Raw genomic sequence first — 267,595 nt, forward strand, 5'->3', positions numbered from 1 at the left:
TGAAAAATGCCATGTCTAGGCTGAATGCAACACATTTACTCCAAATTTCCTACTTCAGTCAGGAGAGATTTGTCCCCATGTGACATGTTTTACATTTCTTTATAACACATCAAGAGTATCTGAAAGATGTATTACTTCAATTAGGTGTGTCAAACCATCTGCCACAGAGAATTCAAAATGTCCTCTCTGCCACCTGATGGAACATAGTTAATTTATTCAGGAGGTGGCTGGAAAGTTGGCAAAGGCTCAGTGCTTCATGGAGGGAAGCTTTGCTGTTATGAAACTCAGAAACAAAAGCCTCACTCATAATAAAAGAGGCATGCCTGCTGAAGGCAACATGAAAGGGATCACAACAGATGTCCTTATTAAACTAGTTTACTTTACAATAGGTGGCAGATCCCAGGTGGGCTTCATGTGAACGAATCTTGGCATAATCTGTGGACCTTGGAAACATGATCAGTTATTCTGCAGCTGCCTGGCCTAACCACTTTCATATTTTGCCTGCTGATGACATGCAGCTTCTAAAAACCTCCTCATGAAAGGTTGACATGCAAATTGCCACATATGAACAATCTACAATCCCTCATCTATTTGGGTGGAGGTGATTAGAAATAGGATGGGAGTAGGGCAGGTCATAAATTTACTCTGGATTTCTTTCCTCCCTGAAGGCTTACCAGGAAGTAGGGGAGTAAACACTGAATGCTTTATCATCGGCAGAGAGGTGTGAGCATTATTAATGAAGTTCCTAAAGGATAATGGGGGCCTTATGTCTTTCTCATAACAGGAATGTTCTGAATTAGATTTTATCACTACCAAATTGACTCTTTTCATAGCCAATGTGGAGTGGATCTGACCCAGGCTTATGGTTCATTTTCCCAGTCCCCCACCAGCTGTCTCTGAGACCTATTACCTTAAAAACAGGGTTTCTCAATCTCCATTATTGACATCTTATATCTGATAATTCCTAGTTGTGGAGGGTTGTCCAGTGCATTGTAGGATGTTTAGCAGCATCCCTAGAGCCTACCGGGCTTCCCTGGTGTCTCAGATGGCCTGCAATGCGGGAAACTTGGCTTCGATCCCTGGGCTGGAAAGATCCCCTGGAGAAGGGAACAGCTACCCACTCCAATATTCTGGCATAGAGAATTCCATGTACTGTATAGTCCATGGCATCACAAAAAGTTGGACACAACTGAGCGACTTTCACTCACTCACTGAAGTCTACCGGGTTTCCCTGGTGGCTCAGATAGTAAAGAATCTGCCTGCAATGCAGGAGACACAGGTTTGATCCCTGGATCAGTAAGATCCCCTGGAGAAAGGAATGGCTACCCACTCCAGTATTGTTGCCTGGAGAATTCCTTGGACAGAGAAGTCTACCTACTGCTGCTACTGCTAAGTTGCTTCAGTCATGTCCAACTCTGTGCGACCCCATAGATGGCAGCCCACCAGGCTCCGCCATCCCTGGGAGTCTCCAGGCAAGAATACTGGAGTGGGTTGCCATTTCCTTCTCCAGTGCATGAAAGGGAAAAGTGAAAATGAAGTTGCTCAGTTGTGTCCAACTCTTAGTGACCCCATGGACTGTAGCCTACCAGGCTCCTCCATCCATGGGATTTTCCAGGCAAGAGTACTGGAGTGGGGTGCCATTGCCTTCTCTGGTCTACCTGCTAGATGCCTGCAATTTCTCCCCAGTCACAACAATAAAAAATGTCTCCAGACTTTTCTAAGTGTCCCCTGAAGTGGAAGGGGTAAATTGTTCCCAGATAAGAACCACACCATTAATGGGCTTTTGCGGGTTGGGGGTGGTGAGAGATGCCCGCGTTAACTATGGCAAGTCACATGACAATTTTCAACCAACTGCAGCCTGTTGGCACGTCAAGGTGGTAGCTGTCTCCATTACTAAGGAGTACCCATTGTTTCTTCATGCTGGTAATGGAACTAGAATGAGACCAAATTCTTAGACTTCAGTGATTTGTGGCTACAGGATTATTACAAGCCTATTCCCTTTTATGAGCTGGATTAAACTGTTCAAAGTCATAAGGTGTCTAGTGTTCTTCCCAGTGAAACCAAGGCAGGGCAGATCAAGAACTCATAACCTTCATTTCTCATGTTGTTAGTCAACCACAACAAAAGCAAAGCACTATTCAGTTGAATGACAAGTGACAACACATCAGACTTCAGCTCCATCTCCTCTATGAGTGTGTCAGAAAACAGTGATTTGGGCTTCCCTCCAGCCCATGAATGATGAGGGCGGTGAGCACTATGACACTCAGGAGAGTACAACGATCACACACCCAAACGATACTATAAACTGACACATTTTGGAAAAATGCTTTATGCTTTAAATCAAAAAATAAATGTTAGTTAAAGCAATTGGCATTTATCTTTGACAGTCTCTCTCTCTCTCCCTCTCTCTCTCTCTCACCTACCCATACACAAACAGAATTCCTCATGGCATATTTTAACCTAGGATTTGGAGTGTACTCTACTCAATAAAGAATCTGGCCTTGGGTCCTAAATCACTGGTATTCATGATCTAGAAGTTATCCTTTTATCATTACTCATAAAACTGATTAAAACCACTTTAATGACTAAAAAAAAAAAAAAAACCCTTTTCTAAAATTCTACTTCACTAGTTATGAAATGCAAAACATATTTTTTCAATGGAGAGAGGTCCCCTTCTTATGCATCTATTGGATGCTTCTTAGATCTTAATTCTTCTAGAACCAGAGTATAATATTCCTGGCTAATAACAGCAAGATCTTACATTCTCATAATGCTGCTCCCTATAGCACTTAGCACTTTCCCACATATTATCTCAATTAATTTTTACAAATACAATCATCTTCATTTGACAACTGAGAAAACTGAAACTTAAGGTTTTTTTCAAGATCATCTTGGGAGGGAAGGAATGGAGAAGATTAAACACTGCTCCTCTGATTTACAACAAACAAACAAATAAGACAGCTTTAACCTTTGCATTTTTGCATTTGTCGGAACATAAAAGAAACAAACTGGTTGCTGAAACTGTTCAGTGATGTAAGTTTAGATGTTTGCATCTGAATGGTGGAAGATGAAATGTTTAAAAAAGAAATGGTAAACTGTACTGTGACATGTTAGACTGGTTCTTCAAGAAGGAAATAATGCTAGGTGGATTATATTCTTTGAATAGTGCAGTACCGGGCATCAATTATAATTGCAAGGCAATTGCAGTCTCTGGACATATCACACATGTGTTCCTCTTACTCCTTCCTTCACAAATGTACTCAGGTTAAATCAGAGAAAGATGAACACCAAGCGTTGCTCTGCAATTAAATGAAAATCATAAAAAGACAAGAGAAGACATTATATGAAGACATTTATATGGCTAGGGGAGGAACCTATTTTCATTATTGTATTTTGGTGATGATAGGAGGGCTTGTGGGAAATTTATACCATGTCATCTTTAGGTACTTTTTTTTGGTTTCTAAGCACCAGAGCCTTTTCCCTCTCAAGCCAACTGCCTTTTCAAGCCATTGCCTTCTTAGCAGCAAGCCCAGGTCAGTCCCCCACTTACCAACCCAGCTCCCCACCCCCAGCTGCCTGATCTATGGCCAGTGTTCTTATTTTAGGGTGGTATTGACAGTGGGAGTAAAACATGAAAAATTGCTTCCTAGTTCAGCATATAGGGAAGAATGAGCCACCAACGTGTCATGGTCTCACACTCCTCCTAGGAACTAATTTACCCTGAAATATGTTTTCATGTTCAGTGGCTTATGGGAAAATTGAGGATCCTAATATAAGCCGGCCTCCCTAAGGTGATGTGAATAACTCATAACAAAACAATTTTGACTCAGTCAGTGTTCAGCAGATAGTTATAAAAACTAAGGCCCAGGTGATGGGCACTGTATAAACCTGAAGCCGAATAGATTAAGGAATTAAAGACTTCAGAGCTTATCAGCTGCTCCCCCTGTAACAACGTGTGGTCCTGCCAAACAGTGCTGTCCACGCTTGTCATCCTTTTGCAGTCACTGTGCACCAATTATCTCCACACATTTATCCTCATTATCTCTGATTATAATGATGAGGATCTACATTTTTGTGGAGCCTTAGGTTACTTCCTGATACCGAGAGGACAAACATTAACTCTTTCAAGTATTTAGGGTGTCATTAAGGATACAGAATGCTAAATGACACCTACTTGGAAAAAATAATCTACTTCTTTTAGTGCTTGGCACAAAATCATGAGTTCCGTTCAGATGACGACATGATAACCATGTCACATAAAATAGTGATATGAATAGTAATCCTAATCTGTGTGTTAAGTTGCAGTGAAAAACTAGTCCTGATATTTATGGACCTCTCTTGGGTGCAGCTAAGATTTTAATTTCTCCTGAAGAGTTTTTGCAGCACAGTCAGAGCCAAGATAAAACTTTGATTTTTTTTTGTACTTAGTTCCATGGCTCTTACTAAACAGTAAGGTCTTGGGCCTCATAAGTCTGAGTCTCTGGAATCTGCTAGCACCAGCAAACACATTTTGAAGAACTCCAAGACTTTCATGAAGCCTGCCAAGAGAGGTAAAGTCTCTAGAATTTACAGGCTATTTGGAGACCATAGGAAGATGTCATATTACTGATCTAGTAACCAGCTACTCCTCAGTGAAAATTATAAACAAAGAGTTGAAACAACAGACCTGTCCTTCCAGCAGCATCACTTGCCTTTCCTAAACAGTCCAGCTTCTTTCTCAGTATTCACGGGAGTTCCAACATCTACAGAAACCCAGCTTACATCATGGAACATTCATGTTCAAAATGTTTTTCATCATGCCCAATCCTGTAAACATAGCAGATGTCATTCCAATTTGTCTAGGAAACTCCTTGAGAGACTGTGTTTTTGCTCATTATAATGATTTTATTTTAGACGCTGACATTTTGGCATATACACCATCACTATAGTGTTTGACTATCATTGAACCAGTACCACTCTTGTCCTGAAAGGGGACATGTGTTTGTTTGCTCTCAGATTTGATGTTTGTATACCAATTGATAAAATATAAATAACAGGATGAGAATTTTTAGCTTTTCAATTCAGTTTCTGGCCATGATGTTAATATAAAGGCTTATATTCCCATTGTATAAATAAAAAGAAAGAAGGAAGTTTCTTCAAAACAATGTTCTTCTCATAGGTTAGTAGGTTTTTTTACATTATTATTGCAGTGTAAACTTTACATTATTATTGCAGGTTATTTCTTCTGAGACCATCTCACACTTTGAATTGAGACACTTACCTATCTTATGTACAGTAATAATGTCCAAAGCAACCCTCCTTCTCTTTAATTTTTTAATAGTGTCATTTTTAAATGTAAATTATCTGGTTGTGTAGTTGCATCAATCACAGGTCCAAGAAAATGGAATTCATTAAAAATGTGCATAACATTGTGGTCTAACGTCTTTAGAAATGAAAGAATTTTCAATAAAAGCCCAGTTTTTCATTATCATGTAGCTTTGAGCTATTCTTTCTCACAGTTTTAACCTCTGTACCCTTGCCAAAAAGGAAAAAAAAAAAGGAGCCAGAAGAAACAAATACTTTAAAAGTTGAGCCTATCATTGAAGTATGGGCGTCCGTGGTGACTCAGATGGTAAAGAATCTGCATGCCAACATAGGAGACCAGGGTTCGATCCCTGGGTCAGGAAGATCCCCTGGAAAGGGGAATGCAACCCACTCCAGTATTCTTGCCTGGAGAATTCCATGGACAGATGAGACTGGCAGGCTACAGTCCGTGGGGTCGCAAAGAGTCCGAAACAACTGAGTGACTATCACTTTAACTTTCTCTATCATCAAAGTTGTGTCTAATTTTTTTTTTTATCTTACCTTATAGTAACAACTGAAATGGGACTCCAGAGAGCTTTACATTCCTGAAACAGCTTCTTAATAGATTTTAAGAGAGACACCAGATAATCTGAAAAATTCTTGACAAACACTGCTAAAGGAAAAACATTCCACGAAATATATCATACACCGAATCTAGAGACATCCATGTGAACAATTACGGTTCTATTTCGAAGTTTGTTCAGGTAGAAACCTTCTCACAGAGAGCTGCACCTCCAAAAATATCTCTTTTCCCCCACTCCCACTTCTACCCCTGTTACATCCATCAAAGCCTCAGTGAACAAGCTCCCTTGAAACTTTCTTCCCAGGTATCCTGGTGTTACCCTTGTACCTGTCTTCACAGGTCATCTGCGGAAGCTCTTTTTGCAACATGGTTGAGTTTCCCAAGTGAACGCGAAAGTTGCTCAGTCGTGTCCAACTAATTGTGACCCCATGAACTGTAGTCCATGGAATTCTCCAGGCTAGAATACTGGAGTGGGTAGACTTTCCCTTCTCCAGTGGATCTTCCCTACCCAGGAATCGAACCATAATCTCCTGCATTGTAGGCAGATTCTTTACCAACTGAGCTATCAGGGAAGCCTGGGTTACCCAGGGTTTCTAAAAAATAGGGTCAATGACTCAGGAATTCATAAACCTCTTGTGTCTATATCTCTGCAAGATTTCCTGCCCAGAGCGCCATGCTTTAGAGAGCCCCACAGATCACATAAATCAAAGTTTTTAAAAACGCAAGGTGCCTCTGTCATTTAGAATTTAGTGCTCAATTATGGTAACATTCAAATTATAACCTGAAACAGTCATGCTTATAACCAATACCATTCAAGTCCTAGGAAAACTCTTCTGCTCATCTCTGTATCCTAGAAATAGTAAGGTACCATAACGAAACCCCACAAAGGTTTTGGACTATATACCTAATGACACTGAAGATGGGCACAGCTATGAAGGTCAGAGGAAGATTTAGGCAAAAAAAAAAAAATTAAGACAATTAATTTGTTAAATTCTTCCTCTCAGCATGGATGCAATGATTCCTACAAATTAAATCATTGTTTCCTAGTGATGAACATTTTTTTCCTTGATCTTCTTTGTGTTCCAGTACATTGGATATACTCATGGATTGCAACAATATTCAAAACAATTGGACTGGGATGAGGAATATTTTGCAATATTAAAAAAATTCATTTTCCCCTTGAATGTGTACTTCCATGTGTAATATCAAGAAATATGATAGCATTTCTTTTTGTTGGCAATTACTTGGATGATGAATGACTTAATTGCCAATACTTATATAGAAGTATTTATTGAGACTGAACAACATATTAAAATATATTTAAATTTCAGTGTCATCTAAATTATACATACTTAAAATGTGATATTTACTAATAATTTTATAGTTTCACTTTTAAATTAAATTGAAAATTGTGAATATTGTTTTATAAAGCTACATAAAAACAATAACCTAATCCAAAACTCTCACTTTGTCATTTATGAAGGTGAAATCTCAAGGTTCAGTTCAGTTCAGTCACTCAGTCGTGTATGACTCTTTGCGACCCCATGGACTGCAGCACGCCAGGCTTCCTTGTCTATCTCCAACTTCCAGAGTGGGCTCAAATTTATGTCCATCAAGTCGGTGGTGACATCCGACCATCTCATCCTTGATTGTCCCTTTCTCCTCCTGCCTTCAATCTTTCCCAGCTTTAGAGTCTTTTCTAATGAGTCAGTTCTTCACATCAGGTGGCCAAAATATTGGAGTTTCAGCTTCAGCATCAGTCCTTTCAATGAATATTCAGGATTGATTTCCTTTTGGACTGACTGGTTTGATCTCCTTGCTGTCCTAGGGACACTCAGAAGTCTTCTTCAACACCACAGTTCAAAAGCACTCATTCTTCAGTGCTCAGCTTTCTTTATGGTCCAATTCTCACAGCCATACATGACTACTAGAAAAACCATAGTTTTGACTAGAAGGACCTTTGTTGGCAAAGTAATGTCTCTGCTTTTTAATATGCTGTCTAGGTTGGTCATAGCTTTTCTTCCAAGGAGCAAGAGTCTGAATTTCATGGCTGCAGTCATCATCTGCAGTGATTTTGGAGCCCAAGAAAATAAAGTCTCTCACTGTTTCCATTCTTTCCCCAGCTGTTTGCCATGAAGTGGTTGGACTAGATGCCATGATCTTTGTTTTTTGAATGTTGAGTTTTAAGCCAGCTTTTTCACTCTCCTCTTTCATTTTTATCAAGAGGTTCTTCAGTTCCTCTTCACTTTCTGCCATAAGGGTGGTGTAATCTGAATATCTGAGGTTATTGATCTTTCTCCTGGCAATCTTGATTCCAGCTTGTGCTTCATCCAGCCTGGCATTTTGCATGATGTACTCTGCCTATAAGTTAAATAAGCAGGCTGACAATATACAGCCTTGACATACTCCTTTCCCAATTTGGAACCAGTCCATTGGACTATGTCCGTTCTAACTGTTGCTTCTTGGTCTGCAAATAGATTTCTCAGGAGGCAGGTAAGGTGGTCTTGTATTTCCATCTCTTTAAGAATTTTCCACAGTTTGTTGTGATCCACACAGTCAGAGGCTTTAGCATAGTCAATGAAGCAGAAGTAGATGTTCTTTTGGAAATCTCTTGCTTTTTCTATGATCCAACAGATGTTGACAATTTGATCTCTGGTTCCTCTGCCTTTTGTAAATCCAGCTTGAACATTTGGAAGTTCTCAGTGCATGTACTATTGAAGCCTAGCTTGGAGAATTTTGAGCATTACTTTGCTAGCATGTGAGATGAGTACAGTTGTGCAGTAGTTTGAATATTCTTTGGCATTGCCTTTCTTTGGGACTGGAATGAAAACTGACCTTTTCCAGTCCTGTTGCCACTGCTGAGTTTTCCAAATTTGCTGGCATATTGAGTGCAGCACTTTCATAGCATCATCTTTTAGGATTTGAAATAGCTGTTGGAATTTCATCACCTCCATTAGCTTTGTCATAGCAATGCTTTCTAAGGTCCACTTGACTTCCCACTCCAGGATATCTGGCTCTAGGTGAGTGATCACACCATCAGGTTTATCTTGGTAATTAAGATCTTTTTTGTATAGTTGTTCTGTGTATTCTTGCCACCTCTTCTTAATATCTTCTGTTTCTGTTAGGTCCATACTATTTCTGTCCTTTATTGTGCCCATCTTTGCATGAAATGTTCCCTTGGTATCTCTAATTTTCTTGGTAGGAAGATAGAAACATGAAAGTGTTAGTCACTCAGTCATGTCCAACTCTTTGCGACCTCATGGACTATAGCTCGCAAGGCTCCTCTGCCCATGGGATTCTCCAGGTTAGAATACTGGAGTGGTCAGCCATTCCCTTCTCCCACGGATCCTCCTGACCCAGGGATCAAACCTGTGTCTCCTGCATTGCGGGTGGATTCTTTACTGTCTGAGCCACCCAGGTAAATGGGAAGATAGAACACATTTTATTTATCAATTTGTCAATTTACTTATGATGCCCAGGCCACAAAAATGTTAGAGGTAAGCCTGTTCTTTGCCTTTAATCAAGAATTCCCAATTTTGTGTTCAGCTCTATGTTACCCAGATGACTTCTCACCAGACTTTTCTCTCTTCACCGCTATTCTGGAGTTTTCTTCAGAATTCTTGGAAGGGCATAAAGATGGACCATAGCAATAACGCTTCTCCAGCCTTCACCCAGGACTTTATCTTCCATGTCCTTCTCTTTCTTCTAGCATTCATAGATTCACAAGACATGAGCTCAATGCTTAGGGAAATGAAAGCTATGAAATTCTCACCAGAATTCTGGGGAACCTACTCCCAAATTTATCCTACGATATGTGTCCAAATGAAAAGTTTCCTTCTCGCCCTTCATGTTTGACTTTATGACCGTTCTAAAGCTATGAACGGTTTCTTATCAGGTACATAATACATATTCTGTGAACAAAGCAAATGTTTTCTGAGTCATCCTCTCAAAAAAAGGAAAAAAGATAAAAATTATTCATGTGGGCTAAAATTATTTGGTGGAAGTTTCTGGAACATTACTTTTTAACACTCCTCCTTTTTAGATCTTTACTTTAAGGTCTAAATTTAAGTTAAACAGCCCTTTGAACTTTATTTAGAATAAACTACTCTTCTATCACTATTTTAAGAATGCCAGGATCTAGCTTGGGGAGGAGGCTATTTCACCAGTCCATGCTCTCAAGTCTGTAGGGATCTGTCTCTCAAGATGCGTCATACACATGTGAGTTGCTATTAATAATAATTTGTCACGATTAGGAAAAAAAATTAGGTAGTCCTTTGACTGTCAGGTTATTATCCTAATGAAAAGCTGTCAAGATAATTTTGTTTTACTCCGAAATGTCTCCATCAATTAACTTCAGCTGATTGCCAGAACATTAACCTTGGTTTGCCTTTCAGATCTGCTGTCCCCAGAATGTGTAAATAAAGATAAGGTATCAAATATCTCACTGTTTGAAGTTGATTTGTTGGACTTTTTCCAAGCTATGTAAATAAAAATCTATTGTCCTAATCATTTAAGTATTTTTCCTGGGATTAAGAACATATACCTGAAAGTACCAAATGAACTCTAAATCTTATAGCAGGTGCAGGTCTTATTCAGGTTTTTTTAATGTCCATAGAACTACTACTCTAATATCATATGAAGTTGTAAGATAATTGACCAACAAGTGACATCCATTGTTATGATCGGTACTGGAAGTGACACATACGGGATATCCTTGACAATACTGGTAATTGCAGTCTCCCCAGGAAGGTCATACTGGTGGTTCACATAAGTGAGGCAGGTTCAGACAACAGGAGATAGCAGACTATGGCAACTTTTTAACAGACCCAAGAGAACCAAGTTTACAAAGATAAAGAGAGCAAACCAGAGGTTACCATTGATGGAGGGCAAATATCTCATGGAGTGGGGGAGACTTGGGAGGTACAAACCATTGGGAGTAAGACAGGCTTAAAGATATATTATACAACACAGGGTATATAGCCTATATTTTGTAATAACTGAAAATAGAAAGTAACATTTTAAAATTGCATAAAAAATTTTAAATTGTATTTTTAAAAGAGAACAGAATTTAAGCTCTTGGTAATACCCTTGGAACACCCATCCCTACCCTAGTTTTGTTCCTAAGTCCCTTTCTCGTAAATCTTTGTTCCCTCATAGGAGCCAGAAAATATTGAGGGTGTTAATACAGAGAATAATGATTCATAGATTTCTTCCCACAAATCTAAATTCTCAGTACTTGAATTGCATTTGGGAAAAAGACAGACATTGCATTGTAATTAAAGTTAAACTTCTTTACTTCTGTTCAGAAAACTTATTCATTGATTAGTCTTCATGTCCTTCCTCCTGAACTTAATTGTAAGCTCTTCATGACATGAATAATACCCAATATATAATTGCACCCCCAAAATATCCAGCTCAGTAGCAGATGTCCAATAATTGTTTGTTGATTGAGAGAATAAATGAATTGACTTCTGTTTATGAAGGGACTCCCCAGTGGCTCAGCTGTAAAGAATTTGCTTGCAATGCAGGAGCTGCCAGGAGAACCCAGGTTTGATCCCCGGGTTGGGAAGGTCCCCTGGAGGAGGGAGGGCATGTCAACTCACTCCAGTATCTTCCTGAAGAATCTCATGGCCAGAGAAGCCTAGTGCAGTACAGTTCACAGGGTTGTAAAGAGCTGGACATGACCAAAACTTAGCACTCACTGTTTATGATAAAATATTTGGCCAAGTATCCAACTGAAACCAACTAAAAAAGACAGGAAAGTAATTTTTAAGCCTTCTTAGTTGCATTGAAGACCTTAGAAGATTATAGGAATTTTTCATGCCTAATTCTTCCTGCAGGAGTAAAACATAGAAGTTTCTTCTTATAGGAGAAAGCTACTTTCTCATGAGAGCATTTGCTAACCTGGCAAACTTAAACTTCAGGTTTCATGGCCTCATTGGTTCAAGAACAGAAAAACATGCTAAGAACTGACAAGTGGGTAGTTGAACAGGAGACCTTCTTCTCATAAAGCTGGATCTCAGTTTAAATCTGAACCAGATATAAACCATCTTTTCTTCCAATATGAGGACACTACAAAGAAATTTACTTTGGTGCTGAACAAAAAATAGAGAATTGTCCTGAGAAGTTATATATATGTATATAAGTTGGTTATTATGCAGCTTTGTAAACTATATTTAAAGTCACCAGGGAACTATAACAAATGTACCCTATTAGTATGAGATGTCAAGGGTGGGGAAGGCTATGTGTAGGGAAAGATTGGAATATGGGGAACTCTATTTCATGCTCAGTTTTGCTGTAAACCTAAGAATTCTCTAAAAAATAGAGCCTGCTATTTTTTAAAAACTAACTAAGATGATTCCTCAAAAACCTGAAACTGATGTTTTATTTTAAAAGGGTTCTAGAATGGGACTTCCTTGGAGGTCCAGTGGTTAAGACTCTGTGCTTCCATTGTAAGGAGCACAAGTTCAATCCCTGGTCAGGGAACTAAGATCTCACATGGTGCAGCCAATGGTGGGGATGAGGGGAGGGGGCGGGGAGAAAAGGGTTCCAGACTGCTGATGCTCCATGATTTACAAGCAAATGAAAGTCTTCAGTGAAAAAATGCACCTTCATTTTACAGTTCAAAAGTTCCCAAAACACTTTTGTGAGGATTATACACAGAGTCAAAAATCAAAAATACTCAAGGAAATAAAACTTCATGAGTAAAATCCAGCAGGAATGATGCCTTTAAAATGTCAAATATTAAAATAATATTGCTCACAATTTAAAATAAGTCAAATACATGCTTAAAAATTGTTTCAAGGAATATGAAATTATGGTGTAAGAGATTTGAATGGCAATGAAATATTACTTTTAGAAATGATAAATATAATAATTGCAGTAGAAAACCCTCTCTATGGATTTATCAGCAGATTAGATGCATCTGAACAAAGATATCGTAGACTGAAAAGCAGACCAAAGGAAATGCTTCAAAATTCAGCCCAGGAAAAAAGAATGAGAGAGAGACAGAGATGAAAAGCAGCAAAGAGACAGAGAAGATGGAGTAAGAAAGTGTAACATAAGTTTAACTAAATTTCCAGAAAGAGGAAGAAGGAAGAAACTGAGGCAAGAGCGAAGAGGAAATCTTCCACAACTGATAGAAGACATTGATTTATAGATTTAGGAACTTTAAAAATTCCCAAACAGGAAAGATATTAAAAAAAAAACAAAAACTCATATCCAGTAATATCATAGAGAAATTGCCAAACAAAGGCTACTGGGTGATTTAAGGCAATCAGGGAGAAAAAGATGATTACCGTTAAAGGAACATTTAGACTGATAGCCACAATGGTAGTCGTAGGAAGCCCACAGGATTCGAGCCCACATGACCGAGCCTGCCATTTTGTCTTTAGCCTTATTTCAGAATATTTTCCTATTGTCTTTATTCCAGTCAATCTGGGTTCCCACTGTCCTTGAATGCACCAGAGTTGCTGCTGCCTCAGAACATACTTCCCTGGTGACTCAAATGGTAAAGAATCTGCCTGCAATGCAGGAAACCCAGGTTTGATCTGGAGGTAGGGAAGATCTGGAGTAGGAAATGGCAACCCACTCCAGTATCCTTGTCTGGAGAATTCCATGGACAGAGGAGCCTGGCGGGCTATAATCCAGGGGTTGCAAAGAGTCTGACAGGACTGAGTGACTAACACTTCCACTTTCAGAGCGTTTAAAAGTTATGCCCACTCTACTTAGAATTCTATTTCTTCAGAAATACTCATGACTCTCTCCCTCATCTCCTTCAAGTCATTACTCAAAAGGTTTTCAATGAGACCTGATTGAGAAAAGGTACTCAGGAGGACAACTTCTAATCAACAAGTAATGTTATATTCTTCTTATTACTTAGGTGTTTGATTTATAATCATTCTTTAAAACTATTACATATAGTTTGTATACCTCTTGGTGTATTTCAACACTTCTAAAATTTGAAAAAACTAAATAAATGAACGAACTAACAAAAAAATGAACAATGACTGTTGACTGGAAATCATCTTTTCCAGACATCTCTTACCTTGGGATTCATATGACATTGCTGCTCACTTTTGGGGAAAGTTACTTGAGCCAGATGCCATCCCTATTGAAATTGCTAGCAGTCCTATGTTGCTTAAAAGAATATGAAATTTTTCTTTTAAAAAATAACAACAGCCATTCTTAGAATCTCATTCAATAACATTTTTAAACAATTATTTTTTTCCTTTTTAAAAGCTTTTTATCTTCAAAGTTCCTGCTAAAGCTTTGGATTTTGTTTGCTTTTTTGTTCCTAAGCCAGCCAATCTGCATAAAACTGTATTTCATTTGAAAATTCCACACTGTTGTCAGAAGCTAACTGGCTGCCTACTGTTTGTAGCATGATATTGGTATAGCTGAGGATTAGCCAACTAAATTAATAGTTATAATTATTTATGTTGTATTTAATTCCTGCTCCTTTCCCAAGCTTGTGGACAAGCTTTAGACTTCTCTTATGTCCCCTGCATTGGCAGGAGGGTTCTTTACCTCTAGTGCCACTTGGGAAGCCAGAACTAAACCTGCCTATGGTTAAATCCTACCTTTGTCATTTACTAACTCTATAGCCTGGAGGAATTCTATTAATATCTCTGAACCTCTGTTCCTTTAACTTTGTAAGGCAGATATAAAGATTTGAAATAAGATAAGGTAAGATACCTCTCACCCGTATCTGATGCACATTAGACATTCACTAAATGGAAACAGTAACTATATCAGAATTGAACTGAACTAAACAGAACACACTGATTTGGCTGACTCAGAGCCAAAGAATACGAGAATGGGAGTAAAAGAGTCTAGGAAAAAGACTAGAATCCATCTCTTTCTACAAATGCTTTCTTCAAAATCTAAGTAGGATTTAGGTCATTAGCCACCTTTTGTAGATGGTAAGTGATGCCTGCCATCACAGGCATACAGGAGCTAAGATAGGAATGCAGAGTTCTCAAGAGACCATCAAGCAAACAGCCTTTCAAATAAGGCTCAATGCCTCTAGGGACGTCTAGCTTTATTTAGCGCCCTTCTGAAATGCTTTATGTGTTATCTTGGTTCCAACTTGCACCTGTATCTGGCCCCTGGGGTCTTAAAAATATCCTACATCCCCCACGAAGGCTTCATTAGCTCTTTTAGTCTAATTCTCTTTCTGACTCCAACAGCACCTCATGATTACTGTACAGTTTCCTAGGGACCCCCAAAGTCCCCTCAAATGAGGTTCCTGAGGCCATAGTTCTCTCAGTCACTAGAAGTTCCTCATCTTTTGGTCCTATATTAGTCCTTTACTCCCTCACATATGTGTGAAGTTACACACTGATGCTGGCCTCTCTTCTCTTCCATCAACTTAACCTCAGAGCAAATCTAGTCTTGGAATGAACAAGATGGAATATAAACATTCATGGCAATAGTAGGTCTCTCTACAAATTGTGCTCATTTTTCCTTGTCTTAGTTTTTGCCTGAATTTTTGAAAAAAAAATCTAATTTTTACATTTTCCTAAGAGAAACTGGACTATGAATTATGCTTCACAGTTTGCAGAGTTAATTATATATCCTATCATTTCATGTGTTCTTGCAACAGCCTCCTTCCAACAGTTCCCTTCCTCTCTCCCCATGCTCCATTGTGTGCATTCATCATGTAATGCTTACTTTGCATTATTATGAAGGACTTGTCATATTTTAATATGAATAGGTCTCTCTCTTACCATATTTTGCTTATCTAGAGTAGGACCCAATACAAACTTACTTCTCTTCGTGTAGAATCTAGTAGATTTTCACATGAGAAAGAAAAAGGCAGTGATTTAAAAGCTCTGAGAAGTAAAAGAATGTTTCCTCTGCAACAAAGAGATGACTTCTTTTTTAAAATATCTTTTCTTTTTTTAAAAAAAATTTATTTACTTATTTTTGACTGCACTGGATCTTCGCTGCTTTCTGCATGGACTTTAGTTGCGGTGAGCAGGGGCTACTCTTCATTGCAGTTTGTGGCTTCTCATTTCAGTGACGTCTCTTGTTCTGCAGCACAGGCCCTAAGCTCATGGGCTTCAGTAGTTATGGCACACAGGCTCAGTAGTTGCAGCTCATGGGCACTAGAGCTTGGGCTCAGTAGTTGTGGCACACAGGCTTAGTTGCTCCTTGGCATGTGGCATCTTCCTGGACAAAGGATCAAACCCATGTCCCCTGCATTGGCAGGTGAATTCTTATCCACTGTGCTACTGGGGAAATCTGTAACTTATTTCTGAAATTGCCAAAATTGAAGCAACTGATATCCAATTAGTATTTTTTTCTCTTCACTCTACCACATACAAAAATTTTTTTCCATATGGATTTGAGAGAGTGATTTTCTCTCCTGGCCCTTTCCATTCCCCTACCTCCAAACAGATTTTTATTCTTTTTACCCTAATGAGAGGGGGCACTATGTATGGCCCTCATACTGCTACAGAGGACTTATCTTAATTTTGTGTTGTCTTTATGTCATTTCCATAGTAGAACTCCAGTAAAACAGATTTCTAAATGAACACACAGTTTAAGATTATACTATTACTCTGAACAACAGTCGAGTGTACTCCATAATTTAAAGGAGAAAATATCACCTATTCATTTATCTATGCCCTTAGGAAATATACCACCTGCTACTGGAATAAGAAGTAAATACAAATAGGGATTCATTAGAGAAAGAGACAGCATCCAACTTCACTGAAAAGACACCACTGAGCTGAACCTTGAAGGGTGGGCAGGATTTAAATGTGTAGAAAAACATTCCAGGGAGAGAGAATAGAGTGAGCAAAGGCTGTTAAGTGGGAAGGGGTCAAGACCACATAAGTACCAGCAAGGTGTTTGTTGTCTTGCTATGTCAATAATTACTCACCAAGCAGTAACACAATATTTGTTTCCAAAAGAATTTTTATCTCCCACAGATTTATGTAGAACACTGAAATAATGTCACATTAGAAAATTACCATCTTAGTTAAAATTACAAATGCTGTTTCTGTTGTCAAGTGGTAAAGGAAAGGCTTTCCCATCATTTCCACATATTTTCTCTACTACTCTTTACCCATATCGTTCTTGATAAAGTAGTGAAGAAAGAGGATGAAATATGGCCTAATTGTCTTTGCAGAATGTTTCTGATTAGCTGAACATTCCAGAGACTGAAGGTGCTTGATCAACCTATTGCAACATCAGAGTCACTGCACTGTGGGTGGTGTGATTGCATTCAGAAGGAATAGAAATTGGTTGTTGAGGATGTCAACTAGCTGTGATGCAGTTTCCCTGGCCCAACTGGACCCTGCCACTATATTATTGTGTCTGTCCTATTAACTAAATATATTTTTCAGTTTCCACCATAATGGCTAGTATATTTGTTGAATCCATAAAATGTTTACCAGCCAGGTGGTCTCTTGTGGTTTCAATCTCTGTACTTATACTATAAGGATCTCATGACAGAATCAGTAATGATCATCTCTTAACATTCTTCTGATGGTACATGCTAAGGTAGAGTTTGCATGATGACCCATAGATGCATTTTGTCTGGTCTGCACAGTGGCCTAAAATTTTTAAATTAAATGCCCAAATCCTGGAGATTCACATATGAATTATACTTGAAAAAATCAAGACATAACAACATTGTGCCAAGCAATTTACTTGCCTGATGTGAGTCAGTTGGTTTAAGTGAGATCTGATCACTCCAGTGGGCTTCATTACACATCATTCCCTATTACTTACCACAACTCATTTCATCTGTTTCCTTTAACTCTCTGGTTCCTGTAGACATTTGACTTTGTGATCTCCTAAGTCTTACCTAAAACACAATACCCTTCCCATTTAAGATATGGGGCTCTAAACACCAAAAAATCGTATGTGTTCAATTTCCCATTAAGTATCAAAACCTGAAAATAGAACTCAAATCCACTCAAATTCAAACTATCCAAGCCAGTATACATTTCTCCTAGCTCTGAATTTTTTTCACTGCCAAGACTTAAGCTCTTTCCTTCTCAAGACTCATTTGGAACAGAAAAATGTAAAACTCTATACAATTGTATAAAGTAGGTTTTGTAGAAACTGTGTGTGTTTAGTCACTCAGTTGTGTTTGACTCTTTGCGACCCCATGGATTGTAGCCCATCAGGCCCCTTGGTCCATGGGAATTCTTCAGGCTAGAATACTGGAGTGAGTTACCATGCCCTCCTCCAGGGGATCTTCCCAACCCAGGGATCGAACCCAGGTCCCCCACATTGGAAGTGGATTCTTTACTATCTGAGCCACGAGGGAAGCCCATAGAAACTGTAGTAGCATCTATATTTTACAGTTATGAATCCATGATTTTGAAAAGATTATTTTTTCCATGAAGCATTAAGCTGTATTTACTTTATTTATTACTAAGCTGTATTTCTGCCATTAAAGTAGACAATTTCCCTCTTCCTTGACCCTATAGAACATTATTTCTTGCATTGTTTGGAATGACAGTATTAAGGATCCAAGAGACTTTCTAGTACATTGTCAAATCATTTTCTACTGTCTATAGAAAGTCTGCTTTTGGACAATGGTGGCTGCCCATGTTTTCACTCTCAGAAGGAGAAAACAGGCTCCCAAGGTTTGAGCGCTTGCACAGAGCAAATAAGTGGCAGAAATAGAAAAATAACCTGTGTCCCTTAACCTCTATTTGAACTCTTTTTCCATTATACCATGCTGACCATGCTGCTCCCAACTCCACTCTTTCCTTTTCCAAGCTGCAGGGAGAACTGTTACTTTGCATAACAATGGTGGTAATACTTTTAATTAGGGCCCTATTTACCAAGCATAGAGATGTAAACAAAACTGAAATTTCACAGGTTGCATGGCTTTTTCCTTATCTCTCTGAAATCCTTCCTGTCTAAAAATTGAACCGTCACTCCTGGAAAAAACATTGGTTAAAAATGGAATTTCACTGGAAAATTCCCCTGCTTTAATGTTCAGTTCAGTTCAGTTCAGTCGCTCAGTCGTGTCTGACTCTTTGCGGCCCTATGAATTGCAGCACGCCAGGCTTCCCTGTCCATCACCAGCTCCCGGAGTTTACCCAAACCCATGTCCATTGAGTTGGTGATGCCATCCAACCATTTCATCCTCTGTTGTCCCCTTCTCCTCCTGCCCCCAATCCTTCCCAGCATTAGGGTCTTTTCCAATGAGTCAACTCTTTGCATGAGGTGGCCAAAGTATTGGAGTTTCAGCTTCAACATCAGTCCTTCCAATGCTGTAAAGAGCAATATTGCATAGGAACCTGGAATGTTAGGTCCATGAATCAAGGCAAATTGGAAGTGGTCAAACAGGAGATGGCAAGAGTGAACATCGACATTCTAGGAATCAGCGAATTAAGATGGACTGGAATGGGTGAATTTAACTCAGATGACCATTATATCTACTACTGTGGGCAGGAATCCCTTAGAATAAGTGGAGTAGCCATTATGGTCAACAAAAGAGTCCAAAATGCAGTACTTGGATGCAATCTCAAAAACGACAGAATGATCTCTGTTCATTTCCAAGGCAAGCCATTCAATATCACAGAAATCCAAGTCTATGCCCCGACCAGTAATGCTGAAGAAGCTGAACTTGAACGGTTCTATGAAGACCTACAAGACCTTTTAGAACTAACACCCCAAAAAGATGTCCTTTTCATTATAGGGGACTGGAATGCAAAAGTAGGAAGTCAGGAAACACCTGGCGTAACAGGCAAATTTGGCCTTGGAGTACAGAATGAAGCAGGGCAAAGGCTAATAGAGTTTTGCCAAGAGAATGCACTGGTCATAGCAAACACCCTCTTCCAACAACACAAGAGAAGACTCTACACGTGGACATCACCAGATGGTCAACACCGAAATCAGATTGATTATATTCTTTGCAGCCAAAGATGGAGAAGCTCTATACAATCAGCAAAAACAAGACCGGGAGCTGACTGTGGCTCAGATCATGAACTGCTTATTGCTAAGTTCAGACTTAAGTTGAAGAAAGTAGGGAAAACCACTAGACCATTCAGGTATGACTTAAAACAAATCCCTTATGATTATACAGTGGAAGTGAGAAATAGATTTAAGGGACTAGATCTGATAGACAGAGGGCCTGATGAACTATGGACAGAGGTTCGTGACATCGTACAGGAGACAGATATCAAGACCATCCCCATGGGAAAGAAATGCAAAAAAGCAAAATGGCTGTCTGAGGAGGCCTTACAAATAACTGGGAAAAGAAGAGAAGAAAAAAGCAAAGGAGAAAAGGAAAGATATTCCCATCTGAATGCAGAGTTCCAAAGAATAGCAAGGAGAGATAAGAAAGCCTTCCTCAGTGATCAGTGCCAAGAAGTAGAGGAAAACAACAGAATGGGAAAGACTAGAGATCTCTTCAAGAAAATTAGAGATACCAAGGGAATATTTCATGCAAAGATGGGCTCGATAAAGGACAGAAATGGTATGGACCTAACAGAAGCAGAAGATATTAAGAAGAGGTGGCAAGAATACACAGAAGAATTGTACCAAAAAGATCTTTATGATCCAGATAATCACGATGGTGTGATCACTCACCTAGAGCCAGACATCCTGGAATGTGAAGTCAAGAGGGCCTTAGAAAGCATCACTATGAACAAAGCTAGTGGAGGTGATGGAATTCCAGTTGAGCTATTTCAAATCCTGAAAGATGATGCTGTGAAAGTGCTGCACTCAATATGCCAGCAAATCTGGAAAACCCAGCAGTGGCCACAGGACTGGAAAAGGTCAGTTTTCATTCCAATCCCAAAGAAAGGCAATGCCAAAGAATGCTTTAATGTTGGCCATGACTAAATATTGTTCCATATTTGGAGCATTCTCAAATCACTCAATCTAAGAAACTAATAAATCTATTAACCAATTAATTAAGATTAATTACCCAGTAATGGACCATTCATTGTGTATGCTGGCAGGGAGGGCAATATAGGGTCTCTAAAACAAAGAGAAGTCCTAGGAAACAATTTAGATCAGTTGAAACAATTTAGATCAGTAGGAATTCAGTGAAGAAACTGATAGAGCAATCTGGGTTAAATTGAACAGGCTGCTTGGAGGAGATGGGACTCCATCTGGCTCCTAAGATAGAAATAAATTACAGGTAAATGAAAAGAAAAAAAGTAGCTAAAATACATGAGAATAGGAGCAAGTATAGCATCTATATAAATTGCAAACAAGTGTCTCCTAAATTACCATGGAAGGAATATGTGGGGAGTAGTGGAGAAAAATATAGTAGGTACAGCAGGACTGAATGACTTTCAAGAAAATGACTCAGTATCTAAATCTAAAAATAACCAAATGGAAACAAAATTAAAATGATTAATTAATTTCAAAATTAACATATAAATTAAAATATTAAATAAAAAAAAACAAGTAGCTAAAATCTAAAATAACTATTATTTGCCCATCTTGTTTATGATGGCTTTCCCTAATAACTTTGCTTGATTTCCTTAATTTCTCCAATAGCAATTTTTGTGTGAAGAGATTTAGCCTAAGTTCAGAATGCCAGAGGGGAGGTACTTAGCAACGTTGGATGGCCGTCTGGCCGGTCTTGCCCTGGGAATATCTTGGTACTTGGTACTGCTTGGGAGGTGCTTCCCGCTGTTAGGATGGTCGGCTCCTTCTCTTCGGTACCCACGTCCTCCCATTGCGCTCTGTCTTCAAATTTCTCTTCATTTTGCATTTGTAGAATGATTTATTTCCATCTTATTTGTCTCCTTCCACATCATGATCTTGGGGTCTCGTGTTTTATTCGCAAACTGGTTGGTCAAGGTATTTGACCAAGCCCCAAACCATCTTCTCCCCTAGGGGTAAATGAAGCCAGTGCAATCAGTTATGGTTTAAATAGCCAATATAAGGGAGCATGTAGATAGATACAGATCGATAACAGATAGATGATAGATAAAAAGAAGAAAGAGAAGAATGAAGGAAGGAGGAAAGAAGGAATGGGAGGGAGGGAGGGAGGAAGGAAAAAGTTTTCTTGCCACTCATTTCTCTCATCATTATCTTTCTGCTTAAATATAGAATTTGATTTTTCTCCCTTTCAGAAAATGTTAGTACTGACATACTAAACATAAATCATAAGCCTTTAAAAACAAACCAAATAAATCTTCCCTGGAAACAGGTCAGTGAATTTGCAGCTGATTTACTTGAAATGGGGCAAAGGTCCATTTCACCATTCCCGAGCACAAGATGGCATGACGGAATTTAAGTGTGAAAAGCCTCTCTGGGTAAATCCCTGGGTCTTGGGATCCAAAGCCTGGAAAGTAAACAGAACTTCAACAGAGACATAGGTTCTTTTAGGCAGACATTGCTGAGGTCTTAATGGCAAGTATAACAAGGGAGTAGGTGGGTACTGAAGAGAAGGAGCACACATCTCTACACACAAAAATTGCTATTGGGGAGATTAAGAAGAGCAAGCTGAGTCTCATGAATAGACCACTGGAGTGAAGAGAAGAGCAAGTGGCTATGAGGCATGAGTGAGTGCAAGAGTTCAGAAGGAACAGGAAACAGGAGCAAGGGCCTACCAAGAGAAGGCAAACTCCCTGGAATTTGAAGAAATCTTGGCGAGTACTTCAGAATTTCCATTGGATGGGAACAGGAGTTTAAAGTAAATCCAGTGTAACATTCGGAGAAGGAAATGGCATCCCACTCCAGTATTCTTGCCTGGTGAATCCCATGGACAGAGGAACCTGGTGGCTACAGTCCATGGGGTCACAAAGAGTCAGACACGACTGAGCAGCTAAGCATAACACAATGTAATAGTTAGGGTTAAACAATCTCATTGGCCATACTCTGAATATCTACACACTTATCTTTGTCTACATTTATATCCTTATCCAAAGATAGACAGACAGTCTTTGTGTGTACGTTCCCTGCTCTGAGGATTGAGATCATAGTTTTAAGAACTTGTCAAGAAATTTAAATTATTATGCTAATAATCTCAGATCCATTTACCTTGCAACTTTATTTAGTTCTATGGTTCTAAAGGCCTATAGGTCACCTCTACCTCAGCAAATACACTTTCCCATAATTCTCCCCTCTTCTCCCATCCTCCTTTTTCCTTCCATTTTTCTGTCTCTTGTCCTATCTTTCTTCCAGTTTCCTAATTAATAGACTGATGCCTATCTTTACTTTTTCTTTCCTTTTCCTTTACATTCCTCAAGCAAACCTTTGGGTGTTTCATTTATAATATATTCTGTGTGTGTCCTTGCTTTCAACTATTCTGATCACTAACAATTACAGGTTCTCATAACTTATATTCTCAATTATTAAAATATCTTAACTAGTCTTACCATCTTGAGTCTCCCTTCTTCAACAACTGTCTTTGCTTCCAAACTGTCTGCATTGAGTTTGCACTTAGCTAAACTGGAAGCATATTTTCTTAATTGTTTTCTTTGCCTGGTCCTCATAGCTCAGTTGGTAAAGAATCCGCCTAAGATGCAGGAGACCCCGGTTCAATTCCTGGGTCAAGCAGATCCGCTGGAGAAGGGATATGCTTGGGCTTCCCTTGTGGCTCAGCTGGTAAAGAATCCGCCTGCAAAGAGGGAGACCTGGGTTCCATCCTGGGTTGGGAAGATCCCCTGGAGAAGGGAAAGGCTACCCACTCTGGTATTCTGGCCTGGAGAATTCCATGGACTAAGTCCATGGGGTTGCAAAGAGTTGGACATGACTGAGAGACTTTCACTTTCACTTTCACCTTGCTTGGTTCTGGGCTGGCAACAGAAGAATTTCTGTAAGATTGGGAAGTGAAAGTGAAGCCACTCACATGACTTCCTAAAGGTTATTGTATGATATGAGGTACTTTATAGTTCATGTATGTTGTCACTGATCTGTTGGCTCACCTTTTGTTATAGGGAAGTATCCAGACCTCTAGCTGCTGCTAATTTCTTCCCCGGTTTCAGAGTCCTGACCCACGTGCATGTGAGGTTCCATGATGACATGTGTATGCGTCTTCCACATCAGTTATTGGGTTGGCCAGAAATTTTGTTCGGGTTTTCATACGATGTTACAGAAAAACCCAAACCAATGTTTTGGCTCACCCAATATGTTATCAGACTGGAGATGAGACGGGTGCAGATTCTAGTTTGTCTCATGGGTTCCAGTGTGTATTTTCTCTCCCCTCTTTCATGTCCAGCTGGTGTACTGACCTATAGTGGTGTTACACTCATTTCCAGAAGCAGAGGTTATCCATGGGTTTTTCACCAGCTCCCACACTGTGTCAGTTCTAATTCCTGTAATAAATCCCTTCTTTCTTATCTCTCAACATGGCCCTTCTTTCCTAGGTGATACAGCAGTTGGTAACAGAAGTAGTTCTAGGAAAACAGAACTTTATGGGTAGGTTCTCTAACTTTGTTCTGGCTTATCTGGAATTGTTCTCTGATTTAATTAAGTTTAAAGACATTGACTAGTGGTGAAGAGGACACCATTGGTACATGGCATGCAATAGCAAATAACCATTCAAATGATCACTTATGGATACCTATAATTAAGTGCTAATAGAGAGTAAGGCTTTGAGACACCACATAGTTGCTTTCATAAAATATCTTAGTGAAAATAAGTATAATGGGATTATTTGTTGCTTTATATATGGTGGAGAACTTGAGGGAAAAATTGATGAGTTCAAAGCTTTAAATTTCCAGAATAAAGATCAAGTAAATGACCAGCAAGCATTTATGACTCCCCTGAAAGAAATCCTTATCTCCTATAGCTACAGGACAATGATTTCTGAAAAATAAACCCAGACTCTACTCCTGTGGATGGCTGTATTACTGCACATGTTGAATTCAAATCTCACAGGGTCTCATGTTAAAATTAGAACATGGATTGGTAAGGAGTAAACCTAAAAAATTTGGGTTGGGACATATAAGCGGGTTCTATTGAAATAGAAAAGTTCTAAGTTTTGGTGAATAGAAGTCTAATTTGAATTACCACAATAGAGAGTTCCATTCTAGCAACCAATTCCCAGACCCTAGGCAGTTCACAAAACCAGTGTCCCTTGAGACAAGGGGAAGGTGGGCCTCCTTGAGAAAGGACCTTACAACACAGCCTAAATTTTATACTATAAATCTTCCTCTAGCCTTCCTCAAAGGGACAAGCAGTTGTTTAGCAGACTGACAATATTTGGGAGATTGCTGACCACTTTCTGTGAAATGACCATAATTCTCATAGACCCCAGTTCCCTTGTGGTCCCCTAGTTACAGTAGAAGCTTATGATGGATAGACAATTAAGGGACTTTGGCTTGAATACATCCCACCATTATTCCAGGGGATCACCAAATTCACTCTATGATTATTTTTCCAATTCTAGAAAGCACAGTTGGAACAGACATACTCAGCAGCCATCGAAATCCCTACAAGGGTTCTTTGGCTCATGGGATGAGGGCTATTATGACAGTAGATGGTAAGTAGATAGATAAATTGAAAGATAGATGATAGATTATAATAGACAGACAGACAGATGACTTCCCAGGTGGCTCAATGGTAAAGAATCTGCCTGCTGATGCAAGAAGATGTAGGAGACACAAGAGATCCCTGGGCCAGAAAGATCCCCTGGAGGAGGAAATGGCATCCCACTCCAATATTCCGACTGGGAGAATCCCATGCACAGAGGAACTTGTCAGACTATAGTTCATGGGGTCACAAAAGAGTAGGACATAACTGAGCTACTGAGCATGCATACACGCACAGATAGATGGACAATATAATAGTAATAAAGTGGAAGCGCTAGTACTGCCTCTACCTACCAGAACTGTATACTCAAAGCAGTACTGCATTGCAGGAGGGATTTGAGAGATTCATGCTACTATCAAAACTTTGAATGGTACACTGATAGTGATTTGTACCACATTCCCATTCAACTTATCTGTTTGGCCCGACAGATTTATTTGGCCGGCAGATAACAGACAGATCTTAAAGAAAGACAGTGGATTATCTTAAACTTAGGTATCCACTTCAATTACAGCTGTTTTTCCAGATGTGTATTTTTTTGCTGGAGTAAATCAATACAAGTGTTAGCACCTGGTGTACAGTTATTGATCTGGTTAATACTTTATATCTCTATATCTTTTGGTCAAGACCAACAGAAGCAGTTTCCTTTCAGTTCACAGAGCTCATAATAGACCTTCACTTTCTTATCTTACGAAGTATTTCAGTTCTCCCACCCTGCATCATAATACTGTCTGCAGGGACCTCCATTAAACAGGACATCACATTGGCTGTGATGTGTCATCATTATATCAATGATAATGTGCTGATAAGATCTGGTGAGCAGGAAGTAGCAATTACTAATGCACCTTAAGGCATGTGTGTACCAGCGGGTAGGTAATAAATTCCTCAAACATTCAGGGTCCTGCCACCTTGATGAAATTTATAAAGGCTTGGTAATCTGGGGTATGTCAAGACATTCCTTCCAAGATGATAGACAAGCTGTGGCCTCTGGAATAGCCTAACTAGGAAAGGAGGGTACAACACACAGTGAGTCTCTTTGGATTTTTGAGGGAACATATACCCAGTTTGGGTATATTCCACCAACATGTCTACCGAGTAACCTAAAATCTTGCCAGCTTTGATTGGAGCCCTAAATAACAAAGCTCTGTAGTTTGCCCAGGATGCTGTATAAGCAGTTTTGTCACTTGAGTACCACGACAAAGATTCAATGGTGCTTGATGTGCGGGTGGCATATAGGAATGCCATGTGGAATTTTTGCCGGCCCCTTCTCTGTAAGCTGGTCACAGTATCAACCCTTAGGATTTTGTAGCAAGCTATCCCAACCTCTGTAGGAAACTCTTCTATTGAGAAACATCTTCTGGCTTGCTACAAACTTGACAATTGCTTTCTTTTAGCACTTAAAAATGTCAGTCCACTCTCCCTTTTTTTTTTCTTTTTCCCAAGAAGTCACTCTCCAGCTTATTCTTTCTCCAACAAAAGTAATGTATCATTTGTTCTTTTGGCTGCTTTTAAGATTTCTTTTGGTCTTTGATTTTTAGCTACTGGCTGCTGGTATGCCTAGGTTTTTGTCTTTGTTTTGTTTTTGTCTTTGTTTTGTTTTCATTCTGCTAAGGTTTGGTGGAGCTTCTTTAAATCTGTAACTTAAGTTCTTTTGGCAATCTTTAAAAATGTTGGTCAATATTTTGCCCATTGAATCTCCAGCCTCATTTTCTATCTCCTCTTCTTCTCTAACATTTTACACAGATATTAGATCTTTTTTCGCTATGTACTATGTGTCTCTTACCCACTTCTCAGTATTTTTTATTCCTTTATTCTTTCTGTGCTTCAGTTTGGATATTGTATATTATTCTATCTTCCAGTTCACTAATCCTCTCTTTCACCATCTCATCTACTCTCATATTCATCTATTGAGTTCTTAATTTCACTTTATCATATGTTAGAATTTCTCTGGTTAAATTGTCTATCTCATCATCTATTTTCTTGAATGTATTCACCTTTTCTAAAGTCTGTGTCTGGTGACTCCAACATCTGGATCATCTATCTGTCAAATATTATGGCAATAATTTGAGGCTTTTTCTGAGGTCCTCTTGAGGGGGGGGTTCTTTTTTTTGCGGGGTAGAGTCAGATTATAAACAGATCACCTTATTCCACTCATAGAATGAGATGTTTCCGAGATGAGTTTTCATCTTTACAAAGGCTTGCCAACAGATACATGTATCTGTATAACTGAATCACTTTGCTGTACACATGAAACTAACCCAGCATTATTAATCAACTTTATCCATTGCAAAGCAAGAAACTTCTTTTTAAAAGACTTACCTATTTCTGGGTCCACCCTTACTTCTGAGGTAGCCCTTCTGGGAAACTAACTGGAATACTAATTTGTTAGCTAGGAGCTTTTCTTTCCTGCTGCCTTAATTTCTAACTTTTGTTTTCCCAACTTCATAAGGCAGTTTAAGCTCTTCCAATCTTTTCAGACTCTTCGCTGTCACTTTATATTTACTTTCTCAGTGTTTTGGCTACACAAATCTTATAAATTAGCAAGTACCTCAAGGAGAAGAATACCATGGAATGTCAAGTTTAAGAATATAAAGCTAACCTCATTGTGCTTCTTTTTTTTGATGAAAGTTTCAGCTGCCTTGTGTGCTCTTTGATACCCTCAAACCTTTTTTGTGTGGTGAAAGTGGATGTGGGGGGTCATGTGAAAATAGGTGTGTTTATCCATTTCTCCTGGTTGGTTGCTTTCTGTGACCAGTTTTACCTGCAGCAGTCTGCAGCACCATTACTGAAGCAGAAAATTCCCTCCTTGCTTTTTAAAAGAGTAATTTTTCTCATTCTACCATTAAAAATGCTTACTGTCTGCTTCATAGAAGTAGACGGACCTGGAAACACACATAATTACTGGTGGTGCAATGCTGGTTTTTTCATAACTTCTCATACGAAGGGCAGAACAAGCACTCACTGAGTATTTTTACATCAAGTGTCCTGGGCGATAAATGAACATTGCTGAGAGACCACCATGAGAATTTACATTTGTCTTTAACAACCTAATCTTTAAGCATTTTAAATCATCATTAATTTTAATGCTCGTAATTCTTGATTTTATATGCTACACTTGGTTTGGAAGAGGATAGATAATTGAAACCCACAGATAATCCAGTATCTCTTTTTGACTATTAGTTTTCAGCTTTTGTCTCTATAATGAAAAGTTTTACTATACATATTTTTCATGTTCCAGGGGATACACACATATAAGAAAATTAAACTCATAAGAAAATTTCTGAAGACAAAAGGAAAAGCAAAATTGGAAGAGCAGGGGTCCTAAAAAAATCTACAAATGAAAAAATTATCTCCAATGTGATGGGGGATTTTTTTAAAATGGCTTCTAAGTATCAGGCACTTAAGATATATTTTTTTAATACTAATAACATCACTGTCAAGAAAATACTATATCCATTTACACCTTAGAAAACCAACATATTTAACTAGTGGATGATATTCTTAGATAACAAACAACTATTTCCAATTATTAACAGGAAGATTTCAACTTTTCTTAATTCCAAGTGAAAAAAAAAGTCAGAAAGAACATCTGCCAAAGTTTTGAGTAGACAGTCGTTTAACTTTCAGTTATTTTTGCACTTATTTTTTCACTGAAACTTGAACGAACTGAGATAATTTTACATTCTCATTCAGCTGGAAGAAATAACACTGAGATGTCTAATTCCCTTTACCTGTTTTCCTTCAATAGTATCATCTTGCAAAGCTATATTACAATATCAGAAGCAGGTTAAAAGCATTGATACAAGCCATCAATTTTATTGCATTTCTCATTTATGTATGTGCTTAGTTTCTCAGCCGTGTCTGACTCTTTGCAACCCCATGGACTGTATATAAACTTAGTTCTATGCAATTTTATCACATGTGTAGGTTCATACATCCACCACCACAGTTAAGATACAGAAAAGGTGAGGATCCCTCCTGCAATTCTGTGATAACCACACCCATCTCCCTTCCACTCTCCTCAGATCCCTAATCCCTGGCAACCACTAATCTGTTCTTCATTCCTAAACTTTTGTCATTTCAAAAATGTTACATAAATGAAATTATATAGGATATAAACTTTTGGTACTGGCTTTTTTTTCACTCAGCATAATTTTCTGTAGATTCATCCTAGGTGTTACGTGTCTCAATACCATTGGTTTATTACTTTTTTTTTTTTTGATGTGGACCATTTTTTAAGCTTTTTTTTTTTTAAATAAATTTATTTATTTTAGTTGGGGGCTAATTACTTTACAATATTGTAGTAGTTTTTGCCATACATTGACATGAATCAGCCATGGGTTTACATGTGTTCCCCTTCCTGGACCCCTCTCCCACCTCCCTCCCCACCCCATCCCTCTGGGTCATCCCATTGCCCCAGCCCTGAGCATTTGTCTCATGCATCGAACTTGGAATGGTGTTCTGTTTCACATATGATAATATACATGTTTCAATGCTATTCTCCCAGAACGTCCCACCCTCACCTTCTCCCTCAGAGTCCATAAGACTGTTCTATGCATCTGTGTCTCTTATTCTGTCTTGCATATAGGGTTATCGTTACCATCTTTCAAATTCCATATATATGCATTAGTATACTGCATTGATGTTTTTCTTTCTGGCTTACTTCACTCTGTATAAGTGTGAAGGGCTCCAGTTTCATCCATCTCAATAGAACCGATTCAAATGTATTTTTTTTAATGGCTGAGTAATATTCCATTGTGTATATATACCACAGCTTCCTTATCCATTAAGCCTTTTAAAATTTGTTACAATATTGCTTCTGTCTTATGTTTTGGTTTTTCGGCCATGAGGCATGTGAGATCTCAGCTCCTCAACCAGGGATTGAACCCACATCCCCTGCATTGTAAGACAAAGTCTTAACCACTGGACCACCAGGGAAGTCCCATTCATTGCTTTTTAATGCTGAGTGGTATTCCATGGATTGGATTTACCATAGTGGTTTACCATTCACCCACTGAAGGACATCTGGGCAGCTTCTAGTTTTTGGCTTTTATGAATAAAACTACTATTGACATTCACTTACAGGTTTTTGTATGGCCATAAGTATTAATTTGGGTGATAAAGGCCTGATAGTGAATTTGCTAGGCCATTGCTTGGATGTGTGCTCAGTCATGTCTGACTCTTTGCAACCCCATGGACCGTCACCGTGAGGCTCCTCTGTCCATGGAATTTTCCAGGCAAGAATACTGGAGTGGATTGCCATTTCCTCCTCAAGGATCTTCCCAACCCAGGGATCAATCTGCATCTCCTGCATTGGCAGGTAGCTTCTTTACCACTGAGTTACCTGGGAAGCCCTTGGTAGGCCATATGGTGATGCATATTTAGTCTTTAAAGAAACTTCTAAACTGTTTTCCACAGTGGTTGTGCCATTTTACATCCCCAACAACAGCTATGTAGGACTTATTTAGTGTCTTCACATCCTCATCAACATTTGGCATTTTCGCTTTTTTATGGTAGTTATTCTGGTATGTTGCTATCTCATCAAGGTTTTAATTTAAGCATTTCCCCAAGGACTAATAATGTTGATTGTCCTTTCATGCTTCTTGCACTTGTTTTAATTCTCCTATTTAGCATGAAGACTTGCATTACTAGTGACTAGAAGAATAAACAAAAAGCTTAATTTTTAAAAATCCATCCTCACATCCTCTCTTCCAGAGACTACAGTTCCTCTTGACTAAATTTCTTATCCAAAATCAAGTAGACCATCACTAAGTATCCTTATTCAGAACTGTAGTTATTATAATGATACTGAAATGGATATTTATTTATACACTTCCTTTGGAAATCCTTTTAATATGAAAAAATTTCAAACACACAGGAAGTGAATAATAACAATTATTCCATTGTAATGATTCTCATTGCCCTCAGCTTCATTAATTACCACAATTTTGCCAATACTATTTCACCTACTTTTGCAATTTTTATTACTTTTCAGAGCATTTTAAAGCAAATGCCTATGTCATATAACTTCATCCATGAATTAAATACCTTTCCTGATAAGGTGGACATAAGATTGTCTAAGCTGGAGGACATAACTTGATTGCGGAGCAAGGGTTCAAAATGCTCTTTTTCATATTATTGAAAAAAAAACCAGGGCAGAACATAATCTATGAAGCAGGTGTACTTCTTAGAATGTTTTATTGCATTACTTTTTTAACACAATTACCCTTTTTCTGGACTGGACACCACTGTTTTATACATAAAAGTAGATGGTTCATTTTGTGCTATAGTCAATAAAATAAAATAGACCTTATTAAATGGAAGGCCATATGAGATAAATAGAAGTGCTACTTCCATGTATAGGAAAGTTGTTTCTCTGGCTTTAAGCCTTCATTTTTTTCCTTGCTGCCATAAGAAATGACTTTCAAGTTTGTGCCTCAGTTAACTTTTGCAAACATGTTCTGCTGTCCTTGGAATATTTCTGCTTCTCCATGATACTGTAGATGACAATGAGGTCATTTCACAATTGCTTCTTTTCTGAAAAACACAGCTGGCTCAGTTTGGTCAGCAATGTTCTCATTGCTGCATTTCCCAAGCAACACAGCACTTCAATTGACCTCTTCAGAACAGATTGTATCTATGGCATATCCTTCCACAATAAAACCTCCATAATCAAATGACTACAATAGCCACTGAGTGGTATGTACCTTACTCTGAACCAGAATTGTTCTATCCCATATCCTTTCAATAACTCTAGCTCACTGAAACTTTCAAGTTCAGATTATCTCAAACCAAACATAACTGATGGTTGATATTCGTCTTCTAACCACTCCTTGCCAAAAGTATCACATTGTTTGGGACAGAATTCCTTTTGATTTTGTATAGATCATAATATTCATAAATTACTTGATTTCCCTATTGTTTGTTTTTGTCTCATTTTTATTTTTGATTGTTAAGAATCACTTTGGCTCCTTTTTTCTAAACATGGTTACACATTTTATTGAGCAACTTGTGGTATATTTAAGGATGTGCTAAACAAAAGCAAGTATGTTCAAGATCCTTCTAATAATCTCTCATGGTACACATATTTTTCCTTTATAGGAAAATAATTTTTATGTTTACTCTTAATTGTGATTATTTGATTAAGCTATATCTCTCCCCTCTTACTTACTGCTGTATCCTTGGAACCTAGCATACTTCTGGCTTATAGTTGGTGCTATGTCAGCTATCAACTTATCACCTTTCATCTCCAGCCCTACCCTTCACTGTCTGCTCCACAATAATGGAGATGGACCCTGCAAATAGTACATCTTAGCCAACTGGCACAGTGTTTTGCCAATAGAAGGTGCTGGAAGGACACTTGGAAGAAGAAGAGGTTTCTCCCTCTGCTATGGTGTGCTTCCCTTGTCAGGCCATGGTTTTTCCACTGTCCAGTCCCTGCAGCACACACAGCTTTCCTACACCCAGAAACCATAGCACAACTGACTTCAACTCCTGGCTCCCATGGTGTGATGGCCAAGGGGACCCCATGCCAGGAGCTTCCCCCAACACTTCCTCAGAGTGCTTTTCAGTGGAGTGAGATATCTTCCTGTGAACACTTTCCTTGGCATCTCTTTAGGTAGGTTTCTGGCAATGTCTGAAGTGTGGCACTCGCCCATAACAGCTTCCTTGGGCACTTCAGAGGCCGATTTCCAACAAGTTCTGCTGTTGTGGCACCATACTGACTTCTCTGACATCCAGCAAGCCACCACTGCACATTTCCCAACAAGGTCTGATCTCAGTGCTGGAGGCCTCTCCTTGGATGCTCTATCTCAACCCTAGGGGTCATGGCTGGTCCTTATATACACTATTCCTATGTTGTGTGGGTCTTTTGGTGAATATTTAGGGCATCTTTTCTGTTATGACATTTTTGAACTTTAATCTTTTTCCACACTTCAACTGTTACCTTTGGGTATATTAAGCTATTGGTCCTTGCTATAAATGTTTAAAAATTCAAGTTCTGGAGTCAGGTGGTCTGGACTTATGTCCTAGCTAAACTGTTAATACTTACTAGCTGTGTGATACTGGAAAAGTCACCTAACCTCTCCGTGCTTCAGTTCCACTATTCCTATTTTGAGATGTTTTGAGTTCTCTTACCTTCTTACTAGACAATTTCTTATCACTTCAATCCCTGTTACAGCTAATAGTTTTTTATATTGAATTTTCCCTGTTCAACTTACCATGTAGTATCTGTCTCCTGATTAGACCATGAATGACTAAGTGCTCAATAAATATCTATTGAAAGAAAATAAGGAACAAAAGAAAAAAGAAGGAGGGAGGTAAAAGAAAAGAGAGATCTAAATTATTACTGTCATATCGCCAAATCAGCTATGTGGTTATTTGCTGTTACTATTTGAAATTAGAAATTTAAAAAGATCAAGTGAATTTTGTATGAATATAATCCTGTGCCATTAATCACTTGTAATTACTTTATCCACTTTTTATTTACTCCTTCACTAAAACTTTATTAAGAAATTAGTTTTTCCAGCATGTAATAGATTTCTTAGGATAATGAGAGGGTTGTTGTACTGGCAAAGAGAATACAAACCATAAAGTCAGTAGAAATTTCCTTGAATATCAGATTTCAGGAACACTAGATTTCAAAACTGCCTTTTAATCAAGTACATATTACTTTTCCTGTCCCTCTTCTACTCTCAACTCCTACCAATAAAGGAATAAATGAATGAGTAAATAAATGAATAGGTAGATAATTTAACTTCTGTTCTTTAAATTTTTACTGTCAGGAAATGAGGCTAAATGTCTAAATTAAATTCCTCACCCACCTTGTGTTCTTCTTTCCTTCAGACCAAGGACATTCTTCATTAGTTATACATAGCAGCTCTTTAAATTCTTACTAAATCACTCCTTTCACTTCCCTTCTGCAAGTTAAATATTCCCATTTTATTCTCTCACCATAGTTTCATTCTTTTCTTAAACTTTTTATATTGGTGTATAGTTGATTTGGGGCTTCCCTTGTGGCTCAGGTGGTAAAGAATCCACGTGCAATGCAGGAGAGCTGCATTCAATCCCTGGGTGGGGAAGATCCCTTGGAGTAGGGGATGGCTACCCACTCCAGTATTCTTGCCTGGAAAATTCCATGGACAGAGGAGACTGTTGGGCTACAGTCCATGGGGGTCTGTCCATGGGGTCACAGAGTCGGACACGACTGAGCAACTAACACTTTCACTTTTCATAGTTGATAAACAATGTCGTGTTATGTGGTGACCTAGAAGGGTGGGGTGGTGAGGGATTGGAGGGTCAAAAGGGAGGGGATATATGTATACATATAGCTGATTCACTTTGTTGTACAGCAGAAACTAGCACAACATTGTAAAGCAATTATACTCCAATAATAAAGAACAAAACAATGTGTTAATTTCAGTTGTATAATGAAGTGATTCAGTTATACATATACATGTATCTATTCTTTTTCAAATTCTTTTCCCAGTTAGGTTGTAACATATTGAGCAGAATTCCCTGTGCTATATAGTAGGTCCTTGGTTATTTGTCTTCCTGAAGTTTCTCCAAGTTTTTCACACTTTTCTTAGTTCAGGCCACAAATGTTATAGACTGGGTAGTTTAAACACTAAATATTACTTCTCACGGTTCTGGAGGCTGAGAAACCCCAAATCAAGGTGCTGGCAAATTCAGCGTCTGATGAGAGTCCTCCCCCAGGAAGGCTGCAGATGGCTGCCTTCCTGCTGTATCCTCAGGTGGCAGAGAGTGTGGGGGACTCTGGTCTCTTCCCCTTCATATAAGGGCACTATCCCCACCATTGAAGCTCCACTTCATGGTCTTACCTAAACCTAATCTAGACCTCCTGAAGAGCCTACCTGCAAATACTGTCACAATGAAGATTAGGGTTTTCAACATGTGAATCTGGGTAGAGGGGCAGAAACATTTATTCCACAGCAACATTCATCTTAAATGGCAGTATACTTTCTTCAGCAATCTCTCGTCGAGTTTGATACTCTTGGCTTAATGAAAGTGCCTCCTCAAATGCTTTGGCCTTCCATGTTTATGTATTTGGCTATCAGTGATATGTTAAACACTTTTACTTATAATATTAAAAACTTTTCATAGGTAGAGTAAACTTGTGTATATCTAAGATAGAAACTGTGTACATGGAAAAGATGGGAGTTAATGAAGGAGGAAATAGAGACATACCTGGAAGGCAAACTGTAATAGGAACATTACATAATAAGCACTTGGCCTACTTGGAAGAACTGTTTTAAAGACTATTTACACACACACACTAATAAAATTATTGACTCCTTTCTATCCATAAAACAACTCCCTAAGAGTCTTTTTCTATGCAATCAGCTCTTTGTGTACTTGAGTTATAAAATAGGTTTCTTTAAAATATTCTTAAATCATAAACTATAATAATTCAGAAAAGCTCAGAGGACCCTTTCAATTTATTGATCCCAATATGAATGATTTCCCACATGATTTGGAACTGGAATACATTTCACAACTTATGGTATTGTCCAATTCCTTGACCCCTTCAGCTTCCGGCAGCCCTACTGCTCCAGGAGAAGATGAGACAGGCACCTCAGCTCCCTCTCACCCTTATCATGACTGATCTCCAGCCCAACCTGTTCCTTGGACAACTTGAACTCTCTCGTCAATGAGAAGCCCCTGATAGTAAATGCACAAACTTTGGGAGGGTGGATTTCCTTGGGCTATTAACTGCTTATGATGTCTATCAACTGAATAAAGCATCCATAAATGACCCTTCTTTATTTTTGTTTTATCTTTTTATTTTACTGAATAGAGTTGATTTACAATGTTGCTAGTTTCTGCTGTACAACAAAGTGATTCGGTTATAGATACATTAAATCATACACTATTAAATAAAAGAATATATACATATATATTCTTTTTCATATATAATTCCCTGGGCTATCCAGTAGGACCATGTTGTTTATCTATTCTATGTACATAATAATTCGCATCTCCCAATCCAAAAAAGGAATACCAGGCAAGCTCTCCTGAGACTGAGGGAAAGTCTAAAAAATATCTTAATATGCATACAATAAAATATGTAAGTGATAAAAAGCAAATAAAATCGTAATGAATTTTTAAATTGATGGTGTTTTCACACATATAGACCAATGGAAAAGAACACAGAGGCCAGAAATAAACCCTTGTATATATGGTCAACTGATCTCCAACAAGGGTGCCAAGAACACAAAGGAGGGATAGGAGAGTCTCTTCAATGAATGGTGCTGGGAAAATGGGACATCCACATGCAAAAGAGTGGAATTAGGCCTTTATCTTACACCAGACAGAAAACTCAACTAAAAACAGATTAAGGATTTAAACATAAGACCTAAATGTATAAAACCTCCTAGAAGAAAACATAGTACAAAATCTTCTGGACATGGGTCTGGGCAATGAGTTTTTAAATATGACACCAAGAGCACAGGCAACAAAAGCCAAAACAGATGAGTGGGGCTTCATATACATAAACGCCAGCAACGCGGCAGCAAACAGTTCAGTCAGTTCAGTTCAGTTCAGTCACTCAGTCGTGTCCGACTCTTTGCGACTCCATGAACGGCAGCACGTCAGGCCTCCCTGTCCATCACCAACTCCCGGAGTTTACCCAAGCTCACATCCATTGAGTCGGTGATGCCATCCAACCATCTCATCCTCTGTCGTCCCCTTCTCCTCCCGCCTTCAATTTTTCCCAGCAACAGGGTCTTTTCCAATGAGTCAGCTCTTTGCATGAGGTGGCCAAAGTATTGGAGTTTCAGCTTCAACATCAGTCCTTCCAATGAACACCCAGGATTGATCTCCTTTAGGATGGACTGGTTGGATCTCCTCACAGTCCAAGAGTCTCTCAAGAGTCTTCTCCAACACTATAGATCAAAAGCACCAATTCTTTGGCGCTCAGCTTTCTTCACAGTCCAACTCTCACATCCATACATGACTACTGGAAAAACCATAGCCTTGACTAGACGGACCTTTGTTGACAAAGTAATGTCTCTGCTTTTTAATATGCTGTCTAGGTTGGTCATAACTTTCTTTCCAAGGAGTAAGCGTCTTTTAATTTCATGGCTGCAATCACCATCTGCAGTGATTTTGGAGCCCCAAAATATAAAGTCTGCCACTGTTCCACTGTTTCCCCATCTATTTGCCATGAAGTGATGGGACCGGAAGCAAACATTTAAATAACCTAATTTAAAAATGGGCAAAGGTACATTGTTGGTGAGAATGTGACTCGAGAGATCTGCCTGCTTCATTGCACCTGTACTTGACAATACTGTATTTAAGAAGGTAGGTCTCATGCCAAATATTCTTACTATTATAAAAAAAAAGATGGTGTCATATTCAAATAAATACAATAGTAACAATTGGATGTTCTCATATGAAGGCCCTAATGTCTTCCCACACTTATACTCACGTTCAGTAACAACATGGGCTTCAGTGCTGTGACTAGTTTTCTTCTTTCCAGGACCTGGTTACTGGAATGGCACTAGATCTCGCTGGGCAATGCTCTTGCTGTGTCACCATTTTCAGACTCCTTCCCTGGTAGCTCAGCTGGTAAAGAATCCACCTGCAATGCAGGAGTCCCTGGTTCAATTCCTGGGTCAGGAAGATCTCCTGGAGAAGGATTAGGGTACTTACTCCAGTATTCTTGGGCTTCCCTGCTGGCTCAGATGGTAAAGAATCTGCCCGCAATGCAGGAGACCTGGGTTCGATCCCTGGGTTGGGAAGACCCCTGGAGAAGTGAATGGCTACCCACTCCAATATTCTTGCCTGGGGAATCCCCACAGACAGAGGAGCCTGGCAGGCTACAGCCCATGGTGTTGCAAAGAGTCAGACATGACTGAGTGACTAAGCACAGCACAGCATATCAACCTTATCTTTGGGGTTCAGCTGAATGAGTCTGAACCACAACTCTGACTTTGAATGTGGGTTAAGATTAATTTGATTTTCAGAAGGTGTTCAGCTACAAAGATAAAGCAGTGTTCATCAGCCCCTCCTGCTGGTATCAGATGAGCATCCTCACCTGCAAGCCTAAATAGGGCCTTTTACAGGAGCAAACCCAGTCATTATAAACCTTCCACAGGCACAATTTCCCTGGTGTTGCCATTAGCCTTTTTTAACAACTACTGATTTCTTTGTAAGTTGGGTGGACAATAGCTGTGTGGACAAGAACGAAACCTGAAGACATACACCATTAGGTTGAAAGGTTTTGAACTCTCTGCTTTGTAACTTACCAGAGAATAACAAATCTAGTTCTATTCAGGGGATTTAATTCACATTAAGTACCTGGGAAAAATCCAACATTAGCCCTGAAAAGCTAATCTGATTAAAAAGTTGATGAACATTACTTCTCTCAGACTAATAAAGTTAATTTTAATGGAGTAATGTCTCCCTGGCAGATTACTGAGAATGAAATAACTAGCTAGGTGTTTTATACATTACAAAATGCTAAACAAATACAGGTCATTATCCAGGTCTCTATTCTTTTGTTAGCCTCCAGATTCTGCCTCTTATTTCCTTCCTTTCCTTTTCCTACATCTTCTTTAGAGGCCTTAACCTAATTATTTAGCTGATGGAAACCCTCAGGCCTGGCTTACTATCACCTCATGTTTTCAACTAGTAAATTGATTCAATAAACACACTTGGAAAGCTACCATGGGCAAGTTATGGAGTTGTTATACTAATATACAAGATATTAAAACAGCACACAGACATTGTATGCTACATTCCAAAGTAAGACAATTACGCACATATTTTGGAATATTTGGCTAAGAAAGAGACAACTCTGTAAACCCTTGCTTACACTGGACACATGAAAGAGTTGAGAGAGATTAAAGTCACATCTGAGATTTGCAGACTGGGCACTCTAGCCCAAGAATGCAAAGTAGATGTTACCTCCTATCACCAAATCAAGAGAGAGGGGCCTCAAATGCAATACCATGATTTCTATATGAGCTTCTGGCCTGGCCTCTGATATCCTCTTGAAAAAGTTATAGGTAACAGATAGAATGTCTAAAAATGAGACAACAAAATAAAATGACTACATGAGGGACCTGGGCTCTCATGGTTTGTCAGTGGAAAACAGGAGTGCTTTGTATAGCTCCTATGTAATTCATGCTACAGAGAAGCCAGAATAGTGGCCTGACATCATTTCCAAGTGGAAACCCAGTGTGGCACGCCATTAAAGGCAACAATGACCATGATAATCAAGCATGCTTAACCTTCACAAGCAAGTATCATTTGTGTGGTTTTTTTTTTTTTTTTTAATATTTACTTACTTATTTGGCTGTGTTGGGTCTTAGTTGCGGCGCACAGGCTATCTATTTGTGGTGTGTGAGCTCCAAAGCTGCGGGCTCAGGAGTTGTTGCATAAGGGCTTAGTTACCTGGGATCTTAGACCCCTGCTCAGGGATCAAACCCACATCCCTTACACTGAAAGCATGGGATCTTAACCACTGGACCACCAGGGAAGTCATTCATTTGCATTTGATTGCAGCTTTAAGAGAAGGCATTGTCTTAAGCAATTACTTACCTGGGTTGGTATTGGCATCACACTCACCAGACTTGCTGTGTGGTCCATGAAGAGTGCCTTTGGATGACTTCACATAGACATACTGAATACTATGGAAGCAGGAAACTTCAAGTATATGTCACATAACCATGTGCTCAGACCACATGACTTTTATCGACACATATTTAAATTGATATTCAGTATGGCAGTGGAAGCAGATAGTGTAGATGTTGCAAAATAAAAAGGACAGCATAACTCATGATTCTGGTAATATTATGACACACATTTTTAAAAGGACTGTCAGTGTTTTTGCAATCATTTGTATTAATTATACTGTATTGAATCTATGGTGGAAGATACTAGATTCTCTCCTTTTCAAAAACAAAGAATCTGAAAATAGGCTAAAGAAACCCAAGATCCTATGTTTTGAGAAAAGGGAAAAGGTTAGTGCAAAGAAACTCATCCATTAAATAAATCTCTGCTTATACTTCCATTGGAATAATTTTCAAAGTTGTGCTGACTACACTGAAACTGTAGAATGAAAGCTTCCACCCACAACCTTCCTGCCCACTGGGTAACACCTATAAATGCTCTTACACATGTTCTATGGGCCCAGGGAGAGGCAAATTTGCTCATATTCTGCATACCTTCTGTAGGGGACCAGATTCCTCCTAGGACTTAAGAATTACCGAAGTTGCTTGAGTTCACACTCTGGCTGCAGGTGACAAAGGATCAAACAAAAAGGGAGACTTGTGGGCTCATGTCCAAGCACGGCTGCAGAGAAGATGGCCCTAGACGGTGCAGAACCAGAAACTCAAATACCACTCGGATGCCTCCTCCCTACAGCTCAATGTTTGTGTTTCCATTTCTTTCTCTCTAACTGAAGCTCAGTGTGTGGGGGGAGGGGGAAAGGGGTGTTGGTGCCAGACTCACATTCTTCTTATGGCTCAGTGAGCAGAGACGGATAAGAAAATTGGCTTCTCTCTCATCTTCAGCTTTCAACATAGGATAAATAACCTGAATCGTACCTTTTGGTCCATACAGCCACCCCTTATAAAATCACTCTGGACAAAGGAGAGTTACCAAAAGAGGCATATCCTTGGCCCAGCTCCTTGGACAGGGGGTGAGTCTGTTATGAGAGGGGCAACATAGATGCTGGTTAGACACCTGGGTAGGGCCACTTAGCAGGGCCACTTCAAAATGCAAGCAAAATCTACATATCACTGGAAAATTACTCATTACTAAAGCAATGTTGGGCTTCCCTGGTGGTTCAGCAGTTAAGAATCTGCCTGCAATGCAAGAGATGTGGGTTCGATCCCTTGGTCTGGAAGATCTCCTGGAGAAGGGAACTGGCAACCCACCCAGGATTCTTGCCTGGGAAATTCCATGAACAGAGAAGCCTGGTGGGATACAGTCCATGGGGTTTCAAAAGAGTTAGACACAACTCAGCAACTAAACAGCAACAACAAAGGAATGTTAGATACATGCAAATAAATAATAACACATGGAAATCTGGGATAATCAATTTTTATAGACAAATAAATGATTGACTCTGACAAGGAGCAAAGTCAGAATTCATGTAGGTAAACATTTCACTTGTTCTTTCATGAAGGATAACATCTTTTCTTTGACAAGAGCAAAAGAAAAAACAGTCAGTTGATTAGAAGTGGTAAAATGTGCTAATTTTATTATTGGCTATCGCACCAATCTCTGTTGTATCATTCCCACATTTAAACCATTCCCAAATGAGAAAAAGGACAATCACAATGATCGATCTCCATTTAGAATATTTATTGTAGTTCTTAATGCATTTCCTAACACTTATGGTACTCTTTAATGAAGAATATAAAGTCATCTATGGCCACTCAACATGAGGAGCTTTCTTAGAATCACAGAAGAAATAACTTTACAAATACAGCAACCATCAATATCATACAGTTTCCAAACCGTAACTCTAACATGGATGTAAATTATTCTCCAGACCATGAAAATTCTCTAGAAAGTCCATTTTACCAGTAATGGGAGAGGACGCTTTCAAACACGCAGCCAGCCAGAAAGACCATTTTATATATGGAGTGTGCTTCTCCTCTCCTTCCTCTAAAATGACAGAACTGTAGCTGTATCTGAAGAGAAAGTGAATTTAATGACAGCCATTAGCTAAAAACTTGCAGAAATGCCTATATCTGGTATGAGAAGAATGATATATTGCACTGTAACATGCCTACCTCTGTCCAGAGGACAGCAATCTGGCCTGTCTTCAGGGTGCCTGGACTTTTCTCCAATTTGATACCCAGGATGCTTGGTAGACCCCCTGGGGAACTGTTTGATAACTGAGGATACCTCAGAGGAGAAGGTCCTTACAAAATCTAATCTACCATGTTTATTTTCTAAGGATGAAGTTCACTGCATTTCAAATCCTGGATTTGCTCATCGTTATTTTCCCTAGTTTGATAAAGCTGAATAAAAAGTGTTTTGTTCAAGGAAGAAGCCAGGGCAGAAGAAAGAACACTGTTCTGTAGAAAAAGACATTCAATATTTAGAAACTTTCCTGAGAAGAAAAAAGAGACCCTGAAAAGAAAGAATTCTTAAAAAAAAACACACAGAAAACTAAACCTCTCTTGTCCTTGTTACTGCAAGTTCATGATAAATTACCCCACAGCTCCTCTTAGCTTAAGGAGGTATTATACAAGAAGACCACAATACCATACAGAAAGACTTCTAAGGATCCTTCTGGGTACACAGGAATATCGCACTGTTTGAAAATGAGAAAACTGACTAATCAGTAAGGTTTATAGCCGTCTTCCTAAAAAAAAAAACACAAAAACTGTCATCTTTGGCAAAGCACAGGTAGTTATTTGGTTTGTTTATAAAGGCAACTTCTTGGTTGGATGTCAGCACCAGCAGACTCTATACCCTTCGGTCTCTCCCACAAACCAGGTTACTTCTCTCACACAGAGACGTTCCTGTTTGCCTTCTTGGGCATTTATTTTAGTTACCAAAAGTAGGGAGGGAGAAGGGATGCACTAAGATGTAATCACAAAGTCAGAGGCTCCAAAAGAAAAGACAGAGAAGGCTGAAGGAAAACCTACTCTTTAAGACAATATTTCTCCTAATTCAATCCACACAAATATTATCTTTTAGAACTAGAACAATGTTGCCCTGGGTATACTCTGAGTGGAGTTCTTCTCCTCCCTCTTTCTTTTTTTCTACATGTCATGATTTAGTTAGGAGGGAAAGTATACCGATGAAACTCTCCCTAAGGGCCCATCTTGGTACAAATTGTGCACAATTTAATGTATCTACCGCAGAAGATGAAGATAAATCCAATGTGAGCACCAACTGTAAATATGACCTTCTCAGCACTTATAAAACAAATAAGCTAAGCATATATATTTTTCCTTTTGGTTATTCATTAAAATGCTATAGCACACTGGAAAGAACAAAATCTATATGGCTATAAAAGCAGTAAGATGCTAGAAGAAAACTAGACAAAAACTGTTTGTAAGATATACAATTATGATTACTGATGTCCTTCTAATAAACTCCTATGTGGTTAAAATGAAGAGCACACAGCCTAGAACAACTGTTTACTACACATTTCAAGTTGAGATCTGCCGCATTGGTATGAGTTTTGGTGAAACCTGGTAAAAGAAAGAGAAAAAAAAAATTATGGACTTATTAAAAAACCTCATGGTATAAAACATCTCTGCTTTGAATTTCCAAAACTGAATGATGTAGGCAACAAGTAGTCTTGCCACAGACCTCACCTGGAGTTTCCTCATTATTTTCCCTTCTGAGCCACTGAGAAAAAGAACACTTTCATCCATTTACATTTTGTGTATCTGGCAGTTCTCAACCTTCTTAAATTACAGCTCTTAAAGATATTTAAGACTTGCAACCAGGAGGAGGTGGAGGAGGAGCAGCAGGAGATGAACGAGGGTCCAGATAACCAAACTCTCCTGAACGGCCCCCTGAGCTCTGAGACTGATGAAACTTCACTCAGAACACAGCCATGGGGCAAACCACAAGTTTAAAATCCTTAAAACAGGTCCAGTCAATTCACAATTTTGTTAAGAGATAATATAGTCTTTGGATAACATACTTTTATCAGAAATTTCATAATCAGAGTGGAAATGATAAAAAGGCAGTAAAAAGATACCAGGTTATTATAAAAAGGAAGTAACAGCATTAAAAATATTAAATATTAACTATGATTATGTTCAACGTACCAAATAGCAAATGAATTCCAAGGAGTCTTGAAGTAGAGAAATATGAGGGCAGATCTATATTTAATACTAAAGCTGGTGGAAGAGGAAATCTAAATGTAAGTGTGTGTGTGTTAGTTGCTCAGTCATGTCCAACTCTGCGACCTCACTGACTATAGCCCACCAGGCTCCTCTGTCCGTGGAATTCTCCAGGCAAGAAAACCGGAGTGGGCTGCCATGCATTTCTCCAGGGATCTTCCCAACCCAGGGATCAAACTTGGGTCTCCTGCATTGTAGGCAGGTTCTTTACCATCTGAGCTACCAGGGAAACCCTGGTGGTAAGTAGTCTGGCTTAATTTTGATGGATCTTTCAAGGTGTAATAGCAGGTAAATTTAATCTGGCAAATATCCATTAAGTCTTAGTTAACAGGCTCCATGGAAAGCACAGTAAGGAATACTAAAATTTAGGTGATTTTTGAGCCCTTCAAGGATGTGACAATTGAAGGGGATCTAATTTGTCTTCCAGAATAAACACTTAAAATTTTGTTAAATGAATGAATGAATGAGTGGATTAGATAAGCCTCAAAGAACTAGAAGAAAGGTCTCCTAATAGAGGTTAAGTCAGTAATAAAAACAGAAGACAATTATTTGGCTATGATGAGGTTAAACATTGCTATTCATTTGTAAATTGTTTTCTTATTAAGTCTTCACAATGTCAAAAGTTAATGTCCTCTCTTCCATTTTTCTACCTAAAAGTGCCATGACCAGAATAAAAAAGATCAGGATGGCTTGGTACATATCTTAGGATAAATGAGAGCTCACTCAGACTTGCCAGCTCCAAGAACAGATGTATAATAATAGACAAAACAAAAGATGTTAACGTACAAAAGTCACAGATCTTCAATTCTACCGAAAAGAATAAAGATATATGGGCTCTGAGTATTTAGAGAGTGTGTCTCATAAACAATCGATTTTCTTTTTTTAAACAACAGAGCATCTGTGGAAATAATTTAATGAAATAAAACTCTTCTTTGGAAACAGGTCATTTTCTAATAGGTGCTTTATAGCATTGCCTTTAAAGGGAGACTGGACACCTTGAGTTTTCAAACTAAACATCTGATCCTTCTCCTTGTCATGCTGGCCCTATTTTGAGCTCTTAGTAACCTTTATAGCCTCAGCGTGGAACTTGACTTTTAACAGAGAAGATGAACCTTTAGGTACACTGACTTGGCCTGTCTATTTTTGTAAAGAAAAACAGCTACTAACCCACCATTTTTCATTTGTTCTCTCACAGTCTTATCAACAAGGTGAACCCATGTTAAGCTGAAGCAGATTATCCTGACAAAGTGATCTACAGGCTAAGCATAGGACTGTATGATTTATGAGCAGAGGATAAGCTAACAAGTTGTCTTCCCAGTCCACTGAAATCCAAAGAATACATTGTTTAATTCTGGTATAATACCAGTTGATAATAGACATTGAGAATACAAATTTATTCAACTTGGCAAAGAATGCCTGCAGCTGGCTTCTTTCAGATTCCCCTGCAAACATATCAATAGGCAGGATTCTTATTTGATTTGTTGCCACTGGTGGTTTAGGTGTATTCTTACCTACAGAAAAGACAAAGGCCCTTGGGAGTAGGAACTACACTAATTTGTCCTGTTTTATTTATATTTCATAGCTTAATATGGGAGATACACTGGGTGTTTAATAAATAACCACGGACAACTAATAACCTCTGGAAGTTTATTCTACTACATGATGTTCAACTACAGATTCAATTTATTTTTAAGTTAAAAAAACAGAAAACTTCAAAAATAAAACAGAAATATTCTAGTTCAAAAAGGCCCACAGATACATGTGGTAAAGAAAAACCTATTTTATGTAACTCAAGCATGAATCAGAAAAGAAAGAAATGAATATCCAATTGAACCAACTACTTATTTAAAAAGATACTTTGGAATATAATGGAATTCAAGTGGTAGGATGCCACCTTCCTTTATTTTTTTTGGCTGCACCACACAGCTCACATGATCTCAGTTCCCTCGACCAGGGATTGAATTTGGGCTGTGGCAGAATCCTAACCACTAGACCACCAGGGAACTTATCTCCTTTTTCTTTCTATTTGGCCCATGAAGTAGCTGGCAGTAACACACTGAGTGATGTAAGTATAGCCAGAAATAAAGAAATTTAACGTTTTTGTTAGCTTGTCACAGCTTTAATACGAGAACTGTGCAATATCACTTTGGCTCTTTGAAAATGAATTATTACTGAATATTTATTTGAGAAATTTTTTTCAAAATGTGAGTGCCCTAGGGAAAAAATTAACCAGAGAACTCCTTAGTCATAAAAATCTTTGGAGCTAAAATTATTTAAAAAAAAAAATAGAAAAGCATTTCTTGCACAGCATCACAGTCAAGCATTTGTAGGGGGTGAACATGTATGTATGGCTTTACCAACCAACAATGCTGGTGTGAAGCATTTATTCCCCACTGCTCATGGGGAAGGACACTTATCAGTGTAATACTCTGGCCTCAAGTGTGTCCCCTAAGAATGATTTGGGCAGAGGAACTAGGGGTATGTGGAACTCAGTCTGACCCTTCTTCCTCAGCCTTCTGTAGGGAGCACGTGCTGTTTTGCTCTCAGCCACATGGAAAGAAGTTCAGTAGAAAAGACTCTCCCCTGCGTGGAAGGCCTGATTTTTCAAAGCTGCCTATATCTGGGAGTGGAGGTCCCTCTCACTTCAGGGGTTTATAATTGGGAAAGCTTATGTGACTGTACATCTAAGCCACATTCTTCATCCTAGGCTTTATAAGATGATGTTGTAACTTCTGCTTGCCCAGCTCATTTATCTCTCTCGATAGATTTGGAACTCAATCTCCAAGAAATACGGAGGAAAGTCCCTTTCTTTATAACAATTGCATTTTGAAGGAGAGCGATCATACGTAACAAGACCTCTGTCCATTATGGGTTGGCTTCTTTTGCTGTCAACTACTCCTGACCAGAATCTTATTTTAGAAGTGTGAGGAAATTTCCTGAAATATAGTTAATATTTACATTTCTTTTACAAAACATCTACAGCTTTCTCTGGAGTTTCAGACATAACATGACAAAGACTTTCCTACTAATTGAAAAGAAAATTCCTTTCTACTCACATTATGGTTACTATGAATTTTTTAAGAAGCTATTTCAAGTGATACCTAAAGGACACATTTTCCCTTCACATTTTTTGTTCTTGCTAATTGCACTGTGACATACAGGAAGGTCTTAGTCATTCTTTGTTTTTTTTTTAATGTTCAAATATTTCATTACCATTATTTTTAATACCCTGAAACCTCAATTTTGTCATATCCTGTTATTTGATGTTGTCGTATTTGTCTTTTTCTTTGAAATTCTCAGGATTTTCTCCATCAGCTCACATCCACATTCTATATCCTTTGCCCAGTCCCTTGCCCATATTCTTAAGTATATGAGATTTTTACCAACACATTTTCATAGTTACTTTGATTGAGGTCTTTACCTTTCTTTGTTATGCAAAAACCTGGCTAACTATTCCTTTCTAAAATGTTCACTTCTCAGTATACAGTGAAGGTTGAGTGGCCTTTTGTCAAACAGAGATCTTGAGTGAGTTGTATGCAGTCACATAGAGTAAAATGCTATCTATGCAGTAGTAATCATGAGACATCTTTTGAATTATCCAAGAAAGAGATGTTATCCCAATGTACTTTATTATTAAATGTAGCTTGTTAATAACCCAGCTATTAAACAGAACTTCTTATGAATAAGAATACTTCAGTCTCTAGTCTTATAGAGAATTTGATACATGTGGCTTCATCTGTCAGGGTCTAAAGAGATGCCATTGATCATTAGATCCTCAAAATCCAGTTCTTCTGTTGAGATGGTTTAGCTGATATTACTAGACCTTTGCATATTCAGAGCAATGCTGACATAAAAATTAACATTTCATTTCAACAGCCTCATTTGGAGAAAACAAAATTATACGTCAATGCCAAAAGAGGAGGAGGGTTGCTACTGTGATAAGGGAGGAGCCACAGAGATATTTTTCAATGTATCAAGACATGGAAACTAGCACTTAAAAAACAAAGCAAAAATAGTAAATATCCATCTTTTTCATTCTTGATTTACCTATATGACTTAAAAAAAAAACAACTAATAACAACGAGGATCTTCTTTTACAATTCCCTTCTGTAGCAGAGACTTGAACATTGTATAGAACATCTCAAAAATGTCATCTGCTGAAGAAGAGGTTAACTTATCCACAGAGGGAAAAAATATAAAGAAAAGCTAATTAAGGAAGAAGAACTGTTTGCTTTCATCACTGGAGTAAGGAATTCTAAATAGTTAAACTATAAACAAATCCCATTTGTTACCCACTGAGGTCACTGAAAAGTTAATTAAAGATGCGCTTTTCGTGTAGGGAATTGTTGGAAGACTTCTTTTTTCTGAAAGGAAATTCAAAGAAGGTTAATAGACAAAGACCTTCACACAGTACCAGAGAAACAGTTATATGTGGATTGTGAATTATGCAGCACAATTGTGTTTACAGATGTTTGTTAAGCACTAATATGTACCAGCCAATCATGTAGTATCTCAGGAAGAAATGTATGATATACATGCATGATTTATCAAGTAAGTTCCTTGGTTGCTCAGATGGTAAAGAATCTGGCTGCAGTGTGGGTCAGGTTGATCCTCATTGGGTCAGGAAGACCCCTGGAGAAGGAAAAGGCAACCCACTTCAGTATTCTTGCCTGGAAAATTCTGCGGACAAAGAAGCCTGATGGGCTACGGTCCACAGGGTCGCAAAGAGTCAGACACGACTGAGCGACTAACAGTTCGTTAAACTACTTTCTCCAGGATGGGTAGCTGCAATATTTCTTCTCATTATAAATATATTTCATTTTAACATGTAGAGCTGTTCTTAAACAGGTATGTGAAAAGCAAAGTCTATTTCTTCATTTTTCAGACATATTTCACCTTTACTTTCAATTAACTCCAAATGGACTGAACTCTCTTCTCAATCCCATTAGTTTGGTGACTGGTGATTCAGAAATAAGCTCTTATATTAAAAGGCGATTATTTATATTGTCAGGCCCAACCTGGTCTCAGTAGTAAAGAATCCGCCAGCCAATGCAGGAGGCACAGGTTTGCAGGTTCGATCCCTGGGTTGGGAAGATCCCCTGGAGAAGGGAATGGCTACCGACTTCAGTATTCTTGCCTGGAGAATTCCATGGACATAAGAGCCTGGTGGGCTACAGTCCATGGGGTTGCAAAGAACCAGACACAACTGAGTGACCCCGTGGACTTTATTCTCTTTGTTTAAAAAAGGGATTTGGAGATTTCTTAGTGGATACTCCCTATGTTCTTATATGCATTGTAAGTCGGAGTTTTAAAGCACGCAGTTTTTCTTCAAATACAGGAATCATCTATTTTGTGATTATCAATCCAGTGGTGTTAAAAGCTCAACATTCGAGGATCACCCATAGATGGAATGATCAGGCAAAGAAGTTAATCAGAGAGAAAATCAAATTCCACACATACGTTTCAAAATAAGGAAGTATCATTTGTCTGTGTGTGGCTCACATTTTTCAGTTGATTAAGTTTGGCTGTGCTCAATACATAACCCAGGAACAGAGGACTGCAAGGAATGTTACAGCAAATAGCTTAGAGCTCAAGCTCAACCTGCTGTTTGCAGCAGCTCCTGGTGGTTCCTCCCCCTCCTGCTTCTGATCCCTGAGCCAACCCCGTCCCCTGAGTCAGAGCCTGTTCCTGCTCCCACCTGCTCTCACTGGAGGCACCAGTCCTTCCACTCCTGTTCCTGCAAAGGTCAACTCCAAAAATGATCACAAATTAATGGTTCATGTCCCATAAATACCCATTAATCAAGCTCGGGGTACAGGACAAGTGGCTGGATTTGTTCACAGAAACACTTACTGTGAAATCACACCCAGTGCTCTTTTTTATGTCATCCACTGTCAGGCCTTCCCAGAGTTCAATGAGAGTCAGACCCTTCTTTTTGTCCACATCAAACACAGCCTGTCAAAATCAAGAAAATGATAATGACTATTCCTATCACTGTAACTGTTTTACAGCACAAAACAGAAATAACCTCACAAGTTTTTTAAGGACAGAAAAGACCCAGGGTAAAAGACTGAAAATCAGCAATGAAAACATGTCAACTGTAACTACTGTATTTTGGTGAGAGTAAACGCCGTCTCCTTAGTTGGCAATTAGTTGGGGAGCACTGTTGATGCCAGAAAATAAATGAATGTTGACTACTGATGGCATTTGCCACTATTATAACCAGTTTGTTTTTTCCTAAACTACTTTCCTTTTGTTAGATCTAACACTTTTGGTCAAAATTTAATTTGGTGATTAACAATGACCTGAAAAAAAAGGAGCAAGAAAAGCAGGGAGGGAGGAGAGATTTAGAAGGTGAAAGCACAGGGATGATGGGGGGAAGTTGACTGATGCTTCTCAGTAAATTACCAGAAACAAAACAGGTGCTCTGAAGTAGCTAGGAGTTAACTGCAAAGGGACAGTTCGCCCTGAAAGACAACCCCCTCCCCCAGGTAAATATTAAAGCTTTCCCTTAAGTCCTGTGAAAACACACAGGTCTGAAAGCATAGCATGAGACTCTCCCTCTGGTATGGAAATCAAATGAAGATGCTTACGTTTAGGACAAGCATGAGAAGGCTCACCTCACCCTAAACACTGCATTGCAACATTCTGATTGGTTATACCAGGTGATGGTGGTGCCATTTGGTATAGCTTGACCCAAGCAGGTACATTCAACCAGCTGTGTCTGATACAGAACACATGTGGTCACTCTTGGTAATGCAACAAATTTAGTAGGAGGGACCCACAAAGTCATGCAATAAAATCTTCCACACAAGAATTCTTCAAAGCATCCTTCTGAGATGGTCTCTGGGGCTTTGTTTAGAAACTTACAGTGGTAGAAGGCTCACTTTCTAAGGCAGATTACCTACCAATGGGAAGCTCTAACTGCAAGAAGCAAAAGTGCTTCCCTAAACATTCACTCATGGGCTCTACAGTAAGTTGTCCTCCCATGCACAGGTACTGTTCCCTCTTCCAGTTTTCAAGGTCAATCTTCCTCAAACTTAAATTTTATGCTTCCCAGATCTCTCCTCTCCTCTGGAATTACCTTAAATTCAACTATTATTTGCAGCCTTAGAATCTTTCTTTTCATCTAGCTTGGAAGTCCATCCCTAAATTGACATTTTTAAACACAATCCTGGAGGCTATTAAAAAGACACAGCAATGTATACTCCAATATAAAATAGAAAATTTTAAAATAACAAAAAAGAAGACACAACAATATGTAGCGGAAAGAATCCTGGCTTTCAAGATGAACTGGAATTCCAGCTCAGCTGACAATAGCTATGCAATCTTTGCTGAACCTGTCTTCACATCTGTAGATGTATGTCAAACAAACCTACTTCCCAAAATTGTTAGACAGGACAAATATAATAACAAACCTACTCTGAGCAGCTGGCCTCATGCCTGAGACATAGTAAGGACACCACAGAGGCATATTCTTTCTCCCACATGTGCATATGTGTGTGAACACAAATTAAAGCCCCCAAATGCTTATCTGTCTCCAGATAATTGATATTTCTCCTCAGAGACAAAACATTAAAGGGACTAGTGATATTTTCTTTGATGGATCCATAGACACCTGATTGGTTTTACTGGAAAAGATGATTTAAATTTGGGATGATATATTTCAGCAAACTTTTTTGTTTCCGTATTTTTATGTTCCTAAAGAAACTTTTTTCAGCTGAAATATGTTTTGAGGGGGAAAAATTATCAGTGAGGAATGTCTGTATGATGCAGTAGGTTATTCAATTTCAAAATGACAATTACAATTTTTTTTTTAATTGGCAACTTTTTCTTTGCAGAAAATGTATCTGGAGCATCATTCATACTATATTCTTTCCCTCGTATTATGAACAACCACAAATTTATCAAAATGGAACAAATAAGAGAAAAAGAGCCTTATTGTGTTATTAAGATCAACAGGAAAGGGGTTTGGGAAGAAGATAACTGTGGTATTATGAGTATAAGGCTTCGGTGATCAAGAAGATAAACTCTGTGCCAAATGACATTGCTTTTAAAAACCTTTTATTAACATCTTTATCGATTTCTAATTAGCTCTCAAGGTCATATATTAGAAAACTAAGCATTATGAATTTAAAAAAAAATGAGAAATCTACTTTTGAAATATTGAGAGAGATTCCCCACTTAGTCGTATGAAGTGTAAAGAAAAACTTGACAAAAGACAAGACACTAAAATCTAAAAGCTACAATCAGCTGTTCAACTACCAAGAATAATATTTCAATTACTTTGTTTTACAGATGAATAATTTTATTATTTTTTCACCATCATAACAGGCTGCATTATGGATAAAGCAAATTAGTCACAGCCCAAGTGCTGCTGAGGAAGGCATCTATCATCCCATCATTCTAGCAACACAAAACCAAGAAAGCAGAGTCGTAATATCTCTGAAGCCTCTTTCAAATGGCAGGCAATTAATGGAACTTTCCTTAAGAGCTGAAAATGGAATTCTAGTCCCACATCTGCTCTGGCAGAGTGTTCACAGTCATTAAACTTAATAGTAAGGCAGCATTTATTAAGCATCTACTATGTATAGAGCACAGAGGAAATACCCTACCTACTCCATTCCCTGAGGCACCCAAAGTGCCACACCTAGTTCCCTTTATCTACAAAACGTCACCTACAGGTTAGGTTCCAGTTACCCCTGTCTACTAATGAGTTCACACATTCCTTCAAATGGTGACTTCTCTGAGCTCCAGATACCCATCTCCACTTGTTTATCAGAAATCTCAGACTGGATACTTTGGATGTCACCTTACTCAGGAATATCTAGTTGAATATGTTCAAACAAAACCTATTTTTTCGCTGCCTCCCTTTGGTCCTCCCTTTCTCTTCCTGCAGAACCAGCCTTCACTAAAGATAAAAGAGGTAAACCATGCCTCTAGCCAGAAAACTCAGGAATCACCTCTGCCTTAGCAACTATGCCCCGTTCATCACCAAGTTAGGCTGAGTCCATCTCCTAAATCTTTCTGAAATCTCTCTTTGGGTCTTGTGGTTTAGGACCTTGATATTTCTGACCAAGATACCTGAAGGGGGTCTCATGGCTTCTCCCCCTACTCTACATAAAAACCACATGGCTCTTTACAAAATGCAAATTTAATCAATGGTGTCTCCAACTATTAAAAATCATGAAAGTGAAATTCGCTCACTCGTGTCCAATTCTTTGTGACTCCATGGACTATACAGTCCATGGAATTCTCCAGGCCAGAATACTGGAGTGAGTAGACTCTCCCTTCTCCAGGGGATCTTCCCAACCCAGGGGTGGAACCCAGGTCTCCCACATTGCAGGCAGATTCTTTATCAATTGAGCTATAAGGGCAAAGTCCATTAAAAATCATGAAGGGCTCCCAACTGCCTTCCATATAAAACCCAAATTTATTAACAAGACATTCACATTCTTTCATAATTTGGCCCCTCACTGGCTTTTCACCTTCAGCCTTCAAAATCCCTGGCTACACCCTCACTCCATGCTGTCCCATGCTCCACACTGTCCCACATGCAAGTCCTTGAGTAAGCTGTGTTTTAATACCTCTGTGACTCTGCCTATTTTATTCCTTTTGCCTAGAAGGGCCTCTTTGGTCTTATTTTCACTTATAAAAACTCATATTTATTTTTCAAGACTCAGCACTCAATCTATTAATTTTCTCATCAAGGAACGTGTGGTACTTATTCAACAGGCGTTCACTGTGTACAGGTCAAGCATTATGCTCAGTGTTGGATAAACGGTAATGAGTGAGACAGGCAGAGCTCAGAGGTTCTTTCAGTACAGTGCTAAGTTAGGGTGGAAGCAACGAAAAGACCCGGGGAGAGATAGGGAAGGTTTGCCAGAGAATAAATAGCTGAGACATAAACGATGAGCAGGAAGTAGCCAGATGGCTAGGGCGGGAAGAGCATGCCAGGGAGAGAGACAGGATGTGCCAAGTCCCAGAAGAACATGGCGTGTACTGGGGGGGAAGGCGCAAGTGATGCCACATAGTTCGCAGCACTTAGGACGGTAGAGGCAGGGAGAGTGTTAAGGCAAAAAGAGCAACAGACTGCGGGAGGAAAGATTCAGACTGAAATGCCTTGCAGTTAAAAGCTGATATTTGATGGGAATTCCCTGGTGGTCCAGTGGTTAGGACTCTAAGCTCTCACTGCCGAGAGTTGTTTTTTGTTGTCATTGAGACCCTCAGTCCTGTCCGACTATTTGTGACCTCATGGACTGTAGCCTGCTATGCTTCTCTGTCCATGGGATTCCCCAGGCAAAGATACTGGAGTGGGTTTCCACTTTCTTCTCCAGGGGATCTTCCCAACCCAGGAATCAAACCCATGTCTCCTGTGTTGGCAGGCGGATTCTTTACCACTGAGACTACTAGAGCCTGGGTTCAAACCCTGGTGTTGGGGAACTAAGATCCTACAAGCTGCACAGTGTAGCCTAAAAAAAGAGAGAGAGAGAGAGAAAGAGAAAGAGAGAAAAGCTTATATCTGATACCACCTAGAAGCTTTCCTGAGACTCTCTTGAGCCTGCTAAGCAGCCTTCCTCTATGTTCCCAATTCAGCATCCGATCTGGCACGTCTCTCCTGTGGACTTTACTGCATGCATTACTCTAACTGCTGGCACCTTTGGATGCTTGATGTCGGCTCCACCTGAATGTGCTCTTGGGGGGCAGACTGTCTTCCTTTCTGAACCCACTGTTGGCAATAGTCTGCCTCAGAGAAGGAGCTCAAAAATACTTATGAAATGAAAGAATGTATAAAACAGTAATGCAGATGGAGAGAAAGGGTAGAAAGCTTTTTTAAATGGCAGCAAAGTTAAATAACATATAAGTAATGTCATGGGAAAATGCAGGCATGTAATCAGTGGCTCCCAAGCTTTTTGGCACCAGGGACTGGTTTAATGGAAGACAATTTTTCCACAGACTGGGGGTAGCGGGTGGGATGGTTCAGGTGGTAATGTAAATGATAGGCAGCGATGGGAAGAAGCAGATGAAGCTTGGCTTGCTCATCTTAACGCTCACCTCTGGCTGTGCCAGCCTGGTTTAAGACGGGTACCCGGGGGCTGGGGGCCCCTGTATTAGATGGTAAGTGCCAAAATGAATGGTGGGCCACTCTGAGGATGAAATTGTGAGTGCTAAGTTATCTGAAATCTCTTCCTGATGAATATGGAAACTGTATTAAAGGACGGGTAGGCAGAGTTGAATGGGAGTTGTTCCACATGGAAGCACTAAACTGGGAAGAACTAGGTGAGGGCACACGTGAAGGGGGAACGCAGGGAGAGCACTCGCCTGGGAGAAGTGAAGATTGGGGGAAAATGTAGCTGGGATTATCCTTAGAAGCTGCACCACTTTACTTTATTAAAGAAAACAGGATCAAGGACTGTTTTGTCTTTGATTTCAAAGTAATAGATTCTTTTCAACAAGTCCTGCCCATGATTGTGGAGGAGTTTAAGAAATGATAAAACTTGGAATAAATGGTGAGGTAAAATTTGTGCCCTTTCATCCGCTTGTTCTCTACATGTCATCTTTATGGATATAAACTGCCCTAGGGGCAGCAACATTTTAGGACAAAACTCTCCTTAAAATGTGGCTTCTGGAAAGTATTATAAGCCTTCTACTTCAAAAGGCTGCTTTAGGGTGCTTTGTACCACACCTGAATGAGGGTTCTAAACCTGACTGATGCCAAAAGGAACAGCACCATTATGAAAAAACAAATAAACAAACTCTTGATCTAGAGAATTCTGTTCCATGGTTCATCAAAACACTGAATCGAAACAATGAAAACGACACCCTCCTGGCTCACTTACAAGAACAATGTCACTCCAGCATCTCAGGTTCAAATCTGGGTCAGAAAGGAACTACAGCATCTGCAGTGATACTGCTCTCTCAGTTTCAACTGACCAGTAACCACTTTCTATCAAAGAAGATAACATCTAGAGGCCCTCTAAAACACAGGTGTGTTCTGAAGTCAGCTTTATGCAAAAACCAAAGAACAGATTTTTTGGTTCACTGTGGGGCCAAACTGCAATTTGCACCTAAATCGTTAAAACCTAATTTTTACTGAGTTTCCTAAAATGAGATCCAACAATGTGTACTTGCAATTCAGGAAATCAAAGGAGAAAGGAATGATAAATATATTCTTAACTTTGTATAGATCATCTATTGTATTAGTCCAAGTATAAGGCTCAATACAACTTTTCTTTTATTGTATCATACTGTCAAAGTTACCAAGGGCAAGAGTTCAATTTTGTGTGTATATGTATATTTCAAGAGAAGTTCACTTAAGAATTCTGCATCCAGAAACATTAAATTGATGAATCTTCCTAGTCTACCCACAGATTATATTAATCCTATGACTAGTGTAATACACTTTTAGAAACTAACAGAGTTCTAAAATGCTTATACAGTTTTTTAAAAAAGGTAGAAGGCACTAGAGGAAATAAAAGAGAAAGGCACTTTACCTTTTCAGTAATGATACGGTTGACACACTGCTTTCCTGTTAGAGGTAATGTACATTTCTCCATGATTTTATGTGCATTTCCCTGTTTTAAAAAACATCAAAAAAGTAGTTAGGGGCTGATTCTTATTTAGAATTGGTATAAGACAGGATAAACGGAATGATCAGAAATTGTCTCCTAAGTATAGGCTGTTTAAGAAACTTGAGCCGTCATCTGTCCCCTTTCTGGAGGCAGCTTGTGTTCCTACAGAAATTTAGGGAGAAATACAAATGAGCAGCCAAAGGCATAACTGGTTTAGTTGGGAAACATCCAGCCACAGATTTGATCTCTCAAGCCCCTGCCCTTAGATCTTCCAAGGAACAGTCTCCTTGACAAATGAGCTATTTTTTTTTACCAAGGGTAGGGGGCATACATAGTGCAAATGCATACTATACATTCTTTCAAGTTTTATTTTTATGTGTTGAAAACGTAATATTTTCACAGAAAACAGCAGTTTTGGACTCCCCTCTGTATCCTTAGACCTGTTTTGAACAGGAAATCAATTTCAATTTTATTTAGCATTTTTCTATATACTTTTATACATTTTCTTCTTACCTCTGCATTTTTAAATTTTTTATAACAAATTTTACTTTACTACCCACTATGGCTTACTACAGGATACTAAATACAGTTTTCTGTGCTATACGATAGGACCTTGTTGTTTACCCACCCTACATACAACAGCTTGCATCTACTAGTCCCAAATTTCCAATTCAACCCTCCCCTGCCCGCCCACTTTCACAAGTCTTTTTCTTTTTTTTGGCTGAGCAACATGGCTTGTGGGACTTTAGTTTTCCAAAAATGGATCAAATCTGAGCCCTAAGCAGTGAAAATGCTGAGTCATAACCACCAGACTGCCAGGGAATTCCTTACAGGAATTCTGTTCTCTATGTCTGTGAGGGTGTTTCTATTTCATAGATAAGTTTATTGTGCCGTATCTTAGATACCACATTTAAGTGATATCATAGGTATTTTTCTTTCCCTGTCTGACTTACTTCACTCAATATGATCTCTAGACTCATCCATGTAGTTTCAGATGGCATCATTTTATTCTTTTTTATGGCTGAGAAACAGTAGTAGTAGGTGATGCTGTGAAAGTGCTGCACTCGATATGCCAGCAAATTTGGAAAACTCAGCAGTGGCCACAGGACTGGAAAAGGTCAGTTTTCATTCCAATCCCAAAGAAAGGCAATGCCAAAGAATGCTCAAAGTACCGCACAATTGCACTCATCTCACATGCTAGTAAAGTAATGCTCAAAATTCTCCAAGCCAGGCTTCAGCAATACGTGAACCGTGAACTTCCAGATGTTCAAGCTGGTTTTAGAAAAGGCAGAGGAACCAGAGATCAAATTGCCAATATCCGCTGGATCATCGAAAAAGCAAGAGAGTTCCAGAAAAACATCTACTTCTGCTTAATTGACTATGCCAAAGCCTTTGACTGTGTGGCTCACAATAAACTGTGGAAAATTCTGAAAGAGATGGGAATACCAGACCATCTGACCTGTCTCTTGAGAAACCTGTATGCAGGTCAGGAAGCAACAGTTAGAACTGGACATGGAACAACAGACTGGTTCCAAATAGGAAAAGGAGTATGTCAAGGCTGTATATTGTCACCCTGCTTATTTAACTTATATGCAGAGTACATCATGAGAAACGCTGGGCTGGAAGAAACACAAGCTGGAATCAAGATTGCCGGGAGAAATATCAATAACCTCAGATACGTGGATGACACCACCCTTATGGGAGAAAGTGAAGAAGAACTAAAGAGCCTCTTGATGAAGGTGAAAGAGGAGAGTGAAAAAGTTGGCTTAAAGCTCAACGTTCAGAAAACTAAGATCATGGCATCTGGTCCCATCACTTCATGGGAAATAGATGGGGAAACAGTGGAAACAGTGTCAGACTTTATTTTTTTGGGCTCCAAAATCACTGCTGATGGTGATTGCAGCCATGAAATTAAAAGACGCTTACTCCTTGGAAGGAAGGTTATGGCCAACCTAGATAGCATATTTAAAAGCAGAGACATTACTTTGTCAACAAAAGTCCGTCTAGTCAAGGCTATGGTTTTTCCAGTGGTCATGTATGGATGTGAGAGTTGGACGGTGAAGAAAGTTGAGCACCGAAGAATTGATGCTTTTGAACTGTGGTGTTGGAGAAGACTCTTGAGAGTCCCTTGGACTGCAAGGAGATCCAATCAATCCATCCTAAAAGAGATCAATCCTGGGTGTTCATTGGAAGGTCTGATGTTGAAGCTGAAACTCCAATACTTTGGCCACCTCATGCGAAGGGTTGACTCATTGGAAAAGACCCTAATGCTGGGTAGGATTGGGGGCGGGAGGAGAAGGGGACGACAGAGGATGAGATGGTTGGATGGCATCACCAACTCGATGGACATGGGTTTGGGTAGACTCTGGGAGTTGGTGATGGACAGAGAGGCCTGGCGTGCTGCAGTTCATGGGGTCGCAAAGAGTCGGACACGACTGAGCGACTGAACTGAACTGAGTACTCCAGCATATATATATTAATTAATGTGGATATTATTATATGACATGAGATATCATATGTGTGTGTGTGTATATGTGTATATATATATATAAAACATCTTCTTTATCCATTCATTTGTCAATGGACATTTAGGTTTCCATTTCTTGGCTATTGTAAGTATTGCTGCTATGAACACAGGCATGCCTGTTATCTTTTAAAATTAGAATTTTGTCCAGATATATGCCCAAGAATGGGACTGCTAACTCACAGGGCAACTCTACTTTTAGTTTTCTGAGGAACCTCCATACTGTTTTCCATAGTGGCTGTACCAATTTACATTGCCACCAAAAGTGTAAAAGGGTTTCCTTTTCTCCACACCCTCTGCAGCATTTAGCATTTGTAAACTTTTTAATGATGGCCATTCTGACTGGAATGAAGTGGTACCTCAATGTAGTTTGATTTGCATTTCTCTAATAACTAGTAATGTTGAGCATCTTTTCATGTGCTTATTGGCCATCTGTATGTCTTCTTTGGAGAAATATCTATTTAGGTCTTCTTCCCATTTTTTCACTGGGTTGTCTGTTTTTGGAAATAAGACCTTGTCAGTTGCATTTTTCGCAAATATTTCCTCCCAGCTCGTAGATCATCTTTTCATTTTATGGTTTCCTTTGCTGTGCAAAAGCTTATAAGTTTGATTAGGTTCCATTTTTTTTTATCTTTGCTTTTATTTCTATTGCCTTGAGAGACTGCTCTAAGAAAATACTGCCATAATTTATGTTAGAGAATGTTTTGTCTATGTTCTCTTCTAGGAGTTTTATGTTGTCATGTCTTATACTTGAGTCTTTAAGCCATTTTGAGTTTATTTCTGTGTATGGTGTTAGGTAGTGTTCTAATTTCATTCTTTTACATGTAGCTGTCCAGTTTCCCCACAACTTATCAAAGAGACGGTTTTTTCTCTATTGTATATTCTTGCCTCCTTTGTCTAAGATTAATTGACCAAAGGTGTGTGATTTTATTTCTGGGCTCTGTTTTCTATTCCAGTGAACCTCTGCATTTTTAAATACTATGTTGACCAAGCTATTTATGTCTTAATTAATCAGCTTTAGATATTATCTATTAACTTCTTACAGGGGCACATGAAGATTTTCCTCTCCTGCAAACCCCCATGCTTCATCATCTTCAGTTCACCCAGCATAGCTATGTCACAAATCGTATATAACTCAATAGTCAGAATTTATACCATGCTGGCAAAATGACTCTGTAAAATGGCTCACTGATGCCCCAAGCAGTGTAGAAAACCATGATTATATTCACTTTCTTATATAGCTATTTGCCTTTCCTGGAATATGTCTGGGCCTCAGTTTGCTCACTGGTAAAATGTGTGTGCTGGTCTATAGTCATATTTTTTTCAAAGTTTCCTTCAGCTACACTACCTTTTCTTCAAACATGAAAGAGGGATTGAAATGGGAAGCAGGTTTTCAACCATCAACCCCTTTGTGCCATTCCCTACTCCCCCCACCCCACAGTACAGAGGTGACCGATGGGGCACATCTGTGGAGCACAGTCGAAACATTAGCTCTGATGATCTGATCTTCAGATCATTTTCTTCTGATTATGATGAAGCTCCTTTCTAAGTATCAAGCACCAGGAGCCTAAATTACTATTTCCCTTGAGGCTGAGGCTAATTTGTCACATTTTAGATCCTCTTTTAAAATGGCAAAAATGTTCCTACTGCTTCCATTTTGGATCTAAAAGCACCAAACATGAAGCCATCATCTTTAGCCATCTCCAAGTTTTACCTTCTTAATTATGCACCACTACCTGGCTTATGTCTCTCTCAAAACTGCTGTCATACCAAGTATGATCAAGCAAAGGATTTCAAATAACTGGGCTTACGATTTTACTCCTTGTGATAACATGTCAATGCACAACATACGAGTAATTAAGAGGCTTTAACATATTTAATCCAGTGTATGGCACAAAAGATATTCAGTGTTTTTTGAATGAACAAATGGGACAAAAAGGGGAATTCCATTAGGAATCTTGGGTGAATTTCAAAAAATGACAAACTGTATCACTTTAATTTAGTTAAAATTAGTGCTAAATATATATAGAGAGAGTGGATAGACATTACACTTTTAACAACAAACTGTATGTTTCTAGATTTTACTGTGTAAGAAAATTTATAGCTGTAGAAATAAAACCTCATTTCTGCTTCATTTTTCATGATCTATTTTCATTCCCAGATTTCAAAAAAAGCTTGCACGTGTCACAGACACTTAATCAAAGAGCTGAAATTAATGATGAACGTGCGAACTTCTATAGTTGTCAGGACTCCTTACACTTCATATAACTCAAATAAGACATGTCACAGTGAATTCCAGGTCTGCATGTGAACAAAGTGAACAATCTGTGGGCCTCCGAGGAACATTTTCTGTGGGGAGCTCTTACTTTGTTCTCGTTATTTGAGCAAGATCTACATCTTGGGCAGCCACTTGAGTTCCAATGAACAACCAACTCTGGTTTAGGAGAATTTCAACTACCAGAATTAACTGTGCCCTACCAAGACAGAGGGGCTTCTCTGGTAGCTCAGCTGGTAAAGAATCCACCTGCAATGCAGGAGACCCCGGTTCAATTTCTGGGTTGCAAGATCCCCTGGAGAAGGGATAGGCTACCAACTTCAGGGCTACCACTTCTTGGGCTTCCCTAGTGGCTCAGACAGTAAAGAGTCCACCTGCAATGCAGAAGACCTGGGTTCGATTCCTGGCTTTGGAAGATCCCCTGGAGGAGGGCATGGCAACCCATGCCAGTATTCTTGCCTGAAGAATCCCCATGGACAGAGGAGCCTGGTGGGCTACAGTCCATGGGGCCAAAAAGAGATGGACATGACTGAACGATTAAGCACAGCACAGCACATCACCAAGACACACCTTTCAGAAACCATTTTCCATGTAAACAGTACAGCTCAATGCTTCAGAGCAGAGTCAAAGGACCTGAGTGTAAAGCCTCACTCCACTCCACACTAGCTAGGCAAGGATCCTGTGTCTATGCTTATCCATCTGCTATACCTCAGGGGTGACTATAAGCGTCCAGCACTTAGCAAGTGTTCAATAACCTTGAACTGTTTACATAACCTATACTGTACATTTCCACAATCTACTAGGGAATTCTTCAGGCTTTCTTGGTGGCTCAGATGGTAAAGAATCCGCCTGCAATGCAAGAGACACAGGTTTGATCCCTGGGTGGGGAAAATCCCCTGGAGAAGGCAATGGAAACCCACTCCAGTATTCTTGCCTAAAAAATCCCATGGACAGAGGAGCCTGACAGGCTACATGGGGACCTACATGGACACAGTCCATGGGGTTGCAAAGAGTCAGACACAGCTTAGCAACTAACCACCAGGGAATTCTTCAGGAAGTCTTAAGTTCCTCAATGAAGTTGAACACAGAATTACACAGAAAATGGCCTAAACAGAATTCCTGAGATCCACAAAAACAATGAAACTGCAACCCGTATTTGGGAGCAAACCATATGGCTGGCCTAGGATGGTAGCACCAACAGTATTCTTGCAGTGAGAACAAAGTAGCTAGATGATTCCATTCACACTGAGCTTTAAGACATAACACAGATCAAGGAAAAAGAGAAAATGAGATGCAGAAGGATTAAAGAATGTCACAATTTCAATATTCAACAATAGGTTAGCTATGAAGCCAAAATATGACTAACTCCCACTTGAGCACTCTATTCTAACCATGCCAGGCTGAGCCTTACAATGTGCTATGATTCACAAAGCAGGAACAATCGCTGGGTTTTTAGCAATAAAAAATAAATCCCCCAAAAAGAGATACAGTGTAATGTGGTAGCAAAGAACACTTTATTAGGAGTCCAAAGACCAGGTGTCTCATTTTAACTCTTCCATTTAATCGTCATTTGGTCCTTTAAATTCTTTGTGCTGTGGTTTTCTTTTCAACTGCCAAGTCTTCCTGACCTGATCACGGTAGGAAGAAATGTTCTGAAAGTGAGGTAAAGTGGAAGGGGTTGAATCTACATGTGAATTTTTAGGGTGAGTGGTGTCTTGTTCATCTCCATCAATCTGCTCCTTTCTTTCTCCACGAAGAAATGTCAGAAAAGGTAGACAATCAGACACCAAGCGTAGCATCAAAAAAGCTCTGACTGATCCTCAACACTTCTGATTTTTGTATTTCCTTCTTTGCTAACTTCATCATAACCCTGGTGAACATTTAAATCTCTTTCCTCCACCTGCTTCTCCAGCTTTTCTCTTCCCCACTGCATCACTTACAGACCTCCTACAAAATCTAGGAAACCACCATTTTCTTTTTATCCAACCGAATACTTTCTAATACTTGCTTCATGGTGATGTCTCTTTAATTCTTTAGATAATCTGTGTGCAATTTTGCTAAATTCTTCAGTATAAATAATTCTGGTTAAATGATAATAAACCCCTTGTCATCATTACAACAAGCTTCATGTTATCACAATAAACTTAATCCCAGATAACAAGTTCTCTTTTTTACAGTGACTTTTGCTTTCCATGTCAACATTTCATTTATCTGAGGCAACAGAGCGTTCATGTAAGACTTTGCTTTACATAAAATCCCATTTCATGCCCATCTTTTCTGTTAAGTGTTTCTTAAGTGTGGCCCAATATTATTTCTTCTTTCAGGCGTCTTCTTTGGGAAAGCCCTGTGATCAAGTACAAAGAAGGCAAAGTCTAGAAGGTGGTTGCTCCTTAAGGGATCAAGTCTTCAAGGGTGTGTTCATGCCACCTGAAACACATGCCATGTACCCCTTCACCCCACATGTGAATGGCAACACCCGCCCTACTCTTCATGACTTGGCTCTGGTGTCCTCTACCCTGGAGAAACCATCTCCATCATCCCCATAGAGTGCCCCTACTCGAGTGTCCAAGGGATGTTCCCACTCTGCTGCACCTCTTAGGTGCTCCTGTGTTTCCTCTGCTCTCCACAAATGTAATTGTTGCCTTCTCTTCATCCATCACTGGACTCTGAGCTCCCTGCATGCTGAAACAATTTACTTCTGTATCTTCAGCAATGAGTAGAGTACTAGACAAACCACAGTGATCAATAAATGCTGTCTGACTATTACAATTCTGATCCAAGGAATCCAGCAGCATTGGAGTTATAAAATATCATGTGGCTGAGGTCCACTGGAGGCTGCTTTTTAGTCCTAAGAAATGTACTTCTACCTTCTTAGCATCTCTGAGCTCACTAGGAGAAGTAGAGCTCGCAGAAGTGTACAAAGAACTTACAAAACTTAGGGGAGATAGATAAAGGCGTGAGCAAAGGGAGAAGCAAAGACACCTAAAAACTATACTATAGAGAATGCCCTTGTGATCCATTGGTTAGGACTTGACACTTTCACTGCACTGGCCTGGGTTCAATCCCTGGCCAGGAAACTAATATCTCACAAGACATGTGGCACAGCAAAAAAAAAAAAAAAAAAAAAGGACTGCAGTATGAAGCATACAAAAGTATAAGACAGAAACTGGGGAGAGGGTGTGGAGAGGGTGTGGAGAAAAGGGAACCCTCTTACACTGTTGGTGGGAATGCAAACTAGTACAGCCACTATGGAGAAAAGTGTGGAGAGTCCTTAAAAAACTGGGAATAGAACTGCCATATGACCCAGCAATCCCACTGCTGGGCATACACACAGAGGAAACCAGAATTGAAAGAGACGCGTATACCCCAATGTTCATCACAGCACTGTTTACAATAGCCAGGACATGGAAGCAACCTAGATGTCCATCAGCAGACGAATGGATAAGGAAGCTGTGGTACATATACACAATGGAATATTACTCAGCCATTAAAAAGAATACATTTGAACTGGTTCTATTGAGATGGATGAAACTGGAGCCCATTATACAGAGTGAAGCCAGAAAGAAAAACACCAATACAGTATACTAATGCATATATATGGAATTTGAAAGATGGTAATGATAACCCTATATGTGAGACAGAATAAGAGACACAGATGCATAGAACAGTCTCCTGGACTCTGAGGGAGAAGGTGAGGGTGGGACGTTCTGGGACAATAGCATTGAAACATGTATATTATCATATGTGAAACGGAACACCATTCCATGTTCGATGCATGGGGCAAATGCTCAGGGCCGGGGCAATGGGATGACCCAGAGGGATGGGATGGGGAGGGAGGTGGGAGGGGGGTTCAGGATGGGGAACACATGTAAACCCATGGCTGATTCATGTCAATGTGTGGCAAAAACTACCACAATATTGTAAAGTAACTGGCCTCCAACAAAAATAAATAAATTTATTAAAAAAAAAAAAAGACAGAAACTGAGTGAATTATGCTTATTCTACTTCTTCTGCCTGCTCTCTCCTAAAGCTACAAGGTCTACATTAATCTGCTGAAAAGCAGGGTGACAAAGGCTGACCCTGGCAAAGGAATACTCCATACTTTGTCTTGTGGCACAACAAAACCAAGGATAGGTCTCTCTTACAGCATGCCAAAATGTCATAGAGGAAACCTGAGTGCCACTGCTCTCACCCCTTCCTTCTATACACATACACACAAGCACACACAGAATAGACATAAAAAACTGGGGAATACTCTATTACAAAACCCACGGCTGTCAAATCACTGTGATGACTGATATGGTACCTAGAAGAGAAAGATGGGAGTTGCTAAAGAAAGAAAATCAAGGTACACAGAATAAAAGGACAAGATGATGATCATATTACCCACACTGAGTTTATCCTCGTGGGATATTTCTAGCCTTTACATAGCACCTATTTGGTCGGGATGCCAACAATACACATAGGACCTCAGTGGAAAGACTCAGCTAGCTCTGAAGTGGAGAACAATTGCTATTACAAATGGTTTTTACAAGTGGATGTAATAACAGTTTGTAGTTACACAGGCATATTCTCAGGGGAAGACCAGCCAAATGAGACAACAGATACAGCAAGTCATTTCCCTGAAAATAGTCTTCAGGGCTTTGAGACCTTAGAATAGAAGGCCGTTTTTCTTCAATATAATACAAAGGTCTTCATCATGGCTTTTTGTTTTCTCTCCAAAGACTGCATCCTATGGTCTCTACACGAAGGATGGCAGAGTCCAGCTCTGAGCAGAAATTGTTTTCTCTTTCCATCCCTGAACTGCTATGGTGCCTTAGAAAGCTGCTCTGAGTGTTAGCTTTCCTATCAAGAACTATGGATATTCAAGATCACAGGACTTAATATTATTCACTTAATTAAATTCTATAAGACATTTTAAAGGGCTTTATGGGTTGCTGGGCTGTGTTCTGCTATTTTCTTACATTATAATATTTTTTTTGCAGGCGTGTCCATCATTAAAGGACAAATAAAAAAGACAAAACCGTGTGAGGATTTCTATTTTTAATGGTGAATATTGTTTTTTTTCCAAGCAAGCCTAGCCAAGAAGTTTCATTAACAAAGTATAAAACAGCGACAAGCTCTTATGAATGGAAAAAAATTAAACCAAATGAAACTGTTAATTATGAATTATCCTCACAATAGAATACTTTCTTTATCTTGGGATACTTATCAATGTTGCTGAAAATTATCTCAAGGATGTTTCTGAGAAAGCATTTTTTAAAATACTCTTTCATATTTGCTGGCTTTTGGTAATATATTTGATCCAAATTAAAAAGGATGAATAAATCTCATTTATCTATACTTTGTATAATTCCTCTGTGCAAAACAACAAAGACAAGGTAAAGCAGTATTCAAGATTTCCATACGACACCTTTGCTATCAGATATCAATTGGACTTAATAAAGGTATTATTCACAAAGATTTATTCTCAACTTCATGACAAAAAAAGACAAATGAACTTATGTTCGAACAGAATCCGAGACCTAGAGAACAAACTTCTCATTGGGGGGAAGGGTAAGGGAGGATGGACAGATGGGAGGTTGGAATTGATCTATACACACTGCTATATTTAAAACAGATAATCAACAAGAAGCTGCTGTATAGTTCAGGGAACTCTGCTCAATATTCTGCTGCTGCTGCTGCTGCTAAGTCGCTTCAGTCGTGTCCGACTCTGTGCGACCCCATAGACGGCAGCCCACCAGGCTCCCCGTCCCTGGGATTCTCCAGGCAAGAACACTGGAGTGGGTTGCCATTTCCTTCTCCAATGCATGAAAGTGAAAAGTGAAAGTGAAGTTGCTTAGTCGTGTCCGACTCTCCGCGACCCCATGGACTGCAGCCTATCAGGCTCCCCCGTCCATGGGATTGTCCAGGCAAGAGTGCTGGAGTGGGGTGCCATTGCCTTCTCCGCTCAATATTCTATAATAACCTAAATGGGAAAAGAACTTGAAAAAGAATAGATATATGTATATGTATAACTGAATCACTTTGCTGTACACCTGAAACTAACACAATACTGTTAATCAACTATATCCTAATAAAAAATAAACTCAAAATGGATTAAAGATCTAAACGTAAGACCAGAAACTATAAAACTCCTAGAGGAAAATATAGACAAAACACTCTCTGACGTAAATCACAGCAGGATCCTCCATGACCCACCTCCCAGAATATTGGAAATAAAAGCAAAAATAAAAAAATGGGACCTAATTAAAATTAAAAGCTTTTGCACAACAAAGGAAACTATAAGCAAGGTGAAAAGACAGCCTTCAGAATGGTTGAAAATAATAGCAAACGAAGCAACAGACAAACAATTAATCTCAAAAATATACAAGCAACTCCTGCAGCTCAATTCCAGAAAAATAAATGACCCAATCAAAAAATGGGCCGAAGAACTAAACAGACATTTCTCCAAAGAAGACATACAGATGGCTAACAAACACATGAAAAGATGCTCAACATCACTCATTATTAGAGAAATGCAAATCAAAACCACAATGAGGTACCATTTCACACCAGTCAGAATGGCTGCTATCCAAAAGTCTACAAGAAATAAATGCTGGAAAGGGTGTGGAGTAAAGGGAACCCTCTTACACTGTTGGTGGGAATGCAAACTAGTACAGCCACTATGGAGAACAGTGTGGAGATTCCTTAAAAAACTGGGAATAGAACTGCCATATGACCCAGCAATCCCACTGCTGGGCATACACACCGAGGAAACCAGAATTGAAAGAGACGCATGTACCCCAATGTTCATCGCAGCACTGTTTACAATAGCCAGGACATGGAAGCAACCTAGATGTCCATCAGCAGACGAATGGATAAGGAAGCTGTGGTACATATACACAATGGAATATTACTCAGCCATTAAAAAAATACATTTGAACTGGTTCTACTGAGATGGATGAAACTGGAGCCCATTATACAGAGTGAAGTAAGCCAGAAAGAAAAACACCAATACAGTATACTAATGCATATATATGGAATTTGAAAGATGGTAATGATAACCCTATATGCGAGACAGAATAAGAGACACAGATGCATAGAACAGTCTTATGGACTCTGAGGGAGAAGGTGAGGGTGGGACGTTCTGGGACAATAGCATTGAAACATGTATATTATCATATGTGAAACAGAACACCATTCCATGTTCGATGCATGAGACAAATGCTCAGGGCTGGGGTAATGGGATGACCCAGAGGGATGGGATGGGGAGGGAGGAGGGAGGGGGGGTCAGGATGGGGAACACATGTAAACCCATGGCTGATTCATGTCAATGTATGGCAAAAACTACTACAATATTGTAAAGTAATTAGCCCCCAACTAAAATAAATAAATTTATTTAAAAAAAAAAAGTAAGTTACATTATATTAAAAAAGTAAAGACAAAGTAAAACAGTGTTCAAGATTTTGATATGACTGCTCTGCTATCAGATACAGATTAGACTTAATAAAAATATTATTCACAAAGATTTATCCTCAGCTTCATAACAATATAATTATGACTCTTTTTATCCTTTAGAATCCAGGCCTCCTACTGTAATAAAAATAAAACCTAAGCCTGTTTCAGAAATAGAGCTCTCATTTATGTTCTCAAAAATAAGTACCAGAGCTTTGCCTGTTTCCAATAAATGACAACTATGACTGAATTTCTTTGCTTTTGTGCTCTGAGAGTTATACCCTTAGGAACACATTTCCAGTACACAGTACTGAGAACAAAACACTTCCCTTTATATTGTTAGTGATGATGGCAGTTGCCAGACAGAAAAGTTTAGTAACAGAAAAGGGAGGCAGGACATATAGGTTCTCAGCTTGCTTCTGCTCTTAATTTTCTACTTGGTCTTGATTTCCTACTTGACCTTTATCAGAATGTTTAATCTCCATGAAATTTGGCTGGATTATCTTTAGAAGGAAAACAGTTAAGACCTACCTCAGAAGAGTGTTATAATGATAAAATAGAGGCAGTTTAGGAACATGTAACTGCTTGGAAAAAGTTAAAAGTGTTCAGATATGTTCAAATTAATGAATTCAACAATTACTGGTTCCTAATACACACTGGGCATGATTTTCCTCAGCTGTTGTGATAGAAAGAGCCCCTGCCCTCATGGAACTCACATTCTAGTGCAGAAAGGAGATGAAGAATCATCAGAAGAGGGGGGAGTCTCATTTTGTGTAATAGTCAGGGGAAGCTGCTCTGGTATTCTGAACAGAGATCTGACTCAACTGAGGAGGCGAGCCATGCAGATACCTGAGGAAGAGCTTTCCAGGCACAGAGAGTAACAAGTGCAAAGGCCCCGAGGCAGAGGGTATTTGGAATGTTCCAGAAACTTACAGGAATAGAGTCTGGCTAGAGCTCAGTGGGCAAGTGGGAGAATCCCAGTAGCTGGATTCACAGAGGCACTGGGATTGATGTTGACAAACCAGGAGGCCTTAGAGACAATATGTAGCACTCTGAACTTGATCTAAGGGAGATGGGAAGCCATGGAGGGTTTCTGAGCCCAGAAAGAAGTGATATCATCTGATTTATATTTTTAAAACATCACTCCTACCACCGTGTGGAGAACTGTGTGTGTGTTTCCACCCAACTCTTCTTTTGTTTTCTGACAATAGGATAGGGACCTCAGCATGCACTGCCCTCCAACACCAGTGCCTATTCCCCTGACCTGCAACACACAAGTCCCTTCAAACTCTGCCCCATCCATCAGATCTCCATGCAAATGCTGCATCCCATGAGATGCACTATGATGCATCCTTGCTGGGTGAGAACAAGGAGTTCAATCCCACAAGCCAAACGACATGGCCAATAAATAAATAAATGAATATTTTGCTGATATCCATCTCAACAAGCAAGGAGAGCTTTCACCAGGAAAAATAAAAAAAGAGGTAATTCTGAAACCTGATGCTTCCAGAAAATGGCCGGTGTGGGTGGGATGGTGATAGAGAGGTAACCCTTGTGAGGATGCAGCATGGAATGGTATGATGAACATGGACTAGACCAAACTGAGTAAAACTTCAAGCTCTGCCGCTGACCTGGACAAGTTTCTGACCTACCTACATCCCAGCCTTACATTACAGGATCGCTGAGAGGTTAATAGATTCAGTATCTACAGTGCCACACAGAGCCTTGCACCTAGTAAGGATGCAAACTCCTACTCCTTTCCTTCATTTCTCCTCGTTTTTAGAGGGTAAAAGAAGGACATGTCAAGAGATCAAAAGAAGCTAAGAAAGAAGGTGGCTAGACACCAAAAACTACCATTACTTTTTTGTAATTTTGCCTGGAACCTTCATGCCTAAGTTTAAATGAAAGCCACTCTACAATGCCAGTTTGACACCAGTGCGGGCTCTACGTCTCCAGAGGCAGTTTCAAGGCAAGGAAAATGTTATGATGGTTACTCCAGAGCAGCACTGTAGACAGCCAGGCTTCAAATACCAGAAGCTGCTAGCTGGCTGCAAAGACTTGCAAGGAAAGAGTTTCCTTTGTTTGATCAAAACATTTGTAAATGTCAGGTCATGCTATATTTGTAAGTAACCTGCATCTGTAACCCTATAGATGAAGAAAAGGAGCAAAAAGCTATACCTAAGACCAGTTGATGGCTCCATCCAATTACAGAAAAAAAAATTAGCAGCCCAAGAATACAAGATTATATTTCTTTCTTCAGATTTTAATTCTTCACTGCAAACTATCCACTCTGTATCTTAGAAAACTGTAAGAATTCTCCCCCTAGGCTGTCCGCTTAGTCATAAGGCAGTAGAAGTTACCTGGCATGTCTAAAAGAACTGGTCATTAACTGGAGAGGCCACTAGGAGTGAAAGAACTCTCCTCTTTCCTCTTTCTTTTCTTTCCAACCTCTACCAATCTTCAGGCAGACAAAAGACGCAGGAAAGAAGTGGTGAGGTCCTTGTGTTTCCTTAGGTTGGGCTAGTAACAATGAGTCCAGGTGAACAATATACCGTAGGAATCACATTCCAGGAGTAAAAAGTGAAGGTGGCAAGAAAAGAAACTTCTTCTTTTGGTTAGTTTTCAAGGTTTGTTATTGTTTAGTTGCTAAGTCATGTCCAACTCTTTTGCAACCCCATGGACTGTAGCCCACCAGGCTCCTCTGTCCATGGGATTTCCTAAGCAAACATACTGGAATGGGTTGCCATTTTCTTCTCCAGGGGATCTTTCCAATCCAAGGATGGAATGTGTGTCTCTTGCATTGGCAGGTGTATTCTTTATCACTGAGCAAACAGGGAAGCCCAGTTTTCAAGGTTATCTAACTATAAAGTATGAAGAAATCACTATTATTATTGCATCCTCCTGTCAATGGTTGTTCAACTGCTAGTTGTGATTTTGGGGCTGTCTCAAGAGGAGACCGATAAACACCCATCCTTCTATTCTGCCATCTTGAACCAATCTCTTAATCACAAGTATATTATTTTTTGTTAGTTTGTTCCACTGAAGGTATCTAGGGAAAATATATAACTTCAGTTCTGGTCTAAAAGTCAGTGCCAATTTCCTTGCTGGGAGAAGAAAAACAAGAAATGCTAAAAAAAAAAAAAAAAAAAAAAAAAGAGTACCTTCCTTCTATGAAAAGCTTTAATAAGGGACCTTCTAATCAGAAGCTTGAAGCACCATGTTTCCTCTACCAAAAATTCCAGCAGAGGAGAAAGAAAACAGTTTGGGGGGAAAAGAGAAGTGAGAGACAGAGAATTTGCTAAATACAGGCCCAGTGTTTTGAAAACGAATGCACAAAAATAATCTGAAATGAGTCGGACTTCACTGCCTATGCATCAACATTGAAGGAACAACAAAAGGAAAGTCGGCAAGACTTTTTCTCCAAATAGACGTTATGTTCTGGAAAAAATCTGGATTTGATTTGCCTGCTTGGCATCCTTTTGTCTCTGAAATGAAGTATTTTGGATGCTTTTTGCAAGGCACTGCTCAGAAGTCACCTGTGTTGGTTTCATTTCTATTGTTTCATATTTATGCTTCACTGCTCAGTTTTCAGTGTTTACTAAGCAATTTATGATAATTTTGTATTTATTACAGTTTTCACAATGAAACTGCTTCATGACACACATTATTCTGTAACAGAATGGGACTGTAACTCCCCATGGGAAGCAAGTCAAATGCAAATCTTTCAGATCCAGGCTCTCCAACACTTCATCACCAAATAGAAAAAGTGAAAATGAACTACCACTTCCACTCAAAATAGCAGGTATCAAGGAAAAGACCCTGATGCTAGGAAAGATTGAGGGCAGGAGGAGAAGGGAACGACAGAGGGCAAGATGGCTGGATGGCATCACTGATTCAATGGACGTGAGTTTGAATAAAATTTGGGAGACAGTGAAGGACAGGGAAGCCTGGCGTGCTGCAGTCCACAGTGTCGCAAATAGTTGGACACAACTTAGCGACTGAACAACAACAAGGTGAAAACAAATAGCTTTTGTTTCAAAACTAAGAATTTTAAAGGAGAATGAGCAGAGGGCATACATAGAGAGTGAAAAGGGTACTCGTCACTCAATATCAACTTCGAAAATTATCAGAAGCCCAGGGATTCAGGTCAGGAAGGCAATTAAGCTCAGTTGGTTCAAATACAAATAAGAAAGGAATAAGAAAGGAAGTCATACTGATAGCTTGGTATTTAGAAGACTGGGCTTCAAAGTCAGAAGTATCAGGACTAATCTCAGTTCCACTAATTATGTGACCTCAGGCAAGTACTTTGGAGAAGGCAATGGCACCTCACTTCAGTACACTTGCCTGGAAAATCCCATGGACGGAGGAGCCTGGTAGGCTGCAGTCCATGGGGTCGCGAAGAGTTGGACACGACTGAGCGACTTCACTTTCATGCGTTGGAGAAGGAAATGGCAACCCACTCTAGTGTTATTGCCTGGAGAATCCCAGGGATGGCAGAGCCTGGTGGGCTGCCGTCTATGGGGTCGCACAGAGTCGGACATGACTGACGCGACTCAGCAACAGCAGCAGCAGCAGCAGGCAAGTACTTAACTTCACTGAAACTCTGTTTCTGGACCCACAGCAAATACCTATATCAAGCTCATGGGCTTGTACAGGCAAATACACACAAAGAGCTTAGTGTACCATTGGAGCACAGTAAGCTCAATGAATGGAAGCCATCACCATTGTAGGATAATGATATCATCATCATCATTAATTACACACCATGAGGTCAAGGATTCTTGCCCATTTTTAGTCACAGCCAAATTCCAGCAGTGTCCAACACAGAACAGGCATTCAATAAACACTGAATAATTTATCAAAATAAAAGTGTAATATTCTTCAGAATAGACCACTTGCTGTTACCAAGTCCAGCATTTTCTAACGCTTTCTCAAAATGGCACCTCCACAGCCTTGGTAAAAGGCCATATTATCCATTTGAAAATAACTGCTTTTAAAAACCCACATTCTGTTGCATTTTCATTTTTCACAGAGATAGCAACCACTATAACCATCTTTAAACCTGAATCAGAATTCACTGGCAGTCCAGTGGTTAGGACACTGAGCTTCCACTGTATGGCAGAACGAGTTCAGTTCCTGGTTGGGGAACTAACATCCCTCATGCCACTGGGTGTGGCCCCCAAATTAGAAATATCTACAAACCTGAACCAACACCTCTTCCCTAACATCTTTTCACTGCCTTTGAAGACATTATAGCTTTTACCTTTAATGTGCATGTGAGGCAAATAATCAAAGAATGTCCTGATGTTTGCTTCAAAGTTAAACAACCATTTAGCTGAATGATAATAAATAATTGTCTTTATTTGCAATGTTTTGCTCTAAAATATAAACGCCATCAAGTTGAGTGATCCAGAGCAAACAGTAAAAACCACAGGCACATGACCTGGTGCACAGGATTTCTGCCTAGTGTGAATTTCCAAAAGTAGCCCTCTTTACCTTTGCAGAATGTTCCATGGTGACCACTACTTTGGTTCTGGCACTGGACACCAGATCCATAGCCCCTCCCATTCCTTTCACCATCTTTCCCTGCAAAACAAACAGAAAATAAGAAGTAATTCTCTTTCAACCTTTTAGTATGTGGTGTAACAAAATTAACTTGCAAGAAGTTGCTGGAATAATTAATCAGAAAAACTCATTGACCTTCATTGCTTAGTACTTGAACTTTATCACCTTAATATTCTGTTATTCTCTATTATTCTGTGGCTGAAGGATAAGTTCAGGATAAATATTACTATGTCACACTTATTAAACATAGCTAACATTATTACATCAAGGAAATATTAGCAATAAGGCAATTGGTGGATAATAAAAATCTCAAGAATCTTTCCAAAATTCTGGGCACATTACTACTATCAGAATAATAGGAGATTAAAATCTATATACCCCTGACATTCATTTCTTTCTTTTTAAACATACAATTGGCACTGAGTCTTCAATCACAGACCCTTTCTAAAGCACTCTCTTGGATGTCCTGCAGATTAAATGCCACTAGGTAATAAACTAATGCATTAGTGGTGTTTCCCTAGTAATGATTAATATGAAAGGTGGGTCTGTCTCTCTAAAACTTGGCACTTATCTTGCTCTTACAAAAATAAACCATAGCAAAAATATATATTTATGTGAAGCAAAAATGGAAAACAGAAGCAGAGTTCAGGATCCTTTCATCAAGACAACTCTATTTTTGTTCATCTGTCCATCTCCTCATTCATTAAACATTTACCAACCACCTCCTCTGTGCCATATACTTTGAATAATTCCCACTGTCTAGTCTGTCTCCTGGTTACAGAATTTTGGAAAAAGCAAGTGCTTCCAGAGATGATGAAATAAATTCTTACTCAAGTAGATTGAAGAGAAATGTTTCTAACACCAAAATCTCCTGAAAATTTAATATATTTTTTCATACAAGTCCTCTTGCTGATTTGACAGTAACTGCTTACAGCGCTCTCAGCTCCTTTCCCCGAATTTCATAGCTTTAAGGAGATTAGGCAATACACTCACACCTGGCTTTAAAACAGTCTCAAATCCCCTGATTTCAGAAACATTTTAGAGGTCAATGCAACACTGCATGAACATGAATTAGACAGGAAATAGAAAAGAAGGGAGTAAGTAGTTAGGATATCTTCATGGTTTGGAGCTTGTCACTAAATGACATGAGAAGCATGGCAATGGTTGGAGAGGGGAGCAAGAAAGAAGTAGAAGAGACAAAATGAGTCTGTCTTCAGACATGTAAGTTTGCCATGAAGCAGAATACCCATGTGGAAATGTACAATTTTATATTTCTATAAGTCATGCCTTCAACATTACTTGGCTGCAATTTTAATAAGTTAAGCACCAAGTCATAATATTTCTGTAGAGAACACTGATAGTTATGGTACAAAATATGAAAGCTATAGATGGAAGCAATGAATGTCTATCATAAACTCCAATTCTTAGAAGTTTTAGATTTTTAAAGCATCAGAAGACAATAAAGATAGCTCATTTTAAAATATCTCAACTGCTGTGGTAAGAACATCCAGCCAGTCTGAGCTTCCACATACAGTGTCCTGGGGCAGACTAAGGGTGTAAGTGCCAAAGAATGAGAAAGCCAAAGAAAATTGGAAACTAAGCTAGTGCATAAAACATTCCTTGAATTAAAAAAAATTCTTTGAATTAGAATATAACACAGTCCAATTTTGTCCATTGTGACACAATGATACTGGTAAAAGTTTATGACAGCCTCTAAAAAGAAGCTTGTCCATTTTAGGTGAATCTGATGTATGTATTTTACATCACTGTCAATTATTTAAGAAAGATTTACAGAGTACCAACTAGGCACGTAACACTGTGCTGGCAGGAATATGAAGAGCTATAAAACATGTTGGAAAGAACTAGCTCTTTGTTTCTGTTAAAAAGAACTTTATCCCTTGACTCAATGTAAATGAACAGCCTTCATCATGCAAAGGAATTCAAGTGATCTAATGTCCTGTCCTCAAAGCACATGCTATGAGTTTCAAAGCACTATTCTGAAACTTACACATTTGTTTCCAAGAGTGAAAAATGCACAAGATTAAGTGCAGAACACCTGAGATCTATTAACCCATTGTGTGTCGTGTGCAAAACACCGAGAGACACAGGTTCAATCCCTGGGTCATGATCCCCTGAGGAGGGCATGGGAATCCACTCCAGTATTTGTGCCTGGAGAATCCCATGGACAGAGGAGCCTGGCAGGCTACAGTCCATGGGGTCACAAAGAACTGGACACGACTGATGTGACTTAGCATGTATATGCACAAATCTCTCTGAATTTGGGCTCATTCTTCATAATTCAGGAATAAGAATATCTGCCCTACCATAAAGCTATTGTGAGGAATGGATGAAATAATGTATGAAAACTGTGGAATAAACAAAAGTTTGTAAGTCTACCGACTTACATATTCAGTCAATTCAGTTTCCTGAGTATCTAATATAAGCCTGACATAGTACTAGGCGCTAGAGTTAGAGATGATCAAGACAGGCTTCTTTCCTCATAAACTTCACCATCGAGGGAAGGGAAAGCATCCTTGTGTAATTAAAGAGACTGGAACCAAACTTCTTCCCTGTGAAAGAAGCATTCTCCACCTCTCCCTCATCCCAAGGCAGAGCTAAGTGTCTCTTCCCTGTGTCTTTGGCACTATTCGGTATGTAATTCTATCACAGTGGATGTCAACTCTCCTTTTCTTTCTGTCTTGTACTGTTTATTATTACTACATTATAGGTGCTTGTATGAATAAGTGGATGAATGGCTTCAACTAACATACGTATGTTTGAGCTCTAGCAGAACACTGAAGATGCAAATGCTAACTGTGCCTGGAGAGGTGGGAATGGGAGGAAGAGGCTGGGGCGGGGCGGGTGTCACAGAAGAGATGCTTCACAAAAGCAGTCTGCCAAATGGGAAAGAGAGCAGCAGTGACTCCTAAGGGAAAGCAATTCTAGAAGGTTAACAGGGAAAACCTTCAAATGTTTGTTTTCATATTTTTTAAGTAAGTTCATTGTATTAGAAAAAGAAAATGAACATTTCCTTCCATTTCAATTCCCAAGTGATTTCTGAAACAGAATCAATTACTAAAGGAAAACAACTTATTCTATCTATACCAGCAGAAAAAAACAGTTATGTAAGACATACTCTCTGAAGCAGGTGGGAAATTCAACACCGTCTTTCAACCCCACTCAGCAGGCACTCTTCTGGGACTCAACTACTTGCATATCCCAGTTCCCTACTGCAGCTGGGGAAGACATGTGCCTGAGTGCTAGACAACGGAAGAGAGGGAGGAGACATCTGTGGTTTCAGGTTCTGGCCCATAAAAACCTCTCACATGGAATCCTTCATGCTCCTTCAAGTTCTACAATCTGGACACTGACATCGTAGATGACTGAGCTTCCTTCAGCCTGGGTCCTTCAATGACCATGTGGAGCAGAGCCCACTTATTCAGAAACAAACTGCATTGTTCAATACAAGTGAAAAATAAACATATAAGGTGCTAAACCACCGAAGTCAGGAGGCTTACCTCTTACATCAGTTAGTGTGACTAATACAATGGTGTGTTGTCCAAAACAGTTCTATGTAAGGGACAGAATTCTGCACAGAAACAGAACTAACTGTTACAGCTACACAACAGTGGGGGACCTGAGAAGGCCTCTTAAGGAGATGTTTTACCACTGCTCTTGGCGGGGGGGGAGGGCGTGTGATTCAGCCAGATACTGTCCTAGGCACTGTAATTTACCTGTTTACCCAAATGTCCTACACACTGCTTGACATTTGATAGAGTTGAGATACAGATCTCATCTCCGTCTTCATCTCCCTCCCAGAAACCCTATATCCTATTCAATATACAAAATAAAAAGCTGATAAAACAGAGAGGTTAAGGAGCTAAAAATATACTTTTAAATAAATCACAAGAGAGAAAATGTTTAGAGAAAAATAGGCCTACAATAAAGAAGAGATTCTGGGCATGATTGAAGCACTGGGCCAGGGTGACACAAAGTGTGGCTTTCTTTAGAATCTCATCAGCAAATACACATTTCTTGAATGGGGCAACTTTAGTTCTGAAATGTATTCTGGCTAGCATAATGGGGAGATGATTGCTGGATACTCAGTTCATAGCCAGCTCATTTTATGGACTGACTCTGACATCAAGTATGAAAAGAATACTGAAATAAAATGCAGTAGAATGCTGCATCCTGTATTATTTATTATGACAGTTATAAAACTTTTCTAAAAAGATACTGACTCAAGTGTTATCCTCCATTCACAAATATTTCCAGGATCTATTATGAACCAGGAACTAAAGAATTAGGAATAACAAATGAATATGGTCATCTACTTTTTTTCCTAGGAAATTATTTAAACCAAAATAAATATTTTAAACACATTTTTATTTACCTTGATCCCATTTCTTAATATCAGAATTCTAAAAAAATGTGAAGGAAATTGTTAAAACACCATTTAAAATAAAACATAAAACATACTGACAATGATTCTTGCCATCATCTTTATCATTAGTATATAAAAGTAATGGCTTATTTTCAGATCTGTTACCTCTAAATATTCTGTTCTTAAGTGAGAAACAATGTACAACCTACAGAAACAATTTTTAAAGCATTTTAAACTAATGCTATGTGCCCCACTGAAAAATGTGAATGAAGTGTAAGAAAAAGGGAAAGATAGCTGTTATTTATTAATAAAGCTAGGGCTTGTTGTTCAGTATTAAATACCAGAACATTAAGAATCCATCTCAATCCAAATACAAGCTTCTTTATTTCTATATCAGTTCTGCATTATTAACAAATGTTCTAGGAAATAAAAGTGCCTCTAAACATGTTCCCAGCTAAAGTGCAGGATAGAGAGAAAGTAAAAAACATAATAATCAACATCTGTTTAAACAAAGAGAGAAAGGTTACAAAAGATTTAAATTTTGCTTTAGCTTAGCAAAGTTATAACAGAAGTACAGCAGACTATTTCTCTTTTCTGTTATACTTTGTATTCAAAACTAAGAAAAATGTGACCTTCTTTTCTAAGATTATGTATATTTCCCAGGACAGGTGAATTAATAATGTAAACCAATTAATATGCAACTAGAAATGAAATAACAGTCTCTACTGCTAACTGACAAAATTGCTTGTAACAAATACCAGTTATCAATCATAATATGGGCTGAAAAGACAAGCATTATTTAAAAAGCAGTATGTGAATAAACTCAAAATTTCATTTTAGTAAGCACTCTTGCTCCTGTTCTGTCTGAGATCTTGTTTCATCAATTATCCCCTTCTCTGTAGACTCTTCAATACACTGAGGTCCAATTTCTGTCTCGATCATGCCCTTGTAGTGAGAAGTACTCAATCCAGTCTCTAATATTTAATCATTTGATTCAGTAACACTGAGGGTTTATTTTATACATTCCTGGGCCTTCCCACTACATTTTACACTCTTTTTCACCAACTTCTGGACACTCTCTATACTCACTGGCTTCCACAGTTCATAAAATACCTCCTACCCTCTTTCAGGTCCCTTCTCGCATCCTTTTCCCCACACCAGCTTTGTGGGTTGGCCAACTTAAAACCTCTACCCTTCGCCTCCTGCTCTTGTCACTACTTGTTCTCCAGCAGTGACTTCATCTGTGTGCTCATGATATAAATCACACCATCTTTGATGTTTCTAAAACCACATTTCAGCTCAAATCTTTGCTCTGAGTTTCAGATTTCAATATCCACCAGTCAACCCTGTGGCACAACCTATTGGCTGATTCCCAAAATCATTTCCTCTTGTTTCTGGTCAATTGGCTACATTTCCCAGCATTCCTTGAAGTTAGGGTTCATCATATGGATAATCTCTGAACAATGGAACAGAGTGAAAGTGATATATAATACTTCCAGGACTGGACCATAAAATCTTCCAAGAACAAGGTTCCATGTTTTTCCCCTTCCTGCAAACTACATGTTGAAGATGGTACAGCCACAGAACAGAAGAAATCTCAATCCCTGAATTACTGCACAGAAGACAGCTGTCTGCCAATAAGGACTACTCATTCTGGTCCTATGGGAGTGAGAACTAAAAACTTCTATTATAGTATGTTAATTATTCATGCCTCAACTCAGTATAGTCCAAACTAAATTAAGCATCTTTTTCAAGGCAAATCTCATCTGTCTACCAACTTCCTGTTTCAGTTAGTGGCCCACCAACCATCTCAGGGTCCGAATCAGAAATGTTCCTATCTCTTGCTTCTCCTTCACTATCTGTGTACAATCAATGAGTCATTCAATCACAGTATTTCTTGAATTTGACCATTTCTTACCCTAGATAAGATCTTTATGGCTTCTTCCCGAGTGGTGTAATAACATCCCTACTATCAACCTGTGTTCAGCCTTGACCTTGGTGCTGTGCTGTGCTTAGTCTCTCAGTGATGTCTGATTCTTTGCGACCCCATGGACTGTAGCTCGCCAGGCTCCTCTGTCCATAGGGATTCTCCAGGCAAGAATATTGGAGTGGGTTGCCATGCCCTCCTCCAGGGGATCTTCCCAACCCAGGGATCGAACCCAGATGTCCCGCATTGCAGGCAGATTCTTTACCGTCTGAGCCACCAGAGAAGCCCCTTGACCTTCCCAAATCTTTCTAACTCATAACCTCAAAAATAAACTTCCTAAAATTAGCATTTTATATCATTCCTCTGCTTAAGACTCTTCACTAGTTCCCCAGTGCTGCAGGGTAAAGCCTAAGCACCTCACTCAGTCTGGCATACAAACTATGATGGCCTGGCCGGGACCCTCCTCATCTCCTTACACCCCAGTTCCCATGTTTATTCCAGGAATAGTGAGTTTCTGGTCTACCACATAGGGCTTCACACTATGCTGTAAGGCTTCACCCTCATTCTATCAAGTGTACTCCAGGTCATCCCTTATGTGTCAATCATGATTACCTTTCCCAGGAAGCATCCACATGCCTCTGCCCCATCCCATCAACAAGACAGATTAGGGACCTCTCTTTGCTGCTCTGACAGCATCCCTGCTTAGTCTCATTGCAGAATCGGTCACATGGCCTACATGAGGATCAGGGCTGACGTTCCACTGGCAAGTAGTGATGAGGCGTCATCACTAATCAATCCAGGTAACTATAATTGAAATTCTTCCTCATGAGAAGCATCCCATTCGCCTCTCTAACAAACTCTGTCCCACCCACCACCACCATCTAACAACTTTAAACACAATACCAGGCCTTCAAGACAATCCAGCTATGACTACCATATGCTGTGATCAATTATATCTATTGTGATTCATCAGTATCTGTGCACTAAAGAAATCAATTATCTTCAAACAGGAAAAAGGAGCCCTAGCTATTAACTACACTGATTCTCTCATTTTGTAAAAGTATAAATACCACTCAATAGTGCCTACATAATTCACTTTTGAGTTGGGTGAATGTGGGTGAATTAAGCTCAACCTACTCCAAGTAAATAAAAAAATTTCAGTGTGCATAAAACTGATTACAGGTCATTAACTACACTTTTGTATAAGAAATTGATAAGAATTTACTAAGTGAATAGTTAAAGGTAGAAAATTTTAATATTTTCTTTTCCTAAGGTATAAGCAATATATGATGACGCTTTCTTGGGTTATAAATGAAGCATTTGGGGTAGGTTAACTTCTTACAAGGTCAGACAGATTGACAGTCTGTTTTGTTAATAAAATGAACAGCAGGAGGAAAACTCTATGTTATTCTTAGCTCTGTTGTGAAGCTATAGTTTCAGTCTTCATAGAATCTATTCACTATTCGGCAAAGATGGAAACAAATATCAAATAAGGTGGCTAGGTGAGTTCACCTTGTTTTATCAGACCTCCTACAGAAGACATCAATAGAAAGAGCTAGAACAAGTGCTCCAGGATAGATGTAAGGGGACTTGTTTTTATTTAACATGATTAAGTATTATTACAGTATAAATAAGTTATTTAATAAGAATTTAATTGAATTTATTAAATACAGCTAAGCACTGGCATTTCTGGCCCTATACATCCAGAAACAGGATAAGCACAATATTTTAAAATCCAAGGGTAAGTTATTTTCTTCATTAACAACCTCTTCTTTCCATTGGGTCACAGAGAGAAATGCATTAGAATCATAGGAAATTGCCCCTATGATGCGAAGAACTAACTCACTGGAAAAGACCTTGATGCTGGCAAAGATTGAAGGCAGGAGGAAAAGGGGGCAACAGAGCATGAGAAGGTTGGATGGCAGCCCGACTCAAAGGACACGAGTTTGAGCAAACTCTAGCAGATGGTGAAGGATAGGGAAGCCTGGTGCGCTGCAGTCCATGGGGTCGCAAAGAGTCGGACACGACTGAGGGACTGAACAACAACAAAACAAAAACATGTATGACCTAAAAACACAGAAATTCCATATGGCTGGTTCAAATTAATGTTCTAATGGTGGGAACACAGATCCCATTTACTATCACACAGAATATTTTTAAGGGCTTATGTTATTTTTAGGAAATCCCTAGATAATCACAACAAAAATGACAGCTAAAATACAAACAGAAAGATAACAATCATTTTTATGTGTCTGCATGTACAAAAATATATCAACGCCCTTCAATAACTCACTCACATGGAATATGAAATTACTACATTACTTTTGGAAATAGGAAATAATCTTTCTCACAAAGTTTATCATCTGCTTCTTCAAAAGGGGTGTGGGTTGATTGGAATGAAATGGGGGCGGTGAGCACGGAACCACGGGAAGAAGCACACTTGCTCCATCACCTCCTCCCACTGTCTGCAAAGCTCTAAAGAGCACAATTACAGAATTATTATAATTACACAGCCATCTCTGACAGCTGGATGGAATTTTCAGAGAGAGAGGCACAGTGACTGAAAGAACATTACTAAGAAATATATCAAAATCATTACCAGTGTTTTTAACCACAGTAGAAAAGATCAAAAAATAGTGTAGAAGATCATTTAAAAGCTAAACACATATACACTTAAGAACAATTGTGAAAGAGCATAAGGGCTTCCCAGGTGGGTCAGTGGTAGAGAATCCACCTGTCAAGCAGGAGACGTGGGTTCAGTCCCTGGATCAGGAAGATCCCCTGGAGAAGGGAATGGAAACCCACTCCAGTATTCTTGCCTGGGAAATCTCATGGACAGAGGAGCCTGGTGGGTTAAAATCCACGGGGTCGCAAAAGAGTCGGACATGATTTAGCAACTAAACAACAACAACAAATGCTATATACTAAATGTAGGTTCTATATTAAGCAAGTTAGAGGGTTAGGTAAAAGAATATGAAACTGTTTTGATTCTAGACTAAATTACTAAGTGCTCTGTTTAATTTCCAAGGTATCCTCTAGATTCAGCTGAAGATTCTGTTTAATGATTGCTAATTACTCACTGAGGGTTAACATCTATGAACGTTCACAGTGACTTGATAACCCATTAGTCATTGGTGGAGAGTCTTCTACATTTTTTTCTCCTAAGCAAATCCAGTTCTGTAAAATATGTACCCAGTGCCTCTCCCATGTGAAGACAGTTCTCGTTCTGGTTTCCTCAGAGAGCATACTCCACTTTCAGGACTAGGAGAACCACGGGAAACATTATTCCAGAGATTCAGATCCTAGGACTAGCAGGAGGTCTGAGCTCCAAAAGGGAGAAGCACAGTATCTTTGTGAGAAAGACCCAATTCTGGGAGCCAACATAGAATACTAAAGGAGCCAGGTCACTGTGGGCGGGTCCTGACATCACAGGCATCAGATGGTTTTAGGAGTCAAGGACAAAATTTCTCCTCTGAAGACCCTGGAACTGCAAGTGCATGGAAGGTAAAATGGCTCCTCCTTAAACTAGGGAGAAGGTAGAAACCAAGAAACTTTTCAAATACTGTAATCAAGTTAAAAAAATTACTTTCTGGGGACTTCCTTGGCAGTGCAAGACTCTGTGTTTCCACTGCAGGGGGCATGGGTTCAGTCCCTGGTCAGCATGGCAAAAAAAATTTTTTTACAGCCTCTATATAAAAAAATTGGAGATTTTGTACAAAGTTAATATTTTTGAAAGATACTTAACGAGGGAAATTGAGGAAGCATTAACTGGCTCAGTGGTAAAAGAATCTGCCTGCCAATGGATTCTTGGAGACAAAGGAGACACTGGTTTGATCCCTGGGTCAGGAAGATCCCCTAGAGTAGGACATGGTAACCCACTCCAGTATTCTTGCCTGGAGAATCCCACGGACAGAGGAGCCTGGTGGGCTACAGTCCATGGGGTTGCAAAGAGTCAGGCATAAATGAGCACATATACATTCCACACTATCTTTTAAATCAACTGTGCTAGATAAAGCTCTTAGATGGCAAGAGGGAGGGGTAGGAGGAATGATTCTAGGACTAAAAATGAAAAACGAAGTGTGTTTAGAGAAAATTAACCAAAAAACCTCTTGGTGAAGATCTTGATAATGTAGAAATCAAAATGCCAAGGTCAGAATGACAAAAATATAAAAGATATTCTTCTGAAGTAATTAGAAGAGGGTAGAAATATAAACACATAAACTTTAACTTATTTCTTGATATGTTAGTACTTTAACTCCCTATACTTTGTAAATGACCTGATTTTAAGTTTCTGATCTTAATGATTTCTGTAACTTTATCTTTGGTTGCTTAGATGGTAAAGCATCTGCCAGGAATGAAGGAGACCTTGGTTTGATGATCCCTGGGTTGGGAAGATCCCCTGGACGGAGAAATGGCAACCCACTCCAGTATTCTTGCCTGGAAAGAATGGACAGAGGAGTCTGGTAGGCTACAGTCCATGTGGTCACAAAGAGTCAGACACAACTGAGCTACTAACACAACAACTTATCTCTAACTGTCCATGATATCAGAGACAGATTACATATGCGACAAAACAGCATTAAAAATCAATGAGAGGGCTTCACTGGTGGCTCAGTGGTAAAGAATCCGCCTGCCAGTGTGAGAGAATCTGGTTCAATGCCTGGTCTGGGAAGAATCCCCATATCAAGGAGCAACAAGGCCTGTATGCCACAACTACTGAGCCTATGCTCTGGAGCCCGCAAGCTGCAACTACTGAGCCCACATGTCGCAACTATTGAAGCCCAAAGATTTTAGAGCCTGTGCCCCACAAAAAGAAAAGCCACTGCAATGAGAAGCCCATGCACTGCATCCAGAGAGTAGTCCCTGCTCGCCACAACTTGAGAAAAGCCCACACAGCAACAAAGACTCGGCAAATAAATAAATAATTTTAAAAAATCGTGTGAACACAAAACTTGATTATTTCAGACCTGTTTTCCATGGAGCCTAAGTTGAGGTACATTCTAAATCTAATACTTACATTCTCAGGTGAGTAGCAAGAGCTGCAGTGAGAAAAATTTTATTTCTTTTACTGCTATGATACCCTGTGGCAAAAATGATTTCATTCACATTCATCTGGAATTCAGGTATGGCAAATATTTGGAGCTGCGACGTACTCCCCAAAATATCATTTTTATTCCCAAGAATGCTATGTTTAGGTTCCATATTTAGAATGAAACACACTCTCTTGATAACTACTTGAGCTATTCAGGAAGGAGTTGCTTTTTTCTCTAACCTCAGTTCAGTTCAGTTGCTCAGTCATGTCCGACTCTTTGCGACCCCATGGTCTGCAGCACATCAGGCTTCCCTGTCCTTCACCAACTCCTAAAGCTTGCTCAAACTCATGTCCATCAAGTTGGTGATGCCATCCAACCATCTCATCCTCTGTCATTCCCTTCTCCTCCTGCCTTCAATCCTTCCCAGCATCAGAGTCTTTTCCAATGAGTCAGTTCTTCACATCAGGTGGCCAAAGTACTGGAGTTTCAGCTTCAGCATCTGTCCTTACAATGAATATTCAGGACTGATTTCCTTTAGGATAGACTGGTTGGATCTCCTTGCTGACCAAGGGACTCTCAAGAGTCTTCTCCAACAGCACAGTTCAAAAACAATTCTTTGGTGTTCAACTTTCTTTACGGTCCAACTCTCACATCCATACATGGCTACTGGAAAAACCATAGCTTTGACTAGACTAACGTCAGTGAGCAGGTTTAAAATGGAAAGTTGTTTATCTTCATTATTCAAAACTGTATGAGTGTGAGTTCATGTGTATATATATGTGTGTGTGTGTGTATATATATATATGTGTGTGTATATATATATATATAACTTAGCTTTGTTCATTGAGAAGACTTAGAAGCAAAGACATCACGGTAGGAACAAGCATACCCAAACACACAGATCTTGGTTTAAAATATCATTCTCAAGCAAAAGAAACCAGGATTCCTTGGAGAAATAGCTGATACTAGGTACAATAAAAATTAAAATGAACACCTTGTAGTAACAGAAAGGAAGCACTCAATGAAAAAAATTTTTAATGAAGGTATACAGAAGCCAGTGTGAAAAAATTCCCAATGGCCATAGTTGGAATAACTTGAGCATGAAAATAAACAACATGGCATTGGATGATAACTCAAAGTATAAAATATACATGAGTCCATACTGCCATAAACAAATAAATGGTAGAGAAGAGACAAATCTCTCTCGAAGAACTGCAAATAATATATAATACCTTTCTTCAAGAGATCTTTGAGGGTGGGCTGAATCTACTGACTTGCTTCTAGAGAATAAAGTATGGAAAGGGAAAAATAGTAACTTTATAGTAAACAAACCCTGTGAAGAGTATTTTAATCAAAAGATAAAGGTTAATGTCAACAGTGTTATCATGTGGCTATCCTATACTCCCTAACATGATGCGAAAAGAAGAATATTTACCTCTATAGTATTCTTTCCAAAAACTCAGAACCTCACTCTAATGATGAAAAAAAAATCAGACAAACCCAGACTGGGGAACATTATACAGGATATCTGGTCAGCACTTCCCAAGACTATCAAAGTAATGAAAAACAAAGAAAGACTGACTGTCACAGACCAGAGAAGACTAGGGAGATGTGACAACTAAGTGAAATGTGGTACTCTGAACTGGATCCTGGAAAGGAAAGAAAACATTAATGGAAAAACTGACAAAAGTCCGAGTCAGGAGATTGATATTAATGTACACGAAAGACCTACACACTGAAAACTATAAAACACTGATGAAACAAAATTTAAATGAAAGAAACTCTATGTTCATTAGTTGGAAGACTAATATTGTTAATGTCCATACTATCCAAAGTAATTTACAGATTCAAGGGAACACCTATCAAGATACCAATGACTTTTTTTTTTTACAGAAATGTTTTAAAAATTCTAAAATTTTATGTGAAACCACAAAAGACCCCAAATAGTCAAAGCAATCTTGAAAAAGAAGAACAAAGCTGGAGGGATTATATTTCCTGATTTCGAAACATACTATAAAGCTACAATAATTAGAACAGTATCATACTGGTATAAAAACAGACACATAGATCAATGGAACAGAATATAGGGCTGTGAAATAAATCCACACATATACAGTCAACCGATCTTTGACCTAGTTGCCAAGAATATACAACAGAGAAAATATAGATTTTCCAATAAATGGTGTTGGGAGAACTAGGTATCTGCATGGAAAGAATATAACTGGGCTCTTATAGGGATAACAAAAGGAAAGAAAAGCAAAAATAGGCAAGGAGGACTACGTCAAACTAGAAAATTTCTGCACAGCAAAGGAAATAATCAATGACATTAAAAAGTAACCTAAGAAATTGGAGACAATATTTGCAAACCACATATCTGATGAGGAATTAATACTCAAATATAAATGAAACTCCTACAATTCAACGGCAAAAGAATAAAATAATCCAACTAAAAAATGAACAAAGGACTTGAATAAAAATTTCTTCAAAGAAGACATACAAATAGCCAAGGTATATGAAAGTGAAAGTCGCTCAGTTGTGTCCAACTCTTTGAGACCCCATGGGCTATACAGTCCATGGAATTTTCCAGGCCATAATACTGGAGTGAGTGAGTAGCCATTCCCTTCTCTAGCAGATCTTCCCAACCCAGGGATTGAATCCAGGTCTCCCACATTGCAGGGGGATTCTTTAACAGATGAGCCACAAGGAAAGCCCAAGAATACTGGAATGAGTAGCCTATACCTTCTCCAGCTGATCTTCCCAACCCAGGAAGTGAACCGGGGTCTTCTGCATTGCAGGTATATTCTCTACCAACTGAGCTTATCAGGGAAGCCCAAAAAGTATATGACAAGACGCCTATAATCACCAATCTGCAAGGAAATGCAAATCAAAACAATATAGTATTACCTATTGTTAAAAAATAAAAAAAAAAAGATAAGTGTTGACAAGGATATGAAGAAACTGGAACCCTTGAACACTGTTGGATGGAATGGAAAATGGTGCAGTTGCTACTGGAAAATAGTATGTCAAATGTACCACAGTAATAAAGGATTATAATAATGAGGGAAATCGAGTGAAGGGAATATGAAAACTCTTCGTACTATCTCTACAGCTTTTCTGTAAATCTAAAATTATTCCAAAACACAAAGTTTATTTTTTTAAAACCTCAGTATGTGGCTTGTTCCTATAGTTTTTGTTTTTTCATTAAAATGAAACCAATACAGATTAGTACTCAGATTTCCCTCAGTGAAGGCCTCGCCTAGTAATTTTTAGACAATTGCTAAAAAAACTTTGCAAGATCTGACTCTAAAAACAAAAAATTTATGACAATTAAATGAATCTGTGTTTTGTTTTTAGCTATAACCTGTTTTCCTGCAGTAACTGAATTTTATTCCAATATGGAGTACACTAGCTTAACAGAAAGTCATAAGTTAGTATCTGGATAAAGAACAAGAAAGATAGTTCTGAGAACTGTATGTGTGGGCTTTTCATTGTTCTTGTTGTTATAATTTTCTTTTTGACACCTTTCATCCACTTTTCACACCTCCACCCCCAACCTCTAGCAACCACCAACCTGTTCTCTAAATCTATAGGCTTGTTTTTGTTTTTCAGATTCCACATATAAGAGATCATATGGTATTTATCTTTCTCTGTTTGACTTATTTCACTTGTCGTAATCCCCTAGAGGTCCATGTATGTTGTCATAAATGGTAAGATCTCATTCTTCTTTATGGCTGAATCATGTATGGATGTGAGAGTTGGACTATAAAGAGGGCTGAGCGCAGAAGAATTGATGCTTTTGAACTGTGGTGTTGGAGAAGACTCTTGAGAGTCCTTGGACTGCAAGGAGATCCAACCAGTCCCTCCTAAGGGAAATCAGTCCTGGGTGTTCATTGGAAGGACTGATGTTAAAGCTGAAACTCCAGTATTTTGGCCACCTCATGCGAAGAGCTGACTCATTGGAAAAGACCCTGATGCTGGGAAGGATTGGGGGCAGGAGGAGAAGGGGACGACAGAGGATGAGATGGTTGGATGGCATCACCGACTCAATGGACATGAGTTTGGGTAAACTCCAGGAGTTGGTGATGCCTGGTGTGCTGCAGTTCATGGGGTCGCAAAGTCGGACACGACTGAGCGACTGAACTGAACTGAACTGAATACTCTGTTGTGTTTGTTTATGTGTGTGCATACATACATATAGCACAGCTTCTTTATTCATTCATCCATAGATTGTCACATAGGTAGCTGCTGCTGCTGCTGCTGCTGCTAAGTCGCTTCAGTCGTGTCCGACTCTGTGTGACCCCATAGATGGCAGCCCACCAGGCTCCACCGTCCCTGGGATTCTCCAGGCAAGAATACTGGAGTGGGTTGCCATTTCCTTCTCCAGTGCATGAAAGGGAAAAGTGAAAGTGAAGTCGCTCAGTCGTGTCTGACTCTTCGCGACCCCATGGACTGTAGCCTACCAGGCTCCTCCATCCATGGGATTTTCCAGGCAGGAGTACTGGAGTGGGGTGCCATTGCCTTCTCCAACATAGGTAGCTACCATATCTCAACTACTATAAATAACCCCTCAATGAACATAGAGGTGTATATATCTTTTCAAGTTACAATTTTTGCTTTCCTCAGACAAATACGCAGAAGTAGAATTGCTGGTTCTTAGGGTAGTTCTATTTTTAATTTGGGGGAAACATCCATACCATTTTGCACAGCTGCTGGACCAATTTACATTCCCATTAACAGTGCACAAGGGTTCCCTTTTCACCACTTTATCACCAACACTTATTTCTTGTCTTTTTTTTTTGGCTGCACCACATGGTTTAGGGGATCTTAGTTTCCTAACCAGGGATTGAATTCAGGCCATGGCAGTGAAAGTCCCATGTCTTAACCACTGGATTGTCAGAGAATTCCTTTTCTTGTCTTTTTTTATAGTAGCCATTCTAACAGGTGTGAGGTGATAACTCCGTGGTTAATTTACATTTCCCCAGTGATTAATGATGTTCAGCATCTGTTCAGGTACCTGTTCGTCATCTGTGTATTTTCTTTGGAAAAATGTTTATTAATATCTTCTGTCCATTTAACAATTAGATTGTTTGGTTTTTTGCCATTGAATTGCATGAGTTCTTTAAATATTTTGGATATTAGCCCCTTATCAAATACATGATTTGCAAATAATTTCTCTCATTTGGCAGGGTGTCTTCATTTTGTTGAGGATTTCTTTGTTCTGTTTTATTTTTCCCAATAAATACACTTTGCCATCTAAGTCATTATTATTTTAATAAGCCAATTCTGATATTAGACAGCTTAGGTTTTTGATAGAGTATTTTAAAAAAAAACTTGAAACATGGTAATGAGGACCTTTTAAAACAATGTTCTACAACCATATTATTACAAGTTTGAAAAAATCAGGAATACAGACTGGATCTTTGTTCTATGATACATAATGTGCCATTTCTACTTTGTACTATTATTTCATTTTTCCTGTTATGGCTTACTTTTTCCACAGTAAGAGAGAATCTTTCAATAAACACAATTTATGAAGATAATTCCTCATTATAAACAGTACTTACAAAAAGTAAGTAGATATTATTTAAACTTTCCCTTACACAGAAAAGAAAATACAACAAAGAAAAGTTAAATAAATTACCTGAAGTTATAAGAACAAGTCAGAAAAAAATTGAAGTCTTTTAAGTTTTTTCTAGAAGTCATATAACTTCCAGAAAAATGTAATTGAATCCCCACAGAAGATGCTTCCTATTTAAAATGTCCATTATGTTGGACCTATTGCACTATTTTTTTTCTTATTGTTCCTAATCTATTGCATGTTGTTAATTAATTTAGTTAAGAAGCAGACAGCAAGCCTAGAGATGATCTATATAGTTTCAGTTTAGACAACTTCTAAAAATACAGTTGGATCCTTAGGGACAAAAATTATAAAACTTTCCAAACGTGCTTATAAACAAACCATGTATCCTTCACCAACCTGAAAGCCATGATTTAAGAAAATTAAATTTCCTAAAAACTACATGACTATGAGCAGAAGTCACATTCAGCATGTTAGCTGATTAAGCTTCTAAGTGCAAGAGTAATAAGTTTATTTTTCATAATGTTCTGGCAGTAAGAAAAATGTTGCATTTTTAAGGGAGCTAGTTCTACATTGTTTGTGGATTAGCTTTTCAGGCTCTGATTATTTAGACGACAGGCTTATTTTTTTTCATTTTAATATGTACTTCTTTGGCCCTTTATTATTTGTTAAGTACATGATCCCCACCAGAAGGTGGTGTTTTGAACAACAAATGATAAGACTCAAATCATGATAAGGACTCTCCAATCAGGAATTCTCTTATCCAATTCTATTAGTGTTCAAAATTATAACAATATTCCATAAATACCAAAACAGATAATGAAAGGCTAAAACATGTCAAATCTCTTATGTATGAGTTAAAGCTTATGTTAGTGTTAGTCGGCTCAGTTGTGCCCGACTTTTTGCGATCTCATCGACTGGAGCCGCCAGGCTCCTTGGTTGATGGGATTCTCCAGGCAAGAATACTAGAGTAGGTAGCCATTCCCTTCTCCAGGGAATCTTCCAGACTCAGGTCTCCCACGCTGCAGGCAGATTCCTTACTGTCAGAGCCATGAGGGAAAGCAAAGGACTCTGTGTCAAGCCCTTGTGCAAAACATACTTATGTTTCTTATGCATAACTGTAACAAGACTGGTAATCTGGTTTTCTATCCAAAATTATACTTAGAAATTGGTACTTATATAGCCAAATTTGGGCTTCTCTGGTGGCTCAGATAGTGAAGAATCCGCCTACAATGTGGGAGACCTGGGTTCGATCCCTGGGTTGGGAAGCTCCCCTGGAGGAGGGCATAGCAACCCACTCCAGTATTCTTGCCTGGAGAATCCCCATGGACAGAGGTGCCAGACAGGTTACGGTTCATGGGGTCACAAAGAGTTGGACACGATTGAGCGACTAGGCACAGCACATAGTTAAATTTGGATAATCTGAAAAAAATAAATGGAATATCCTATTCCTTACTAATTCTCAATAAATACAGTATTATTACAAATAATACAATGATCCACTTTGAGTTAGCAAACAATAAATGGGCAATGTTATATTTATTATTGGGTATAATAAATGTTAAATTTATTATTGGGTACAATAAAGCTCAAAAACTCTATCTGCCTTTTACTTAAGAAAATTCCACTGAGGAGGGAAAAGAAAGGAGAAAGAGAGCTAAAATGTAAAATGTTACTGATTTTGCCTGGCATTCTATTTAGTCATTGAAGTTCTGCAAAGAGGGTAAGTTGGGAGATGGGAAACTGATATTCACCCAGTCTCAATCCTATATGCTTCCAGCGATGAAAATTTATCAAGATAATTCTAGGGTTTAAAGATACATGTTGTCATATCATATTTGTTTTCATTTAATCGCTAAGTTGTGTCTGACTCTTTTGCGACCCCATGGACTGTAGCTCGCCAGGCTCCTCTGTCCCTGGGATTTTCTGACCTCCCCCAAATGAAAGTCAACTGCTCTATTTAGTTCTTAACAATGATAATCAGTACTGATTCAGTACTGATCCTGAGCATCTTAGCAATACACATCCCAGGGCTAATATGATCAGATAACGGAAGTCCTAACATTGCCACACTGTATACATTACATTACACTGGTAAGGAATGCAAGCAAGCCAGAAGGGTCAATTCACAGTATCTTTAAATAATAAAAGCATTTATGGCTCTCAATTTTTTTCTGAGTCTAATTTTAATTGTATTCTATAAGCTCTGATATAAGGTTTTATTCTCATTAATTTCTAGGTAATTCATAATTTAGGTTTTGATTTCTTTTTGATTCAGTGCCCTAAGGGAAAAAATACAAAGAATACATGATAGATTTTATGGGTCTTCCAACCTTTAACAAAGAAATAAAACACATTCTTTAGTGCAATTTGAATAATGTGATTTTCACCTAAGGGCTGACATTTAGAAGCTAACCCTCAGTATAACTTTCTGTATTTCAAAACATTTAGATCACCAAAGGCTCAATCTTTTTAATGTTAGAAGCTTGGACTGGGTATGAAACTTTTGAAATTTTACCACCTCTCAACTATTTATTTCTTTAAGCATTCAAATTTCCCATTATATCACAGCATCTTCAGAAATATCTAATATGTAAATTTACAGCTTGAAGGTTAAAATAAAATTTTGTAGTTGGGCTCCCTTGATATTCATTGAGTGTAAGACTTTAATAGATTATACCTGCACTGTCCAATATTTGGCTATATAAATTCGAATAAAATTAAAAATTCAGTTATTCAGTAATACTAGCCATATTTCAAGCAACATGTTACCTGTGCTATCATATTGAACAAAGTATATATAGAACATTTACACAAAGACAGCAAGTTTTTTTTGTATAGTACTGGATTAGGCCAAAAGAGAGAAAGTCATTTAAGATCACAATTTGTTAGCAGCAAAGTTAAAACTAGAACTCAGGTCTTTTGAATTCTCTTATTTGCTCTCTATTAAACCATATACTGTCCCTAAGAACTAGTGAATAAATAAAGGATATGACCACATTGAGTAATAGGCTGAATTTAATATAAAATTATTCTATTTCCACATGAAGTTCAGAAAAACAAATTATGTACTTGGCCATCTAGAAAACCTAATAAATTCAAAAAGTATAAAGAATAACCCCCAAATCTTTGAAGGAAAAAAATTCTTCTAAAAAATTATTGAATCAAAAATGAAATTAAAACTGAAATTCTGGGGCTCCTCTGGTAAAGAATCTGCCTGCCAATGCAGGAGACACAAGTACAATCCTGATCTGGGAAGATTCCACATGCAATAAAGCAACTAAGTACGTGTACCACAACTGCTGAGCCTGTGCTCTAGGGCCCAGGAGCTGCAACTACCGAAGCCCATGAGCCCTAGAGCCTATGCTCTGCAACAAGAGGAGCCACCACATGAGAAGCCTGCAAGCCACAACTAGAGAGCAGCCCCCACTCTCCACAACTAGAGAAAGGCGCACGCAGAAACAAAACTCAGCACAGCGAAAAATAAAACAGATAAAAGCATAAAAATAAAAAGATTACAAATGATCTAGAAATTAATGAAAATGCAAACTTCACATTAAAGTTTATAGCATACAATTAATATTGTACTAAAGAAAGAGAAAGCCCTAAAAGTTTTATTAAAACAGAAAGATTGAAAATTAAGTAAGCAGTCAATTTATAAATCTAGAAACTAGTATAACTCAGAGAATAAATAATAAAAAGAATAAAATTAACAAACCATATGCTTCTTAAACTTGATTAATTTAAAAATAATTAATTAGAGTTCTTACAAGCCTGAAGAAAACAGAAGAGAGAAAATGAATATATACAGAATTAGGAATAAAAAGCAGATATAAGTTCCTAAGCTATTAAAGAAATTATACAAAAATATTACATGTTGCTTTGGACCAATAAATTTGAAAATCCAAAAGAAATAAGTGCTATAAAGAAAAATACATGTTAACAAGATTGTCACAAAAAAGGTCACAAAATATGAGGAGACCAATAAACAAAAATATTTCTTGCAGATTGTTAAAAACTGATCATCTGTATTAAAAGAGTAACAATGATTCAACACCTATCAATTTAAAAAATAACATTAACAAATTCCAATAATCCCAAAGAAAGGCAATGCCAAAGAATGTTCAAAGTACCACACAACTGCACCCATTTCACTCGCTAGCAGAGTAATGCTCAAAATTCTTCAAGCTAGGCTTCAACTGTACATGTACACAGAACTTTCAGATGTTCAAGCTGGATTTAGAAAAGGCAGAGGAACCAGAGATCAAATCGCCAACATCCACTGGATCATAGAAAGAGCAAGAGAATTCCAGAAAAACATCTACTTCTGTTTCATTGACTACACTAAAGCCTCAGACTGTGTGGATCACAACAAACTGTGGGAAATTCTTAAAGAAATGGGAATGCCAGATCACTTTACCTGCCTCCTGCGAAATCTGTATGCAGGTCAAAAAGCAACAGAACCGGACATGGAACAATGGACTGGTTCCAAACTGGGAAAGAAGTCCATCAGGACTGTGTGTTGCCACTCTGCTTATTTAACTTATATGCAGAGTACATCATGTGAAATGCTTGGCTGGATGAAGCACAAACTGGAATTAAGACTTCCCGGAGAAATATCAATACCCTCAGATATGCAGATGACACCACCCTTATGGCAGAAAGCGAAAAGGAACTAAACAGTCTCTTAAAGAAGATGAGGAGAGTGAAAAAGCTGGCTTAAAACTCAATATTCAAAAAGGAAGATCATGGCATCCAGTCCCATCACTTGATGGCAAATAGATGGAAAAACAATGGAAACAGTGACAGACTTCATTTTCTTGGGCTCCAAAATTACTGTGGATGCTGACTGCAGCCATGAAATTATAAGATTCTCGCTACTTGGAAGAAAAGCTGTGACAAGCCTGTGTGTGTGCTTAGTCACTCAGTCATGCCCGACTCTTTGCAACCCCATGGACTGTAGCCCACCAGGCTCCTCCATCCATGGGGATTCTCCAGGCAAGAGTACTGCAGTGGATTGCCATGCCTTCTCCAGGGGATCTTCCCAACCCAGGAATTGAACCCAGGTCTCCCTCATTGCAGGCAGATTCTTTACCAATTGAGCCACCAAGGAAGCCCTAGATGGCATATGAAAAAGCATAGACATCACTTTACCTACAAAGGTCCTTCTAGTCAAAGCTATGGTTTTTCTAGTGGTCATGTATGGATGTGAGAGTTGGACCATAAAGAAGGCTGAGTGCCAAAGAACTGATGCTTTTGAACTGTGGTGTTGGAGAAGACTCTTGAGAGTCCCTTGGACTGCAAGGAGATCCAACCAGTCCATCCTAAAGGAAATCAATCCTGAATATTCTTTGGAAGGACTGATGCTGAGGCTGGAGCTCCAATATTTTGGCCACCTGATGCAAAGAGCCCACTCATTAGAAAAGATCCTGATGCTGGGAAAGATTGAAGGCAGGAGGAGAAGGGGACGACAGAGGATGAGATGGTTGGATGGCATCACCAACTCAAAGGTCATGAGTTAAGGAAGTTCTGGGAGATAGTGAAGGACAGGGAAGTCCAGCCTGCTGCAGTCCATGGGGTCGCAAAGAGTTGGATACCACTGAGTGACTGAACAATAACCATGTGTAAATCAACAGATTAAAAACACATCGGATAAAATTCAACAGCCATTAAGTTTAAAAGCAATCAGAAACTTCTAGAACAATATAAACTTCTAGAACAACAACAATACAAACAGCAAGCATAGTATTATAAGCAGAAATTTTAAATAAAATCTCATCAAAATCAAGAGAGTCCTCAATCACTATGACTTACTCATATTTGTTTTGGATAGTATGTTAAAGAAAATAAACTAGTGGCAGGCATCTTAGAAAAGAAAAATGATTATTATTTGCAGATAAAAGAGTTATGTAGAATATCTAAGAGAATTCTAAAAGAATCATGATAGCAAATAAAATAATAAACAGATTAGAAGCTGAAAGGGAATATCCAGCTCCATACATTGACAAACACTTAAAAATAATTAGGAATAAATGTAATGCAAGAGGTAAAACAAGACCTAAATAAATGACAAAGTATGCCACACTCCTGGACAAAGAAACTTTACTATTGTAAACCTGCCAGTCCTTCCTAAGTCAACATATTTAATGCTCAGTGCACGCCAAGAAAAAGATTCTTCCTGAAGAGGTTTGCTCACCACTCTATCCACGGTCCTTAATACAACACATAAAACCAAAGAAAGTAGGTATAAAACACAAAAAGCTGTATAAAATACAACCTATTGTATTCATCCCATTTTAAAAATAAAGAGGTGAGGTCTAAAAGGTTAAGTGACTTCACAGAGACACAGAGCTGCTTCTGAGTGTACTTAGAAGGAAAAGGGAAGGCTTTTTATGTGGGATGTTATATTTCAAAAGTAAACTCTTCCTCTTACAGTGGAAGTGCCATCCCTATAAGACTACAAGACAGGAGTGACGCATTATAGCATTGGCTTAGCTACTGCCTCGTTTTGTGACCTGGATCAAGCCACTTCATTTCTTTGAATTCAGGTTCTCCATCAGTAGAAGGAGGGTGCTGCATCGACAGATGATATTAAGGAATTGCATCCTTAATCACTTACTGTTAAGGGAATACAGAATTATGGTTTATAAAAGGAATTTTTATCTTTCAGAAATAATGCTAAAAAGTTTACTGATAGGATGATATGATGATGAGATCTGCCTCAAAATAAGTTGGGGAGGGCAGAGGTGAATAGGAGTATAAATGAAATAAGACTAGCCATGAATGGACAACTGCCTAAGCATTAATGTTCTATTTTTGTACACATCTGACATTTTCCCTAATAAAAATTTTTTGCCAATAAAAGTTCTACTCAAAAATTATCTCTAAACCAAAGGAGTAAAGTAAGAAATAAAGCTTTCATCAACTGGAAATGCTAAATTCAGTCATTCAGTAACATTTAGTCTTCAAGATTCATTAGTCTTTAGCTGCAGGGTTACACTGTCTTCAGCCCTTTGGCTTTATTCCCCACAAAGTCATATCAGAAGCACCATTATTTATGAAATTACTAATAATGGGTTTCTAGGAGACCTCATCTGTCATTTTTAATGTTTCCTCCCCTCTTTTAAGTGGGCTCTTTAATGAGAGGGGGCTGCCGCAGTCATACAAATACATCTTTAACTAAAGGGATAATAACTGAAAATAACTAACTCACTCATTGCTTATTCTCTTTATAAAGAAGGAGAAAGGGGACAGATACTATTTTAATAGAAGGACCAAACTCCCGTTTCATGCATAGAGTTCTGCCTTCCAATACCGAGGAAGTGGAAAGTATGATCAAACTCATACAGAGCTGCTAGGAGGCCAGGTAGTATCATGGCTTAGAACTAATCAGATGTCTAGCTTACCTTTCTTTCAGTGTCTGACTTGAATATATCTGAGTTCCAGTGAACAGAGTTCTTAGAACCAAGCAGTTGTTCACAAACATATCATATGCAACATACAAAGGAGGAAAATATTTCCTTTCCTTCAGAGCAAAAACAGACTCAGATAGCAATCAAAAGACAAAATCTCTTTTAAGATTAATGAAAATTGCGATATTTCAAAAAGAAAAAACTATTTCATATCCTCATATTAGCTTACTTAAAAGATTAACATTGGTGGGGACCTAGGCTGAGTGAGTTAACTTGCTAATGAATATGCTATTGTTCCTTCCTGATCTTACATTTAATATATATATTTTTTAAACCTCTATTTAGGATTCCCCTTTGCATTGATTCCCATATTTCTGTAATTATGTCTCAATGTTTCCCATTTAAGAAATACTGAAAGCTAAAATCATAAAAATCCTAGTAGAGGACAAGACTCTTTCCAAGAATGCTTCAGTTGGTAGATTATAAAAAACAAAATGGGTAGATAATGGATAAAATACTTCATATATGAAATTGATGTTAATTACTGTGATTAGGCAGTGGAGACTTTAGAATTCAAGTGAGGACTTAAAAGATAATATGGAGAAGAAAGAATATGCAAATGGTCGATCCAGCACCTTCCAAAGCCTGCAGCTTGAACTAGTATTACACATATAGTATGTATCCTTCCAATTGTAATAGCCTATACCCCACACATGGGCTTCCCAGGTGGCACCAGTGGTAAGGAACTCACCTGCCAATGCAGGAGACATACGAGATGTGGGTTTGATCCCTGGGTCAGGAAGATTCCCTGGATAAGGAATGGCTACCCATTTCAGTATTCTTGCCTAGAGAATCCCATGGACAGAGGAGCCTGCCAGGCTCCAGTCCATAGGTTCACAAAGAGTTGCACATGAGTGAAGTGACTTAGTACACACACACATACTATCCCACACAATGAAACAGAAATTTCTTTCTCAAGTTTACAGAAATGCTGTAAAGATATTTATTTATTTTGCAGGTAGTTTTGTCTCCATCACAAAAGGCATTAGTAAAATACATCCAAAAAAAGAAGCTTGTGGCAGAATGCAAAGTACATAAAAGCAAACAATACTGTAATTAAATCCCACTGCATAACTTGCAACATGTGTAAACTTGAAAAGTTAACTCTCCTGGCCTGAGTCTCTTCATCTATAACAACACGGACTATTATATTTAACTCACAGAGTTATAAGGATTAAGTGACAATAAATATACAAATAAACAGCATAGAACCTGGTAAATGGCATGAACCAAAGAGCTTCTAGTAGAAATAGTAGGTTTATAACTTAGCTCCCGTGTAGTAAAAATAGCAGATTTATAACTTAGTTGTGGCTTCCTTGGTAACTCACTGGTAAAGAGTCCACCTGCCAATGCAGGAGATATGGATTCAATCCCTGGGTTGGGAAAATCCCCTGGAGGAAGGAAATGGCAACCCACTCCAGTATTCTTATCTGGGAAATCCCATGGATAAATGAGTCTGGTGGGCTGAGCACACACACACAGCTTTTAATCATCCATAGGATCCTCCAAGTAAGAGAAATTTTCCTTACAAAATTCGTATGTCAATATGTTAGTCAATAAATACACTTTTAGTCTGAAAAATATTGAATGTGAAGAATAAAACTAAAGACTAGTTTTCAACATAAATGTTTTTCAGACAGTCATAGATTAAAGTATTTTTAGATAACCAAATATAGTTTTCAAGTGAAGAACAATAATAAACAGCTTATGTTCCTAATAACACCCTAAATTAATAAATTTCACTAATCCTAGGTTGTCTTTTTTTTTTTTTTTTAATGTATGCTCGTTTGTTAAACTGCAGTACAAAAAGAAATCATTCTTTGGTCTCAGAAATTTCGCGGGTATTAAAATGTGTCTCTAATTGGCACAGGAAGTGAAGCTCTATCCATGGGGTCAATGTAGTTTTTATTCCCTGGTAGAATGAGAAGGGCTTGGCTAGGTTTGTCCATGGTCCTCTATTCTATCCGGGGAAGCTAGGAACAGAATAAACTGGGGGGATTACCCTGGTGTACAGGAACCTTAGACAGAAGACACTGCCGCATATATGGAGACTTGGCTGAACATGAGCTTACAAGGGAGAAATAATGACAGCAAGGAAAGGAAACAGCAGGGCCACAAGCCAAAGTGGCAGAAACCAAATGCTAGAGTGGGACTTTTTTTGTCTCGCTTTTGACTGATGTTCAGCTGTGACAGCTATGGGATACCAGCATGTGAAACAGATGCTCAGTAACAGAATTTTCACAGAAAATGGTCAAAAACAAGTTCTATGATTTTTGGATCCACTGGCAAGATCAAGGAGCAGAGTATGGGCCACAGCAGAGGATTCTCTATAAAGGGCTTGAAGAAAGGTCCATCCCAGCAACCAAAAAGAGGGGCAAGTGTTTGTCTACCCCTAAATCGACATCTTAGAGCCTGGATGACAACAGGAGAGCATCATACCCTTTGGAGAAGAGCTAGGATGCAACCAGGGAGTGGCATGTCTGACTCCTACCTGAGAAAGTAGAAGCTACCATTCTGGCAAAGTAGCTACACTATTCCTGAAGGTAGACAAGAAATGTGTGGGTGCTTCCCAGATGTGGGCCATGTAGGAGAGGGCCAACATGAAGATGCTTTAATATTTTCTCAACAAGATGCCATGGAAGGAAGAGAGGGTCCTTTCACTGAGAGTGTATGTGTGAAGTGCACAATAGGAAAACCAGGACCTGCTGGGAAAGCATTCAGCCATCATTCATCAGGACAGACACTATAGAAGGAGCCCAGAAAGGGGTCCCCAAAGCCCCAGCCAAACCACACAGAGAACGAGATCAGCTCTAAACATCTGAAAGGACCAGAGAGCATGGGGGCAGCTCACAGCATTACAAGTCAACAGCCATATAAGGACTTTTCCGACCTTCTTCCTCACCTTCCCGTTCTCCTGAATTTTGACCCTGCAGTGCCAAACTGAGTTGGTGGACAAAGTGAGTGGAGAGAAAAAGCAAAAGAACGCCAAGCAGCCTTCCCCAAATGCAGGCAGCCTGTTCTGCCCATCGTTGGGAAGCAGTGGTGAAAAGAGATACATTGCTTTTGAAAGTATACTGAAGCAAAGTTCACTAGTTTGCACTGTGTGTGTTTAGTCGCTCAGCTGTGTCTGACTCTTTGTAACACCAAGGACTATAGCTTGCCAGGCTCCTCCGTCCATGGGATTTCCCAGGCGAGAATACTGGAGCCATTTTCTTTTCCAAGGGATCTTCTCAATCCAGAGATCGAACCTGGGTCTCCTGCATAGCAGGCAGATTCTTTACCATCTGAGCCACCAGTTTGGACTGGATCCTTTAATTCTAGACTCACTACTGAGTATGGGAATTAAAGTGACTCACTGAAAGTTTATTATCTGAGAATGAGCTGACATAGAGGCAAAGTTTCCCAACTGAATAAAGTTAAAGGCCCCATAGGAGATAAAAATTGCTGTGCTTTGATTTCATCCCAAGTGTAAGACTTGTTCAACATATCAGAAACAAAACACACACACACACACGTTCACACATGCTTGCTTGTTACAGCTGGTCTCTTAAGACACATTCACAACAGAGAATAGTCACCATCAATACTGCTTTTTAAAATGATCAAAGACAGCAGTACTGGAAACAATATTTGATAAGATAAAATAAATGCTAAAAGCCAAAAGGACAGCCTCCAGAACAACAACAACAAAAAGGATTAAGTGCTCCTCCAGAAAAATAAGACATTGCCTGCTCTTTAAATAGTCAAGGATGCAGATTTTAATCTGCAAAATAACAGATTAGAATAACAGGGGAAAAAAAAAAACTGATACCAGTGTTGGTGATAGACTGAAAACAGTATGAGTGTAAACTGGGATAATTTTTTGACAAGAATTCAGTAAGTTTCAAAAACCCTAAAAATTGACCAAGATGTTCTATTACTAGGGATTTACACTAGGAAAATCATCCAAGAACTATATAAAGACTAAAGTTCAAAAATATTATTAATGGTTTTAAACAATTAGAAAATCAGACAGGGACTTCCCTGGTGGTCCAGTGGTTTAGAACCCACCTTGCTGGGAGAAAATAATAGCAAACGAAACACCTGACAAAGAATTAATTTCCAAAATATACAAAGCAGCTCATGCAGCTCAACACCAGAAAAACGAACAACCTAATCAAAAAGTAGGCAAAAGACCTAAACAGACATTTCTGCAAAGAAGATATACATATGGTAATAAATACAAGAACAGATGCTCAACATCACTCATTATTAGAGAAACGTAAATCAAAACCACAATGAGGTATCATTTCACGCCATCATCAAAACATCATGAATGGCCATCATCAAAAAGTCTACAAAGAATAAATGCTGTAGAAGGTGTGGAGAAAAGGGAACCCTCTTACACTGTTGGCAGGAATGCAAACTGGTACAGCCACTAGGGAGAACAGTGTGAAGATTCCTTAAAAAACTAGAAACAGAACTGCCATATAACTCAGCAATCCCAAGGCTGGGCATACACTCCAAGGAAACCAGAATTGAAAGAGACACATGTACCCCAATGTTCATTGCAACAGTATTTACAATAGCTAGGCCACGGAAGCAACCTAGATGCCCATCAGCGGATGAGTGGATAAGGAAGTTGTGGTACATATACACAATGGAATATCACTCAGCTATAAAAAGGAATGCATTTGAATCAGTTCTAATGATGTGGATGAAACTGGAGCCTGTTATACAGAGAGAAATAAGTCAGAAAGAGAAAGACAAATACTGTATATAAAAGCATATATATGGAATTTAGAAAAAGGGTAACGACAATCTACATGCCGGGCAGCAAAAGACATACAGGTGTAAAGAACAGATTTTTGGACTCAGTGGGAGAAGGCAAGGGTGGGATGATTTGACAGAATAGCACTGAAACATGTACATTATCATATATACAACAGATGACCCATGCAAGTTCAATGCATGAAGCAGGGCACTCAAAGTCAGTGCTCTGGGACAATCCAGAGGGATAGGGTGGGGAGGGAGGTGGAAGGGCGGTTCAGGATGGGGTGGACACATGTATACCCATAGCTGATTCATGTTGATGTATGGCAAAAACCATCACAATATTGTAATTATCTTCCAATTAAAATAAACTAATTAATTAAAAAGAAAATAGTATCTACCTTGTAGTGCAGGGGACACAGGTTCAATTCTTGGTCAGGGAACTAAGATTCTACAAGGCATGGAACAACTAAGCCCACATACCACAACTAGAGATACCACGTTTTGCAACTAAGATCCAAAACAGCCAAATAAATACAAATAAATAAATAAATATTTTTTTAAAAAAAGAAATACAGACAAAAAATAGAAAAAGCATCTTTTAGACATCAGAGAGCAAGCAGTACAGGACTGTGATCTCTGAGAAAATGGAAGCCAATGAAATGGGCCCACAACTGCCCTAGGCTACTGTCTAGAGAGTTTCCAGCCTGCAGTGCAAGAAGGGGAAACCAGAAGTCCAGCTGCCTCATTTGGGCTGAGATCTCAGATCAACTAGAATTTAACTTGAGATCTCAAAATACCAGAGGGGAGCTTGCTATAAGGAGAGAGAGCTCAGAAGATTTGCAAAAGGTGAACTCAAGTTGTTTACCAGAGTAATGATGTGTATATATTACAAGAAAAAATTATCCGAGGCCTAGTGAAGAATCACTAGAAGTACTAGGTGAAAAATATCCAGAATTCACACAGTTCTGAGAATAATTCACATTCCCACTAGCCAGAGGGGAAATGCCATGGACATCAGGTAATGTCTACATGCCGGGCAGCAAAAGACTTACAGATGTAAAGAACAGATTTTTGGACTCAGTGGGAGAAGGCAAGGGTGGGATGATTTGACAGAATAGCATTGAAACATGTCCATTATCATATATACATGGTATGAGTAGTGGGGGTAATGACTGAAACTAAAGGCTGCTGTCAACTAATCTCAAAGAGCTTAAAAGCAAATTTTCCATAAATTAAAAAAAAATAAATAAAAATTAAAAAAAAATTTTAAAAAGCAAATACTGAAACAATCAACCTGAGTAACATCTGCAAGACTTGCATTAAAAAATATATCAAAGGATGTACTTCAAGCACACAGACAATAAGATCAGATGGCATTCTGAATTGATGTAAAGGAAAAGTGAAAGGAAGAGCAAATATACAGGGAAAATAGATAAAATACATAATTTATATACATAAATTATAAACAATATTTTTCTCATTTTCAATCTCTTTAAAAGAGACTTGAATGTTTAGAGCAAAATAATGACAAAGTACCATGGATTTATGGGGCTTCCCAGGTGGCACTAGTGATAAAGAATCTGCCTGTCAATGCAGAGGACATAAGAGACATAGGTTCGACCCCTGGGTTGGGAAGATCTCCTGGAGGAGGGCATGGCAACCCACTCCAGTATTCTTGCCTTGAGAATCCCCATGGACAGAGGAGCCTGGCAGGCTACAGTCCACAGAGTTGCAAAAGGCTGGACAAAACTCAAGTGACTTAGCATACATGCATGCACCATGGATTTATAACACATGCAGAATAAAACATATGACTAAACAGCAAATAAGATAAGAACACAGAATATAGGTTTATAGCTGTAAGGTTCTTTCATTATATATAAAGTGATATAACTTGAAATAGACTGTAAAAAATAAAAGATGGCCTGTATTGCAAAAACCTTGAGAGAACCACTAAAATATATATAAGAAAATAAGTCAAGACTGGACAAAAAACCAAAACCTAACTATATATGTTAACTGCAAAAACTCACTTAAATGTAAAGATAGGTTATAGGTAGAAAAATGGGAAAAGATATAACATGCAGAGTGATCATATTAAGACAGTAGGCTTCAGAATAAGAAATATTATCAGAGATAAAGAAAAATATAATTTTTTTAAAGGTCAATTTGTTAAAAGAATATAATAATCTTAAATGTGTACTACTGCAATGGAGCTCTAAAATAAATGAAGTAAAAAGTGATATAAATAAAAGGAGAAATATACAAACATACAATTATAACTCAAGATTTCAATGCTCTTCTCTCAGTAACTGATAGAAAGGCACAGTAGATATGAACCACACCATCTCCCTACTTGACCTAATTGACAGTTATAGAACACTCCAGCCAACAAGAGCAGAATACACATTCTTTTCAAGAATGGAAACAGATGGTACAGATAGATTATATTCTAGGCTGCAAATACATCTCAAACTTAAAAGGATAGAACCCATGTAAAGTATCGAGAGGAGCTACCCCACGCCTGAGGTCAGGGGCAGCAGCTGGGAGGAGCTACCCCACGTTCAAGGTAAGAGAAAACCAAGTAAGACGGTAGGCACTGAGAGAGGGCATCAGAGGGAAGACACACTGAAACCACAATCACAGACAACTAGCCAATCTGATTACATGGACCACAGCCTTGTCTAACTCAATGAAACTAAGCCATGCCGTGTAGGGCCACCCAAGACAGATGGGTCATGGTGGAGAGGTCAGACAGAATGTGGTCCACTGGAGAAGGGAATGGCAAACCACTTCAGTATTCCTGCCTTGAGAACCCCATGAACAGTATGAAAAGGCAAAAAGATAGGACACTGAAAGATGAACTCCCCAGATTGGTAGATGCCCAATATGCTACTGGAGATCAGTGGAGAAATAACTACAGAAAGAAGGAAGGGATGGACCCAAAACAAAAAGAACACCCAGTTGTGAATGGGACTGGTGATAGAAGCAAGGTTCGATGCTGTAAAGAGCAATATTGCATAGGAACCTGGAATGTTAGGTCCATGAATCAAGGCAAATTGGAAGTGGTCAAACAGGAGATGACAAGAGTGAACGTCGACATTCTACGAATCAGCGAACTAAGATGGACTGGAATGGGTGAATTTAACTCAGATGACCATTATATCTACTACTGTGGGCAAGAATCCCTTAGAAGAAATGGAGTAGCCATCATGGTCAACAAAAGAATCTGAAATGCACTACTTGGATGCAACCTCAAAAACGACAGAATGATCTCTGTTCGTTTCCAAGGCAAACCATTCAATATCACGGTAATACAAGTCTATGCCCTGACCAATAACGCTGAAGAAGGTGAGGTTGAACAGTTCTATGAAGACCTACAAGACCTTCTAGAACTAACACCCAAAAGAGATGTCCTTTTCATTATAGGGGACTGGAATGTAAATGTAGGAAGTCAAGAAACACCTGGAGTAACAGGCAAATTTGGCCTTGGAGTACAGAATGAAGCAGGGCAAAGGCTAATAGAGTTCTGCCAACAGAACAAAGTGGTCATAGCAAACACTCTCTTCCAACAACACAAGAGAAGACTCTACACATGGACATCACCAGATGGTCAACACTGAAATTAGACTGATTATATTCTTTGCAGCCAAAGATGGAGAAGTTCTATACAGTCAGCAAAAACAAGACTGGGAGCTGACTATGGCTCAGATCATGAACTCCTTATTGCCAAATTCAGACTAAATCGAAGAAAGTAGGGAAAACCAGTAGACCATTCAGATATGACCTAAATCAAATCCCTTATGATTATATAGTGGAAGTAAGAAATAGATTTAAGGGACTAGATCTGATAGACAGAGTGCCTGATGAACTATGGACAGAGGTTCGTGACATTGTACAGGAGACAGGGATCAAGACCATCCCCATGGAAAAGAAATGCAAAAAATGCAAAAAAGCAAAATGGCTGTCTGAGGAGGCCTTACAAATAGCTGTGAAAAGAAGAGAAGTGAAAAGCAAAGGAGAAAAGGAAAGATATTCCCATGTGAATACAGAGTTCCAAAGAATAGCAAGGAGAGATAAGAAAGCCTTCCTCAGTGATCAATGCAAAGAAATAGAGGAAAACAACAGAATGGGAAAGACTAGAGATCTCTTCAAGAAAATTAGAGATACCAAGGGAACATTTCATGCAACTATAGGCTCGATAAAGGACAGAAATGGTATGGACCTAACAGAAGCAGAAGATATTAAGAAGACATGGCAAGAATACACAGAAGAGCTGTACAAAAAAGAGCTTCACGACCCAGATAATCACAATGGTGTGAACACTCACCTAGAGCCAGACATCCTGGAATCTGAAGTTAAGTGGGCCTTAGAAAGCATCACTAGGAACAAAGCTAGTGGAGGTGATGGAATTCCAGTTGAGCTATTTCAAATCCTGAAAGATGATGCTGTGAAAATGCTGCACTCAATATGCCAGCAAATTTGGAAAACTCAGCAGTGGCCACAGGATTGGAAAAGGTCAGTTTTCATTCCAATCCCAAAGAAAGGCAATGCCAAAGAATGCTCAAAGTATCACACAATTGCACTCATCTCACATGCTAGTAAAGTACTGCTCAAAATTATCCAAGCAAGGCTTCAATAGTATGTGAACCGTGAACTTCCAGATGTTCAAGCTGGTTTTAGAAAAGGCAGAGGAACCAGAGATCAAATTGCCAATATCCGCTGGATCATCGAAAAAGCAAGAGAGTTCCAGAAAAACATCTACTTCTGCTTTATTGACTATGCCAAAGCCTTTGACTGTGTGGATCACACAATAAACTGTGGAAAATTCTGAAAGAGATGGGAATACCAGACCACCTGACCTGTCTCTTGAGAAATTTGTATGCAGGTCAGGAACAACAGTTCGAACTGGACATGGAACAACAGACTGGTTCCAAGTAGGAAAAGGAGCACATCAAGGCTATATATTGTCAGTTCATTTCAGTTCATTTCAGTTGCTCAGTTGTGTCCGACTCTTTGCGACCCCATGAATTGCAGTACGCCAGGCCTCTCTATCCATCACCAACTCCCACAGTCTATCCAAACCCATGTCCATAGAGTCAGTGATGCCATCCAACCATCTCATCCTCTGTCGTCCCCTTCTCCTCTTGCCCTCAATCCTACCCAGCATTTTTAGGGTCTTTTCCAATGAGTCAACTCTTCACGTGAGGTGGCCAAAGTATTGGAATTTCAGCTTCAACATCAGTCCTTCCAATGAACACCCAGGATTGATCTCCTTTAGCATGGATTGATTGGATCTCATTTTAGTCCAAGGGACTCTCAAGAGTCTTCTCCAACACCACAGTTCAAAAGCATCAATTCTGCGGCGCTCAGCTTTCTTCACCGTCCAACTCTCACATCCATACATGACCACTGGAAAAACCATAGCCTTCACTAGACGGACTTTTGTTGGCAAAGTAATGTCTCTGCTTTTAAATATGCTATCTAGGTTGGCCATAACCTTTCTTCCAAGGAGTAAGCATCTTTTAATTTTATGGCTGCAATCACCATCAACAGTGATTTTGGAGCCCAAAAAGCTTGTTGCTTATTTAACTTATATGCAGAGTACATCATGAGAAATGCTGGGCTTGAAGAAGTACAAGCTGGAATCAAGATTGCCGGGAGAAATATCAATAACCTCAGATATGCAGATGACACCACCCTTATGGCAGAAGTGAAGAGGAACTAAAAAGCCTCTTGATGAAAGTGAAAGAGGAGAGTGAAAAAGTTGGCTTAAAGCTCAACGTTCAGAAAACTAAGATCATGGCATCTGGTCCCATCACTTCATGGAAAATAGATGGGGAAACAGTGGAAACAGTGTCAGACTTTATTTTTGGGGGCTCTAAAATCACTGCTGATGGTGGTTGCAGCCATGAAATTAAAAGATGCTTACTCCTTGGAAGGAAGGTTATGGCCAACCTAGATAGCATATTGAAAAACAGAGACATTACTTTGCCTACAAAGGTCCATCTAGTCAGTGATGGTTTTTCCAGTAGTCATAAATGGATGTGAGAGTTGGACGGTGAAGAAAGCTGAGTGCCGCAGAATTGATGCTTTTGAACTGTGGTGTTGGAGAAGACTCTTGAGAGTCCCTTGGATTGCAAGGAGATCCAATTAATCCATCCTAAAGGAGATCAATCCTGAGTGTTCATTGGAAGGACTGACGTTGAAGCTGAAACTCCAATACTTTGGCCACCTCATGTGAAGAGCTGACTCATTGGAAAAGACCTTGATGTTGGGAAGGATTGGGGGCAGGAGGAGAAGGGGACGGCAGAGGATGAGATGGCGGGATGGCATCACCGACTCGATGGACATGAGTTTGAGTAAACTCTGGGAGTTGGTGATGGACAGGGAGGCCTGGCGTGCTGCGGTTCATGGGGTCACAAAGAGTCGGACATGACTGAGCGACTGAACTGAACTGAAAGTATGTAGTCTGACTTCAAAAGAATTAAACTAGAAATTAGCACAAATTTGGTGGAAAATCACCAAATATTTTGAAATTAAATGATATACTTTTAAATAACCAATAGGTCATGGGAAAAAAAATCACAAGAGAGATTAAAAAGACCCTGAAGAGAATAATAATAAAATAAAATAGACAAAAATTTGTGGTATGTTACTGATAAAGTGCTTAGAGAGAAATTTAGAGCATGGCCCTCAATACACATCTAATAAATATGTGTTGAATGAATAAGCTAACTTAATCCCCAAAGCAAGCACATGAGTTAAATGTTATCATTTTACAAATGAATATATCAAGGTTCACCTAATTTGTTATACCACCAATAAATGACAGAACCAGTTCTTAAGCAAGGCTTCCCTGGTGACTCAGATGGTAAAGAATCTGCCTGCAATAAGGGAGATCTAGGTTCACTCCCTGGGTCAGAAAGAACCCCTGGAGAAGGGAATGGCAACCCACTTCAGTACTGTTGCTTAGACAATTCCATAGGCAGAGGAGCCTGGCAGGCTGCAGTCTCTGCATGCATCCTAAGTCACTTCAGTCGTGTCTGACTCTTTTTGACTCTATGGACTGTAGCCTGCCAGCCTCTTCTGTCCATGGAATTCTCTAGGCAAATACTGGAGTGAGTTGCCATGCCTTCCTCCAGGGTATCTTCCTGACCCAGGGATCAAACCTGCATCTCATGCCTTCTGCACTGGCAGGTGAGTTCTTTACCAGTAGTGCCACCTGGGAAGCCCAGCCTACAGTCCATGGGGTTGCAAAGAATTGGACACGACTGAGCAACTGACATGACTTAACACTTTTACTTCAGTAATTAAGAACAGGCATATCTAACCCCAAAGTTCTATACAGTTTCTGTTACATTACACTGATGAAGCAAAAGCACTACTGAATAACTGTTAAAGTACACATATTTCCCACCTATCCTTTTTCCTTGCTCATGGTTTGCAGCTGCCTGAGCATTGGGACAAAGGGACAAGACACCAATATCTTAAAACACTATCTAGATCTGTATGTTTGTATCTATTCATACAGTAATCTTTATATTTCTGTATCTGCACCTACAGTTTAATATATGGGCTACACTTCATACATCTAAACCACGAAATTAAATGCTGAACACAACCCCTTCCCTTCAGTCGTACAAGTAGGAAGACTAGAGAATTAGCTTATTTAAAACAGGCATCATATATAGGAGACCAAATCAGTGTTATGCACTCACACATATAGCATACAAGAATATGACGTTTATTTGTGCTTAATCTTCTAAAATGCACAAAGAAATGAAAAATATGAGGGAAAAACAAACACCTAAACATCCTATTCGTGTTTGTCCCAAGAATCCCTCATTTCTGTTCTCTCCGTGTAGAAGGAGCAGGCCCTCAGCTGTTATGTTCAGCTCAGATACAGCAACTTGTCCAGAGGGCAGCTATTGCATGCCTTTAATAACCAGCTCCCATAGTAGGTCATACACATCTACTTCCCCTCACAAGTCTATCATCTATGGCAGCTGTTTCCCAGAAATAAGCATTAGAAAAGCCAGAGCAGCTCTGGATGGAGAGCCAACGGACTGCACATCTTCTCATATTTCTGCAGCTTGCCTGGGGTTACCATCATCAGGGAACTAGAAAGAGCCAACCACTGTTCTGTCACATTTTCTCTCTTTGTACACTCAGCACAGAATTTTCAAAAATCTGTGAAAACAGGACCCATGCTGCATACTAAGAAGTGATTAGAGGATAAGACAAATAGCATCTACACCATTTGCTTGCCTTAAAAGCTTAAAGTTTATTATAATCTGACATTGTAATGATTGATGGAGATGCTACGATGACAGAGAAACTCAAGATTTTACAACCATTGAAAGATTATTAAATTCAGTAAAAAGATAAAAGTAAATGAAAAATGATATAATAAAGCTGAACCCTTCAGTGCCTTGACTGCCAGTTCTTGCAATAAAAATATATCTAAATTTTATAAATCAACATAAATCTTTAGGGCAAACAGAAATAGATAGCTCACTGAAACTACATAAGGAGGCTAGGCTGTTACCCATAACCAATAAAAACAAGAAAGGTGTCCTCAGATCTGGTACTTAAATATGAATTTGGATACACAGGTTTTACAGTTACTGTAAAACAGTCTTGCTTACGCCAGTGTTTTTTGAGGCAAATATTCCGTCTCAATGTTAAGCAACAGTACACTGAAGAAGTTAAAAATAATAGCCACTATTTATGGAGTGCTTTGAATCTTCACTTTTCATTTTCTTTTCATTTAATCCTAACAAAAACATGTACTCCAGATTGTGTAATTTTTAAGGGGTAGAGCTGAAATTCAAATCAGATCTCTTCCAAACTAAAGCTCATGGTCTTGACTCTTAAGCTATCTTGAATCCAAAGGAATCAAAATATATACCATGTATCACATACAAAGAATCCCAGAAGTGATTATCAGTTACTAAAAGAACAAAAGAGGGCTTCCCTGGTGGTTCACGGGTAAAGAATCTGCCTGCCAATGCAGGAGACAGGGATTCAATCCCTGATCTGGGAAAACTTCACCTGCTGTGGAGCAACTGAGCCCACGCACCACCAACTACTGGGCAAGCGCTCTAGAGCCTGAGAGCTGCAGCTACTGAAGCCTGTGTGCCTAGAGACCGTTCTCTCCAACAAGAAAAGTCACTGCAATGAAAAACCCATCCACTGCAACTAGAAAGTAGCGCTCACCACAACTAGAGAAAAGCCTGTGCAGCAATCAAGAACCAGCACAGCCATAAATAAAATTCTAAAAGAACAGAAGAAATGCTTATTCAGAAAAGACACTATTAACTTCCATGACCAAAAGAGTGGAACCAGACACAAGAACACTTTTTAAGCTTAATTTTTCTCCACGCCCCTTCAGAACTCCAGAGTTCTCTATCGCTGCTCCACTAGATCCAGTCCTTTGCAAACTCATGAGTTCCAAACTGTATTAGGAAAATTACAAAGTAATAAACATTGATGTTTTAATCATTCACAGGAATCTTCTTAGGATATGTAAAACCATGATACCTGTTGGAAAATCTTTCCTACAAATGACAACTACATAATGCATACTTTCACCATGAGAGCTTCCAGCCTCACTGTGGGCTAAATCATAACAAAAACAATTTGTATAGTAGCTTGTTAAAGATGTCCAAGTTCCCTGAAAGCAAAAATGTGTTGGACATGTTTCTGTGATTTTAAAACTCACTAATAGTCCAGAGAAATAGACTCTACTTTGAACTCTCTTGCTTCTGTTCATAGTAACCAATCCTCTTCCATCCTCTGCCAGGCATCTCCAACTTCTCCTTCTAAATAATAACAGCCCATTTATCTAGCATATACTGTGTCAAGGTCTCCATTATGTCCTATAACCTTAGAGTTAGGGCTAAAACTCAGGGCTTGCTATTTTATGCTCCTTCTACTACCCTCTATTAGCCTTTTTCTAAAATTTGAAAAGAGAAATATACTCTGACTTTCTACCAAATAAACATTCCTATAAAGTATCAATCTGACTTACTGTATAATGCTCAGGAGACCCCCTGATTTCTTCAAAGCCTCCAAAAGTTGCCAACTCTTATAACTATGGCTAATTTAGAATAACAATATAATCCATAATTTGCTAAGTGTTCTTACTATTAATGGGTCAATGATAGTTTCCATTTACATTTTAAATATGATGGATGATCATTTTTTAATACACTCAAACTTGGTTTTCAAATGTGGTTACATATCATCACCATATAGGACTGCTTTTAAAATGACCAGTTCACAGGTTATATCCCAGATTAAACTGGAAACTAATGATGGGCCAGAGGCATCACCATTTTTAAAAATTCCTAGGTGCTTCCAACATGCAACCAAGTTTGAAAACCAGAGCTGTAATAATAATTGAAATTTTAAAATAATGTTTCAAGAGATCATAGTTCAAAAAAGCTAAACTAATACAATCTCTACCATTGTTATCAACTACATTAATTCACCCTCCTCAAAAAATGAGCGGGGAAAACTAAGAAATTTAAAAAAACAAAAAACCTTATTATATAGAACACCAACCTCAGTTAAACAAAATATTTTTTAGCTCAAGCTCCAGAGAAACACACAGAAATCTTTAAAGATACACATTAAAAGAGTAACTTGAAAAAAATGAGCTTATAATCATGGACACTCGTTGTTTGCCTACACATATAAAGAACCACACTCTGGAATGTAAAGAACTACATTCATAAATCAACTGATTATAGTTTTTTTTCCAAAGCTAATTTCAAGAGGTTTCTTCCTTGATTTAGATCCTTAGTAAGTGAAAACTGTTTGCATTTCACAGACATGTTTAAGTATCACAGGTTTTGTATTCGGTAATAGAAGACAATGTGATTGAGTACTCATGGGGTCACATGACTAATTAAGAGAGGATTTTAACCACTGTGAATAAGAAAATAATATAATTAACATAAAATTAATGAACATATTAATTACTCTTTCTAGTTATAAGGCTTAATTATAATAAATATTTGTATTTTTTACTTTTATTAGAGTATAATTAACCCATATTTTTTACGTTCTGAGAAAGTTCTCTGTTTTTCTAGGGAAAATTATGCCTTGATTCTGATCTTATCTATTTTTAGTTCCAATTACATAGTAAACTGGCAAAGCTAAATATTTTTCAAGAGAATTAGAAACTTGATTTTTATAAAATTTGAAATAAGAAATACATATTAGAATATTTATTTTTGTAACAATTATATTTGCACTCATAGCAATCTGACAAGATTTTTCTTAATATTAATACTTCAAAAACAATTATTCTAACCCAGGCATAATTCAGAAGAAAACACGCTTACTTACAGGTATCATCCAGTTAGCCAGGTCACCATGTTTGGAAACCTGCATGGCTCCTAGCATTGTTAGATTGACATGTCCCCTGAGAAAGATAGAGAAGAAATATAAAGCAAACTTCCATTTTTTATGTCCCTTTTGCTTGAAATGGCCAGCAATTAAATAATCCTACTCCCCCTGCCCCCAAATATATTTGCTCTCCTCCAACCAACACTTGATTTCCAAATAGATTGGCTTCAAGCTAATGTAGAAAAATAACTATTAAGAGTTCTTTTAAAAAATTATAGCCTATATTGTCTCCAAAAACAAATTAAAAACAGGTGTACACAGTGAGTTTGTTTCCTTTGGTGAGGGAGAATGTGGCTCGATTTGAAAGCAAACACTAGCTAGAAAATGAAAACACAGTTTGTAGAAAATGTTAGGATCCTCACAAAGAGCCTCAAAAACATTTACTTCAGTTTAGTTGGCACACAGACATATATTCCACTTTGAAGTTTCTTTTAATAATCACGGGCTGCATGCTCCAATTGCCAACATTCAATGTGAATAATTTCACATCTTGGTGCAGCCAAGCAAGTCCATGATCATTTTCCGGCTGGGAGAGGTGGTTATGTTTCGGAGTCTTGCTAACAGACTCAGGGATGACTCAGCTCATTCCACACCGTGGGAAACATGAGGGGCTCCGTTATTACATACCCTCTAATCATCGCAAATGATTCATCGCTGGAGAAATAAGAGGCTCCTGGAAGAACAGTAACTGTTTCCTTGCCTACACACACACACACAAACACAGGGAAAACAGAAGAAAGAAAAGGCTATTAGATTTCTAAGAGCAGAAATCATGGTGGAGACAGAGGTCTATACCTTCTCTATTTCATACAGAACTAAGTGTCCCTTAACCAAAACGCAGCAACAACAGGGGTCTGGGGGGACACAATGGGAACTGTCAATCTACGAAGACAAGTGTTTTGTCACTAACATTGTTCAGATTTGCCCTTGCGTGGGGATAATGAAAAGCAGACCAACTGTTCATTTTATTATTGTTTTGAAATTCTCTACAGACAATGCACTTCTCTGTTGCCTATTATTACATAACCATCTCTGTCTCCCACCAGACCCAGTCCCTTCACAAGCCCCTATTAAATGCTAATAGGAGTACAGAAGAAAGGGGTTCCTGGGATGCACCTGTCAGAACCCAATGCTACTGTAAATCACTGGACCGAAACGTTGTAGAATAAACATGAAGAAATACAGCTTGAAGGGAATGACGCAGGAGATGCTTCTTAAATATTTCTTAAAAATCAACGAATAATTGAGAAAGAGAGGTTTCACCTAATTCCTTAATGTCACTGAGCCTGAATCTCTTCTTTCAACCTCTCTCTCTCTCTGCTTCATCTTTCTGCCCTTGCTTTGGTAAATTTCTATTAATAACCAGAAAAAGTCCTCTTAGAAGGACCTCTCCCAACACTTACATCCCCTAATAAAAACTCAAAACTAGAAAAGTTCTTCAAGGTCATCCAATCCCTACACAAGCAATAATATAACCTAACTCAAACTTGAGCTGCTTAGTTCTTGTGACCTGTCTGTCTATTCAGGAGCTTCAGGTACCTAGGAGATGCTTCTGGTCTCAACAGAAAAGTGTTCACGTGCCACTCTGCCAAAGGTTAAGTCAACTGTCTGAGGACACTGCATGCCACTGCCCCAGTGTAATAGGGCAGACAAGAAGAAGGGGAAGAAAAGTGATTCCAAGACTGGAATAGAGCAAAGCTCTTGGACACAACAGGACCAGAGTGATCTGCCTATGCCCAGATGTGAAACAGCTGTCCCCTCAACTTCTCAAGTCATGTCCAAGAGCTAACTTCACCAATATCACCCTCCATCTGAGCTCACATATAGAGCATGACTATCTATATCATGCTGAATTATTTACTGACCCCCCAAAAGTGTGATTCTAATCAAAGGAAACATTTTTACCTCTTTTAAAGGAACATAAAGCTATAAAGCTTTGGAAAATATTTTCTGGTGTGGTTAATAAGGGCTGGCTTGTAAACAGCACGTAAGATTTGGAGGATTAAATGAAATCATGCATGTAAAGCCCTTACTCTAGGACCTGGCACAGAGAAAGCACTCTGTGAATATTAATTTTTAATATTATTTTCATTGTTATTCCTCACTCCAAACCTACTTGTGAAAAGACAATGCCATCAACCCTCTAGGGATAAATGCTACAGGGGCAAGCAATTAGCTTTTATGATACTGTTATATACCAGCGTGTGAACTCCAGGTTTCAGGACAAGCAGAATACAACTAAGCCTTATCCTAACACTACTTTCACATCCAGAAAATACAGCCCCTCTCCAGTCCTGTGAGATGGAGAGGCAAAGAAGAACTTGTAGGCTGAAAATGCAAAACAAACAAACAAAAATCTCAATTCTTTGTTCTCTACGTGATAAACCAAAATGACTTCCAAAGGGCTATCTCTACTGGCTGGCAGTACATAGAAGGCATTATTTACCACTTACTGTAAAGGAAACTCTGAGATCAGTGCACAGAGAGCTTCCGATCTCCCCATCTGATTTATCAAGAATAGTATTTTTTAAAGAGCCCAGAAAATAATTCTTATGAAAGTTATTGTCAGGCCCCCTGTAATAATATATTCTGGCATCTCATAAATATATTCTTTGAAAAAAAAGTTAATTTTCATCATTTTTAACATCCCCAAATCTAAATAAAAATAGGGTATCCTAAAGTTAATATCAATGCTTTTCAAATACAGTGTCCTAATTTGGTTAAATAATTATAATCAATAATACAATCAATATCTTAAAGAAAACAGGCTTCCTTATTCAGCTTTTCCTAATTATTTGTCTCCTTCAACTTTCCTCTGTATATGTCTATATCCTCTCATGATATTCAGGCAATAGAATTATCCAATTTCATGGTTATTGAGTCATTTGCCTCATGACATAACAGGTCATTCACTCAATATCAAGTAAATGTTTACTCTGTGCCTTAAACAAAATGCAGATGCCCTAAACAAATGGTTCTCAAACACTCATCAGAATCACATGGAGGGCTTATAAAAACACAGACTGTTGAGCACAACTCCCAGAGTTTGAGAATTTTCATCTCTAAGAAGTCCCCAGTGATGGGGATGCCAATGCTGTGGCTTTGAAAACCACACTTTGAGAACCACTGCCCTAAGCATGGGTTTCCCAGGTGGGTAAAGAATCTGCTTGCAGTGCAGGAGATAGGTTCAATCCCTGGATAGGGAAGATCCCTTGGAGGAGGGCACAGCAACCTACTTCAGTATGCTTGCCTGGAGAATCCCACGGACAGGGGAGACTTGAGGGCTACAGTCCATAGGGTCGCAAAGAGTCGGACATGACTGTAGCAACCAAGCAAGCATGCACGCTCTAAACAAAAGGAACACAATACCCAGCAAGAGAGATGAATATACACAAATAATAGCAAGGCAAAATGTGGTATGCTTATGAGATGTTAAATGTGTTGTGGGTTTAAAGGAGAAGCACTTCTGAGCCGCAAGAGGATTTGGAGAGGACAAATGAACTAGGACTTGAAGGATAGGCATTACTGATAAAGAGATGGTGATGTAAAAGGAAGGGATAGAACGAAACAAAAAAGGAAGGGCACTGAAAGAGCTAAGTCATGGAGGAAGGAAACAACAGATAGAGCAGTTCAGTATGGGTGGACTCGGTCATAGCAAAAGATAAATCTGGAAAGGTCAATCACAATCGTTAGAGAGATCCTGAATGTGGTACTATTTGTACTTTAGACTGCAGGCCTGTAATTCTTCAGATGTGGCACACAGACCTCTAGAGCAGATACTACTGATGCTGGGGGCTGGGCTGGAAACTGCTCTGATTATTGCAGGATACTTAACAGCATCCCTGGCCTCTGCATACTAAATGCCAGTAACACTGGCCCTCCAGACATTGTCAAATGTCCCCAAAAAGGTGAAATCACCCCTCTTCCCCATTGAAAGCCACTGCTCTAGAGGCACATGCAGGAAACAAGGATATTCAAAAGCCATGAGATTAACATGGTTCTTTCTAAGTCATCATTGTTGTTTAGTTGCTAAGTCTTTCTAAGTAGTTTTTTAATCAAAAGGTAGGGAAGCCTGGCATGTTGCAGTCTATGGGTTCACACAGTCAGACACGACTTAGCGACTGAACAATGAACAAGAAGTCATTAAAAACATTTTGATATTAAAATAAGAAAAATATTAAGAAATAAGAAAGAATGCAAAATGCACATTAATATGAAAGCTAACATGAGATTTATTAGAAATTTCACAATTGCACTAGGATACTGCATATCTTCCTGAGACCTCAGAAATGTTCTAAATGCTGCCTTCTGTACCTTTGTAAACTCTCAAGTTATCAGTGGATGTAGCTGAATGTGCAGAGTAAAAGGCCTGGGGCCAAGAGCAGGAGACTACATGTGGATCTGTCCCTAGCAACCTGATCTTGAGCACATCACTTCACTTTTCTGGGCTTCAGTTTCCCAACATGTATAAAAAGTTTTCACTTGAGGCTCAAATGATATATTGATCATATATGTGAAAAAATATGCTGTAAACTATGTGGTTCTATACAAGTGGTCATTCATTGTTACACAACGATATAACATTATTTTGAAAAAAGGATCCTTAGAAATAGTTCTAATTATTATTTTAATACATTTATTATGCCCAGAAACATAACTCTCTGTCTTTGTTCTAACAGATTTCTATGAAAATCCTTTCAAATCCTTTCAAATAGGCTAATCTTCCTGGTAATGTCCAAACTTGGGGAGTTGAGGAAAATATCAATTTATATTCTGGGTTCTGGAGTTCAAAGTATTTCCCCTCTAACTTAGCTCCAAAGTCAAAAGCATCATAAATCCCAAAAAGGACTTCGATGACAGAGATAGAATACTATTAAACTGATTTGCAGCCTGGCTTCCCAAAAGCAATGAATTCTGGTTTTACAAAGTACTTTAAGATTATATATGGTATTTCAGAAGTTGAAATCTAAAACTGGTGGCTTCATTAGGATTGAGCTAGTTTTAAGCTCAATGGAATCAGAAATGTCTACTCTCCAATGATGTCATTGAAAAGATTAACTACTTTCCAAAGAAAGTGGGTTTTATGAGCTCAAGCCTGAAATTTGGAAAATGGAGTTATTCATTTTGCAAATAACTCACTAACATCATAAATTAATTAAACCAAGCAGCAAATATTTTCACAGATCAATGAGCTATTGCTAAAGGGTATAGTACAATTAAATCACAGCCTTGGTTAAATGTCATTGCTTTATCACAGTGCGCCTTTCAGAGTTATGTCGTGTTAACTAATTTAACTATTCAACAAGAGCTGTTTTACTTCCAAAAATCCTAAGTATTAAACATCAATTCTACTTGGCAGCTGGCCTTTATACTCGGTTCCTGTTGCTTCTCTTCAGAAATTTACACATACTATTTTTGAATGCAAAGTAAGAATTATACTTTTGTGGGGGTAGAGTGAATAGGAGTAAAAGAAGGATAAAGAAAATCATGTTGGAATATAAAAATTAGCTTCTTATAGGAAGCTCCAGTCTAAGGAAAATCTTTAGCTCCAACATGGTGGCAGTACTGCCTCAAGTACGAGCAATGATGGTGGCCAAAAGGTCTGACCTGTTTTTCCTCCTCCTCCAAGCTGCTGCAAGGTGTGACTCTCTGTCCCAGTCAAATAAAAGGCTAACAATAAAAGGCAAAGCATATGAATACCAGAACATAAGATAAGACGGGCTAGAGTTCCCAATTCAAAGAAACTCTGTATTTATCAGCTATATCACTAGGTTGCAATGAGTAGCAGAGTACATCCTTAAGTACCCTTGAAGATTTGAAGGATGCTCTACTAACCAGCATTCTTGCCTGGGAACTCCCATGGACGGAGGGGTCTGGCCAGCTACAATCCATGGGGTCACAATAGAGTTGGACACGACTTAGCAACTAATCAACAAACAACTCCTAACTCTGATGTCAATTAGAGCAGCAACCCTCAACCTTTTGAGCACTAGCGACTAGTTTCATTGAAGACAATTCTTCCATGGACCGGAGGGTAGAGGGAAGATTTCAGGATTATTCAAGCATATTACATTTATTGTGCATTTTATTTCTATTATTATTACATCAGTTCCACCTCAGATCATCAGGTATTGGATCCTAGTGGTTAGGGACCCCTGGATTAGAGGACAGAATGTATCACCCACGACAAAAATCCCAGAGCCCCAGATCTTGGTTTTGGCTACTACTATGGATCCACTTCCCACCTTCTCATCATGAGAAGACAGATCTGTTTCAGCCTGGGGTCAGCCAATTGAAGGCACAAACAGGAGATACAGCAGAGAAGACCCCCATTCTCACCCTCACTCAGGTTTCTGCAAGATGGTTGTGTTCCTCCACAAAGACCCTGGATCCTGTCTGGTGACCCTCTCCTACTGTTGCCCCATAAGGCCCAGGGGTGATAAAAACTCCCTGTGGTACCTCAACATCCTTTCTGGTTTGCCTTAACCCTGTTTACACCCCTGTAAACTATCCTCTCCTTTAATTTTCCTCGTTACCCCACCTGAGAGCATTCTCTGTGCACAGTCAGGATGGCGCCTGATTGACCCACCAAAGCTCCTGCCATTTCATGTAGCCCCTCCTGCAATTTCCCCTATATCTTACTCTGCCCTAAATAGGGGAGACCTCTGATGGGCAAACAGACCAAGATGGCACTGGGAAGGCTTCTCTCGCCTCCTCCATGTAAAGTACAGTGCATATTCTCCAGGAAACATCAAAGAATCAAGCCTAACTCCTTACTCTAATATCATTTGGCAGAGAAAGAAACTAATAGCAAAGGAAAATGCTGGAAGAACATGTAATGAGTTATTTTACCTGCATTGATTAGATCTGCATCAACTTCATTTTTTAATGGGTATGGACCCTGTCAAACAAAGCACATGTCCAGTTAGGAAAAGAAGTTTCTCACTGAATCACACACTAAAACTTTAACGCAAACAACTTCATTTAAAACCTTAGGAAATGATTATCAGAAGACTTGAGGTGAACCTTTTCAAAGTAATCCTGATGTTTTCATGGCTCTGTTTCTCACATTGGTTAGCTTTTTCTATGCTAATAACTGTGATCGGGTAAGTGAAAAATAGTTTCTTCAAACTACCAAAGTCTGAAAGAAATGTTAAACTATTGGAAATACAGGTCAATAAAAAGTAATTATTTAGTATCTACTATGCAGTCTATGCTATTCACAAATCTTCCTGGTAGTACATCAATGAATACAAACTAAATGGCTACTTTATTGGGCTAGAAGGATCTGAAGAAGCAAGTCTCATCTTTTTGATACCCTTATTTTCCCTTTGACTGGTAATCCTAAGTTTTTATTTTTTATGTATTTGTATAAACCATCTCTAATAACTTGAATAGGGCGAGTAGTTTCATAACATAACATATATTAAACTAAAAGAGAGGAAATAGAAAAAGAGAAAAGAAAAGGTCTAAGAGCCAAGAAAGAGGAAATAGTGGCTGTGAAACTTTAACATACTTTCAAAAATTGGGATCAAAAATGTATTGTTTAAATAAACTGAAATGGTAACTAATGTTTAGACCTGTGTAAATTTTTCTTTAAACAGTGATCTTAGGTACACATACCAACTTATTTCCCTTGTCTTCAAAATGAGGGATCTGGTCACTCTAGATAATCTTTAAGATACCTGAAAAATGTGAGTCTTTGCAGTATGAACCTGTTTTTATCCAGACTATTACCATTTCTGTGTTTTTGAAAATAGTTACAATTATTGCTTCAATCAGAATCAACTACATGCTCATGACCATAATTTATATTTTAAATGCTGGATATACATTTTCCATATGTACGATCTGTACTGCATTAACAGTTAAGATCTACTGAGAAACAATAAAAGATTAGGAATATTATAAATTGTCAGACTATAAGTAATCTCTGCCATAATTAATAAGTAAATAAAAGTTATTCAGGAAGCTAAAGTATTTAATTTTATTTTATGTTAAATAAATATTAAAATAAAAGGAATGGTCAAATTCTACAAGAATATTGAGCCCATTTGAAAAGTTATTCTTGAAAAAGGGAAAATTCTACCCTTTTGAACAACATGGCCTCAAAATGATTATTACATGAGAACTTTTCCAATTAGCCAACTGTCAAAAAATGTCCTATTCTAAAGGATCAATAGAAATGTTACTCTTCAGCTTCTCATGCTGAGACTTGCTGATTTTTACTTAGTGTAGAATTATTAATAACCTTCATTATCTTGTGCAATCACACAAAGGTTAATAATAGCTACCTGAACAGGCTGGTTTGAGGTCTCTGAAGTGGGTACAATAGGAGAGATGGAAGCTCATACAGTGATAAATGAGGAGCGATTGAAAAGCTCATGGAGTCAGGAAACTACCATCTACTCCATAAAATATGACAGGACATGTTCATTAGTACTACCATTTTATGGAAAAAGTTAAACATTTTATTATGAGGATAAAGAGAAAGAAAAATAAGATTGGAAAATCTAAGCTAACAACTCTAAGAAGACTGCACTATATAAAATATCTTATTTTCCATCAAGACTGTCTTACCAAACCCAGGACTCCATTTTCACTTTGCAGATGGACAGTCATATTGGGGCTGATATAGTTGCTGGCCAGAAGTGGTATTCCTATGCCCAAATTGGCTGGAATAAAAGATGTTAAGGTCCAAAATACAAAAGGGAGAGAGATTATGTCATAAATCTTCTACATGAATAAATCTGCACAGAAGCGTTTAAAGGCATTTTTTCTGAATGTATTCTCCCACCACTCTCTAGGTATTATTTTGCGATTTTTTCAAAAAGAAAATCTCTCAAATAATCACAGCTTTCGCCATGAAGATATCAAAGTAGTGGCTTCAGAAAATGAATCACAAGGTCATTTTTATTGTAAGACACATTTAGCAAATTTGGATTGTATTATGACTTATATACTATGTATTAGGACTAATGTATTATGATATATATACTATGACTGCTGACTGATGTAACACAGCCTGAGCTTTGTTTAAAAGCATTTTTCACTGTTCGAAACTCCAACTGAGACTAAAGATTATTAAAGTATTCTACAAGGGGCTTCTGTGTTTGAATTTTAACAAAGTTTTCTGACAACACCAAAATGTCTACTAAATTGTATGGATTCCTTTGGGTCACTGTACTAACATCCATTGGTAACTGAATCTTCTCTAAGATATAAACAGGATGGTGAGGATGCTTAAGTTTCAGTGAATACATCTGAGTCCATCTATTATAAAGAAGCTGTGCTACAGCAACAAAGTGCTAACTGACTGGGATTAGCAGATGCCTACTATTATATACAGAATGGATAAAATACAAGGTCCTACTGTACAGCACAGGGAACTATATTCAATATCCTATGACAAACCATAATGGAAAATAACCTGTAAAAGAATCTATGTATGCATAACTGAGTCACTTTGCTGTGCAGTAGAAATTAAATATAACACTGTAAGTCAACTGTACTTCAATAAATTTTTTTTTAAAAGAGCTAACTGAGGCTATTAAACCTTCTTCAGACGATCAAAGTCCTGACTTATATGCAGTGGTGTGAATTTGATTCCTCCTCTCAAGATCAAAGCAGCTAACCAGATCAGAAATACTGACTGACTGTGGGAATTCCCTGGCATCCAGTGGTTAGGACTTGGCATTTTCACTGCTGTGGGCCTGGGCTTGATTCCTGGTCGGGGAACTAAGATTCCACAAGCTATGCAGCACGGGCCAAAAGAAAAAGAACAACTGACACTGTCTAGAACAGCTGTCCATGCTGTCCACTACTGCACACCACAGACCTTGACAGAATTAAAGAATAACAGTACTCTGATGAGATTCTAATAACAGGGAGTGCTTTAAGAATCAAGGCCAAATAAGATAAAGTTTGCATATGGTACCATATTATAAACTACGGCCAGCAAAACAACCCAATGTGCCAGGTCACCTCTAGTGAGTATAGTGAGTCTACGAAGCTATGATGATAGGTACTTGGATTACCTCCTACCAAACCATCTAGCGTAGAGTTAACTGTGTTTCTCACAGTGATGCATTAACACATTGAGGTACTGATTCCATTATGAGCAGGTTATTTTCAAGAAAGGACAATCCAAGTTACAAGTTTTATACTTCAACTCTCTTATCATATGCTGCAATTTTCAGTTCTTTGATATTATTTAGTGAGTCAAATACCAGAGAGAAAAAAGTCCATGCAATTTGGGTTGAAAAAGAGTAGGTGCTGTGGAAAGACCATTATATGAACTGACTTGCAAATATTTTTTCATAGGCAATCCAATGACAGTGAATAAAGGATACCTAGAAGAGAAGCTAATACATCTAAAATCAGAGTTATCATATAGTCAGTGTTAAAAATTTCAGTGGTAAACCAGTTGACTGGAGGTAAAAAGAAAACCCACAGATAAGCTTTCATTTGCTCAGTCAATTTGGTTGACTCTGTATCTTGCTGATATGGGAGCTGAAAAAGGAGGCACTATAATATTCTCTTCCCTGTGTGAATTCCCACCACAAACCAATGCATAAACTGAAAGATTGAAAAAAAAATGAAGTGATGGAGGTAAAAAGAAAGTAAAAAAAAAGGGAGTTTTCCCAGTCAATATCAGTCTGAAAGAAGGTTTTTATGGACTAGAGGAAATTCAGAGAATGGATACACATGTCATGTTTCGACCTCCTGTCCCAGGACTTTAAGTATGGCTTTACTGTATTCACCATTCAACAAATATTTACCTTATACAAACAGACTCTGACATTTAAACACATTCAAAATCCAAACACTTTATCTACCCCTTTCTTGACAAAGTATCTAAAGCAGAATTTGAATCATTCATTGAATACAAAACATCAGACATAAAAGGGTACACTCACAGGGATCTTTGTCATGGGAAACAAGAGGCTGTTAAGAAGTTGGATCTTATGTTTCAAATGAGTATGTAAATGTCAGAACACAGAGAAAGCAAATAGCATTGGTTATAACTAGTACTTCTGAGATTTTAAACCCTCATCTTGGGTAATCTCTTTTCCCAATTAACTTTAGCCAAATGCCAAATTGAACTGAAATTCACTGTATATCAGAGAATAGCTAGGCAAATTTTCAGTCACTATTTTGCTTCAAGAAGGTAAAAGGGTTATAATTCTAATTTCATTTATCTTTATATCTTTAGGTTATATGCCACATTTTGTAAAAATTGATCAATTGCTTTAGAAGCTACAATGGACTAGAAAAGAATCCCTATGCAGGAAGTCTAGTAATCTGATGAATATGTAAAAAGGGCTAAGTCTTTGCTCAGCCGCAGAAGGAATAAAGGATACCATACATGCCATCCTCAAATTCAAGAGCTGCCCGCTTGATGATACGCTCCCTGACATTATCTCCAGGTTTACCAGATGTGGTTTTTACATCTTCCTCTTTCCGGATTGATAAACGCTTTAAAATAAACAGAAATAAATTATTCATGGTTGAGGTATGCCTTGTATTTTATCACTGCTGAAATATAAAACTGTATTGGAAAAAATTTTAACTCTCCCCCATTACTAACAGGAAGCAAATCTGCAATATAATATAGATGGGATTTTTTTAACAACAGAAGAGTAACATGGATGACATTTGATGACAGAAATAATTCTTTAGGAAGTAAGTGAAAGGTCAAATTTGTTTGAAGAGTAAGAAACACTTGTTCTCTCTCTGAAGCGAATAATTCCTCTGTTATTGTCACACTGAGTGCTACTACCGTTAGTCTTAAGAGTCCTAAAACTGAATTCTCCTCAGGTGCTCAGGGATGGAGCTGGAACAAATAAAACAAACAGACCTTTCGACTGTTTTTTTGTGGGGCTGTCAGAATGTGTTTACCAAGTATTGCTGTTGCCAATCGCCTATTTCCACCTGCAGAGTCAAGACTGGTTTTGCTATAAATGCATCACAGAAATCACAGAAATATCCAGAAACCAGACAGAAAACTATTTCCATCACTAGATCTCCTTGACACAGACTCTGGTCCCTGTTTGCAAATGTCCTCTTTTTGATCTCTGGCCCCTGACATTAGTTTTAGATTGCAGAGTGTCTTCCTGTTTGATGTCAACAGGTAGAGGGCATCTCTGAATCTCTGGTATCTCTTACTGCTTATCTATTCGGTTGCTGATCCCTACACATTTCTGAATCTTAATATCGACTCTGATCCAGCTGATCTTCATGCTCTCAGTAGCCTTAGTATACCTCCAATGCTCCTGGTAGCCTCTCCTTACCATGATCTCATATCTATCCACCAGCTGCCCAGAGCCCAACACTTGTGGGAAAACATGCAAAGATATCAAGATAGTTAGCTCTGAACACTCAAACACTAAGAGTCCTACAGGGGTAAAGCAACGAAAGACCTGACTATTGTTCTCTGTCTTGCAGGACAGCCATCCAAAACTATGCATTATAAATTAGAACAGTTACAAAAGCCTGGAAGACACAGTCTAGGGAATCATGTAACTTAGTGATATATATGTTGTAAACACAAGGCACTGCTAAGCTTGACAATCACACAGATGTCCCCTTAAGATGGACACATGAGAAGCTTCTATTAAGATTCAGAGCAAGACTTCCTGTTCAGCTTTAATTCCTCATCATCTGGAATAGCTCCAGGGACCCATCTCTCTGACAGTCAGATCCATAAATACTGACAAACAAGGTAAATCAATTACCTCAATTCTTTTCTCATATTTTTCTCCCTTTATAAGGCGATGTACATAAATCTTAGGAATATGAATGTCTTCTGGGGCAAATGATCCAATATCGACAATTTCTTCAACCTAAGCAAAGAGAAAAACATTTTAAATTAAATAATTGGAGTTTAAATTGAATATTTTTATTAAAAAAAATGAAGAATATGCATCTTTACCTCCAACTTAGGTTGGACATACAATGTAAAATATATATATTTATATACATACAAATATACATTTATAATTCTACATATACATCAGAGAGAAAGAATACACACATACATACATATACACAAACTTCTAGACCCACAAAAAGAAGAAATTCAAATACATGGCCTGAACATAAAACACAGAACATAAAGTTCTGGAACTTTACTTAAAACAGCCTCAGCTACAAATTTGTCAAATGTTTGTCAGTACAGCTGCTTGAACTTTCACAAATTGCAGCTCAACTATGCAAAATTTGAAAGCACATCCCTTAAATCCAGATTTTCAAAATTAATGGAAATTTATCATATCAAAGACAAAAATCTGTAACAACATCTGCTTGGTCAATTGCTTTTTAAATATAGACACAAATGCTATTTGTAACCATTTTTAATTATTCCTGTTATTAGCTTCCTAGGATCGTGATAGAACTGCAATTGCTGAAATAATTTCACTTTAAGATTGATCATTAATTTCAATATGGAAATTTGAAAAAGAAAATATTAACTAACTAGAAACTCTAAAAATTAAAGTTATTCATAGAGCAAAAGGGTACTTTATAGCAATACCAAATGTCCCAAGTCAGTCAGTCTGCTATTTTAAAACTCATTTTTAAAAAGAACAAAAGAAATAATTTTTTATATCAACATTAAAAAAAAAACCCTCAGAGTAAAAAGGATCAAGAAAAACTAAGATCAACATTGTTGAGATCAAAAAATTATCTTTCTGGTGCCAAGAAAAAATATTATCTTGAAGACTGAGAGTACTCAGTTTAATAGATGTCACACCCAAAGCAAAGAGCTATCTGCAAAGGAAATGACTTGTACAAAGGGAGTTGTATTATACTTGTCTCCTAAACTAGTAATTGAACTCTTCAGAAGTTTTTGAGGTTAAGCACCCCTCTTTATGCTATTCTACCATGTATGCCCAAGCCATACTCCTCCCACAATGAAAGAATAATGGGGATTAACAAGAGTCAATTTCATTATAATGCACTGCTCTCAAACAGCTGAAAAAAAACAGGACAAGGTACATAAAAACCATCTTCTCTGATCAAACAAAAACTCCAAGGAAGAGTCAGTAACCGTGGGAATCCAAAAATGAAGTAGTGAGCGAAAGTGAAGCTGCTCAGTCGTGTCCAACTCTTTGCAACCCCATGGACTATAGCCCACCAGGCTTCTCCGTCCATGGGATTTTCCAGGCAAGAGTACTGGAGTGGGTTGCCATTTCCTTCTCCAGGGGATCTTCTCAACCCAGGGATCAAACCTAGGTCTCCTGCGTTGCAGGCAGACGCTTTACCCTCTGAGCCACCTGTATATCTAATATTCATCTGAGAATGAATCAGGGGGAGGCAGGGGGCTCCCCATCACTGTGCTCTGTATCTTTTCCTCCAAATTTCTCTATACTCTGATATATCAAGAACACAGCCCTCACTTTTTACATATCCATCAGGTTATTAGGCCTCCTGCATATTGATTCTTTTTTAATCTACTGCAATCAAAGTATAGATCAGGTAAACAGGATGTGGATATAGGAAATGCAGAGTAACTAAGCATTACTTCCACCTCTTCAACAAGCCAGAAATTTCAGCCATTAGGGTTCATTCACATTTTATACTTATTCAACTCAAGCCTTCAAAGAAATTCTTGACTTTAAAAAATTTATCCTGAGGATATTATTCTAAGGATATATATGAAGCCATTATACTGAGGATATGTGTGAAGAAATACTGGCCACAGCATTTGTTAAAATAATATTGAGTTGGGGCTTCCCTGGTGATCTACTGGTCAAGAATCTGCCTGCCAAGGCAAGGGACACAGGTTCAATTCCTGGTCCAGGAAGACCTCACACGCCATGGAGCAACTAAGCCTGTGAGCCACAACTACTGAGCCAGTGCTCTGAGCCACAACTGTTTAAGCCCATGAACCTAGAGCAGCCCATACTCCACAACAGGAGAAGCCACCACAATGAGAAGCCCACGCACGGCAATTAGAGCACAGCTACCCTCATGTCGCAACTAGAGAAAGCCTGAGCACTGCAATGAAGACTCAGGGCAGCCAAAGACACACACACACAAAATGTTTTTAACTGAGTTGGCAACAACCTAAAGGATCAACAATAGAATAACACTAAAATATATATGGTATCGGGTTCAGTCTCAGGGTTGGGAAGATCCCCTGGAGAAGGGAATGGCAACCCATTCCACTATTCTTGCCTGGAGCATTCCATGGACAGAGGAGCCTGCTGGGCTACAGTCCATGGGATCACAGAGTTGGACATGACTGAGAGACTAATATATTGGCTCAAACAATTATTTATATATCTACCAAAACCAGGAGGAAAAACCAAAGGAAACTAGTACTGAAATGTTAATTTTTATCCCTAGGTAACAGTACAAGTTATTTCTGTTTAATTTTACTTTTATAATCAAGAGGTGAAAAACCTGCAAGTTTTTTTTTTTTTTTAAAGTTGCAATAGACATCAAGTAGATGGTTCCAAAACTAGGTAATACATAAGTGGAGGATGTAATAAATTGCTTAGTTAGCTATGTATCAAAAGGACATGTTAAAAAGAAAATAGAGCCCTAAAAACTGTGGTTTCTAAAGTCTAAAAACATTATGAAATTTAAGTTAAGAAAACACTTGTTGTTTACATTTTTGAAGAAAATGCAAATTATTCTCACTGCCTTACTTTGTTCCAAAAGATCAGGCCCTCTTAGCTCTTGCTTGAATTACTGCATCAGCTTCCTAACTGGTTTCCCTGCAACAATCCTTCAGCAGAAGCAAGAAACACACGGGGAAAGAAAAGAAGTAATACTTCTCACTTAGCCAAAAATGTTGATGGTAACCAATCTCTACTTTCTTCTGGGTTCCATCGGAAAAAGTTCTGACAAAAAAACACCAAATAAAGACCAATTTTCTTTACCAAGGGCAACTATATCATGATTTTCACAACAAACAAAGTGAAAGAATGTGTCCCAGTAAAACAACTCCAATGAAAAGCAAGAATCTGGTTAAGCGTAATCAGTTCCAGGCTTTGTCATCCTAATAGGTATGATTTTCATCTTGTCAAAAATGCACGGGCAGCATTTGTCAAAACAATATCAACACTCAACAGGATTGAAAACTGTACAAAAGTCAAAGCTTTCTCAGAGTTGGTTAGCATAGTTAATCACAGAGGAAGAAAATATTTGAAGTATAAACCCAAAGAAGAAAACATATGTTTTCAGACAATCTGTCAAAAGAGTTTACCAAAAAAAAAAAAAACCTGAAGAGGCAGAACTATCTTAATGTTAGCAACTGAAGGATTCTGTGCTGATTTTGTGTGATCTTGAAAAAGAACAAATGGGGAGAGAGGGAAGGGTCTGGTGAGATCAGACAAAAACATAAGAGTCAAAGGAAATCTGAAAAGAAAAAGATGAAGAGAATGAGCTTGTTAAGGAAGAAGTAAAAATAAAAGCTCATAAGAGCACTCACTAAGCATGGCAGAAATGTACCTCATGAAATCAGAAGTGGGTAAGACAAGAGAAGAAAGAACAAAGAAAAAGCCTCAGTGCACAGCAATGAGCATGTTTAAGAGTCCTTAGACAAGATCAAAATGGAGGAGAGGTGGTAGCTAAGAGCAATGCAGGCTTCTCCCTGGCACGATGCACAGTTCTTATGCAGCCATCTGGTACATCCAGAAATCCGGACACTTGAGGCTTCTCTAATTAGTACTTGTCTTCAGTTATTAGCAGGAAAAGAGAGGCCAGTGAATGTTAATTATTATTGATTTGAACTTTGTTTTAAAAGGTTGCTTTCTCTGCCCTACACCCTTCCCACTTTGTAATTCTGCAAAAATTTATTTTAAAGCTCGGAGAAGGGTAAGAATTCATCCTCATGTGACAGTGTTTTTATTTTTCCTTGGCAAACATTATTTATATCTCAGGTAAGGCAACAGAGGAGCAGCAAGGTAATAGCCTCCTTATTTCTTATTTTATTTTAGTGACAATCTCAGTCGGTTATAGCCACAAAAGTGTGCCTAACCCTGAAGGCTGTTAGTGGAAAAAGCTGCACACCTGCAAACCTTAACATGTGAAATAAAGTGAGGTCTGAGGTGGGAGGAAGGGAAGGAATCACATTGCAGATTTATTCCTGAGTCATCTTAGCCTTCAGAAAGACTTAGGATGAATATTCTTCTCTTATCAGGAAACTTAAAAAGCAAGTAACAAGCAATAATGGCTAGAAACATTAAAAAAAAAAAAAAAAACTCAGTACCCAAATTAGCAAAAAAAAAAAAAAAAAAAAGAAAGCCTTGGAAGACTAGAAAAAGGGAGAAGGGAAGCAATGAGCAATAACAGAAAAATTTAGAAGATAGATGCAGAGGTGTTCTGTATACTACTTTAACCCAGGAAAACGGGGAAGAGAAGAGGAAATGTGGAGCAAAAGAAGAGTCGGCCTGAAGGGCGTCCTTCCCCACAAATCCAGCAGAGAAAAAACATCCAAAGGAGCAAGAAGGTGCATAGCTTCTTAATAAGCTCCATGCTAGGGAGTAATTTGACTACTACAAAAATATAATAGAAAACGGCATGAAAGCTGAAGAGGCCTGGAAAAATACATGGGGTCTTAGGTGTCTTTATAGAAAGGCACAAAAACCGAAAAGATGAGTGGCTATTAATGAAACTGCAGCCTTACAAACAGTTTTCAATATAACTGCATAGTCATTGAATGTTTCATGCCAATGGGCATTCTCCAACGTCTGGTGACAATAAGCTCAAAGACACAAGGTATGTCACGAAAACAGGCACAAGCCTGGGAAGCCACTGACCTAGCAATGATGAGACAAAATGTATTTAAAGTGATTTTAAAAGGAGAAACAATATCACACTAATGGCCATATAATCAAGAGTGCTCACCAAACTAAAGATGTAGATGGCATATTTTTTAACAGAAATGACAAAACTGGCTCAGAAACAAGAGAGTGATATAAAAGAGTGATATCATGGGAAATGTCAATTATTAGAACATCTTCTGTACATCATATTCTTCTGATAAATTCAATATTGCCTTCTGACAAATTCTATTTTTCAGAATGAAACAGTGAGAGAAACCATGATTCTGGACTTTTAACCAATAAATTCCTTGGTAAAGTAGAAATGATGGAAACCCTGAAAGAAAGTGACAATGTAAAATTGGAATTTGTAATAAGCCAGGAACTGAATCTTGGGTATGCACAAAAATGTATCCTGGTTTTTGAAGGGAGGTAGATTTTGAAAAGTTGAGAGGAAAAAAACAAACATCAGGATCAAGTGGTCAGAAACTGTAAATGATAGAAGCCTATGAGGGATCTAAGGTGCGCAAAACCCCCATTCTGACAGTATGAAAACAGATCATCTTGACAACGAGAACACGGTATACAAAGAAAGAATATGATAACATGGATAGCAATGTGTCTCCTCGTATTTTAAAAAGGCTATCTATGAACAGAAACAGACCCACAGACATAGAGAACGGACTTGTGGTTGCCAGGGGGAGAAGGAAGGGAGAGGGATGGACTGGGAATCTGGGGCTAGTAGATGCAAACTATTACATTTAGATGCAAACTATCACAGCAAGGTACTACTGTATAGCACGAGGAACTATATCCAATCTCCTGGGATAAAGCATAATGGAAAAGAATATAAAAAAGAATGAACATACGTGTACAACTAAGTCACTTTGCTGTCCAGCAGAAATGAGCACAATGTTGTAAATCAACTAAACTTCAATTAAAAAAAAAAAATCTCATAGAAAAGAGAGACATGCATGACCTAAGACAAAAGGAGGTCACGTGAAAATTTAATAGGTAGGTCAAAAAGTACAAATTGTAATGAGGTGAGTCCTGTCCAAATACTAAAGACGACGGAAGAGTGGTTTCTGGGGTGATTCTGTTGCTGCTGATGGGGAGTTCAGACATGGTCATCACAACCACTGGAGACAGGAGACAGAATAAAGCACAGCAGCTCAAGTCCATTTCACTTCTGACTTCAGCATCAGGGAGAAGAAAAGGGGAGAACCAATATGGCTAAGAAGGAACTGAATTCCAAGAAGATACACCTAGATTCTCCAAACTAATTCTAGGCTGTAGACCCACAAAAATTACAAGCCAGGATTCTTAAAGAGCCTGAAAATATGGTCACAGAATTACAGTCAAGTAAAAAATGGCACAGATGACAGCGTATGGAAAGGCAAATATACTCCTTTTCAAACTGGGGCTCTATTCACAGGAGTGCACTAATGAATTATTGAGACTTCACTGGTGGTCCAGGGGTTAAGACAACGCACTTTCATTGCAGGAAGCAAGGATTCGATTCCTGATCAGGGAACTAACAAACGGTCCATAAGGTCATAAACAGAGAAAAGAACATCATTAGACCCCAGGACAAGGTTTTTCCCACACCGAGCCCTGCCAAATGAACTTCATTAATTTGCAGATCTAGCTAGCGCATTGCTGAGTCAAGAGAAAAGCACACAGTATGATTTCACAAAGCACCTGACCAACTCCCTCCCGCTACAGTTTTACAGACATACTTTGAAAATGTGACTTGGTTTCATTCACTTTAAAATCAACAAATATGAATTAAGCACCTACCAGATACAACAATGAAGAAAACAGGGACCCTGCTCTGATGTACAGACAGAAAGATGACAAAAGAACCACGAAACTACTTGACGGCTTGACAAAGTCTTAGAGGCCTCTGATGCTGTGGTTCTTAACTTTGAGGGAAACAAGTACTTGCTTAAGAATCTGATGAAAGCTACAACATTTGTCCACACACAAAAATATTTCCTGACCTGTAAAACCCCTCTAAGGATTATGGAGGATTTGTCCATAAACATTCACGCATTTCTACCCTTCAGCCTCAGTGACACCTCACATTAGAAAAGGACCCCTATTCTAGCGCTTTTGTTACAGGGAAGAATAAAATCTGACGCAACGTTGCATTTGTTTTATTTTAACCTTTGCTTCTCACTGCTTTAGTTCACTAAAAGGATACTGTCTATACATAATGGCCTGCTTCTCTGCCTGGATGTTAAAGCAAAGTGCTATTATTCAGGACTCTGCCTGAATGTTAAACCAAAGTGCTATTATTCAGGACCCAGTCTACCCTTGGATGGTTACAGGAAGGAAAATAATTAACCCATCCCCTCCCCAAGTCTGGTCATTCCAGGAGACATTGCAAGATTAATGGCCATTTTATTTTACTTCCTCACTCCTTTCCCTAAGACTCTGATAAGATTGTTTTTTGGAGACACCAGTCTACCAGCTTTCTGAATAAAGTCATATTCCTTGCCTCAACAACTCCTCTCTGATTTATTGGCCTGTTGTGCGATGAGCAGAGCAAGCTTGGACTTGGTAACACTTTGGTGTCTTTGGTCCTATCCTGTTCAATATCTTTATCAAGCCCTTAAATGAAGACAGGGAATACATCCTGAGGTCACTGTGGTTAAGGGGCAAGGGTCTGGGTACAACAGACAATTCTGAACATACACATTCCCATTTGCGTCTTAGAAGACAATCTTAAGCTCATGACCTCCAAGTATTCAGCAAAAGTTTGAGCAAAAAAAAAAAAAAAAAAAAAATGATTAAGGAGCCCAACCAGTCTTTTAATGCTCCAAGAATAGTATGCTCTTGGAGAACACCTACACCACAGTTATAAAGAGTTTTTCCTTCCAATTAAAACAGGGTGCCTACCATATGTAAAACGAATAGCCAATGGGAATTTGCAGTACATCTCAGGCAACTCAAACAGGGGCTCTGTATCAACCTAGAGGGGTGGGATGGAAAGGGAAATGGGAGGCAGGTTCAAGAGGGAAGGGACATATGTATAATCTATGGCTGATTCATGTTGATGTTGGACAGAAAACAACAAAATTCTGTAAAGCAAGTATCCTTCAATTAAAAAATAAATTTTTTTGAAAATTAAAAGCAACAGCAACAGGGTGCCTAAGATAAAATGCTGTCTAGTTTTAATAGCAAGAATAGTTGTGCTTCGCTTGATCATTATTTTCCTTTAAATTACATGCACTATGAGGGGGGTGGAAAAACTAGAAGTTTGGCGTTACCATATACACTATTATATACAAAATAATCAACAAGGATTTACTGTATAGCACAGAGGAAAACAACAATATGGGAAAGACTAGAGATCTGTTCAAGAAAATTAGAGATACCCAGGGAACACTTCATGCAAAAATGGGCCCAATAAAGGACAGAAACAATAGGGACCTAACAGAAGCAGAAGAGATTAAGAAGAGGTGGCAAGAATACAAAGAACTATACAAAAAAAGATCTTAATGACCCAGATAACCACAATGGAGTGATCACTCACCTACAGCCAGACATCCTGGAGTGTGGAGTCAAGTGGGCCTTAGGAAGCATTACTATGAACAAAGCTAGTGGAAGTGATGGAATTCCAGCTGAACTATTTCAAATCCTAAAAGATGATGCTGTTAGAGTTCTGTACCCAATATGCCAGCAAATTTGGAAAACTCAGCAGTGGCCACAAGATTGGAAAAGGTTCCAATCCCAAAGAAGGGCAATGCCAAAGAATGTTCAAACTACTGCACAACTGCATGTGTGCGGTAATTTTCACATTATTTCAGATGATAGCAAGGCAGTGTTCAAAATCCTTCAGCTAGGCTTCAATAGTACATGAACTGAGAATTTTCAGATGTACAAGTTGCATTTGAAAAAGGCAGAGGAATCAGAGATCAAATTACAAACATCCACTGGATCACAGAGAAAGCAAGGGAATTTCAGGAAAACATATACTTCTGGCTCATTGAATACGCCAAAACCTTTGACAGTGCAGCTCACAACAAACTGTGGAAAATTCTTAAAGAGATAGGAATACCAGACCACCTTACCTGCCTCCCGAGAAACCTATATGCAGGTTAAGAAGCAACAGTTAGAACCGGACATGGAACAACGTGTTACAGACACAGTTCCAAATTGGGAAAGGAGTACGTAAAGGCTGTATATTGTCACCCTGCTTATTTAACTTCTATGTCTTTGTGACCCTATGGGCTGAGCCCACCAGACTCCTCTGTCCATGGGATTCTCCAGGCAAGAATACTGGAGTGGGTCGCCATGCCCTACTCATGGTATCTCTCAGACCCAGGGATTGAACCCCTGTCCCTTATGTCTCCTGCACTGGCAGGAGGATTTTTACCACTAGCACCACCTGGGAAGCCCTCTATGTAGAGTATATCATGTGAAATGCAAGGCTGGATGAATCACAAACTGGAATTAAGATTGCTGGGGGAAATATCAATAACCTCAGACATGCAGATGACACCACCCTAAAAGCAGAAACTGAAGAGGAACTAAAGAGCCTCTTGATGAAGGTCAAAGAGGAGAGTGAAAAAGCTGGCTTAAAACTCGACATTCAAATGAAGATCATGGCATCCAGTCCCATAACTTTATGGCAAATAGATGGAAAAACAATGGAAACAGTGACAGACTTTATTTTCTTGGGCTCCAAAGTCACTGCAGACAGGGACTGCAACCAGGAAATTAAAAGACACTTGCTCCTTGAAAGAAAAGCAATGACAAACCTAGACAGCATATTAAAAAGAAGAGACATCACTTTGCTGAGAAAGGTCCCATTTGGTCAAAACTACGGTTTTTCCAGTAGTCATGTTTGGATGTGAGAGTTGGACCATAAAGAAGGCTGAGTGCCAAAGAATTGATGCTTCTGAATTGTGGTGTTGGAGAAGACTCTTGAGAGTCCCTTGGACTGCGGGGAGATCCAACCAGTCTATCCTAAAGGAAATCAGTCCTGAATATTCATTGGAAGGACTGATGCTGTAGCTGAAGCTCTAATACTCTGGCCACCTGATGTGAAGAGCCAACTCACTGAAAAAGACCCTGACCTGATTCTGGGAAAGACTGAGGGCATGAGGAGAATGGGGAGACAGAGGATGAGATGGCTGGATGGCATCACCACCTCAATGGACATGAATTTGAACAAACTCTGGGAGATAGTAAAGGACATGGAAGCCCTGCATGCTGTAGTCCATGGGGTCGCAAAGAGTCAGACACGCCTGAGCAACTAAACAACAACAACAACAGGGAAATGAATGTTCTGTAATAACCTATATGGGAAAACAAATCTGAAAAACAATATATGTATATATAATTGAATCACTTTGCTGTACACCTCAAACTAAAACAACCTTGCAAATCAACTATACTCCAATAGAAAATAAAAAATAAATTAAAAAAATTAGATGTACTGCTAACTATACAAACAAGTCCTATAATTTTTATTTGATATCTTGTGCTTGCTATTACAGTATAATTTTTCAGTCTGGTCCTTGCTCCATTTTAAAGCCCTTCCATTGCTTTTCTTTCTTTGTAGAGCCCTACTTTTAACTGATGTTATCTTGTGTATTTTCTGTGCCTTATAAGCTACTTTACAATCTCGGGAACAAAATGTATAAAAATTAAACAGTATATTTATCAAACTGGAGAATGATGCAAGGCCAGAAAAAAATACTGATACAATGAAGATAGAAATGGCCTCTACTGGTTAAAAAAATAAAATAAGCCAATTAAATGAATGAAATTAAACAGGGATCAAAGTTAATATTCTAAAATAACACCTAGCCTCGTCATTTTTTCTAGGAAATAAAAGGGCTTAGCTAACTACCAGCAAAAACACTATAATATGACAAGGATACCCAGAGAACAATGAAATAATCTTCCTTTCTTGTTCAACCTGAGTTTATGATAATCACCTTCAACCTAATGTTCCTCATTACAAAACAAAAACACTTCTTTGTCCCTACAATGTCTCATTTAGAACCATGGGATGAGGTGGAAAATGGGATGAGTTTGAACTCATTAGGAGAAAAGCTTCACCGAAAATAATTCAATTTATTAAAACTGACTAGCAGCAAAATTAATAGGACATATTGATTAAAAAAAATAGTAAAAACATTACTTACTTCATGGACTGATCCAATAGTTTATGTAGAATTGAACTGTTTCTTAAACAAATTCAAATGCAGCTTATGATAAGTATTATTTTCATTTCCCCTGACTAATACAACATCCAGGCAGTCTAGACTATGATGGCATTCTGCCTTCACACTTGCTATTTAACCAAAAAATGCCAACCTTCACCAAGTATGTGATTTAATAACATTCAGTAAGAATTATAAATATCCAATTTTATTTGTCCTATCTTTTTCTAAAAGAAAACATTAGGCTGTAGCAAATCCAAAGAATAATTAAAATGAGAACATCTACCCAAAGGAATTAAAATACCTCCAACACATTCATTCAAAGCACCAGCCTTATCTATAATAGTAAGAAAAATTACACTATTATCACATACTCCAAGAAAAACAGCGAGACATGATAATAATTAATAGAATTAACTAGGAACAATTTTCAATGAAGAGAGTTATGGAGAAACAAGAAGAGAAAAAAAGTTTGTGCTGGGTTTTACAGCCACAGAAAAACTGCCTATTAGTGATATCAGCTAAAACTTTAAAAGGTTACTTTTTAAGACTGTTTCCTTCAGTTGGGGCCTGTTAATCATCCTTGGAGCTTTCTATAATGCAAGAACACAGTATTTAACACAGAAACTGCAAAGGAGAATTGGGCTAAACTCTTAACATTTCCAGAACACAGATAATAGCTGCTTAACCCAACAGGGATTGTGACTTGAATTCAGTTTGTGAAAGAGTCAATTCTTAAATTTAAAATCATTTAGCATGTGCCATTTTGAATATGAGCTTTATTTTTCACTTAAACTTCTACATGTTCTCAATATGCTTTCATTTTTAGGAAGCAGTAAGCAAAGTTGAACCCCGTTTATTTGATTAAGAAAATTAAAATGCTGTTTGCTTTCTCTGATTTAGTATAATAAAAAGTCATAAGGTGCAAAAATGAATAAACTTCAAAACATCTTCTTTCCTCTCTCTGTAGTTCAATTTCTAAAACTAGACCTTTAAGTCCTAAAAGACATTCAAACATATTCATCATAGTCTCAGCTCTGATTCTAGCATTAAGATCAAATGACTCCTCCCTTAGGACAACTGGCAGAGACAAATAATCAGTTTTACAGCTGGCATCACTTGTTCTGATACTGAGCAGGACCCTGTGGGAATCCTGGGAAGGAAAGTTTTTTGGTGTTACCCATCTCTTGATTACAGGAAATAGGTTTCATTCAGCATCCGTGACCTTCCTCCCCCAGTTCCAACGAACAGGTTCAAAAAGGTGGTAATTAGGAAAGGGAAGGGATGCAGAGACAAGAGAGGAACGAACCGAACCGTCAGAGAAACAATAGTGCAGCCTTGGAGCAAGCTCCTGGTTCCCCATCAAAGGATATACATAACAATATCTTTGAGCTGTTCTGCAGATACTAAAAACCCCACCAGGTAGGAGAAATTAATGGGGTGCTGCCCACAAGCATATAGACCCCAGACTCAGTTGGAACCAGAAGGTTGATGACGCTGACTCCAAACATCAGAAGAATGTCCATGAGATGATCATCCCTCTTTGAAGCATTACTATAAAACTTCTCACTACCCACTCCAGATGGGCACACAGTTTTGAAGGCATTAGCTCACTGTGGCCCCCTTTGCTGTCAAAACAATAAAGCTATTCTTTTCTACTTCACCCAAAACTCTTATCTCCAAAACTTAATTTGGTGTTGGGTACCAAACAGGCTGGATTTGGCTTCAGTTTTCAGTTTTCTTCCAACAAATTGAATTTTAACCTCTACTCATCACTAGGAAAGCAGGGTTAGTCCTCACTCTGAGGTAATCATTCATAGCATTGACTGAAAACTAACGTGAATAAAGCTGATCAAGGTCCTGAATCTAAAATGTCTTCTGAGCATATACAGCTCATCCCTTAAACTCAACAGCATATTTGAAAAGTTAAGAATGACAAATAAAAAAGCACCCTGATATTTTAGGCAGAATTTCTCCCCTACCATTAAAGAAAAATGACTATGGTTGACAGAAAAAAAGTAATTTACTGATGTCAATAGTTTGTAAGAGAAGAACTTTTGTCCATATATGATTTCTCTGATGTCTCCTACCCTTAAAAAATAAGAAGATAGCAGAGTGTGAAATAAAGAACTGGATTTGGAGTCAAAAGATATCGATTCTGGGTTTTAGCTGGAATACCTTCTTGCACTATGCTCTTACGTGAACCACTTAAGGCCATTTTATCGCTAAAATGTGAAAGGTGAACTTCAAGCGATGCCTAGTAGTCTTTCCAGGCCTTACGTGGTAAGTCTACATCAGCTGCTGCATGTTCTACAACCACTCTTCCTGCATAGCTCAGTCGGTAGAATCTGCCTGCAGCGCTGGAGACCTGGGTTCAGTTCGTGGGTTGGGAAGATCCCCTGGAGAAGGAAATGGCAACCCACTCTGGTATTCTTGCCTGGGAACCTGGCAGGCTACAGTTCATAGGGTTACAAGAGTTGGACATGATTTAACGCAATCTTTCTTTCTTTCTACGACAAAGATCTCAAAGTACACACATTAACCTACAGCTTTCTAATTATTCTGGGTTATTGAGCACTAGATCAAACCCCTTTTACTGGGTGTACTTTGTTAAATGCAACACATGATCTTCATTCCACGCCACTTAGTACACCTTTAATACTCCTCTGCACTTGTGTATTTGCTATGCCAATTCTCTCCTGCCTTATCAGGCTGTTGCACTTACAAGGCCAGTTTATTGGCCACCAATTTATAATCCTTTGCAAATCTAGTTAACTACCATATGGCTTGTTCTCCTTTAGCTGAGGAATAAAAGCTATCTATTCCAGCCAGCATTAAAAGGCACACCTTGAGATAAAGTGATCCCAGAGAAATCAGAGGACACTAGTCACTGTAATAAGGAAGGGAATTACAGAACATCTGGTGGCAGGTTATCCAGCCTATCCAAGCAGGGCCCAATCAAGAACTCAATGATAAAGTCATCAGCAAGCACCACTGAGCACAAGGCATTTTTCACTTTCTTAAGACTATGGCAGGATAATGTCAAGCAACTAGCATAGGCAGAACATTTCGAAGCCTGCAAAATGATGCTCATATTTTAACCTTCTAGCTCAGTGACTCAAACATCATTTAATGAGCACCTCTTGTGTGCCAGGCATTGTGTGCATGTGTGGAGGATACAGAGGGGAACAGGACAAGGTCCCACAAGGTGCTCACGATCTACTGGAGGAGACAGGTGAACAGCTAATCACAATGTAACAAGGTAATAAATGCTGTAATAGAGAACAAGCTTCATCAAGAAGGCAGAAAATGAGCCACGTAAAGGATGAGGAGGGCATTCCAGGCAACAAGAGAGGCCAGGGCAAACGCCTGGGGTTAGGGAAGGATGTGGCCTATGGAGGAATGTGGAGAGAGGATACTTGTGAAAGAATGTGGGAGACAAAGGAACGGAAGTGGCAGAAAGATGTGTGAAATTTTTATTTTATGGAATGAGGAACCTAGTTCTGGAAGCTCTATCAGAAATGGCAACAGCCCACCTGAACAAAAAAGAAATATGATTCCCTTCATACTTCAAAACCCTCACAAGAGTTCACCTTAACTAATGTTGCTAGGGCAGTTTTTTTTTATTATGGTGGCTTCTCGCCAGAAAGAAATTTTTAATACCTTGGCAATCACATTCTCTTACTTTTACTAATTTTTGGTTGTGCACCTGGATTTTCTAGGGGCCTGGTGAAAGGCTACAGGGAAATGTGAATATATTCTAATTTTAGGAGACTGACATACGTTACATGTTCAAACTACAATAATGATACATGCAAAAATGCATTTATAAAAATTATAACCAGAAACACAAAAGGGGTCAATGAATAATGTTTTTCATTTTTCCTTTCACTCATGTCTTACTTAAATAATTTATGTAAGCCATCACTTTAAAATGCCTTTTTTTAGCTACACACTCAAACCAGAACGATTTGGAAAGTAAATCCTTTAAAAAAAAAAAAGCAGCTAATTTTTCAAATGAAACAATCTTGCACAAGCCCTAATTATCACTTCAGTATTTGTAGGCCAGATCTATATTTGAGGTTGAAAAAATAACACTTTTTGACAAAGTCTCTGGAAGGAGTGTGGAAACCCACTATTATTTTAATAGGAGTGACTAAAATCATAAGCTAAATTCTTGACACAAATGTGGAATAAATCAATAAGTAGGTCAAACATTGTTCATTAAAATAAAGGCGAAAACAAAATTAGTAAATGAAACTTTTGTCCTTTCTTGCAATAAGACAATTCATAACAGTGCATCTCCTCAATTTATGTCACTCATACTGCGCCTTATTATTCAATAACCTTTCAGGAGAGAATATCACAGGTAAAGATTCCAAAACCATTAGATTATGTTAGAAATAGCCTCTGGCCCTTTCTTCCCTTCTCTTTTTTCAATAGGATTTATGTCCTCATTTGCAGTGAGATGATTTTATGGGAAATCACGACTGTAAGTTTTAGAGAGCTGTCTCAAAATGGTGAATCAACGGAGCACTTGACTCACACCTTATTTTAGGAACAAGTTCTGGGGGTACAGCTGCCAGCCATGGTTACTTTTTGAGAGCCTTATCCATCTTTACTCCCATAACTGGGTGACTGCCTCAAACTTCAAATGCCCTTCCTTTGCCTGAGTTCAGCGGATGGGGGATCCCTCAGGAAGCTGGGTTCAAATCCAGAAAGCCTAACTCCAGAGCTCATGTGTCAACCACAATCCTGAATGTCCTCTTTTTTTAAAAAAAAATTTTTTATATTATATATATATACAGTCAATTAACAATGTTTTGATAGTTTCAGGTGGACAGCAAAGGGACTCAGCCATACATACACATGTATGCTGTTCAGTCAGTTCAGTCGCTCAGTCGTGTCCCACTCTTTGCGACCCCATGGACCACAGCATGCCAGGCCTCCCTGTCCATCACCAACTCCTGGAGCTTACTCAAACTCATGTCCATCGAGTCGGTGATGTCATCCAACCAACTAATCCTCTGTCATCCCCTTCTCCTCCCACCTTCGATCTTTCCCAGCATCAGTGTCTTTTCCAATGAGTCAGTTCTTCGGATCAGGTGGCCAAAGTATTGGAGTTTCAGCTCAGCATCAGTCCTTCCAATGAATATTCAGGACTGATTTCCTTTAGGATAGACTGGTTGGATCTACCTGCAGTCCAAGTGACTCTCAAGAGTCTTCTCCAATACCACAGTTCAAAAGCATCAATTCTTCAGCACTCAGCTTTCTTTATAGTCCAAATCTCACATCCATACATGACTACTGGAAAAACCATAGCTTTGACGACACAGACCTTTGTTGGCAAAGTAATGTCTCTGCTGTTTAACATGCTGTCTAGGTTGGTCATACCTTTTCTTCCAAGGAGCAAGCATCTTTTAATTTCATGGCTTCAGTCACCATCTTCAGTGATTTTGGAGCCCAAGAAAATAAAGTCTCTCACTGTTTTCATTGTTTCCCCATCTATTTGCCATGAAGTGATGGCATGTATCCATTCTCACCCAAACCCCGCTCCCATCCAAACTGCCACATAACATGGAGCAGAGTTCCATGTGCTATACAGTAGGTCCTTGTTGGTTATTCATTTTACATATATCAGTGTGTACATGTTGATCCCAAAGTCCCTAACTATCCCTTCCCCCACATTCTTCCCCTCAAGTCAACATAAGTTTTTCTCTACATCTGTGAGTCTGTTTCTGTTTTGTAAATAAGTTTATTTGTATCATTTCATTTTAGATTCCACATACAAGGAATGTCATTTGATATCCCTTATATAACTCCCTCTTATACAATTCATCACCTAAGAACTCCTGGGAATGAAATACTAGACATGCCAATTCAAATAATTATCATACTTACAGCAACACATAAGACCACACACACACAAATACAAACAACCAATAAATATTCAACTTCCCTGGTCATCAAAGATATGCAAAATTAAAACCACAAGACAGTTTTTTTCACTTAACAGATTATCTAAAAAAAACTAAGTATAATATTCATGTTGTTGAGAATGGTTCAAAATGATACTTTTATGTACCATTACAGGGTTATAATTGAAACTACCTGCCTATAGAACAATGCAGCAATATTTATCAAAATTTGTAAAATGTTGAGGTACATATCCAAAAAATTCACTTCTAGGAATTTCATCAAATCATCAGACTCTCACAGATACAAGATACAGATATTTACCACAGCATTACTAATAATAGTGAGCAAGGAAAAACAACATGAAAGTACAACAGAACTGTTGATATAAATTTGAGTATAATCACTAAAATATCCTCTTTGGGGGAATATTTAGTGATCTCCAACAACATTCTTGGAACTTCCCTGGTGGTCCAGGGGCTCAGACTTCATGCTCCCAGTGCAGGGAGTCCAGGTTGCGTCCCTGGTCAGGGAACTAGATCACACGTGCTGCAACCAAGAGTTCACACACTGCAACTAAAGATCCCACATGTTCCAGAGAAGATCAAAGATTCCAACTGCTGAAACTAAGACTGGGCAGAGCCAAATAAATACTTTCATTAAAAATGTTTAATGCTTTACAATATGAAAAAAAAATAAAAATATGATCCTAATTTTATAAAAGCAAACATATAGGTAACAAACAGGAATTAAGAAAATCGAACCAAGAGACTTCCATTCCATTTTTTCCCTCAAGGCCCTTGATTCTGTGAAAGATGTGTCTCCACACTCTATTCTGGCCCATGCCCACCCAAATGTCCTTAGACCTGTGAGCCAAGAAAGAGACTGTAAAATATCTGAAGTCCTATCCTTCCTTTGCTTGCCCACATGCTAAGTCGCTTCAGCCATATCTGACTCTTTGCAACCCCAAGGATTGTAGCCTGCCAGGCTCTTCTGTCCATGGGATTCTCCAGGCAAGAATACTGGAGTGGATTGCCATGCCCTCCTCCAGACCCAGGGATCAAGTCGGTTTATCTTACATCTCCCGCACTACAAGCGGATTCTACTGCTGAGCCACGGAGAAAGCTCATCCTTCCTTTAAAAGCCATCATATACATGTATCTAAAGAGGGCTTCCCTGGTGGCCCAATGAGTTTGAGCAAGCTCTGGGAGTTGGTGATGGACAGGGAAGCCTGGCATGCTGCAGTCCATAGAGTCACAGAGTCAGACACGACTGAGCGACTGAATTGATTGCAATGCAGAGGACATGGCTTTGATCCCTGATCCAGGAAGATCCCACATCCGAAGAACAACTAAGCCTGTGCGCCAGCTGCTGAAGCCGGTGCACTGTAGAGCCTGTGCTCCACAGGAGAATCCACTGCAGTGAGAAGCCTGCACACCGCGACCAGAGAGCAGCCCCCGCCCTCTGCAACTAGAGAAAGCCCATATGCAGCACCGAAGACCCAGCACAGCCAAAAATAAACACATAATTTTTTTTAAAAAAAGTATCTATAGAAATAAAGCTAAGAAAACAGAACACTTTTGAGGTTACGGCCACAAACCGTCAGGATCCCACAGCAATGACTATCTTAACCATTAAATTCAGCACCACTGCTCTATATACAACTTATAATCTCAGGCTTGTCCTATCACAACAATTAAACTGAGATATCATCTAAGATCATCACTGTGTCTCACACAGCAAATCCTTATCATAGTGAAATGAACAGTCATGTTTTTTTACTGTCTTTCCAAGCAACTCTGAAGGTGGTCATTTGTAGATTTCATAAAATGTGAACTTGGTCCAGTGTGCAGTTAGAATGACTTTCTAGCTAACTGTTCATTTCCCACGTTTAAGTGAAATACTGTTTTCTATCTAAACACAGTCACGCATAAAGTAACTTCTTGAAAGAAAGAAATGTTTATTTCCTTATGAAAGTCAGCACACTAGACTAACAAGAGTTCTTGGTTACATGGACAAATACAAGAAATCAAAATATCAAATTCAACAGTGGTTCAGATTAAGATCATGAATAAGCCCAGTCTATGTTCTATATGGAAACAAAAATAGGCAATTTATTAATCTTCCAAGAAGTATCCCAACCAGGAGAGCTGGTTAATACCAAAGGGTGCAATTGTTGGATTATGTAGTAAAAGTATGTTTAGTTTTATTGGAAACTGCCAAACTGTTTTCAAAAGCAGTTGTACCACTTCACGTTTTCACCAAAAATGAATGAAAGTTCTTGTTGCTCCGCATTTTCACATGCATTTGGTGGTATTAGTGTTTTGGATTTTAGTCATTCTAAATGAGATCTCATTGTGTTAATTTGAAATTCTCTAAAGACAAATCATATTTATAATTTTTTATATGCCTATTTGCCATATGTATAATGTCTTTGGTCAGGTGTCTGTAAAGATGTCTTGACCATGGATTGTGCTTTCAGTGTTGTATTTTAAAAACACACAGTGCCAAATCCAATTAAGTTCACCCAGATCTTTTCTTATCTTCAAGGAGCTTTATAGTTTTACATTTCATATTTGTCTATGATCCATTTCAAGTTAATTTTACAGGTTATTTTAATCAAGAAAATTTTAATAAGGAATTAGAGAACTAAAAAGGCAAAAAAAGAAGCGCTGAGGTGACACATATAGTAACTGCAAGAGGAGCAAAAGGAAGTGGTTGAACCGATGCTTAGGAAAGGGGCTTCATAGGGCTGGGACCCAAACGACCATGAAGACCGCATCAGGCAACTGGTGCTAGTGTCTCTGAAGGTCATAATGAGTATAAAAAAAGAGAGAGAAACAAAAACTAACCAGCACTGCATACACTTTAAGGATTCTTATGTCTTCATCCAGAATTGGTCCCTGTATCATCACAGAATGTCTCTCTTTATCCTTGATCATTTTCCTTGCTCTAGACAACATACAGTTGAGTCTTGCTTAATTCTGTCTGAGTCTCTGTCTTTTAACTGGTGTATGTTAGACCATTAATGTTTAAAGTGATTATTGATATAATTGGATTAACAACTACCAAAGTTGTTACATTTTCTATTTGTTGTAATTGTTCTTCAGTTTTTTTTTGTCTTGTATTTTTCTGACTTCTCTGGTTTCAAGCTTTTTGATTCTATTTTTCCTCCTCTCTCAGCATATACATTACAGCCAGCCCTCTGTACCCGTGAGTTTGACATCAGCAAATTTGGGTTGAACCTGTGGGTGTGAAACCTATAGATATAGCTGACCATATACCTCTCTTTTTACTATTTTTAGTGGTTATGCTTGAGTCTGCAATACATTCACAACTAACCCAAGTCCTCTTCCAGAGAACACTATACCATCTCACGGGTAATGCGAGCACCTTATGACAGAGTATTCTCATCTCTCCCTCCCGTCCCTTAAAACACTGCTTTCATTCACCCATCAGTTATAATTATGAACTACATCACTACTATTATTCCTGTAAACAAACTGTTTCTGCTGATTTTCAGTTTATTCACTTTCTTATTGTGAGGACAAGAGTGGTAACTTCTACGGTTCTTAGATGCCAGAAAAGAAACTGGAAAGTCCTAGTTTTTAAGTAGATAATCATGCCACTATTTATTATCCAGCATCCTAAAATTTCTATCTTGATTTCAAACTATTGTCTGAAATGAAATTAATATCATCTACATCATTTTTATTGGGGAGAAACCATTCTAGCTTCTCAAGTGTAAAGACTCTCATTTTATAGCTTTCAGGAGATAGATTATCCTATTTTATAGGTTTTACAAGGTTAACATTTCTGAATGATTTTTAATTTTATGTTTATGGAAGTATTAACATTATCCTGGAGCCATACTTAGTTAACTGAAAAATTCAATTAGCTAAAGGTCTATGACCCTGCCCTTAAGGAGGTAATAAATTATACTTTAAATATTAACACTGCAAAGTATAAAACAAAATGTATCTTAAAATACATCCATTATCCTTCACTTATACTTAAGAACATGGCTTTGGAGGCAGAAAGAAATGTCTTTAAATCTTAACTCTCCTTTATTAGCTTTATCATAAAGTTTCTCCTTATCCTCATTTCCTCCCTCTATAAAATAAGGATAATAAAACCTACCTTACTAGGCTATTATAACACATGACCTTATGTGTTTTGTACAGTAAGTTCATGGTATAAATAGTACTTGTTGCTGTTGCTATTTTTATTATCATTAGGCTATAACTCCTTTATCTGTTATTGCCACAGTTGAAAATATTTCAATTATGGATCTATTCCACTGTATGTAAGGCACCCCTTAGCTGTATCTTTTCTACTTGGACCATTTTACTGCCCCTTCTATTTCCTGGGGATGAATTTTATGAAGAAAAGTTTTCCATTCTATTTTCTTCTCTCCTTATAAAATCTAGTCCTCATTAAACCACATATAAAATGCCACTCTGTATTGATATATTAAAAAATATTAACCAACAAAGAGGAAAAGTAAGTGAAAACTTTTTGGGTGCAAACATAATGCCAAAAGCACTGGGGGGGAAAAAACCTATAAATAAAACAGCAACTAAAATATTCTTTAGAGCAGAAACTGATCTATAGAACTGCCTTTAAAATACCATTTAATACTTCCTTTCTTCCTAAAGATTTGATTCCATTCCTGAGATGTCAATTTTCAAAATGAACGAGCTTTGTAAATTTCTCAATCTGAAAGAAATTTAAATTATACCAAAACTTTCAAACTCAACAGTCTTAATCCTGTAGCTTTTTAATAGTCAACCTGTATTTGTCTGAATTTGATAATAAAGAATTTTTCTTCCCTAAGTTTTGTCTGTGCCAGCAAACCTTTTCCAAAATTTAAAATAAAATTCTAAACTGAAAAGAACCTTTTCAAGAATACAAGGCAAAACTTGTATCCTTTCTGTAATTATTAAGGAAACTAAAATAGCTTCTTTAAATGAATAACTCAGCTCCTTTTCACAGCAAGCACAGAAAAGATACTAGATTCTTCAGGTCCCTGTTTAACTTCCCTCCATGGGATTTGGATTTAAAATTCTCTTCAAAGAAACTGAGTGCAGGCTTAGTTATTCAGTGACAGAAATTAATATTAAATTTCAGAAGCCAAGTCAGAGAGAAAGTGACCTATATTCCTGGACACGAGTTGTCTGGGTTTCTTCATGGAAAGAAAAACAGAATAAAAAACCATTACCAGAGTGCTTCCTTGTCCACATGGAATATATTCCAAGACCTCAGTGAACGTCTGAAACTGTGGAGATCACCGAACCCCTATATATATACTTTTATTCTATACATACAGACCTATGATAAAGTTTAACTTATAAATTAGGCACAATAAGAGATTAACAATAACTAATAATAAAATAGGGCAATTATAACAATATATTATAATAGAAGATACATGAATGTGGTCTTGCTCTCTCAAATCACCTTGCTGTTCTGTGCTCCCCCTTCTTCTTGTGATCGTGTGAGATGACGAGATGGCCATGAGATGAAGTGAGGTGAATGACAGAGGCACTGTAACGTAATGTTAGACTACTACAGTTAAGTAACCTACGTACAAACCTTCAGGTTGTGAATTTTCAAAGGTGTAAACGTGTGGTCTCATGTCCAACCACGTAAGTTAGTTCACATTTCTGGCATACATTGTCACATGTATGCATCCTCTACGAGGGGTGCCTTTGTGTACTTTACTGTATAGTACTGTGTAGAATACAGTGGTACAGTATCGTTATTTCAAACCCAGGATGTCCAGAAGCAAGCATAAAAGCAGTGGTGATGTACCTGGTACAGCTAAGAAGCACCAAATGATAACAATGAAAAGAAAAGTGAAAATAATTGAGAGAGTGGACTGAGGCGAAAAGTTGTACTGTAATACTACTGTACTGTTGCACTTTTCAAGATACTATACTGTAAGATTAAAACTGTTTTTATTTTTGTGTTTGTTTTTTATCCATTATTTGTGTGAAAATTATTAAAACCTATTACAGTACAGTATATATAGCTGATTGAGTTAGTTGGGTACCTAGGCTAACTTTGTTGGACTTAGGAACAAACTGGACTTTAGAAGGTGCTCTCAGAACTGAACTCATACATATGTAGGAGACTTACTGTACTGACCTTTTGATGATATGTCAGAAGGAGGACCATCTGCTCTGGGTGATTCCGGATCACAGAGCCATTATATTGATGGCTGGATGTTAGGAGCAGAAGATGTTGACAATTGGGGATCCCAGGTGGGACAGAGCTGGAGGGGATGAGATTTCATCACCCTATTTAAAACCTATGAATTGTTTATTCTGGAATATTCCATTCAATATTTTTGAACCACAGTTGACTACAGGTATCAGAAAATGTGAAAAGCAAAACCTCAGGTAAGGAGGAACTACTATACTTTCTAACAATTAAGTCATTCTTGGTTTCTAATTGTTCATTATTTCTCCCAAATAAACCATTTCAAATCATTTCATCGAAAAACAAGCTAAATAAAACATACTTTTCCCTGAGTCTGAAAATTCAGTAAGGCAAAGCTTTCATAAGGAGGCAGTGAAAACACACCTGCAGACTAATTTATTTATATGTAGCAGTGTGCTGCATCCTAAGGAAATAAGGGTCTATTTCTGAACTCTTACTCCCTCTGATGTTTGTAGGTAGTGGTGTGCACTGAATTGAACATAAAACATCAACGAGTATCTAAGGCTCTCTTTATTCATTCTGTTTCTCTTACACCCCCTAAAACAATAAATGCTACTTTCAGTGGAAAGAATTCAAGGAGGATATTCAGCATAAGCATGTTCTATCAGAGAACAAACATTAGTTTCCATTCAAAATCAGAATATTTGAACCTTCTGAGCCAAAGTACAAAAAGAGATAAACAGGTCATTGGCTAATCCTCCATTTAAAATGTGACAGCAGAGACTGGTCATCATTTTTTTTACTGTATGCAACTTGAGCTAATGAAATGACAGATCTCTAACAACATTCCTTTTTATAAGGGGTCTGTAGTGCTCCCCTTAAAAGTCATCACTGCATTTGCTTGATGTAAGTGATCAACATATTTAGGCTGACTTTGTTGAGCTTTAAATATTAGGTAATTTACTGCTGATTAAAGCTAACAATGGCTTCCTAGGTGGCGCTAATGATAAAGAACCCATCTGCCAATGCAGGGTAGACATAAGAGATGCAGGTTCAATCCCTAGGTGGGGAAAATCCCCCAGAGGAGGGTATGGCAACCCACTCCAGTATTCTTGCCTGGAGAATCCCATGGACAGAGGAGCCTGGCGGGTTGCAGTGCATAGGGTTGCATAGAGTCAGACACAACTGAAGTGACTTAGCACGCATGCACACAAAGCAAACAACGTATTTAAAAAACAATAATCTTTGTTTTTTGTTATTATCAAAAACAATTAGTTTTTGATAATGCACTAAGATTTTAGAAATTGGAGGTATTATGAAATTTTTATTTCCTTAAATCTCAAGAACTGTGGAAGACAGGGAAAGGATAAGGCAGGTATACCTTGCCAGGTACTATTCACAGGGTGTATCTACAGTCATTGTCACTGGGCCAGTGAAAACCACAGTCATCTGAGGTTCATTAATCAAAGCAGCAGGAGGGATCAAGGTGAGAACATAGCACTTCAGAGCTTTACAGAACACATCCAAATGCCCTAACCCACAGACATTCAAAATAGACCTGAGAAATAGAAATAGGAGATGCTATAAAGAAGCTAGGATTCTTAAGTACATTTATTTGTCCAAAGTCACAATGTCAGAGAGAGGCAAAGGTGTGATTCTTAATCTCAGATACTGTTCACCAAATCAATCAATCAATAAATAAATATACTGAGACTCCTAACGCTTGATTCCAGGACCTTTCCCCTAAGTGGTCTTTTCCATTCCATGACTACTTATCAAATACATGTAGATTATTTCCAACTGTATAACTCTTTCTAGACTTCTCCTCTGAGCACAACATATACATGTGCATCTTCACCTACATCACCACTTGAATGCCTAAAAATGCCAACCAATCCTAGCGGGGTTCTTGTTACTCTTCCTTCCAAAAGCCGTTACCAGGCTTTCTCAACTCTATAGGTGACACACCATTGCTTAAGTAGGGGAGGAATCATTTTAGTCTCTGCCATCCTCCTACCCCAGGTGTCCACATCCAAGGCATTAGCAAGTCTGAAAAGATTCCTCTTCCAAAATACTGTATACCTCAGTTCCACTCCCTCTGCCCACCTCCACTCCACCACTCAAATCCAAGCCACAACCACCTCTTGCCTGTATCACTGCAACGGTCTCCTCATTGGCTACCATGTGTCTTCTTTCCTGCCTCCATAAAAATCCCATTCTGCACACACCACCTAAAATCACAACCCTCTCGTTTGTATTTAAAATAAGGTGCAAGCTTCTGTAAAAGCCCACTTAGCTACATTTTCAGAGTTTCACAATTCTTCTTGTTGTTCAGTGTCTTAGAAATAAAGTCTCAGGACTTCCCTGGTGGTACAGTGGGTAAGAAAGAATCTGCCTGCCAATGCAGGGGACATGGGTTCATTCCCTATTATGGGAAAATTCCACATGCCTCAGAGCAACTCAGCCTGTGTGCCACAACTACTGAGCCCATGTGCTACAACTACTGAAGCACACGTGCCTAGAGCCTGCGCTCAGCAACAAGAGAAGCCGCTGCAATGAGAAGCTCCTGCCCCACAACGAACAGCAACCCTGCTTACTGCACCTAGAGAAAGCCTACTCATGACAATGAAGACCCAACATAACCAACAAACAATTAATTTTTTAAAAAAGAAGGATAATCGACTGTGTCCCAATACAACATCTTTTGGATGTTAAAATAAAAACAAAAATTAAAATAAAAAAAAAAAAGGAAAGCTTCAGCATTGTAATGGCAGGACCATGGCAGAGGAAATGTGGAAAGGCAGCACTCCAAGTTTTTCAAATGTCCCTTTCATTAAGCCATTCAATTTCCTACTGATCTATTCCAGAAATGTATCTGTGTCTCAGTTTCCTCATGGGTAATATTATAATAAAACTGCTTCTCCTCCTACCTCACCCGGTGATTAAGAGGATCAAATGAGATACACATATGCAAAATCACTTTGAAAACATAAAGCATTACAAACGAAGTAATATAAAACACATGCCAATACAGAAGTGTACTCAAGCAGAGGGTTTTCTGGGCCTTTGCCTACAAGAACGAGGAGGCGAATCTAGCTGAAATAATTGACTTTCAGGAATTCCCTGGTGGTCCAGTGGTTAGGACTCTGCACTTTCACTGCCAGGGTCCCAGGTTCAATCCCTAGTCAGGGAGCTAAAATCCCATATGCCGAATGGCAAAGCAAAAATTAGTAAATAAATAATTGACTTTATCTTTCATTATTAGAATACATTTTGGCTGGATGGAGCCTTTTCTATTTCTTAAGAGGACTAGTGCCAGATAAGGAAGCACATGACTATCCTAGTGAACGTCCTGATTTCAAGTTTCGCTTAGCAATAAATAAGACATAATCAGATAACTCTTACAAACATATTCCTGATTAAAAAGAAAATCAGAAGCTAAAATCCCTGGTTTGGAAGGCTGAGACAACCAGTCTCACCTTGCCCAAAGTCTATCCACAAGTCTTCTCCTGGGCTGTCTCTGAGAGGCGGGAGTACAGCTCCAGAGGAGATGAAAACCCAGGGCTGCAGAGCCCTTCCAAACCCCAGGCACACAGGACGACTCCAACCCTGGACCATTTCCGCAGCTCCTGGACACTCTGCCAGCCAGCAGGAGCTGCAGGAGCGTGCTGGACCCAGGTCAAGTTGGAGAAGTCCTCACCCCATCACCCCAGGATACAGACACTGTACATAAGGAACTGGCCCTCAAGTATGTGCTAAAATCTAATGGGCAAGAAAAAGCAAGATGCTTCCAATAAAATGAGTCTCTCAGTACAAAACTGTATTAAAGTCAGATTTATTGACAAAAGCATTGAGATAGTAAAGAAACTGTAAAAACCGTGGCAAGATAAGTAAGTTGCTATATATAATCTTCCTTTCTTCATGGTTGTCCCCAATACAGGCCTACTAAATTGCATAATCATTTTACTACTTCTACACAAATTCATATTATTCAATTTAATTTTTTCATTGATTCTCTTCAAACCAGCTATCATTATTTTATTTCAGTTCTACTTAAATTCACTGGTCCTTTAGAAAATAATACTTAGCGACATTTAATATATTTAGAGTATACACATGGAAATTATGCCATAAATCAAGGGTTTGAAAGTTTTTTTTCTGTAAAGGGCCAGATAATGTTTAAGGCTTTGCAGGCTCCATACTGTCTCTGCCACATATTGTTCTTTTCTTTTTTCAAACAACCCTTTAAAATATATATATAAAAAAAATTTCTTACCTCTTAGGCAGTACGGAACAGGTCACAGGTTGCAGTTTATCAATCTTTGTTGTAAATAATAATTATGAACTAATAGTATATAGGATACATACAGTATACACAACAGAAACTAGCCTTTCACTTATATCACACTGGTTCAACAGGCTCCCTTTTCCTAAAGCAGGTTCTAAAACTAGAAATGCTCTATATTAGAGAAGGATGATGTATATGTCCTCACAATTTTTTTGAGAAAAAAATTCCATGCAGGTATTCTTTTCTCTCTTCTTAAGTGGTCAAGTATAAAAGATGTTCACTAAGAACTAATGAAGAATCACCTAGAACATACATATTTACAATGAAATTCAAAAGCCTATGTTTATACAGTGTAGGTAGATAAAACACAAATTTGTGCAGCCTCAAAAATTATACATAGATACACAGCCAAAAAGCCCAAAATAGCTAGAATAAAATCTACCAATCCATCAAAAAAGGAAGAATGTATTATTAAAATGACTTTCTTTTAGGATCTCTGCACTAACAATAAAAAAAAAAGCACCAAAATTTTGTAAGGATAATGGCATACAAATGACTTGCTGTAATTGGTATTTCTACGCCACAATGCAATGAAGTCCATTGTAGTTGAGATAAAGGAACTCTTACAGAGTTGCTGCATTGTTACCAAGCAATAAGAAATAAAATGTCAGGATTAGCACTTGATTTAATATATTTTTACCATCAATAAACCATACTTCTATCCTGCTGCTCTTCTGGATATAAGTGGTCATTAGGTTAAGGATTATATTTAGTATTCTTTAAGAGTACGAAAAAAAAAATTGCAGTGAAGTTAATTTGGGCACTCACCAACTTCATATTTTTTATATTACTGCTTCCTTGGCAGAAACAACAAATAATAATATAATAGTGATTCTATTACTTAGAAGGTTATTTTGTCAAAGTATTCAACTACAATGTGTCTTCACTAAATACATCTTCATTAGTATTCAAATATTTTCAAATTAGTTTTGCATTTTATGAAAAGTCAAGGAAATGTCTCTAACCACTCCAATACTTCAAAATAAGTAGAATCAATCAGTTCATTTAGTTGTGTAAGGATATTATCATCTGTCAAAGCAATGTATATCTGGCTAAATTTGTAGCATGAAGAATTTATAGCTATCTCTTTCAGAGAGGCATAGCAAACAATTTAAAAGAAATAAAATTCAAAAGCATGAATAAAATCTCATAAGTGAAAAACTGTAATAAGAGAAAAACATGTAAATTAAGGATATCAGATAATTTAGCAGGCTTAAAAATCAATCATTTTAAATGATATCCATAGCTCACCACATCCATTCCCAAAGTTAACCCTTGAGAAAGTGACTGTATTATGCCTTAGGACTGAGGGATCCCAGGGTTCTTGGTAGATTGGTGGGAAGAGGGTGTTCTTTATATTTTGCATCAAATAGCTTTCCTACCCAACCTGTGTTTTTAAAGAACTCGTGTTGAGTGCTCATCTCAACTGGCCTGTGTGAATGAAGTAAAGAGGGCTGGGATTAAACAGGTCCTTGCTGTCCTCATCTTCTGCCTAACGAAGAGAAGCAGAAAGCATTACCAGGTAAACACTAAAGTGCAGTGAAAGGCATTTACTGTATCATGCTTCACACAGTGAATGTCACACTTGACATTTCAGCCAAGTTTTCATAAACATCACATCTCCACATGTCAATCAGAGATTTGTGTGTGGGCATAAATCCCACACAGGCATGAGCAGGGGTTGTCTGTGTGTGGATGTGTGTCTTTAACAGTGCACCTGTTTAATGAAGTTTCTCAACGTGGTTAGATGTGTTTCTCTTGGGTGGATAGAACCTTTCATTTTTTCCTGTTTGGACCTAATTTTTTTTCCTTTTTACCGTTTCTTGGAAAAATTATGCGTTTCTTGTAATATCAAAAGGCATTAGCAATCTAAAGATTAAGAATAAAAACAATCTTAAGAGGAAAGGAATTATGTTTATCTCTTGGGCAGTTTCATTTTTTCTAAAGCAGGACGGAAGATGACCAGTCTCTAAAACGTTGATACACTAATTGGCCTGCTTGGTAGAGATTAAATGTGCACAAGATCCACTGAAGTGATTAAGTCAAACAGTTAAAACAAACCTACTGCGTTCCCACCTTCTAGTATAAAATGAACTAACCACCAGTATGATTTCCTCTACAAAGATAATGCATAAGGTGGTATCAACACAGAGTTCTCCAAACAGGGCCAGAAAGTCACAAAAGCCCGGAGGTTCCAATATAAAAATCACATTCTCCATTCACCTCAGAGTTTTAAAGTCAGATTTAGGTCTCATCATCCCAAGAACGATTACAAAATAAACTAAGTATAGAAATCATACTTCACACAGGTAGGAAGAAGATACTGCCATTACTCTCAAGATGGCTACCCTCACGTAAGACTCACTGGCCCACTACCTCACACCGGAGAAAGGGGAGCATGGCATTTCAACTCTTCAAGTCCACCAGGAATACTTCTGCCACCCAGCTTACTGCCCTGCCAGATACTGCAGAGCTATCTTCTTCACTTCCCTGAGGTCTCTACTCAAATGTCATCTCAGTGGCATTATATCTCATCTTTGTTATAGACCAACCCATCCAGATTTTACTTTTAGAATTCCTGGTGGTCCAGTGATTCTGCATTCTCACTGCTGAAGGCCCAGGTTCAATCACTGGTCGGAAAACTAAGAACCCAAAAGTCTCACAGTGCAGACAAAAACAAAATTTAACTTTCTTCTCTTGACAGCTCATGTCCCTTTTCATGCTTTGTTCCATTTCTTTAATATTTATCAATATCTAATGTACTATATATTTTCCTTATTTATTGTACCTACTGTCTATCTCGAGCATTATCATGTAAGCTCGTCAAGGATATAATATCTGGTGCTTATTTCAAAAATACTTCAAGAGGGGGCTTCCCTGGTGGCTCAGTGGTAAAAAATCCACCTGCCAAAGCAGGAGACGTGGGTTCAATCCCTGATCCAGGAAGATCCCACATGCAGAGCAGCAACTAAGCCCATGTGCCACAACTACTAAGCCTGTGCTCTAGAGCCCAGGGAACCACAATGATGGGGCCCACGCACCACAGTTCCTGAAGCCCACCTGCCTGGAGCCTATGTTCTGCAACAAGAGAAGCTGCTGCAATGAGAAGCTGACACGCTGCAACGAAGAGTAGCCCCCACTTGTCACAACTAGAGAAAGCCCAAGCACAGCCACAAAGACCCACTGCAGCCAAAAAACAAATAAAAATCATTAAAAAAAAAAATATTACAAGAGGAGAAGGAAGGAGATGGGGATGTAGATGGGGCAGGAGTGATCAAGGGTGGGCAGATATTGGAACAGCAGGATGAACTCAGATGGGTTCATTACACTCTTCCATTTACTGTTGTGTATGTCCATTACCCTTCATAATCAACACTAAAAACAAAAATCTGTAATACCTTTAAACTGCAACCTGCCCTTTTCCTCATCCACTAATCAGAAACAACACGTCTTCATGCCCAGATGGCAGATGAACCCTTAATATTTCCCTTTAATTAACCTCCTCAGGAGACATGGCATGTGCCAGGCACTAGCACAGGACACAGAAGTTACAGTCCCCAGAGCGTGGCTCTTCTAAACAAAACGTCTTATGATATCACTTTGGAAAATGAATTTCCATATGTCCACACCTTATGACTTTGACGTTTTTTAAAGGGACTGATAATCACAATATTCTTGACAGTAGCTCTCTCTGCAGGAAAGGCAGGCAGATGACAATGAGAAGAAGCAGTCCTCTAATTTCTATCTTAGATGGGTTTGCAGGTGTTTGATTTATTATTATGCCTTCTAACCTGCACAGGCTATGTGTATATAATAGCAGTATACATCAAATATCATGTAATAGACAGAATTCTTTCACAAGCAAATACATAAATATACCATAATATAAATATAATAAAAATAACTTTATTGAAGTAATGATAACAATATATTTGTCTTAACTAAAAGCTGAAATTAGCTAAAACAGCTGAAGAGGCTATGTGTAAACCTTGCCATCTTCTAACACCAGCCAGGGCACACGTTTGACAAAACCAGCCAGGTTATTTTGGTCACAGGCAGCCTTAACAGCCTTCGGTGGCTGAGTCAGATGACCTTTCCTGACAGCACAGACATGCCAGGCTGCTTGCAGGAGACAAAGTATCTACAGTCTCCTGACTGAAGCGCTCCCGCCCCTCCTCCTGGGTTTTCTATTATAAGTTGCTTTTTATTTTTTTTTATTTTATTTATTTTATTTTTTTTAATAAATTTATTTATTTTAGTTGGGGGCTAATTACTTTACAATATTGTAATAGTTTTTGCCATACATTGACATGAATCAGCCATGGGTTTACATGTGTTCCCCTTCCTGGACCCTGCACCCACCTCCCTCCCCATCCCATCCCTCTGGGTCATCCCATTGCCCCGGCCCTGAGCCTTTGTTTCATGCATCGAACATGGAATGGTGTTCTGTTTCACATATGATAATATACATGTTTCAATGCTATTCTCCCAGAACGTCCCACCCTCACCTTCTCCCTCAGAGTCCATAAAATTGTTCTATGCATCTGTGTCTCTTATTCTGTCTTGCATATAGGGTTATCGTTACCATCTTTCAAATTCCATATATATGCATTAGTATACTGTATTGGTGTTTTTCTTTCTGGCTTACTTCACTCTGTATAATGGGCTCCAGTTTCATCCATCTCAGTAGAACCGATTCAAATGTTTTTTTTTAATGGCTGAGTAATATTCCATTGTGTATATGTACCACAGCTTCCTTATCCATTCGTCTGCTGATGGACATCTAGGTTGCTTCCATGTCCTGGCTATTGTAAACAGTGCTGCGATGAACATTGGGGTACATGCGTCTCTTTCAATTCTGGTTTCTTCGGTGTGTATGCCCAGCAGTGGGATTGCTGGGTCATATGGCAGTTCTATTCCCAGTTTTTTAAGGAATCTCCACACTGTTCTCCATAGTGGCTGTACTAGTTTGCTTTCCCACCAACAGTGTAAGAGGGTTCCCTTTTCTCCACACCCTCTCCAGTATTTATTGCTTGTAGACTTTTGGATAGCAGCCATTCTGACTGGTGCTTTTTAAAAAAAAGTTGCTTTTTAAAAAAAATGTAAGTTGCTTTTTATAAAAAATGTAGAGACAATTCCCAGAGAAACCTAGACTGATGGGATATGCACCCAAGAGAATGGCCAAGGGACACATGGGAAGTCGAGGGTTAACAGATCCCTGCAGAAGCCAAATGAGTTCCAGAGTCCTGCTGCTTATGATACACGTGGAACACAGCACCAAGAGTTGTTCCCTGGCTGGTTTTGCACTTAAACTTGTGAAGTTTATCAGGGAAGATTTCACCCACTCAAAGAGAAGGTCCAGAAATAACACTGCCTGGCCTAAAAAGAGAAATGTGTTTGTGGCATGTGTGCCAATATGTACACCCACTTGTACTATTTTTCCTAAGCAACTACCCCCAGGTTCCTTAAGAGAGAGAAAGAGACAGCCAACTTTGTGGTGAAACACACCACTGGCTGCCGGTTTTAAGAGATGCAACGCAATATTCATATCAGTTTTGTTAAAGGGAAAAAGACATACTGATCACCTCTTTGGTTTTCCACAACTCACGTTTGTTTAGAACACATCTGAAAGGTAAAACATTTCCAAAAAGGAAGAATGTCTCACTTTTAGAGAAACCAGAAATAATTCATGCCAAGGGTCATTTTGATATTCTCTTCAAGATAAATATACTGGTTTTACGTCTTGTCAATTTGAGGAGAAATTATGAAGCAGAAAAAGAAAGAGATGGCTTGCATGTTCTTTTTCCATCCTGTTGCTAAGTTCAAAAAGAGGGACTTCCATGGTAGTCCAGTGGCTAGGACTCTGAGCTTCCAATGCAAGGGGCAGAGAATTCGATTCCTGGTCGGGGAACCAAGATCCCACATGCTGCATAGCACAGTCAAAACAAAGTCCCCAAAGATTTTAAGGTACCTGAGGGAATCATCGGGGCTTCCCTATATGGTAAAGAATCCTGCCTGCAGTGTAGGAGACCTGGGTTCAATCCCTGGGTCAGGAAGATCCCCTGGAGAAGGGAATGGCAAACCACTCTAGTATTTTTGCCTAGAGAAGCCCATGGACAAAGGAGCCTGGCAGGCTACAGTCCATGGGGCTGCAAAGAGTTGGACACGACTGAGAACTACACTCTTAAGGAATCATCACTAATATTTTAGATATTTATAGTATTACCGTGTGCCCCCCACCACTGACTCCCTTTAAAACTCAAGTTATAGTGGGTACCCAGGGAGAAAGGCTGAAAAGATGCAGCCCCAGGAGTGGGGTGGAGCTGCAAGGAGGGAGGCTCCACCTCAGATTCTGCTACTGAAAAGTTCCCTCTGGCCTGATCTATAAGAGAAAGGAGATGAGCTAAGAATTCTTAAAAATAAAGTCTTTGTCTGAAATGTAGGATGTAGTTGTTGTCAAAGCACCCACTGCTTTAAGTTCCTGCCGGACTAGAATAGACATTCAATCATGACATTCAGGGAAGTTTGTGAAAAGCTGCACAGCTCAGAGAGGCTACATAACAGAATGAACAGAGTCTAAGAACAGGACTGAACCAATTCACAGGGCTAATGATCCTACCCAGGATGATGCTTTTCTCAAAGCCCTCTTGGAGGCAGATGGTACAAGAGGCAAAAAGACCTTCACTGGAATAACTGGCAAAGAAGACTGGAGACAGAGGAATATACTGGCCCCAAACTCCCTATCTGCTTGATTCTAACAGTTAGCACTGAAATGGACTACTTTCATAAATTCAATATCTTTCAAGATTTTGAAATATCACCCATTGATGATGATTTGAGAGTATTTCATAAAATAGTGGAAAAGCGCAAGCACCTGGGAATCATGTTTCATATGGGTCTATCTTAGCTCCACCTAGCTGTGTGACATAGGTACACAACCTCACCTCTGTGCTTTATAGCCCTCATCTGTAAAATAAGGATAATAATGATTCCTATCTCATTAGACTATTGTGAACATTTTTTAAAAAATCCATTAAAACACAGAAGTGAGTAATACATAATAAATACTTGATTAATAGTAGTTATTATTACTGTTAATACTAAACAGGCAGGAAAATATGCAGGTAATTTATGATCTCTAAGGACTCCCTGTTAAACCAGGGAGAAGGTGAGGGTGGGACGTTCTGAGAGAATAGCATTGAAACATGTATATTATCATATGTGAAACAGAACACCATTCCATGTTCGATGCATGAGACAAATGCTCAGGACTGGGGCAATGGGATGACCCAGAGGGATGGGATGGGGAGGGAGGTGGGTGGGGGGTCCAGGAAGGGGAACACATGTAAACCCATGGCTGATTCATGTCAATGTACGGCAAAAACTACTACAATATTGTAAAGTAATTAGCCCCCAACTAAAATAAGTAAACTTAAAAAAATAAATAAATAAATAAAATAAAATGAAATGAAAAAAATGGCCACTGTCCTTCTTCATGAATACAAATGAATTGTAGTACTTTTTCTTAAACACATAACATCAACTTTAAAAAAGTAACATTAGGAAATCAGAAATAACCTCTTCTCTTACCTCCACCACTGTGGTTTCTGCAGCTTTGCACATCGGCAAGTTGAAATTCCTTGCAGTTTTCCTACGTTAGGGGTGAGGGAATAAGGAAGTGTGGAAAGAAGGCCAAAAATAAGAAGTGTCTCTCTCAGCTTTAATTACAGACTAAAAGAATTTCTGTAATCTAAGGCTCTGTGAATCTTTTTAAAAGATTATATCATATTTTCTGTAAGTTCTATAGCTATTTTATAAATAAAAACAATGCAATGGCCACTTAATGCAATCATATCATATTTACAGGGTTAAGAGAAAGAACTCTTTTTCATTTTCAAAATATAATTATATACAGAAAAATAAAATGGATATGAATGAGTCTAATTTTTCTAAATCTTTTAACTGAAATGCCACTTTGTTTCTATAGTTAAATATTTCACTGAACTTGCTCTTGTTAAATATTAAGGAAAGTAGCAAGTGCTTTATCTGAGAAGGTATAGTAATTATACTCGTTATTAAAGAGAAATCTATTGCTGAAATTAACTGAAACATTCATGGGTAATTTGTGAGTCACTTATAAAGATCATTCTGGAGAACCAACTTCTAATGAAATTTTTGAAACTACAACCCCCACATTAGACCCTGAGGTATAAAAAGAGGGGGTAATTTTGCTGATGCTTCCGCATTCCCGAGTTCCTAAATTCATGCACTTACTCTAATAATAAAAATTGAAATATGTTCTTGTTTCTGCGAGTGTAAATTGAAAGGAAAAATTCTTTGGTAAAGAGAAATAATTCACAGCTGTGTCTTACCAGCCCTTTGTACTAGCAATGTTTCTTTCACTTGGATTCAAGGATAGGTGTGTCCTTGAGAGAGGAATATCTCTATGTACTTTCACAAGCTACTGTGTTGGATTCCATCAAACATCCAGCATCAAAAGCTCCAAGGACAGAGTGGCCTGAGGTGCAGGCATGCAGGGCCCACCCACTGTAACAATGGCCTAGACAGACCTCGGTACCAGTTGTCCCACTAAACATGAAGGTCAGCCTAGAAGTTAAAATCTTAAGAATCCAGGCCACCTGACCACTGGTGACAAGCAGTCTCATTTCACATCAAAGCTCAATGGCTACTGAGCAGAAACCACAGGCATAAAGTCTGTGCTCGGAATAGCCCTTGTGCTGTCTTTAGACAACAGGCAGTAAATGACAGGATAAACTCATGGAAATATTTTAAGTAATTCATTTTCATTTGCTACTCTACAATTTCATTAATCTTCAAAAAAAAAAAATTAGCTTCAAAAACATTACACCGAGGTGTCAAATAAAGGTAGATAGCATGCACAATGTCCTCTGTAATTGCTGAGATTAGTTATAATACCAAAAATTGACTAAATTTGGGAACCTCCCTAGCAGTCCAGTAGTTAAGACTCTGCACTTCTACTGCAGGAGGCACAGGTTCGATTTCTGGTCAAGGAACTAAGATCCTAAGTGCCGTGGCCCCATCAAAAAAACAAAATCGAACAACAAAAAGAAATTGGCTAAGCTCAAAAAATCAAATACAGTATATTTAACATCATATAAAGTGTTAGTCACTCAGTTGTGTCCACTCCTTGTGACCCCATGCTGTAGCCTGCCAGGCTTCTCTGTCCATGGGATTCTCCAGACAAGAATACTGGAGTGTTAGACATTCCCTTCTCTAGGGAATCCTCCCATTCCAGGGATTGAACTCTGGTCTCAGATATTGCAGGCAGATTCTTTACCATCTGAGCCACAAGGAAAGCCAATGTCATATAAGATCTTCAGAAATGAAACAGTCACATGAGAGTGTTCACTGATAATTTGTGATCATACCAAAGCTGTATTTGGTAAAGATTTTTTAAAAATCACTAACAAAAAGCAGGAAATGGACCATACTATAAAGAAGAAAACTATTTCAGTAACCTAACAGGTGAAGTCTTCAAAACCAAACATTTTGAAAGCTTTTATGAGTATATTCAAAGGTGGCACAATTTTCAAAAAACAACTACATAATACCTAAATCCAAGATACTGAAACTTGGTATTTAGTATGCTTAGGGTAATCAAAAGATGTTGAAATCTATTAAGTGGCTTAATCTATCTGTGGCCATCCAGATAATGAAAAGGAAAGCTAAGCATTATTAATGTTAATTAACTTTCCAAACATCATCTTTATAAGCATTTCCTAGTAGACAGCAACAAGCCTGGAAAAGAACTGACCAAAATGCTTATTAGCAATATTTTTCCAGAATATCAAACTAACTTAGGTGTTTTAAGACAATGCATATAAATAACGATGTCAAAATTAAATATAATTGTGTGCTTTTGTCAGCTTTTCTAAGTATGTCACAACACTGTAATTAGTCTTAACCACTAAAGTACACAGGACAAAAGTGTATGTGACTATATACAAGACTAGAATAGATTCAAATAGTTAACAAACAGTGCACCATGGGCACCAATTAGTCAGAACAGATGTCCTCAAGTGCACCAAACCAGCATGGCCACACAGCAATGGTTCTGCACACACCTACACATACACAGATGTGACTGATTTTAAGCAATCTTTAAAATAAAATTTTAAATACCAAACACATCAAGATATCCATTTTGTAATCATAATTGCGGAAACATAAAGTTGCTAAAAGGTATTACGTTGAACATTTTTTAAAACCATTGTATGCGGGGTGATACGGGAGAATGGCATGGAAGCATGTAAATTATCATATGTGAAACGAATCGCCAGTCCAGGTTCAATGCATGATACAGGGTGCTTGGGGCTTGTGCACCGGGATGACCCGGAGGGATGGGATGGGGAGGGAGGTGGAAGGGGGGTTCTGGAAGGGGAAAACATGTACACCCATGGTGGATTCATGTCAGTGTATGGCAAAACAAATAATAATAATAATAATAATAATAAAAAACCATTGTATTACCTGAAAATCACGTTTCCGGCTTGGTCTGCCTTCCAGGCTTTCACCAAAGCAAAATCCCCTGTGATTGCTTCCTCCAAGATAAAATGCTGACCTTTAAACTCCCTCACCTGCAAGAGACAAAGGGCATCGTCAGTATCTCCATAGAGCTTGGTTGGTTGTGATACCTGCTCTGACGTGTGTGTATGTGTGTGCCCAGCTGCTCAGTTGTGTCTGACTCTTTAAGACCCCGTATACTGTAACCCATCAGGCTCCTCTGTCCATGGAAGTTTCCAGGTAAGAATAGTGGAGGAGGCTGCCATTTCCTACTCCTGGGGATCTTCTCCAACCAGAGCTCAAACCTACGTCTCTTGTGTCTCCTGCATTGGTAGGCAGATTCTTTACCACTGTGCAACCTGAGAAGCCCCGCTAGTTACTTATTTGCCTAAGTATAACTTACTTATTTTCTTAAGTGTTTTACTAAACTATTAACTTCCCAACCCAGGGGCAGGCGGGTTCTTTGCTGCTGAGCCACCTGGGAAGACCCACGTGCTCTGACAGAGACAGATAAAAGGGATACAAGCCTAGTTAGGGCAAGAAGGAGAAGATCTAAACTGAGACTTCAAGGATGAGTAGTGTTGGCCAGCAGTCCTCAACCTTTTGTGGCACCAGGGACCAGATTCTGTGCAAGATAATTTTTTCATAGACAGGTGTGGAGGGTAGTTTGGGGGTGATTCAAGTGCATTTTATTTATTGTGCACTTTATTTCTACTATCATTACATCAGCTCCACCTCAGATCGTCAGGAATTAGATCCAGGAGGCTGGGGACCCCTGGACCAGGGGTGATGAAGAGGAAACTAAGGGAGCAGCATGTGCAAAGGCCCAGCGGTAGGAGAGCTTGGTAACTGTGAGGAACTGAAATTTCTATATGCTTGTGGCATAGACTGCATGTGTTAGCACTCACTTTATTATTTCTGTGAATAAGTTACATACTGACATGAAAAAGGCCCCTCTTTCCCTCCACTCTATGGCCTCCCTGGTGGCTCAGACAGTAGGAAATCCACCTGTAACATGGGAGACCTGGGTTCTATCCCTGGGTCGAAAAGATCCCATGGAGGGTGGCATAGCAACCCACTCCAGTATTCTCACCTGGAGAAATCCACAGACAGAAGAGCCAGCGGGCTACAGTCCATGGGGTCACAAAGAGTCCGACCCTGCTGGGAGACTAACTTTCAGTCTCCCTCTACTCTAGAAAAAAAAACTATATAGTTGCATGAAACAGGCAATGTATTATTTTCCTACCTAAAATAGTTATAAAAATCAATTCCTCTCTCCTAATTAATTCATAATCATCTGCTGAGATTTTAATTGGGATTCCTAGAATTTATAGACTAATCTGGAGAGAACTGATATGCCATATCCCACCTGTGAGCATAATACAGGCCTACATATTTTAAAGTCTTCTTTTACCTCCTTCAATAGTTCTATAATTCCCCCAAAAAAGCTCTGTATATATTTTCTAGGTTTACTTACAGGTGCTTCATGGTTTTTGATGGCCACTGTGACTATTATATTTTATTCTATTACACCTTCTTTTCTGTTATTACTGGTCTAATGGAAGGCTATTGATTTTTGTATGTTTATTGACTTTTAATTCTACTCCAAATAGAAGAGATGGGGAGAAAAAGCATAAAACAAAACTATCCTGTGGCATTTTGTTCCCTTTTTCTTCATGGGAACTTAGCTCTGGGAATTGAAACAAACAGAGGAAACATCAACATCACACTCCATCACCACAGGGGATGGAAGCCATTTGAAGGCTGCAGTCCATTCTCATTCCTACTGCGCCTCCTAGTGGACAAAACTGAATGCATTTTACAGAAAGCTTTGAGAGACAGTTTGGGTACATATACTTTTCTTAAACTATGGTTTAAAAAAAGAAACTCTTTTTTTAAAATTATAGTTAATTTATAATATTGCGTTACTTTCAGGTGTATAGCAAAGTGATTCAAATCCCAGATATGGCATTCAGATATCCCATATATGTACATATATGGGATTCCTGGGTAGCTCAGCTGGTAAAGAATCTGCCTGCAATGCAGGCGACCCCAGTTCTATTCCTGGGCTGGGAAGGTCCCCTGGAGAAGAGACCCACTCCAGTATTCTTGGGCTTCCCTAGTGGCTCAGACAGTAAAGAATCCACCTGCAATTCGGGAAATCTGGGCTCAATCCCTAAGCTGGGAAGATCCCCTGGAGGAGGACATGGCAATCCACTCCAGTATTCTTGCCTGGAGAATCCCAATGGACAGAGGAGACTGGTGGGCTACAGTCCATGGGGTCGCAAAGAGACACGATGAGTGACTGAGCACAGCACATGTACACATATACATATATATATTCTTTTTCAGATTCTTTTCCATTATAGGTTATTACAAGATATTGAATAAAGCTCCCTGTGTTACAGAGTAGGTTCTTGTTGTTTATTTTTATATAATAGTGTGTATATGTTAATCCCAAACACCTAACTTATCCCTCTCCCCCACTTTACCCATTGGTAACCATAAGTTTGTTTTCTATGTCAGTGAGTCTATTTCTGTTGTGTCAAATAAGTTCACTTGTATCCATCTTTTAGATTCCACATATGTGATATCATATGATATTTTGTCTTTGACTGACTTCATTTAGAGTGATAATCTCTAGGTCCATCCATGTTACTGCAAATGGAATTAATTCACTTTTATGGCTAAGTAATATTCCATTTACTAATAGAGTTTTGCCACGAGAACGCACTGGTAATAGCAAACACCCTATTCCAACAACACAAGAGAAGACTCTACACGTGGACATCACCAGATGGTCAACACCGAAATCAGATTGATTATATTCTTTGCACCCAAAGATGGAGAAGCTCTATACAGTCAGCAAAAACAAGACCAGGAGCAGACTGTGGCTCAGATCATGAACTGCTTATTGCCAAATTCAGACTTAAATTGAAGAAAGTAGGGAAAACCACTAGACCATTCAGGTATGACCTAGATCAAATCCCTTATGAGTATACAGTGGAAGTGACAAATAGATTTAAGGGACTAGACCTGATAGACAGAGTGCCTGATGAACTATGGACAGAGGTTCGTGACATTGTACAAGAGACAGGGATCAAGAAAATCCCCATGGAAAAGAAATGCAAAAAAGCAAAATGGCTGCCTGAGGAGGCCTTACAGATAGCTGGGAAGAGAAGAGAAGTGAAAAGCAAAGGAGAAAAGAAAAGATATTCTCATCTGAATGCAGAGTTCCAAAGAACAGCAAGGAGAGATAAGAAAGCCTTCCTCAGCGATCAGTGCAAACAGATAGAGGGAAACAACAGATTGGGAAAGACTAGAGACCTCTTCAAGAAAATTAGAGATACCAAAGGAACATTTCATGCAAAGATAGGCTCGATAAAGGACAGAAATGGTATGGACCTAACAGAAGCAGAAGATATTAAGAAGAGGTGGCAAGAATACACAGAAGAACTGTACAAAAAAGATCTTCACGACCCAGATAATCACGATGGTGTGATCACTCACCTAGAGCCAGACATCCTGGAATGTGAAGTCAAGTGGGCCTTAGAAAGCATCACTACGAACAAAGCTAGTGGAGGTGATGGAATTCCAGTTGAGCTATTTCAAATCCTCAAAGGTGATGCTGTGAAAATACTGCACTCGATATGCCAGCAAATTTGGAAAACTCAGCAGTGGCCACAGCACTGGAAAAGGTCAGTTTTCGTTCCAATCCCAAAGAAAGGCAATGCCAAAGAATGCTCAAACTACCGCACAATTGCACTCATCTCACATGCTAGCAAAGTAATGCTCAAAATTCTCCAAGACAGGCTTCAGCAATACGTGAACCGTGAACTTCCAGATGTTCAAGCTGGTTTTAGAAAAGGCAGAGGAACCAGAGATCAAATTGTCAATATCCGCTGGATCATCAAAAAAGCAAGAGAGTTCCAGAAAAACATCTATTTCTGCTTTATTGACTATGCCAAAGCCTTTGACTGTGTGGATCACAATAAACTGTGGAAAATTCTGAAAGAGATGGGAATACCAGACCATCTGACCTGTCTCTTGAGAAACCTGTATGCAGGTCAGGAAGCAACAGTTAGAACTGGACATGGAACAACAGACTGGTTCCAAATAGGAAAAGGAGTACGTCAAGGCTGTATATTGTCACCCTGCTTATTTAACTTATATGCAGAGTACATCATGAGAAATGCTGGGCTGGAAGAAACACAAGCTGGAATCAAGATTGCCGGGAGAAATATCAATAACCTCAGAGATGTGGATGACACCACCCTTATGGCAGAAAGTGAAGAAGAACTAAAGAGCCTCTTGATGAAGGTGAAGGAGGAGAGTGAAAAAGTTGGCTTAAAGCTCAACGTTCAGAAAACTAAGATCATGGCATCTGGTCCCATCACTCCATGGGAGATAGATGGGGAAACAGTGGAAACAGTGTCAGACTTTACTTTTTTGGGCTCCAGAATCACTGCTGATGGTGACTGCAGCCATGAAATTAAAAGACGCTTCCTCCTTGGAAGGAAGGTTATGGCCAACCTAGATAGCATGTTTAAAAGCAGAGACATTACTTTGCCAACAAAAGTCCGTCTAGTCAAGGCTATGGTTTTTCCAGTGGTCATGTATGGATGTGAGAGTTGGACGGTGAAGAAAGCTGAGCGCCGCAGAATTGATGCTTTTGAACTGTGGTGTTGGAGAAGACTCTTGAGAGTCCCTTGGACTGCAAGGAGATCCAATCAATCCATCCTAAAAGAGATCAATCCTGGGTGTTCACTGGAAGGTTTGATGTTGAAGCTGAAGCTCCAATACTTTGGCCACCTCATGCGAAGGGCTGACTCATTGGAAAAGACCCTAATGCTGGGTAGGATTGGGGGCGGGAGGAGAAGGGGACGACAGAGGATGAGATGGTTGGATGGCATCACCGACTCGATGAACATGGGTTTGGGTAGACTCCGGGAGTTGGTGATGGACAGGGGGGCCTGGCGTGCTGCAATTCATGGGGTCGCAGAGAGTCGGACACGACTGAGCGACTGAACTGAACTGAACTGAATATTCCATTGTATATATTTACTACATCTTCTTTAACCATTCACCAATGGACATTTAGGTTGTTTCTGTTTCTTGGCTACTGTACATAATACTGCTATAAAACACTGGGGTGTATATATCTCTTTGAACTAGGGTTTTTGTCTTTTCCATATATGCCCAGGAGTGGGCCTGTTTTCCACTCTGTCTGAACCAATTTATATTCCCACCATCAGTATAGGTTCCCTTTTCTCCACAGTCTCTCCAGCACTTACTATTTGTAAACTTTTTGATGATGGCCATTCTGACCAGTGTGAGGTGATACTTCATTGTAGTTTTGATTTACATTAAAACAGAAATCATTTCTTACAGAACAGTTTCCTTAAAGATCTTATGCCACATTACGTCAGAAAAGATTAATGAATTTAGGGAATCACAGATGAATGAGGATCATATTAATATGAACTTAGATAAATTATATGAAGGATATTTGTAAGATACACATCAATAGTTTTTTCAGTTCAGTCGCTCCGTCATGTCCGACTCTTTGTGACCCCACGGACTGCTGCAAGCCAGGCTTCCCTGTCCATCACCAATTCCCAGAGCTTGCACAAACTCATGTCTGTTGAGTCGGTGATGCCATCCAACTACATCATCCTCTTTGTCCCCTTCACCTCCTGTTTTAGTTTTTTAAGTCTTATGAATTTCAGTCATCACCAATGATGATAGCTGAGTCTTTTCTATGCAGACCTAGAAAACACATCTAAATATATGCCAACTCAGGGCAAAGTAAAAACACTAGCATTTTTTTCTATTCCAATTATATAACTTCCTGAAGGGGCTACACATCAGCAGTTGCTATTTTAAAATTTAAAAACAGGGACAGAATTGGTTTTGTCAAACTAGCTATTATACTCACTTGAGTCACTCATTTCACAGTCTCCACGTCCTCATCTTTCCATCCTTTCTTGAATCCACTCCATTCAAATTTTCACTATTCCAGAAAAATCCTCTATTCCAAAAACGTCACGAATGACCTCCACATTTTCAACTGCAATGGTCAACTTCCAGTTCTATTACTCAACTCCTTCACTCTCTGACACAGTTGATCACTGCTTGCTTTGTAAAAGTTTCCATCTTCCAAATCACCAGCCTCCCCTGGATTTCCTCTTTACTCACTGGACACTCCCATTTTATTCATTGCTTCTTTTCCTCTTTTCAGTCTTTAAATGCCAAGCTTCTTCTAAACCCTTAAATGCAAAAGAGGTGTTCTCTGCACTCCAGCCCCCGTCACTCAAGTCCCATGGTTTTAACCACCACGTGCTGATAATTTCTGGGTTGGGAAGATCCGCTGGAAGGGATAGGCTACCCATTCCCATATTCTTGGGCTTCCCTGGTGGCTCAGTTGGTAAAGAACATGCCTGCAACGCAGGAGACGTGGGTTCAATCCCTGGGTTGGGAAGATCCCCTGGAGAAGGGAAAGACTACCCACTCCAGTATTCTGGCTTGGAGAAGTCCATGGACTGTATAGTCCATGGAGTTGCAAAGAGTCAGACATGACTGAGCGAATTTCACTTGCTGACGCCTCCAAAGTTCCTATCCCAGCTCTCAACCCTCCCTGAGCTGACCTAAAGCTACTGAGTAGCTCCTCTTGGAGGCCAATGAATCTCTTAAACACTCCAAGTCCAGAAAGAACTCCTCGTTAACTCTCACACTTGGCCCATCTCAATAAGCAACATGCTTGATTTGTGTCTTACTCAGTAAATCGTGTTGGCTCTACTGTCAGTGTATTTCCCAATTGCAACCACTTCTCACAAATTCCACTGTCACCACCTCAATCTAAACCGCCTTCTACTTCCAACTGGATTAGTATTAATACAACAGCCCCTCATCTCTCTCACTGCTTCTGCTTCTGGGTCTCTGACAAAAAACTCACTCCCAAAAGCCACAGTGATCTTTCCAAAATGTAGCTCAGATCCCATCACTCTCCTACTTCTATTCAACACTCTCAACCCCTCACCACACTCAGGGAAGTCCAAGCTCATGTGACCTGGCTCCTGCCTCTCTTCAATCTCCAATCCTACCACTCTCTGCCTCATTCACTCTGTGCCAGTCTCACTGCCCTGCTGCTGCACACACTCGGCAAGCCTGCCAAGGACCATGTCCTTCCTCTTCCTTCTGACTAGAGCACAGCCTACAATCTCCACCCGGCTCATTCTCCTATCTTATTCAGGTCTCTACCAAACACCACCTCTCAGAAAGGTTCCCCTGACCCAGCCTGGAATACACCTTCCAGGCCACTCAGCACCCTTTCCCCTACTTGATTTGTTACATTATATGCATTTGTCTCTTCATTCCTTGTCAGTTCCCCCACTACAGGGGGACTGGGCCTAGAGGACCCCTTTCTCCACCACATTTGGACTAGTGCTTGGCAAATAGAAGAACCTCAAATAACTATCACTAATCCAAGGAATTCACTCACTTCCTCTTCCCACCATAATCAAGGAAAATAAAGTTGGCTAACAAGAATCATTTCTAGAGATTATCTGTTGTATTCCTTGGGATTCAGACAAAATTACAAAACTGCTAGATGCCTACACCTGACTCCAGGCTGAAATGAACCCAGGCATTCAGGACAGAGTCTAGTCTATCCTGTGTTTTCACAGGGTGAGTTAATGATGTAACTTCTAGCAAGCTCTCAAAGCATTCACCAGATTTTGCTGGCTATCCTGATCTATATTAACTAGGATCCATCTTAATAATTAGGTTCCTGTCCTTTTCTTTGCAAAACTTTTTTAAACCTAATTAGGAAAGAAGCAAGATAGAGTATGAAAAACGTTAACAAAAGCTTTGAGTCAATATAGGTAACCCTAAGCAGAAAAGACACAGCTCCAGATGAAGGACGCTGCTGGAGACAAACAGGGGATGGCAGGGGGATGAGAGCAATGACCTTTATCTTCCCTCAAAACCCCAAGAGGCACAGCTAACATCCCTATACAAAGAAAGGTGGCAAGAGCCCTTGATATACTAAGTTCTCACTTCTCTAGAGATAAGTTCAGCAGTCCATAACTTTTGTTAACTCTCATAAGCCATGTGGGCAGGGAGAAGGGAAAGATACCAAAAATACAGCAATGAAATACTGGCCTGTGTTATTTTAAAAACAGGCTCCTGAATATCTCAAATATCTGTATCTAGAGTTCTATTCTTTTCTAATGTGTGAGTAAAGTTACCTAGTATAAAGATACTCCATCCTATCCAGCACTTTAAATAAAACTAAGTTATTCAGTCTAAGTCTCAAATGTGTCCAGTGTACAAAAGGAAGGATACAGAAGATAATATAAACTTGGTATTTATTCTACTCATATTACATAACCATTCTCTGCTTTTTAAGATTATAGACAAATTTGTGATTTGACTTTTTTTCCCTTCTTCAATCACATCCAGAAGGGGCCTAAACATGAAGGGTTTAATACCATACATATTATGGTATTAAATAAAGTACCTGTATTTTATTTTCCACATAATCAGCAATTATACACACTCCTAAATTTCTTAAAACCTATCATAAAACTAATCTTGACTCCCATTGCTATGGATTAGTTTCTTTCCTTCTCATTTGTTTATTCTGGTTTCTCTAATTGACTTTAATTACTAGCAGATGTTCAGTTTTAGCTAGAAATTGTACCTAGCATATGTATGTTACTGAACGAGTGAGTGTTTTATTCTCACCCAGGTATGATTTTACACTTATTTACCCAATGAGCCCCCTGGGATCCTGTGCGTCTTACCTCTCTCGGCTGACTGGCAATGGCAATGCTGCCATCTTTGTTGTATTTGATTGGTGACCCCCCTTCTTGCACCAGGGTCCCATACCCTGTGCTGGTGTAAAATGCAGGAACTCCAGCCCCACCTGCACGAATCCGCTCTGCAAGCGTGCCCTACAAGTGAGCAAACAACACTGCATCAAAAGTCCATTAAGCACACTTATGTCTGCAGACACAAATACTTAGCCATATGGTCCCTGCTCTCCAGGTGTTCATCCATCCAAACCACCCCTAGCAGTGCATACTGGTCTACCTCACTAACACTGCAGGCTAGAAGATCAACGCAAAACAATGACTGTCTCTCTAGACAACAACCTCTCTATTTTTAATCCTTAATTTGTAATGGAACTGCTTATTTGTATACTCATGTTTTCGGTTTCCATGTCTCCACTGGTTTCTCAACATCATATTTCACAAGTCTATTTGTAATATTTTTAAATCAATTTTCAAATCTGAAGTATATAACTTTAACTGTATACATTAAAAAACACACAATAAAATATCATGTTTTACTGTGTGCTACATGTAGGTACAGGCTGAATCTTATCATAAATAACAATATCATGATTATATAATAATAATGTAAAATTTCCGGTTATTTAGAATGTATTCTAAATCTTCTCTTAAGTATTTTATCTACTACGTTTTCTAACTAAGGAAAAATACAAATGACAAAGACTACAACATACAGCTAAACTGGTTTTTAAAAAGCCAAGGAAATTCAAATTTTGTTTCAGAGTAAGGAACAGCTGTATGAAAAATGTCTTTGTATCTTCTTCTGATCACTTTGTCTCCCTTTTAGGTACGAGTGATTTCAAATCTAACTTCCCCAGCTGTCTCTCACCACCACCTGCCTTTCCACCCAGTTTTCCTACATGGAAATAACTCTGGCCCTAAACACTTACTGACACGACCCCTAACACGAAACCTCTTGTTATGGTCTAGTTACATCATATTCAGTTCAGTTCAGTTCAGTTTAGTCGCTCAGTCATGTCCGATTCTTTGCGACCCCATGGACTGCAGCACGCCAGGCCTCCCTGTCCATCACCAACTCCTGGAGTTTACTCAAACTCATGTCCATTGAGTCGGTGATGCCATCCAACCATCTCATCCTCTGTCATCCCCTTCTCCTGCCTTCAATCTTACCCAGCATCAGGGTCTTTTCCAATGAATCAGTTCTTTGCATCAGGTGGCCAAAGTACTGGAGTTTCAACTTCAGTATCAGTCCTTCCAACGAACATTCAGGACTGATTTCCTTTAGGATGGACTAGCTGGATCTCCTTGCAGTCCGAGGAACTCTCAAGAGTCTTCTCCAACACCACAGTTCAAAAGCATCAATTCTTCACGGCGCTCAGCTTTCTTTATAGTCCAACTCTCACATCCATACATGACTACTGGAAAAACCATAACCTTGACTAGATGGACCTTTGTTGGCAAAGTAATGTCTCTGCTTTTTAATATGCTGTCTAGGTTGGTCATAACTTTCCTTCCAAAGAGTAAGCGTCTTTTTATTTCATGGCTGCAGTCACCATCTGCAGGGATTTTGGAGTCCAAAAAAATAAAGTTAGCCACTGTTTCCACTCTTTCTCCATCTATTTGCCATGAAGTGATGGGACCAGATGCCATGATCTTTGTCTTCTGAATGCTGAGCTTTAAGCAAACTTTTTCACTCTCCTCTTTCACTTTCATCAAGAGGCTCTTTAGTTCTTCACTTTCTGCTATAAGGGTGGTGTCATCTGCATATCTGAGGTTACTGATACTTCTCCTGGCAACCTTGATTCCAGCTTGTACTTCATCCAGCCCAGCATTTCTCATGATATACTCTGTATATAAGTTAAATAAGTAGAGTGACAATATACACCCTTGACATATTCCTTTTCCTATTTGGAACAGTCTGTTGTTCCATGTCCAGTTTTAACTGTTGCTTCTTGACCTGCATACAGATTTCTCAAGAGGCAGATCAGGTGGTCTGGTATTGCCATTTCTTTCAGAATTTTCCGCAGTTTATTGTGATCCACACAGTCAAAGGCTTTGGCATAGTCAATAAAGCAGAAATAGATGTTTTTCTGGAACTCTCTTGCTTTTTTGATGATCTAGCAGACGTTGGCAATTTTATCTCTGGTTCCTCTGCCTTTTCTAAATCCAGCTTGAACATCTGGAAGTTCACGGTTCACGTATTGTTGAAGCCTGGCTTAAAGAATTTTGAGCATTACTTTGCTAGCGTGTGAGATGAGTGCATCATAATAAGACTAGATAACTGCCTGACTAACCAGTAGTGAGATAGGCTTGGATATTAATGATGGTGAGTTTAATACTGCCCCAACCTGAAAACAAGGGTCTACTTGAACTGGGACCTTTAACTATATTGGATTGGCCAAAAAGGTTCCTCAATGACAAACTCTTCAATCAGATAGGATAGGAGATGGTGGATAAAGTGAGTGGAAACTTACTAGACTAACTGCAGCCATTGCTTCCTTTGTTTCAGTTCCCTGGAAACCTGGGCTCTGACCGCCAGCATTTAGTCTGTGATGCAGACAGTTTTACTCCCCTCCATGGGCTTCAGTTTCCTGATATGTCTCAGCAAGAAAAGATTCTGCACAAATTTCTAATTCTATGATCAGTAGGAGTTGACTTTTAGGACAATCTTCAAACATTTCAGTGAGTGCTTTTGCATGCTGCAGTGAAGTACACATTCCGGTGCCAAATTTAACATTTTATCCTTAAGCCTGGACATTTTCACTAGAAATAGCTTCTTTTACAGTGCATAGCAACAAAACATTAGTCCTCTAGCAGTCAAGAGGCGTGACTTATAAACAAGTTTTCTTCATTTGGCAAAAGAGCATTCTATCTTACCTCTCTTACACAATGAAATTTCTAGAAGGAAAAAGGTAAACTTCAAAATAAGTTAGTATTATTAAAAAAAAAAGAAACAGATTTTTTTTTTTTTTACCTGGGGTGTCAGCTCTACTTCTAATTCACCAGATAAATATTGTCGTTCAAATTCTGCATTTTCTCCCACATAGGAAGAGACCATGCGTTTTATCTGCTTGGATCGAAGTAAAAGGCCCAAACCAAAGTTGTCAACCCTAGAAAGAAAACGCAAGCAGCTTACAATCAAAGGGAAATCCAATGGAACACTAACATCCTCACATTCAAAAACTTGAGATTTTATAATGACAAATCACTGACATTACTCCTAACAACTTCCTTTTCTCCCTCCTTCAGCTTCACATCTTCATCCTTCTCATGCCAGCAAGTAGTCATTCTCGCTCACCTAATTCCTTCCTAATTCTCGTAATGTGTCATTTCCAAGCCTATAACCTTCCTCAGGCAGTCCAGACACAGTGAGCACCTTAAAGCAGCCCAGGTAGGTACCTGTCAACTTTCTGATAGACCTGTTTCATAGTCCAAGTCTTCCAATACTGACTCTAGTAACATTTCCCACTCACCACGGGTGTAAGGAAATAGCTTCATAGGAGAGCTCCCTGATAGTCCAGTGGTTAGGACTCGGCACTTTCACTATGGTGGCCAGGGTTAAATTCCTGGTCCGGGAACTAAGATCCCACAAGCCATGAAGTGTGGCCAAATATATATCTGCAAATATATATTTGCAGATTTTATTCTTACTTGAAGAAACTTGACTGCCTATGTGCTCAGGCAAGTTCAACTCTTTTGTGACCCCATGGACTGTAGCCCTCCAGGTTCCTCTGTCCATGGGATCTTCCAGGCAAGAATACCAGAGAGGGTTGCCATTCCCTTCTCTAGGGACTCTTCCTGATCCAGGGATCGAACCCACGTCTCCTGCACTGGCAGGTGGATTTTCTACTACTGAGCCACCTGAGAAGCCCTTCCAAAGAAAACTAAAGCCTAAGTAGTAAGTATTTTCAGGAATGCAGTTTTGAAATGTGGGAAGAATTCCCTGAAGATTAATAATACACTTGTCCACTAGAAGGCTCCAAATCACTGAAGACCCTCTCCAAACACTGATTATGCACAAGGCTTTACACTTTTTGTTTATTCCCTTCTCCTAAATGGCAACCCACTCCAGTATTCTTGCCAGGGAAATCCCAAGGACAGAGGGGCTGGGTGGGCTACAGTCCATCGGGTTGCAAGAGTCAGACATGACTGAGCATGCAAATACATACAGACATTAAACAATTTCCTAGTTCTTTGGGTAAACAATTCTATTCCCCTCAATTCAACTCTACCTACAGCCTTCCCCCCCTCACCTGATGGCAGCCCCATCTTACAGATCTTCAGAACAAAACCTACAGAGTGATTCCTGACACACAAGTTTCACGTCAGCTCTACTGGAAAATCCTGACTCTGCATTCAGAATCCACCCAGAATCTGAGCATTTCTCACTCCCTCTCTGGAACTGGCAACATATCAGGCCTGGATACCACAGTAACCTTCCCTGCTCCTACTCCCGCCCACTAGGATCTACTCACAAAATGACAGCCCAAACTACAATGTCAGATCATGTCACTGCTCTGCTTGGAACCCTGCAGAGTACCCATTTATTCAGAGTAAAAGTAAAGGACTCTCTCTAGAGTGACCCCCTGGGATGGGTGGAAATGCCCTTTCACACCTCTGACCTCACTCCTCCCATTCTTCTTTTTGCTCACTTCTCTGCCGGCCTCCTTACAGTCCCTCGAATACACCAGGCATTCTGCATGGGGGCCCTTACAATGGCCTTTCCATCTCTCTCGGAAACTCTTTCCCCACATAGGGTTCTACATAAATATTTCTTGACATTTGTCAAATGAGCTTATTGCTTGATTTCACTTTCCCCTCCTCACTGGCTCTTTAGTAATAAAAATGAAAATCGTCAAGTCTTCAAGCTGGATATTTGCTATGTGTCCCTGCAGATCCATTCTTCAACCTCCAGTCTGCCCTATGCCTGGGGTGGCTGCCCTGTGTAGACTGAATCATGGGGCCCCCTGCCCTCTGGCTTCTGATTTGAGTCCACCCACTTCTGACTGGGTCCAGCCAATCAAAGGCACCACCAGGAGGATCAGCGGAGTGAGGGGAGAATGGTGTCAGGACTTCTGTTCCCTTAGCTCTCTCCCTGGCAGGCTGCAGCACGCTGGATTGCCTTCTCCATGAGACTTTCTTCTGGGTTTTAACAGCCCCCATCCCCTCGCCCCGTCAGGGCCAGGGCTGGCGGTAACAGGTCTCCAATGTTACTAACTCTAAGGTTCTTCAATACTCATGTTTGCCTTCCCTCAGCCCTGACTCTTTCCTTTAAAAAGAGTCTCTTTGGTAAATTCTCTCAATTATCTAATATAACAATACCATTGATATCCTCTGGAGCCCTGTCCAAATAAATTTATCTTCATAGTAAAATAATGCATGAATGTGGATATAATCCATTTGCTTTGTAGTTTTAAAAATCTGAAACTCCCTCCAAGTATAGAGGTCCATACCGTAAAACAGCATACAGTTGGCCATTCACTGAGTTGGGAATTTTTCCAACCACTCTTTCATTGATCTCTATGCGGTCTTCCAACCCATTACATATTTAAACTTATCTCTGTTTGGAGATAACCTCTCTGTATTTGTTGATCTTGGCTCTGGACACCATGTGTATTTAGCTGTTGGTTTATTTCTGGACTAGCAAGCTGGCATAGCAACCAAGCAGAGCATAAGATACTCAGCTCAGGTTACCACCTGACCAGGTACAAATTTAGTGTTTAGGCCTCAAAAACTGCTGTTAGATAGCTTATCCTAAGAGTGTCTTTCCTAGTTTCCCTGGTGGTCCAGCGGTTAAGAATCCGCCTTGCAATGCAAGGGACACCGGTTTGATCCCTGGTCCAGGCAGATTCCCCCATGCCACAGAGTTACCAAGCCCGTGCGCCACAACTACTGAGCCAGTGCTCTAGAGCCCGAGAGCCACAACTACTGAAGCCAACGTGCACAAACTACTGCAGCCTGCATGCCTAGAGCCTGTGCTCCGCAACAAGGGAAGGCACCGCAATCAGAAGCCCACATACCACAAAGAGCAGCCCTCACTCGCTGCAACCAGAGAAAGCCCTCATGCAGCAATGAAGACCCACCACAGCCCAACGACTAATAATAACAAAGTAAATAAATAAATCTTAAAAAAAGTGTCTTTCCTGCCATATACTTTCCAGTTCACAAATTCGGTAAACATGTACCCCTTATCTACTGCGTATCAGACACTAATGATAAAAAAGTGAAAAGGGCAAGGCCCTCACACGATATAAGGAAAAAGAAAGACATACATAATCTTTTGCTAATGAAAAATATATTATACTCCTAATAGAGAAATACACATATTAAAGCATCTTGAAGCTCTCTGGTATTAAAGATAATCTGAACTTTCAAAGATATTATCTTACTTAGTGCCTTTAGTAGCCAATATTTTTCTAACATACCTAAAGAGAGATCTGACCTTTCTCCTACAGCACCACAAACTCATGTTAAACATTTTAGTGGTTAAAAGTCTAAGGCCAAGAATTCATTAGAGAGGTATACTAATGTAAAACAAATGTATATTTCAGGGAAGACATATTTTTCATTTTCTGAATCTGAAATTTCATTTTCTGAAATCTCACTGACAATACTAAAATAAACTGTCAAAATAAAACTCTAATAATGAAATTGCAACTAATGATGCAATCAACAAGGGGTTAATTTCCAAACTATACAAACAGCTGATATAACTCAATATCAAAAAACCCAAACAATCCAATCAAAAAATGGGCAGAAAATCTAAATAAACATTTCTCCAAAAAAGACAGACAGCCAACAGGCACATGAAAAGATGCTCAATATCACTAATTATTAGAGACAGGCAAATCGAAATTATCAGGAGGTATCACCTCACACCAGTCAGAATAGCCATCATCAAAAAGTCTACAAATAATAAATACTGGAGAGGATATGGAGAAAAGGGAACCCTCCTACACTGTTGGTGGGAATGTAAATTGGTGCAGCCACTATGGAAAACCGTGTGGAAGTTCCTTAAAAAACTAAAAATAGTTATCATATGATCCAGCAACACCACTCCTGGGCATATATCTGACGAAAACTCTAATTTGAAAAGATACATGCACCTCCATGTTCACAGCAACATTATTTACAACAACCAAGCCATGGAAGCAACCCAAGTGTCCATCAACAGATTAATGATAAAGAAAACACAGTGTATATGTGTGTATATATAATGGAATATTACTCAGCCATAAAAAAGAATGGAATATTGCCATTTGCAGAAACATCGATGGACCTAGAGGATATCATAATGAGTGAAGTAACTCAGAGAAATAGAAAATTATATGATATCACTTATATGTGGAATCTAAAAAATAATACAAATGGGGAAGGGATAGGGTGATAAATCAGGAGTATGGGATTAAGAAATACACACTATCATATATAAAATAGTGTGACTTCTTAATCCCATACTCAACAACAAGGGTTTACTGTATACCACAGGGAATTATATGTAGTATCTTGTAATAACTTATAGTGGAAAAGAATCTGAAAAAGATGAATATAGATATACATATATATATGTATATATAAATATATAGCTGCCAGGCTCCTCTGTCCATGGAATTTTCCAGGCAAGAATATTGGAGTGGCAGGCATTCCCTTCTCCAGGGGATCTTCCTGACCTAGGGATTGAATCCGGGTCTCCTGAATTGCAGGCAGATTCTTAACAATCTGAGCCACCAGAGATGGCCATGTAGAGAATAAACAACAAAGTTTTAATGTACACCACAGGGAACTATACTCAATATCTTATAATAATTTACAATGGAAAAGAATCTGAAAAAAATGTATATAGATATACATACATATACACACACATATGTGTAACTGAATCACTTTATTGGACACCTGTAAGTAATAATATTATAAATCAACCATAATTCAATTTTAAAAAATGAACTTACAACTATTTACCAAACTGTATTTCTCTTTTTTTACTCTCAATTTAAATATACTCATCTCAATTATAGCCACAATTCCCTTGTGGCTCAGCTGGTAAAGAATCTGCCTGCAATGCAGGAGACCTGGGTTCAATCCCTGGGTTGGGAAGATCCCCTGGAGAAAGGAAAGGCCACCCACTCCAGCATTCTGGCCTGAAGAATTTCATGGACTGTGTAGTCCATGGGGTGGCAAAGAGTCAGACACGACTAAGCAACTTTCACTTTCACTTTTACCAGTCGCCTGATAGCTCAGTTGGTAAAGAATCTGCCTGCAATGCAGAAGACCCTGGTTTGATTGCTCTGTCGGGAAGATCCATTGGAGAAGGGATAGGCTATCCACTCCAGTATCTTGGGCTTCCCTTGTGGCTCAGCTGGGAAAGAATCTGCCTGCAATGCAGGAGACCTGGGTTCGATCCCTGGGTTGGGAAGATCCCCTGGAGAAGGGAAAGGCTACCCACTCCAGTTATTCTGGCCTAGAGAACTCCATGGACTGTATAGTCCATGAGGTCACAAAGAGTCAGACACGACTGAGAGACTTTCACTTCACTTCACTTCAGCAAATTTGGCAATACACCCTTTTGGGCTTCCCTTGTAGCTAAGTGGGTAGAGGATCTGCCTGCAATGCAGGAGACCTGGGTTTGATCCTGGGTTAGGAAGATCCTCTGGAGAAGAAAATGGCAACCCATTCCAGTATTATTGCCTGGAGAATCCCATGGACAGAGAAGCCTGGCAGGCTACAGTCCATGGGGTCGCAAGAGTCAGACACGACTTAGTGTCTAAACCACCAATAATAAAAGCTTATATTTTGGTATTTACTGTAATAATATCAAGGGTACCAAAACAAAAGAAAATGTAGTGCAAATGGTCCCCAACTAAAAATGGTTTGACTTGATTTTTCAACTTTATGGTTGTGTGAAAGTCATACGCATTCAGCAGAAACCATACTTCAAATTTTGATCTTTCTCCAGACTAGTGATCTGCAGTACGACATCCTGGTGACACCGGGCAGAGGCAGCCACAGCTCCGTCAGCCACGCCATCATGAGGGCAAACAACCAATACTCTTACAACTGCTCTGCACCCATAGGACCATTCTGTTTCTCACTCTCAGCATAGCATTCAATCAATTACATGAACTAATCAACACTGTATTACAAAATAATCTTTGTGGTAGATGATTTTGCCCAACTGTAGGCCAACGTAAATCTCAGCACGTTGAAGGTAGGGTGGGCTAAGCTACAAAGGTCAGTAGGTTAGGTGTACTAATATATTGATGACTTAAAATATTTTCACTTTAGAATGGGTTTATTGGGATTTAACCCCACTACAAACGAAGGAAGAACTGTATTTGGATATAAGGTTAATTTATGACATAGGGAGGGGCTTCCCAGGTGGCACTAGTGGTAAGAAATCCACCTGCCTATGCAGGAGAGATAAGAGACACGGATTTGTTCCCTGGGTCAGGAAGATCCCCTGGAGGAGGGCATGACAACCCACTCCAGTATTCTTGCCTGGAAAACTGCCATGTACCGAGGAGTCTAGCAGGCTATATTCCATAGGGTCACAAAGAGTCGGACACGACTGAAGTCACTTACCAGGCACACATACACGACATATGAGACAAGTGAAATCTTGAAGGGGCTGAGCAGGAAGTCCAAGTGCACATCCCAGGAAGTGGTTCAGTTCAGTTCAGTTCAGTCGTTCAGTTGTGTCCGACTCTTTGCGACCCCATGGACTGCAGCACGCCAGGCCTCCCTGTCCATCACTGACTCCCAGAGCTTGCTCAAACTCATGTCCATTGAGTCCGTGATGCCATCCAACCATCTCTTCCTCTGTCATCCCCTTCTCCTCCCACATCAGGGTCTTTTCAAATGAGTCAGTTCTTCATGTCAATCTTTCCCAGCATCAGGGTCTTTTCCAATGAGTCAGTTCTTCGCATCACATGGCCAAAGGATTGGAATTTCACCTTCAGCATCAGTTCTTCCAATGAATATTCAGGACTGATTTCCTTCAGGATGGACTGGTTGGATCTCCTTGCAGTCCAAGAGACTCAAGAGTCTTCTCCAATGCCGCAGTTCAAAAGCATCAATTCTTTGGCGCTCAGCTTTTTTTTTAAACTAATTTATTTATTTTAATTGGAGGCTAATTACTTTACAATATTGTAGTGGTTTTTGCCATACATTGACATTAATCATCCATGGGTGTACATGTCTTCCCTGTCCTGAACCCCCTCTCCCACCTCCCTCCCCATCCCATCCCTCAGGGTCATCCCAGTGCACCAGCCATGAGCACCCTGTCTCATGCATCAAACCTGGACTGGCAATCGATTTCACATATGATAATATACATGTTTCAGTGCTATTCTCTCAAATCAGCTTTCTTGATAGTCCAACTCTCACATCCTTACATGACTACTGGAAAAAACATAGCTTTGTTGGCAAAGTAATGTCTCTGCTTTTTAATATGCTGTCTAGGTTGGTCGTAACTTTTCTTCCAAGGAGTAAGCGTCTTTTTATTTCATGGCTGCAGTCACCATCTGCAGTGGTTTTGGAGCCCAGAAAAATAAAGTCTGTCACTGTTTGCACTGTTTCTCCAACTATTTGCCATGAAGTGATGGGACCAGATGCTATGATCTTAGTTTTCTGAATGCTGAGCTTTAAGCCAACTTTTTCACTCTCCTCTTTCATTTTCATCAAGAGGCTCTTTAGTTCTTCTTCACTTTCTGTCATAAGGGTGGTGTCATTTGCATATCTGAGGTTATTGATATTTCTCCCAGCAATCACGATTCCAGGTTGTGCTTCATCCAGCCCAGCATTTCTCATGATGTACTCTGCATATAAGTTAAATAAGCAGGGTGACAATATACAGCCTTGACGTACTCCTTTCCTGATTTGGAACCAGTCTGTTGTTCCATGCCCAGTTCTAACAGTTGCTTCCTGACCTGCATACAAATTTCTCAAGAGGCAAGTCAGGTGGTCTGGTATTCCCATCTCTTTCAGAATTTTCCACAGTTTACTGTGATCCACACAGTCAAAGGCGTTGGCATAGTCAATAAAGCAGAAATAGATGTTTTTCTGGAACTCTCTTGCTTTTTCAATGATCCAGAGGATGTTGGCAATTTGATATCTAGTTCCTCTGCCTTTTCTAAATTCAGCTTGAACATCTGGAAGTTCACGGTTCAGGTACTGTTGAAGCCTGGCTTGGAGAATCTTGAGCATTACTTTGCTAGCATGTGAGATGAGTGCAATAGTGCAGTGGTTTGAACATTCTTTGGCATTGCCTTTCTTTGGGATTGGGATGAAAACTGAACTTTTCCAGTCATGTGGCCCCTGCTGAGTTTTCCAAATTTGCTGGCATATTGAGTGCAGCACTTTCACAGCATCATCTTTTAGGATTTGAAGTAACTCAACTGGAATTCCATCACCTCCACTAGCTTTGTTCGTAGTGATGCTTTCTAAGGCCCACTTGACTTCGCATTCCAGAATGTCTGGCTCTAGGTGAGTGATCATACCATCATGATTATCTGGGCCATGAAGATCTTTTTTGTACAGTAGCACAAGGTTTGTTTGAGCCCTCTGAGTGTCTCTGGCGGGAAAGGAGGAAGTGGTTAGCCCTTCCTAAACCAAATAACCTAATCTTGGAGGAAATGTTTATGATCAGCCAAGGCATCCAAGATCTCCCCTTCAAGCCCTTTAGAGCTCTCAGAGCTGCAGCTATCTTGACAAATAAGATGACACAGCAAAGGAGCCATTTGCCTTTATCTCTGGGTTCAAAACCACCGGTGCAAAACCAGAAATTTTATTTAGAGAAACTGCTCCTGGACCCCGAGGAATTCCTATACCCGAGTGGTATAGAACTACAGGCATACCTCACCAGACCACCACAGAAAAGCAAACACTGCAGTAAAGCAAGTCCTGAAAATTTTTTTGTTTTCTAGTGCATATAAATGTTTATACTATACTGTAGACTGTTAAGTGTGCAACAGTATTTATTATGCCTAAAAATAATGTCAATGCCTTAATTTAAAAATACTTTGTAACAGCATTGCAAAGCAACTATACTCCCCAACAGGGGAGAGCGCGCTCGCCAAACTCCTGGCCGCCTGAGCAGCTCTGACCGGGAACGGCACAAGCCGCGGGCGAAACCGAGTCTGCGCCTTTGTGGAGTAACCGGGAGCCTGAACCTGAGCGGCTTAGACCTGGGAAGTGCACGCAGCTCAGGGCCCGCTCCCCGGCCGAGTAACCTGAAGCCTGAGCAGGGTAGACGGGGAAAGCACACACGCCGTGAGCGGGGGCGAACCCAGTGCGGCCGAGACACTGCGAGCTTACCACACACACGCCAGATTTGCAGTGTTCCTTCCTCCCCACAGCACGATTGAACAAGCGAACCTAAAGAGATCACCTCCACCGCTTTGTTGCAGGGCGGAAATTAGATACTGAAGAGATCTCCAAACAGAAGCCAAATAAACAGAGGGAAGCACTTTGGAAGGGACAGGCCAACAGATTAAAATCCCTGTAGTTAATACCGACTGCATTGAAAAGGACCTATAGATCTTGAAAAGGATAAGCAGGAATAAGGATCTATCTGAAACTGAGCAGATCCCACACTGCTCACAACAGCTCCAGAGGAAGACCGGGATATATATTTTTTTTACTATTATTTTTTTTTTTTTAATTTTTTTTTTAAATTAAAAAAAATTTTTTTTCTCTTCTTTCCTTTTTCTTCAAGTCGTCTATTACACCTTTAACTTTCATTTTCATAACCCACTATTAACTTGCAAAAGAAAAAAACCCTATTTTTGAAGCAAACTACATACATATATCTTATACCTTTTGTGTTTTCTTTTTTTAATGTTTTTTTCCTGTTTTACTTTTTTTTACTGTTTCACTGTTTTTTTTTCTTTTTACACTGTTTCCTTTTTTCTTTTTTTTTATATTGTAAGTTTTATAAGAGTCTAACCTCTACTCTAGATTTTTAATCTTTGTTTTACATATTTGATATCAATTTTGTACATTTAAGAACCCAATCTTTAGGACCCATTTTTACTCAGGAGTGTGATCACTGGCCTGATTACTCTCTCCCCCTATTGATGCTCTTTCTTCTCCCCCAGGGAACCTCTATCTCCCACCCTCCTCCTTCTCTTCTCAACCCAATTCTGTGAATCTCTGAGGGTGTTCTGGGTACCGCAGAACACTTCAGGAACAGGATACTGCCCAGATCTCTCTCTCCCCTCTTGATTCCTCCCTTTCTACTCATGCTCACCTCTATTACCTTCCTCCCCCCTCTCTATGTGTCTCTGTGAACCACTCTGAGGGTTCCAAACTGTGGAAAGCACAGAGGGAAGTGCTTACTGGCTAGATTGCTCTCTCCACATTTGAATTCCCCTCTTCCCCTCCTGGTCACCTCAACCCCCCCCTCCACCTCATCTCTCCATGTAACTCAGTGAACCTTTCTGGGTATCCCTCACTGTGGAGAATCTTTTCACCATTAACCTAAAAGTTTTATTATTGAGGCTGTATGGAAGGAGAAGTCTTGAGGCTACTGCAAGAATAAGACTGAAAGCCAGGGGAAACATTAATTAATAAGAGACCATCCAATAGCCTCCATATATACACTGAAACCAAGCTCCACCCAAGAGCCAATAAATTCCAGAGCAAGACATACCACGCAAATTCTCCAGCAACGCAGGAACATAGACCTGAGCATCAATATACAGGCTGCCCAGAGGCACACCAAATCCATAGACATCTCAAAAATTAATACTGGTCACTCCATTGCACTCTAGAGAGCAGAAATCCAGCTCCACCCACCAGAACACCGACACAAGCTCCCCCAACCAGGAAGCCTTGACAAGCCACCTGTCCAACCCCAAAGGCAGTGAGGAACCTCCACAATAAAGAGGAACTTCATACTACCAGAATACAGAAGGGCCACGCCTAACACAGCAATCTAAACAAGATGAAAAGGATGAGAAATACTCAGCAAGTAAAGGAAAATGAGAAATGCCCACAAAACCAAACAAAAGAGGAGGAGATAGGGAATCTATCTGAAAAAGAATTTAGAATAATGATAATAAAAATGATCCAAAATCTTGAAAGCAAAATGGAGTTACAGATAAATAGCCTGGAGACAAAGATTGAGAAGATGCAAGAAATGTTTATCAAGGACTTAGAAGAAATAAAAAGGAGTCAATATAGAATGAATAATGAAAATAAAGGAGATAAAAGACACTCTGGAGGGAACCAACAGTAGAATAACGGAGGCAGAAGATAGGATAAGTGAGGTAGAAGATAGAATGATGGAAATAAACAAAGCAGAGAGGAAAAAAGAAAAAAGAATCAAAAGAAATGAGGAAAACCTCCGGGACCTCTGGGACAATATGAAACGCCCCAACATTCAAATCATAGGAGTCCCAGAAGAAGAAGATAAAAGGAAAGGCCATGAAAAAATACTCGAGGAGATAATAGTTGAAAATTTCCCTAAAATGAGGAAAGAAATAGTCACAGAAGTCCAAGAAACCCAGAGAGTTCCAAACAGGATAAACCCAAGGCGAAACACCCCAAGACACATATTAATCAAATTAACAAAGATCAAACACAAAGAACAAATATTAAAAGCAGCAAGGGAAAAACAACAAATAACACACAAGGGGATCCCCATAAGGATAACAGCTGATCTTTCAATAGAAACCCTTCAGGCTAGAAGGGAATGGCAGGACATACTTAAAGTAATGAAAGAGAATAATCTACAACCCAGATTACTGTACCCAGCAAGGATCTCATTCAGATGTGAAGGAGAATTCAAAAGCTTTACAGACAAGCAAGAGCTGAGGGAATTCAGCACCACCAAACCAGCTCTCCAACAAATGCTAAAGGATCTTCTCTAAACAGGAAACACAGAAAGGATGTTTTAACATGAACTCAAAACAACAAAGTAAATGGCAACGGGATCATACTTATCAATAATTACCTTAAATGTAAATGGGTTGAATGCCCCAACCCAAAGACAAAGGCTTGCTGAATGGATACAAAAACAAGACCCCTATATATGCTGTCTACAAGAGACCCACCTCAAAACTAGGGACACACACAGGCTGAAAGTGAAGGGATGGAAAAACATATTTCATGCAAACGGAGACCAAAAGAAAGCAGGAGTCGCAATACTCATTTCAGATAAAATAGACTTTAAAATAAAGGATGTGCAAAGGGACAAAGAAGGACACTACATAAAGATCAAAAGATCAATCCAAGAAGAAGACATAACAATCATAAATATATATGCACCCAACGTAGGAGCACCACAATATATAAGGCAAATACTAACAAGTATGAAAGGGGAAATTAACAATAACACAATAATAGTGGGAGACTTTAATACTCCACTCACGCATATGGATAGATCAACTAAACAGAAAATTAACAAGGAAACACAAACTTTAAATGATACAATAGACAAATTAGATTTAATTGATATTTACAGGACTTTCCACCCCAAAACAATCAATTTTACCTTTTTCTCAAGTGCACATGGAACTTTCTCCAGGATAGATCACATCCTGGGCCATAAATCTAGCCTTGGTAAATTCAAAAAAATTGAAATCATCCCAGCCATCTTCTCTGACCACAATGCAGTAAGATTAGACCTCAATTACAGGAAAAAAACTATTAAAAATTCCAACATATGGAGGCTAAACAACATGCTTCTGAATAACCAACAAATCACAGAAGAAATCAAAAAAGAAATAAAATTATGCATAGAAACGAATGAAAATGAAAACACAACAACCCAAAACCTATGGGACACTGTAAAAGCAATACTAAGGGGAAGTTTCATAGCAATACAGGCGTACCTCAAGAAACAAGAAAAAAATCAAATAAATCAACTAACTCTACACCTAAAGCAACTAGAGAAGGAAGAAATGAAAAACCCCAGAGTCAGTAGAAGGAAAGAAATCTTAAAAATTAGGGCAGAAATAAATGCAAAAGAAACAAAAGAGACCATAGCAAAAATCAACAAAACTAAAAGCTGGTTTTTTGAGAAGATAAACAAAATTGACAAGCCATTAGCCAGACTCATCAAGAAACAAAGGGAGAAGAATCAGATCAACAAAATTAGAAATGAAAATGGAGAGATCACAACAGACTCCACAGAAATACAAAGGATCATAAGAGACTACTACCAACAGCTATATGCCAATAAAATGGACAACTTGGAAGAAATGGACAAATTCTTAGAAAAGTATAACTTTCCAAAACTGAACCAGGAAGAAATAGAAGATCTTAACAGACCCATCACAAGCACGGAAATCGAAACTGTAATCAGAAATCTTCCAGCAAACAAAAGCCCAGGACCAGACGGCTTCACAGTGGAATTCTACCAAAAATTTAGAGAAGAGCTAACACCTATCCTACTCAAACTCTTCCAGAAAATTGCAGAAGATGGTAAACTTCCAAACTCATTCTATGAGGCCACCATCACCCTAATTCCAAAACCAGACAAAGATGTCACAAAAAAGGAAAACTACAGGCCAATATCACTGATGAACATAGATGCAAAAATCCTTAATAAAATTCTAGCAAACAGAATCCAACATCATATTAAAAAGATCATACATCATGACCAAGTGGGCTTTATCCCAGGAATGCAAGGTTTTTTTAACATCCGCAAATCAATCAATGTAATACACCACATTAACTAATTGAAAGAAAAAAACCATATGGTTATCTCAATAGATGCAGAAAAAGCCTTTGACAAAATTCAGCATCCATTTATGATAAAAACCCTCCAGAAAGCAGGAATAGAAGGAACATATCTCAACATAATAAAAGCTATATATGACAAACCCACAGCAAACATTATCCTCAATGGTGAAAAATTGAAAGCATTTCCCCTCAAGTCAGGAACAAGGCAAGGATGCCCACTTTCACCACTACTATTCAACATAGTTTTGGAAGTTTTGGCCACAGCAATCAGAGCTGAAAAAGAAATAAAAGGAATACAGATAGGAAAAGAAGAAGTAAAACTCTCACTGTTTGCAGATGACATGATCCTCTACATAGAACACCCTAAAGACTCTACTAGAAAATTACTAGAGTTGATCAATGAATATAGTAAAGTTGCAGGATATAAAATTAACACACAGAAATCCCTTGCATTCCTATACTCCAATAATGAGAAAACAGAAAGAGAAATTAAGGAAACAATACCATTCACCATTGCAACAAAAAGAATAAAATACTTAGGAATATATCTACCTAAAGAAACAAAAGACTTATATATAGAAAACTATAAAACACTGATGAAAGAAATCAAAGAGGACACAAACAGATGGAGAAATATACCGTGTTCATGGATTGGAAGAATTAATATAGTGAAAATCAGTATACTACCCAAAGCAATCTATAGATTCAATGCAATCCCTATCAAGCTACCAATGGTATTTTTCACAGAACTAGAACAAATCATCTCACAATTTGTATGGAAATATAAGAAACCTCGAATAGCCAAAGCAATCTTGAGGAAGAAGAATGGAACTGGAGGAATCAACCTGCCTGACTTCAGGCTCTACTACAAAGCCACAGTCATCAAGCCAGTATGGTACTGGCACAAAGATAGAAATATGGATAAATGGAACAAAATAGAAAGCCCAGAGATAAACCCACGCACATATGGACACCTTATCTTCGACAAAGGAGGCAAGAATATACAATGGAGAAAAGACAATCTCTTTAACAAGTGGTGCTGGGAAAACTGGTCAACCACTTGTAAAAGAATGAAACTAGAACACTTCCTAACACCGTACACAAAAATAAACTCAAAATGGATTAAAGATCTAAACGTAAGACCAGAAACTATAAAACTCCTAGAGGAAAACATAGGCAAAACACTCTCCGACATAAATCACAGCAGGATCCTCCATGACCCACCTCCCAGAATATTGGAAATAAAAGCAAAAATAAACAAATCGGACCTAATTAAAATTAAAAGCTTTTGCACAACAAAGGAAACTATAAGCAAGGTGAAAAGACAGCCTTCAGAATGGGAGAAAATAATAGCAAATGAAGCAACAGACAAACAATTAATCTCAAAAATATACAAGCAACTTCTGCAGCTGAATTCCAGAAAAATAAACGACCCAATCAAAAAAATGGGCCAAAGAACTAAACAGACATTTCTCCAAAGAAGACATACAGATGGCTAACAAACACATGAAAAGATGCTCAACATCACTCATTATTAGAGAAATGCAAATCAAAACCACAATGAGGTACCATTTCACACCAGTCAGAATGGCTGCTATCCAAAAGTCTACAAGCAATAAATGCTGGAGAGGGTGTGGAGAAAAGGGAACCCTCTTACACTGTTGGTGGGAATGCAAACTAGTACAGCCACTATGGAGAACAGTGTGGAGATTCCTTAAAAAACTGGGAATAGAACTGCCATATGACCCAGCAATCCCACTGCTGGGCATATACACCGAGGAAACCAGAATTGAAAGAGACGCGTGTACCCCAATGTTCATCGCAGCACTGTTTACAATAGCCAGGACATGGAAGCAACCTAGATGTCCATCAGCAGACGAATGGATAAGGAAGCTGTGGTACATATACACAATGGAATATTACTCAGCCATTAAAAAAAAACCATTTGAATCGGTTCTACTGAGATGGATGAAACTGGAGCCCATTATACAGAGTGAAGTAAGCCAGAAAGAAAAACAACAATACAGTATACTAATGCATATATATGGAATTTGAAAGATGGTAACGATAACCCTATATGCGAGACAGAATAAGAGACACAGATGCATAGAACAATTTTATGGACTCTGAGGGAGAAGGTGAGGGTGGGACGTTCTGGGAGAATAGCATTGAAACATGTATATTATCATATGTGAAACAGAACACCATTCCATGTTCGATGCATGAGACAAGGGCTCAGGGCAGGGGCAATGGGATGACCCAGAGGGATGGGATGGGGAGGGAGGTGGGAGGGGGGTTCAGGAAGGGGAACACATGTAAACCCATGGCTGATTCATGTCAATGTATGGCAAAAACTATTACAATATTGTAAAGTAATTAAAAAAATAAAAATAAAAAAATAAAAAGTAATTAAAAAAAAATGAAAGCCACAGTGATTAAAAAAATACTACATTATTAAAATATGCTAACGATCATCTGAACCTTCAGAGAGTCATAATTTTTTTGCAATAATAACATCAAAGATCACTGACATATGTATACCTATGGCTGATTCATGTTGATGTTTGACAGAAAACAAAATTCTGTAAAGCAATTATCCTTCAATTAAAAAATAAATTTAAAAAAAAGATCACTGATCACAGATCACCATAACAAATATAATAATAATGAAAAAGTTTGAAATATTGCAAAAATTATCAAAAAGTGACAGAGACAGAGTGAGCAAATTCTATTGGAAAAATGGAGCCAATACACTTGTTTAATGCAGGGCTTCCCTAAACCTTCAATTTGTAGAAAGTGCAATGTCTGTGAAATGCAATAAAGCAAAATGCAACAAAACAAGATATACACAAGTATATACAAGAAACAGCACTGTAATCTCATGTACAGGTACATACAGGCATCTCCCCTTAACCAAGGATACATGCCAAGACAGTAACAACCCTACAGATGCTACGTACAATCCCCTGGAGTGACAATCCCCACTGGAATGACAACCCACTCCAGTGTTCTTACCTAGAAAATCCCATGGACAGAGGAGCCTGGTGGGCCACAGTCCATGGGGTCACAAAAGAGTCAGATACAACCTAGCAACTAAACAACAACAATACATCCGTATCTTCTTTTCTTATACATGCATGTCTATGATAAAGTTTCATTTATAAATTAGGCACAGTAAGATACTAACAATAATAACTAATTATAAACTAGAACAATTATAACAGCATATTGTAATAAAAGCTATGTGAATGTGATCTCTCAAAATATGTTATTATACAAATTTAATATTTTTTTCAGCTTAACTGGGCACTCATCATGCACTATGGCTATAACTTGCAACTTGAGATGCTGCAAGAAAACTAGTACAAATTTCTTTTTTCTTCTTCACAATTTCAGGCTGAAGACTCATTCTCATCATACATCTTAGCAATCTCAGCATACAATCGTTTTCTTTCCTTATTAAATCCAGAATATTCACCTTTTCACTTTAAGGAAGCACTTCATGGCTGCTCTTTGGCATATCTGAATTACCAGCATCACTACTCTTGCATCTGGGGGCCATTATTTAGTAAAATAAGTGTTCCTTGAACACAGTCACTGCGCTCTGGCAACACTGATGACCATGGATCTGATAACGGAGTAACTAAGAGACTAACCAGTGGATACGCTGGACAAAGAGATGATTCTCATCCAGGGCAGGATAGAGCAGGAGGGCGTGAGATTTCATCATGTTACTCAAAATAGCCTGTAATTGAAACTCATGAATTGTTTATTTCTGGAATTTTCCATTTAATATTTCTAGACCAAGGTTGATGCCGCATATCTCAAACCATGTAAAGCAAAACCACTGATGGGGGGACTGTTGTACATATGTACAGCATATGCTGTATATCTGCTGTACATATTACCAGCATTTACTAGTCTTCTACATGAAGTGGGGTTGTCCTTGGAGTTGTCTAAATCCCCACCTTCAAGAACTGTAATTTAAAATAATCTTGTCCCGAGAAAATAAAATGACTAATATAGCACACCTATTCTTCCCTTGACTCTGTGATTTAATACGTGAAATCAAGTTTATTGTGAAACATTTGCTCATCCAGGTTTGTAATTCGTATGTCAAAGTCTTCCAAAAATCGAGGAACATCTGCGATTTTCCCGCTTTTCTAATCAACCCATATCAAAGCATTGATTCATTTCAGTGATCCTAAGGGAGGGTTTGTCTTATCAACATTTAATAGTCACTATTTATAGCAAAGTAAGTGGTACCTCAGGCCAACAGGTCTAGTGGTCATTAAAAGTAAACAAACAAACAAAAAAAAACCAGACAATTAGGAGTCCTGAGCTTTGGAAGACTTCCAATTCAGGCAGAACTTATAAAGATGAAGTCTTTTTCTAAAGGAGAAAATAGTCATTACTTTCTTATTTTAAAAAATGAAGTAGAACTGATTTCCGATGTTGTATTAATTTCAAGGTGTACAGCAAAGTGATTTGGTTATATGTTCGTATACATTCTTTTTCAGTTTCTTTTCCATTACAGAGTATTACAAGATATTGAATATAGTTCCCTGTGCTATACAGTAGGTCCTTGCTGCTTACCTATTTTATAAATATATACAGTTTTGTGTATCTGTTAAACCCAAACTCATAATTTATCTCCCCCATCTCCTTGCCCCTTTGGTAACCAAAAGTTTGTTTCTTATGTCTGTAAGTCTATTTCTTTTTTAGAAATAAGTTCTTTTGTATCATTTTTTTAGATTGAACATATTGGTGATAACCATTACTTCTAATTCCATGTTCTCTCCCTTTACACCAGAACTCACACTATGTTTAGTTCTCAAATAAAGACATACTAAGTTGTCCTCCTCATTTATCTGATTCTAATTATCAAAACAAAGCCCTCATCCCTATAAACCTTAAACACCTCTAATTAAGATAATCAACTGCAAAAAAAAAGATAATCAACTGCCAATCAAGGTGTGCAGAGGGCCTTCTTTGAGTTCAATGAAGTAGGTTATCGGCACTTACTCTGCATCAGAAATTTACATTAACCTGTACTACTCCCTGCGCTTCCCAGGTGGTGCTAGTGGTAAAGAACCTGCCTGCCAATGAAGGAGATGTAAGAGTCATGGGTTCAATCCCTGGGTTGCTAAGATCGCCTGGAGAAGGGAATGGCAACCTACTCCAGTATTCTTGCCTAGATAAACTACAGTATTCTTGCCTGGAGAATCCCATGAACAGAGGAACCTGGCAGGCTATACAGTCCATGGGGTCACAAAGAGTCAGACATGACTGAAGCATCTTAGCATACATGCATACACTCCTTAGAAGCACTGAGCTATCAGGGAAATTCAACCAAGTACCGATAATCAAAAGTATTTTTAATAAACATTAAGTAAGTTCAAAGGGCACAGGATGTGTTTCAGAAATAACAAGTGACCATGAACAAGTTACTTCTCTATTTACAGAGGGTTTCCCCTGTTAAATGAAGGAACTGGAACAGATGGTCTCCATAATCCCAACCAGCTTCAAGTCTCAATGACTCTGAGACTACAGGCTAAGCATAAATAGTAGGAAACAGAAAACTACTCTAGGGATTTCGCTGCAGTCCAGTGGTTAAGACTCCCCACTTCTACTGCAGGGGGCATGGGATTGATCTCTCGTTGGGAAACTAAGATCCTGCATGCTTCATGGTGCAGCTAAAAAAGAAAAAAAAAAGAAAATAGACAACTACTCTAAGTAAAAGGATTGGCCTGTAATATACATCACAGATAATAAATACGTATCAGTACACAAAGACAGGCTAACTATCTCCACAGGAATTCAGAAAGGGACAACATCAATGAAGGCTAGAGTAGTTCTCTAATTGGATATGGCTTCTGTAAGATGGGAAAAAATGTGGATACCCAGAGAGGTGGACAGGCTTCCAAGCAAAAATAATAGCATAAATAAAGTCAGCAAAGAAAAAAATGAGCAAGAAACAACAGATAGAACTGGACATGGAACAATGTACTGGTTCCAAATCGGGAAAGGAATACATCAAGGCTGCATACTGTCAGGGAGAAGGCAATGGCACCCCACTCCAGTACTTTTGCCTGGAAAATCCAATGGATGGAGGAGCCTGGTAGGCTGCAGTCCATGGGGTCGCCAAGAGTCAGACACGACTGAGCGACTTCACTTTCACTTTTCACTTTCATGCATTGGAGAAGGAAATGGCAACCCACTCCAGTGTTCTTGCCTGGAGAATCCCAGGGACTGGGGATCCTGGTGGGCTGCCGTCTATGGGGTCGCACAGAGTCGGACACGACTGAAGCGACTTAGCAGCAGCAGCAGCAGCATACTGTCACCCTGCTTATTTCATGAGAAATGCTGGACTGGATGAAGCACAAGCTGGAATCAAAAGAGTGTCAGGAGAAATATCAACAACCTCAGATATGTAGATGATACCACTCTAACAGCAGAAAGCAAAGAGTATCTAAACAGCCTCTTAATGAAGGTGAAACAGGAGAGTGAAAAAGTAGGCTTAAGACTGAACATTCAAAAAACGAAGATCATGGCATCTGGTCCTATCACTTCATGGCAAATAGATGAGGAAAAAAATGCAGTGACAGACTTTATTTTCTTGGGTCCCAAAATCACTGCAGACAGTGACTGCACCCATGAAATTAAAAGATGCTTTCTCCTTGGAAGAAAAGCTATTACAAACCTAGACAGTGTACTAAAAAGCAGAGACATTACTTTGCCAACAAAGATCCATATACTCAAAGCTATGGTTTTTCCAGTAGTCATGTACAGATGGGAGAGTTGGACCACAAAGAAAGCTGAGCACTGAAGAATTGATGCTTTCAAACTGTGGTGTTGGAGCAGACTCTTGAGAGCTCCTTGGACAGCAAGGAGATGAAACCAGTCAATCCTAAAGGAAATCAACCCTGAATATTCATTGGAAGGACTAATACTGAAGTTGGAACTCCAATACTTTGGCCACCGGATGTGACGAGCCAACTCATTGGAAAAGACCCTGATGCTAGAAAAGATCGAGAGCAGGAGGAAAAGGAGGCAACAGAAGTTGAGAAGGTTGGATGGTATCACTGACTCAATGGACATGACTTTGAGCAACTTCTGGGATACAGTGAAGGACAGGGAAGCCTGGCTTGCTGCAGTCCATGGGGTTGTAAAGAGTCAGACACGGCTGACCGACTGAACAACAAAAACAACGACGTAGATCAGTTTTGTTGCCTAAATAATCTGTGCTATTTCTTCTAAATTGCATTTATGATAATACACTAAACTGTCAAATTAGTTAATTTCTTTAATTTTTAAGATCTTTAAAGTCTTTCATTGTTAGCAGAGCTGATCATTTACCATTGTGAATTAAAATGGCCTTTCCCTTGATAACTAAATATATCTTAAAATGCAGTGCATTCATCATTAAGATTTTATGGGTCACTGCTGACCATTTTGATATGCAAGCCTACTGTCTTAATGCTGGCTGCATACCCTCCTCTTTCTACCAAGACCAGCAACATTTTTAATGATTGATTATATTCTTCATGTATCTTCTACGGTAAGGGCATAACCAAAATAGAAGAAACAGATTTCAAATGGATGTCCATCTGCCTTTCTAAATAAAGATCTACAATAAGGTACAACATAAAATCTCTAAGTTTTAAAATGAAAGGGGGCTTTGCTGGTGGATTAGTGGTAAAGAACCTGCCTGCCAATGCAGGAGACATGGATTCAATCTCTGATCCAGGAAGATCCCATACGCCTCGGAGCAACTAAGCCTGTGCTCGTCAACTACTGAGCTTGTGCTCTAGAGTCCAGGAGCCATAACTACTGATGCCCACACGCCCTAGAGCCCGTGCTCAACTAGAGAGTAGCCCCACCTCGCCACAGCTACAGAAAAGCCTGTGCACCAATAAAGACCCAGCACAGCCAAAAACAAAATAAATAACTAAATAAACTTTAAAATGAAGGGCTCAGTTTGAACATTTTTTTTTTCTTGCAGCATCTTGGTTCCCTGACAAGGGAGCAAACCTGTGCCCCCTGCATTGGCACCGTGGAGTCTTAAACACTGGAATGATAAAACTATCTTCTGATCCTTAAGCTTACTGCTGCAATCAGTGAAGAAATATTTCACTTCACTGATAGACTTCATTTCAATATTATGAAGGATTATTATTTCTTTCAAGTCAACTGTTTTAAAAACACACACTTACCCAGCATTGTTGCTGACTGCAGTTAGTCCTTTTACTCCAGTCTTGAGCAAAGCTCCTATAAGATTCTCTGGAATTCCACATAACCCAAAACCTATAATGGGCCAAGAAGATAAATAATTTTATGTAGAGGATAATTTTATTCCAAGGAAATGTATCTGTTACTCTTTTTAAAAAAAGAAAAATATACCAGCACATTATTAGACCTACTGTGCAAATGCACAGATATATCTGTCACAGACAGTAAAAAGATCAACGGTTGCCAGGAATTTGAGAGGCAGTGGGGGGGATGAATACACAGAGTATAGAAGTTTTCATGAACAGTGAAATACTTTGTATGGCATTATAATGATATATATATATATATATATATATATATATGTCATTATACTTTGGTCCAAACTCATAGAATGTGCAACATTATTTACTTCATTAAAGTGAACCTTAAGGTGAACCGTGGATTTTAGTGGTTATGATATGTCAATGCAATTCATCCTTGGTTAAAACAAAAAAAAGTACCACTCTATTGATAATGGCTATGCATGTGCGGGGAGGAAGTATATGGGGAATTTCTGTACCTTCCTGTCAATTTTGTTATAAACCTAAAACTGCTTTGAGAAAAAAGTTTCCAAAAAAAAAAAAAATTAACCCTCAGGATAGACATTTTTGGAAAAACTTTTGTTTCACTTACATATGTATATATATTACATACATGTGTGTTTGTTGGATTATGATGTAAAATGTGTTTTTAGATCAAAAAAGTTTGCAAGTCACTTTACTAAAGTTCTACTGGCAAAAACAAAGCACAAATAAACCTCAAAAAAAATGAAATAAAATAAATGGTCATATAGCTATCTCCAAATGTTTTACATCATTATATAGCATCAGACATCACTGCCAAGTCCTTGATTCATAAGTATAAAGCCAAGTGCAACGTGTTAATACAGCCAGCTACATTGTTCTTCTTGTACTTAACTACATATTTGTTATTTTCCCACTTTAAAATTGAACCTTTACACAGTTACTTTTTCAAGCATGTTTGTTTTACATTCCTGAGTAGATTCTGCAGGTCTAGAAGCCTAAGCCAATGACTTTCATTTCTTTCACACAATCCCTCAAACGGTACTGGGTCTAAAATTCAATGACTGCCGAGTTGAATGAATGAATGAATGAAGAGCAGCCCTAAAAATAACGCTTGATTTTTATGACCAAAGCCTAGAAATCCAAAGAAACATATAAGAATCAGGCAACAAGTTTAATGAGTGTGAGACGGGGTGCTAAAAGACATTCTAAACAAAAAGAAGCAATAGAACTTGAGAGGCTCACTAACAGATAGATGTGGATGTGCTTTCTAGCTTCCAAAATGAGGAGGAACAAAAGGAATGGCCAGTGTGGGCTGCTGAGATCAATGCAAACTATTTTTTTGTAATGCAAACGTTTTAAGTTAAGCAGAATTCCCAAGTATCTAGGGATTTTTCAAAGCTACTAATAAGATATCCCCATTTAAGTTGTCAGCTTTCCAAATAATAGGTAAAGAAATAGAAAAGGAAAGAAAAGGTCAAATATGAAGTGCTAAACCTTGCTAAACTTTCAGGAAGGGGACACTATAACAAAAAATAGATAATATGTAATAAATAAATTAAAACAAGATAAAGAATCAATAACTAAACAATAAAATAACTGGCATTTCTAATAACTGGCATTTATTAACAAAGTAATAAAATAATTAGCCTTTCTAATCACCTCACCATTATGATTTCCCTGCTTTGTGAAAATCAAAAGGAAAACAATACTACTACTCACCACCAACCAGTATTGTTGCACCATCAGGAATGTCTTTTACCGCTTCCACTGGGTCTGTATAAAATTTGGTATGGTGACGTGTGCTAGTTGAAAAGTAGCAAATACATCCCTAAAACATTAAAAAACATTTTTAAGGGAACAAGCATTTGGAAACTTGTGTTTATTTTGCATATATATGAATGTATTCAATTATTATATATACAAGGATAATTTCACTAGCTTGTCTTTGAAAGAGTGGGGCTGTAAGTAGTTCATCTTAAGAGTAGGATGGACAGAGACTTCCCTGATGGTCCAGTGGTTATCACTCCAGGCTCCCAATGCAGAGGACCTAGGTGAAATCCCTGGTTAGGGAACTATATCCACATGCCGAAACTAGAGTTCACGTGCCACAACTAAAGATACTGCATGCCATTATTTACGATAGCCAGAACATGTTAGCAACCTAGATGTCTATCGACAGATGAATAGATAAAGAAGTTGTGGTACATAGACACAATGGAATATTACTCAGCCATAAAAGGAACAAAATGGGGTCATTTGTAGTGAGGTGGATGAACCTAGAGTCTGTCATACACAGTGAAAGAAGTCAGAAAGAGAAAAAGAAATATCAACATATATATATATATATATAGAATCTAGAAAAAGGAACCTATCTGCAAGGTAGGAATAGAGACACAGATGCAGAGGACAGACTTGTGCACACAGCAGGGAAAAAAGAAGGCAGGACGAACAGAGAGTGGCACGGACATATATATGCCACCATGTGTAACACACAGCCAGTGGGGAGCTGCTGTGAAACACAGGGAGCTCAGCACGGTGCTCTGTGAAGGCCTAGAAGGGTGGGATGGGGGCGGGGAGGGAGCTCAAGAAGGAGGGGATATATGTTATGTATACTTATAGCTGATTCACTTTGTTGTACAGCAGAAACTAACACATTGTAAAGTAATTGTCCTTCAATTTAAAAAAATCCTATGGTAAACCATAATGGAAAAGAATATTTAAAAAAAGAATGTGTGTGTATATATATATATATGTATAACTGAATTACTTTACTGTATGACAGGAATTAACACACTGTAAATCAACTATACTTCAATAAAAACAAATAAGAAAAAAAAAGATCTTGTGTGTGGCAACTAAGACCCGGAGTGGCCAAATAAACAAATAAATAACAACAACCAAAAAAAAAGAGTAGGGTGGACATACTCTATTCACAAATTACCACCAGAATCCCCTTATGATCTATATCTTCTATTATATAAGGAAAACTCTGTGTCATTTGGGGCCCCTTGAAAGAGTGAAAAAAAGTAGATACTGTGTATGATGGGACTTAAATTCACAATATCAGTGTCAATATCGACTTTTGATAGCAATACAACCAACAAATATTTCCTGAGAACCCACTATGTGACAAATACTCTGCTATTTATTCCAACCTAGTAAGTATTAAGATATAACTGCTGCTCTCAATACTATAAATACTACAGATTTGGGCCTTGATCCAATCTTGGGTATCAAAAAATACCTTCGGAAGGGACAAGAACAGCACACAAAAAACTCATTCCCTTCTAGGTTCTAGAGTTTATGGATGCCAGAGAAAAGTAGCGAACTGTTAACTCCAAGAGGGGCATGGCCAGTCTCATCACAGTGTACTATCTGCTGCAAGTCAGGTTATTTGGTGTGCATTCAGTTCAGTTCAGTCGCTCAGTCATGTCCGACTCTTTGCGACTCCATGAGCTGCAGTACTCCAGGCCTCCCTGTCCATCACCAACTCCCAGAGCCCACTCAAACTCATGTCCATTGAGTCAGTGATGCCATCCATCCATCTCATCCTCTGTCGTCGTCCCCTTCTCCTGCCCTCAATCTTTGCCAGCATCAGGGCCTTTTCAAATGAGTCCGCTCTTCGCATCAGGTGGCCAAAGGATTGCAGTTTCAGCTTCAGCATCAGTCCTTCCAATGAATATTCAGGACTGATCTCCTTTAGGATGGATTGGTTGGATCTCCTTGTAGTCCAAGGGACTCTCAAGAGTTCCCCAACACCACAGGTCAAAAGCATCAATTCTTCAGCGCTCTGCTTTCTTTATAGTCCAACTATCTCATCCATACATGAATACTGGAAAAACCATAGCTTTGACTAGATGGACCTTTGTTGGCAAAGTAATGTCTCTACTTTTTAATATGCTGTCTAGGTTGGTCATAAAAAGTGTCAATTAATACAAAAGGTAGAGAAGGAAATGGCAACCCACTCCAGTGTTCTTGCTTAGAGAATTCCATGGGCAGAGGAGCCTGGTGGGCAACACCCCATGGGGTTGCAAAGAGTCGGACACGACTGAACAACTAACACACAATACAAAAGGAGATTAAGAAACTATACTGAAAGTCCAGTGAGATTTGCAAAGGTATAGGTTGCTAAATGACCCTTGTCCTTTTAAATTGCAACCTTGGTCAAAGTCAGATGAGGAAGAGTGGTTTACCGTGGCACACTGCCCACACACAGGGAAATAAGCAGAGGCGGGGATAGGAAGGAAAGAGCTTGAACCACCAACAGCTGTCTCCTCTGCCCTATACTCAAGTAGCAGGGATTTACTTGATTCTGTTTAACATACACATATATATGAAAATATGTTTTTAATCTTAGAACTTAAAAATGTGATAGCCTAACGAGGCCAACATATATATCTTGAAATGAAACTGAGGATATCTCCTAGAAAACAGGGGCTTCCCAAGTGGTACAGTGGAGACACAAGAGATGGGGATTCGATCCCTGGGTTGAGAAGATCCCCTTGAGAAGGAAATGACAACCCACTCCAGTACTGTTGCCTGGGACATCCCAAGGACAGCCTGGCAGGCTATAGTCCATAGAGTGGCAAAGAGTCAGACAGAACTGAGCATGCACACACGCCTAAAAAACGGAGAAGAGAAAAATACACACGTATCTAATCCAACCAACTCATTTTACTAAGTGAAGTTTCTGAAGATATAAGGATCTTGTAATTTACCCCACACTGTTAAAGCAAGACCAGTTCCCAGGTTTAGTCTTCTATTAACTGGGGCCCTCTACCACAATATGTTCCTCTCTGTCCTTTTCAAAAATCCTTAGTCTTATACTACTTCTGTTTTACTACTTATGTACAACAAACCTTTATGAGTGTCTTATTTTTTCATGAAGAACTCTGTTGCCCTATTCTCCTCCTGCTCTCAATCTTTTCCAGCATCAGGGTCTTTTACAATGAGTTGGTTTTTTGCATCAGATGGCCAAAGTATTGGAGCTTCAGTTTCAGTATCAGTCCTTTCAGTGAGTATTCAGAATTGATTTCCCTTAGGATTGACTGGTTTGATCTCCTTGCTGTCCAAGGGACTCTCAAGAGTCTTCTCAATCACAATTCAAATGGCAAGCCACTCCAGTATTCTTGCTGCAAGAACCCCATGAACAGTATCATTCATTACAAACAGTCATAAATTACTGAGAAGTGGACTTACCTGGTGGTCCAGGGGTTAAGACTGAGCTCCCAATGCAGAGGGCCCAAGTTTGAACCCTGGTCAGGTAACTAGATCCAACCTGCCACAACTAAAAGTTCGCATGGATCCCAAGTGCCACAACTAAGACCCAAGGCAGCCAAAACATATATAAATCTTTTTTTTTTAATTACTGAGAAGCTTGTGCCACATCTCTCCCAAAAACAACCTCAAAAGTATTTTAGAAAAAACCCAAGTGTTTCACATTTACCCAGATAATCAAAAGCTTAAAAGTAATAAACTAATTCATATTTTCAGAGAATGTGAGAAGGACTCAAGATAATAAAGAATTTATAGGTACTCAGCATTGGTCTATTCATTTTGCATATGTTCAGTTCAACAATATTTGTTGATATTTATTATCTATTTATTATAACAACATTTGATATCTATTGACTAAGAAACAAACAGTGGCATAATGGGCCACACTCTATTAATCTCAGAGTCTAAAATATCCTTGTTTCAAATGCCAGTAGAAGTATTAACTGGAGAAAATTACTTAATTTCTGAGCCTCTTAATTTTGGCGGGGGTTGGGGGGCCTTGGCAGTGACATTAAGTTTACAAAAGTGAAAGTTGCTCAGTGACATCCAACTCTTTGCGACCCCATGAACTATACAGTCCATGGAATTCTCCAGGCCAAAATACTGGAATGGGTAGCCTTTCCCTTCTCCAGGAGATCTTCCCAACCCAGGGATTGAACCCAGGTCTCCGGCATTGCAGGTGGATTCTTTACCAGCTGAGCCACAAGGGAAGCCCAAGAATACTGGAGTGGGTAGCCTATCCCTTCTCCAGAGGATCTTCTCGACCCAGGAATCGAACCAGGGTCTCCTGCATTGCAGGTGGATTCTTTACCAACCAAGCTATCAGGGTTTACAAAAAGATGATCATTTTTTAAAAATTCCTGTCAATGATTTCCATATAATTAGACATGTAATTGTATCACATAACAAGACACTCTTCTTAATATTTTTTTTTTAAAAAAAGAATGATACAAATGATGATAACTGTTTCCCAGGGATGTAGTACGGATCAAACAATTATGTATTATTATTATAAAGCTAAGATCTACTTATCCCTGAGCCTGGATAACAGAAGATACCCAGGGGATATGATCTTTGCTTGGGAAATGCAACCTTTTCTCCATTCCCCGCCAGGGCAGTAAGATTAACCTGACATTGATTGGGAGTTTAGTTTTCATTTTTAACCTCCCCACTCTACCCTCCACGCATGCAAAAACAGACACATTCCTGATTTTACAAAGAATTTAACATGATCCATACTATAGCCAATTAATCCAAGCAATCTTTGTTGAGGATTTTGGAAAAAAAAAAAAAGAGTCCCAGCTTTAAGATTACTTTAATGTAATTATTTTATTTGCAATCAAGTTGCCAGTGTAAATATCCAAAGATTATTGGGCAAACAGCAATATGAACTGCAGGCAGTGGGGCAAAGAGGAAGCATGATGCTTGAGGACAGTTACCACAGAAAGTTTGCTGTGGATCTTCAAGGCCTGAAGTCCAGCAAACTGCCCAGAACCTGGGAGGCAGCACCCCTGAGAAAGCCTTGGAATCTGTTCTCTGACACACATACTCCTTGCCCACTATCCCTTCCCACATTCCCTGCTTCTAGCGGTCAAGAAATAGACACCCAACACCTTCCAAGAATTGGCAGGGAGGTGGAGAGAAATATGTCTCTAATCACCTACCTTTATTCCTAAGACAACTGAATTCAAGCAGAGCTCTAAACTGCTCTACCTTCTACTATATTTTAAATATTAAAATAATGATGTGAAAAAAACCCAAGCATAATCTGCTACAAAAATAAGTATATAAATAAAATAACCTTCAACTTTGCAGAAGTTACCTGAAAGAATGAAGAGTAATGAACTGTACAGCTTTGAGAGCTATTGATTTTAGGAGTAATTTTTTTTTTCCACTGAGATCTTCCTTTACATTAACATAATATATTTTGTTTTGTTTTTCCACCCTCCTACCTTCTGCAAAATCCCATCTCATTGCTGCCACTAGTTTCTGCTAATACTATTGAGGGAAAGAAATAATAGTAATTCAGTACATACTGAAGTTAAGAAATAAAATTCTTGCAGTGCAAAATTGTTTTTTATTAAATCTAGTGCTTTCAAAATCTTCTCCCTCTTCCTACTTTGTGCTCATCTTCAAATTCTTACACTTAATCTTTGAGATCAGATTCCACTGTGGAGCCTAAGTTTTATCTCATGACTTCCCAATCCAGAACTCCTTCCTTTCTAACCACTTCTATCACTAATTCTTTCACTTAAATTTCTCTTTTTTCTGTCATTCAACACTCCAGAACTTAGTACAATGAAAATGCACTTCACTTTGAAGATTTCTGAGGGAAAATTCACAAACCACATTTTTTTTTTTATTTTTAAACAAATCTTATCCTAATGATAGGAACTATACACCCACATTCTCTCTACCTTGTCACCTTATAGTTAAATAAATCAGGACACAGAAAGATTGACATTGCCCAGGTCAGTCTCAAAGCTGGATATATAGAAGTGGGGAGGATAGGCTATCTGGAGAGAGGTTTAGAGAACACCATTAGAAGGAAAGAGCATTAACATGCAAGTGGATATACACAGTCTTGCAAGGAGAGCATGGCATTACTGACAAGAGGAAGCAGTGACATGTGCTAAAATGCTTTAGGTATCCAGCACTGGACCCGTTTTGACCAACGATGGACACTGTCATTAATAATTAATCACTCACTTATGACACAAATGAATCACAAGGAGCTCACAGGAGTTGCTGACACGGGGCAGTGCTCTACAGCAATAGCATACTTTGTTTTCTAGGGAACGTACATATCTTATTCCAATTTGGAGGGATGTCCTGAAGCACTCCGAAGGATCACAGATGAATAAGCAATGCATTCTGCCTAGCGGATCAGAAAGTGTAAAAATGTGCCAAGACTTAAAAAAAAATAATGAGGGTGGGGATTCCAGAAAGGGTGAGCTGCCTGAGCAAAGGTACCAAGATGTGGAAAGACTGTGTGTTCGAGGGCATGCAGGATCACACTGTGGAGAGAAGCTCATGAAGATCAGGCTGGTAAGGGAGTCGGGGCAAGTAGCAAAAGGCCTTAAAGACAACACTGGAGAGCTTCAACTTCATCCTTCAATGAGGAAAGGACAGCAAAGTAGCAAAGTGTTTTGTTTTGTTTGAAACAGCGATGTCACAACTCTCATACGAAAAGCCTCAATCAGGAAAATGGCAGGGGAACCCATTCTTTCATTCATTCCTCTATTTGTTCTAAGATACCCATTATGGTGCCTCAGCTGGTAAAGAATCCACCTGCAATGTGGGAGACCTGGGTTGGGAAGATCCCCTGGAGAAGAGAAAGGCTACCCACTCCAGTATTTTGACCTGGAGAATTCCAAGGACTGTATAGTCCATGGGGTCACAAAGAGTCAGATACGACTGAGCAACTTTCCCTTTCGTACTAAATACTGAGACTAGAGAGTTAACAAACAAATAACCTCACAAGCATAGTCTCTCCTCTAATGAAACTTACAAACTTACAAGGATAACAGCCACTAAATAACTGCAGAATTATTACAGATGACACTGGTGATCAACCAGAAGTTAAAGAAAAGAGCAGAGGAGAGAATGGTTCCAAATTTCTAGCTTACATTCTGGATGGATACCGGTGCTGTTAACCATAATAAAAACAAAACAAGGGAGGAAAAAGCCACTTTATGGCTGGTTCATTTTTGATCAGAAAGACTTGAGAAGTGCTGAGTGACATGAACCAGTAAGTTGTACTGGAAGGAAGGCAGTTCAGGAAGTCTGGGGTTGGAGATAAATCTGGAAAAGATGGTTTTCAAAGAAGAGAAATAGCTAAAGTGTTAATGGTAGTTTTAAGATTATTTTTTCAGTAATAATTTTCTATAGTGAATGGAAAATAGTATTAAACATACCCTCCAAAACAATCATGGACTAAGGAAGATGGAAGATACTTTCGGGGAGTCTGTTTAGGCCAAAGCCAATGCCACTGGCTCTGAAAGTGCAGTCCTCAGACCAGCAGCTTTACTACCTGGGAACTAATTAAGGCAAAGTACTGAGCTCCTGCCAGGACCTACTAAATGGGAAACTCTGGGGATGAACACAGCAATCTATTTGATGAAGCCTCCACGTAATTCTGATGCACACTCAAGTCTGGAAAACATGTTTATCACAAACAAACAAGAAAAAAAAAAACTACCTCATTTTACCTGTTGGTTATATTTAGTAAAAAAAAAAAATATATATATATCCTCAAGGTGACTCCATAAGTTTGCCTACAGTGTTTTCTCATCCACGTAGGAAATGTGTTGAGTGTCTGTTCTATGCATGGCAGTGTGTAATGTTCAGAGAGATGAAGAATAAGGCATACAATAAGGTCTGCAAATTTCATCTGGTTATGAAGATGATGTCTACACGTTCAAAAAGTTAAACAAGTACACAAGTGTTACGGTTAACCAAGTAGGAGGTGAGGATTTAAGGGGTGAGCAGTAAGCGATCTAAGTGCCAAGTGCTGGAGGAACACCGAGAAAGGGGAGTTGGACCTACGATCAACAAATCCTGAAGGAGAGATGAGCTACAGGAAAACCCATTAATTTGTAACTCGGCCATCTAAGAAGACGTTTGCTAGGCTTTGGGAATAGTTTAATAATACACTTAATAAAATAAGTAAATTACATTTAGGCAAATAAGTAACTAGCAGGGCTTCCCAGGTGGCCCAGGGGTAAGAATCTGCCTGCCAATGCAGGAGACACAAGAGACGTGGGTTCGATCCTCAGTCGGGAAGATCCCCTGGCGTAGGAAATAGCAACCCACGCCAGTATTCTTGCCTGTAAAATTCCATGAACAGAGGAGCCTGGGGGGCTACAGTCCATGGGGTCGCAAAGCATTGGACACGACTGAGCATGCACACACATCTAAGTGCCAAAACAAGGAATGTTATTAACCTTGGCCCAAGGAGGCCGCTGTGTCCTGATTTGCACTCGTTTCAGCGCCCACAGCAATGACAGAAGGTCGAGCTCCCTTCTAACAATGCTTTACAAATCCAAAGCTACCTGCAATTATCAAAATGCCTCCTAACAGGCATTTATGTGTAAATCTTTCCAGTTCTTAATCACGATCTAGCACTCACCTACCGGGCTTTGTGACAGCCCCTCTCCATTCACCGCTCTCAGAGTGGATGCCAGTAAGATGCAAGAGCAACGGTGAGGAAGAGTTCCTTGTGAGGAGATAAGTGTTCAAGTCACACTTTTAAGCTCAGAACTATTATTCAAAAACATCACTTTTCCTTGTCTCTTCCAAGGAAGAGGCTCCCGTGGTGACGGAGGTAGAGGAGGTAAGCTAGTCTCCTAGACTGGCACTCCGGTCCTGTCCGAGAACTCCGGATAAGAACCGCACCGGGGCGAGGGCTTACAGGCGGGGACAGAGCACGAGGGAAAAAAAGACGGCACATCACCCCACAATCGCAGCGCGAGGGCCTCGAGATACTACCGTTAGTGAAGCGTTTTCAGTGAGAGTGGACAAGGTTTGCAAAGAACTTTGAAAACGGAAATCCCAAAGAGCCTCAGAAGAAAGGGATGCCCGCGCTCGAAGCCCGCGTCCTAGGCATCGCCAGACCTCCACAGGCTACTCGGCTTAGCGAGGTAAACGCGCCGGCGAGCGCTCCAGTCCGGGTTCCGCTTCCCACTGCCGAGGTGCAGCGCAGCCCCATTGGGAGAAGAAAGGGCGCAGCGTTCCACCCCCTTGGCGGCAAACTCAAGCCGACCCCTGGCTAGCCCAGCCCTCAGTTCTGGGCCTGTAGAAGGACCTCCGCCCCGAGATTCCCAACTCGGAGCGCAAACCTACCCCTTGCAGCCGTCCCCCCTTGCCCTCCTTAAGCCGGCGAACCGTCCCGGTCCCGTTCCGGCCGCCAGAGCCCCTTCCCAAGAAACTGCCAGCGAAACGGAGACGCGAGCCAGGGCCTCTCCGCGCCCTTCGGTGCCTCATCTCGCCTCACTGGGGAAGCAGGTGCAGAACCAAGTCAAGGAAGCCAGGAGAAGCAGCGAGGCAAGGAGGCGTCGGCGCGACTCGGGGCCCTGGGTCCTGCGCCCAGATGCCGGCTCCCGGGCTGGAGACTGTGGGTGTGAGCAAACAAGAAAAAACGCTCGGGCTTTCGTCCGCGTTCTTCCGGGCGCGGCCTTGCTCTTCACCTGCACTTTACCTTGGACCAGATGCCCGCCGAGGGGAGGCCGGAGGCGCAGAACCGCAGGCGCGAGGAGAGGCGTGCGAGAGCTGCCATGGTCGGGTGGGCGGCGGGCGCAGGCCGGGCCGGAGAGAGCGTGTGAGTGTGTTCACTGCCGCCGCCGGGCCGCCGCGTCACGGGACGGGAGGAAAAGGAAGGCGAGCGGGGGGCGGGCTGGAGGCTCGATAGCGCTGCGGTGACGTCGCGGGTCTTCTGGCGCCGGGGCTTGGCAGACGGTGCAGCGAAGATGGGAGGGGCCCGCGGGCGGGGCGGGTCGCGGGGGAAGGTCCCAGCCTGGCGGCGGTCGGATACAGAGGTCGGGCGTGCCTCGAGCTGCCCGGATGCGCGCGCTTGCCGCCGCAGCCAGTAGGCTGCGAGCGGTCATGGGCAACTGTCTTTGCCAAGGTCAGAGATGGGTCTTAGCCTAGCGTTCGGGCGGTGGAGTTTGTTGCTCTTTCTTATCAGTGTCTGGAACCTGTGGAGGATGCAAAGGTGGACCCGCCTTGAGGCTCCTCCCCATCTGTGGACAACCTTCCCACGTCTTCTGTTTCTCAGTCTTGTCTCCCCACACCCGTCCCCGCTTGTGTAAGAGTAAATTTGCTCTGAGAATCAGCCGGGAGCCGTCTGCCCTGAGATACGATCAGACAGGCCGCATCAAGATGGTCCCTGGTGAAGAAGGCTAGACGTGGACTGGCCCTCTGGGACCGGATGTCGGCACACCTTTCCCCCGCTCGGCATCATCCGAGTCTACATTGTTCAGGATCTTCTGACGCTGGCGTCCTGGAAAACCCTGAGATTACTCAGCAGATGTAAACATGCAGCTGGTAATCCCTTTGACAGATCTGAAACAAGTTTCCTAACTTTCCTAAGCCGGTGTCCTTATCTGCAAATTAAAATTGTTAGTAATACTCAGAACTGTTGTGAAAGATTACATGAGGTAATTGATGCAAGGCTTCTGGCTCCATTATAAACACTCAATAAATCTTAGGCGTTATTCTAAGTTTATTCAAATTGCAATGGTGCATTGATACGACACATATATTCAATCCAAGCCATATCTTTTAGCCAGCTAGCTCCTTGAAGACCTGAGCCAAGTCAGGTTTCTTCAAAACCATCTGTGCTCTTAGTAGCTGGATGGAAGGACTAAGTGCAAAGTCCATAATCATTTTATTTGATTAAGGGCCGACCAAAGGAATGTGGTTGTTAGTTTTAAACCAAAGCAAAGCAAACACGAAAATTAAATGAGCCCTTAGCTTCCTTAGCAAGTACACTGAAATTCGAATGGACAGTCAGTCCAGTTTAAAGTCTGTCCATCGAAGTGCTTGCCCTTTCATGCTATTCTTTCAACTCCGAAGTTTTTCATTTTTCCTATAAATATTATAATTTTAATTAAAGTCATTGAAGGAACAAAATACCAAGTTAAATTGTCCAACTACATGAGGAGAAATTAACTTCGCATTGCCCAATGTTTTCAACACATAAGAAATTGGATGAAGGGGAAATTCAAGTATTAGAACTAAAGTTCCATTGCTAGTCCTAATACAGTATATAACAGTAATTGTGCTGTAGCTGATAGAATGTGAAAAAAGCTAACCTCACAACTGGGTCTGCTTTTCCATTTTTGCCCTTCCACAGGGCACATGAAATGGAAAATAGCATTAGCAACTTTGTCAAACCGTAGTCATATGACACCCTCTTCTTGGCTGGTCTCACTCTGTTGCTCCTGGCTGAGGAAAAGAGGCATATTTTTAGTGTTACTCTGTGTGACTCTAAATCTTGTGAAAAAAAATCAGCCTCATTACTCTGTGGTCAAAACACATTATTATTTTTTGGTGACTCTATGACTCTGTTTTGTACTTTATAAATAAAAAATGAGTATCTTCAACTTGAACAAATTATAGAAAAGTTTTTCTGTACAGATTTCCCCTCTGGTTCCACAAAACCATTTCAAATTTAAACAGTTTGAAACCAACTTTTTAAAAATATCTTAATTTTTCTGAACTAATAAGAAAAGCTCCCTTTTGTTTTAAGAGCAGTTTGTGACAAATATATATCATATTCTGGAAACTTTTCTTCGGGTAATCTTGTAGTGCTTAACTTCCACATTCTTAAAACAGGGGAATTGAATTGAATTCAAAGCTTTTAAACAAATGGTCTGATTTTAGACACGCAATAGGAAAGTTTATTTTGTATTATGTAATTATATATAAAATACATATATTTTATACATATATTGTATGTATTATTATTTTTACATTTTTTAATTTCAAAATTGATTTTATTGAAACCAAAACAGTGTCATTAACTGTACATAATAAATGGCTCAGTCAGTAAAGAATCTGCCTGAAGTGCAGGAGACCTGGGTTCAATACCTGGGTAGGGAAAATTCCCTAGAGGAGGAATTGGCAACCCACTCCAGTATTCTTGCCTGAAAAAACCCATAAGACAGAGGAGCCTCGCAGGCTACAATCCATAGGCTCCCAAAGAGTCAGACACAACTAAGGGACTAACAAACCCTTTCTATCAAATGATTGCCATCAATGTGTCAGAGTTGGTAGATTGTAAGTTGTCATTCCCTGTTTAAGAGATTTTTATTTAAATTCTGCTAAAATATGATAGTTATCTCTCATTACTGAAAGATAGGACATTTTGCCATCACAGTTGGAGTATTTCTTCAAATTGATAATCAGGGTATTTGAAGACTTGTTTTCCAATGTTGTTTGACTGGTTTAACTAGTAACAGGAGTTTTTAACTTGATCATTTGAATATTAAAAAAAGATCTATGGATGCTTCATTTTATATAAGATTCTTAAACATATGGAAAACAAATCCGTTCAGACAGATAATTTTCCTCTAATAGGTATGAAAGACATAAAAAACATTTTACTTAACTAATCTGTACTAATATTTGTTCAATACATTAAAAAATTAGTTTAATTTTACTTACAGTATAGTTTTTTTCCTTAGGAAAAAATACTAAAATGCATAAGGTGGTTGGAGACTCAACTCCTGGAATGAATTTGAAAATTATGTTAAAGTGCTAAGGAAACTCAAAGAAGCAAAACATACCAGCGTTATCTCTCATGCACTCAAGTCTGATCATGTTCAGTTCAGTTCAGTTCAGTTCAGTTGCTCAGTCATGTCCGACTCTTTGCAACCCCATGGACCACAGCACACCAGGCCTCCCTGTCCATCACCAGCTCCCGGAGTTTACCCAAACTCATGTCCATCGAGTCGGTGATGCCATCCAACCATCTCATCCTCTGTTGTCTCCTTCTCCTCCTGCCCTTAATCTTCCCCAGCATCAGGGTCTTTTCAAATGAGTCAGCACCTCTCATCAGGTGGCCAAAGTATTGGAGTTTCAGCTTTAACAATCAGTCCTTCCAATGAACACTCAGGACTGATCTCCTTTAGGATGGACTGATTGGATCTCCTTGCAGTCCAAGGGACTCTCAAGAGTCTTCTCCAACACCATAGTTCAAAAGCATCAATTCTTAGACACTCACCTTTCTTTATAGTCCAACTCTCACATCCATACATGACTACTGGAAAAACCATAGCCTTGACTAGATGGATCTTTGTTGGCAAAGTAATGTCTCTGCTTTTTAATATGCTGTCTAGGTTTGTCATAGCTTTTCGCATCTTTTAATTTTCTGGCAGCAGTCACCATCTGCAGTGATTTTGGAGCCCCCAAAAATAAAGTCAGCCACTGTTTCCACTGTTTCCCCATCTATTTGCCATGAAGTGATGGGACCAGATGCCATGATATTAGTTTTCTGAATGTTGAGGTTTAAGCCAACTTTTTCACTCTCCTCTTTCACTTTTGTCAAGAGGATCTTTAGTTCTTCACTTTCTGCCATAAGGGTGGTGTCATCTGCATATCTGAGGTTATCGATATTTCTCCTGGCAATCTTGATTCCAGCTTGTGCTTCAGCCAGCCCAGTATTTCTCATGATGTACTCTGCATATAAGTTAAATAAGGAGGGTGACAATATACAGCCTTGACGTACTCCTTTTCCTATTTGGAACAGTCTGTTGTTCTGTTTCCAGTTCTAACTGTTGCTTCTTGACCTGCATACAGATTTCTCAAGAGACAGGTCAGGTAGTATGGTATTCCCATCTCTTTCAGAATTTTGCACAGTTTGTTGTGATCCACACAGTCAAGGTTTTGGCATAGTCAATAAAGCAGAAATAGATGTTTTTCTGGAACTCTCTTGCTTTTTCAGTGATCCAGTGGATGTTGGCAATTTGATCTCTGGTTCCTCTGCCTTTTCTAAAACCAGCTTGAATATCTGGAATTTCACGGTTCACGTACTGTTGAAGCCTGGCTTGGAGAATTTTGAGCATTACTTTACTAGTGTGTGAGATGAGTGCAATTGTGCGGTAGTTGGAGCATTCTTTGGCATTGCCTTTCTTTGGGATTGGAATGAAAACTGACTTTTTCCAGTCCTGTGGCCACTGGTGAGTTTTCCAAATTTGCTGGCATATTGAGTGCAGCACTTTCACAGCATCATCTTTTAGGATTTGAAGTAACTCTACTGGAATTCCCTCACCTCCACTGATCATGTTACTTCTGCTTAAAACCCATCAGTGGTTTTCCTCATTGTCTTTAAGATCCAAAATTCACACTTAGTAACTTGGCATAGAAGGAGATCATCTTTTTTGGTTTTTCTCATCACCTTTAAATTCCAAACTCTAGTTGCTTCTTGATTTTCACAGGATGAATCTGCACAATTCAGAATCAAATCCTGATATAAAAATAATAAAGAGCATGGACTCTGTAGTAGCAAGACTGCCTGGATTCAAATCTCAGCTCTGCTGTTGCCTAGCTATATGGCATCCTGTGGTGCAATAGTTAAGGAGAGCTGCCAAACAGCAAGATAAAAGTCATGTCTGGACCAATATCTGCTTGTACTACTCTGCTGTTAAAAGATTATACTCTGAACATACATGCCACACATACACTGTGAACATCTTACAGAAAAACCGGAAAGAACTATTTGTTCAAACCAGTTTTCTCAAATACTTTCTATGTTTTCATAAACTGGGAAACATCAGACAGGGTTCAAACGCTGCACTGTGTGGTATTAAACACTATGCCTCCCTCCTTATGACGTAGCTTTGAATCAGATTCCACCTCCACAGTTTCACTCATTCTGCCCTAGTGCAGAACTTCAATTTCAGTTTCTCTAAACTAGATTATTGCAGTTGCTTCCTAAATGAAGTAGTAGTTGTTCTTGTTGTTGTTCAGTCACTCAGGCATGTCCAACTCTTTGTGACCTCATGAACTACGGTACACCAGGCTTTCCTATCCTTCACTATCTCCCCGAGCTTGCTCAGACTCATGTCCATTGAGTCAATGATACCATCCAACCTCCTCCTGCCCTCAATCTTTTCCAGCATCAGGGTCTTTTCCAGTGAGTCGGTCTTCACATCAGGTGACCACAGTATTGTAGCTTCAGCTTTAGCATAGTCCTTCCAATGAATATTCAGGATTGATTTCCTTTAGGATTGACTGGTTTGATCTCTTGAGGTTGAGGGGCTCTCAGGAGTCTTCACAAGCACTCCAGTTTGAAAGTATTAATTCTTCAGCACTCAGCTTTCTTTATGGTCCAACTCTGACATCCATACATGACTACTAGAAAAATCATAGCTTTGGCTGTATAGACCTATGTCAGGAAAGTGATGTCTCTGTTTTTAATACACTGTCTAGGTTTGTCATAGCTTTCCTTCAAAGAAGCAAGCATCTTTTAATTTCCTGGCTGCAGGTACCATCTGCAGTGATTTTGGAACCCAAGAAAATAAAACCTGTCACTGTTTCCATTTCTTCCCCACCTATTTGCCATAAAGTGATGGGGCTGGATGCCATAATCTTAGTTTTTTGAATGTTGAGTCTTAAGTCAGCTTTTTCACTCCTCTTTCACCTTCATCAAGAGACTCTTTAGTTTCTCTTCGGCCCGCTTGACTTCACACTCCAGGATGTCTGGCTCTCGGTGAGTGACCACACAATCATGGTTATGTATGTCAGTAAGGCCTTTTTTGTTTACTACTTCTGTGTATTCTTGCCACCACTTCTTAATATCTTTTGCTTCTGTTAGGTCCATACCATTTCTGTCCTTTATTGTGCCCATGTTTGCATGAAGTGTTCCCTTGGTATCTCTAATTTTCTTGAAGAGATCTCTAGTCTTTCCCATTCTATTGTTTTCCTCTATCTCTTTACACCAGTTCGCTTAAGGCTTTCTTATCTCTCCTTGCTAGTCTTTAGAACTCTGCATTCAGATGGGTATATCTTCCTTTTCTTTTTTGTCTTTTGCTTCTCTTCTTTTCACAGCCATCTATAAAGCCTCCTCAGACAACTATTTTGCCTTTTTGCATTTCTTTTTCCTAGAGATGGTTTTGACCACCACCTCCTATACAATGTCACAAACCTCCGTCCATAGTTCTTCAAGCATTCTGTATATCAGATCTAATCCCTTGAATCTATTTGTCAGTTCCACTGTATAATCATAAGGGATCTGAGTTAGGTCATACCTGAATGGCCTAGTGGTTTTCCCTACTTTCTTCAATTTAAACCTGAATTTTGCAATACAGAGCTCATGATCTGAGCCACAGTCAGATCCCTGTCTTGATTTTGCTGACTGTATAGAGCTTCTCCATCTTTGGCTGAAAAGAATATAATCAATCTGATTTTGTTGTTGACCATCTGGTGATGTCCATGTGTATAGTCGTCTCTTGTGTTGTTGGAAAAGGGGGTTTGCTATGACCAGTGTGTTCTCTTGGCAAAACAAGTTAGCCTTTGCCCTACTTCATTTTGTACTCCCAAGGCCAAACTTGCCTGTTACTGCAGGTATCTCTTGACTTCCTACTTTTGCATTCCAGTCCCCTATAATGAAAAGGACATCTTTTTTTGGTGTTAGTTCTAGAAGGTCATCATAGAACCATTCAGCTTCAGCTTCTTTGACATTCGTTCCTGGGGCATAGACTGGGATTACTGTGATATTGAATGGTTTGTCTTGGAAATGAACAGAGACCATTTTGTTGTTTTTGAGATTGCACCCAAGAACTGCATTTCAGACTCTTTTATGACTATAAGGGCTACTCCATTTCTTCTAAGGGGTTCTTGCCCATAGTAGTAGATATAGTGGTCATCTGAATTAAATTCACCCATTCCCATTCATTTTAGTTCACTGATTCCTAAAATGTCAATGTTTACTCTTGCCATGACCCAGATAACCACGATGGTGTGATCACTCACTTGGAGACAGACATCCTGGAGTGTGAAATCAAGTGGGTCTTAGGAAGCATTACTATGAACAAAGCTGGTGGGTGTGATGGAATTCCAGTTGAACTATTTAAAATCCTAAAAGATGATGCTGTGAATGTGCTGCACTCAATATGCCAGCAATTTGGAAAACTCAGCAATAGCCATAGGACTGGAAAAGGTCAGTTTCATTCCAATCCCAAAGAAGATTATAATAGCAAAGAATGTTCAAACTACCACACAACTGCACTCATTTCACATGCTAGCAAAGTAATGCTCAAAATCCTTCAAGCTAGGCTTCAACAGTATGTGAAACAAGAAATTCCAGATGTACAAGCTGATTTAGGAAAGTCAGAGGAACCAGAGACGAAAGCAAGAGAATTTCAGAAAAACATCTTCATTGTTGACTACACTAAAGCTTTTAACTCTGTGGATCACAACAAATTGTGGAAATTTCTTAAAGAGATGGGAATACCAGTCCACCTTACCTGCCTCCTGAGAAACCTGTATGCAGGTCAAGAAGCAACAGTTACAACCAGACATGGAATAATGGACTGGCGTGCTACAGTCTATGGTGCTTCAAAGAGTCGGACATGACTTAGTGAGACTGAATAATATAGGCTACAGGTTAAAGTTCAACATCCAATTATAGCCAAGCTCTTTCTAAACCATCATACCTTAAGAGCTTTGCAGAAGTACTTCAGGTGTTATACAAACCCTGAATTTTGAAATTAAATTTTAAATTATATTTTTCTATCAATTATACTTTTCTATCAATTCTAACTAAGTAGTAGCTTCTACACTCAATTGTGGTGTAGCTGATTTTAACCAATTAAAGATTACCAGATCATGCACCTGGGAAGTAGAGCTCAGAATAATATATGACAGATTGTCTTTTTAACTAGCAGAAACAGATTAACTAGTCCCTGAATTGGATTAGGAAAGTTTGCTGTAAATTTAGAAAAATGTATAGATTGCTATATGTCAGAGTATATATAAAATAAAATCCAGGTTGATTGAATTACTAAATACATTTTAAAAGACAATTTTGCTGCTATTTGCTAAGAATGTTTACCTCTACCTAAATACCTCAAAAAGGGTAGGAACTCTGTCTTTCTGTGTCTTTCTTAACCCATCAAGTCTCATAATATAGTACTTAGGCTTCCCTAAGAGTGATGTGAGCCAACTGCCAAAATAAGTCTGTAGAATTTACTTGACATGAAGTGGTTTTGGAGCTATTTATGAAAAGGTGATAGTCTAATAGTCCAGGTCATCTGTATGAAGGAATAATGATTGGTTCAGCAACAATAAAAATCAACTACCTCAGAAATCAGCTAAGGACTATGTCCTTAAAACCCCCTGTGACACCTAATTGAAACAAAGCAAAATATAAAATAATAATTTTATCCCTGTATTCTGATATCATTTTTTGTGTATGGCAAAAACTATAAAAGCATTCATAGTAAAAATGAACATGTCCTATGAAAATAGTGTCGTTCAAGCTGGGGGAAACTTCTTGCCAAAGATACCCCACAAAATGAATGTCAGTTTTCCATGTGATGATTTTTGAGGACTGCCAAGACCTCTCAGCACAAAACAACTTAAACTCCATCCAAACTCTTCTCTAAGAAACCTTACCAACTCTTAACAGCCTAAGGCCAGATTCCAGGGATTACCCAACCTCCTTTTGAGTTCCTGTGTGCAAAATGTCAAGTTGGCTATTTGGCTCCTGATCTCCTTTTCTCAGAACATTCACTTAAAATTACAAATCCTTCCTCTGTCCCTATGAAATGTATTTTGTTGTCACTGTCGTTTAGTCACTAAGTCATGTCCAGCTCTTTGCAACCCCATGGACTGCAGCACTCCAGTCTTCCCTGTCCTTCACTGTCTCCCAGAGTTTACTCAGACTCATGTTCATTGAGTCAGTAGTGCTATCTAACCAGCTTATCTTCTGCTGCCCTCTTCTCCTTTTGCCTTCAATCTTTCCCAGCATCAGGGTCTTTTCCAATGAGTTGGCTCTTCATATCAGGTGGCCAAAGTATTGGAGCTTCAACTTCAGCATCAGTACTTCCAATGAGTATTCAGGGTTTTCCTTTAGGATTGACTGGCCTGATCTCCTACCTGTCCAAGGTATTCTCAAGAGTCTTATCCAGCACAATTCAAAAGCATCAATTTTTTGGTGCTCAGCCTTCTTTATGGTCCAACTCTCACATCCATACATGACTACTGGAAAAGCCATAGCTTTGACTCTACAGACCTTTTTCGGCAAAGTGACACTTCTGCTTTTTAATATGCTGTCTAGATTTGTCATAGAGATGTACTGATACCTCCTGCTACTCAGAGGTATCTTTCTCCAGGACCTAAAAACTATTCCTTGGAAATATAATTATCAGGATGAATTGGACCTTTGTCTCCTACTCTCAGTGAAAGAATAGAATTTCAGTTTCCTTAACTTCCAGCTGGCAGACACAGCTAGCCTAATCACTTTGATACCACCCTTTGTAGTTTTTCTTTTCTCTTTTTACTTGAGCCCTGCTTACTCTTCCCTTCTCCTTCATTCTTCCATTAACATGCCCAGTCATCTCTGCACTAATCAGATGGAGCTCAGCTCTTGCCCCTACAGTCAGTAGTTATTGAATAAAATCTATTTTCAAACTTCAATGTCCTGCTTTGTTTATCTTTGACACTGGCAATATAGGAACAGAATTTTCTTTACAGTTCCAATGATATCACTTGCTTAGCAAACCAAATATTTCTGCAAATATACTTTAAAGACAGATTGTACACAGAAATATAAAAGAAATATAAGTATTAATCTTCTTAAATAAATGACATGGAATTAACATGGGATTCAGTAGTTCATATGCATGTGAATTTAATATGTAGCTAAACTGGTCTTTTTTTTTTTTAATATTTATTTATTTGGCTGCACCAGGTCCTAGTTGCAACATGTGAATTCTCGGTTGCAGCATGTGGGATCTAGTTCCCTGAGCAGGGGTCAAACTCAGGCCCTCTGCATTGGGAGCTCAAAATCTTAACAACTGGACCACCAGAGAAGTCCCTAAACTGGTCTTTTTGATTGATAGAAAAAGATGAGCTAGTTCCTCAGTTGGTGTTAGTATGTATGAAGTAAATGAAGTATGTAGAAGTAAATGTAGAGGAATTATTTTATAATCTTAGGATGGGAAAGGCCTTTTCAAAGAAGTCATAAAATCCAGAAGGTATAAAGTGAAAGACTGATAGATTCAACAAAGCACATAAACCTTAAAGTTGTAAACTCATACTCGTGAGCACAATTAAAAGACAAGAAAGTGGAAAAAATTATTCTTTACATATAAATCTGACAGTTAATAGCTATAACTCTAATGTCTACAAAAAGAAAGCCAAAACATAGTCCCCAAAAAAGGAAAATGAACACACATAATGGAAGGATAAATGTAAATAACTATTATATGAAAAGATGGTCTAACCAAGGAAATGCAGTTTCAAATGAGATGTCACTTTTGTTTATTAGATAGGCAAAAATTAGAGAGATTAATTATAAACAACGTTGTCAAGAATGTAGAAATAATCCTCTCATATTTTACAAAGCAAACTATCAAACTTTAAATTTCTACCTCCTTCAACATCTTATATCTTTACTGTAGGATATTGTTGTTCTTCAGTCGCTAAGTTGTGTCAGACTCTTTGTGACCCCATGGACTGCCGCATGCCAGGCTCTTCTGTCCTCTGCTATCTCCCGGAGCTCAGATTCGTGTTCATTAAGTCAGTGATGCTGACCCTACTTCCCCCTTCTCATCCTCTACTGCCCACTTCTCTTTTTGCCTTCAATCTCTCCCAACATCTGGGTCTTTTCCAATGAACTGGCTCTTCGAATCAGGTGGCCAAAATAGTCTAGCTTTAGTAACAGTCCTTCCAATGAATATTTGAATATTCAGTGTTGATTTCCTTTAAGATTGACAGGTGTGATCTCCTAGCTGTCCAGGGGGTTCTCAAGAGTCTTCTCCAGCACCACAGTTTGAAAACATCAATTCTTTGGCACTCAGCCTTCTTTATGGACCAACTCTCACACAGTAGTAAAAAAGAATGAGAGGGATCTTCATATACTTACAGTAACACTTTACCAGGATATATTGTTAAATAAAAGAATCAAGTTGCAGGATAATGTCTATGACGTGATTCCACTTATGTAAAAAAAAAAATAGATCAATTCTATATTAGTGGTACTTGTATAGAAATTCATAGAAAAATTAAGGCGATTTAAAAGTTTCCATTTATATGTGTTGCCTTGTTTTAATTTTTACTATATTTAGTACATATTATTTGTATAATTTTAAAAAGTGAAGAGCCAATAATTATCTAATAATTTCTTAAACTCAATTTTATATGTTGAACAATATTAAAAAGAATGACACATTTCAATATCTTCAAGACTTTGACATGTCATAAAGACAAGTTAAAACCGTATAGTTTGGTTCCATGAAAAAATTTGACTTCTGTTTATGCAGAGATATCTGGAAGAAAATTTATAGAAATTTTACTAGTAGTCACTTTTATTTCAGGTGATTTTGACTTTTTTTTTCCTTTTTTTTCTTTTTTCTTCTTTTACTGTACCCCACAACTTGTGGAATCTTAGTTCCCTGACCAAGGATTGAACCCAGGCTCCCTGCATTGGGAGCATAGAGTTTAGCCACGGGACCAAGTTACACTGCTATTTTTGAAGACAGAAGAGGGGGTCATGAGCCAAGGGATGCAAGAAATGCAGCTCTAGAAGCTATGAAAAGACAGACAATTGATTCTTCCTTAGAGCTTCTGGGAGAGAGTGGGCCTGCTGACACCCTGGCTTTAGTCCAGTGAAACTGATTTTGGAATTCTGACTCCCAGAGCCATAAGATAATAAATGTGTGTTGTTCTAAACCACTGATTTCATGTCAATCTGTGACAGAAACTAATAAATTGAGGTTGTAGGAAGACTCCGTTTCCTTGCCTTTCCAGCTTGTAGCAGCTATCCGTATTCCTTGGCTCATAATCCCCTTTCTCTATCTTCAAAGTTAGCCATGGCAAGTCAAGTTCCTTCTCAGAAGGTATCACTCTGACCTCTTCTTCCTCCATCTTCCACTTTTAAGAATTCTTGTGATTATACTGAGCACATCCAGATAATGCAGGATTATACTGCTGTATTAAGTACAGTTGATTAACAACCTCATTTCCATCTGCAACCTTAATTGTTCTTTGCCATGTAACATACTCACAGCTCCAGATATTACGACGTGGACGTCTTTGTGAGGCCGTTGCTCTGCTCACGGGGGGTTAATCATTCACTTAGTAAAGTTGAACACATTAATCAACACTCTGGCTTGGATAGTTCCTCACCTCAATCCAGAAATTGAAAGAAGTTAAAATATTCAGGACTTTGGCTGGCCAGATTGGACTGGAGTGGGGCTGAGTGAGTGACGGGATTTAAGAGTGATGCCATGATAGGAACTATGGACGCACAGAATGGCAGAGGGTTGAGGATGATGATTCTGGGTCTGGACATTTTAAATTTGAAGTGCCCATGGCATCTCCAGCTGAAAATGCCTAGCAGTCAGTTTTGTATGAGTATATGGAGTGTGGGGCTTCCCAGGTGGCTCAGTAGTAAAGAATCTTCCTGACAATGTGGGAGACCCAGGTTTGATCCCTGGGTCAGAAGATCCCCTGGAGAAGGGAACGGCAACCCACTTCACTGTTCTTGCCTAGAAAATTCCATAGACAGAGGAGCCCAATGGCTAGAGCCCATGGGATCACAAAGAGTCAGACATGACTGAGCAACTAACCCAGACACATACAGTATAGGTGGTAGCTGAAACCATGTGTGTAAGGTATGTTAAGCAAGGCAGAAGAGTGAGAGGCAAAAAAAGCAGTGAGCTAAAGACAGAATGGGAGGGAAATTCTCACTGTAGAGAAAGCTATACTGCACCTTCACAGTTCCCCCCTTCACAACCAAGGCACTCACCTCCCCAGCTTCTAGGAACACTGACTGTGGATTGCTCCCAGCTCTGTCAGAGGGATATCACTTTTCTAGAATTGCCCTACACCCAAGGGAGATGCTTTGCCCTACTTTGAACCCACTCTGTGGGGATAACCCTCATCCAAGGAATGATCAATGTAGAAATCCAATCCCTTGGCCCCTTTGCATCAATTTGTAATATCAGTCAAGGACCACCTAATTCAAGAACTCTGTACCATCAGTGGAGGCTTCTGTTGCAACTGCATCACAGTTCAACTTGTCTCTTGCCTCATCTCCCTCTCCTACTGATAATCATCCTCCTGAGAGCACTCCAAGCACACAGCTACACTCTTCTCCATTTTAGTGTCCATTTCCAGGCAAGTAGCTCACACTAATACTCTCACATTTGGTGGGACAGTCGGAAAGTTTAATTTTGTGGAAGGGACAGTAAAGAAATGAATTAGAACAGTATTACGAGAGTGCAGTCTTTGAACTGTGAAATGAAACAGTGTCACATGCTGCAGAGATGTTTGGTGAGATAATGACTGGACCATGATGACACACTGAAGAAGGGAAGGGAAGGGAAGAAGCCACACTGAAGTATGGTGATGACTCTTAAAGGATAACAATTGGTGACAGGTAATCATGAGGACAGTCTATGCTTCTGCAAAGATTGGATGCTGGGATTGAATTCAGAATGGAAAGGAGACAGAGAAGAACACAGGAACAATGAATGGGAGAAACTCAAGCATTTTAAAGGTGCGTTCATTTGTTAAAAAAAATAAATATTTAAAAAATTAACATTTAATAGTTAATAGATATTTATGTCTATTATATACATCGGTAGTCATATGCAAGTGATCTGACTGCCTATCAGGCACTCAATTTGCCCTCAAGGAATTTACTGTCTGAAAGGGATGAGAGGAAGCTGACTAAGGGTAACTGACTAGGGACTGCTAGGCAGTAGGAAGGCTCCAGATCAGTTTATAGTCTGTTGGCAATAAGTCTGCATGCCAGTCAGTCTGCTGGCATTAAGTCTGTTGTGCTTCACTGCAGGGCAGAGGAACATTCAGTGAAGATTGTCAGGGTTTTTACAGTGGAAGGATAGGAAACCGAAGTGCCCATTTGGATGACCAATCTTGTGACCAAGGGGAAAGAGGCCAAAAAGGACCTGAAAGAATTGAGAGAATATTTCACCAAAAGGTTTTTTTTAGATTAAAAATCTGCAATGTTGTGAGATCAGGAGAGAATGATAAAGAATATACGGGATGTAGTTAGAGATTGAGTTTTGGAGTTTAAGGCGTCTGAGGGCTATAGCCTGGTTCATTGGTCCACCATGATGTTGGGCTAGTTTAGGCTTATAGCAGGGTCTAGGGTGAAGATACAGAGAAGGCAATGGCACCCCACTCCAGTTCTCTTGCCTGGAAAATCCCATGGACGGAGGAACCTGGTAGGCTGCAGTCCATGGGGTCGCTAAGAGTCAGACACGACTGAGCGACTTCACTTTCACTTTTCACTTTCATGCATTGGAGAAGGAAATGGCAACCCACTCCAGTGTTCTTGCCTGGAGAATCCTAGGGACGGCGGAGCCTGGTGGGCTGCCATCTATGGGGTCGCACAGAGTCGGACACAACTGAGGTGACTTAGCAGCAGCAGTAGGGTGAAGATAAATGATGTAAATCAAGACAATGTCTTTACTGAGTTGTGAGAGGGAGCTAGAGGTCAGTAGAGGGGAAGAGAATTATGAAGGAGCTTGACATCAAACAGATGAAGTATTAATAGGCAAGTGTCCATTGGAATAAATAGATGAACATTTTGAGGAGATAGATGCATTTGTTAACATTGAAGCAAGAGTTCCAGGGCGTACAGTGAAAAAAAGTGGGAGGGAGGTGATTGTTAGGAAGAATCTTGGAAAAGGATGTGCAGGATAGTCAGGATATGAGGGCACAAAAGCAGATTGTATCTTGTAGGACTTCCCTTCCCTAAGACCACAGGGTTTAGAAATATGGTAAAAAGTGACTGACCCCAAATGATTAACTTGACACAAGTTGTCTTGAGTCTATACAACTTGGCACAAGTTGTTTGCATTTACCAGAGGCAGTTAATTATTACTGGCAATAAACTCAAAAAGAGGTTTCTGGATCAAGTACAAGAAACGAAAATTTATTCAATTTTGGCAATGTAAGAAGTGGAATTTTTTTAATTAGAAAAATATTAGCTTCTCTTTTATATGGTATTTTATTGTCTTAATTTTTTACTGGTAAATTGAAAAGAAAAACTAAAGCTACTAAGCCTTGTGCATTAAAAGCATTTTTAAAAATCGCTGAAGTTAATATAAACAATATTATACAGTGGGGTAAGGAGAACTTTTACTTCAGTGGATTCAGTAGAAATTAAAGGATGGATTTTTCTTATTAACAGGCACAAAGCAATGCTCTTGGGCTTTAACTTTGTGCTACATTACTGACCAATTCTTGGTCAGAATCCTGATTTTGTACAGGTTTCCATTTTCACTCTTCAACATATTCTTCACGGGTTTGGAAATGGATCTTGTGATGATTAATTTCTTAATTAATTAATTAATTTGGCTGCTTCGACTCTTGGTTGTGGTATGTGGGATCTTCCATCCTTCTGCTGGAATGTGGCCTGTGGGATCTACTTCCCTGACTAAGGGTCAAACCTGGGTCCCCTGCATCGGGAGCTCAGAGTCTTAGCCACTCAGTCACCAGGGAATTTCTCTGATTACTTTTATGTGTCAACTTTGGTAGGCTATAGTATTAAGTTATCTAATTAAGTACTAACCAAGGTGTTGTTGTGAAGTATTTTTTAGGTGAGGTTAACATCTATGAGTTGACCTCAAGGGGATTATTTTTGTGACATATATGTGTATATATCTCTACCTATATATCTATCCTCAATTGGTTCTGTTTTTCTGGAGAACTCTGACTGATACAGACCTGATTGGTATAAGGATAATTTTAACCCCGTGTTAGCAATTGGTTCTGGACCAGTATGTGACCCAGATTGAACCAATGAAGTGTGAGGAAATGTTTGATCTGGGCTTCTAGAGAAGTACTTCCCTATAAATCTGTGAGAGTTTCCACTAGTACCTGCCTCTCTCTTCCTCTGACAGTAGTTTCCTTAGATATGAGGCTTGGAATGGGGGCATCTCTTTCACTGTCAGATTGAGGATGAAGCCAACAAACAAAGAAGGCAGAGCTAAGACACTTGCAGAGACAGGGAGCTGGGGCTGCTGGTTTAAATCAGCACAGAAGCCTGTTCTGCCTCTGAGATTCATAACCCAAACCATGTATCATATTTCCTCACTGTTTATGTGGTAGTTGGGCTTTCTGAGCCCTGCAGCCAAAATTATTCTACCTAATACAACACTTCCCTTAAGATGAGTTCTTTGGGATATTAAGAAGCTAGTATGTTTGATCTGTCAGTTGAAATTTGTGTCCTGTGTAGATACTTTTTTTTATAATATTTGCATATTAGGGATTTAAAAACAGGTAATATAAATCAAAGAATAGCTTTTGATTGAATCTTTGCAAATTAGATAATGTGTTGTTTGTAAAGTTTCAATGTGTTTTGTTAATTTGTTTTAGAAGTATTAAGATTCTTAAGATTCCAGTGGACTTATAATATTGTACTGAATGTTTTTTAAAAAATTGGGGTATAGATGCTTTACAATGTTATGTTAGTTTCTGCTGTAAAACAAAATGAATCAGCTATATGTATACATATATCTCCACCCTCTTGGACTGCCTTCCCACCCCACGTCCCCATCCCATCCCTCTAGGTCATCATAAAGCACCAAGCTGAGCTCCCTGTACTATACAACAGGTCCTTACTAGCTATCTGTTTTACACATGGCAGTGCACATAAATCAAGCCCAATCTCCCAATTCATGCTTAAGTCTTTTTTGCATTATGATTTTTTCAGAGTATATGCCTAGTAGTGGGATTCAGTTCAGTCACTCAGTCATGTCCGACTCTTTGCGACCCCATGGACTGCAGCACGCCAGGCCTCCCTGTCCATCACCAACTCCCGGAGTTTACCCAAACTCATGTCCATTGAGTCGGTGATGCCATCCAACCATCTCATCCTCTGTTGTCTCCTTCTCCTCCTGCCCTTAATCTTCCCCAGCATCAGGGTCTTTTCAAATGAGTCAGCTCTTTGCATCAGGTGGCCAAAGTATTGGAGTTTCAGCTTCAACATCAGTCCTTTCAGTGAACACGCAGGACTGATCTTTAGGATGGACTGGTTGGATATCTTTGCAGTCCAAGGGACTCTCAAAAGTTTTCTCCAACACTACGGTTCAAAAGCATCAATTCTTCGGCCCTCAGCTTTCTTTATAGTCCAACTCTCACATCCATACATGCCTACTGGAAAAACCATAGCCTTCACTAGACGGACCTTTGTTGGCAAAGTAATGTCTCTGCTTTTTAATATGCTGTCTAGGTTGGTCATAACTTTCCTTCCAAGGAGTAAGCATCTTTTAATTTCCTGGCTGCAGTCACCATCTGCAGTGATTTGGGAGCCCCTCAAAATAAAGTCAGCCACTGTTTCCACTGTTTCTCCATTTATTGCCATGAAGCGATGGGACCAGATGCCATGATCTTAGTTTTCTGAATGTTGAGCTTTAAGCCAACTTTTTCACTCTCCTCTTTCACTTTCATCAAGAAGCTCTTTAGCAGTGGTATTGCTGGGTCTAAAAATAGAACTACCATATGACCCAGCAATCCCATTACTAGGCATGTACCCAATCTTTAAATGCCATGTCACTGACAAAGCACAGAACTTGGAAATTATTTGATATTGCAACAATAGTGCACACTTATTAGATAGTTTATCTGGCAGATATATCTTCCAGGTAATATGGATATCACTAAAACTGCTAAAGGAAACAGCCAAATAAGGCTGCCCACAGAATAAGGGAAGTGATTAATCACCTTGGGGAGTGGAAAAGGAGAAACAGTTTCTTGTAACATAAAAGTAGACCTAGAAAACCTAAATGGCACAGCAGTCTTTCTGCTCTGTTCCAGAAAGAATTTATTCTAGAGCTTAAATTATATATTTAACCCTTTAATCATCATGCTTTTAATATTTTGAGTCCTTTTGCACAGGGTGCTGTTAATTACCAGTATGCCTATAGGGAATCACTCTCTCTCTCCCTTTCTCTTTCTCCCCAATGTAAACTTCAAAAATTAATTGCTAATTACTTTTTTAGATGAATGTAAAAACTTAGATAGGTAAAAATTTTAGTCAAGGACTTAAGTACATGTACATGAGTATTCACAGCAGCACTTTTCACAACAGCTGAATGGTGGAAACAGTCCAAATGTCCATCAATAGTAAGTGATTAAACAAGTTGTGGTACATACATACACACAATGGAATTTTATTCAGCCATAAAGAGAAATGAAGCACTGATACATGCTACAGGATGTAGCACCTCTAAAACACTATGCTCAGTTTAAGCCAGACAAAAAAGATCACGTGATTTTACTTCCGTGAATTACCCAGAATAGGTAAATCCATAGCAACAGAAAGCAGTGGACTTGTCAGGAACTTGGAGAAGAAAGAGTGAAGATGGTTGTTTAATGTGTATGGGGTTATCTTTTGGGGGAGTTAATGAAAATGTTTTGAAAATGGATAGAAACGATGATTGAATGACATTGTAAATGTTCTAAATGTCACCGATTTGTGTACTTTAAGCTGGTTAGTTTTACTGTGTAAATTTTGCCTCATTAAAAAAATGAGGGAAAAGTTTAATTGCGCTTAGGTTTACCTATAGAGCTCTACAAATCAATAAGACTGAATTAATTCTTGCTATTCCCCACAAATCTGTTCTTCCTCTATCTTCATCTGAGCCAACAAATGTCACTGCCATTGGCCAAGTAGCTCTTGGCGGAAACCTGGAAAACATTCTCTATACCTCTTTTTCCTTCTCCTCTCCCATCCAATCCTATCACCAAGTCCTAGATTCTTATTCTATAGTGTGTCAAATTTAATCCTCTGTATTTCAGCTGTGCTCATTCTGATTGGAATTACTTTATTTTCATCCAGAGAACTAGTCTCCCAGCTGAACTACCAAATTTTCTTTCACATTTCTGTCATTCCACTCTAGCCAGAGTGAGTCACTAAAGTGCAGCCTGATGATATCAATCCCTTGTCAAAAATACTTTGATAGGTTTTTTTTCCCCATTTAAGATAAAGTCTACAATCTCCAACATGGTATCAGAGGCTTGATCTGTCTCTACTGTCCTATACTCATACTGTATCTATCTATCTATCTATTATCTATATACATATATAGGTATATATATATTTAATATTTTATTTACTTATTTATTTGATTGTGCTGGGTCTTAGTTGTGTTATATGGGATCTAGTTCCCTGACCAGTGATCAAACCTGGGGCCCCAGCATTGGGAGCTCTGAGTCTTAGCCACTGGACCACCAGGGAAGTCCCTCTGTTTATGTTTTTGTTTTATATGGCATGCAATATAAACTGACTCGAATTTGTTTCAGGATACAGATACAGGAGACGATCAAGGAAAAGTTGAGCAATCAGGACAGAAGTAGAGAGTTCAAGGAACCAAGTCCTCCCCAGGGACCTCTGCAGCAGCAGGTGGATTCCTCTCACTGGAGTGCTGACATGGATGTGTTTAGTGTTGTGTCTTTAGCGTCTCGGATTACTAGGGGAAAGAATCTAATTGGCTTGGCTTCTGTCAGACTTTTACCCCTGGATCTGTCTGTCCTTGAATTTATCTCCACAAAGATAGGTCTGTCTTGTGCCATATTACATGTGTCTGGCATAGAGTAGGGGCTCATTCAATATTGAACAAATTTATGTCCAACTAATTGAATAAATGAATTGGCAGTGGCCATAAGACAAAGCCGATTAATTCAGACACAGCTGCTGAGGGCTCACTCCAGGGTGTGGAGTCCATGATTGAGGGTGAGGCATCCAGCTCAGGAGATAACCTCTCACTTTGCTCCTCAGCCTCACCTTGTTCCACTTTCCTCCTTGCACCAGAAAACTTTGCCCTTCTCTCATCCCCCAAAACTCTCAAATTCTTTCTAAACTCAAAGGCTTTGCATATGCTCTCTCCTGTGCCAGATATGTTCTTCTCCATTGTTCTGATTGTAGATTTATTGCCTCTCAGCTACAAATTTATTCCTTTTGCCTGTTTTGTATATATATATATATGTGTGTGTGTGTGTATATATATATATTCACAGGCTCCTCCTCTGTCCATGGGATTCTCCAGGCAAAAATAGTGGGGTGGGTTGCCATTTCCTTCTCCAAGGGATCTTCACCCAGGGATCGAACCCACGTCTCTTAACCTCTCCTGCATTGGTGGTCGGGTTCTTTACTACTAGTGCCACATGGGAAGCCCATATATATGTGTATATATACATATATGGGCCCTTTAATTTTGGTCAGCTGATATAATATTAAACTTTGTCAGTAGAGGGAGCTAGAGAGACATTACAGGAAACAGAAGGTCTTCTGGTTCTCCTGTGCTTTCTTGGCAGACTTTTACAGCACTGCCAGCAGCTTCTCCTGGCACCCATCCCAGGCGTGTTTGTAGCCAAGTGTCTCCTGTAAGACACCTTGCCATGAGCAGCTTTCCCAGCACCTTGAGGGCAGATTTCTGGCAAGTCCCAGAGGGTAGAGTTCCAGCAAGTTCCAGTGGTGTGAACTACAGTGATTTCTCTGCTGGCCAGCTATCCACAGCCAGAAATTCTCCAACAAAGTCTAGATTTATATCCCAGGGGTAGTGGCTGTCCCTTGTCCCTGTTGTTTCTATATTCTTGCTTCTTACCAGCAGTCCATGTGACTTCAACCCCTTGTTAATAATCTTTTTTTTTTGGCCATGCTGTTTGGCATTGTGGGATCTACTTCCCTGATCAGGAATTGAACCTGGATCCCCTGCAGTGTAAGCACATGTTGAACAGCACTGCCACCCTTGGGGTATCACTGGTATTGCCTTTTGTACTGACAGAGGCTTCTTTTGAATCCTGTGTCACATGATGAGATTTCACATCAAGCAAAGGGTACCAAGCTGATCCTTGCCAGGAACCAAAATCTATTACTGCTAGCAACACTCAAAAGAGTGCACATTTTCCCCTCCTTCCTTTACTTGCTATGTATTAATAATTAGATTAGTTAGAATTAGGCTCTGGAGTCAAGCAGACCTGGTTGGGTTTCATGATCAATTCTTCCACTTGCTAACTTAGGTGAAGATATTTAGCTTTTCTAAGCTTCTGTTTCCTCCCTTGTATGGGTGAGATAGAGAGTAATATCTATATCATAAGGTAGCAGGTAAGGATTAAATAAGTTAATGAGTAGTGCTTGGCAACAAAGTGTATGTGTGTAGGCTAGTTGCTGTATAAAAGGCCCATGAAGATAAATCCATCAAGTTTTTGAAAAGATGAACATTTCTGATATTAAGAATCTTCATATTAGCTAGCCTTATTTTCCACTGTTTCCCAGTCAAAGGACAGCACAAAGTTCTCGGGAGCTTCAGTTCAGTTCAGTCGTTCAGTCACGTCCAACTCTTTGCGACCCCATAGACTGCAGCATTCCAGGCCTCCTTGTCCATCACTGACTCCCAGAGTTTACTCAAACTCATGTCCATTGAGTCAGTGATGCCATTCAACCATCTCATCTTCTGTCATCCCCTTCTCCTCCCACCTTCAATTTTTCCCAGCATCAGAGTCTTTTCAAATAAGTCAGTTCTTCGCATCAGGTGGCCAAAGTATTGGAGTTTCAGCTTCAGCATCAGTCTTTCCAATGAACATTCAGGACTGATTTCCTCTAGTATGGACTGGTTGGATCTCCTTGCAGTCCAAGGGACTCTTAAGAGTCTTCTCCAATGCCACAGTTCAAAAGCATCAATTCTTCGGCACTCAGCTTTCTTTATAGTCCAACTCATTTCCATACATGACTACTGGAAAAACCATAGCTTTGACTAGACGGACCTTTGTTGATAAAGTAATGTCTCTGCTTTTTAATATGCTGTCTAGGTTTGTCATAGCTTTTCTTCCAAGGAGCAAGCATCTTTTAATTTCATGGCTTCAGTCACTATCTGTAGTGATTTTGGAGCCCAAAAAAATAAAGTCAGCCACTGTTTCCACTGTTTCCCCATCTATTTGCCATGAAGTGATGGGACAAGATGCCATGATCCTAGTTTTCTGAATGTTGAGTTTTAAGCCAACTTTTTCACTCTCCTCTTTCATTTTCATCAAGAGGATCTTTAGTTCTTCTTTGCTTTCTGCCATAAGGGTGGTGTCATCTGCATATCTGAGGTTATTGATATTTCTCCCAGCAATCTTGATTCCAGCTTGTGTTTCATCCAGCCCAGTGTTTCTCATGATGTACTCTGCATATAAGTTAAATAAGCATGGTGACAATATACAGCCTTGACATACTCTTTTTCCTATTTGGAACCAGTGTGTTGTTCTGTGTCCAGTTCTAACTGTTGCTTCCTGACCTGCATACAGGTTTCTCAAGAGGCAGGTCAGGTGGTCTGGTATTCCCATCTCTTTCAGAATTTTGCAGTTTGTTGTGAGCCACACAGTCAAAGGCTTTGGCATAGTCAACAAAGCAGAAATATATGTTTTTCTGGAACTCTCTTTCTTTTTCAATGATCCAGTGGATGTTGGCAATTTGATCTCCAGTTCCTCTGCCTTTTCTAAATCCAGCTTGAACATCAGGAATTTCACAGTTCACGTACTGTTGAAGCCTGGCTTGGAGAATTTTGAGCATTACTTTACCAGTGTGTGAGATGAGTGCAATTGTGCAGTAGTTGGAGCATTCTTTGGCATTGCCTTTCTTTGGGATTGGAATGAAAACTGACCTTTTCCAGTCCTGTGGCCACTGATGGGTTTTTCAAATTTGCTCGGGAGCTTTCTGTGGCTCAAATTAGTTGTCTCAACCACTGGAGCATCAAGGAAGTCCTTGTAATGACTCTTTCTATCAGACTCTCCCTATTCAAATGCTCACGCAGTTTCTTTCTCCTAATTGGGCCCAGGTCGGTACATATCCCCACTCTTCACCCGGGTAATTTTATTTGTCCTTTAGGTGATAATAAAGCCTAAAGGATTTTATTAAGTCCTTCTCTGAGATCTCAAACCAGATTGTCCCTTTGTTTTTCCTTCATAACATCTTCCACAGTTTCAAACTTATGTATTAGTTTGTGTAATTATTACATATCTTTATCTTCCCAAACTAGAAGATGTCAACAGTCTTCAGGAGGGCATTGATAACATTTATTTTGTTTACTGCTATAAATCCAGTGCCTATTACAGTGCTTAACCCAATAATGGGTCATTAAATGAAAAAGAGAGTAAATCTTTTTAAAAAGAGAATTAATTATTTATTTATTTTTGGCAGCTACGGGTCTTAGCTGCTACTCGTGGGCTTTCTCTAGTTGTGGTGAGTGGACTTCTCATTGCAGTGGCTTCTCTTGTTGTGGAGCATGGGCTCTAGGACACACGGGCTTCAATAGTTGTGGCACATGCGCTTAGTTTCTGCCTGACATATGGAATCTTCCGGGACTAGGGATCCAAACCTTGCATTGGCATGCAGATTCTTAATCAATGGACCACCAGGGGAGCCTGAAAGTAAATTTTTATTGAGGTTTTATAACATTCAAGTCACTGGTGGCAACTGAAAAAAAAGAAAAAAGAACTCAACCCCAAGTTCACAGGGGTTTGACAAATTTATATGAAAGAATAAGACCCACACAAAAAATGTAAATCAGTAGAGACACTTGCAAAAGAATGGTATAAGTTGTAAGTACTAGTAGTTCAGAGGCAATCAAGAATTTTATTTTTAAAAAGATTTTTTATTTTTATAGATATCCCTAGAAATTAATTTCTTTTTAGCTAATTGTATTTTATCCATTACATATTAATGGGGAGGAAAATGGTCCAAATGAGATCAATTATTTTAGAAGATACTTTTTGGTAGATTCATAATGAGTTATTAATTTTTCTGGGAAGTTTTAAAATCTAGCATTATATTTTAATTTGTTCTATGCATTGTAGGTTTCCTAAAGTAGAAATAATTAACTCTAAAATTGAAGAAATTACTCATATTTGCTCTTTTCTGGGACTAGGCCTCTGTCTTTAAGCCCTTTCTTTGGTGTGCATTGTGAGGGCTAGCTGTTATCTGTTTATATCAATGGTGAGAATCTTCTAATGCTTACTTTGGTATGATTTTGGGCAAGTCACAGAATCACATATTCTAGGATTTGGAATGGTTAATAGTCAAATTCTGTCCAGTTCCTTCACCTGGAAATAAGGGACTGTACTGTATGTTCTCAGATCCATCTCCATCTGATTCTTTCTGAAAACATTTACACACTTAGTTGAGCAATAATTCCCAGTGTCACATTTGTTTCCTGAAAGACTATGGTGGTTTAATGAATCACTGGAACTGTAAATTTTATTTAATACTTAGTGAGTTTTGATATTTTGAGATGTCAAATGCTTACTAGAGTTTTGATTCTTTAGCCTATATATATAGTATATAAGTATGTATAGTATATATTTGATAAGCATTTAAATGCTTATTAGAGTTTTGATTCTTTAGCATACATATATGACATATTATGTATAAGATATATTTAATAGGCATTTGACATCTCAAAATACCAAACCTCATCAAGTGTATTTATGAAACAAAATTTACAGTTCCAGTGATATATACATATATATTTTGGTCTCACCATCCAGCATGTGGGATCTCAGTTCCTCAACCAGGGATCGAACCTGTGGCCTCCTATAGTGGGAGCTCAGGGTCCTAACTGCTGGACCATCAGGGAAGTCCCCTCTTTAGCTCTCATTGATCACATAATATAACATTTCTGGCCTTCAGCTTCCTGATTAGAGTGTCCTGAACATTCATTGGAAGGACTGATGCTGAAGCTGAAACTCCAATACTTTGGCCACCTGATGCAAAGGACTGACTCACTGGAAAAGACCCTGTTGCTGGGAAAGATTGAAGGTGGGAGAAGAAGGGGACAACAGAGGATGAGATGGTTGGATGGCATCAGCGACTTGATGGACATGAGTTTGAGTAAACTCCAGGAGTTGGTGATGGACAGGGAAGCCTGGCGTGATGCAGTCCATGGGGTCACAAAGAGTCGGACACAACTGAGCGACTGAGTTGAATTGATATTGACAAGATAACATGAAATTTTTGTTTAATTAATAAACTTTTCCTTAGTATTTATTATGTATCAGGCACTGTAGGAATCTCTAAGGACACAAAATAATATATGTTTCCTGCCCCCTTTATTTAGGGTGAATTGGAGAAGGAAGGGACAAGGCAATGGCACCCCACTCCAGTACTCTTGCCTGGAAAATCCATGGATGGAGGAGCCTGGTAGGCTACAGTCCATGGGGTTGCTAGGAGACGGACACGACTGAGCGACTTCACTTTCACTTTTCCCTTTCATGCACTGGAGAAGGAAATGGCAACCCACTCCAGTATTCTTGCCTGGAAAATCCCAGGGACGGCGGAGCCTGGTGGGCTGCCGTCTATTTGGTCGCAGAGTCAGACACGACTGAAGCGACTTAGCAGCAGCAGCAGAAGAAGGAAGAAACTGTTGTTACAAAGGTCAGCTAAGAAAGCCATTGTGGCCAATCACTTATAAATCACAACACACAATTTCCTCATGTGAACTGAAAAAAATATATACAGTGAGTTGTGAGTAAAGTTTTTTGGGGACCTGATGAGGACTATAGCCTGGGCTGTACATAGCTCCGAGGACCTGTCAGTATATACATGGTTTTAGTGAAGGGGGATACTTGCAATCAGGCACACATTTTTGCAAAGGTTTGATGCTAGTTAGGAGGAACAGATGTCTCCGTTAAAGACTTTAGTGGTTTTCCAGACATGAGAATTTTCAAGACAAGGAATTGGGCTCACAAAATCTTCTCCTGAAAATAACTATCCAAAGGCCTGTTCTGCCAGTTTTTCCCAGAGCACAGCGTGCCTCATTTCTGATCTCTGCCCTTAACTTCTTTCAGGGTGTGTTGAAGGTCAGTGACAACAATGGCTGGTGACTTCATTCTTGTAAAATGGCAACAGATGACAAGCGACAATTTTTAGTGGGCACCTATTTTTAGTATCCCTTATTAAATAAAAAACTAACTTCCATAAGACAGAAGATAGGATGGAGATTATTCAAGATACACTGTGTCAAATCAAAAAATGAAAAAAATGATTTAAAGGTTTGATCAGAGGCAAGAAAATAGGGAATGCACGATGGAAGGTAGACTTCTAAGTGCTTTGAAACTCACAGTTGAGAAGAACTTTGCACAAGAAGTTTTTTAGAACCTCTTTAAGGGAGGATCTAAAGATGTTTGGCAATAGCAATTTTTGTAATGGAAAATTTTTGTACACTGGGACGAGATGAATATGTTAAATGTGAGCTAGACAAAGCAGACCAAAAATAAAGCAAACCCAACTGCTAAAATTCAACTTTAGAAACACTCCACCACATAGACTGGGAATTTCCACTAGAGTTTAGAGGTCTCATGGATCCAACCCCTGTCTCCTCCATTGCACGCAGATTCTTTACCGTTGAGACACCAGGGAAGCCCAAATAGACCCACAGTAACCTCTCAGAGATTTGGATGCTCCAGAAGAGCCAGTCGGGCTTTCTGTATTTTAGACAACCAACACCAGACAGCCCTATTTTCAGAGGTTAAAGTCTGCTCTGTTGAAGAAGTGAAGTCACTCAGTCGTATCCGACTCTTCGCGACCCCCATGGACTGTAGCCTGCCAGGCTCCTCCATCTATTGGATTTTCCAGGCAAGAATACTGGAGTGGGTTTGCCATTTCCTTCTCCAGAGGATCTTCCCGACACAGGGATTGAACCGGGGTCTCCCGTTACAGGCAGACTCCTTAACGTCTGAGCCACCAGGGATGTCCCACAGAGGAATCCCGCGCTGCAGCTACGCTCCCCAGCCAGAGCCCGGCGGAGAGAGCTGGCTTTTCATTGGATCAGCTCGGGGACAGAGCCGGCTCTCTATTGGTTTAGAAGGTGGGCGGGAGGGAGGCGTGTCCTGACGTCACGCCCGTCCTCAAAGTGCTTACCCAGGGTTGTGGAAGGAGAAGTCTGAGAGGAAGAGGATAACCCGGAACAACCTTCGCGGACCTGAGCCAGCTGTTTCTCGGAACTGGGGTCCCCTCCCACCAACCAAGAGAGCTCCGCCCCAAGCAGCCCCGCCCGCACCAGGGGATCAGGTGACCTCGGGCCGGCGTGGTCACGTGACTGGGCGCGCCTGCCCGTTGTGGCCATGGCGGCCGCAAGCTCCAGTGTGGTGAGGCGAGTGGAGGAACTCGGAGACCTGGCTCAGGCCCACATACAACAACTTAGCGAAGCCGCCGGCGAAGATGGTGAGGGAGCTGAGGAGAGGGAGGCGGGCAGGCAGGCCGTTGTCCAAGCTGGCTCTCGACGGCCATAGGGGCTGAGGCTGGGGCCTGTAATCTATGGATTCCAGGCCAGAACTACCGAAAGTGTTGCGCTTCTGGCCCTAGCTGGGCGGCGGTCTCTTGTCTACCTCCAGGAGCTCACATCGCTTTAAAGCAAAGGTGTTTACTTCAAGACCAGGTTTTTCATAACCCGCGAAAACCGCGAAATCTCAGGCAAATCAGCGTTTCTTGTCTTTAACTGTCTCGGTGGCGACTGGCAAAAGGGCGAGATCTGGATGAAAGTACACAGGGAAGTTTAAATGGTTAAAGTTGGATGATGGTACGCAAATAAATAATGGTAGTTTTGCATGTCGTAAAGATAGTTTGGCGTGTTTAATAGTTCTAGTTTTTCATTGCTACGTTGTAAATTTCTGTGTTGTGTTTTGGAGTCTAAACTCAACTGTAAACAGTAGTCTACAGAAGAGATTTACATTGGCATAATTAAACGGATTCTCTCACGTTCATCACCTTAGTTGTCACAAGGGCCCTGTCAGTACTAGAATACTTGTCAGTACTAGAATACTTTTTTTTTTTTTTTAAATATCTAGGCGGTTTCCTTAGGAAAAACTGACACAGAGAATCACCTCGACGTTTGCTCTTTTTCATTACTTACCAGCTGCCTATGGGTTTCTACATTCTTAGCGAGTTTTGCACCTTTACTTACAGATAGAAAGTTTTAAAAAATTTTGTGAGCTGTCTCGTTGTCTTCGGAGTCATAGGGAAATAGTAGTGGAACGTTTTCCCAAGCGATTGAATAGTTGGTAAATTTATTAAATAGGGTCCATGATAAAATGGTTCTAGTTCCATACAACACTATTTGCTGGATTTTCTTTTCTTAGGGGTCTGTTCTTAAAAATCCACAAGACTACCCTGAAGTTGTTTCCTCTTTTGGTTTGTGGTAAGTGAATCACATGAATAATTTTAGTTCATGGACACTAGTAGCTGTTCCAATAGCTAGTGTCTGGAAGTGTATCTAAGTTACTTCGAAATAAACTATTCAGTGATTTCCACCCTGCTCCAGCTCCATTAGAACCAGTCTGAAGAGATGAAAGAATCTATGCTGTTCACTTACCAGTAAACCCAAAAGCCGTTCTCATTTTCCAATGGAAAAATACTTTAATCCAGTCTGGAGTGAGGGCTGAAAAGTGAAGTATGTATTCTTGTTTGGAGGCTTTAAAGTTCTGAAATGTACTAGAATTGCAATAATAATGGTCCACGTTATGAACTGTTCATTATTACTAGCAAGATTTGATTTTATGAAGTTTAACTAAAACATAGGTCCATGTATTTGAACTTGTATTTTCCAATACAACAAAAATAATACACAGTAAAAATTTGTTCTTTAATGATATTTATATTAGGTTGTAGGGATTGATAATTCCTGTAGTTTTTGAATTTGATCAGGTACAGCCAGACACTAGTCCATGTAAGAATACTCTCCTTTCTACTACTGGTCAATTTTGTCCATTTATTTCTCATTGTACAAGCACAGTGTGTTTACGGTATGGAAATATACCATTAGAGGGACCTTTTCTGGGGACTATGTTAGAATCTCTTATCTTTGCCGTGTCAGTCACTATTTTGACTGAATGGTTAGGAAAAATTCTGTTTCATAAAAATTTTCTAAAATGGTGAGCCATTATCCCTCCACTTTTCTAATTATGTCATGCTGCTGCTGCTGCAAGTCGCTTTATGTCATGAGTTCATGTGAAATGCTCCTTCAGCAATGGTTTGATGAATTCAGTGCAGGTCTTTACATTTAAAATAATCCTGCAAATTAAGAAGAAAATATCAACTTATTGTTTAAAGAAGCTCCTGAGGGGTGTTATGTTCCAAACCATTTCAGTTCACAGTAGAATCTTTTTTCCTGAGCAGTGTGGGGGATACTTGCGGGCTGAGGAGAGATAGGAAGGCAGTGCTGAAGAAGTAGTTTTCAATTTAGGTAAATAGTGGACCTTAAAGCTTTCAGAATCTGGTCTAGATACAGGTTTGGCCTTACCAGGGAAAGTTTAAGATTGTTATATTACTGCCAACAGACGCAACTTAAACTGGTAGTGCTTTTGTTCCAACACTGATCTGCTTACCTACCTGTGTAGGTGCTGAGGCTGGATCAGATGGACCCTCCCCAGGTCCTACATTGTCCGTTTACCAGTGAGGGGAAAAGGTTATTTATTTCAGGAGAAAGCTACAGAGCGGCAGTCTCAAGGATCTAAGTGTCTTGATGTTGAGCTTTTTTTTTTTTTTTTTTGATGATGTGTGTGTGTGCTTAGTTGCTCAGTGTCTAACGCTTTGCAGCTCTTTGGACTGTAGCCTGCCAGGCTCCTCTGTCCATGGGAATTCTCCAGGCAAGAATACTGGAATGGGTTGCCATGCCCTCCTCCAGGGGTTCTTCCCAACCCAGGTTGCAGAAGGGTGGATAGCACCTTGGTATGGACAATTTGTAGGTTAGGGAGGAAAAATTCATAAGAAAAGGTGAAACCATAGAAGCAAAAGAAAAAAGAAATAAATTAGACAATGTAGAGGGTAGGTGAGGACGAATTGATTTTAGAGGATATATCAGAAATACTTAGTTTAATTTTGTCCAGGTTTTGATTTCTAGGTTTTTAAGAAATAAGCTACTCAGGTATATTGTGTAATTTTACTTACAACAGCTATTTGTATACATAAATACGTAAATGTAATTATAAAGTTATAATTTTATAACTAACAGCACTTACATTTTATGAGTCATTTGGTTTAATCAGTCTTTTTCCTTCGCAGAATGTATTTATGAAATTATAAGTTTTTAGTGGAAGTCCTTTCTGTAGATTTATGTATATTATTTGTAGTCTTCCAATAAAAATTTTAAATTTAATGCTTAAACATTTTGAGTATGTCAACATCATAAAGTAAACATTATGAAAGTACAGGTTGTGCTTAAGAAATGGCAACTGAACCTAGAAAGTTTTAAGTCCAGCTTTTAAAGAAAAAATTTCCATAAAAAATTTAAGTAGAGTTAGGCATTATGATATACTTCATGTTTTAGAAAAGATATTACTATGTTGTATTAATTTTATCATTTTAGATATGTAGCTTTTTTTTGTTTAAAAGACACCTGAAACTAGGTGAGGTAATCATATTTTTATCTCTTATAGATCACTTTTTAATTCGCGCCTCTGCAGCTCTAGAAAAATTGAAACTTCAGTGTGGAGAAGACAAAGAATGTTCAACCCCATCAAATCTTCTAGAACTTTACACACAGGTACTAAATCAGATGGTTTCTGACATATTGTGGGGGCAGGTTGCTTACTTAAGAGGGTTGACTCCAAAATTTAGGTCAAAATTTAGGTTTAATGCTCTTTATTTAAAATGTTTTTATTCAAAAAACTATGTATAAGACATATAGACTTGAAACTGTGAGGCAGTTTGCAAAGAAGTAAGGTTTATTGGATGTGTGGATTATAAAGTCAGGGAAAAAGTCTTACAGATAACAATATTGCTTCCCAGTATAGATAATTAAGCAAAATACTCATATGTGCAATTTCCAAGCTCTGAAAGGTTAGTCAGAGGAAATGGAGGTTTCTATAAGGCCTCTGGTTATTTTTTTTCCCACTGAAATTTATCTTTCCTTTGGACTCTTCACTTGACTACCTGTGCTTTTGTTATGCAAGTCCCTAAGAACAGAAAACTGTTCCCCCTTTTTCTTTCACTTTTCTTTCAAATTCAGATCTCTCTATGGACCAGATCTGTTTTCTATGTTTTCTCAAACTGCTGAGGCAAGTTCACATTTACAAACGTAATTTCGAGGGACTTACCTGGCGATGTAGTGGTTAAGACTCTGTTCTTCCATTGCAGAGGGCACAGGCTCCACCGTGATGGAGTTCCATCAGGGAACAAGATCCTACATTTGTGCAGCACAACAAAAAAGCAAAACCTGAAAAAAACATAGTTTTATTATAGTAGCTATTATTTCTATAGCACTTTATAGTTGACAGAGTGCTTCATATGCCCTTACTTGATTGCCAGAGGATAATAAAGATGAAGTTGTTATAGGAAATAACAGTTATAGGAAATAAGAATAAACTTAGTTGAGCTTCCAAAACACACACTCATAGCACTTGGCTGCCTGACACTGCTTTCTGTTAGGAGATACATGGAGATAGTATCTGCCTTCAGATGTGGTTGAACGAGCCTCTGACAAGTACCCACAAACCCCAGAGAGCTATTGCAGCTCGGGAGAAATTTGCTTCACTTTCTTTCCTTTCAGAAGATTCCCTGTTTATCTTACTTCTTTCATATGGGAGAGCTATAAACATTTTAATGTATTTCTGCGAATAAGACAAAAGAATTAGAGATATAATTAAAATTCCTCAAACTCTTCTGGAGCTTACTTGTGGTTCTGAATCAACAGGTCCTTTTCCTTAGGATGATGTTCTCTCCCTTCCTGGCTTAGGCCTTCTAACACAAGAGCACCTGTCACTTAAGTAGTGGTGTGTGCTAGGTCATGTTCTAAGTGATTTACATATATTAATTCATTTTATCCTCAATCATTTACATATGTTAATTCATTTTATCCAATTGTCAAAAGACAATTTGTCAGTGAAGAAACTGAGGCTTTAAAAAAGAAGCAAAATATGACTTGTCTTTGGTTGGTTGCTGCTGCTGCTAAATCGCTTCAGTCGCGTCCGACTCTGTACGACCCCATAGACGGCAGCCCACCAGGCTGCCCCATCCCTGGGATTCTCCAGGCAAGAACACTGGAGTGGGTTGCCATTTCCTTCTCCAATGCATGAAAGTGAAAAGTGAAATGAAGTTGCTCAGTTTGGTTGGTTAGATAGAACTAATAGCAGAACTCAGTTTCCTTAGTCTTTTGTCAAATAGATTAAACAGAGACAAAGGATTGAGTAGTTTGAAAGTGCTGACTCTTCATTTGGGGAAACAGATAATCCTTTGAAGATTCAGTGTACAGAACTGGTGGTAGTGACCTTTTCTTGATACGACAGGCATTTAGAAAATGTTCAGAAAGTAATATATGCATATAACAAAGAATATAAAAAACTTTTTATAATTGTATTGTATATGATTAACTTACCTGAATTAAAACATAAATATCCATTTTATTTTTTGAGGAAAGCTGGATTATCTTAAATCAGTATTTAGTTAAATTTTATGAAGTTTACTGTAAATTTGTCTTAGATTATATTTAGAGCTAGGACTACTGGGGCGTCCCTGATGGCTCAGCAGGTAAAGAATCCGCCCGCAATGCAGGAGATGCAGGTTCGATCCCTTGGGAAGATCCCCTGGAGAAGGAAATGACAACCCACTCCAGTGTTCTTGCCTGAAAAACCCCATGGACAGAGGAGCCTGGTGGACTACAGTCCATGGAGTTGCAAAGAATATATGTAAGATTAAACTGTAAGAGTTGTTCATTCTAATTCAAATCTTTTATATTATACTTTTTTCTCTCTTACTTCAGGCTATTTTGGACATGACATATTTTGAGGAGAACAAGCTAGTAGATGAAGATTTTCCTGAAGATTCTTCACAGAAAGTAAAAGAGTTGATCAATTTTCTTTCAGAACCAGAAATTTTGGTTAAAGAAAATAATATGCATCCAAAAGTAAGTTTTGCACAACTGTGAATTATGGTGGAATGCTGCTAATTCCTGCTAGACTACGCTTTAGGATCTGTGTTTTTTTCTTCTTAAATGTGTCTTTGTTTCTGTTTTAAATTAACTGAAGGAGGGATAAAAGAGAGTTGAACATTTCAGACTGATGTCAGAACTAAAGTATCCATTTTTATAAATATGTTTCAGAGCATTTTCTATGATGAAGTTATACACAGTGCATACTCATTTTCTAAAGATACACATTTGCTATTTCTACTCCCTTTACTTTTGCAGATGCTGTGTTTTCTTGAAGGTTCCTAGTAATCTTAATGACCACATCTCTGGTTCTTTCACAGTCCTCTTCCTCCTGGACATTTGCTGTCTTTCCAAGGATCATAGCATCCCTGAAGGCCTTGCATGCTTCTCTTCATCTCTGAGCCTTGCTCTTTCTCTTTCTAAGCATCTCTCCTCTCTCCCATTCTGGAAACATAGACACTCCCCAAGAATATCTCCTTAATCCTCTAATAGTTTCTATTTTGTCTTTGTTTGGCAACTTGTCCACATGCTTTTTACTGCTGTCTCTATTTCGATGATTTCCAAGATTGTTTTATCTAGCCCTGACTACTATAAACCCCTGGATCAGCAGGGAAATCCACTCATTCAGGCAAATAATTTCTCATATTCAACTACCTGCTGGCTATCTCTACCGAGATATCTTTGTTGCACTCTGTTTTATCAGGGAATGGTAACTGGAAATAAATAATCCCAAGTTTTAAATGATACCACATAATGAAAGTTTGATTCTTTTTTTTTTATATATATCTTTTCATTATTTTCGTTTAGTAGTAGTGGAAAGTGAAGTCGCTCAGTCATGTCTGACTCTTCACGACCCCGTGGACTGCAGCCTACCAGGCTCCTCCGTCCATGGGATTTTCCAGGCAAGAGTACTGGAGTGGGGTGCCATTTTCACTTTCATGCATTGGAGAAGGAAATGGCAACCCACTCCAATATTCTTGCCTGGAGAATCCCAGCAACAAGGGAGCCTGGTGGGCTGCCGTCTATGGGGTCGCAGAGTCGGACACGACTGAAGTGACTTAGCAGCAGCAGCAGCAGCAGTAGTAGAAAATATTTCAAGTAACATATATATATTTCTGAAAACTTATTTTTTCCATCAGACTATGGAATACTTATATTTGAAATACATTAGAGGATTTAATTACTAAAATACTTGAATATCAATTATCTAGAAATATTTGTAAATTAGAGTCATTATTTTAATTTTTATGTAGCAGTAGATATCTATTTCTAATTGATTCAAAGTAAGTCATTCCTGTGTAGGTTGCTAAGTAAAGAGCAGATTTTATGAAATGAATATTTTTACTTTCTCAATATTTTGAAATTTAATTATTATTTTTACAGACATGAAATTTCTCTTTTTTAACTGAGTCTTTGTTGTATTGCAGCACTGCGATTTGCTTGGAGATGAACTCCTGGAATGTCTCTCCTGGAGGCGAGGAGCCCTACTCTACATGTATTGTCATTCTCTGACCAAAAGGAGAGAATGGCTCACAAGAAAATCTAGCTTACTTAAAAAGGTAAAAAGGCAAATTCCTCATACATATTTGATTGTTGACATTTAAATGTTTCTAAAATCTATCTTTAATATAGGATTAAGAACCAAGGAATCAAAGGGCCTGGGTTTTCATTCCAGGCCTGTACTTATCAGCTGTGTAATCTTAGATTGGAATTACTGTTAAGATTAAATAATGTGGAAAAGAAAAACCATAAAATAACGTGAAAACCCTTTGTAAAATGGGAAGTTTTACACTTTTTTTTTAAGTCCCAGATTTTTATTTTTTATGATACAAGAGATAATCTATATTAATTTCTAAGCATATTTTTTGTCCTGAAGAAAACAAACTTGGTAGTGAGCCTCTTTCTACCAGCAGATCACTCCTAAAGATTCCACATGACCCTGCTCTTAGAAAATTGTGGCTCTCTGATTTTTCCTGATTCTTCTGACCAAATCAGTAAATGCAAAGATCCTGTCTTAATATTTGTATCACTATGGATCCTTCCTATCTTGGGTTGGTTGTACACACAGTTGATGTGGGCCTGCAAATTAGAGGTCACAGTTTCAGATGTAAAAATTTGATTATAGTATTTCTAAATTACAGTAAGTGTATCCATATTTTTAACAAGTTGTTATTGAATACATCTTTATTATCTTTATTGATTTCTTCCTCTGATGACATTTTTGACAAGTATGTTACTGAATCATGTGTTCTTGGTTAGTAATTTTTTCCCTTGTTGTTCAGCCCCTAAGTTGTGTCTGACTCTGTGCAACCCATGGAATGTAGCATGTGAGGCTCTTATGTCCTGCACTATCTCCCAGAGTTTGCTCAAATTCATGTCCATTGAGTTGGTGATGCTATCTAACCATCTGATCCTCTCCTGTTGCCTTCAATCTTTGCCAGCATCGGGGTCTTTTCCAGTAAGTTGACTCTTCCCATCACGTGGCCAAAGTGTTGGAGCTTCAGCTTCAGCATAAGTCCTTCCAGTGAATATTCAGGGTTGATTTCCTTTAAGATTGAGTGGTTTGATCTTGCAGTCCAAGGGACTGTCAAGAGTCTTCATCAGCACCATAGCTCAAGAGCATCAATTCTTTGGCATTCAACCTTCTTTATGGTCCAACTCTCACATTCATACATGACTTATGGAAAAACTATAGCTTTGACTATATGGACCTTTATCAGCAAAGGGATATCTCTGCTTTTTAATGCACTGTCTAGCTTTGCCATAGGTTTCCTTCCAGAAGCAGATGTCTTTTAATTTCATGGCTGCAGTCACTGTCTGCAGTGATTCTGGAGCTCAAGAAAATACAATCTGTCACTGTTTTCACTTTTTTACGTTCTATTTGGTATGAAGTGATGGGACCAGATGCCATGATTTGGTACTTTTTTAGTGCTGAGTTTCAAGCCAGCTTTTTCACTCTCTTCTTTCACCTTCATTAAGAGGCTCTTTAGTTCCTGTTGGCTTTCTGCCATTAGAGTTGTATGATCTGTGAAAGGTTGTTGCTGAACCATGAAAAGATGCCGGGATTCTTGGCCTCCGGAGGAGAAGAATTCAATCTGGGGCCAGAGACGAGGCTTGATCGCTCAGAGCTTTTGTGTAATAAAGTTTTATTGAAGTATAAAGGAGATAGAGAAAGCTTCTGACATAGGCATCAGAAGGGGGCAGAAAGAGTACCCCCTGCTAGATTCTAGCCGGATGTTATATAGTCATCAGCAGTCTGTTAAAGAAAGGAATGTCTCAAAACTCAAAATGGCACCAGGCCCCTCATCCATAAGATGTATTTTGGGATAATCTTGGCACCAGATAAGTCATCCTGGGCCATAAAACCATTGACATGAATCTTGTAGAAAGGCAGATTACCATACAAATAGTTTCGTTTACATAGATTAGGGGAACAGTGTCTGAGTATAACATAATGGTTTGTCAAGTAGGTTCTGAGCCATTTAGCCCGACTTGAAGACAGAGTTTGGGGTAAATGCATAGTACATTAACATAGCTTAAGACAAACATTTCCATAAGAAAAAGGCATTGGTTAACTCAAGGTTTGAGAATAGTTAATTTCAGGTGAAACCAGGTGTCACTATGGCAACACAGTATTTTAAGAGAAACCGCCCTTTAAATTTGTATAGAGAAGGGGAAAAAAATATATCACTAGTTTGTTTCCTCCTGCTGCTTAAGAGAAAGAAAAATGTCTGACACTTGCAGCCTATTTCCTCCATTTGGAGACCCATGGCCTTCCTGCCTGTTACTCTCTCATCTGCATGTCTGAGGTTGTTGATACTTCTCCTGGCTATCTTGAGTTCAGCTTGAACTTCATCCAGCCTGGCATTTCACATGATGTACATGTACTCTACATACAAGTTAAATAAGTAGGTGACAATAAACAGCCTTGATGTACTCTTTTTCCTATTTTGAACTAGTCAGTTGTTCATGTAAGGTTCTAACTGTTGCTTCTTCACCTGCATACAGGTTTCTCAGGAGGCAGGTAAGGTGGTCTGGTATTCCCATCTCGTGAAGAATTTTCCACAGTTTGTTGTGATCCACACAAAGACTTTAGTGTAGTCAGTGAAGCAGAAGTAGATGTTTTTTTGAAACTCCTTTGCTTTCTTCATGATCCACCAGATTGATGGCAAATTAGTCTCTGGTTTCTTTGCCTTTTCTAAACCCATCTTGTACATCAGAAAGTTCTTGGTTCGGGTACTGCTGAAGCCAAACTTGAAGGATTGTGAGTATAGCCTTGTTACAATAGCGTGTAAAATGAATGCAGTTTTGCTGTTGTTGAAACATTATTTGGCATTGCTGCTCTTTGGGATTGAAATGAAAACTGATCTTTTCCAGTCCTGTGGCCACTGCTGAGTTTTCCAAATTTGCTGGCATATTGAGTATAGCACTTTGACAGCACCATCTTTAGGATTTGAAATAGCTCAGGTGGAATTCATCACCTTTACTAGCTTTGTCCATAGTAATGCTTCCTGAGGGCCACTTGACTTCACACTCCAGGATGTCTGGCTCTAAGAGTGATCACACCATTGTGGTTATCTGGGTCATTAAGACCTTTTTGTATAGTTCTTCTGTGGATTCTTGCCACCTCTTCTTAATCTCTTCTGCTTCTGTTAGTTTGTTACCATTTCTGTCCTTTATCATGCCCATCCTTGCATGAAATGTTTCCTGGATATCTCTCATTTTCTTGACGATATCTCTAGTCTTTCACATTCTGTTTTTTTCCTCTATTTCTTTGCATTTTTCATTTAAGAAGGCCTTCTTATCTCTCCCTGCTCTTTTTGGAATTCTGCATTCAGTTGGGTATATCTTTTCCTTTTTCCCTTGCCTTTCACTTTCTTCTTTTCACAGCAATTTGTAAAGCCGTCTCAGACAATCACTTTGTCTTCTTGCATTTCTTTTTCTCTGGGATGTTGTTGGTCACTGTCTCCTGTATAATGTTATGAATTTCTGCCCATAGTTCTTCAGGCACTCTGTCTATCAGACCTAATCCCTTGGATCTGTTTGTCACCTACACTGTATAATCATGAGGGATTTGATTAGGTCACGCTTGAATGGTCTAGTGGTTTTCCCTACTTCCTTCAGTTTTAGCTTGAATTTTGCAATAAGTAGCTCATGATCTGAGCCACAGTCAGCTCCAGGTCTTATTTTTGCTGACTGTATAGAGCTTCTTCATCTTCAGCTGCAAAGAACATAATCAGTCTAATTTTGGTATTGACCATCTGGTGATGGTGATGTCCATGTGTAGAGTTGCCTTCCATGTTGTTGGAAAAGGGTGTTTGGTATGACCAGCATGTTTTCTTGACAGAATTCTGTTAGCTTTTGCCTTGCTTCGTTTTGTACTCCCAACGCCAAACTTGCCTGTTATTCTGAGTATCTCTTCGTACTTTTGCATTCCAGTCCCTTGTGATAGAAAGGACATGTTTTTTTTTTGATGATAATTCTAGAAGGTCTTGTAGATCATCATAGAACCATTCAACTTCAGCTTCTTTGACATCAGTGGTTGGAGCGTACACTGGGATTACTGTGAATGTTGAATGTTTTGCCTTGTAAGGGAACCAAGATCATTCTGTCATTTTTGAAGTTGCACCCAAGTACTGCATTTTGGACTCTGTGAGGGCTTCTCCATTGCTTCTAAGGAGTTCTTGCCCACAGTAGTAGATATGATGGTCACCTGAATTAAATCCACCCATTCCTGTCCATTTTAGTTCACTGATTCCTAAGATGCTGATGTTCAATCTTGCCACCTCCTGCTTGACTACGTCCAATTTACCTTGATTCATGGACCTTACATTCCAAGTTCCTATGTGGTTTTGTTCTTTATAGCATCGGACTATACTTTCATCAGCAGAGACATCCACTGCTGGCATCATTTCTGCTTTGGCTCAGCTGCTTCATTCTTTCTGGGGCTATTAGTAATTGCCCTCTGCCCAGTAGCATGTTGGACACCTTTTAACCTTGAGGTCTTGTCTTCCAGTGTCATATCTTTTTGCCTTTTTATACTGTTCATAGGGTTTGTAAGTCAAGAATACTGGAGTGGGTTGCCATTTCCTCCTCCAGTAGACCACATTTTTGTCACAACTCTTCATTATGACCCATCCATTTTGTATGGCCCTGCACAGCATGGTTCATGAGTACAAAAGCCTCTTCGCCACAACAAGGCTGTGATTCTTGAAGGTTTTTTCCCCCATACCCTTTTACTAACTGGAGGTTATACTTTAAAATACGCTTTTAAAAATTTCAAGGTAGTGGGTCCTTACAGCATTGTAATGTAATAACCACAAGACATATCTAGTAATAACTATTAGCCAGTATTCTCCTGAGTAAAAATATTAATATTTGAAGTTTCTGTAGCTCTGCATTTAATAACCTATATTCTTTGTTTTTGACTTTCATTTAGTACCTTGTTGATGGAATCAGTTATTTACTACAGATGCTGAATTTTCGATGTCCCATCCAGTTAAATGAAGGAGTTTCTTTCCAAGACCTAGACACAGCTAAATTACTAAGTGAAGGTAATATGATTTCTTTTTTCAGTTTTCTAAGTGTTTCAAAGCATTTTTAAGATTTTAAAATGTTTCTTAGATTTAACTGATTTAAGTAAATTTCAAGGTTTACATTACAGACAAAACAATAATAAAAGGCTTTTTTAAAAATTGAAAGTCTTCTCATGTAATACATAAAAGTACTGCTAATCTCTGTTTAACAGTTTAAAGAAATTAATCTATCATGTTGCTTTTACTTTCTTTGTATCCCCACCCAGCCCTGATCAGGCTCTAGTTTTGGCTTCTTGTAACAGAGACTAGAAGTAACTTCAAAACAACAATTTACTGCTTTTCACTTAAAAAAGGTCCACAACTGGTTATGGTGGCTTCATGGCATCAGATTCCTATCTTTTTCCTCTATCATCTTTTGAAGTGGAGCCCTGCAGCTTCAGAGGAACGTGCTTTATAGAAGTCATATAAACAGTATTTGCCAGAGTTGTGCAACAGGCATCCCTGTTGAGGACATTGCTTCCATTTTCAGTACGTCAAGATGCTGCTGGAGCTCCTCCTGTTTCAGCTATGTTTCAGTCTCTAAGAATGGCAAAAGGCAGTTTCTTTCAGCCAGGTCTTTCTTATAGCCTTCTTAGAAGCTTGTTACAACACTGAGAACAATTTTGCCAACATTTCACTGGCCAGAATTTAATCACAAAGCTTCATATAGCTACAAGGGAATCTGGGATGTATTGCCCTTTACATTATACGTTGCCATCCCTAGTGAAGTCTCTTGACGAAGAAAGAAGAGAAGAGTGCATGTTGGATGGTACCTGCTGGTTTCTGTTATAAACATCTGTGCACTTAAAAATGTTAGGAACTGGAAGTAGAGCATCATTTGGGTTTTAGATTGAGATTTGAGAGGGAAGAACCATTTATTTTTAATGTCTCTTTTTACAAATGGAAGAACTGAGGTCCTAATTAGCCTGGTAAGGTCACATAGCTGGTGAAAGATATTAGATTATGTATGTAAACTCTTTTATGCTTCATGTGGAATTCTGGGGAAATTTTGATGGGAAAAATCAAACATGGGGAAGAAGAAGAAAGCTTCTTAGGGAAGATTCTGTGTTTTAATTTTATAAGTGTGTTTTAATTCTTCTTTGTTAACTGCTGTAGACTTTTCCTTTCTATTAGAAAACATTGCATGGAAAAAAAAAAACACCGTGAATTAAGTGCCTTTAACATATATGACTGGCTACTGGTGTCCAAAAGTTTCCCTTCAGTTTATTCAAGCAGATGGCTTGTCCTTATAAAAACTTGTTGTGAATATAAAGTGCTCATTCAGTAAGCATGATGTTTTGACAAATGTGTTTTGATTTATTCGTGAGAAGTATTTATTCCAGGTAACTAGTGAATTGATTAGTTGCATTGAAAATGAGCTTTCTAAAATTTTCTCACCGCATGGATTGATTTAAAAGAAAAAGCAGAGATGGACATTAAAGCATATTTAAACTCAAAGAAAAAGGCATAATATTTCCCTTATTCTCCCATTTCTAGTCATAAAGTTATATATTCTCATGGCCTGGAATTTTTTTTCATCACTATCCTTGTGATACGGTCTTCTTTTGGATTATAATTGATTACACTTGCCTCTACCTTCTGTTGCTTCTTCAACAGGGGAATCAAAGGCACAGATAGGGTCTCTTTTTTTTTTTTTCCAGGAAACAAGAACGCAAGATCAGCTCCTTAGCAGTTTTGCCACAGGAGTCAGTCCTCTTGGTGTTGACTTGCTCTCAACTAAAGCAGTTTGTTTCTCCCTACTTGATTCCTTGAGATGTAGACTAGTAGCCAGGAAACCTACTTTTCATAGGCTAAATTACTCTTAAGACCCTGGTGGAGTGGTTCTAAGTTGTTTTTTTTTTTTTTTTTTAATTTTGTTAGCCAGTATAAAAAACATAATTCGGAATAATTATTTTTTTTCTTTATTTGGCTGTGCTGTATCTTCGTTGCTGCACAGGATTCTCATTAGGATGGCTTTTGTTGTTGTGGAGCAGGGCTCTAGGGCATGCAGGCTTCAGTAGTTGGGGCCTGTGGGTTCTAGAGCACAGGCTCAGTAGCTGTGGCACACAGGCTTTAGTTGCTCTGCAGCATGTGGGATCTTCCCAGATCAGGGATCAAAACTGTGTCTCCTGCATTGGCAGGTGAATTCTTTACTACTGAGCCACCAGCGAAGCCCCAGAATAGTTCTTACTGCTAATTAGAGTGAAAAGTTCTTTAAGAGTCATCAAATCTTTTGTGGCCAGATCTTAATGATAGTTTGCCTGATTTTGGATAAAACTCAAAGCAATGTATGCTTTCAATGATTTTTATGTCTTTTTTAGAAGGTGAGATAATCATTTTGTCTTTTGATCATTACCTGTATACCATTAAGTTTTTTGCTTTTAGAAATTATCAAGTAATGTATTCAGTAAACCTTTTTATTTCATTTCTGTGTTTCATTATTCTGTGGGCCCTTATAAAAATAGCCTTGTCACTATAACCCTGAAGTTAAATAGGTTAAAGGACTGTTCAGCTGTGTGCATCCTTGGTTGATGCCCTTCTTATGCCACTAAGAGCCACCCATCCTGGCAGCCTTTGGCTCATTGCTTAGCCCAGAACCTGGATTTCAGATCTCTTGAAGGAGGAGCTCTAAATTGAAATCAGTAAATGCCTGAGTAGCTTGTTAAAAATACCGCTTTCTGGGTATCACCTGAAGGTTCTGATTCAATATCTGGAGTCCAGGAATCTATTTTTATTACCTCCTGTAATTATGATGCAGTCAGATTTAGAAATCACTGCTTCTAGAGAATGCCAATCTGGCCATCTTTTTTTTTTTTTTTTTAAACATAAAAGTCTCTGCCATCACTCTTACTTCATGGATTATTCATCCTCTCCCTCCCTTCATCCCCCACTTTCACATATATGTTCACTAAGCATATGAACAGTACATAGTGAAGTATTTTATTGAAAACCATGCTGAACCTTAGCAGAAAAATATCAAAGAAAATTTATAGCACCAAAAACAGTGTAACTAGAGAGTAATGGATTCCTTGAGAGAGTAGGGAGGGAGGAAGAGTATTTTTTATGTTGTTCATCTCTTCCCTTGGTATTTTGAAATGGTAGTTTAGCATGGTTTATGGACCAGTAGCCTCACCCTAGATCCTAAGTCTTTGTTAAAAATGCAGATTCATAGATGCAATCCTATACCTGAATCTGCAAGTTTTGGAGATGGGAATCCAGCAACCATCATTTCAGCATGTCCTCCAGGTAATTCTAGTAAAGTTTGAGAACCGCTCTTTAGTATATAGCTGTTCTTTCACTCCTCAGAGACACCTTCCTATAGGATATCTGTGTACTTTTCTTAGCTGTCACTCCTTGTTAGTATAAAGGATGAGGCTAGCTTAGAGTTGGGTGTAAACTGGATGCCAGATCTCCCTTAAGCAAACACTTCTCATCTTCCCCCTGTGGCCTCACTTTGTGGGACTTACTTCAGCTCTTCCTTCTAAAGATCTAGTCTGCTTAAAAGTTCAACCTTTCATTCAATTTTGCTCCTATCTCCTTACTTTACCAGTCTTTTTAGGAACAATTAGGGTGTAAGATCACAAAAATGAGAAAGGATATGCATTCGATGAAATGCCCTATCTAATATGAAATATAATTCTGGAGTGAAAATCATTAATTGGGGGTGGAGGAAACCCCACCAACTATTCCTTAAGAAAACTCCATGAAATTAAGGAGAGCATGTGGAATCTTGATTTTTTGCAAACTGGGGCCTAAAGAGCTTTGATGAGTTGCACAAAGCTAGTAATTTTTATCCAGATTTTCTCAGATTCTAGGTGTGTTTCTTTTTACATTCTGAATAACATCTAATGCTATTCTAGCTTTTTCTCTGAAGATTTTGATCTTTTAACTATGAAGAAATGAAAAAGAAATGATTATGGGTAATAGGTACAAAACAAGTTAATAAGTACAAGGCATATTACCCATAATCTTTTCTTTTCACTTCATTTCTTCATAGCTAAAAGAGAAAAATATCTCAGAACAAAAGCTCGTTAAAATTCCATGAAATAAGTAAGACATGTGGAATCCTGAGTTTTGCAAACTGAGATTTAAAGAGCTTTGGTGAGTTGTACAAAGTTGATCATTTATCCTCAAATTTTTACTATTCTAGGGTTTTTTTTAACATCAAATTAATAAACTGTCATAAATGTTTAATTATATAATTGCCTTCTATAATAAGCATGCTTTCAACTTTTGATGGAAATCCTGCAGTGTATTCCTTTTTTCTGAGAACATGAAGCATCTTGGATACAATTTAACACCTTTAGTTATTTCAAATTATATGGCCTCTAAGGGACATGATTATGCAGGATTGTATCTGTACACTGTTGTAGAAATATAGGAATTGTATTACTGATCCTTGAGTATACCCCCTAAATAAAAGTTCTGCTCATGAATGGAATCGAGAGAATCTCTGAATAGTATGCGGAATATGGAATGCACGTTTCTGGGAGAGGTTCCATTGATTTAGATTAGGTTTTCAAACAGATCCTAAAGATAATCCCAGAAAGGTGAATACACGAACCTAAATGATTCTTTAAAAATAATTTTTTGGGGAGGGTGGGATTGGGCTTCTTTTATAGATAAAGTAGAGATGGAAGTGTCAATGAAATGAGGATTGTATTAAGTGATATTTGGCTTTTCTAAGTACAGCTGTTAAATGAGAAGGAAAAATGCTTAATGATATAAAAGCATTTTATTAGAGTCTTAATCGTTAGGGTTTCTTTTTAAGTTTTTAAATTCTAATCTCTCAACTTAAATGACTTTCCTAGGAATATTTAGTGACATTCATTTGCTGGCTATGATGTACAGTGGAGAAATGTGTTATTGGGGATTGAAGCATTGTGCAGATCAACAGCCAGAAAATCACGAAATGGATACTGGTGTTTCTGGAGCAAGCTACACTACACACAAAGAACCATTGGATTTCCGAGAAGTAGGAGAGAAAATTTTGAAAAAGTATGTATTTGTATGCGAAGGACCCCTGAAAGAACAAGAATGGAATACAACAAATGCAAAACAAATTTTAAACTTCTTTCAGCATCACACTAACTAGTAAGTTCTTCTAGTTCTTTTCAAACAGAAAAACAAAAAGACTCAGGAAATGCAAATTCCAGAAAAGAAGACATATTGATACCGAATTTAAGAACATTACACTACATAAAGATAGCCAGCATGGTTACCCTTTTTTAAATGCCATTATTGTCTTTCACTATATATTCTTAAACCTGTGAAGAAATGATTCTTTAATTTCTGAAATGGCATTTACATTATTCTAACTCAGCCTGAACTACAGATATCCTGTGACTAATATTAAGAAGGAATCCAGTTTATCTCTATAAAGATTTTTTCTGTTATTAATACTTTAGATTTTTTTTATTGTGGTACAATATACATAATATAAAATTGAACATTTTAACTTTTTATATTTTTTTAGTCTCCCTCTCTTGAAGCTTGCTATACTTCATAGATTAAAATCAAGTCACCTCTTTGCTTTGGATATATGCTATGGGTGTATTTAAAAATTGGCAAAATGAAAAATTATGACTTGTATCCATGTACCATTTCCAGAGTAAGATAATGAAAGACTCCACAGAAGAATTTTTGTTTCACTACATACTACTAATGGCATTTAAAATTTTTAGTCTGTTAGGCATTTTATAAAAATTTTAAAATGATTTTTCTTCTTTTGTTTAAAAGAATATGCATGGTTTATTAAACAAATAATGAAGATAAAACCAATAGGTTAGTGTGCCATTAGTCATGTGTCTTACGGAACATCTTTTCGTACATTCTGAAATGTTAATATTTTCTGTCTTTGATTGTAGGGCTGAGTGTTAGAGGCCAAGAGCCCAGCCTGGTATCTCACTGACAGTCTTTCTGTCTACCTCAGTTCCTGTCATCGTCTAAGGATGACCTGTTTGATACCTTGCCAATATCCTCAATCTCTGGGCCATTGACTTCATCGCATTCCAGGAACTTGACTCCCATGGCCACTCCGTGAATATCACCACCCTAAGTTTCTGTTTCTGAAATCTTCAATTTCAGTAACTAATGACATTCTCATCTTTCCAACTTTTTACTTCCTCATTTTTGTTGATTTTTCTCTCTCTTTTACTTCTTTCCTATCTCTTTTGCTTCTTCAGAGCCTCCTCTTACTACTCCCTTTTGTCCTCACCATCAGCCCCTTTCAGAGTTTTCTTCCTTCCCCGTCCAGCCTTGGTTTTCTGGGACACCACATGAAGAGCTCTCTACAGTCCCTTCAGATCCCATCTTCCCCTTGTCTTTCAGCCTAATCATTCTTCAAGCCTTCTCTCCATATTGAATTAATCCTGTCATCCCCCTTCTTTTCTGGGATGCTGAATTCATATGAAGTTCCTGCAGCCCTTCAAAGTGGAGTCACTAAGTATCTCACCGTCAAGTTTAGAAGAGCCCTCAGCGTAAGCCTTTTATCTGTCCCTTTCCCATTGTGGCTCACGCACACCTCTGATTGCCTCATCACTTTTCTCTGGCCATTTGTCTCCTCCCCTAGCACATGGCTCTTAGTCCTGTCTTAACAGAAAATAGAGACTATGAGGAGGTCAGTCTCTGTTTCTCCGCTTTGCCCTACTCATTTTCCCGCTTTTTCAAGGAAAAGAGGTCTCCTGCTTCATGTTGAAGACCAATTTCCCCACCTTTCCTTTCTGCTGACTTCCTCCTTTCTCCCAGGGCTTCTCTTTTTTTTGTCTGTACCCAAAGTACTGCTGTTTCCCAAAGTTCTATCCTTTTTCTCGTTTTCCTCCTTCTCCCCTATTTCCTTCCTACTTTTCTCCTTTTTTTTCTTTTTTACTTACTCTAAATAGTTGACCCTTGAACAATGCAAGTTTGAACTTTGAACTACATGGGACTGCTTATACATTTTTTTTTTTTCAATAGTTAATACTACACTTCTACACAACCATCAGTTGGTCATATCCTCAGATATGGAGGAGTTGCAGTATGGATGGCTGACTATAAGTTATATTCTGATTTTTTACTGCCAGGAGGATTCATCCCTAATCCCCTCATTGTTCAAGGATCAACTGTACTTCTATGTGATATTATTCATAACCATGGCTTCTACCACCTGTAATGTTAGGCTGACTCCCAAACCTGCACTTTGAATCCCAACCTCTGCTCTCTAAACCTTCTTTCTAATTGCCTATTAAATATCTTCACTTAGACATCCCGCAGTAATTTTAAATTTAACATGCTCACACACAACTAATCTTCATCTTTCGTCTAAAATCTTTTCCTGTTGATGTTTTCTTTCTCTTTTTTTCGATCTTGCACAAAGCAGAGCAACACAGAATGCTGTAATCTGCTTTCTTTTACCTACCTTGCCAGTCTCATCTCTGCAGCTCTTCTTCTGGGATCATATTCTAGTCCAGTGTTCCTTAGGCTCCTTTTGATAAATGTTCTGATAGAACTTCTTGGGACAAGTGGAGAATCTCTCCCTATCTCTGTCTCTTATTTATCCTCACACGGCTAAGAAGATTTTTATTTAATTTAGTCTTCAACAAGTTTTGCTGTGAAAACGCCTTTATGCTTTCTAAGCATGAAGATTTAAATCACAGACTGCCCATCCTCACTCCACCCCTTTTGGAGCATCATGATCAGTCACAAGTGTACCGGTTCCTTTCCCAATGTGCTATGTGTTTTTTTCCTTTGTTATTCTTGTTACTTCTAACTGGGATGCATTGCCCTTCTTTGTGGCCAAGGGAACATTTTTCCTTTAGGACTCAGCCCCAGTGATATTGTGTCTGTAAGGCTTTCTCCAGAGCTTTTCAGTCAAAGTTACAAGTTTCTTTGCTTCTGCTCCCTGAATCTTCCCCTCCCTGAATCTTCCCCTCCCATGTTATCACACTGATTATATTGCATTATAGTCATTTTTCTTAAGAGTTGAAAAATTCCATATTTTGAAAATTTATCTTTATGCATAGTGCTTAATGAATGGTAGGCCCTTAGTAATGCTTTTTGATTTAATAGAGACATGATTCTTAAGTACTGAACTCTGCCACAAAAGTTTCTGATATCTGATTCCAAACTGCCATGCCCTCTGGTTGACAAGGCCAAGAAGGAATTATTCCTCAGAGGAGTAAAGTATCATTTAAATTTAGAACCACAGAAAAAAAGAGAACTTTGTCTTCAGAAGCTAGGGACTCCATTTTGTCTTCATGGCCCTTGTGAAACAGTCCTTTTGGGTCTCACTGGTTGGTACACTAATGAGGGTACTGTTGGGGTGCTTTTTGTACAACTTTTTCATCCCCCGCACAATTGGAGAATAATTTGTAGATCATAACAGTTACAATGCTTTTTACTGTGATGTATTACGAAGCAATGAACAGTACATTTTTATATGTTAAAGCCTGCTAAGTGAATTCTCTTTCATTTAGAATGGATTAACTTCACAATACCAAATATTCCCCATAAGGAAGGTACTATAATTCACTGATCAAAGTATTACAATTCACTTATCAACATGTGCCTACTACATGCTAAGTTTTATCCTTAAGCACTGAGAATATAGCTTTTTAAAACAACAGAGTTACATTCTAGTGGAAGAAGTTAATGCATTTTAAGAAGTAAAAATATAGTGTGAGTGATGAGTGCTATAAATAATAAAGCAGGGTAAGGGGCTAGTGTGACTCTTAAGAAGGGTACTGTTTTATTTAGGGTGGTTGGGAAGATACCTCCAAGCACCTATCTACTTCATCATTTGTGTCTCCCCTCTGTTTAAACACAATCAAATGTGCCATTTCACATTCAGTGTATTCATAAAATTTCTCTTTTGAAAATTTTGATGCTGGATTAAGGAATGAATCACTTCCTAAGAACTTTTCATTTTGATCACATTTAAAGTGTTTCCAATGTGGGCCTTACTAATGGGTAAGTGATAACCTAAAGGCCTTGTAGAATTTATTACACTTGGAGTTACTCTCCATTTTGAACTCCTTGATGGATTACTAAAACTTTAACCCTGTTAAAGGAATTTTCATAATCCTTAAATTTGTATGGTTCTTTTCCAGTATGAATTTTCCTGTGTTAACTAGGCTTTGAAACTTAGTTAAAGGCTTGTCTACTTTGCTGCATTTATAGGGTTCTGGCTACTGTGAATTGCTTGATACTGATTACAGTGCACATCATGACAGAAGACTTTCTCTTATTTCTTCATGTTAAGTAGAGTGAGGTGAGAGTCGTGGCTAAAACCCCACAATAAAATTTCCTTTCTTGCCTTTACAATTCCACTGGAAATTCTGTAATGTAAGGGGGTATGGTCTCTAAAGGCTTTCTCAGATTTCTTTTTAATGCCATTTTTTAAAAACTCAAAGCTGGCTGATAACGCTAGTTGTAGATCGCTTGTCACTTTTCTCTCTCCACCTTCAAGGGCTCCTTTTCTGGCTTCCATAGGGATATCCCTTCTGCACAGAGTACAGGATTGCGTAGTTCTCTAGCATTACTTTCATGTATTATTTTTTTTTAATGCAGTATGAGCTATCATATTATGAAAGTATTACATTAACATAACATTTAATGTATCCACAATTAAAGTATGCATTATGTATTTGTGCTGCTGTCCCTTACTGTTTTTTGTTTGTTTTCCTACTTATAGTGAAAATTTCCAAGTAAAGTGTTTTGGAGCATATAAAATTAAAAAAATAAAATAAAACCATAATCCCATATTTGTTTTTTGTTTGTTCTTTGTTTTCTTTTATATCTGGGTATTGTATTAGAATGAAAACTTTCATCATCTTAGTTTAGTGTTTATAACCAAGCACGACCTTATGGGGCCTTTCTGAGATAGATCGCTGCCTCCGCCCACTATGTCCTCTACCTGCCTCTTCATAGAAGAACTTCAGCTTCCCAGGCCTTCCCCAAGTTCAAAATATAAATTTAATCAGAGAAGTGAGAAAATGCAGAAACAAAGGAAAACAGGCAAACAAGACAAAATAATGATTTAGCCATTAAACAAAGTCAAGGACCTTTAGTTCCTCCTCAAGGGTTATAGATAACATTATAAACCACATCCTTTGAGCTGTTTTGCAAATACTCAAACTTGCACCACGTGGAAGAAGTTAAATTTTAGGCCAACCAGAGAACATAGATCCCAGATTGATATGAACCAGAAGGTTGTTGCTGTTGACTGCCAGCAACCAACCAGAAGAATGTCCACAGGCTGATCAGGTACCCTGCAACTCTCTCTCTCCCTTACTCTGTCTTTAAAAAACTTTCTTTGAAAGCCATCAGTGAATCTGGGAGTCATCTTCTGAGCACTAGCAGTGCATGCTCCTTGTTTTGTGTCCACAATAGATGCTGCACTGTCCTTCACAATCTGGTGTCAGTAGATTGGCTTTAATGCATATAGACAATGGACTTAAGTTTGGTTTGATAATGTATTGACAGTATTATCCTGGTCCTGATAACCTTCAGACAGAGTAGTGGTTAGCAATATGGCTTCTAGAGCCAGAGCTTGATTAAACCCCAGCTCTCTTGTTTGCTAGCTGTGTGACACCATATAAATTATTTAACCTTTTTGTGCCTTAGCATTCTGTTTAATAGGAATAATAATGGTACCTACTTCACAGGTTGGAAGAAAAAAACAAGTTAATATTCGAAGTGCTTATTCAATAAAGCAGAAGTAGATGTTTTTCTGGAACTCTTTTGCTTTTTGGATGATCCAATGGATGTTGACAATTTGATCTCTGGCTCCTCTGACTTTTCTGAATCCAGCTTGAACATCTAGAAGTTCATGATTCACATACTGTTGAAACCTGGCTTGAAGAATTTTGAGCATTACTTTGCTAGCGTGTGAGATGAATGCAATTGTGTGGTAGTTTGAACATTCTTTAGCATTGCCTTTCTTTGGGATTGGAATGAAAACTGACCTTTTCCAGCCCTGTGGCCACTGCTGAGTTTTCCAAATTGCTGGCATACTGAGTGCAGCACTTTCACCGCATCATCTTTCAGGATTTGAAATAGCTCAACTGGAATTGCATCACCTCCACTAGCTTTGTTTGTAGTGATGCTTCCTAAGGCCCACTTGACTTCACATTCCAGGATGTCTGGCTCTAGGTGAGTGATCACATCATCGTGGTTATGTGGGTCATGAAGATGTTTTTTGTATCGTTCTTCTGTGTAATCTTCCCACCTCTTAATATCTTCTACTTCTGTTAGGTCCATACCATTTCTGTCCTTTATTGTGCCCATCTCTGCATGAAATGTTCCCTTGGTATCTCTTAATTTTCATGAAGAGATCTCTAATCTTTCCCATTCCATTGTTTTCCTCTATTTCTTTGCATTGATCACTGAGGAAGCCTTTCTTTTCTCTCCTTGCTAATTCCTTGGAACTCTGCATTCAAAGAGGTATATCTTTCGTTTTCTCCTTTGTCTTTAGCTTCTCTTCTTTTCTCAGCTGTTTGTAAGGCCGCCTCAGACAGCCATTTTGCTTTTCTGCATTTCTTTTCCATGAGGATGGTCTTGATGCCTGTCTCCTGTACAATGTCACGAACCTCTGTCCATAGTTCATCAGGCACTCTGTTTATCAGATCTAGTCCCTTAAATCTATTTGTCACTTCCACTGTATAATCATAAGGGGTTTGATTTAGGTCATCCATGGATGGTCTAGTGGTTTTCCCTACTTTCTTTAATTTCAGTCTGAATTTGGCAATAAAGAGTTCATGATCTGAGCCACAGTCAGCTCCTGGTCTTGTTTTTGCTGACTGTATAGATCTTTTCCATCTTTGGTTGCAAAGAATATAATCAGTCTGATTTCAGTATTAACCATCTGGTGATGTCTATGTGTAGAGTCTTCTCTTGTGTTGTTTTGAAGAGGGGATTTGCTATGACCAGTGCGTTCTCTTGGCAAAACTCTGTTAACCTTTGACCTGCTTCAGTTTGTTTTCAAAGGCCAAATTTGCCGGTTACTCCAGGTATCTCTTGACTTCCTACTTTTGCATTCTAGTCCCCTATAATGAAAAGAACATCTTTTTTGGGTGTTAGTTCTAGAAAGTAGTGTAGGTCTTCATAGAACTGTTCAACTTCAGCTTCTTCGGCATTACTGGTTGGGGCATAGACTTGGATTACTGTGATATTGAATGGTGTGCCTTGGAAACAAACAGATCATTCTGTTATTTTTGAGACTGCATCCAAGAATTGCATTTTGGACTCTTTTGTTGACTATGTGGGCTCCCCCATTTCTTCTAAGATTCTTGCCCACAGTAGTAGATACAATGGTCATCTGAGTTAAAATCACCCAATGCAGTCCATTTTAGTTCACTGATTCCTAAAATGTCAATGTTCACTCTTGTCATCTCCTATTTGACCACTTCCAATTTACCTTGATTCACCTTACCTGCCTCCTGAGAAATCTGTTTGCAGGCCAAGAATCAACAGTTAGAACTGGGTATGTAACAGCAGACTGGTTCCAAATCGGGAAAGGAGTACGTCAAGGCTGTATATTGTCACAGATTGAAGGTGGGAGGGGAAGCGGATGACAGGATGAGATGGTTGGATTGCATCACTGACGTGTGGACATGAATTTGAGTAGGCTCTGGGAGTTGGTGAAGGACAGGGAGGCCTGGCGTGCTCCAGTCCATGGGGTAGCAAACAGTCGAACAACTGAGCGACTGAACTGAAAGATAACTGAAACATTCCTATATATTGAAGCCACCAACTTGCTACACAATTACAGTTAATTTGCTTCATTTTGTTGTGGATATTTAGGAGTTTTCTTTAATTTTTAATGTTATCTTATTTTTAAAAAACCGCAAAAATGCAGTACATGATTCCCAAGCCAATGGACAAAATTCACCATATATTCAGAGAAGTATAGTTTACATCCTGATACCCCACATCTGATTCTGCTCCCCCATCTCCTCCTTTTACCATAGATAACCATTTTTTAAGTTTTTTAGTATAAGCAAGCAAACATTTATACTCTTTCTTAAATAGTACTGTATATCTTTTTCCACCTTTTCTCTTAATAATACCACTCCATAGCATTTTCAAGAAATATTCCTCTTTGCTTTTTAAAGCTACATGCTACTCAGTCATGTGCATTTACCAGAGTTTATTTTGAAACAGGGTATGCATAATATTTAGAGGACTAATATTTATTAAACGCATCGGACTTGTGAGTTAAATGTGAGACCAAAAGTTAAGTGTGAGACCAGAAGCCCAGTAAATGAAGCTGAATGGTAACTGTGGAAGTTGGTATTTATAGCAGGTATATACACATTTGGAGACTGGGGCTGAAAAACTGAAAATTGTAGGCTTTCTTCCAGCCATACTTATTGTAAACATTTAAGATGCCTATACAGTCAGTGATTTCCTCTCTGAAAACTGTTTCCCACTTAGAATGCCAGCACCGCTTGAACTAAGCAAATGTTAGTGAGTGCTCACTAGCCAGAACAAGAACCAGCCATTTGGGAATTCCCAGTGGTTAGGATCCCGTGCTCACTGCTGAGAGCCTAGTTTCCCTGGTCGGGGAACTAATATTCCAAAAGCGATGAGGCCAAAAAAAGGGGGAGTTAATTATTCTGGCTGATGAGTAAGGCAGATAGTCACTTCAGTTGCTCAGTCATGTCTGACTCTGCAACCCCATGGACTATAGCACACCAGGCTTCCCTGTCCAGAACCAACTCCAGGAGCTTGCTCAAACTCATGTCCATCAAGTCCATGATGCCATCCAACCACATCTCATCCTCTGTTGCCCCCTTCTCCTCCTGCCCTCAATCTTTTCCAGGATCAGGGCCTTTTCAAATGAGTCAGTTCTTCGCATCAGGTGGCCAAAGGATTGGAGTTTGACCTTCAGCATCATCAGTCCTTCCAATGAATATTCAGGACTGATTTCCTTTAGGATTGACTGGTTGGATCTCCTTGCAGTCCAAGGGACTCTCAAGAGTCTTCTCCAACACCACAATTGAAAAGCATCAATTCTTCGGTGCTCAACTTTCTTTATAGTCCAACTCTCACATTCATACATGACCACTGGAAAAACCATAGCTTTGACTAGACGGACCTTTGTTGGCAAAGTAATGTCTCTGCTTTTAAATATGCTATCTAGGTTGGTCATAACCTTCCTTCCAAGGAGTAAGCATCTTTTAATTTCATGGCTGCAATCACCATCAGCAGTGATTTTGGAGCCAAAAAAAATAAAGTCTGACACTGTTTCCACTGTTTCCCCATCTATTTCCCATGAAGTGATGGGACCAGATGCCATGATCTTAGTTTTCTGAATGTTGCGTTTCAAGCCAGCTTTTTCACTCTCCTTTCACTTTTATCAAGAGGCTCTTTAGTTCTTTGCTTTCTATAAGGGTGATGTCATCTGCATATCTGAGGTTATTAATATTTCTCCCGGAAATTTTGATTCTAGCTTGTGCTTCATCCAGCCTGGCACTTCACATGATGTATTCTGCGTATAAGTTAAAAAAGCAGGGTAACAATATACAGCCTTTACATACTCCTTTCCTGATTTGGAATCAGTTATCTTTAAAACAGTAATTTGGACACCCTTAGTGGGATATCGCCAAGGGCAAAAAGAACTGGAAAGAAATCAACCTCCTTGGTACCTATGTTATTATTAAGTATGAAAATTGAAATGTATGCAATTAGAAATGAGAATTTTCAGTGTAAGAGAAGAGACATGAAATTGAATAAAGCAAAAATTTTGTAATTCTAAATTTGAATAGGAAATAACAACTCATCTCTTTTATATGAAGACCACTAAATAATGCCCAAATACCAGTTCCCGTTAAAGTGAAGTAGAGTTCCTTGGAGATAAAGCCGATTCTGATCTTGGGGAGGGTAGTCAAATGGTTGATGAGGGATAATTTCTCTTTAATTATCTAATAACAGGAATTACAAAATTGGAATAGCAACATTTTTCAACTGTAAACAACATTCAGTTCAGTTCAGTTCAGTCGCTCAGTTGTGTCCGACTTTGTGACCCCATGAATCGCAGCATGCCAGGCCTCCCTGTCCATCACCAACTCCCAGAGTTTACCCAAACTCATGTCCATCAAGTCGGCAATGCCATCCTCTACCATCCCCTTCTCCTCCTGCCCCCAATCCTTCCCAGCATCAGAGTCTTTTCCAGTGAGTCAACTCTTCGCATGAGGTGGCCAAAGTATTGGAGTTTCAGCTTCAACATCAGTCCTTCCAATGAACACCCAGGACTGATCTCCCTTAGGATGGACTGGTTAGATCTCCTTGCGGTCCAAGGGACTCTCAAAAGAGTCTTCTCCAACACCACAGTCCAAAAGCATCAATTCTTCAGCGCTCAGCAGCTTTCTTCACCGTCCAACTCTCCCATCCATACATGACTACTGGAAAAACCATAGCCTTGACTAGACAGACTTTTGTTGGCAAAGTAATGTCTCTGCTTTTTAATATGCTATCTAGGTTGGTCATAACTTTCCTTCCAAGGAGCAAGTGTCTTAATTTTATGGCTGCAGTTACCATCTGCAGTGATTTTGGAGCCCCCAAAAATAAAGTCAGCCACTGTTTCCACTGTTTCTCCATCTATTTTCCATGAAGTGATGGGACAAGATGCCATGATCTTAGTTTTCTGAATGTTGAGCTTTAAGCCAACTTTTTCACTCTCCTCTTTCACTTTCATCAAGAGGCTCTTTAGTTCCTCTTCACTTTCTGCCATAAGGGTTGTGTCATCTGCATATCTGAGGTTATTGCTATTTCTCCCGGCAATCTTGATTCCAGCTTGTGCTTCTTCCAGCCCAGCGTTTCTCATGATGTACTCTGCGTGTAAGTTAAATAAGCATGGTGACAATATACAGCCTTGACATACTCTTTTTCCTATTTGGAACCAGCTAAATCCTTTGAAGTGAGAAATGTATGGAGCATTCAGTTAGAAATGGATCAGGCTTTTGAAACCATTAATCAGTTTAAACATCAGAGAACAAGAATGACTTACTTTGAGACTTCCCTGGGAAGTCATTTTCTAAGAGTTGAGAACCATTTCAGTACTTCATACTTAAACTGATTTATTTTTGTTATTCCTAGAGAGGTAGGAGAAATGCCAATTTATTTATGATTCTTTTTCTTGTCTGGACTGCCTCACACAACTAAGCCTGAAATTGGATTGGTTATTGGCTCCTCACAATGGCATGCAAGATAAATGATGAAACTTAATATTCAGATCTCACAGAACCTCTGAGGCTTTATTGGATTTCTGTTATTTGACATGTAGATCTCCAGATAATTT

At 39.0% G+C, this 267,595-nt stretch overlaps 2 protein-coding genes, 1 long non-coding RNA gene and 1 other non-coding gene across 15 annotated transcripts; 3 read left to right on the top strand and 1 right to left on the bottom strand.

Annotated features, from left to right (window-relative positions):
• Positions 1 to 41,659: 41,659 nt before the first annotated feature.
• On the bottom strand, positions 41,660 to 211,505 carry OXCT1 (3-oxoacid CoA-transferase 1). 10 transcript variants are annotated; one of them, XR_014061356.1, is made up of 18 exons: positions 211,342 to 211,505; positions 201,585 to 201,693; positions 199,785 to 199,875; positions 177,854 to 177,989; positions 174,868 to 175,017; positions 166,028 to 166,134; positions 163,112 to 163,166; positions 127,868 to 127,975; positions 126,494 to 126,608; positions 123,711 to 123,805; positions 121,983 to 122,031; positions 115,758 to 115,830; positions 115,071 to 115,146; positions 74,492 to 74,581; positions 56,682 to 56,762; positions 50,041 to 50,142; positions 42,109 to 43,524; positions 41,660 to 42,006 (listed from the first exon to the last, which is right to left on the bottom strand). XR_014061356.1 is itself a non-coding variant. In XM_081517563.1 (18 exons), exons 1-18 carry the CDS (start codon positions 211,125 to 211,127, stop codon positions 43,483 to 43,485), a joined length of 1,647 nt encoding a protein of 548 aa, XP_081373689.1. In that variant the 5' UTR covers positions 211,128 to 211,505; the 3' UTR covers positions 41,660 to 43,482. The 10 variants fall into 10 exon arrangements, 6 of the variants coding, with proteins under 6 accessions (XP_081373689.1, XP_081373691.1, XP_081373690.1 ...); XR_014061355.1 differs by having other exon boundaries at positions 163,106 to 163,166; XR_014061354.1 differs by having other exon boundaries at positions 163,106 to 163,166; positions 210,987 to 211,505.
• On the top strand, positions 154,288 to 154,360 carry TRNAE-UUC (transfer RNA glutamic acid (anticodon UUC)). Its single transcript has one exon. It is a non-coding gene; the product is annotated as a tRNA-Glu (tRNA).
• Positions 211,506 to 211,709: 204 nt separating the features above from the next.
• LOC145516403 (uncharacterized) lies at positions 211,710 to 223,541 on the top strand. The gene is made up of 2 exons (XR_014061370.1): positions 211,710 to 212,299; positions 223,261 to 223,541. It is a non-coding gene; the product is annotated as an uncharacterized LOC145516403 (long non-coding RNA).
• Positions 223,542 to 238,920: 15,379 nt separating this feature from the next.
• On the top strand, positions 238,921 to 261,054 carry RIMOC1 (RAB7A interacting MON1-CCZ1 complex subunit 1). 3 transcript variants are annotated; one of them, XM_081517575.1, is made up of 7 exons: positions 238,921 to 239,043; positions 242,253 to 242,359; positions 244,574 to 244,717; positions 246,169 to 246,300; positions 251,181 to 251,295; positions 256,128 to 256,410; positions 257,184 to 261,054. In XM_081517575.1, coding segments are annotated over exons 1-7 (882 nt in total). In that variant the 5' UTR covers positions 238,921 to 238,943; the 3' UTR covers positions 257,185 to 261,054. The 3 variants fall into 3 exon arrangements, with proteins under 3 accessions (XP_081373701.1, XP_081373703.1, XP_081373702.1); XM_081517577.1 differs by having other exon boundaries at positions 260,473 to 261,054; XM_081517576.1 differs by lacking the exon at positions 257,184 to 261,054 and having other exon boundaries at positions 256,128 to 256,449.
• Positions 261,055 to 267,595: the final 6,541 nt, after the last annotated feature.

This window comes from Giraffa tippelskirchi, chromosome 8 (genome assembly GCF_054371585.1).
Source record: "Giraffa tippelskirchi isolate mGirTip1 chromosome 8, T2T-mGirTip1v1.2.pri, whole genome shotgun sequence".
In the NCBI taxonomy this organism is placed as follows: domain Eukaryota; kingdom Metazoa; phylum Chordata; class Mammalia; order Artiodactyla; family Giraffidae; genus Giraffa; species Giraffa tippelskirchi.

What these genes read in the sequence shown, in the direction of transcription:
- OXCT1 (XM_081517563.1), bottom strand. Translation starts at nt 211,127, where the DNA reads ATGAGGCACCGAAGGGCGCGGAGAGGCCCTGGCTCGCGTCTCCGTTTC. An exon ending in AATATGAGAAAAGAATTGAG is followed by an intron (nt 126,609 to 127,867) that starts GTAATTGATTTA and finishes TTTATTTTAAAG; the next exon opens with CGTTTATCAATCCGGAAAGA. An exon ending in ATTTGAGGATGGCATGTATG is followed by an intron (nt 123,806 to 126,493) that starts GTATCCTTTATT and finishes CTTTTATTCCAG; the next exon opens with CCAATTTGGGCATAGGAATA.
- RIMOC1 (XM_081517575.1), top strand. Translation starts at nt 238,944, where the DNA reads ATGGCGGCCGCAAGCTCCAGTGTGGTGAGGCGAGTGGAGGAACTCGGA. An exon ending in TTCTAGAACTTTACACACAG is followed by an intron (nt 242,360 to 244,573) that starts GTACTAAATCAG and finishes CTCTTACTTCAG; the next exon opens with GCTATTTTGGACATGACATA. An exon ending in AGCTAAATTACTAAGTGAAG is followed by an intron (nt 251,296 to 256,127) that starts GTAATATGATTT and finishes TGACTTTCCTAG; the next exon opens with GAATATTTAGTGACATTCAT.